This window comes from Aythya marila (genome assembly GCF_965140915.1).
Source record: "Aythya marila genome assembly, chromosome: 1".
Lineage (NCBI taxonomy): Eukaryota > Metazoa > Chordata > Aves > Anseriformes > Anatidae > Aythya > Aythya marila.
The window spans coordinates 44,532,311-44,820,668 of record NC_139042.1 but is presented as its reverse complement, the minus strand read 5'-3'; the positions used below and the strand labels follow the sequence as shown (position 1 = coordinate 44,820,668).

At 37.7% G+C, this 288,358-nt stretch overlaps 3 protein-coding genes across 10 annotated transcripts; 1 reads left to right on the top strand and 2 right to left on the bottom strand.

Annotated features, from left to right (window-relative positions):
* The first annotated feature begins 45,244 nt into the window (after positions 1-45,244).
* Positions 45,245-63,140, top strand: EDNRB (endothelin receptor type B). Of its 3 annotated transcripts, XM_082777771.1 has the most exons (9): positions 45,787-46,062; positions 46,248-46,742; positions 55,326-55,438; positions 55,608-55,812; positions 56,145-56,294; positions 57,267-57,400; positions 57,990-58,098; positions 59,601-59,747; positions 61,359-63,140. In XM_082777771.1, exons 2-8 carry the CDS (start codon positions 46,290-46,292, stop codon positions 59,730-59,732), a joined length of 1,296 nt encoding a protein of 431 aa, XP_082633897.1. In that variant the 5' UTR covers positions 45,787-46,062; positions 46,248-46,289; the 3' UTR covers positions 59,733-59,747; positions 61,359-63,140. The 3 variants fall into 3 exon arrangements, with proteins under 3 accessions (XP_082633898.1, XP_082633897.1, XP_082633896.1); XM_082777772.1 differs by lacking the exons at positions 45,787-46,062; positions 61,359-63,140 and adding an exon at positions 45,245-45,536 and having other exon boundaries at positions 59,601-60,580; XM_082777770.1 differs by lacking the exon at positions 61,359-63,140 and having other exon boundaries at positions 59,601-60,580.
* A 71,360-nt stretch (positions 63,141-134,500) lies between these two features.
* SLAIN1 (SLAIN motif family member 1) lies at positions 134,501-182,093 on the bottom strand (the record flags this gene model as incomplete). 2 transcript variants are annotated; one of them, XM_082751982.1, is made up of 8 exons in its annotated part: positions 134,501-134,576; positions 138,982-139,261; positions 141,162-141,326; positions 150,055-150,393; positions 152,618-152,767; positions 154,631-154,780; positions 178,346-178,485; positions 181,690-182,093. In XM_082751982.1, 8 exons carry the CDS (start codon positions 182,091-182,093, stop codon positions 134,501-134,503), a joined length of 1,704 nt encoding a protein of 567 aa, XP_082608108.1. The 2 variants fall into 2 exon arrangements, with proteins under 2 accessions (XP_082608108.1, XP_082608109.1); XM_082751983.1 differs by lacking the exons at positions 150,055-150,393; positions 154,631-154,780; positions 178,346-178,485; positions 181,690-182,093 and having other exon boundaries at positions 152,618-152,678.
* Positions 182,094-194,057: 11,964 nt separating this feature from the next.
* SCEL (sciellin) lies at positions 194,058-271,941 on the bottom strand. Of its 5 annotated transcripts, none has more exons than XM_082752846.1 (22): positions 271,762-271,941; positions 268,977-269,103; positions 246,639-246,747; positions 245,952-245,986; positions 244,417-244,616; positions 237,451-237,524; positions 232,972-233,086; positions 232,219-232,281; positions 231,825-231,896; positions 226,261-226,329; positions 224,429-224,494; positions 220,800-220,865; positions 219,091-219,126; positions 217,833-217,904; positions 207,447-207,506; positions 205,713-205,769; positions 204,602-204,661; positions 203,069-203,158; positions 201,215-201,289; positions 199,764-199,872; positions 196,947-197,049; positions 194,058-195,827 (listed from the first exon to the last, which is right to left on the bottom strand). In XM_082752846.1, the coding sequence occupies exons 6-22, from the start codon at positions 237,491-237,493 to the stop codon at positions 195,811-195,813; spliced, it is 1,173 nt and encodes a 390-aa protein (XP_082608972.1). In that variant the 5' UTR covers positions 237,494-237,524; positions 244,417-244,616; positions 245,952-245,986; positions 246,639-246,747; positions 268,977-269,103; positions 271,762-271,941; the 3' UTR covers positions 194,058-195,810. The 5 variants fall into 5 exon arrangements, with proteins under 5 accessions (XP_082608972.1, XP_082608976.1, XP_082608973.1 ...); XM_082752850.1 differs by having other exon boundaries at positions 231,825-231,893; XM_082752847.1 differs by lacking the exon at positions 268,977-269,103.
* Between the last annotated feature and the right edge of the window lie 16,417 nt (positions 271,942-288,358).

Genomic DNA, 288,358 nt, shown 5'->3' with positions numbered 1-288,358 from the left:
AGAAGAATGGTAGAAGCTTAATGGCTAAGTGATAGAGTGATAGGACAAAGTTGTGGGAAAGCTACAGCAAAAGATAATTTCAACATTTGCCATTGATGACTTAATATAATTTTCAATCTCTGATGAATTCTATGGCTCTTTTATTTACAGAGAATGCCAGATTCAAGTCTTTTCACTAGGAATGACTAGACAATTCATAATTATCGACTGCACATTATACTGTACACATTCTTTGCACCCTGATGCTTTATTGTTCATTCTCTTTTAGTGCCATAAAAATGTATGACTGTTTAATTGAATCTGTGCATGTAAATGATCTTTCCTATCCTATTTCACTTATATGTATTTGAAAGAAAACAGGGCCTTTCCGTGAAGGGTCTAGCAACAGTGATGTTTCTTTGATTTCCTTGCTGTCTTGCACATAAGTAAAAACTCCAGAAGTAGTTGTAATATAATTGTATTTTGTACTTTCTCCAAAAGAGTTACATCTGGACAGGCATGCCAACAGCTGCAAAGTCTGTCCTGTTCTCAGAGGAGCTTTCAGCAGAATAAATTTGGAAGCAGCAGTAAGCTCTGTATGGGGTAATGGTTGATCTTTGACCATGCTGACAGCCAGAGCTCTTATCTTCTTGCTCAGTAACAAGTCAAATTGGGCATTAATTGCTGTTCGGAGAACAGTGCACAATTAAACATATGAGACACGGATACTGGTACAGGGCAGAAGGGAACAAGAAATGTCAAGGAGTCATGAGACAAAACCTTTTTTTGATACTCTGTTCTAAAGACAATGTGAGCTTTATATGTAAAATACAACACTTGAGAAGGTTCCCTAATTACCAGGCACAGCCCCAAAAAATCAATACTTAATAACCAGTTTCTTATCAGCAGAAACTTGAAATGTATTTGGGACAAGTCTGTACCAAAGGTGTGTGCATCAAACTATCCTGTCTGGATGCACTTGTCTACTGTTCTTTTCATTATTATTATTATTATTATTATTATTATTATTATTATTATTATTATTATTATTATTAGCAAATGGTCACTGAGAAACTCAGATAAATTCAAATTAGCTACTGTGATGAAATAAGCTATTTTTTGTGAATATTCTTATTTAGATGTGAAATGGCCTTGCTTCCTTGTAATTTATTATTCAAATTTAGTAAACATTAATGTTTAGGCAAGCCTATCATCTCTTGCACAATATTACTCTATGAAACTTACCTATTCTCCTTTCTTCAGTTCTGTCATACTTGCCTAGAAATTACAGACAGCTAATGTTTAAGCTAAGTTTTCTGACGTTTTGGTAAGAGCTGTCCAGCAAAGTGTGTTTTCTTAAACAGGAGTAAAAAAAGGAGAAAAGATTGTAACTCTGTTTGCATTAATAACACTTTCCACATACAAACTCTAGGCACAACCACTTAAAACACATCTGCCTATTGAAAAAACAGAGACAAATCCAACCACGCTTGATATCTTAAACTTCTGTAAAGCAAGCTATAAAGGCCGGAAAACTGTAAAACCACAAAACTCAATAAATTGCAGCCACAAGCCAAGGTAAGCATGGGACCAAAGCTGGAATTTCATTTTAAAAGTAGAGACCAAATCATTCTGTCATAACTCCTTTTAAATGCAATTCCGGGATAAAAAAAAAAAAAAAAGCATTATATGACAACCTAAGTTCACCAGGTTCACCTTTGTAGGCGTTAGGGATTTGAATCAGACTGATTATGAAGAAACAAAAGCTGACAACCATTCACCTCCAGATAGCTTTGTGAAGCCAACAACTTTCTTCCATAATATTCTACAGCTCTTGCTGTAATCTAGAAGTGGAGTATGTGTAACCCTGCACAAGATCTGTACAGATAAGACCTCCAACGTGGTATTTTCAAAGGAAGCTACTCAAATTCAATAAATATATACTCTGCTCAAACTTTTTACTTAGTTTATATTTTAGCTAATATGACATTTTAAAACAGTGCTCTGGTATCAGAATATGTGAAAAAGCGTTATGGTTTTCAGCTGATTAGATCTATAACTACACAAATGAAAATGCTGATAACATCTATTGAAATTGGACAGACAGGTAAGATTCTGGGGGGAAAAAAAAAAAAAACCATGATGCCAAAGTGAAGCTAACTCTACTAAAGAGCTATATTTGTTATTTGGGCAGCCCTGAAAAATCTTTGTTCTGCTTTGATACTATAAAGAAAATGAAGAACATTGTATTTTACAAATTATTTTTCTCTTAAATTCAATTCTCTGTTGCAAAACATTTGAAGATAAGAACTACTAAGCAAAACAAAATAACAATGATAAATATTGAACTTATATTTATCTGGACAGCATGCCAGTGAAAGAAGGGATCTTGTCAAAATTAAAGAGATCAAGTTCCTGCATGACTCCTTACTAGTCCTTATTAGTCATGTGACTGAAAAGAGGTTATTTCATGTTTCATTATTTTACCATTGTTTTTGTGATAATGGTTCTAGTGAATTTTATTCATTTGAATTTGCCTGATGTTTAGACCCTTACTAATTTATATTCTTTTACATTATTTTACATTATTTAAGGTTAGATTTTTTTTCAGTGTTGCCAGAATATTCCTAGAGAATAAGTAGGCTTTCCATAGTTCCAGGGGTTCAAAATATCAGACGAAATGTTGTTCGTGCTAAGCATATTATAAATTCTTTCTTCCTCCAAAACTAACTCACATTTTGAAAAACATTTGTTTTGAGAAACATTAGGATAACTTGAAATATTGCAGCACCAGGATAAGCTATTTGAATCCCCTGATTCAGTGAAAGGATTATTCTATGTTATCTCTCCATAAAATCATTATATATTTAATCCAACTGAACAACATGCACAGTTTTAGCATTGTTCTAGCATGCTGAGAACTGCAAATGTTCAGGCTGGTAAAAGAATTGGGTGCTAACTCTGTTCCCATCTATTCTCTTTAAATCATTGTCCTAGCCTCTGGCTTTAGACATTTTCTGGAAAAAGTATTAAATGGGAGAATATAATCTCTTCAAATAAAGCAGAAATTTAGCATGATTTTCATACTCATCAAATTTGTTATTACACACCTGCAGATCTGACAAAAAGAAGAAATGAGAAAGAAAACCAGGAAGGAAAGGCAGCCTTCCAGTACTACTCAGAACTCAGAGAGAGAAAGCTGATAAATTGTGTCTACAATAACCTATTGTAGTTTCTCTCTTGATTCTGACCTTTATTTCGTAGAAGTTGCTCAAATTAAGGTTCAGGAGTCACTTTTACCAAAAGTATTGTACTCCTACTATGATTATAGAAATCTACGTATGCTCTAAAGTACGTGTTTTTGGATAAGGCATGCTATGTATTAATATAACACTTTTTTTTTTTTTGGGGGGGGGGAGGGGGGGAAGATGTATTATGTTCAGCAATAATACAGTCAATAGCATAAGCCACATGTAACATAGCTAAAGAACCACAAGATTAGAACACAGGTTGTGAACCACCAGTTGTCAGGCAAATTCAATGTGATTCAGGAGATCAGAGAACACAGAAATGGAGGAGAAAAGAATAAGAAAAATATTCTGGACAGATGGGAAGAGTGTCCTTTTACACTTCTGATTGTTATTTTCTTTCTATGTATGTTGCTTGCAAATTATGCTCTTTTTTTACCAGCTGAGTGAAAAATGAAGGTTGTCTACACTTTGCCACAGGCATCTGGTTTTCACCAGGTTGTAAGTAATAACGTCCTGTCTCATACTCATGTCAAGATATTTGCTATTTATTTCAGTGGAGCTAGGCTTCTGAATGCCTTTACTCATTTACATAATTTCTGAAATATAATTGGATTTTCCATTGCACTTACATTTTCTTAATTTATGTTGAATTTGATATAAGCTTTAGGGTCTCATGATCACCCAAAATCCACCTGGTTATCTGGAAGGATTAGAAGTATATTTTTTTTTATTTTGAAAGATTTTCTTTCAACAGAAAAAAGCTATTTGCAGAAAACAGAAGAATCCACATTGGTCATATTTTTCCTCTTCCTTTTCTGACAATAAATATTTTTCATTGCAATGTCTTGTTGTCTTATAAATGTATTAATTCATGAAATCCCCAAAATTCTACATGACTTTATAAAATGCTACTGACTATAAAGCATCACTATCCACATGGTTTAATCTTGAAAACAAACAAACAAAAAAAAGAAACAAAACAAACAACAAAAAACAACAACAACAACAACAAAAAGCACAGAATTAACTGCACATTGCTTAACTTTTAATCCAATCCACAAGAAATATTTCCAAGTGAAATGTTCTTTCAAAGGGAGGATTTGGAAAGCAATTATTTATGAAACTCTATATGACAACATAAAAACAGTAAGATGGTGATTGTGCACAAAAAAATTATAATAACTAAAAAAATCTATATAGAGATGAGTAAAATTAGCATGGAAAAACAAAACAAAACAAAACAAAACAAAAAACAAACAACAGTTTCTAGGCTTCAATCACATAGGTAATTGATCCTCCAAGAGTGGATTGTTTTGAGAGGAGCTAGAGGGTATTCTAATATCCCTAACATTCATTTAAGGTGAATAAGATAGATAAGTAAAGAATCGACTCAAAAACTGATAGTATCCCTACAAAGCTTTTTTTTTTTTCTTTCTTTCTTTCTTTCTTTCTTTCTTTCTTTCTTTTTTTTTTTTTTTTTTTTTTTTTTTTTTGCCTTGTGTGTGTGTGACAAGACAGTAATGTTTTGGTAGTAACACATTTTTTAGAAGAAGTTCAAACTATCCCAACCTTTGAAATGGACAAAGACAACATATAGTAAATGTTCATATCCCCTTGCCTACACTGGCTATTTAGCCAATGTGGAATAAGGGCTTGTTAATTCATGTATCTTTACCTTTTAGCCAAAAAAATAAAAAAATAAAGTAGCCTTAAGAATTAAATCAAGACAAGCTTGTAAGCAGATTCTGTTGAATTTGAGACTGTGGAGACTATGATCAGAAGCCAAACCCTAAGACTTAAACCTTTTTATAACCAAGATAATAAAAACATTTTTGGATTTAGTCTCCTGAAGAAGATTTTAATGAAACATTATGAAGATAGTGGCTATAAAGAATGATAACAGAATTTCAGTCCTGGAGCCCAGAACAATTCTTGTAAGCAGTTTAACATCTGCCTACTCTTCTGTTAGTTGCAGATTAAATTGCATACAGAACCGATTCTACTTATTTTAGGTAATTCACTTGCAAGAGCTTGCATGATCCAGGTCACCTAAAACAACTGCCCAAATTCCTAAAATAGTCCTTGGAGATTGTGAGGTAAATCTGAAGATCAGTAGAAAATAATGCTGTCTGTACAACAGAGACATTTCTTTCTCTACACTTAGTAGAGAACTCGGATACCTCTAGATAATGATATTGCCCCACATCATTTCAATCTCTAATTCTGTTAAAAATACAGTGTTATTCAATGAGACATGTAAGCAACTCTAATTACCATTCTCCCCAGAGAATAGCAGCCCATCAGAGAAGAACGGGAAGGTAATTTCCACTCTTTGGTAGTATGATGTCTATGGCTGGAACTGTTCCCCAGGGGACAGGAGGCTGTATAAAGGCTGTATAAACCCCATGATCTAAGTCAGTGCTCAAAACACCAAGGAAGAAAACACTGTGCATAAAGACATTTTTTCCTCTTAGTACTGAGCTACCAAACCATGAGGCATTTTTACTGAAGTGACATAATTCAATTTCAATGAGAGGGTCACCTTATATACCCTATGCCTTGTTAATCAGGATATTCTCCAGCATTTCGGAGATGCTGGACCCTGCTCAGACTATTTCAGGTCAAACATTGTCTGATTCATTTATTACTGTTCAGACTATTACATATTCTTTCCCAAAACAAAACAAAACAAAACCAACAAAACACAATCTTAGAATTTAGAAACCTAGAATTTTAGAATATTTTTAGAGTTTAGGTACCTATATATCTAATCTTGGATCAATTTTTTTGAAAGTGTTAAATTTAATTTTTTTAAGCAGTCACCAGTGACTTCCCTTAAGTATCCCAGAAATATTCCAGTTTAGCAAGGATGCACCTAATGAAAGCTGGCATGTAGAGAGTTAAGCAGTCTTTGAAAGTTGCTGACTCTAACTGCTATGGGTATTAGGCACTTGTGTACTCCAGCTAAATTTAGGCCTACTAGATACAATCTAGGGCTGTTTTGCACTCAAGCAGCCTCCATACATGCAGATTTTTTTCCCTGTGAAACATCTGGCCTTTGAATATACATTATTATATCTTTTTTGAAATAAACTGTTAAAATGCAGGATAACTTTATTCACATCAAAAATACATGCAAAATGCTCAGAACACTATACATCTGTCAAGTTTGCTATCCTACAATATCCTGCTAGCTAGCTAAATCTGGTTATGTAAGCATTCTCTGTGATTCCTGGACCATTTAAAAGGGAAGTGTATTAAATTTAAATTTAATAGATTCTTAAATATTTAAATTTAAAGTAAATGTTGTAAAATGTTGTAAAAGTAAATCCTGGTGTCTCATCAGAATATGTCCTTTCATCTCACAGACTTCTGTCATGGTCCTAATAATTGACTCCACACTTGTTTATAGAGATTATTCTTCCTGTGTTTTGACATCTTCCAACTCACTACTAAACACCTTAGTAATTCAGAAAAACATATCAATTCTCCTGTCACCTTTTTTTCTGTGCTGATGCTATCTTGGCATTTCCTTTTCCATAGCCTCTTGACAGACTGTTCATTTGGTCTATAGCCTTTACTTGCACCTCTGACCACTGCACCTTCAGTCAAGTGGTGGCAATGCAAGGACAAACAAAGAAACAAACAAACAAAAAAAAAGTTTTATAATTAAGACTTTTTTTATTAGTGTTGCCTTTGTAGCACCAAGTGCAGGGAATTTAAAGCATATATCTGTACAGATATAGCTCACATTTTGATCAATTCCTTTAGCCACTAAATAATCTGAGTTCTTATTAGGTAACATCACAAAAGTACTGTGTTGAAACACAAATCGAACAACAAAATTGAACGATAATGTAAAACGTACTAAAAGCATCACATAAAAGAAAAAAATAATATCATCAATCATATTTCTGGACAGGGCTTGATTAGTTTTCTCATTTCAGAGGTAATGAGAGGTGTAATGAAGTAAATCATTCTAGTCTTGCTAAACAAGGGTAAAAATTAAAAATAAAAGAAATAAGATCCTAAGTTCTTTTAAAGAATTCACACACATTATTTTATGGCCTGTAGAGTTCTACATATTTCATACAGTACTTGGCATAAAAGCCCACAGTCTGGAGCACCAAGGTCTCTTAGCATTACTTGCAAGAGTAACAATAATAGAAATTCTGGAAGGAGAGTTTTGTATTGTGTGAACCCCAAACAAGAATAGTCAGGACAGAAAACCCACTGGCTGCACCAGCCACATGATCTGCATGAGATAATTCACCACAGAGTTCACAGCTTTGGCTAGCCTGGGAGCAATGCTATGTGGTTGTGACTAAACTGCTTCCAGAACCTGAGCTACCAGCCTTCTTTTGAACTGTGTTGTCAGGGAGACCTACCAACACATGTAGTACCAAAGCAGAAATCCCTGTGTGATCATCATGTGGTCTAGACATACCCCAAATGGTCAGCAGCATGGAAACTTCCATCTGCTTTTCTTTGAACTCCAAGTATGTGTTGTTTTAAACTTCTCACATATTTCAAAGTGATGTAGCAGCATATCTCTTAAAATGTTTGTTTGCCAATACCTTCCTCATAAGCTAGACATGGATTTCACAGTAAGCTTTTTCTACCATTTCCCAGCTACTTATTTCTCATATATTCCATAAAGATAGCTGTCATTTTCAAAGCATGATTTCAAATTATAGTAGACATATTTCATAACTTGTCATTAAAATACCTGCATGTTTTTAGAGGACTCAACTTCAGACTTGTACTAAAGAGCATTTCTTTCTTCTGCTAAGATACATATTATATTTAAATTTCATATTTACTCTCTCCTTTTTCTTTCCTACTAAATGACTCATAGGTTTTCTAATCGTATTTCTACTGGTTTTCTGATGAACTGCAGCTAAATACTGACTAGTTCCACACACAGGTTGCTAAACCTAAGAATATTGGAGGTAATGTATTGTGACAAGTACATTTTTTCACAGTGAGATCTTAAACTGAGCTTAGGAACTCAAAGGTATCCTGGGCTAAACAAAGATTCGACATTTGGTAAAAGCTTCTTCTCTTCCTCTTCAATTCACGAGTGCTTCATTGAGTGTCCAAACTCCATTCGCCCAATAGTCCTCAGGACTCTCTCTACTAGACACAATCTCTGAAATGCTTTGTACAAAATGCTGTACTTCATATAGATAATATATTATCATAAAGATATATTATCATAAGATATATTATTCATAAAGATAATATATTATCATAACATTATAATGCAATATGCAATAACTGACTGATATAATAATATTATAAACTTTATAACAGCATAACAAGTGTAAAGCTTCATCTATTGCTTGTTAATTCTGCTGTCACTCTGAAGCTACTCAATATTCTCTGTTTCCTATGTAAAAAGGATAGTTTAGGTGGTAATCTTCAAAGCAGAAGATAAGCTGTTTCTTCAAAGAATCAAAAATCACATTTTTCTGGATGATAATGACCAAGAACTTTCCTTGCTGAAGAATGTTTGCATGGAGCTGGTTCACCATTGCTTCCTGGGGTGGGGTTGAGATTTCTGAGGACTGAATCCATCCCAGGAGAAGATTTGAGAGAATTACTTGCTTCATATTAATTTTCTTACAGTCAATTCTTGATGAGTATAAGCTACACACCTGTAGCTATATTTGCATTTTGTGTGATGTCTATACATATATGTCTGTATATGTGTACACTAATACACATAGGCAAACACGGTTGAAGATTGTGTATGTGCTTGTTTAGATGAATAACATATATATAACATTAACCATTGCTTCATCCAGATTCACCATCAATGATTTCCTTGAAACAGGGCCTAAATTACAGAAGCAAAAGGATAAAAGATGAGGAATGGGTAGGAAATGTTCACTCTGACCAACTGTGCCATATTCTGTTTTCATAACATCATCATTTTGGTCTCATTATACTCATACCCTTATAATACTGATAATTTTTATTTTACATTTATAAACGTAGCAGAGGATATTAGAAGGACTTCAAGATATCTCTAATCTCTCCTCTGATGAATCAATAAAATGTTCCATTGGAATTTGAAAAATATAGGCATACTGGTTTGCAAAAACTTTATAAGTTAACCTTACACATCACAAATCAAAATCAGAAACTATTTGAAAGCTCACATGTTAGTCGAAACCAAAAAATTCCACACTTTTTTTTTTTTTTAGCAGGAACAGTGTACACCAGAAAGATTCTTCTTCAACAGACAGACAGTGAAGCCATTAGCTGGAGACTCAATATTTATTTATGAAGGAAAATGCAAAGATAGATAGAAATCTCAAAAGCATTTATCAGCCCTTTAAGTTCATGCACTCATAAGTGTAAGAGATTTTCCTCATACTTTGAAGTGTGGAATAGAATACAGATAATCTGAAATAACTAAGCAATAGTGCTGGCAGAAATAGGAACAAATAAATTAACTGTCATTTGTTACTCTATTAATCTGAGTGTAAAATCAAAACAGACTAGAATACTCTCTTTTTAATTAATTTTGTTCTTACTTCATGAAGAATAATATCTCGACTAGTTTGCTCAGACAAATGTTTTAACGTTTTAATATAGCATCCTTATAATACATATTATTCCTTATTTGAAGCAATTATTCATCATAATTAAATATAAGTTAATTGTGCTTTAAGGAAAGTTGGTGAGTCACAAGGGAAAAGTACCATGTTGCAGCTCTTACATTGCTTATTTTTGATGTCAAGTAAAACTATTATTTTAATAGTTTATTCCTTTAACAGTCTCTGTGCAGAATGCCAGTGGCATTCTTAAACACACTTCAACAAGCAGATTTCATAACAAAGAAGGGCTTGTTGTGTCTCTGTTTTTAGTCTGGGAAGGTAAGGAAATTATCTGACTTCTTTACATTAATTTGCTTATATTATTTCATAAGCACAGAAAAGTCTACAGACACTTATGCCTTCTCTAATTTCTAAGAATTATTTATATGAAAAGGACAAATTATTCATGCTAGTGTCAGTCTCTTAAAGACCATACAATCAAGATAAGGCTTTTTCTTATTTTTTAACAGCAACATTGCTGTGCATCTGGCCTGTGTCTAGAGAATTCTAAAAAAATCACACTGGAGTTAATCCTAACTCAGCTGCAACAGTGATTAAGCTAATGGGGACAAGCTGTGGCAACCTCTACTGTTCCCACTATAATGTCCAATAATCAGTTTTCCTACAAAGAAATATACATGGCCAGGCTGAGCACAAAACAACCACAGTAATTTGTATAAGACCAGAATGATCTTCATAATATGAAATATTGCATAGAAATCCAATGTTTACCAGTTTCTAAGTTAGCTAAATTACCAGAACGAACTACTTTTTTTTTTTTTTTTTTTTTTGGGTTATGTAAATTTGAACTTCCTAGCTTACTTTAACCAAGTATAACATGGATGTTAGATATAAAGCAAGCTGCCTCTTTCATCAGTAAAGAACATCCAAAGGGCAATTTATGGAGGTAATCTTGGACAAATCCCCTGAAAACACCTAACTTTTCCACTGATTATAGAAGAAACCTAGGTGTTGACCTTGGTTTAGATGTTTAATTTCAGTACAGCTCAAAGCAGCCAAGGTCAGTTATACTTCATCCATAATAAAATTTCAGTACATAATGCATATATTATATGTATACATATTATTCTGTGTAGATATAATTTTTACATGTGTGTATATGTATATGTGCGTGGGAGGAGTATAAATGGATTTTTGTGTGTATATATAAGCTCAAATTATAGAATCTGTATGTCCTAACTGGTTTACAAACTTAAACTAACACAGATATAATGGAGCACATAAAAATATATATACCTGGATATTTTTATACAATAAAAAATTTAAAGTTTTTAAGATAAAGTTCAACAGTGTACCAAAGAATATTTCCTTTTTGATCTCTGTTTATTTGCTTAAATTACATACATACTGAAAATTATTTGATAATTCAGGGCCTTAATCTTGAGACCACCATGAAATAAAAATAATGCCATACAAGGGTAAGAGAAAGGATGAGGTTTTAATCCATCAACAATGAGATAAGTTTTATTTATGTCTAGTGCCCAGTGAAATCATTTACATTCATAGACCAATTTTCTTTTTGCCTACATGTTTCCTCATTGATATGATCTGTTTTTCAACAGTTTTTCTGCTTAATCAAAAACAAATAAATTCAATTTCTTTAGCAATAATTGACCATTCTCCAGTATATTTTCTACAGAGATGCAAATGAAAGAAGCTGCATAAGGAGGATGCAAAACAAAAGTAAAATGAGGAGCCAAAGCTATCACCACTGCTATGATGGAACAAAAATTGCAGATTTGTATTTAAAATAAGAGCTAGTTACCAAATTTTGATACTAGATTTTATTCTTGGATGCATGTACAGAACTCCCACAGATTTCATTAGGACTTGTTCTTCTGTACTGAAGAAGAGAGTTTGGCTTAAAACTTGTAATCCTATCACATTAAATAAAACTTGTTCTTCAGGTGCAACCAGAAGTTCAATCAGTTAGCGTCATGCAAACCACAATATGTAAATATTTGGACTCATTACTTTTTCTTTTATAAAACATCTCAGAGTGAGCAATGAATCTTATTACACTACTTGTCTTATTAGGGACAGTGTTTCTTGCCAATGGTCAAGTCAAAAGAAAACAGGAGAACTAAAAAAAAACATAAGGTAAAATGCAGTAAATAATGCATGATAAGATGACTCACTGAGAAGCACAGTAATAAGACATTAAAGGATTCTAATAGTTAATCTCTTGTTCTGTCCAACCAGCTAGTATCAGAAAGAAGCTAGGATGTTCTTAGCAATGCTGTTACTTCTAGCCACTGACACAATTACATATAATACAAGAATTCATTTTCAAAAACACCCTGACTATATCTCAATAAATATATACACAGAAGACATAATCAGTATTGTAGGTTGGAATAAGTGGAATAAGATTTACTGCTCTTTGTTCAGTTCTCAGTATTGTACCAGCGTATATGAACATGTGTCTGAGTGGGACTTTTTTCTGATTAAAACACTTTAATTCAGGTATTCATCACAGTGTATCTGTGTACTATGCATTGACTTCACATCACATTATAGACATGGTAATCTATTCAATTGCCTAAACATAGATGTGTGGTGTTTTCTGTAACATCTAAGGTTATCTAAGACCCAACATAGGGCTGACAAATAAGAGTCAGGATGTACATAACAGCTGGATTCCTCTAATTAGCAGCAGAAGACCAAGAAGAATAACCCAAACGAACTGAGTCAAGGCCTTGGAAAATGCACAGTCACAGTTCACGTCCCTGGTAATAAGTATTAAGTGCCATTAAATATTCCAAGGATGCTAAAATATCTGTACAGATCTGATGAATGTGACTCAAGACCAACGGGAGACCTGTGATTTTCCACAAAAGTGGCTGCATACCACATGGAAGACTGCAGAGAGTATGAAATGTCACAGAACATAGTTGTTTAAGCAACCTCATCATGCCAAATGTAGAGCTGCTGGATTCATCCTATAGTAGGCATCCTGGGAGAGATTAATTCTGTTGAAGATAGGTTTTCCATTTGAGATTCCTTGGGGTACGTGAGAAACCTTCACAAGACAAAGTATGGGAGCACATATAGGAGATGTCCTGTTCTTAAGGTCTGTCGTGGTTCCGCTCGAGTGGGCAGCCGAGCTCCACCACAGCCGCTCTCTCACTCCCCCTCCTCAAAGAGGAATGGGGAGAAAATATGTGAAAAGGGCTCAAGGATTGAGATAAGGACGAGAAAATCACGCAATAATTATTGTAACGGGCAAAACAGACTCGGCATAAGGAGATAGTAAGATTTATTGCCTACAACTAACAAGCGAGAGAAGTGAGAAAACAAAGGAAAAAAAAAACAAAAGCACCTTCCCCCCCCATCCACCCTCTTCCACCTCCTCCCCCCGAGCGGCGCAGGGGAACGGGGAATGGGGGTTATGGTCAGTCTACAGCACTTCTTCTCTGCCGCTCCTTCTCGGTCACTCTCGTCCCCTGTGCTGTGGGGTCCCACCCACGGGATGCAGTCCTTGATGAACTGATCCGGCGTGGGCTTCCCACAGGCAGCAGCTCTTCCAGAACTGCTCCAGATATGGGTCCGTACCACGGGGTCCACCCCTCAGGAAAAAACTGCTCCAACCTGGCTCCCCTACGGGCAGCAGCTCCTGCCAGATCACCTGCTCCTGCGTGGTCTCCTCTCCACGGGCTACAGGTCCGGCCCGGAATCTGCTCCGGCAGGGGTCTTCCACAGGCGGCAGCCTCCGTCGGTGCAGGGCCACCTGCTCCACCGTGGTCTCCTCCACGGGCTGCAGCGTGGAACCCTGCTCCACCGTGGTACTCCATGGGCTGCAGGGGGACATCCTGCTTCACCATGGTCCTCACCACAGGCCGCAGGGGACTTCTGCTCCGGCGCCTGGAGCACCTCTCCCCCTCCTTCTACACTGACCTTGGTGCAAGGCTGTTCTCCCACTCCCTTGACTCTCCCGGCTGCTGTGTGGCGCAGCGTTTTTTCCCTGTCTTAAATATGCTCTCACAGAGGCGCAAAACAACATCGCTTATTGGCTCGGATCTGGAAAACAATGGGGCCCTTCCCAAACATGGGGCAGCTTCTAGATCTTTCTCACAGAAACCACCCCTATGGCTCCCTGCTACCAAAACCTTGCCACGTAAACCCACTACAAGGTCCAGCTGGATACATCACTGATCCTAAAAGACCTAGTCACCTATCAGCAAGAAATAGCATGTATCTTTATGTTAGATGAGCTGAATAGCTCAATATTGCCCGTATGGACTTCATTGACTACAGTGGGATCTTGCATTGCGTGTTGATATTTATACTATAGACACATATATTTGTGTGATTGCATCTAGAGATGAAATTGAACTAATAAATTAACTAATATCTGTTCTGAGTGCTTTTGAATTGTTGATGGAAAACTGGACAGGAGAAGCACCATTATAATACTACATACCCTGGATCTCAAACATTACACCAGCCAACATTAATGCTAGAGGACATCCCTAGTTTTTTTGTAAGGCCATCTTGCATCTAAACTGCAATACATAAGCCATATATTTCAATATCTCTGTACAATGACCTTCATTTGAAGCCACCTCTACTTCATAATCACAGGCAGTGCTAAAAATAGCTCTAAATACTGTGCAACATGCACAGAAAAAGCCTTGAACCTTTGTTGCATTCAATACTTTCTATGCAAGGTGCAGATGTTGTAAAATTCTTTGGATTTCTTTCACACCGTTTTATTAAACTTTCATTTGTTCTATCTAATATGCTCATTAACCTATGCAACTTAAAGCAAACAAATTTAAGAACTGGAAACTGAACAGGTAAGTTTAAGGCTCTGAGGCAGGGACATTAATATAATGCAAGAGCACAGATTTGATCTTACTTTTCTACCTTGAAAACCAGACAAATGCTTACAGAACTGAGAGGTAAATAAATGTTTGGTCTATTGCAAATAAGTAGTCTACACAATTTTTATGTATTGTATACTCATGTAACATGGCCTAAACCTTCGAAAACTGAGCTATCTTACTTCTGTCTTCCCACCAAATAAAAATAAATTACTTGATTAATGTTCATGTCTTTTACAAAGATTTGAACATGGAATCATTTTTCAGCGGAAACACAGTTGACTCTATAAGTCTTTTTTTTTATATATATATTCTTTTTTACTTCTACAAGCTAAAGATTTAAAAATTAAATACCACATAATTAATCACCAGAAGGTCAGATTTTGCACTCACTTGTGCCAGAATGTATTCAAAAAAGGACTAGTGAAAGCAATGTATTTACATTAATGATATATTTATATTCACTGACAGATGAATCAAGCTTAGTGTATTTAAAATGAGCAGGGCACTAGTCTAAGCAACATAAATTCCCACAAGAATTGCTTTTCATGTGAGGTCATCAAGATTTGACACACAGAACTTACATGACCGTCCAAATAGAAGTACCCTGCAGAAAATTCTCCCAAGGTGATTTCAAGTCCTATGTAAGTTTAAGTCAGTGGAGCTCTGTTAAAAGCTCCAGTGAAGCAGGGTACCAGATATATTTCTATCAACATGGAAATGACATACACTAATATAACGAGCAGGGCTACTTAGGGTCTAATCACTTTGGTGGCATAGGACCATAGTATGTAGTGAGTCAGCTGCTCTCAGTGTGAAATCAGTAGCTGTGAAAAGCAGGAAATAAAAATAAATCACTGTATTTTACAGTCCACATTCAGAAGATCCTGGCAATTGCTATCTTTTGCCATTCTTTGCAAAGCACTTTCTTTGTTTGAAGCACCCAAATTGCTCGATCATTTGGTAGCAGGGAACTGGGAATGTGTGTTACACACCCTGGAGTGTGAGTGCACGAAAGACTTCTAGGTTTGAGTATACCTAAACTGAAGGATTCCTGAGGAATACATGAAAATGTGGCATGGAAGCAGTCAGCCATGACACTTCCATACAGGGAATAACCTCTGCAGTCAAGTGTCTTCCAAACTTCACCTAGGTCTTACATGGAGGGATTTAGTTAGCTTATGTTAAACAGACACAGAAAACTAATACACATGCCGTTTTAGGGCCAAGATCCAGGGGTGACTTGGGAAGTTGCTTTCTTGGCAATGGAAACTTGACCTATGTCATGTTTAAGACTAAGGCAGCTTTTCTTGGAAAATACAAACTGCAAAGAATGACAATGTGTTCTGAAGCAGGAATCAAAATGGGAGTTATAAATGTAAAATAAAATGCATAATAACAACAACAAAAAATGTGTAGATAGTTTACTTTCCCTAGTGTTCTGTGGTTTTTACCCCCAGCATAAGGTTAAAAATCCTCTTCTAACAGGTGAAGGGCCTATCAGCAAAATTACTGTGATTCATCAGATGTCCTTTGAGGAACAGCCAAAACAAATACAGATGGTTGATAATGCACAATGTCTGGCATCTATAGAAAATTTTCAGTCTGAATACATGCTAGTATGAAAGAACCTGAAATTTGAAGATAAAATTTAGTCAGCCTAACTTAATCATCTACTCCTTCAGAAAACCCACACAAGAGAAGAGGAGGTAGTCAAAGTTTCTATTGCCTTCTTATAGAAGTTTTTCCAGGGAAAAATAAATAAATAAATAAATAAATAAATAAATAATAAAAATAAAATAAAAATAAAAAAAATTATGAGATGTATTTTCCAGAGAAAAATATGCAGTATAAGTGTTCTGAACTAGTACATCCCATGGGTATCATGACCATCATTTTTAAGGTAATTTTGAGATAAAGAGAAACTGTGCAAGCACTTTGCATGATGGCAGTCTGTCCTGAAAGTCTTTTACTTATGAGCTCTGTAACTTTCCTGTAAATCTTACTGCAGCACACCCCAACAGGAACTGGGAATGATTCTCTTATTTTCTTATCTTTTTTTTTGCATAAAATGAGAAGCTTGCTGAAATAATTCTTTTTGGCTGTTAGATAAAATAAAATACAATGCTATATACTGTAAAGTAAAGACAAGGAAAGTCCCCCCTTTCAGTTAGTTCGTCTAAAGCTACCCAGCTACAGCTTGCTGGTTCTTCCTTGCCATTTCTCACAGCTAAATTGCGTTACAAGACAATGAGAAATACACTGAATACTTCCACAGTGGTTGCTACAGGAATGTTATGTACTTACAGATGTGAAGAGAGCTCGTCTGTATGAATACAAGTGAGGGGAAAGGCAATTCCCTTAGACAATCTCTCCCTTTCTTAGAACACTACCAAGATTCATATTCCAGGACCATGAAAAACTGTGAGAAAACAATGAATAATTGGCAGTCTCTTACAGTTGCTTCAGAACTCAGAGTTACCATGCAGTTAAGTGACCTCTGGTGCTGCTAGGTCATGAAGAGGTAAATAACAGGAGAAAGGCAGTAAATGAAGCATTATTGTGCAGACTCTGTCTGTACTGTATCAGTTCTGTAGAAATATAAAGGTTTCTTGTGTTCTCTTCCTACATGGCTTCAACTGTGCAATTAAGTGCAGCACTACACTATGTGTGGTGTGAGTTGCTTTGCCTCAGGCTTAAGCACTAGGAGGTTCAGGGAAACAAAGATTCACAGAATGATGTGGTTTACACAATGAGAACTTGGGTAAACTGCTTTATATCACTGGTCTGGAACATATGCACGGACTGAGGGACAGTTTCATGGCTGTGCTTCATACTGAGAGGCAAGGAGAGACACGGTCTTGCAACCTAAACTCCCTTTTCCAAGTTGTGTGTACCTCCTCTACTCCTGTCCCCCACATTACTCAGGCCATAGAGGTATAATGTGAGACACTATCTTTCCAATATATGTTTACTACAAATCAGTGATTGTATTTCAATATGAAATATATTACTGGGAGGGGGTAGAAACAAGGTGTATTGGGCTGGACAGAACGCTATAGATTATGCTAATATCATGCTTCCAGACCCTAATCTTGATCATTCAGAGCTAGTTTATGTACACATGGCATTACAGAATTCATTGTAATGAGATTCTCAGGGATGTTCTTCTCCTTCCTCTAGCAAAAAGGAGAGTTAGAACACCATGGAGTTTTGATTATACTTAAAACTTAGAATAAAGCAGGTATATGAAATGCAGAATTACAACAATTTTTTTTTGTGTTTTACTCTCATGATTTCTAGTCAGTCTCACAGGTTATGATTTACAATTTTTAAACATTCAATACCTAGAACATCATGTTAAAGTTATTTTGCTCCAGCTAAAAGGTGATTGGCTTCTCAGCCAAAATATACATCATGTTCTGCTGCGTTGAAACCAGAGCTGGGCTTGCTCTTCGAAGCTTTTATAGTTAGTTATCCTCCTACACGGGAACAGTCCCAATTAAATAATCTAGATTATTCATTTCAGGCAGGATAAATAAATATGTTAGACTCCTTATCTTGCATATTCTGAGTCTCACTTTAGATTTTCGTCTTAAAATGCACTGGGTCAGAATTACACATTATATTTACACTTCCTTTGAATGTCATATTGGCTCCACCAAGTTTTTCACAAGCAAAGATTTCACTTTCACAATCCCCAAAAATTTCACTTTCACAACCCACTTAAGTCTAAATAATTTATCTTCTAACACTCTTCCTTCAATGATCCAGGCTGCAATTTATACCTTATTTTTCTATTACAAATGAAATATCACATGCTTAATGGAAAGAAAGAAATACATGACTTCTATGAATTAGAAGCAGATTTGAATTAGCCATAGCTGTACCATAGCTGCACCATAGCTGCATCACTACTTTGTTTGTAGATTGCTTCAGTTTTCATGAAGCAATCTGACAATTAGCTTTTTAAATGTTGAATCAGACTTTCTTGTAGGAAGCCCGTAAAACTGAGGCCTTATTAAGGACAACTATGTTCAATAAATACAAATGACAAAATCTCCAAGTAATGGAACATGTTTCTCATTAAACGCCAACACATGCTATGCTTACAGGCAAAACTACACTATTGACCAACAATATAAACTTAAGTAGCTATTTTGTACCCAGTAGCTCACTAGCTAGAGTGAGGAAAGTGCTGAAGTTGATATGGTTGTAATTCAATGAAAAGTACAGGCAACACTGATGCAGGAATGATGGAAACTTTATTAAGTTGCATGCATTTACAAAAGAAAGAAGGGAGGAAGATGAAGAAAGCCCACAATAGACAGTGTATCTGGAAAATGTGTAGAATATCTGTTGAATATCTGAGTCTGAAAATATTTCTCACAACGATCTTATCTGACACAAAGAGAATTAAGAATTTATTTCTTTACATCTGGCTTTCAACAAAGTATCTGAAACTACATCAGTGCTGGCTTGGGTGTCCACACTGCTTTGGTGGTCACTTATTTTCCCATCAGAGACATTTAAGTTTATCTCAGATTAAAGTTCTGCCATAATTAAATTTTATGATCTGCAACAGCAATCCATCCTCATTTAGACTGATGATATATCACCCTGAACATTCTGACAAGACAGAGAAGGTCTTGGAAAACAGGCCAAAAAATGTTGTAAATGTTTATATACATCATACCATTCAGCTATTTCACAATGAATCGGCCTGGAGATATTTCTATTTGTATTTTCATAGGAGATAGGAGGTTTTTATTTTTGCCACAAGAACTGTTGATTAAATAATGTTTGTTGACTAAACTTTAAGTTTGCTCAGTTTTCATGAAGCAATCTGACAATTAGCTTTTTAAATGTTGAATCAGACTTTCTTGTAGGAAGCCCGTAAAACTGAGGCCTTATTAAGGACAACTATGTTCAAACTGGTGTCTTGGGGTTTAAAGCTGGTTAGATTTTAGTTACTAGTGGAGACAGCCACCAAACAAATACAACAAACTACTCTGGGCTTCATCTGGAGACATCTACTCATGTAAATATTCCTTACTCAAACAAGTTCAGGGGGAAGAGCTGGGCATGCCATCCAGCCAATAATAATCTGACTAGTACCAGTGTCAAAAATATACCCTTATGTCTGGTAGCATGCAGGCACAGAGGGAGCTGAGTGACCCAGGTGAATGCAGTTGAGCATGTTAAGTCATACCACCTTCTTCTTGCTTTGATTTCAATTCTTACACAGTGGTATCATTCATGCTTACATATTTCTGGGGTATAGGTGGGGGTGGAGGGTACATAAGTAATAACTGTACCCATACACTGCAACTTCAGTTTGGTCCTTCACAGAATGATTTTGTCCTTAGTTTCTTCTACTTTGAGAAACATTGCAGTCTAATATACTCTCAGCCAAAAGATTCATTTCATAAAGCTGCCAGAATAGTTCTGTATATGTATGTGCACAGAGTCCTAGTACCTGGTTGTTTCCTACAGGAAAGTGTCAGACAAAAGCAATAGTTCAGAGAATGAAACTCTTAATACATGAATCTATGAATCTCAGTTAGTGACATTGTCACAACGAAAACACTTCATATGCAGTGAAGAAAAACCTCAATGGGGGAACTTTGACAGCATTTGTTGATGTGTGCACACTGAACCTAGCCATGAGAAACTCTGCCTGACAAAACATACAAGTGCTTCATTTTCTAAATAATCAGTGCTTGGTGAAATATTTGTGCACACTTATCATCATGTCAGACATGTCAAGGCCAATTGAATGTCTAAGGCATTCCTCAACTGAGATGACAAAGGCCCTCCACTGCGCAATTCAGGCTGCTGTGGCTCACTGAAACCTTTTATGTCACATGTCAGACAGACGTGCTCAAATGTATCTGCTCTGCATGACATTGGTGGCATTCCTTCTTGATAGCAATGGACTTTCATTTAGGTTGGATCTGTTCAAGTTATGTGAGCAGAAAGGATGTGAATCTCATACTGAGTGCAGTTTGCCATGTGATACACACAGGATCTTTTCTTAAAAAAGCTTTCAAATATTTCTCGTATCTGTGGGTTGCTATTTCACCTGATTGTTATTTTAGTCTCCAGAGGACATTCTGCTCTCTTAATATCAGTCTATAATAAGCAGGGGAACTTAATTTAAGCAATACCAGAATATCATAAATATACAACTATACTGGAATTTACTATTTTATTTCATATTACCAGGAATTCTATTACAAGCAAGAACAAACACCCTCTTTCTTTATCTCCAGCCCATCATTAAAGAAGAGAGCGCTCCATCTGGTATGCTCTAATAGCCCCATGCCATGTGAGATATGCAAAGCAATCATAAATCCACTTTAGCTTGTTAGTTTACTGCTGTTTTCTATCACCAGACAAGCACAAAGCAACTGGAATGTGTCAGTGAATCTGGCCCTAAATCACACTTCTTTTTTTCTTTTTCAAGTGGTATTTTTAAGCCATGCCAAGTAATAACATTCCAGAGAAGAGAGTTACGCCATATTCAGTGGCTTTCTAACATGCAGATGGCTCAATTCTCAATTCTCTCTGCATGGCACTCTTCAGGCAAAACAGTGTGAGCCCAACTCAATTGACTAGTTAAATTGAGTTTACTAGAGTAGGATGTACAAGTATGCTATTTCTGAAAGAATTGCAGCAGTATTCAGCAACTTTATTTTTTGTTTTATTAAAATTTTCTGAGGCATTAATCAAACCATAATTGCAGCGGAGGAAATATTTCTTCCTCTTCCTACCTTCCTTCTATTTTGGACTGTGCTACATCTACATTTTACTGTTGTTTTGTCAAGAGGAAAACCAGAGGTATGAGTGATGGTCAGCAAGATAAAACTGCAAAAGCTAAAAACCAGATCTGCACCAAAGGCATGCATAGAAGATACAAAGACAGTGGCTGGTAAACCTAGAAAATGTCTTTCTTTGGAAAGACATGGAGGTACATAAAAGTCTTAACATCACATTCCTGAGTGACTATGCCTGGTTCCATACCCTGACTAAACCATATCTCAGCGATATGGTTTAGTGTTTGACTGTTAGTGTTAGGTCAGAGGTTGGACTCAATGATCTTGAGGTCTCTTCCAACCTAGAAATTCTGTGATTCTGTGATTCTGTAAATGAAATGGCAATTGCTTATCCATTACATTTGACAAGGATACTGCTGCTATTAAAAATCTTCTTTATCATGTCTCACTGTGTCCCAAATACAACCATGAGAGTACACCAATGGTTTATAAGATTTCGAGATGATCTGAATGCTCCTGTGACCAAGGAATGACTTTTAAAAATATGACTTTGAACATTATGGGACTTCAGTATTATTTTGGTTAACGTGCCAGGAAACAGCATCAGTTTAATTCTGTTTTTCTCAAAACCATGAATAACAGCTTTACTTGTTTTAAATAAATTAGTGGATCAAATTAGCTACATACATAAAAAAGAAAATTATCAAGGCCAACTTATAGACATCAACAGCTCAAGTAACCTAGGCAAGGAGAGAGAATATTTATACTAGGAGACAGTTTCCACGTTTGTCACTTAACTCTCCATCTCAGAAGGGTTTCAAATACAGCCAGCAATTAAAGGTAGTTAGGCAACCAAAGGTTTCATGGAGACTAATGAGGCCATAAAGAGGCCCTGCTTGTCAAAAAAAATGTTGAGAATTAAAGATTTCTTTACTGTTTATTCTTCTACTCTTTTTCCATGGGCAATGTATTTCATAGGTATTCCACAGCATTATAACTTAGAGGCATGTGGCTTCCTAGAGCAGTCTAAAAGTGAGATAGTAAATTCGCGATGTAGAGGTCAGTATAAATTAATGGCATGACTTCACAAAGACAAAGAATATGGTCATTTTTACCTTAAAGCCTGTATTTTTGCCTGATTTTACAAAGTTAATTAAGTTTTGTCAAGTATTTCAGCATATAAGAAAACCTTGATGCTACAGCTGTGGCTATCTGATGATGATGATGATGATTTGATACAATCATCTTAAAAGTGCTATGGGAATGTATTTCACATTCAGACTACCCTCTGTCCATATGTTTATTATGTGGGTCAAATCCCCATATGCTTCCCCTGAGCATACTACCATGCAATGTGGTCCAGATATTGTATCTATATTGGATAATAAAATAGCCAGAAATATTTGTCTGGTTAAGTGGCACAGTAATTTCTTTTGTTTGTGCATTTCTGAAGTCTTATTGTAGAAGAATGTATTATTTGTGAAGTTTAAAATTCAGCCATTGGAAGTGTCTGTCTGCAATTCTGAAAATAAAACACTATCTGAAAAGAAGGGGGAGAAGAAGTCCTAGAAATCATGTATGACCCAGTATCTCAGTTTCTGTTTAGATCAATAGTTAGTCAACTTCTCAGAAAACTTTTTTGAACTATGTACCTTAACATATTTCACCTGTAAACATGATGTGGGTAAGTTGGAAGTCACCATAGGATGACGGGATGATTCAGGTGGGAAGGGACCTCAGGAGGTCTGCACACCAAGCTGCTCTTCAAAGCAGGGTAGGTCTGAGGTCAGATCAGGTTCCTCAGGGCTCTGTGCAGTGAGGCTTGGAAACTTCCAAGGACAGAGGCAGCACAGTGCAGCCTGCTCCACTGCTAACTCAGGACATTTTTTATACTTTGTACCACTTGGAAGATCCTCTGTTTCAATTTATCACAGAATCACAGAATCATCTAGGTTGGAAGAGACCGCCAAGATCACCTAGTCCAACCTCTGACCTAAGACTAACACGTCCTCCACTAAACCATATCACTAAGCTCTACATCTAAAAGTCTTTTATGACTGATGTCTCTTGTTCTCCTGCCATGAATGTCCTTAAAGAGCCTGCTTGTCTCCTGATATCCTCCCTGTACATACTAGTGGGCTGTTAGGCCCATCTCCTCTCCAGGCTGAACCATCCCTCAGTCTTTTCAAAGGGCAAGTGCACTAGTCTCCCTAAGCACTCTGGTGGCCCTCCACTGAACCATTCTCAAGATCTGCACAATTTCTTCTTCAGTATATGCAGCTCAGAACAGAATTTGGGTAGGACCATTCCTTATTTAAGTTATTTAATTCAGTATGTATTTGAAGTATGTATCTATGGTACAGTGTCTTTAAAAATTGTTCATGCCTAAACTTTCCATTGTACTTCAGAGCTTCCAAATATTTCTCTTTAGACTTTCACATCTCACATGAGACTCCATGTGACATTCCATCACTGCCTTGAGACTTTCACCTTTCTCACACTCTCTCCCTCTTTTATTTCTCATTACTTCTTTCTTTCCATATCCCATCACCCTTCATATAGAATAAATAAATAAATAAATAAATAAACCTTTTGCTTTATACTTTCGGTGAGAACACTTTTATACTCACAAGACTGTAAAGTTACAACACACCCAAAAAGAAAAGACATATATTTCCAGTTTTGTTTTCTCTGGAAGAATAATAATAGCAATAATAGCCATAGCACATCTTGATGCAAGACCTGGCAATACATAAGAATTTGAAATGAAACAAAACAAAACAAAACAAAACAAAACAGTCACTTCTGACAGGTACAAAATGTTTCTTTTCTGTGACTATTTTGAAATAGTTATCCCTGCAATTAGTTAACATTTTAAAAGAATATTTTTCTTAAGCTGACAGGCTAAAACATTTTCTAACATATCTAATATTCATTATTAGATTTCATAAGATTTCAAAGACTTATTAAAAATAGAAATATGATATTACTTATCAAAGTGTTATTATAAAACGTATACTATTTTGGCAGCTACTTGCTCTCTGTTTTGGATAGGGAGTTCCAATTCACCTTTAGGCAGGGAAAATACATTTTGGAATTAGCATGTCAGTTTTTGTACTTTGGTCCTCATTAAAATGAGCTCTAAGACAGTCAACAAAACAGAGAACAAATCAAGGTGAGTTTTTGTGCCATTAACTCTCTGTGCATCAGAACTCTGCTTCTCAGAACAGAAATCTTTCCTTCTGTTATCTGGCCTCCTCTATTTACACTATATGCGTAAATACTTCCACTGAGTGCAGCTAAATCTTTAAGCCTGAAAGGGAAACTAACTTTTATGATCATGATGGTCTCTATGAGCTAAATGGTCAGCACAAAGTCAGGAGAAGAGGCCAAATTTCTCATTGCTGTTCCTAGTTTACTGAAAGCCCAGATACTGAAAAAGCCCAGTTACTGAAAGCTAAACACAGCAAAAGTCCTTGTAGCTTGTGCCAGAACCCACTTACTTGTTGTATGCATCACCATATAGCCATTGGCTCTCCACTAAGGAAAGTACGCAGTACTTTGGTTGTATCAAGTCTATCAGGAAAGAAAAGCATAGGAATATTCACTTTCCAGATTCCAACTCTGTTAGGTCAGATGTTCAGCCCTGCAAGAAACAGAGCAATCCTGGGTGTAGTTAGAAACAGGGAAGTCACAGAGGGAATTTTCTATGTTATTTAAGTAATTCAAGTTATGTGATAGCTGAGTGTAGTCTAATTTGTATGCATACAATTGCAGTTTAAATTATGCACTACCTACTTAATTCCTGAGACATGATATAGCTCTTATTGTAACCACATCAGCTTTTCTCTTCTGTTTTCTTGCTTTGTTTCTATTTATGTCAGATATCTACATAATAAGGATGCAAATGGTCATACAGCACTGGAGAAAAAAAAAAAAAGAAAAAAAAAAAAACAGCTCCCATCTGACCTGGCCTCCCAAAGTCAGGAGTACTTTCCAAAGCAGTAATTTCAAAGGAGCAAGATAACTGTAGATGAACTGAACTTGTTTAAATATCTTGGACAAAATAGAATTACTTGTGTTCCATGCCAAACCCCATGCCAAAAGTGTTTCTATCTTAGGTTTGTGAGATCTGTTCTTATGAAACCTTAATCTAACACAGCACATTTCTGCAAAGGATTTCAGTTTCAATAAGTGTTTTCTAATAAAAATCACTTTCCTGAGAAAAGCTTAACTGCTTCTACCTATGAGCAGAACTTCAGTCTCTTTTAAGTCAGATTATGACACACCCATTAGATATACCATCTTAGGAAAGACAGCAGACAAAACAGTAATTCAAAGTGAGCTTCAACAAATCCCATATTTGTCTGTTTTGTACTGTTTTATAAGGGGTCAATAGCAAGTAAACTTTGCCCCTTTGATGCAATAACAAAAGCAATGTGCATGACATACTAAACAATAAAATTCTCATGTCTCAAGATTATCCTGGCAAAATCCTATCACATTTTCTTTAAGGCCTTGAAAGAAAGTTGGATAAAAACGTTGTTTTGTTCTCCAGTCATGACATAGTCTCGTTTGTTAGGCTCTCAGACAATTAATTCCTTGTAGAAATCTAGTCTTTTCTTAGTGGTCCCTTGTAAGTCAGACTGGCGTGGGCAGGAAAATGAGCATTTACCCCTTAGCCTCTTCGAGAGAATGATATTAAAAGAGAGAAATCAAATTAACTCAAATTTAGAATGATTTATTTCTATATTGTCTCCTGAAAAAAAAAAAAATAAAAATTACATTGCCCCAAAAATTGCTACAACCATTTCTGTGGTCTGTTTTTAGATTACTGCTAAAATTGTGGGCTTGTTTATTCAAAACAGTAAGTGTTACATAATTAAAACCAAAAGAACTCAGTATTTTATACTGATGAGGGCCACTTTGGATGAGATTCTGAATTGTTCATTTATTCTTTTGCTTGTCTCATTGTTCTTTAGCTAACACAGCATCAGATGTTTATCTGCATTGAAAGAAGTTCAGCAGTCTAGAGTAACTAAGGACTTAGCCCTTCACAGAGTCCTCAGTCAAGGGAAGTTCAAATGGGAATACACTGAAGCATATGTTTAACTGTTTTACTGGATGAGGCAAAGAGCAACCAGCATGTTGGAAGATAAACTCCACCTGTGTAGTCCTTTGATCAGAAAAAATAAATAAATAAAATAAAAATAAAAAAAAGGTTATATGAAACCTCTAAAGTTTTTGCATATATTATGCATTTGGGACAAGCAAGCATTCAGGATTTGCTATTGGAAGATCAAGCAGCAGTCTCTCTCCTGTATATTGAAGAGAGGGAAGAACAAATTGTCAAAGGAAAGAAAATGAACAAACTGTTATGGTGAAAGAAAAAGAGTATCAAACAGATGTCTCATGAAGAATTCATCTTATTTCTGAAAGATAAAAATGGAGTACATAGCATTACTAGAATTTTATTAAGAACTTGTTTTAACATCCCTTTCTTGCCTCAAAATTTATTAATGCCTAATTATTTGTGTCTTGTAATACTGTTGCTGCTTTCTTCAGTTCAGTCACAGCCAAGGCAAAAAAAAAAAAAAAAAAAAAAAAGACAATACAAAAAGAAAGCACAACTGAATCAAATATGCTTAAAGGTTCAAAGGTGCAAATAGAAATTAATATGGCGACACAGTGTCTTGTGTAATAAATGAACTGTCAGAAATCTTTAGGCCATTTTTTTCTCATTTTTTTCTCCTGCACTTAAATGATCATCCGTAATACAGAGGATAATAAAGTCTTCTATATTCCTCTAGTCATCTGTGGATCACTTTTAACACATTTTTAACATGGAAAAAAATAATGAGATGTTAGCATTATTGGTGGTGGTAGAAAAGTTTTCCATAAGTGTATGGGGTAGGAAGCAGTGTGATTTCAGCAGACACAGAAAATATGTAACAGATCTAAACTTAGCACTTATCACCCTATGGCGTCATCAGACAGCAAATTTGTTACTACTGAACAGACTCTAAACTATGCACCAAAAAGTACTTATAAAGGTCTGATCTCTGCAATGATAACATAGATATATTTTACCAGGATCAGTATATTTACACATATTTCATTCTGTCCACATATCTGTATATATTGAGACCAATACTAATTCTCATTCAAACAGTAAATTCACACGGCTGAATTGCCTAAAATAGCCTTTCATTTTCTATCATCTCTGTAGGGCAGAAGCTTTTTATTGAAGACTTATTCTCAGAGCACAGGAAAATTGCACAACTATATACAAACAAGGATAGGCTGTGTATGAATAGCACAAAGCTGAACCAGTGGAGGTTCAGATAAGATATTAGGATTTTTTTTTTACCATAGAACAGGCTTTCTATAGCAGTGGTTGAGGTCCCATGCCCGTCAGTGTTCAGGAGGCATCTGGATAATGCCCTCAATAGTATGCTTTAATGTTTGGTTAGCTCTGGTTTGGTCAGACTTGGATTTTATGACCTTTGTAGGTCCCTTCCAACTCAACTATGCTAGTCAATTTTAATTGATTCAATTTGATTTGATTCTGTATGATGAGATTGTGTCATGTTATTTAGGTTTCATTTTAACTGTCTTCAAACACTGCAAGTATGAAATCCAGCATCTCTGCCTGTTCCATCTGAACATCACAAAACACTTCTTTACTGTGAGGATGACTGACCACTGTCAGAGGTTGCACAGAGAGGTTATGGAGTCACCTACCCTGGAGATATTTAAACACCATCTGTGCATGGTCCTGGGCAACCTGTCTAGGTGGCTCTGCTTGAGCAGATGGTCTCCAGAGGTCCCTTCCAAACTCAGACATTCTGTGGTTCTGTGACCTCCAAAGCCAACAAACAAAGCCTTGTGAGGTAAGACTTTCAAAGGAAGGATTATAAGGAACTGGGTAAGGATAAGTAAGAAAGATGGATAGAACAGGGAATTTGAGTAACTTCCAAATATTTAGGATGAAAAGATACCTCAAGTTACATCTTAAGTAAATTTCATTCTCTGGTAAAGCCAGATTCTCCTTTCAGGAGTTGTAAGTGCTTTGGGTGGAAAGTCGAAAGAAGTCTTCACCCAGTAAGGCATAATTCCCCTTTTTGGCCACAACTCTAAAATTCTTTTAATAAGGAGTTTTTCTGACTGACTTTCAGAAGGCATCTTCCTGTATTGGATCTTGGTTATCTGCGGCAGTGTCTGAAGTCCCTATCTGTGTAATCTAAAATAGTTTAGACATTATTTTCAGCTTCCTAAAAATTTTCAAGTACTTTTCTTCTGATAGTATTCAAAGAAATCTTTCAAGACTTCATTCACACATCAGTTCATGGGTCAGCTGTATGTTATAATCCTGACATGAGTTTATCTAACTGGAGTTCTTTTGAGCAGTTTCATAAAGGAAATATGTTGCTTCATCTGTAAAACACCTAAAAAGTGTAACTGTTCTGTTACATTCCTGAATAGTTTAGTTAAACAGCAGTTAAATCATGTAATTTACTGTGAATGCATTTAATTTTACTTAGATTGGATATTAAAAACCACATAACAAAGATTTGTTATGTTTCTGTCAGGTTGCATTCACATCAGACTTGGGAACTATGTAGGTACTTAATGAAGTGTTTCCATACAGAAAATCATGACAGAAGTTTGGTAAGCTTGGATAAACCAACAGATGTCCAAATGATTATTTAAAGGTCTTTTGAACTTGGTCAAGTTGTGTTTCATGACAACCTCATGGTATGAGTTCTCTCAAATGATTCCTACCTTTGGCTGGACTAAAAATATATGGAAATTTCAATTTTTTAGAAAATACTGACTGAGGCATAAATAAACCAACAGCAAATAATGCCCTTTAACCATTTTAAAATAAAGTTAAGCAGGTTTGATTGTTTTGATTCTGGAAAGGGTTTTAATTAATTTTGTTCAATGACAGGTCTGTGCTTCTTATAATATTATTTCTTTTTTACAAATGAAGTAATTTTGTAAAAGTATCAGGAATAATAATTAAAATTAGCAATCACATATGCTAAAGTAGGACATTATAATACCTTTGCAAAAGATTCTATAGTGACTGTATGACTTTATATCACAGTTAAACACAGCAAAAGAAATTGTAGAAGAAAGAAACTAGGAGGGAAGAACAAGACAATTATAAAAATATTTAAAAGGAATAGGAAAAAAAAAGGGGGAAGCATGTTTCAAATGCCTAGAGTTATGTTAGGAATCAGGAGCTGATCTGTCTTATTAACAGCAAACTCACACAGTGGCTTGTTGAAGTAACTAACACCTTTGCATTAGTTTTTCCACTTTTAACAAGAATACTTATCAGCACAGAAGTAATGGTTAAAGTTAGATTATCTTTTGTGAGATAAAAATTAATCTTTGGAATCTTACACCTTCATAAGATGTGTAATTATTAACTAGCTTATTTAATCAAAAGTTTTTAAAGCATAAAACATCATGACAAGATTCTTTTAGTAGAGCTCAAACAGCCAATAAAAATGTTTTTTCTTCACGTGTAGAAATAAATCATTTGTATAAAATAGAAATTGCCTGCTGTGCTTTTTATGAAAATAACAGTAGCACTTCAGACAATGAAGCCGAGGGTGGGACTACTAACAGTTATAAATACAACATTAACAACGTCATTGTATTTCCCTTGACTTCCACACTTGTATCTCTGGGGAAATAAAGGCCCTGTTACTTACTAACTTGAATTCCTGTCATTGTACTTTGAGAATCAGTTGCTTGAGATGAAAACTTACAACATATGCCTAAGGTTATCATATCTGGGGTCATACACAAACACTCATGTACAGTTAAAAGATTTTTTTTTTTTTTTTTGATTGGGACAGAGAGAGAGAGACACATGCAACAAACCAGAGTAAACAAAACATTGTGTGATGGCAGAAATAATAGCAGGAAAATGGAAGATCTCCCACAGCATTTTTCATTAGAAAATAACTATACTGTACTGTGACAATGGTAATTTTATTTTTAAGTTTTCAACTAGTCCAAAGTGATGATGTGTCAAGCTTTGCAAAAACACCAATTCCATCATTTCCTTCCTGGTATCTTTGCCTTCCTCCTGTCACTACACAGTTAAAATGAACTGATGATATGAAAACCTTAAGCAAAATTCTTATCCTGTACTCAAGCTAAAGCCAGTGAGTACTTATGTCTCAACATTTGCTAAAAATCTACCCTACATTAAAGCAGAGCTGCTGCTAAACTTCCTCCATCAAGCTAGCAAATTTCTTTCCCTCTAAAAATATAGATTTTTTGTTTAGAAAAGTCTGCATTAATGTCATTACCTGTTAAATTTCATTATACACTTATAGGCCCTTCTTTGATTGGTGTGGAAACCTGTTGCTTCTGCAAGTGGGTGACTGAGAGTCCTGGCAGAGCTAGGCATAGCATGGGTAAACAAAGGATGGACCAGTCTGACAAAACAGTGCCAGAAGAAGTCAGCCAGACCTCCGAGGTCCAGGAATTTGAATGCCATCTCAAACATGATCTGGCTGTCCCTCAAGGGTCTCATTCAGAAGAAATTCTTGGAAACATAAACAAAACACAGGAACGCAGTCACACAGGAACAGAGGAACACAAAGGCAGTGGTTTTAGGCTGCATTGGGGTGCTTCTCCATAACCCATTTGTGCTTGTGTGTATTTTACTTCATATTTTACTTCAAGAATCTCTCAACTGCTTTGGAGAAATAAGGCAGCACAGTAGCAGCAGTCATTTATTTTGGGGTTGGATGTTACAATTCTTTGCTATTTCCAGTTTGTTTGAATAATCTATAGCTGACCATTTTAAAAGGAATTGCCAAATGACAGTGTCAGTTATATGGGAATACAGCAGCATCACTTTCTTGTCACAATTTTGCTCAATCTGTGTAGTTAAGATAAGTCAAGGAAGAGTCTTTTCACTTCTAGCCCCTGGACTATGGCTACTTCTCTGATAGTGAAATAATATGTCCAAGCTATTCCATGGCATTGAGGTGGAAAGACTTCGGACAGCCAATATCCTTACAGTTATATTTCTAGTATTCAAGACAGAATAGTAGTACCCTAAATGATTGTTGGGAATAGCTCTTTCCCTGCTAATTCTGGAAGCATGAACAGATATTGTCTGGGAGCAACATAACTAGACCACCAGATCCAATGGTTTAACCGCATAGAACTCCACTTTTGAATGGGAAATTAAGTTTCTGAATACAACAGAAATAAGCTGGTTTGGGAAACAATCCAAACGTAAGCCTAAATGCATTATCTAGTTCTAAGCACTGTGAAGCCATGTTGTGGCCCCATATTTTAAATACAGCCAAGATCAAGACATTTTGGAAATCTTGTAATATAATTTAAACTGCTGAAATTTGCAGCATCTATTGTGAACCCAGAAAAGGCTGAATGATTATCCAAACCAAACCTTTGGAACTTGATATGTTCATCCATCACTACAAGAAAAGCCTTTTTCAGTATATGCTGTGCCTCTCAGTCCTTGATTTTCATGTCCTGTTGTTCTATGTTGTACTTCCAAACTCATTGCCCATTGTGTGAAATCCAAACAAATTGTAATGTCAATTTATTATATTGACAAAACATCAGTGGACACTAGACACTAACTCCAAGCCAACAACATATTTTACTTGGAACCAAGTCAAGGTTTCAGGCCAGTTTTGTAGAGACTGAACCTGGGAGGGGAGGGGAGGGGAGGGGAGGGGAGGGGAGGGGAGGGGAGGGGAGGGGAGGGGAGGGGAGGGGAGGGGAGGGGAGGGGAAGGGAAGGGAAGGGAAGGGAAGGGAAGGGAAGGGAAGGGAAGGGAAGGGAAGGGAAGGGAAGGGAAGGGAAGGGAAGGGAAGGGAAGGGAAGGGAAGGGAAGGGAAGGGAAGGGAAGGGAAGGGAAGGGAAGGGAAGGGAAGGGAAGGGAAGGGAAGGGAAGGGAAGGGAAGGGAAGGGAAGGGAAGGGAAGGGAAGGGAAGGGAAGGGAAGGGAAGGGAAGGGAAGGGAAGGGAAGGGAAGGGAAGGGAATTCACCAAAGATATTTGTTATTAATGACCCCATCCTATCATTCCAGAAGCCCAATGGGAGAGCTGTTATTGATTTCCAGAACAGTAGGATTGGGTCCAAATTATGTGAATCAGTGCCAAATAAAAGTTTGTTTTGGTCTGAGGTTTTGGCTAGTTCCTTATGACAAAAATAGAGATAAAGGAAATGTTTCCTCTTGATCGTGTATATTAACCCATTTGAATCAAAGTATGTGTTACACTCCGATTGTGATTTTAGAAATGGAAACTGTAAAGAACTGACAACAAGCTACTGTCTAGAAAAACTGATCCAAATTTATTGGTGATAATTGAAGTTACACATGGCTACTTAGTTTATTAAGGAACAGAAATTAAAAAGATAAACAAATGACAAAAGAGGTGATATAACATCATCTGGTTTTGAGTGATTATAAAATGTATGTGACAAAACAGAGAAAGATGAGGAATCTCAAGTAATGCAACTAACAGACACAGGAAAAAACTCATTCATTTTTTTAACTTGTGTATCCTATCCTAAACATTCTTCCCACTAAAGCTCAGACACTGGTGTTCATTTCATCTAGTTTAAAACATCTAGAAGCCTGGCAGTTAACAGAGATTAGTAGATTATCTAGAAGGCAAATCCTTTGATCAATCTCATGTCCTAATCTCCAGAGGCAGTTAATCACCTTCAGAGACAGCTGGTTTCAGTCACGCAAAAAAAAACTTATAGAAGATACTCCAGGTTTAGCATCTATCATGCCGATGTCTAGCTGAGAAATGACTCTCATGCAGAGTACAGCCTTTAGCACACTATTTATGGGGAAACAAGGAAATCAGGTAAAACAGAACTCCGTTTAGCAAGAACCTGTCCACCATTGCCTAGTCATTGCTGTAGGCCTTATTTGCATCAGACACATCACTTTGAGACACAACACATCACTACACTACACAGACATCTTATGGCCAACCTACAGTGACCCATTATCCTATTTAGATAGCTCTGCACCTAGATCTAAAAAGGGATGGGCTTTTCTTCCATATTCCACAGCTGTCAGTCTCCTCTCATCTGAGCCTGAATCCCTTCTGTTTTTGCCACATGACCCTTTTCCATCATCTCTCATATTCTCCACTATACGTGTTACAAGTGAACCCTGATCTAACTGTGAAAGTTCTGCCTTCTAACATTTGAGATGAGTGGCTTACTAACTGCATGTCATTCTTCCCTAAGAAGACAAGGCCAAGTTCTACCATCATCCTTTCTTCAAGGCTTCTGTGGGACTTGCAGGCCATGTCTGTATCAGTAAATAGAATTATCCAGGAACCTAAAGGTCAGCAGCATAACACAAACTGGTTGTAGTCATTTAAACCCTTTCCCTTCCCCTCATTCCCACATGCATACACACCCAAACCAAGGTGGCTGTGTCCAGATATCTTACTGGGACAGTTTGTATCATGTATTACCCCTGCAACACACCCAGACATTATCTAGGACAGCACTAGCTGGCAAAGATATAGCAACACTGCTGTGTGGGGGTTCTTAAAAGAGATTCACCATCCATCAGTTAATAAGAAATACATGGAATTACTCTTCCTTGTTTGCCAAACCTTGCTCTTGCACAAGTGTTTAGATCCATAATTGTTCATGGTACATAACAGACTGACATGCTCTTGAAGCAAATCACCTGCCAAGGGGAGGTAATAAGTGGGATGTGAAGCCCTCAGAGATTATGTTTGACTCACATTCTTAAAAACAGATTCATCATTCAGCTGCTGATATGCCACATATCCACCCATTTGCAGCTAACATAAAAAAGTTAGGGAAGGAAACCATTTCTTTAACTGTTCCCTTCCTTTTTGTTTCAGGCCCAAGAAATATATTCATCAGCTTCATGTTTGGCCTGTTGAGCTTGATGGGGTTTAAAATGGTAAAAGAGGTAAAAATGTTGCTAAAAATAGCAACTGAAAAAGGAGTGATGAGAAAGGGAGTGGACTGTCTCTTTTTTTTTAGCACTGAGGGCAAGCACAGAAACAGGAGGGCAGACTCATGGCTGGTCTGAAGTATAGCATTATTAACTAGTCCTAACTCTGTTATACTATCAACAAACAGCAATAAATCTGCATCTCTGCATTTATCAATCCCTAAAAAGGGTATAAATTCAGTAGGAATTAATCTTGTTACATCCGTACTAACAGGTAACTTTTAGCAAATTGAATGTTACTAGAAAAACTATCACACAGCAGAGAAAATTACAATTGCATTATTAAATATTATGGTATCTTATCTTCTTTGCCCTAATTCTCATGGCTTTTTGCCCTTTGCATCTGGACTTCTGGCATAACACAACTATGAAATAAATGTGCATTTCAGCTAAGTGTTTCAAAGGAAGGACTGCATCAATCTTAATACACAGGAATCATGTCTGAGGGATGCAACTTGTATTTATCCAGGAAATTCTCACTAAAATAAAGTGTCTTGTTTGCAAGGGCATTCTGTGTCTAAAATAGAGGAAGTAGTGATCTTCATGCACGTCATTAAAGTAAGGGGGCTACACATCTGTAGTGAGGACATGGGGGAATGGGTTATCATTCTCTTATATTTGACCTAAAAATACAACTTTGGCACTTTATTTTTAACATAATAGGAGCAAGTTCTTTCTGCTGACAAGGAACAGAAATAAGGGAAATGGCTCAGATATAACAGAACCCTCTCTGACACTTCTCCCAAATTAGAATGACCTTTTTGGAAGCTGCAATATTTGCACTTGCTTTTCTTCGTTATCATTTAATTTTCTGTCTCTGATTCTAAAGAGAAACATAAATGATGAGGAAACAAGTGAAAGATAGCTATTGCACAATTTCTGTTCTGACTAGAAAATAAAAATTGTAGAAGTGGCCATATACCCAGTTTTCAGTGTGCTAAAACTACTTCCAAAAACTTCTCAGAGCTGCATTTATTTACTTAACCAAACTGAGCACACAATCCAGGTAATATAAGGAAATACAATGCTGTCAACTTCTGCTCAGTTACTATGCGCATTTTACATGGACTTATTCTAAAAGACAATCACATATGAATGTCAGACAGACCAGAGAAGAGGAACACATGGCACACACACAAAGTCATGAACCATTTGCTTTGCTGTGCAGATTAATCAACACAGAAAGAAAAAGGTGTGCTAGAGTTGGGTTTGTAGGCCACCTGGAGACTGAAATTGCTGAGAACAAGAAATAAGTAATGATCAAAACTGGGAATGGTGAGAATGATGTGAGGCAGAAGAATCATGAAAAACACAATATCTACTTGTAGTTTTTCAAGATGCTGGTTATTTACCTGTAGAATTTATTTCCTGAGTACAGAGAGTATTTCAAGACGGACTCATCTGGACTGAAGCTAAGTTTGGAACTACCTTTCTAAGACTTTCTCACCTTTACATAACGTCTTTCTGGAACTTAAGGCTGAAATTTCATTAGAGAATTAAAAGTACTTTATCAGTCTGCTTATTGCAGAATGACAGCCCTTACTCCATTATAGCTGAAAAAACTATAAATACATCTATAAGAAGACACTGGCTTTGTGAAGTACTCAGAGTAGTTTCAAGCCTCCACAAACAGAAAATGAGCAAAATCAAGTTTCCAGAGGTGAAAATTGACACAATAGAAGAAAGATCAACAAATTTCATCTACAAAGGACAAGAGAGAGGACAGCAGCAAGATTTGAATACCAGTTTTATTCAGACCAGATATCTGGATGTTATTAGTTAGTCTATACACCTGTGAATGTGGAGGTCTCTCTGCACCTTATAAAAGCTCTATATTCAGAAATTCTGAAGCAGAAGGACTGGAGAAGAAACAAGATGGTTGTACTGAGAAGGAAGTATTCTGTGGCTGTGGCTTCCAGGAAAGTTCAAATTCTTCTATGGAAAAAAATCAGCAGATGAGGTCAAGGCTACAGAAAGTACTTGAGATATCACAGGAAGAGATATGCCAGAAGCAGGATTTCAATGCCTGGATGAAAAAGCCAGAAAATTGGGGAAAAAAAAAAAAAAAAAAAAAAAAAAAACAGGTTCAGAGAACAGTTAAAGGAAAAGAGACAGAGCAGAACATCTACAAATGTAGAAGACTACATTTGTACCTCATGAAAACAAGGGAAAAATGAAGCTTGAACTGAAAGAATGCCATATTAGGGAAGCTTACTTGGAAAAATAAATACTAGCTGTAGAAAGTCTCCAGCTCAAAAATAAAATAAAATTAAATAAATAAAATAAAATAAAATAAAATAAAATAAAATAAATAAAATAAAATAAAATAAAATAAAATAAAATAAAATAAAATAAAATAAAATAAAATAAAATAAAATAAAATAAAATAAAATAAAATAAAATAAAATAAAATAAAATAAAATAAAATAATAAAATAAATAAATTGTGGGAGGAGTTGTAAGAAGTCATTTCTGATTGATGTTGGGGACAATATGATCATGCTAGTCTGGAATTTCAAGAGAATGAGGATCCCTTCTCTAGCAAAGCAGAGAGAGAAGGAAGGTTCAGGAAGGGAAGGTCACTAAAAAATTATATGTGAAGGTCAAGGATGGGGAGAGAGCTAAAAACAAGTTAGGGGGAACTTTTCCCTGGAGAAATCAAAATGTATTTTTGAGCAGGAAGTAGCTTTGGAGAGTTCCTCTTGAAACAAGAATACTCTATTTCCTGGAGATAAAAAATAGATTGCTGTTAGGAGAAAAGAGGTCCACTTCAGAGAGCAGTGGCTTGATCTGACAACAAATACATTAGCAGGCTACCAGGAGTTTACTGTAAGTCTGTAGACTCAGAAACAAGCAAGACAATATTATTTTAATGGCTACAAGTGGAGTGGGTGCCATGGAACACAGGTCTGTGCAAGCCAGATACAAGAGTTCTGGGCTCCCTGGTGCAAGAGATATATGGAGCTACTGGAGAGACTTCAGTGAAGGGCCTCAAAGATGATTAAGGGGTTGGAGCATCTTTCATGTGAGGAGAGGCTGAGAGAGATGGGACTCCAGCTGGAAAATAGGAGGCTCAGGGGAGATCTTATCAAGGTGTATACACATCTGAAAGGAGTGTATGATGGTGCCAAGCTCTTTTCAGTAGTAACCAGTGACAGGACAAGAGGCAATGAACGTGAACTAGAACAAAAGAGTTTCCCTCTGAATATGAGGAAATATTTCCTTACTGTGACGGTGCCTGATCATTGACACAGATTGCCAAAAAGTGGAGTCTCCTACCTCCATGGTGATATTTAAAATCCATCTGGACATTGTCTTGTTCAACTTGCTCAAGATGTCCTTTCTTGACCTTGAGCATTGGACCAGATGGCCACCAGAGGCTCCCTCTAACCTCAACCATTCTGTGATTCTGTGAAGATTGGTGATGATGGTACTCATGGGTACCAAGCTGGCTCATCTGAAGGACTGAAGTCTTCAGATGTCACACAAAATCAAAGCATTTAGAAAACAAAATGGATTCTGGGGGCAGAGGGGGAGGAGAAAAAGAAAGAAACAAAACAAACAAAAACTCCAATGCACGTGGGGGAAAAAAGACAGCAAACTAAAAAAGCATCCTTTGTGTAACAACAGAGTGGTTTGTCTCTTTACAGAGGACTTAGAAGTTGTGAGTCAATACCTATACAGGTTCTATTAAGGGATTATTAGTGACATTGCACCTGGGCAAAAGAATGCACTTAGGCCATTAAGTCTGCATTGTGTGCCAAAGTAATGTAAAACATGACTGGAATGGAATAAAAGATTTTGAAGCTAAAATCATCTTGGTAATGTGCCTGTGTCATGGTTCCGCTCGAGTGGGCAGCCGAGCTACACCACAGCCGCTCTCTCACTCCCTTCCTCAAAAAAGAATGGGGAAAAAATAAGATGAAAAGGGCTCAAAGTTTGAGATAAGGACAAGCAGATCACACAGTAATTATTGTAATGGACAAAACAAACTCGGCATAGGGAGATAGTAAGATTTATTGCTTATTACTAACAAGCTAGAGAAGTGAGAAACAAAGGAAAGAAACCAAAAGCACCTTCCCCCCCCCCCTCCCCCCCCATCCACCCTCTTCCACCACCTTCCTCTGAGCAGCACAGGGGAACGGGGGAATGGGGGTTATGGTCAGTCTACAGCACTTCTCTGCCACTCCTTCTCGGTCATTCTCGTCCCCTGTGCTGTGGGGTTCCTCCCATGGGATGCAGTCCTTGATGAACTGATCTGGAGTGGGCTTCCCACAGGCAGCAGCTCTTCCAGAGCTGCTCCAGATATGGGTCCGTACCACGGGGCCATCCCTCAGGAACAAACTGCTCCAACCTGGGTCCCCCACGGGCAGCAGCTCCTGCCAGGTCACCTGCTCCTGCTTGGGCTCCTCTCCACAGGCTACAGGTCCAGCCCAGAATCTGCTCCAGCAGGGGTCTTCCACAGGCGGCAGCCTCCACCAGTGCAGGGCCACCTGCTCCACCATGGTCTCCTCCACGGGCTGCAGCGTGGAACCCTGCCCCACCGTGGTACTCCATGGGCTGCAGGGGGACATCCTGCTTCACCATGGTCCTCATCACAGGCCTCAGGGGACTTCTGCTCCGGCGCCTGGAGCACCTCTCCCCCTCCCTCTACACTGACCTTGGCACCTGCAAGGCTGTTCTCTCACTCCCTTGACTCTCCCGGCTGCTGTCTGGCGCAGCGTTTTTTTCCCTGTCTTAAATATGCTCTCACAGAGGCGCAAACAACATCACTTATTGGCTCAGATCTGGAAAACAATGGGGCCCTTCCCAAACATGGGGCAGCTTCTAGATCCTTCTCACAGAAACCACCCCTATGGCCCTCTGCTACCAAAACCTTGCCACATAAACCCACTACACAATAACAAAATCAGGGGTTGAGGCTCCTTCCAGAGGCCACTTTCAATTTAAAAATAAAACAAAGTAGTATGAACAAACAAAAAAATGACCATATTTATATGACCATATTTGTTAATTGTTGAAGACTAGATTTTTCTGCAAAATGTAAAAGATAACAAAAGCACATAAACTTATGCCTGTTTTCAATACTGTAAGAACGGGGTTTGATGATCCCCTGAGAAAACATACATCTATAGTAACTACTAAATGTCTTTGTACAGTACAAAACCTTTAGCAATATCTTGAAAAATGTAGTTAAAGTTGCAACCTCAGCAAACAGCTGCACTGATTTGAAATAAATAAATAAATAAATGCGGTTTTATTTCGTAAGAAAATGATGATCTGTGTTTCACAAACAACTCCTGCAAAAAGTGTGATCAGTAGGACTGATAGTATTGGAAGCTTCCTAAAAGGTATCAGACAACTTCAGTCTTCACCATCCATAGAATTATAGAATCATTAAGGTTGGAAAAGACTTCCAAGATCATCTGGTCCAACCATCCCCCTACCACCACCGTCACCCACAAAACCATGTTCCTAAGCACTATGTCCAACCTTTCCTCCACAGCCTCCCTGGGCAACCCATTCCAATGCCTGACTACTCTTTCTGAGAAGAAATGTCTCTTAAATTCCAGCCTAAACCTCATCCGGCACATCCTGAGATCATTCCCTCAGTCCTATCATTAGTTATGTGCAAGAAGAAGCCAACACCCAGCTCCTCACAACTTTCTCTCAGGTAGTTGTAAAGAGCAATAAAGTCTTCCCTGAGCCTCCTCTTCTCCAGAATAAACAACCCCAGTGCCCTCAGCCGCTCCTTGTAGGACTTGTGTTCCAGGCCCTTCACCAGCTTTGTAGACCTTCTCTGGACACACTCCAGGGTCTCAATGTCCTTCTTGTGGTGAGGGACCTAAAACTGAACACAGTACTCAAGGCGCGACCTCACCAGAGCAGAGTAGAGGGAAACAATCACCTCCTTGGTCCTGCTGGCTACACTATTCCCGATACATGCCAGGATGTCATTGGTCTTCTGGGCACACTGCCAGTTCATGCTCAAGGCAAGCTTTGACACACCCCCAGATCCTTTTTCCTCTGTACAACGTTCGACCCACTCTGCCCCAAGCCTGTAGCATTGTATGGGATTGTTGTGATAAAAGTACAGTACTTGGCACTTAGCCATGTTGAACCTCACACCAGTAGTCTCTGCCCATTGACCCATCCCATACATGTCCCTATGCAGGGCCTTCCTACCCTCTGGCAGATAGACACTTCCCCCCAGCTTGGTGTCATCTGCAAACGTACAGAGGGTTCATTCAAGTCCCTTATCCAAAACATCAATAAAGATATTAAAGAGGATGGGCCCCAACATGGACCGCTGGTCCATTCTGACAGAAGAGACTGTTCTACCCTTCTCTGCACTGAGAACTGATGATAGCTACTTAGTTATTTCCATGGAAATACACTACCAATATCCAAAACCTGAGATGACCAAACACTGCTTTTCATCCACAGTCCAATGCTTATTTAAAATGATAGTGAGGAGCTTCTCCAAAAGTCTGAACAGTGAGGACTTATTTTCACATATAAGATTTCTTCATATCTTATACACATAAGAGAAAAAGAAATTGCCCGAGGACATGATGTAGATCTGTAGAAAGCCTTTTCTAGGTCTCTATGAGAATTTGAGCTTTCATCCTCATAAACAGTACTTCCACCTGTAGGGGTATATGGAATTTAAATAGTAACTCTTGCTTATTTACTTGGGTAAATATATACTGCATTCTGTTAATGGGGTTCAGCAAGAATCCCTTTGAGGGAACAACTCTCACCTTGGAATTAGGAGTGACCCTCTCTCCAGCCTGAGCAGAGGTTCCCAGGGATTTCTTCAGTTGCTAGCCATGTTACTGTGCAGAAGAAGCCAATGGTGTTAGGTGGCAAGAATTGACTTTCATAAGCACTGCTAAGGGCTGGCCCCACAGTAACAAAGTTGTTAAGGAGCAAGTTGGAACAATCCTGAACAAGAGATGCATGAAAGAAAAAGGGACTCTGTCAACAGTCACGTGTCCAGCACTTGAAGATGTCTGCCTGGCCCTCTTTTATTTCACGGTACAGATTTCTTTTTTCTAGTGATTTTTAACTGAATGTGTTTTCTGTTCTATGATTGTATCAATACATTTTAAAGTCAGTATGTACTGGAGGATTCATTCTATTCTGAAGAATGCTGTGTTTGTGTTGTATGGTCACATTTGCAGAAAAGCATGGATGAGTGAATCACTGCACCTCTTTTCGAAGTCAGACATTTTGTCTGGAAATGAATTTAATCCAGACTGGAAAGGTTTGCCTGGAGTGATCTCTGTGCATCAACATAAACAGTATATGGTCAGTTATCACGTTTCCCAGAAAAAAAAAAAAAAAAAAAAAAAAAAAAAAAAAAAAGATATATAATATATATATATATGTATTACATATAATATGTATTACAGCTATCTTATCTAGGCTTTCTGGGAGATTCTGGTCCAACCCTCCACTACTAAAAATGGAATTCACAAGTAAACTTGGTCACCTTTAATCTATTGAAATACTATGGAAAATTTGTCTTTAATCATTTCAGTTAAATAAATAAATATATATATATATTCCTTATTCAAGCCCGTTCAAACCTGCAGCTACATTCACAACTCCCTTTTGTAGTTTTTCCCTTAAAAGACAGTGATTCTGTGTATTTTATCATACCTTAAGTTAATTACATGAGGTACTACTATGTTAATTTTAATTTTAACTTTCATTTACCTTGTGATTTTCTTTGCTGATGTTGAATAGGAAGGATGAGATGAATAAGTTTTACTAAGTCCCATATCATTTTTAATCTTTGACTTAGAGGGGGAAATATTTTTCAGTTAGTGACCAGTCTGCCTTAAAGGCTTGAACTTTATTTCATCTAAAAATCCTTGAACTTATATAAATAAGGACTTTAAGAGACAGACAATTATTTTTATTTAAGTACAGATTTGATTGTCTTTCATTGTTTTGCATCTTACTCCTTTAAGGTAAATTATGGAATCATTTAAGATGTAAGCTCTTAAATTAAAATAGGTATCTGCACTCAGATTTCATGTTTCACTTGTGATATCTTCTGACATTGTTTTATTATAACCTTTAGTGATAAAATAAATAATGTTCAACTGTTTCAAGAATTATGTGTAACATCAATACATTGCAGTTGACAGGCGACACTGTAATTTATAGGAGGTGCTCAGCTTTGTAGAAGGAGATGTAAAGCATAGCCATACATCACACAAAAAAGAATTTTGAATCTTGGCATGAATTTAGACTAAGGGAGAAAAACGAGACAGATAATATCATTCTTTGTATCATCTGTCCAACATATAACCATGTGTAGTTACAAAGCTCTGTATCTTAATTTCTAAATTTCTCAAAGTACATTGTATTTATTCTGTTTAAAACTTGCTGCCATCGGTAATGTTTCTATGGTAACTTTTAAAACACTGAAAACAATTTTATGACTTTAATTCACCTCATGAGTCTAATGACTGGCTCACACAGAGATGCCTATTCTTTCTATTCATCCTGAACTTGCCCCAGTTAGTAGGCAAATTTCCACCAGACTCAATAAAAATAAAAGAAGGCTTGATGGGGCAGATTTCCAAAGCTACTTAGTTACTGAACAACATAAACAGAAAAATAATGAGAGCTGCAAAAGTATCTGCAAACTAATGAAAAAATTCCCATTGATTGAATGAATACAGAATGCATTAAAATATAGATTCCTAAGATGTGTTTCATCATCTTAATAGGAGGATTTTTTGGTGCAATAATCTGTACTGCTTCTCATGATTTATTTTACACATAATGGAATATTTTTTTTAAATCTTTCTGTTGTTGAAAATCATTCTGGTGGTGACTAAAAGTTACCCAGTCTATATACTTTGTGTATGACATTTAAAAAAAAAAAAGAGAGAGAGCATTATCAACCATGTTGCATCTGTCTTATAATTAAGAGAGTCACTGGATATACTTCACTGAAGTGGTAATAGGCAGTGGGATAAAATGCAGGGGAGGTACAAAACGTAGTAAAACAAGTGTCAGACTGTCTGGAGGATCTTTTTGATGCAACATTCCCCATTTTGTACAAATATGAACTTTCCAAAGGACGAGGAGTATTTCTGTTTTCTGGGACAAAAAAAAAAAAAAAAAAAAAAAAAAAAAAAAAAGTAACAATAACAACAAAAAACAACAAACAAAGATATACAAGCAGCATTACTTTTTCACTGATTAAAGGAGACTTGGATCCTAGCGTATACTCTTTTTAATTTCTCAAATACTCCAAACTATGAAAAGACAGAGTAGAGAAAAAAAAAAAAAAAAAAGTAGCAAACAGACAATTTCCTTTCCTTGACTATCCCTTTAGTTCTGATGAATGGTCAATTTTCATTATTGATTGTTCACCATATCTAACAGTAATCAGGAAAAAAAGCTGGTCCAGGCAAACTGCTGGCAGACAGAAAGAGGTTAGATTCTTTTTTGTGCGATACCACAAAGTAATTCTGCTTCAAGTATCAGCAGTTGTCCGGAGTTCTGTATGAACTAATGACATTACTAACATTTTCTGAAGCTAAATTTCTATTACTAATAATTCTGATGGTGAAATAAGTGCTACCAAACAGTAACAAACATATCTAATGGAACTGAGCTAACAAAAGTGTTGGCAAACATATTTCAGTGTAGTCACAATCTATTTCGTGATGGTCAGGGTCAGCACAGAATGTTTCAAAACCTATAACCTTGCATGTTATACAAGCTTGTTAACAGGCATGACCAGATAAAAGTTAATTCTATTTTAATTGGCAAGAGTTTCTAATAAAAATCGGTGCTGCAAACACAGACTGCAGAACAGGAAATGCAGAAAATGTAGAAGTGAAAATTGAAAAGACTTTAAGTCCACAAGTCTCGGAATTCTGTAGGGTTAATTCAATTTCACACTTGTGTCATCCAGAGCAGAATCAGACAGTGTTGCAAAATGTATCCTACTGCAATACATAATCTGAAAAAGTCTGAAAAGATCACTTTTTTAGCTGGAGTACAATCAACCTCCAGCTACACTCATGCAGTTGAGAAGTGAGTCTGGTGCCTTCATTTCACAAATACAGAACAGGGAGGAAAAAGGAATGTGCCAGCTAAATGAGGAAATGAATCAAGGGTGATTACATGGGAAAGATGCTTTATATTCAACAAAGATGGATATGTGAAAAATGAGTTAAATGAGGAAGGGAAAAGGCTTTTTGCCACAGTGGCTCGAGGTGTTATCAGGAGATGAAGGGAAGACAAGAGAGATCAGACCAACAATTTAGTGAGAAGTTTAAAAGAAACAATTGGGTTTTGGTGTTTCCCCCCCAGGCATGTCAATAATATAGGTGAGTGGGTCACTCTGTAATGAAGTGTTCACACATTCATGTTCTGCATATGCATGAAAAGATCGGGGAGCTTGTTCACAGATATGCTGGGAAACATCTTTAAATCTATTTTACTTAGATGTGCAGTTGTTTCCAGCCTCCTGAGGCAGTTCTCACTCTCCACAAGAGCCCGCACAAATCTCTCTGCTCCTTTTCTTACGCTTCACTGAAGGGCCCAATAACTGGAACGAGCTGGCTGAGATCAGATGCATTGCTCAAGCTGCCCAAAGCAATAACGAGATAACCGGGCTGGATTACTACTAGCCCGTGATGGACAAAACACTAGCGCTTATCTAAGGGCAGTATACGAAGTACCCCAGCTTGTAAAGTGATTTACATAGCGGCACCAGTCTCTCCGAAGTCTCAGCTTTCTGCAAGCAGCTCCTACAGCCCTGGATGTGCAGGCAGGAATAAAACGCAGACACGGGGAAGGGTCTCGGGGAGGACAGCAGGGCAAACACCTCTTCGTCCCCGCAGGCGTCCCCTGGCAGTGACAAAATCTCCTTTAACAACCGCGTCGATTCGCCAATTGCTTGAAACCCCCCAAAACGTCTTCTCGCTGAGGCTGACGCGCTCGACCTGCCCCAGGACGAGGAGGACGGGCTCCGAGAAGGGACGGCGGCGGCGGGGTACCGAGGTAGGGAACCCCTCGACCGGGGGGCGGCGTGAGGGGCGTCCCCAGCCCCGGCAGCCCTCGGAGCCCCCCCGGCGGCAGCGGCCCCGAGCCCCGGGAGCTGCGGGGAGGGGAGGGGGGAGGAAAGGGGTGAGAAGGGGGTGCGGGGTAGGAGGCGGAGGGGAGGTGCGGGTGGGCGGAGGGCGCGGGTGGGGTCTGTCCGTGACGGATGGGCCAGCTGCAGGCCAATGTTTTAGAAAGGGGGGGGGCCGGCTCGGCTTTAGGCGGTGGATTTGGCCGCGCCGCTGACAGCCGCTGGGGTCCCTCCGCAGGATCCCGACCCTCCTTCATTCCCTCCCTGCCTCCTTCCTTCCCTCCGGCCGCGGCCCGGGGCGCCCATCGCGGCGGCAGCCGGCCGGGGCGGGGAGCGACCGGCGGAGCGCGTTTCCCTCGCTCGGCAGCCACAGCCCCGCAGGCGGCGGGCGGGGAGGGAGGGAGGCTCGGCGAGGCTCGGGAGGCTCAGCGAGGAGAGGCGAGGCGAGGCTCGGGGGTGAGGAGCGGAGGGGGAACGCAGCGGGGTCCCCCCCCACCCCCGACGGGGCTTCCCCGCCCCAGCCTCCGCTCCGGTGCTGGGTGGCGGCACCCCCGCGGGGAAGGCACACACGGAGGCGACCACCCCCCTCTTATCTTCCCCTCTCCGGAGCTCAACCCCTGTCCCCTCTCTCCTCCGCGCAGGTCGGAGCTGACAGCCCGACGGGGGTCCGGCCGCGCCGCGCCATGCCCGCCGCCCTCCTGCTGCTGCTGCTGCTCGGCTGCCGCCCCGCCGCCGCCGCCGAGGGCAACGGAGCCTTGAGACCCCCGGGTCCCGGCCTGCAGGGCCCTCCGGGGGCCGCCGAGGCCGCCCCTCTGACGGCCGGGCCCCCCATGCCGCCCAACGCCTCCCGGGCGGCCGCGCTGCCCAAGGGCTTTGGGGGGGTGGGCGGCGGGCGGCCCCGCTCGGCCTCGCCCCCCATGTGCACGGGGCAGACGGAGATCAAAGAGACTTTCAAGTACATCAACACGGTGGTGTCCTGCCTGGTCTTCGTCCTGGGCATCATCGGTAACTCCACGCTTCTGCGGATCATCTACAAGAACAAGTGCATGAGGAACGGCCCCAACATCCTCATCGCCAGCCTGGCCCTGGGCGACCTGCTGCACATCATCATCGACATCCCCATCAACGTCTACAAGGTGAGCTGGGGATGGGAAGGGCCCGGCAGAGGGCTCGGGGGTGCCTGCAAAAACCTCAGAGGGGGGCGAGGAGGTCGGATGTCCTCCCTCCCCCCCGATCCCTGCCCTGCCAGCTGGAAATGGGGCTGAGGTCTGCACTTAGGGGTGGTCAGGCTCCAAAAGCTGCATGGGAGCAGGTGCTTCAACCCAGGGATGAAGGACCTTCGCGGAGCAGGTCAATGCTCAGTGGGTACATTGCCTCTCTCCCTTTCCCAAGGAATGGAGGAGAGACACTGAAGGCCGGCTTCTTCTGTGTCTGTGGGTGCTGCTCAGTGCTATGGGTTCTGCTGGGGCAGGGTCAGTTGTGTACTTCACATGGGCCCACATGGTCGCTGATGGCACAGGGGCTTTCAGACATCTTTTTAACATGTGAAGTGGTTGTGAGGTGTGATGCTCTCCTGAGCTGTGAACCCTTTCCCCAGTGTTGCAGCACGAGCAGCTAAGGGAGGGAGCCACACCTCCTGCTCTTGCACCCCTACTCCTTAACGTGGTAAGACTTGCTACAGGAGTATTATCTCGGTCTCATCTCTACCCAGCTTGAGCAGTCCGTGTGTCCTTATGAATTCCTTGTGCATGTGAATCCAGCCTCTAGTTAGGATGAGCATTCCTGGGAGGGATGCTGGAAAAACAAGATACCTTCTGCCATAAAAATTTGCAGGCCAGGTTGCTGAATACCCGTCAGTTATTGAGTAAAGTGAGCACGAGAGCCTTCACCTATTGCATCTTATATGTGCGGTTTTAAGCTCTGGGTTTTGTTACTTTTTTCTTCGGGGAAAAAAGTAACATTGAAAGTTCAGGTTTTGAGTTTAGTCTCTTGTATCTATAGTGATTATTCACAGAAGCTGCTGAAGTGGGAGAATACTGTATATCTATCCCGTTAAGTACTGAAGCATTACAAAGCAGGGAGTTTAAAACTCATCATGACAGTGTTAAACTCCTGAGCTAGGTAATTTGGATTACATGAGAGTCATTCATTTTGTAGTGTCAGTATTTTCCATGCTATATGTTTGTCATAGTTTTTTGAGAGGTGTGTGAGATTGGAATTTATGAAACAAAATACTTAAACTGTTTTGAAAAAGCATTTCTCTAAAATATATATTATTTTTTTCTTCTCAAAAAAAAAAGTACATGGATAGCAGTTGCTCAGTACAAGACTTTGCAATCTCAGTGACACCGTTTTAAAATTAAATTAATGATAAAATGCAGTTATATGCCACAGTCCTTATCTTGATTGAATGTCATCAAGTATATCACCATGAGAAGGTTGGAGTGGGAGGAATAAAAGGTCAGACTGCAAGCTGATAAATATTATACCAGCTGCAAGTCTAAGATGTTTATTGTGTTAGCAGGAGAATTTTGGGAGCAGCGCAATAGCTCTCAGGTGCTGAATGCTGCACTGCATCTTAATGAAGGGCCTGTAATAGAATTAATTCATTGGTTGGAATAGTGAGAGAAATACTTGCTCATTTAAAATAGGACTTTTGAATAAATGTCATTAAAATCAGCCTTTAAATATTGTTTGTTTAATCAAAATTAAGAATTGAATGCAATTTAAGGTGGTAACTTTTTATCAATTATGCATCCACCCAGAAAGCAATGAGGGGCAATACTGCAAAGCAAACACAAGCTGGGTATAATCACCCAGCAGTGTGGGAAAAACAAAGGCTAGGGAGGCCTTCGTTTGTAAATCAAGTATAACAGTTGTAACTTGCAATTTGAAACAATTTCAAAATGAATGAAACAGATGTTCAGAATTGCTACCAGATCCTCAGTTAGACAGCTACATGAAAAAGAGTGTGAAAGAATTTCTTCTGTTAAAAGAATGCCATCAGCTTACTCAACAACTCATGTAGTAGAAAGTATGGAAGTGCCTGTGAACACTTTCCAGACAGATCCAGAAGACAGAACTCAGAATTCACACTAGGAGCATATTTTTATTAGCTATTAAATGTGATAACTGCGAAAGATGTCCCTTGTGAGTATTTAAGTTAAGTGAGTAAGTAGCTGAAAAAATACACGAATGAACATTTAGATCACTCATTTGAGGGTATCTGAAGGGGAAAAAAAAAAAAATAATAATAATAATAATAATTAAAAAAAAAACAAAAAAAAAAACAGATATTACGTATACTGTGAGATAAATGCAGTCCAATGTGTAATATGCCTATTAGTCCATTGGAGCTGAAATCTAGTGAATACTTTCTGTAGAAAATGTGAAGAATTGGAATTCTTCACACAATCAGCAAACAGGGTACAAAATTAGGGAAAAAGGAGTTGTGTCCTGGCAAGCTGAACATGGGAGACCTTTTCAGCTTTCAGGGTCCTGGCTTTGGCTGTACCCCCAGAATTGCAGAATGTGAAATAGAGAAAAGCCTAAGACAATCATTCTTCAGCATGCAACAAGATGCTTCGCCAAATTCCTGACAGTTGTAGCAAAAGTGTGAAGATGCTCTTATGCCTAGATCAGCTTCTTCACTGTGTCTTTGCTAATATGAGGCTGAAGTTCTTTAAGGTGTGAATGTAAGGAGCAGAAGGGTACAGTAGGAAATACTGTATTCCAGTGGTCAGCAAGCCTTTTATGTCCTCTTAATGTAAGGAAGATAGGAAGCAGTGGCCAACTGTCCTTCTGATTCCTCTGCAGTTCCAGAAGGCTTATACTTAGTTTCTCAAATTGTTAAAGGTGATAGCTCTCATGTGTCAGATGCCAAAACAACATCAAGACTGAAAACCCTAAACTTAATGTAGTTCCACAACATTTGGGTAGTCCTGTGCACAGCCAGGAGTTGGACTTGATGGTCCTTGTGGGTCCCTTCCATCTCAGGGTATTCTATGATTTCTATGGTTTCTATTATCTGTGCTTCTCATGTATATATCTGTAATAATAAAGGAACATATAATTTTAAAAGCTGTAATCAAATAATATAATACCCTGCTCTCTCTTCTGACATAAAAATATCTCTCTTTCTCTTGTTTTGTAATACTCATACTCATATATTAAATTCAATTTATTGTCATGTTCCAATAGATATTCAGCGGGGTAAAGAACATATCCTCTGCACACTTCTGTGTGGCTTTCTGAACTTCAGCTGTCAATTTGCTATGACACAAATGAATGAGGAATGTCTACCTGAAAATACTGTGACAGGTTCCTTTATCTCAGAGATAAAGAGAGAGTAGAGAAAATAAATGTCAGAGAAGGGACAAAAACTGGTCTTTATCCAAGCGAGTGATCAAAGGCCAAAGTCAGCTTTGTAGGCAATGATTTTTTTTCTATGATACATTTTAGGGATTACATAAAAATAGTTAAAGAACATTATATAACATTGTCAAGCATTGGTAAGATAAGAAAGAAACAGATTAGGGACTGCATACCACATGAAGACTTAAATCAGCCCCCTTGTTAATCCAGCTGTGTTCTGAAAAAAAAAGGCAGGGTTTCCATGGAAATGTCTTCGTGATGATATAACTCCTACAATGCAAGTACCTACAGGGCATAAGTCAAGGTTGCCTCCATCACGATAAGGCCAGTTTTCCTAACTTTCCCCCAAAAGTAAAGCTGCTTGTCTTCAGAGAACATTGTTTCTGTTCTATTACAACACCTTGCCACCTGCCCTTTTGGTGTCAAAGAATATAACCATTTTTTAAAGTGGGAAATGTGAACTATTTTCTTTTGTTCAACATCTGAACCATTTACTTGAGGTCTTTCAAAGTTCATCTTAGAATTTCTTACTCGAAGTTTATTAATCTATGACCATATAAAGTATGATGTTTAGTTGGCCTAAGATCATGGTCAGCAAATGCACTTGGCAAATACCTGAATTGTCCAGTGGAGGAACCTGCCTAGACTCTACAGACAATAGTGGCTAACTTTGTTCTGTAGTTAGATGGGAAAAGTCTATGCTGATGTCCCATATATGGAGTAGTAGAAATGCCTGTACATTGAAAGTGTAGTGTATGCAAACAGTTTTCATGACAGATCTACAAGTCAGCATACATTAGACAACATCTACATAGATTTGTAAATTATTTTTTTCATTACATATACATTTGTTACTTATACATTCACTCAAAGATGCATGTGACAAATTTCAAAACAAGATTTCATCTTCTCTTAATTATTTAGCTTCACCCTGTGTTTATGCTTCCCTATCTGACAGCAGCACAGCTCAGCTTTCTTTCTTGTTACTTTTGATTCAGTCCTTTTACTGGGTTTGTGAGAGTGCAGAAACTTTTGACTTTGAGAAGACAGGATAAGGTTTCTGTCATTTTCAAGATGAATGTATGATATTGCTTCATCTTAATTCAGTATTAAAAAAAATAAAAGTTTGCAAGCAAAAGTTACTCATAAAGACACATGAAAAAGAAAATAATTATGTGCCTCATGTTAAGATGTACACTGCTTATTGGATAGATCAGTAAAATATTCTTATCTTAGCTAGTGAAAGAGAAATATTTTTTTTTATCTAAAGAGAGAATCCCACCCCGACATATGAATAAGTCCTAATTATTGTTAAACATTATTAAGTATTGCAATGTCTGACTCAGCCCTGACCGTAACCTTAATTTCCCAGGCAAACTCATTTTTGAGAAAGTTTACTCCTGTGAAATACTGAAAAATTCTTTATCTGCCAGCCATTTCGTAAATATATTGAAAGAAATGTTGCTTATGAATTAGGTGTGCGATTGTATGTCTGATTTCTCGTGTAACTCTGCAGTTGATAAATATGAAAATCAAGTCCTATCATTGTGAACTAGGCTCACTGTGAATGCAGAGCTAGCAGGAAGTAAGAGTTCCTGCTTTGCATTTCCATGGGCATTCATTGCTTGGAACTAGGACACAGACATAAATAAGTGCACGCCTTGCTTCTTCTTCATGTCTGACTGTGGAAAGTCAACAATAGTGGGTTGAAGCCGTGGCATCAGCCCTCTCTGGCTGGTGGCCATAGCAGCTGAGCCATCAGGAGCAGCATATTGTCCTCACGTGCTAGCATATTCCAGCAGCAGATTGCTAACAAACCTGTCTTCCTACACAACCAAGAGGAAGCAGGGCAGGAATTGTAATTCACAGGTGTGTTTCTGAGTCACAATATCTCTTGGGGCTACTTTCATTACTGTGATGCTTTTACATCATCTCAGGCCCTGATCTGTGCCTAGTCTGAGAAGGAGTCTGCTAGGAGTCTGTCAGGTAGAAACAGTGCTATCACAATATAATTAGTTCATTTCAGTATGAATTCACATCATTCTGCAATGTTTTCTTTCTTTTTACTCAATTTAATTTTCAACACGTTTCTGTGCCTTAGCTAAAACTTCACTCATGTAAAACAAATGACAATACAATACTGGAAAAGGTCAATCGGAATACAGCCAGTGGTAGACTTCTTTTGGCATTTTACTTCTGAAAACGCAACATTATTTTTCCTCTTTCCTGCCATTTGGCAGTATCTCATGACTCAAAGTCACTTGTCATTTCTAAGACTGCAGTCTCTTTGTACAGATACCCTGTTATGAATCATAAGAAAATAATTCTACCCATATGAAATTTTATTAGGCCACATCTGTACTTCAGTAAGAATAATCAATTGTTCTTGTCCACAAACACTTTGCAATGAATTTTTATTGAATACTTTATAAAGGATTTTCACGGTACCGTAAGGCACTGTTTTGAGGAGATGGCAATACAGAGTACAAATGAACAGAAGCATAGTTCAGTAGTTAAAATATTCTGCTTTTATTTTACTATCTATGTTTTCAAGCTTTTGCTGCAAAGCATATCATTAGCCACTTGCAATACCATGGTAGAGAAATTTGTGACTCATGCATTAAAATTCTCAAATTTCACAATACATCAGCTGCAAGAGATAAAGGACATGTTTTTCCAATCCAACAGACAGCTGTGTGTCCATTCTGCTCCTGATTTAAAAGCTGGATGAATTAAAGTAATATTTTGATGTGATGCTAAACCCAAATTAATGCACCCTTTCTCTCAGTAGAGCACATCCACTCATGTGCAGCCCAATTATAATTCAGCCATATGGCTTCCAAACTAGAGCTGGCTTAAATCCAGGCAGCTTGGAGCACAGGTGTGACCGTCTGCACCTGAGAGATAAGCATTAGTTCTGGGAAGTCTCATGTGTGGCTAAATTTTTATGATTTTAGTGCAGAGAGACAAGGGAGTGTTTTGTACAGACACCGGCTAGTTGTAGCTAAAATTTTTCAGTAGGATGTGTTAACAAAAACTTGATCAATGTTCTGGGATTTTAGTTTGGTGAAGAGCAAAATACATAATTTAAAAACTTGTATATATATATCAGTTCTGGCTTAATATATACAAATGTACAATATACAATATATATTATAAACAAGTATACAATGTACTTGCTACTAAGATCTTGATTTCTATAGCAACTTGGTGTGTGGTAAGCTGGATGTTCACTGCCTGATTGATATTTATAAATTATTCCAGGTGTTGTTTGATTCGGTAGAGTGTATATTTAGAAAACCTGTGATTTTTCACATTGCAATCTTAACAGCAGTTTGTTACTATCACCTCCTTACAGCAATTAAAAAGAAGTCTTAAGGAGAGGCTTTACTGAAAATACTTTAATTACAGTCTTAGTTATTTTCCCACATCGCATAAGCAAAACATACTGTACAGTCCTTACAGCCTCCTCCCTGCTTCTTCTGTTTTATTGCTTTCCATGCAACTCTCAAGAAACATAAATCCTTAGAATTTATTTTTCTGCTTCATTTCTGCAGAAGCATTACACTCTTCATCTTACTTAAGTAGATCAATGTAGAAATAGATCAAAGCAGGTTTATGTTACAATTTTCCTACTGCTGCTCTTTCAAAGATCCCATTTCAGCATAGGACTAAAGCAGAGTTTTTGGAGGTATTCTGGTTCTTGAAAATACTGGTGGGGACTTCATAGGGATTTCTAAAAGCATATGCTCATGAAATGTTGTACTTAACTTCCTTTGTGTTAAAAGAAAATAAAATTATATTAATGTTTTTGAAAAACTCTCTGTCTTGGCCCATTTAACTGCTTATCCCTAGATGCATATAGACATGTTCTTGAGGGCTCTGCTGAACCAAACCAACATGAGCAGGCAATTCTGTGGCTATCTTCAATCATTTTGGACCTCAGCAGAATCTAACTATATGGTGATCTATTTCTTTTCTTACATTCCTCTTTAAAAAGATGATTGAGGAGATCTGAGATGAGGGAAAGATTTTGTAATCTTTTTTTTTTTTTTTTTTTTTTTTGGCAATTGCCGTTGTTCTTTCTTCTCCTTTTATATTTTGAACTCCTCTATCCACAATAGATCCAAGAGGCCCCAATTGAAGAAAGTTATGAAAAACAGATCCATAGAGATGGGCTTAGATAATGTAACTAATTACAGAAACTCAGAAGGTTTACTTTTGTATACAACAATTGCGACTATTTCTTGGCATAATCTCTATTCTGGAGGGCCTTGTTTTTATGGGGAATTGGAAGATTTGGCTGCTGCTGTGATGTATTTGAGCCATTAGAGCAGCTTGCAGCAGTACAAAGATTAAATATTTCTAAAATGCAGCTACAGGCAAACAGTTCATAGTGTCAGCCACGAAGAAGCGCTTTCTGTGTCCAGTAAATCTTGTTCTCTAAATTAGCTATAGTGTACCACTAGGGATGTGATGGAAGATTTCCATGAAAGTGTAAGACCCAAACTGCCAACCTAAATCCAACCTGAAATTAATCCAGCCTGAGAATTATTGTGCTGTTTTCTTTCTTCCATAGCAGATACAGGTATATGCAGCTAGCTCTGGTGTATTGTAATTTTTGGTGTATTGTAATATAGATTATTGGAAAACTGATCAGTTGGTCAGTAAAGATTTTCAATGCAGGATGTATCTGATCTATCTTAATCTGAAGTAAATGAGATATTTACTTCAAATTAATTGGTTAGGATCCTTGAGTGTCAAGTGGAAGGAAGAGGTCCCACAGGAAGGCCCCTCCTTTCGTCACTGGATGGTCAGCTAAAAACTATGAGATGCATTGCCCTCCGGTGTTGCTTACTTTCTCAGCTGAGGGAGTCTAGACACCAAGCTTCAATTACACACCACCCCAGCTGTGCAGTTGTAGGCTTTGCCTCTGTTCTGATGAACCTCAAGTTACTTTCTCTTTTTCTAGTAAATGGAGAGTTACTTGCAACATTTAAGAACCCATGAACACTCTTCCCAAGGGAGATGGAAATCCCCACTTCTCAGTCACTTTTCACCATGAACACTGAGTTGGTGAAGCTGGAAGCAAAATGAGTGGAATTGTAGGGCTTGAAAAGTGAGGACTAAGCTCTTATGCTTATTCTTGCTCAGACAGGGACTGCCTGTGTTGCTACTGTTCTGTTTTTAGGACATGTACCTTAGAGACTACTTTGTAAAATGGCTCTAATTGACTTAAGTTTTATAAGCTGGAAAAGAAAAACAAGACTATTTTGCAGCTTTGTGAATTAATAAAAAAAATATTCTAATATTTTTCCATTCTAATCTCTGTACTCTTTTCACAGCTACTTGCAGAGGACTGGCCCTTTGGTGTTGAAATGTGTAAATTAGTGCCCTTCATTCAAAAGGCATCAGTGGGCATCACAGTGTTGAGTTTGTGTGCCCTCAGTATAGACAGGTGAGACTGTTTTTTCATCAGACTCTATAATTTCTTTTAAATAAGAGCATTGGCTCAAATTCTCTTCTCCATTCAGCTGATGTGACACTAATAAGTTGAATTTAAGCCAATTAAACCAGATGGCTTTATATATATATATCTAATCTGCAAATGCATGCTGTTGTTTCAGGTACCGAGCAGTAGCTTCTTGGAGTCGAATTAAAGGAATTGGAGTGCCAAAGTGGACTGCTGTTGAAATTGTACTGATCTGGGTTATATCAGTGGTATTAGCTGTTCCGGAAGCTATTGCATTTGACATGATTACGATGGAATACAGAGGAAAGGATCTCAGAATCTGCCTACTTCACCCCACACAAAAAACATCCTTTATGATGGTAAGACACTGAAATTTGTACCATAGCTCTCTAGAACAGTTCCATCATCTGTTCCAATGATCTGTGGATTGCAGTGTTCACAAGCATATATAAAACTTACTTGAACATAATGTTCAAATGAAATTCTGGCAAATTTCTGAAATACGTTGGTTAAAAGAAAAACATTCAGAAAACTGTCCTTTTGTGGGTGTGGGGCATTTCATCTGTAATGTATGGATGCTTTTTAGAGACAGACTAACCAATTAGTTATAGTACACTTTTCAAAATGGTCAACATTAAACTCCTAACAATACTTTTTTGCTGCTGTGTTTTGTTCTGCTTTTCCCTTTTAGTTTTACAAGCAAGCTAAAGACTGGTGGTTGTTCAGCTTTTACTTCTGTTTGCCACTGGCTATCACAGCACTTTTCTACACTCTCATGACCTGTGAAATGTTACGAAAGAAAAGTGGGATGCAGATTGCTTTAAATGATCACTTAAAACAGGTAAAAATTTATCCCTGACAACTTTGCTGATAGTAATACCTTTACTGACTCTACTGCCACATCATTCTCTTGTTATTTTATGAAAAATTCAAAATAATTGCTAAGAAGTACTTCCCTAGCAGTGGTGCCAATGACCTTGCATATATATCAGAGCCATCAGAAATCTAAGACATTTACTGACAATCACAAGACACTTTTTCTCATTTGGTGTTAATCCTTCAGACCTTATAGGTTTTGTTTCTTCTTTATAATAATGAGAGATGGATATTTTGTAATTAAAACTAAGATCATACTGTAATATAGAAACCGGTGCTGTAAAGTTGTTAATTGTTTTGAATTAATTTCATGCCAAACTGTAGTGAGGTTAGCAGTGTATCAGAACAAAACACATTCCAAAATACATTCCAAGTTAGGAGTGCACCAGAGGGAAACATCAAATGTCATTAATTTAATTCTACTAAGGCAGAATTAAACTACATTAGTACATATATATGTGTTTCTTCCTTTCCTAATAGCCTTTTAGTTTGCATGCTAATTTGCAATGGTAGTGTAAATAAGTGTAATCATCTTACCTTGATAAAGCTGTAATTTAAATCTCTTGGGACCTTTAAAGTAAGGCCTGAGATCAAAGCACAAGAAAATGCAGTTGTAAACAAGTTGTCATTTGAAAGTGATTAGGCAGATGACTATCTTCCACATTTTAATTTAAATGACTGTTTTTGTGTTTGCCATTTTTCATATTATTACTCATACTTCTGTAAATTAGAGATATGGAGAATTGGTGGAATACATCTAAAACAATAGAAAAGATTAAGTACATATTCAAAGAAAATAAGTTACTCTGATGTTCTCTTAACTCCTATTATGATAGGGTTTTTATTTTGTTTATTAAACATTTGGATATTAGAAGGCAACAACAATCAAGAGAGAGACAGAAACTGTAATGATGTTCTTTCCAATTTTCATTTTCAGAGACGTGAGGTGGCCAAAACTGTGTTCTGCCTGGTACTTGTTTTTGCTTTGTGTTGGCTCCCTCTTCACTTAAGCAGAATATTGAAACTCACTATTTATGATCAAAAGGACCCAAATAGATGTGAACTTTTAAGGTGAGACTATAAACAGAAAATACCTATGTGCTGCTGGCATGCTCCATAAGCATACTTGGATTTCCTAATGAACTAACTTGTTCTGTATGCCTGAAGTTGTCTCTGCTTTCTCATCCAGTACATTCTGGTTTCACTCTGGTAGCAGACTTGGGAAATTATGAGGAAGCCCACGAACAGAGGGCTTCTGTCCTGTTTGCCTGGTCTTCTTCCTCATCCCTTTTGGGACTGATGTTCTATCTTCTGGTGTTATGTGGATATAGGGGGGAGATTCTGTCCCCATTTTCCCTTTCAGCTGAACAGCTAGGATTAAAACTGTGAAGAAAACCTCACAAATCTTTGCTCTCACAAGTTATGATGATTAGATCTTCTGAAACTACTTTCATAAGAATGGTCTACTGATTCAAACCTTATTATTTTGCACGGTTGTTACTTCCATAAGTTAATTCTATTGATAGAGGTCCATTTACTGCTACATTTAATAGATCATCTTTGTTGAGTAAAGCTGAATCTAGTTTTCAAAACTGTAAACCTCCACTAAGCCTTTTCAGAGAAAATGTGAAGAATCTCACTAACTTTAATTTCCACACAGCTTTTTTCTTGTGATGGATTACATCGGCATTAACATGGCTTCACTGAATTCCTGCATCAATCCAATTGCTCTGTATTTGGTGAGCAAGAGATTCCAAAATTGCTTTAAGGTAAGAGACTGTTGAGAGCTACACCTCTGGTTAAAAAACAATGTCAGCAGTAAAATGCATTCCATAACACAGAGAGTGTTTTAAATGTTCATTAAATTTTACTTTAAAGTTATGATAGGTATTCCCTCCCTTTCCTGATGAAGCTATGTAGAAAGGTATTAAAGCTTTATAGGGACTAAAAGAGAAAGCAAAAGAGAGAAGCATAAAATAAAGCTTGCTGGTATCACGCTCATCAGGCTACATCACTTCCTGATGACCTGGCATGTGGCCATTTTGAGAGCCCTGACAAAGCAGGCTCAGTCTGCTCTGCAGAGATTCACGTAGCCATATCCTCTGCAACCCGACAGGGAGGGCACTGACCACATATTCCTCACATCCTGACTGAGCAGTTGAGTCAGTAGGCACTTAACTAACAAAGAGGGTACAAGTATTCCCTTGTGCCTTTCCAACACCAAGCGACACACCTGCTCAGAGTTTTAACTTGGTTTAGGTGAATAGCCCCCTGACACTCATTCTCCATATACGATTTGAGCCTCTGGATTACAGTCCATCTCCCAGCAGTACTACAGCCTTCTAGCCACCTCGATCTATCATGTCTGCTTGGAAAATGTGTAGTTGGTGCTCAGCAGCACCAAACAGCACCAGTGTACTTGGAGCTTTTTTGAGGCCCCTAATTGTCCTCAGACACTGTATTGGGGTTCTTACATTACCACACACAAATTCGTAGACTTTTCTTTTGTTAAGAATGTTAACAGTTGACCATTGCTAGGCTTAGTGCTAGTTGTGCAACTTGTTTACTGGCTGCATCTTTCAGTTGGATATCAGTCAGCTCTACATCTAGTAGCACTGTGATATCTCCCTCATAATTATAACAGCACATTACTGAAGCTTTGATGTTGGTCTCATCTTCCCTGTCTACATTGCTGGAAACTGAAAGAATCACTGGGTCTAAACACACAGCAGATCAAGCCTCAAGTGTGGAAACAAGTGGGCATGGGGAGAGAAGTCCATGGTAAATACCTGACATGATTTTGAGCACCCAAAGCCAGTCCATAGCATCAGCAAAAGGACTGAAGTGCATCTAGTAAACTATGTGTGGCTTTTCACTATTCTACTGAGTTCTTGTTTTTTTTTTTCCTCCTCTAAAAATGAACTAAGCAGCATCTCACTCCAGAAGTATAGATTATTGTGTATAATTTTTTACAAGAAAGATTATCCAAAAAAGGACAAAAAGAAGTCTCATTTCATTTTGAGATGCATTTAAACATTTCTCTTCCTGCCGTCCAGCACTCAGGATGCTAACGGGATATCCCACTGGGTAGTTGCCACTTGAGCAATGCAGAGCATAGCCTTGTTTCTTTGCTTATGCTGCAATGCCAAAATAGCATCTTTCATGCTTTCCATTTCCTACTGTACCACTGAAGAAGGGCAGTGTTTTGGTGCATTTTGCAACATGTGAAAAACAAAATGATGCAAAATATTTATTCTTTTTATTTTTACAGTCATGTTTGTGTTGCTGGTGCCAGTCCAAAGATCTGTTGTCCCTGGAGGAAAGGCAGTCCTGTTTAAAGTTCAAAGCTAATGACCACGGATATGATAACTTCCGCTCCAGTAACAAGTACAGCTCTTCATAAAAACAGGCATAAAAGGTATATTCTCTTACGTTAATGCTGGTGCCTTTTTAAGTAAAAGTGGCAATTACTTTTAATGAAATGGTAACATTTAGAAAACTCTAGTTTTGCGTTTGCACAAAACCAAAAGAATATCATTTAAAAAAAAAAAAAAAGTGAAATCTGTGCAACTCTCAAAGTCATGGACATTTACAAAACTCTAATCTATAGAACATGAGGAAAAGCATAAAAAGTCATTGTTAGCACTTGAATACTTCTGAATCAGCACTTCCAAATGATCCCCATTTCCTGTATATTAAACCGTCATTTGTATTCACTGTAACAGTTGTAGGAACTGGAGTCACGGTAATTACTAAGCAGTATAATGTAACTTTAATTGGATCAAAGCCAGTATTATTATATAACTCAATATATTATCTTTTATAAAGCAAATTAACCACCATCACTATTGTTTTGTTTTGTTTTTAAAATAAAACCTGAGATATGTTGTAATGCGAGTTTAAATGTAAAAAAGTAGAATTTTTCAGGGTTTTATAGAGGTAGATAATGAAATATTAAAGGATGCAGTCAAGTTGAAAGTGCATTTCACTCTGATGATTGTTTTTACCTACTGTTGTTGGAAGGAACTTCCAAGACCTCTATAAATACCATTCTGTAGCCACTTCACTTGTTCAGTGCATTTGGCAGCACTTGGGTATGGTCCATTTCACTGTTTCCATGTTATTTGTGTTTAATGGCAGCAGAGGAGAGGAGAGAGGAAAAAAAAAAAAAAAAAAAAAAAATGTAGAGTAATAAAACCATAGAAGCAATGGCTAGTATCGGAAACTAGTTATTTTTAATTGAAAACAAAATGATTCTATCCCGTGTAAACAATGGGCATTCAGGAGCCCTGACAGCTTTCTCAGGATACATTTGTGACAATTTACAACTGTTTTTTTGCAATATGTATACTGTCCTGAGGCAAAATCCTTCAGAAACAGCAGGTTGAAAAAAATGTAACAAAGCAAAACATTGGGAGAATTTGAATATTTGTTTCCATACAGATTTAAATTTTGATAAAGAAAAGTAATTCACAAACTGTACTTCTAAAGAACAGTACTATGTAGCACACTTGTCTTGATTCTGTTTTAAAATATTCTACTTCTGTAGTGCCATATTTATGGGCTTAAGAAGATGTGTGATAAGTTTCTGCTTCTGTAAATAGTTTAGTGAAGCTTGATTAATTATAAAGTATTAAAATATGGGCAGGACCCTATAAGAAAGCAGAAAGATAAAAATGCCTGTAGTAAACACTATGTGTATTGCCAGGAGCAATGCACATTTTGTATATACATGACAGGTCATTCTTTGGCTTTTCATTTCCTACGAATTTGTTGCAGATGTCCCCAAAGACTTATTAACATATTTTGTGCACTAAGGCATGAGTTTTTTTTTTTTGTGTGTGTTTTTTTTTTGTTTTGTTTTTAAGAAAAGACATGTTTTCAATAGGCGTGGTATTTTATTGTAATAAAAGTATTTATCAAAACTCAGGATTTTTTTTTTTTAATTTCCAAATTTCGCATGTAATTTTTATCTTTTTTCCAGCGTTAATTAACTTCACTTTTTAAAAATTTTTTATCTTCCATGAAGTGCCTTAAATATACTCAAGATGAAAACAGTTTTTCTAAAATGTTCAGCTGATATTGCCTTGGTTTGGGGTTCATCTCAGCTGACTTGAGGTAGCTTACACCTTGCAGACAACCGAAAATAGGAGAGGTGAACTCCATCCCTGGTGTTGCCCTATCAACAGCTAGTAAGTCTATGCCTGTAAAAACAAACTGAGGATGTATGCACATGCATTTGGGCATGTGTAAGTGTGTATTTGTGTGTGTGTACATGCAAGTGTGTATGTTTTCTGCCATTAGGTTGCTATTACTATCTTTCTCTGCAACACATACACCCAACTGCTATAATGCTGAACCTTTGAAGAACAAAACTTCTAATACATTTATACATTTATATTTATAAAATATTTTTATTTTAACTTTTGTGATAACTTTCTCATGGGAAACCATGAATATCACTTCACTTCACCACATCTACAGCTATTTCTGTGAAATGCATTTCATCTGTTAAGAATGGATAATCAGTTAAAACCTAAGTTTGATGCTGGTCAGTGTTATTTTCATCAAGTTTTATATCATTACAATATTGTACGTGTATATTATTGTTAATTTTTATTTAAAATATAGGTGTTGTATTGGCAAGTGTGTAACATTTTTTATTTTTCCTGGACTAACTCTTTGTTAGGATGAGTCCTGCTAAGTCAGACATTTAAGTTTTGCAAATAAAGACCATATATGCTGCCCAATTTTTGGAGTAATATATACAGATTAGCACACTTTTTGTCTTTTTTTGGCAGTATTTTTCAAAGCAGTATTTTTACTGAAGGTATAATTTTCTTTAATAATTTTTTCAAAAATTCTACTTCCATACACTGAAAAGAATACACAGGAGAGCTCAAATGCATTTGTGTTCTAAATAATATTAAACCTTCAATAATGAAAACTGACATTTCATAAAGTCCTCAGTACAACTCTATGCCTATGTCCACTGAAATCAAGGAATGTTTAACATTCATTTCAGTTTAACATTCAATTGGAGCAGAATTAGAACACAAGAGCTTTTTAAAATACTGAGCTGAAATTTGCTGCCTTTAATAAAAATAAATAAATAAATATAAATAAAAATAAAAAAGCTAACTACTCTCTTCTTTTTTTGTATGAGGGAGTTGAAAATTTAGGAAGAGAAAGGGTAAAATCAGCTGTTGGTGTAAAACAGCCTGCGCAAGGCTCATTTCAGCCTCAGATAGAAGGTCACGGGTAACAGGACTGCAGAGAGGCACTCGCATCTTTGCAGGAGTTCAATCTTGTGTGACAGTCATCGGTCCCAATAGCCTGAAGAGCTGATATATTATGAAAACAAACTTGAAAGAAACTACAACACAACTCTGTATTTTGGCCCTCAGAGGGTAGCTTGATTTTACTTCTTCTGGCACTCTGAATTCTGCCTGCATACAGCTGTCTCAGAGTTAAGAGAGGGGATTTCAGTCTCAGTGGTCTGAATTGATACACTGGCAGCATACCTCAGAGAATCAAATGGAAAAGTCAGTAGTTATAGAGCATCTACTGTGAGCTTTGGTATTTCACTGTCCTGACCAGCTCTTAATTGGTTATAACACAGTTGGCTTAGCAAGAGAATGTTGTTTGTACTGGAATAATGTTAAAATAATTTTTTTATTGTTCTGTATAGCTGTGTAAAATAATTTTATATGTCATTTTCTGTGGTCACTCAAACTAGAAATCTCTTTGGTTCAGACAATGTAAGCAAACTAAATTACCAATAAAATATTCAAAATTTTCATTCATTAAAAATATAAAATAAAAGTCTGACTTTTTTTTCTTCTCTGGGATCTCATTTAGTGATTTAACTGACAGGTAAAAATGAAGTAAGCATTTCAGAATTAAAAGTTAAAGTCTTTGGTCAGGATAGCTTTATACAGCTTGTTGAAAACTGGAAAGAGTTCAGACTTGCATACGCATTGCAAAATTGTCTGTTTGTTGGAACAATCAGTCATGCCTATCTTTGCTCTGCTTGTTTTTGCTCAAAATGCCAGTTGCAATCTCTTCTCTACACACCCATATATAGTCAGAAATCCTCCTGTGTTAGGGACATAACAGAAAAAAAAAGGCATGAAACTTTAGACTTGCATGCATTCTATACTGGAATAAGCCTCATGAGAACCATCACCCCTTTGTATGATGACTGTAATTCCCTACACATTTCAATTTACCTTTCCTAAAGCAGTGGAAAGCAATATCAATCTAAATTTTCTGTAGCTGGTCAAGGATATAACTTTTTATGTTTGCAGTATTGCTACATCCCAAAATACATGTATATTTCCTGTTATTAGTGTTTGGATCCAAATAGTTTGGTTTCCTTCTGTTTAGTTGCTGTTTTGCTGCATCTGCATAGATTTGTCTTTTTTTCCTGGTCCTTTATCACATAGCTTCAAGTATCCTGTGCCTGGAACAGAAGCACCTGTAGAGATGAGATCCCTTGTAAGTAAATGTTCTATTTAATAGCTCTCATCACCACTTCCATTTCTTTTCCCTTCATTTTTGGTCCTCAGTAAGGCTACGGTCCAAAGTCTTTACCAACCAAACGTTTATTATGAAGAACCATTTTTTTAAAGCATATTTCTTTTGATATCCCAAAGATTTATATACTTAGAAAATGCATGGTGTTTGCAGCACAGCTAACTTACTCTATTGCCACAATTTGCTTGTTTAACTGTCTTATCCACAGTTTTATCTACTGCAGTCTTGTTTGGTTCATTTAGGGCATTAACCATGAAGATAACAATCAGTCAGATTTCCAAACATACTAGAATTTACATAACAACATGGATATACGTGTAGTTTACATCCTTCAAATACTGGTTCATACTAACCACTGAGAAGAGTTTAGTTAGCACTGTGGTGTTGGTGGAGCAGCATGGTCCAGCTGGCTACTTGTGGCTGGTTCTGGCCCATGGTTCATGTTTTACTATACCTTCCTGTAGGAGAGGGTGCCATCCAATGAGACTTGGACAAGGTTGAGAAAAGTGGGTACGTGTGAACCTAATGAGGTTCAACAAGGCCAAGTGCAAGGTGCTGCATCTGGGTTGGGTCAATCCCAGTCATGAATACAGACTGGGAGAAGAACTCATTGAAAACAGCCCTGCAGTGAAGGACTTGGGGGTTCTGGTGGATGAAAAGTTCAACATGAGCCAACAGTGCATCCTTGCAGCCCAGAAGGACAACTGCATCATGGGCTGCATCAACAGAGGAGTGTCCAGCAGGTTGAGGGAGGTGATTGTACCCCTATGCTCTTCCCTTGTGAGGCCCCATTTGGAGTGCCGCACTCAGATCCGGAGCCCTAGCACAAGAAGGACATGGATATATTAGAACAAGTGCAGAGGAGGGCCACAAGGATGATCAAAGGGCTGGAGCACTTCTCCTATGAAGACATGCTGAGAGAGCTGGGGTTGTTTAGCCTGAAGAAAAGGCTCTGGAAACACCTCATTGCAGCCCTTCAGTACTTAAAGGGAACTTAAGAAAAAAAGATATAGAGTGACTTTTTACACAGGCATAGTGATAGAACAAGGGGGAACAATTTTAAACAAAAAGAGAGAAGATTTAGATTAAATGTTAGAAAAAAAATCTGTACTATAAGGGTGGTGAGGCACTGGCACAGGTTGACCAGAGAAGCTGTGGATGTCCTATCCCTGGAGGTGTTCAAGGCCAGGCTGTATTGGGTTTTGGGCAACCTGGTCTAGTGGGAGGTGTTCCTGCCCATGGCAGGGGGGTGGGAACTAGAGGAGCTTTTAGGTCCCTTCCAACCCAAACCATTCTGTGATTCTATGATAATGTGATTACAAAGAGAAATTTTTATGAAACCATTTTATAATTTAGTTACTTTAGTAGTTGGCAATTTAATTGTATTTCATAATTATGTATTTTTTTTATAACCATTTTACCTTTTCTTATAGAGAAAAATGTTATTTTGAGCAAAAATTTTGGAATTTTTTATTTTTATATGAGATGCGAATAGACTGTGAAATAAACCAACAATTCAGTATTCTGTTTCAATCTCCATAGGTCATGAAGATACTTCCTGTAGGACTAACTACTCCAATACTCTTGTAAAATTTGTTTAATTTGTTTGCTTGAATTTCATGCACATGAAAGAAAAAAAAAAAAAGAAAAAAAAAAAAGTGTGTTCCTGGAGAAGTCGTTAATATTTGCCACTTGCTTAGTATTTGGTATCCTGGAAGCATGGGATCTTTGTACATGTAGTTATGCTTAAACTGAGGTGTTTCAACCAAAGTACTCATAAGAAACACAAGATGTCATAAATAGTTGAGGCCCTGCTGAAGCCACACCTGGAGTATTATGTATTATGTCTAGTTTGGGCTCCCCAGTACAAGAGGGACACAGAGCTACTGGAGCAAGTCCAGAGGAGGCCTACTAAGATGATTAGAGAAGTGGAGCACCTGTCATATGAGGACAGGCTTAAAGAACTGGGCTTGTTTAATCTGGAAAAGAGAAGACTAAGGGGAGACCTCATCAATGTGTATGAATATCTGAAGGGAGGGTGTCAACAGGATGGAGCCAGTCTCTTTTCAGTTGTGCCCAGTGACAGAACAAGAGGCAACAGGCACAAACTGAAACACAGGAAGTTCTGTCTCCATATGAGGGGGCACTTCTTTACTGTGAGTGTGACAGAGCACTGGAACAGGTTGCCCAGAGAGGTTGGGGAGTCTCCTTCCTTGGAGATATTCAAAACCACCTGGATGCCATCCTGCACAATGTGCTCTAGGTGATCCTGCTCTGCAGGGGGGTTGGACTGGATGATCTTCAGAGGTCCCTTCCAACCTCGTCCATTCTGTGATTCTATGATATTGTTTATGTATATATGTAGTTTATGCAAGAGAATTTAACATATTATTTTTTAGTTGACTAAAAAAAAAAAAGATATTGTAATGATATATGATACAAACACATTATGTATATTCATATAGTTTAAAACATACCTATGAATGTGCTTCTTTATCATATATTGATATGTATATATTACATAAGTGCAGGTATGATTATATTTACCTGTATTTTATTTTTTATTTTTTTAACTGTAATTACATTTACAAATTATCACGGTGAAAGAAGCAGAAAAGACTAGAGACAGCTATACTTGGGAGTAGAAATGCCAGAAATTTCTAATGTATATGATTTGCCAAGATATCCATATTTGCCTACTTGGGCTTACAGTTTTGTTACAAATAACCGGTTTTCCAACTGTTTGAGATCTGAACATGATTACTCCAGTCTTTCAAATGAGTTGTTGAACCCAGAGTACAATCATGATTTGTGGCACTCTTACAAAAGAGCAGGATTGCCAATTTGGCTCTTGCCCAAATTCCAATTTAAATAATTACAATCTGCTTCTTCTGTTCCTCTTTTGTCCTATCAACTGCAATGTGGTGGAGACAAGCATAGAGCTCAGTTCTGCAGTTTCACACTCTGTGTGGGGACATCTGCTATGTCTCACGCAGAAGGTGACTACTTCAGTGCTAGAAAGTGGGAGAGTTCCAAATTCTCTCCATTTGTAAAGTACTCGGGGGTGGTTTGGAATGAAAAGCAGAATTTAAACATAAAATCAGTATCTTAACACTCAAGGTTCCTTGCAATTTACGTCAACTCAATGTTAAGTGGATCTAAATCACTCCTTTTTTTACTCACTCTGTTAAGGAGTTTTATAAACATATGCTTTAAAAGGTTTTTAAATTTTTGTGTATCTTATTTGTGTAGCTAGAAAGATTTATTATGATCTAGAATCCATTAAATAGTACTAAAGTACTTTAAATAGGCATTAGGTATGTCTACAAGGTTAAATATAGAAAGCCAGGAGCTGCAAAGCTCAGTGTGCACCATGCTGAGTCTAAGATAATTGTATCACTTCAACTAGAGCAGAACAGACTAACTTACATTCAGTTCAAATCTTGGGTAGAGGCAGCTAGTGTTAAGTTTGCTTCCAACCATGCAGGTAGATCCTAAATGACATGTGACTTCTTACTAAGGCAAGTTTTGAACCATTAGACAAGTATAACAAGATCATCACCCCCAATTTAATGGATCTATTAAAAACCAATAACAAACACAAAGATAATGCCTTGAGCAATTCTGAAGTTATAGAATTTTATTGCCTTCTTGTTTGCTTATATTCAGAAACTTCAGAATTCCCAAAGAAAGTATTTTCCAAACAGTAATATATGTGAAGTAAAAATTGCTTGGAAATGAACTTGATTTGACCGCATTTGTTTGATAGAATCAGTGTAGAACTGGCAAGATGGATTTTAAGGTATTTCATTGTTTGGTATTTCATTACATCATTGACCTGATGTTATCCAAAAGTTTCTGCCAACTTCAGCAATTCTATGATTTAAGTGTAATCTATTCTATCATGTATACTATCACTTTCTGAACCTATAAAAGTTTCCACTATTGGAGAATGGGTATTTGATCAGGCAGATAGGTTACTGCATTAGTAAAAAGTGGAAATCACTTTACCTGTGCCTACTTCAATCCCAGTCAAGCCACTTTTATTTGACTAAAAGGATACTGGGAGATCCTGTGTTGGTTTTACTCAGGTGGTCAGCTAAGCTCCACCACAACCGCTCTCTCACTACCCCTCCTCAAAAGGAAAGGGGTGAGAAAATACAATGAAAAGGGCTTGAGGGCTGAGATAAGGACAGGAAGATTATTGTCATGGGTAAAACAGAAGCAGCACAGGGAGAAATATGTAATTTATTGCCTATTGCTAGCAAGTTAGAAGAGTGAGAAACTAAAAAAAAAAAAAAAAAAAAAAGTCTAAAAACACCTTCTCCCCATCCCCCTGAGCATCACAGGGGAAAGAGGAATGGGGGCTGTGGTTAGCTCATGAGGCTTTGTCTCCACTGCTCCTTCACAGTCACTCTCCGCCCCTGCTCCATGGTCCTCCCATGGGATGCCGTCCTTCCCGACCTAAGCCTGTGGGGGCTGCCCACAGGCAGCAGCTCTTCAAGAACTGCTCCCACACAGCTCCGTACCACAGGGTCCATCACCCAGGAGCAAACTGCTTCAGCATGGGTCCCCCATGGGCAGCAACTCCTCCCAGATTCCCTGCTCCTCCATCGGCTGCAGCTCCGGCCAGGGGCCTGCTCCTGAGGGGGCTCTCCACGGGCTGCAGCATGGAGATCTTCTCCATGTGGGACCCATGGGCTGCAGGGGGACAGCCTGCTCCACCAGGGGCCTCTCCACAGGCCACAGGGGAACTTCTGCTGGGTGCCTGGAGCACCTCCTGCCCTCCTTCTGCACTGACCTTGGGGTCTTCAGGTCTGGTTCTCACTCCTCTCTCCCAGCTGTTGTTGCACAGTAGTGTTTTTCACCTTTTTAAACCTGCTCTCCCAGAGGCCCAACCAATGCCACTCGCTTGGTTCTGGCCAGCAGTGGGTCCCTTTTGAAGTTGTCTGGAGCTGGCTCTGATTTGAAATGAGGCAGCTGTAAAGAAAGCCCACCATTTTAAGCCCCCTCCTACCAAAACCTTGCCATATAAACTCAATACATATCCATAAATATGAAACTGATATTTTGGTATGTAGCATTAAGCATGAATAGATGTACTTACAACAACTAGAGTCTATGGAGTTTGGAAAGGTTGTCTTACAACCTACCAAAACTGACATCATTTTTGTGTGATAGCTGGACAGTTGAAGTCAATGGAAGTTTTCCAGGCAAAGATGTGTTCACATGCAAGAGAAATGACAGGATTTCCTTAGAAAAGACCCTTCAGGGATGTAATTTTTTTTAAAAAGTAGCATGGGAGAGTCATGTTGTACTTGATGTGTTGATTTTATGATAGCTGAACAAGTTGAATTCTGCTGAGTGATTTATTTTTTTTTTTTAATTGTGGGCAAAATGCATGTCAAGAAAAGTGCTGATAATGTGAGGTAGGTATGTTTAGGTTCTAGTTTAAAATAAATATTTGAAGCCTACATATCTTCTTTCTGTAGACTCTGGCATTTTTATCTATCTTTTTGTAGGCTTCAACATGGATTAAGTTATGATTGTGTCTCTAGGGATTTTATACTTACTTATAATTCATTGCATTGATTAACTTAATGCATAGTAAATACAAAGCTGTGATCTCTCAAGACTTTCTTCTTCTGAAGGATATTTTTTTCCATAACCTGATTAAATACAAGGAACGTAGTGTGTCTTCTGGAGCATAAAAAGCAAAATATTTTATTTGTAAGGTGATGCTAGGGATAATGTATACAGGTTCTTCCATTTTGTCCCATTAACAATTGTATGCATTTTGAGTGACCTTTGAAGTACTAATTCTGTTGTTCAGAAACCTTTGATTTTGCTGGGCTTTTGAAAAGCAGGAAGGAAGTTGTGAAACACATATCGTATATATACAGATGTCAAGTACATTTAATGAAGATAAGCAGATGCGTTCCATAATAGTAATTAACCAAAAGGAGGGAACACATTGTGCACTACAATTAAGAATATTCTCTTCAAGGCTCCCTACCTCACAAGGGATGTTAGTTCTTTCACCTCATTTATACCATATAAAATATGCTTTCTTTTTTTTTTTTTTTAATTATTCCTTAAAATATACAACGTATTAAAAACAACAGCAGAGTTCTATGTATTACAGGGTTACAGATTTGCAGCTGTAACTGCAGTGTAAGTACTTAAAGTCTGTGGCTTATTTTGCTATAACGAGCACACAGGAGACACTGACAAACTAGTATTACAATATTTGAAATATATAAATATTATTTAACACTCCACAGCAAGTTTATCCTAAATATGATTCTCCTTTCAATATATTCCAGAATGAGATATTTCTGTTTTTTTTTTTTTTTTTTTTTTTTACAATGTTATCATGATGTTGAATAATCTTTACACAGTGATGCATTCCCACCCCCAATCTTCCCTGACTATTGTAGTATAGTTTCACACTTGATTGCAGACTACTGTATTGCTCTCTGATCCATCAAGACAGTTCTGAATTCTAATACAGTAGTGTATTTCCATACTCTGTCATATACAATTCATTGTGTACACTACCTGTAATCAATCAAAGCTGACTGTAAAAGTACAGACCAGGATCATGTTCACAAATGGTCCTTGCAAGGTTTTACATGAAATGAACTCGATAGAGCTCCTATTTAAGGGTGGTTTCTAAACCATGTGGGTTTAGAACAACATTGTAGATTACTTTTTAGATAAATCTTCTTCAGGGAGTTCATGAGATTGTCATGTGAGACAAGGTCAAAAGTCTTGACAAAGTCAAAGTCATGCCTCTAAGCTAGTCCATCCTTATTTGTCTCAAGTAAATCAAACTATTTCACCATGACCATCATTGCCTATACAAGGTCTTTTGCACAAAGCCTTATTTCTGTACCTGTTCATGCTGTTTCCAAGCAATACGGTAGTGCCTCCTGCCCACTTCCTGCTCCAAGTTTGGATACTTGGATTGTAAGACATAATAAGGGAGGAAGAAAAAATTAACCCTATGGTTACAGTGGCTATCCTCCAGGTCATTACTTTGACAGAACTGTCCTCTGGGATCTCCCTTTCTCTCAAGCAGAAAACAAGCAGAATTGGTGTCTTTGCCTCTTCTTCTGCTTTGAGCACAGTCAATTGGAGGTTCTGGGCCTGGAGAGAGAACGCTTGCCTTGTTTGCAAGGGACAAGATCTACAACATTGAACTGAGCAGTATTTAAAGGAGCTGTGTTCAGGGAGGGGAACGGTACACACAATGGGGTTTTAGTACAAAAACCTTGGAAATCTATTCTTAGGGCTGAAACTACAACAGAAAAACAAACAAATGAACAAAAAAAGACAGAACAGTTTCTAATGCATCTACTTGGTATATAGATTATTTCATTTAGCTCATGGTCCTCTAGCTTTAAAAGGCACAGAAACACTTAATGTCAAAGTCCATGGCCCTTAACATAAGAACCAATTCAGAGTGCCCCAGGATTTCCCAACAGTGTTCTACTGTCACATCTGTTAGTTATACATTGGGCACTATGTGCTGGTGTGGACCACTGAGAGGTTCACACATCTGTATCAGACATTGGAGGACACTTCAAGTGAAGGTTCCAGTTTAGTTTCTTCCAAAACTAATCTAGTTTGAAACCACTGAAATTCGTATGAGACACAAAATAAATCCCAGCAAGTAAAGAAAATCAAGTGCTTTGCTTCAAAACCCACCACACTGCTCTGCACCAAGCAGATGTAACAGTGACCAAAGCACTTACTTTAGGAAGACTGATCCGCATGGCATCTAAAATTTGACACAGATTAACCCATCTTGATTTAACCCTCTTAAACTTTCACTCTTTTTATACCAATCCCCAGCCTTCTTTACTTTCTCCTTTTTCTAAAATTCATTATTATTAAAGTGTTTATAGGATAGCATTTAGAATGAGAATTGCACTTTTAATGCTGAGGTTTCGTTGAATATTTATGTATTAAGATTTACTTGTGGAAGGATTTTTATACAAATGTTGAAAGGTTCCAAGTGATGATCCTATCTAGAAAACCTTGTTTGAATCAGAATAAACAACATACCCCTTTAGCGCACAGAGGTATCATGAAATAAGAGAACAAGTCTGTGAAATACCAGGGGTGAGATCCAGTAATGCAAATAATTACTTGCATGTTGCAAATATTTACGTGGAGTAAATAAGATTCTGGTGCAATGAGTCTCCTACTGACTAAGGTAAACAATTACAAACAACTGTGAAAAGGTTTCCAGTAGATTTTTGTTTTTTCACATAGTTTTGCAGAGGAGTTATCCATTTTCATGTTATCTATTTCCTTTTCTCAGTAGAAATAATGTCACAATAAATCTCTGTTCAGCGTTTCTCCTTATGATACAAGTAGGAATGTCACACACATTAGAGCCAAAAATATGAATAGTGTGTCGTAGTATGGCTAGAATATTAAGGGAACCACACACCCTGTGCTGTCTCAGCTATCACTGGTAACCAGATATGTAAAGCAATTTAAAATACCACAGTGGAACTTACAGGAATGACTTTACCTTCATTAAAGAGAGAAGCACTTTATTGCAGATGTTTTTCTAGTACCCAAAAACATACTTGCTTAGGGTCTATATTGAACTGTCCATATATCAAACAGCTGCACAACTCTAGTTGGTGTAGAGCCGGTTCTGCAAAGGGAAGCACCATAGTTGTATTACCATAGAAGATTGATTAGCCAAATTCATCGCCGGAACACTCTCGTACTGCTTATAAGATCTAAGGTAGTATTGTTCCAACATCATGCCAAGTAGATATAAACTAGATTGCAGTGGAGAATGCACATATACACACAGTTGTAGATAAAGGATGAAAGGACTCAAATATGCTTGTCCAGTCTTATCCCATCCATGATAGAGATCACAGAGTTTCACAGAGTTATTTCTGCATCAGGATAAGTAGTCCCCTTGAAAATTAAAGCTCGTCTTTAGAGAAATGTCTAATCCAGACTTAAAAAATGGCAGTGATACTAGCAATATCACTACATACTTCTTTGGTGAGTAAATTTGATCACTAATTTCACAGGTTATTAAGGAAAATAAGTGCTTTGCTTTTTCATTTAAATTTTTAGTTTCAGAGGAGCTTGTCAGACCTTTGACTGCTGGACCGAACAGCCCTTCACTATTTGTCCTGCTTTTGTGTACCATGACAAGTTATCCTTGAGTCATCATGTTGATAAACTAAGTAGATTGAACTCCTGGAGACTTTCCAGGTCTTTAATATTCCCATGACTTTTCATTGACCCTTTTCCAAGTTATTCACATCCATCACGAACTCTGAACACTAGAACTGGACACACTATTCCGGTAACAATTGCTTCTCTGACAAATGCAGCAATATCCACTCCTATCCAGTGGATACACCTAAGGCTAGCATTTGCCTTTTTTGTACATGTGGTCTCAATTGAGTATTATAGTATGTTATTTTCAGGAGCACAACTTCATGGTAAATTTTTCTGTCCCATTTTTATGGCTTATACTTTTGGTCCTAGATGTTAGACCTTCTATTTAGCTCTAAATAAATGCCTTTTTTTTTTTTTTTTTTTTTTTTTTTGTCAATTCTTGCTTAACTAGTGTCCCTGTACATTCTTTATCAATGATCCATCTCTTCTTAATTTTCTATTCCTGTTATCTTTGTTTCATCACCATTTTTTTTTTCGGAAAAAAATGTTGTGCCCTTTTCCCCAGACATCAGTAAAAATGATCAGTGATTTCATGGAAAACAGCTAATCCAGCAAGACAAGGATACACCCTTATTTACGATTACTATGAAAGTAAACAGTTTTTCATCAATGCAATGTGTGTTATGTTTGCCTGTTTGTCAGTAGTGTGTTAATGAAGATGCAGTGCCAAGTTCTAGTGGAAGTTTCCATCAACAAAAGTTAGATCTTCATTCAAAATATTCAGTATCTTTGTAAAGATTTATTTCTCATGGTTTTGTTGATTGGAATTAATAATACTAACCTTTCTTAATCTTCTTTCATTAATTTTCTTTATGGTCTGTTTATTTATATCATTCAAAAAATCTCTCTCTATATATATATATAATATAATATTTATTCATCCCTAATTTATCTTACATCCAGACTGCTGCTTTTCTTAGATACAGCCCTCTGTCTTCTTTAGAGTACTGTAGTTTTTTCAACATGTAGTAAAATAGTGGGTCCTAGACATCATTCATGTTTCTTTTCATATTATTTATTCTAACTACACATGTTTTCGTGTTATTGAATGGTAAGATACAATAGCTGTGAACAACTAAGGGATGCAGACCAAATGTCAGAGACTGTCACTCTTGGACAAATCAGTCATCCAGCAACTTCAGACATCTGGTAATGGACCATCACAGGTTTAATTGGAACCAAGAAATCCAAAAGGATCTAGTAGACATTGATTTGCACATAAAGCAATGGTACACAATAGTAGTTTCATCATATAAGCAGACAAAGGCATATAGGAATTTTGCATTGAGAATGAGGAATTGAATTCACAAATCCATGGCATTCAACAACATACACAAGAACAGTGTCAGACATGAAATTTTATTAAAATTCAATAGTGTTCCTTTTTAATTTGTGAAATCTCAAAACATATTTTCTTCTCTGTAAGAATAAACAGCAGCTTTGTTAATTAGATACATTGCATGTTTTGAGGCAATGAGAGCAAGCATCAGAAAAGAAAGTACACGGTATGGGTTTTGTTTTTCTTCTGGATGTAAGAAGATGTGTTTGGTGTGTATATTAGGACAAATACCTGAAGACTGTGACATACCTTGTTGTCTGATCCCAGGAGGGGCTAAGGTTTGTTTTGTTTCATTCTTTTCTTCTTGTCTCCACATATTTATACTGCCAGCAGGTATGTTTCCTGTAGCACTTCTGCAAACATAATTGCAAGGGTTAACAAACCCCAGTGGCATTTTTGATGTGTGACAACAACATACTTCCTGTTAACTCTTCATGCCAACTTGCTTTCTTTGCACTGGCTTCATGGCAGACCATCATAGTGACAGAAGCCAGATGCACCAGGTGGCATTAATCTCCACTAATTTAAGATTTCTACAGTATAGATAACCACAATTTGGCTAGTTGTACTAGTATTGGCTTTTAGTCAATGAGGAGAAAGAGACAACCTCAGACTGAGATCCATTTTACCTGTTATGGGGGTCTGTATTAGAACACTAGAGGGGGCCTATAATAAGTAGTGATATTTATAAGTGCAAAACCTTGCATTTTTTTTAAACCAGTGTAAATTTAAAATAACACAAAAATGATGAGCAGAAATCAGACTCTGCACTGTAATTTTAAACTGTAGTAAAGTTTCTGAAACATATCTGTATTTCCCCTCTCACTGAGAGCTATGGTAAGATAAGCCCAAAAATTGCGGCTTTAGCACCTGAAGTATTAAAATCTCAGTTTATGTTAAACCTGAAATGTTTTATTTTGAAAAATATACAGATATTCTGAGATCCTTCAAACAGAATGCCTGTGATGATAACGGTTGCTTACGCCTAGGATGAGTCAGCAATTAGCTAATAAGAATATGGGAGAATAAAATTCAACGACATAAGTACTTCCTCATCTGCAAATAATAAATTTAGTAAACTAAGTAATCTTTTCTGATTACGAAATCTAACACAATGTATTACAATAAAAAAACAACAACATCAGCCCATCCCTGCTTCCAGTTTCTGTGGATGTCCATTTTGTGTTGGAGTTCAGTCAGGAGTTCCCTGTTCAGCCAAGCTGGCCTTCTGCCAAACCTGCTGTTTCCTGCACAGCTTGTGCTTTGAGGAGATGTCCCTGCCCTGTTCTTTAAGTGGCTTGCCATGCAATGCATGAAGATTGTAGCATTTCTGCTTTTCTGCTAAAAGAAAATTTATATTAATGCTTCCTAATTCATTTAGCACAAAGTAAGTCAGGTAAAATGCTTAAACAAAAGACATCAGTCCAAGTAATTTTTCCTGAAATGATTTAGGGAGTATTCACAAATAACTTTACTGGCAAGATGTAGGGCAGTGTACATGTGCACATATATTGAAGCTGCATCTTCATGATCTGGATTATGGGATAAACCTGGAACTTTCAAGGGGGAAAAAATAAATAAATAAAAAATAAAAAGCAATAATTTCTTCCACTGTTTTTTGTTTGTTTGTTTGCTTTTTGTTTGTTTGTTTGTTTTGTTTTTTTTTTTCATAATGATTTTATCATTGATAAGTCTCCTCCCCTTTACTGGAAATAACATTTCATTTTTCCTTCTCTTCATACATCCTAGTCTGCAGATGAGCAGGATACAGAAAAAGGCACACCTATTTACTGAATCTAAACACGCTCGAGTTATCATGACATCTTCAAAGTGCTCCTCTTCCTTCCACTCTGCCCCCCACCCTTGTTGCCACATACATATTACAATTGTTTTTGATGTCAATGTGTCTGAATTCCTGGTTCTAGTGTCACCCGTCATCTAGGATACTTAAAAGAAAAATTGAAAGAGGAAGAACAAGTCAGACTAGGCCTCATTTTGTTCTAGGAAGCCTTGAGAACATTAGTCATTTTAGACATGGAAATAATCGGATTAAAATCAGGGTTCTTTGAACCATTCATCTTAAGAAGCTGTAAAAGTACCTCACAACACCAAAGACTAAGAGACAAATCTAGGTCCATGTTTTTGTATACATAGCATAAATAAGTGCTTTGAGTTATGCTAGATTTCATGAACAAAATAGATATGTTAATGTCTACTGTAATCAGGTAATCTGCCACACTAAATCCCGAATGGTGGTTTTCAAACAGGTGACTAGTATAATTTGAGGTGTCCTACACTTTGCTTTCTTTCCTACAAATCTTGTGACATATTTTCCAGCTCCTTTGGTTCTCAGACTGCACAGCCAAAACCCTTTCAGAGTGCCCAGCTAGAGTTTTGTGCCAATGCAGCCACACTGCAACAGCTATGTCAACTAGTTCTTTTATAGCTAGCTCTGGATCTGACGAGTGACCCAGAATTGCAGCCTAATATAAGATTTGAGCACCATTCAGCCACTTAAGACCAAAAATTGCCTTCCTGAAAATCATCGGTTGATACCTGGCCCCGGAAATGCCTTCATTTTGTATTTTTCTTACTAATTGCACTAGAAACTGCAGAGATGAATTCCAGGTTATGGGATCTGCAAGTTTGCACTCTCTTAAATCAAAAGGCCTTACCACAAGGTTTTGTGCTGTGAGACACCAGCCTACAGTGCATTTTGAATATTGTCCATTTTAAGAAACTAAAGAGAAAACAACCCTACAGGTCTGTCTGCAGATGCCCCTGAGAGCAAAGGGACTTCCAGGCTGATTTCAGATTGCCAGAGACCTCTGTGTGCTGCCAGGAGACAGATGCTTGAGTCCCACCAAAAAGTCAAGTCAGTCACACTTTCCACACCAGTGTTTCTTTTTATGTGCCATAGTGTGGTAGTTTTACTCAGGTGTTCAGCTGAGCTCCATCACAACTGTTCTCTCACAACCCCTCCTCAAAGGGAAAGGGGGAGAAAATATGATGGAAAGGGCTCAAGGGCTGAGATAAGCACAGGGAGATCACTCAACAACTATCATCATAGGCAAAACAGAATCAGCACAGGGAGAAATATGTAATTTATTGCCTATCACTAGTGCACTAGAGCAGTGAGAAACTAAAAGAAAACTAAAAACACCTCCCCATCCACTCTCTTCTACCTCCTCCCCCCAAGCGGTGCAGGGGAGTGGGGAATGGGGGCTGCAGTCAGTCCCTAATGCTTCGTCTCCTCCACTCCTTCACAGTCACTCTCTGCCCCTGCTCCACATTGGGTCCCTCCCATGGGATGGCATCCTTCCCGACCTAAGCCTGTGGGGGCTGTCCACAGGCAGCAGCTCTTCAAGACCTGTTCCCACATGGCTCTGTACCACGGGGTCCATCCCCCAGGAGCAAACTACACCAGCACGGGTTCCCCACGGGTGGGCGACAGCTCCCCCCAAATCCCTTGCTCCTGCATGGGCTCCTCTCCATGGGCTGCAGCTCCAGCCAGGGGCCTGCTCCTGTGGGCACTCTCCATGAGCCGCAGTCTCCTCCAGGCCACATCCACCTGCTCCACCGTGGTCTCCTCCATGGGCTGCAGCGTAGAGATCTTCTCCATGTGGGACCCATGGGCTGCAGGGGGACAGCCTGCTCCACCAGGAGCCTCTCCACAGGCCACAGGGGAACTTCTGCTGGGTGCCTGGAGCACCTCCTGCCCTCCTTCTGCACTGACCTTGGGGTCTTCAGGTCTGGTTCTCACTCCTCTCTCCCAGCTGTTGTTGCACAGTAGTGTTTTTCCCTTTCTTAAACCTGCTCTCCCAGAGGCCCAACCAATGCCACTCACTTGCTTGGTTCTGGCCAGCAGTTGGTCCCTTTTGGAGGTGGCTGGAGCTGACTCTGATCTGACATTGGGTAGCTGCTGGGCTCTGCTAACAGAAGCCACCCTGGTCACCTATCCCACTACCAAAACCTTGACACTTAAACCCAGAACACATAGTCGATACACTCATTGGGATAGTTGGTGAGAAACATCCTTGAGGTTTCTGGGTCACCTCCCATGTATCTCCCACCTATTTACCAACCTAACAGGTCTACATACATGGTGCCATTTTAGATACAGTCCTATGTTAGTCCTATGTTTGTACAAGTGAAAACCTGTGGTAGTCTGCTATTAAGCACACACAGACTTGCTACCATTTTGGCACATTTTACCAGCTCACCATATATCTCATGTTTATACATAAGTAGGTTTTAAAATTATGCCTTCTTCTGCCTATTTTCCCAAGAAGCCCAGTTTGGCAGTTAGATTTTGTGTACACATAACACACATTTGAGGCATAAACTCCATGAAGAATACAGCAGTCTTGACCATCTTCCTTCTAAACTTCAGAAAAAAGTTATTTGCTATTAAAAAAAAAGAGTTTATTGATTATTCAAAAAAGGTTATTCATATTCTTCTCTTCCAGCCCTTTATATAATAACTCAACAGATGTAGTAACTCTAAAAATGGAAGAGGAAACTGTTTTCAAATGTCAGTTTGCCTTTTCTCACCTCTAAAAAATGCACCAGACATCAGACTGCAGGCTGCTAGTGTCAAGAAGAAAAGATTAACCATCTCCGCTGTTCATCTGCGTGTTGTACAAAAATTAAAAATACAGCCAAGATTGATTAGTCTGGAGAACAAGCAGAAAACTGATTACTCTTTCCTAGCAATTAGGGCACTCACTCACAAAAGAGGGAAGCTGGATTCTCTCTACAGCTTCAATTTCTTCATTTCACATGAAGCAGTCACCAGCTAGCACAAGCATCAAGTGCATTCATGATTTCCTTTTCTTGTCAAATTATGCAGAATCCTGAATGTAAAGAAAAAAATACTGACATACAATGAAATCTATCTTTCTTCACTGGAAAGAGAATACTTCATCAACACATTACAAAAGTCATCACAAAATAAAAGATGGGTTTGCTCTCTGTGATTAAATAGTATCTATTCACATCTTTATTTAGAACAGGGAGGGTAAGGTCAATGCAAATTAGTTTGCAGAAGTATTTAACAGAAATCAAATTATTTTGGCTTGCTATTTGTACTACTTGTTATATTTGAACAAGAGCAGAAATTCAGTATGCTGCAACTTTTGAGGCAGGCAAGGAATTAGCTCTAAATTCAGATTTTCAGTGTGCCATAGGCAGCAAAGACACATCAGTGTTTTCATTGGAACAGATACTTACACATCTAAGATTGCTGATGAACAAAATCTTTTCTTCAAACAAACTGCAAATTAGATTGAGTCTACTTGTTATGTGAAAGATTGCTTTGTGGCTCAGGGATTTCTGTCTTTATTCACATCTACTTGTTATCCTGTAATATGAAGAATTTCTAAAATTTGTCTGGGGGGGGGTTCTTTCTTGGGCCTCAGGAAAAATATTTAAATTCAATTTAATTTGCAGCTCTATATATTCTCTTTTTCCAGCTCTAAGCCAAAATAAACAATAAAGCATGTCTTAAATTCCAAACCCAAAATTGCATATGTGGGCTTTGTTTCTTTACACATGCATATTATTTAATGTTTTAAATTTTAAGATTTGGATACAGCTTTCTTTAGGCACTTTTACTTAGAATAATGAACTTAATATGACAATATGACATATTGGGTGTTTTCAGACCAAATGCAGGCAATTCATATATTGTATCTACATCTCTCCGTGGAAGAAGACTGGGAAAACTTGGTCCCTGCAGCCAAGGGAAACTATGCTCAAAACCAAGCCACAACACTTACAATGTGGTCAGTGAATCCTTCTCAATCATTTTAGTCCTTTCCCTTCAAAAAACAGCTATACAAGAGAGGGGCAGTTCCCCTCAAGCCTATCATCTCATCTTGGGGGCCATCATCTATGGCCCCCAAGCTCATGGGCCATACACATTCCTTATTGAAGAATAATGTACCTGCAACACTATAGACCATTGGCCACTGCTGAAATGTGATAAACAGGTACTAAGACACATCTATGCTTTTATTTTATTAGTAGGTCCCCATCACAGTTTTGGCCCATGTAAATCATGTATTTTCCAAAACACTTACTAGGGCCATTCCACCTATATAAAGTAGCCACACTATTTGAGGGCTAAGGGAATTCAGCTCTATGGATGCAGGCCATTCCATGCAAGCAAATGTTTACAGACATATTTAATTTACTTACATGTAGGTCCATTTAGGCACATACTTCAATACTATTAAATAGAAGAGAAACAGTGGGTAAGGTCACACATTAGACCCCTTCATGATAATCTTTCATTAATAATTATTAGCTTTCCTAGACATTTTTTGTGTTGTTGTTATTATCTCTCACCAAGACAAATCTCTAGAGGTGGGCTAACCCTGAACAGTTTGGATGCTGGACAATCTCTGCTGCTAGCCTTCAGAACTAGGAGATAGTCCACGGTTCATTTTAGCTAACAATACAGGTATAATTTTAATTTTTCAAGGACATTGGCATGCTATAGGTATGGTGGAGGTATTGATAATACTTGATAAGACACTGCAAATCGGTACCAGAAAAGTCATGAGTTACTCTTCATATGCAGCATAAAACAGTGAGTGCAGACAGGGCCACAAGATTGTTTCACTGAGACAACACAGGAAAGAAAACACCCTTTTCAGTAAACCAGGGACTCAGGCAAGTTTGTGTTCTGGTCCATGATCAAGAACTGGTATAATCCCACAGCTTCTTAATAAAAAGTGGTTGAGCACTCCCAGGAGAACAGAGCCAAAGCCAGGATGCCTTCCTTCCACAAATTTCTCTTCTCACGAGGCTTCAGAAACAGCAATATTGATGACAAACCATTTCCTACAGATGTTTTCTTCATCCCATTATAACAGAATCACAGGATGGTTGAGGTTGGAAGGGACCTCTGGAGCCCATCTGGTCCAACCCACTGCTCAAGCAGGGACACCCAGATAAGGTTGACCAGAATGACGTCCAGGTGGATTTTGAGTATCTCCAGGAAGGGAGACTCCACAACCTCTCTGGGCAACCTATGCCAGTGCTCAGTCACTCTCACAGCAAACAAATGTTTTCTGATGTTGAAAGAAAGCTTTTTTGTATTTCAGTTTGTGCCCATTGCCTCTCATTTTTATACCTGCATAGTGTTCATCTTTAACAGCAAATTAAAACTGGCCCTGCATCTATAATTTAACAGTGATTATTTAATCAGAAGAAATAGCAACTTGGGATTCGAAGCTCTTTATATAAAGAAGGATGTGTAAAACAAAGCTTCCACTGCCTAACTATTTCATGAAAGATGACACGCCCTGCCTCTAGCCACATAATGAACTGAACCACATGTTGTCCATATATGCTTAGTGAAGCTGTCAATTCCAGCTGGGATTATCTTTACTTCATTCAGGTACTTTGCAGATCCAAACAGAATTGCTACAAGTGAGTCTATATGCATCTCGGGTCAGGTAGCTCTTGTTGATGCTATTTGGAATTTCTGTATTCTATATAGACACCATGTATATACAATATTTTTGTTGAACCAGAATTCAGTATAGGTCCGAAAATGATTCACTTAGCTATCGCAATTGGTAGGGTGCATATAGCCCTACATATTTCCTTTAGCCTGTAAGTTGATCAAAGGATACATTAATAGAAAAGGGACACTCCTTGACAATATCAGATGGAAAAAAAAGTACCTTACAAAATAAATTGTTAATAGTATCTAGTAAACACATCATGTCTTAAACATTATATTGTACTTTAATGGAATATAACAAAGATTAGAAGACATGAAGAAAACTAGCAATTATATTAATAATCTTGTTTATTGCTCACTGAGTTACTCTTCATCATCCTGAATGAGACTGAATGACCAGTCTGGCAAGTCTCTCTGAAGAATGGGTACTTAACATTTAACAGAAGCATTATTAGTTTGGCCTTTAATACCCCCTCTACTTCATCCCTGACAGCAGTTCAGCATTCAGCCTTCTCTGCACTCAATCTAAATCCCATTAAAGTCAATGCAAGTCTCTCCCATTTTAATAGGATTTAAATCAAGCATTTAAAGCTCAGTGTCTGTGTTACTGAGAGAGAAAATAATGAATCCGGGTTTGTGATGTAGATACCACTGCACTGTTGAATGTGCAGTTGAATGGTAGCAACCAGTGTAAGTTACTGTGGAAAAAAAAAAAAAGAAGAAGAAAAAAAAACACTTCGTGTATCTTCTTTTCTGATGAAAGCATAAGATGTCTTATCCTGTAAGAAAAGCTAAAGAAAAATAGATATTTTTAAAAATGTTAAATTTTGAAGCCTTTCACTCTGCCACATTTACACTTCAGAAGGAATTCATCTGCTTTAAAGAACTTTCCCAAAAATCGAAAGCTAATAAATACTTCAGGTTCACTTCACACTAAAATAAGACTCACCTCCAGAGGACAATTAATCTGATCTGTCTGATGTATAACTTCAGCTGAGATGAACAGCCTTCTTCTGACTCTTATTTCTTGCCATTGATCATACTGGGAAGTTTGAATGCATAACTCAGACATAGATGTCTAATTTTTAGCCATGTGAAATGAAGGCACCCTTTACTGGATTGTTTGAAAACTTTTAGAGGAACTCTTTAAGACTGAAAATTAGGCAGCGTACGTATATTGCGCTGATGTTCAGTTCCATTTCTAAGGCTAGATGCAACAACACCCTGGTTTGACTTGCTTCTGAAGATCATAATTTTTTTGTTGAACAAGAATACATATTTTAGGTAAAAACTACTCTTACATACACCTTTGGTATTATGGAGATATCACATCTCTTGTTAGGTTATTCCTATGATTAAGCATCTTCGCTATTAAGCATATTACCCAAGTTCCAGTAGAATTTTGTAATTTCTCTAATAGCGTAAGTCCTTTCTAATTTTGTAGTTCAGAGTCCATAGATTCAATGATTGCAGTAGCCTTTTTAATCACAGCAGTATTTGAGGATCTCATAGATAATTTAGTGTTGACAGAAACTCCTTAGATCTTTTAGGGATGTTGCCTTTCTATGCACATTTCCTTGAATAGTAATATAGTCTGTATTCATTCTTCATACAGTGAATGCTCCATAATTAGCTGTATTACAAACCTGTTTGTCTTCACTAAGGAGAGTCTGCAAATTTGCTCTGCTAGTAAAGCTATTTTAGCAAAACAAGCTGTTAAAGGAGTTTTTTCCACTCACTAGTGTATCTACCACGCCCACTTTAATGACACTAACTAAACCAAAATTAGAGCTGCATTTTGTAAATACAGAGTTTAGGGTGTGTGACTTTTTCCTTAGCTCAGATGATATATGATATGATATATTTACTGCCAGAAAAACTGTTTATCATAGATCAGATCTTTACTTAACATCTTGCCCAAAGAGCCTTACTTATATATTTATACCATGGAAAGTGAACAAACGAACAAAGAAAAAAATCCCACAAAAAAAAAAAAAAAGTTATTTCAACATATGCAGAACATTTAGCAATCTATATATATACACAAATATAACTATTTGGGGAGATAAAACTTGGAAAGCTACATTAGCAAGCACCTTATTCTGCTCCTATACTTTTACACTATTTTTTACTGCTTCCATTGATATAGAAGTGACACACCCCTGCCACCCATCAAAAAAAAAAAAAAAAAAAAAAAAAAAAAAAAGCATACCACTTGTCTCAGTCTAACTTGCAATATGAGTTGCATGAATGATCTTTCTTCCTCGCTAAGTGTTATAAATTAGACCACACAATTTACTGGTCTATTGAAATTATTTTATTAATCAAGTAAGCAGACACAAGCAAAACAGCGCTGGGCGGCTGGGGAGTCTCCGCTCCACCACAGCACGCAACTTCCCCTTTCCAGTGTCGCTGTTTTATAGCATTGAAGTTCCGGCTTGTCGAGACTTGTCGAGACCTGTCGAGACCTGTCGACTTGTCGAGACCTGTCCTGAGATTGCGCAGTCTGTTGTTGGGGGTCGTTGTTCTTCCTCCAGTGATCATGCGTTGTGCTTGTGTTCAGGTGGGGTCAAAACAGGATGTCTTGCTTTGTCCCCATGTTACAATGCCGTGAGTTGTGAAACCTTATCTCCTCAGTAGATTCTTTAAATTCTCAAGGACAATGAACAAACCCCTACTAATTTATCACAATCCCTCCTTTTTCTTTTTCAAACATATTTTGTTCATTGAATTTTTGCAATATCTGCTTACTGAGCATCAAAGTTTCTGCGTTGTCCTCCTCCTGCTCAAGAGATTCATAGTTAGCACGCACAAGCATAAGACGAGCAGCTTCTAATCGACTTTTAACAATTGCGATTACTTGATTGAATATACATGGTCCAAAAGTCAGTGTTAATATAAGTAACAACAAGGGGGCCCTGCTATGGTTGATAGCAGGGTAGTAAGCCAAGGTGAGTAATTAAACCAGGATTCATACCAATTCTGACGAGCCTCATTTTCCCTTTTGTGTTTTTCTAATCCTTCCCGCAATTTAGTCATTGTATCTCTTACCACCCCAGTATGATCTTTACCAGATGGTATTCAGCCACTGTGTGATGGGTATACATATACTCTTCAGTGTGGTATAGAATCCTTGGTATAATGACCACCTGTACACAAAAATCATGAGATGTGTTAAACAATTTTAAAGATAGGCAAGGAGTGACTCCCAACAATGAACATACCCACCTAGTGTTATTTGCAGGAATTAACCATTTATGTGTTTGGTCCATTCTTATTTTTATTTTTTTCAGTGGCATGGCACAGATCATTTTTATCTCTTGGAACTGTGCCGATACATCTACCTTTTCCCGTAACTTGGGTCAAAGTTATCCCAATTTCCTGACCCCAACTGCACTTGGAAGAATTTGAATATGGGGGCTTAACACTTACACATAGCCAGTACCCTTCAGTTATCTCCTCGGGTACAACCCCTTTCTTTTTTTCACAATGCTTGGAAGCAGTGTGGGAAAGGATAACTCTGTCAACTTATTAGAAAACACTGTAGTAGGTTGGGCAGTCCCAGGTATATTTACAGTCTGGACAACCAAACCTTCCCCTAGTAACTCTTTATTAGGCCCGACTACCTTGGAAGTCTCGGGTTTTCCCTTCTTTATTAGGATGAGTCCTCCCCTATCTGTTCCGTGTTCGTAAAATCTGACATTTTTCCTAGTACCCAGCTAGTATCGTCCGAGTTTGTTATATTTATATATAGAACCTTGCAAATTTCTTTATTTCCGTGGAAGGTTCCTGTATACCCTATACCATGCCCTCACCACCTGTAACGGGGATCCAATTGTCGGTTACAACTTTGCAGCCCATATCCCACTTGTAAGAATTTATCCCGACCAGCCCCAAGTGTGCAGTCTGTAGCAATGGTTTCACACCCCTGGTATGCACAATAATACACGTTCAGGCATTTACAGTACCCCCTTCCCAGGTTAGAACTTGGGCAGAAATAAAATCCCACATATTCCCAGCATCGGGGCCTCGAGCCCCCCCTGATGTTATCTGGGTTGCAATAACCTGTTGATCTTCGAATCGACTTAAAGTCCATTTAAAAGGTTGGTGGGGGTGGTGTTGAGTCGCTATGCAGGATGAAATCACTGCGAGAACCCCCAAATACCGATAGGAATGGCTGAGGCCCATGTCTTTCCCCACTTATTCACTCCTCTGCCTCACTCGTCAGTTGGGTTGCAGCCAACTACGAGGTTTTAGTTCTTCTCGGCAGCAGTAGTGTTCTTCAGGGGAGAGCCTCTACCTTAACCCACGGTACCTATCGAGTTCGTCACAATGTGAGCTTCAGGTCTTTGTTTCCTGGAGCGATCTCCCACATCTTGTCACAGGTGGGTCCTTTAACACGGCTGGCATGTGTCCATCCTTTCTCCGCAGTCCAAACGGCTGTTTCTGTAGTAAGCAAAACAACATAGGGGCCTTCCCCATCGTGGTGTTAAAAAGAGTCTCTTTCAAAGTCTTCATTAGAATTGAGGGTGATCAAGTGGCAATTCCAAGTCATAGGGCATACCATATAGCATTTCAAAAGGAGAAATTCCTACATCAGTTCTGGGCTGCATCCATATGTTTAACAGTGCAAGGGGGAAGCATTTTACCCAAGAAGCCTTAATTTCCAGCATAAGTTTTGTTAGTTGTTTCTTAATTTCACCATTCATTCGCTCTACCTTTCCAGAAAAGGAGGGGTGCCAGGGGCTGTGAAAATCCCACTCAATCTCTAAGGCCTGCTTTAATCCTTGCAGTAAAACTTTACACTCATTCAGTCACATGGTCAATTAGGACAAACAAGTAACTCAGTAAAGTCTACCTGTATACTTTGGAAAGGTCAAAGCCCTGGCTCCCGTCCCCCTCTAGATAGGTTACAGAAGACCTTTTTTATTTACCTTTTGACATATAGTACATCCTCTGCATGTGTGCTTCCCTAAAGTATATATTCCTACACAGACATGCTTTCTTAGAACAACATCACACATTGCTTGCACCTCCCAATGACTCTTCTGATGTAAAACAGTTAATATTTGCCTCATTATCACTTTATTCAGCATTTCTCTCCCATTGGGGAGTATCCATTTTCCTTAAAATGATCCACATATTTGTAACATTAATACCTCCTTGGGAGGTTGTAATTGCTCCAAAACCTTTTTTAGAATTTACCCAAATAGATAGGTGGCCCTGTAAACCCCTGAGGTAAAATTGTCCACCTATATTGTTGCTTCCACCCCCATTTCAGAGTCTTTCCAGTCAGAGGTGAATATACGTTTGCTCTCAGGGCCTGAGAGCACTCCATTAATAACACTGTTATTCCAGTCTAACAATTTACTATTTGAATGCCCAATTTAATCATCAAATCCCTTCCCAACAAGTTAGTTTCCGCCTTGGATACATACAATAATTGCCCAGTGATCATTTTATCCCCTGGTCTCAGCTTAGTATTCCCCAAAAGTGGCACTGTTATCCCAGTACCTTCTACCCCCATCACATTTAGGGTTTCATTAGTTAATTTAATCCCTGAAGCTTTACAAGTCAGTAATGACTTAGCTGCCCCAGTGTATTGGGTTTGCTGGCAAGGTTCGGGGGGGGGGGGGGGGGGGGGGGTGGGAGTGGGAAACTGCAGTGGCAGCCCCCGTGAGAAAAACCCAGAAACCTCCCCGTGGTAGGTAAGGGACAATTTCATCTGGCCCCAAAGAGGACCACTGCTGCCCAGAGCCAAGCCATGAGCAACACAGTCCGTGCCTCTGTGACAGCACATCCACGAAAACAAACAGACAAAGAAATGAACAAAACCCTGCTGCTCAACAGCAGTTGGGAGAGCGAGAAACCCCCCCACAGACACCAAAGTCAGTGCAGAAGGAGGGGCAGGAGGCGCTCCAGGCGCTGGAGCTGAAGCCCCCCTGCGGCTGCTGGAGAGGCCCCTGGTGGAGCAGGCTGTTCCCCCCCTCCCCGATGCTTGGGAAACTGAACAAACATCACAGCAAATATGCAAATATACCAAAACTTCTAGACTGTTACTTAGATAATGCCTACATCACCTTTCCCTGCTCATTCAATTTCAAACAGCTCTGTTAAATACTACATGCCACACCTTTAACACCTTCAGCAACCCTTTTAACACTTCCTTTATCTTTCTCAAGCCCGTACTTTTCTAATACCAACACCAAAGGCTCAGTCAGAGTCCAACTTAATTCCATACCTTTTCCCTCCAAGATACTGAAACAACATATCAATCAATATACCATATTTCATCCCATTTTCCTTCTTTCCACAAAAACAACATTAACTGTAATATGGTGTTATAATTAATAGTTCCATTTAGGGGCCACTCTGCTCCATCCTCTAGTTTATAAAGTGGCCACCATTGATTACAATATTTGATAAGAGTTCTTTTACTTTCTGTACCCTCTCACCCCACTATATCCCTCCAATGTGTTAGTATACATCCTAGGGGGCTTTTCCTCGGGGTTTCTTTGCTTTGAACATTTCCTATTGTTATCTACAGTGGTTAATATTCCACTGTTTTCCTAGAAGCTCTTTACTAGTCAATCCCAATCCCTCCAAAATTCACAATATATAGATACACAAATAAAATCAAACCACTGTAAATTAACTGCCTGTTGACAATTACACTGAGGACATTTAAACCTGATGAGCCAATAATATGCCTGGGCAAATTTTGTTCCCTTAGACATACACCTCAATGGCAGTTCTTATATTTACATATTTACATATTAACATATGAATAAAAGAATACTTTAACAAAAATGCCTGGGCTTTTATATATACAATATACAATGTACAGTTATTATTCCAGTTAGAATTATTCCTCAGCAGCTGCAAACACTATGCCAGTTGCCATTAAAGCTTGCTTACCGTCCTCCTGTCCTGTCCTTTTCTTAAAATCTCGGACATCCCCGGAGTTAATGGGGATGGCCACATATTCCATTCCTGGCTGGGGTCCGCCCAATTACTATTTCTCGTAGGGGATATAATCCCTCCCTTAAAGCAGATTTCTGATTTCTTGCCCTGCTTCTGGTTACCGGCCCCTGTGTTTCATGATCCGATTCTGATTCTCCTGGATTAGCTAATTCGGGGAGTCCATTAAGGACAGGAGCCGTTGGTGCGGGTGGTGGAATATAGGGCGGGGGTGGTGTCGGGACTTCTAAGTCCTTTCTCTTTTTATCCCGCCCTCCTTTTTCTTTTAGAGGGTATAGATGCATCCTCATATCTGAATTTATCCAGAGGTGCGCATACTCACTTTCTTCTAGACTAAAGGGTTCCTTTGAGTTTACATAAATATTGAGGCCTGACAAACCCAATCTTCAAAAGACCCAAATACAGGCCAGTAAAGGTGGTCTCCTCGAATCTGTTTACCATCCCAAACTTCAACACAATAATGTACCATTTTTACTTTATTCCTTCCCCGCCTAAAAGGGGAATCCTGCCAATTTTTAATCATTAATCCCGGGGTAACCTAACATCAGACGTTACCCCACCCATGGGACCAGAAGGCTTACTCTTCTTCTGTCCCATCTTCCAGAGTGCCCTCACACGCACACACACACGCTCCCCCTTTTCGTGGCCCAGTCCCTCGCGGGATGTGGGAACCGCACTACCGAGGGGTCCGCTCTCGCTTCGTCCGCAATTGGACGTCTCAGTTGTCACACTCTGGGAAACCCAACCCCAACCGAACGGAACACTGGCCTATACTTACCCACCCCGTGGGTCTTCGTTCGGGCTTCGTGCACAAAGGTTGCCTGGGGTTTACCGGTTTTATTTGCTTGTGTCTAATTTTGGGTTCGTCGGTGAAGGGTTTGAATGAAAGTAGTCCTAGCGAAGGCCGCTGAAATCAGTGGGGCGCCCCCTCCGAAGGTCTTTCAATCAGATTTGCCTTCATCCGAGTCACGGCACCAAATTGTTATAAATTAGACCACACAATTTACTGGTCTATTGAAATTATTTTATTAATCAAGTAAGCAGACACAAGCAAAACAGCGCTGGGCGGCTGGGGAGTCTCCGCTCCACCACAGCACGCAACTTCCCCTTTCCAGTGTCGCTGTTTTATAGCATTGAAGTTCCGGCTTGTCGAGACTTGTCGAGACCTGTCGAGACCTGTCGACTTGTCGAGACCTGTCCTGAGATTGCGCAGTCTGTTGTTGGGGGTCGTTGTTCTTCCTCCAGTGATCATGCGTTGTGCTTGTGTTCAGGTGGGGTCAAAACAGGATGTCTTGCTTTGTCCCCATGTTACAATGCCGTGAGTTGTGAAACCTTATCTCCTCAGTAGATTCTTTAAATTCTCAAGGACAATGAACAAACCCCTACTAATTTATCACACTAAGTAGCTGTTAATTTTCTGTGTTATTACCAAAATAGAGCTGATATAAAATTACAAGAGTTCAGTTATGGAAAATGTGTTGAAGTTGCTTTGTTATATAAGATGTGATCATCAGACTATGAGTGCTTTTGTTCTTCTGCCTGAGAAATAAAAATCTTAGAGTTACATTTTTTTCTGGATTTTCCAAAAGTTTGAAAAACTGCTCCTAGAACTAGAGGAGAGGAGAGGAGAGGAGAGGAGAGGAGAGGAGAGGAGAGGAGAGGAGAGGAGAGGAGAGGAGAGGAGAGGAGAGGAGAGGAGAGGAGAGGAGAGGAGAGGAGAGGAGAGGAGAGGAGAGGAGAGGAGAGGAGAGGAGAGGAGAGGAAGAAAGAAAGAAAGAAAGAAAGAAAGAAAGAAAGAAAGAAAGAAAGAAAGAAAGAAAGAAAGAAAGAAAGAAAGAAAGAAAGAAAGAAAGAAAGAAAGAAAGAAAGAAAGAAAGAAGGAAGGAAGGAAGGAAGGAAGAAGGAAGGAAGGAAGGAAGGAAGGAAGGAAGGAAGGAAGGAAGGAAGGAAGGAAGGAAGGAAGGAAGGGTTATATATGGACTAGTAATTCGTGTCGAGAAAATGGTTGATATTAATAAAGATGGGGGAGATTTGCGAGTGTGGCCATAGGGGGTTGGAAAGCCCCGTGGTTGATGGTAACATCAGACTCTTAACAATGAGACCATCAGGAATGTAAAACAGTTTAGAGGGAACAAAGAAGGGTGATTCAGGAGACTCCATGCAGTCTCAGGTTTCTTGTTCTCCAGCCCTTAAGGCATGGAAGCTTCTGGGCATTTGCTGTTGTTGTTATATTCAAAGTTGTTTGACCAATGAAAAGTTGTTTTCAAAAGAACTGTTATGGGATGAAGGGTATAAGAAGGGAGCCTGTCCTCAAGATAAAAAAAGAAGGCAACACGATGTAATGAAGTTATGTCATCAATAAAGAAGCAGAAAGAAGGAATGAAAAGGAACAGGCTGGCAGAATGGAGACCAGGACAGGAACAGGCACACTGATCGCCTCATGAAGATAGGTTCAGCCAAACTCGGCAAACTGCTCAAAGAAGCTCTTACAGAAAGTCGCTGGAAATAGGCACACTGTAGCTGGAAAGAAGCTCAAGCTGAGAGAAGTGGACCCGCACACACAACTGCCCCTCACTGATAAGCAGTTGTGCATTATGGGGAATCATACGTCCTTAGAAACAAAGACTGTCCTGGTAACCTTACAGCTTATTCTCCTTATTAGCAATCGGACAGTTTATGATCCTGAAACATGGGACCAAATTGAGGTCAAGGTGTGGGACTCTGCAACTAAAAACAACAAGGTTGTGGCGGGATTGCTCAGCACCTGGAGAGCAATCTCTGAGGCCTTAAAGAGCCACGTGGGACCACAGTCGGAAACATGTGGTTTGCCAGACAGTGAGGGAGCTGCGGGCTCATTTACTAATCTGACTGCTACGCCATCGGCTCCTCTGCTGCTACAGCCATCGAAGGCTTTTGCTGTTACGCTCCCTGATGACCTGGACATGCCTTTTGACCCAGGCCCTATTGGCTTTGAAAAGTAGATGGATATGCTTTTCTTCGATCTGGGAAGAACAGGATACATAAGGCCTGAAGACCGAGTTGCTTAACAACTTAAAGCGAGACATATTGTTCACATGACTAGCCCTGGAATTATGGAAAATGGAGACTGTTGTTTGTAATCAGGAAAATGGAGACTGTTAAGTCATGGAACTTAAAGGATTGTTTGTTACCTTTTCTGATTGTATAACTTAAAGGATTGTTTGTTACCTTTCCTGTTTGTATGTATGTATAGGCATAGTCGGGTTTAGTATGTAAAAGCAATGTTCTGTATATTTGGAATGTTTGATGTTCATGTGTGCGTGTTGGTGGAGTGTAGACTCCCTACACACCCAGCGCTGTTTACTTGCCTTTTATACCTTTTATACCTTTTATAAATATTCTTTTATAAATATTACTAAATTCAGATTGAGTTGAGACTTCATTTATAACGGAAGGAAGGAAGAAACGAGAGAAAAAGGGAGACAGAGAGAGAAAGAGAAAGAAAGAGAGAAAGAGAGAACGAGAGAAGAAAAAGAGAGAAAGAGAGAAAGAAAGAGAGAAAGAAAGAGAGAAAGAGAGAAAGAGAGAAAGAGAGAAAGAGAGAAAGAGAGAAAGAGAGAAAGAGAGAAAGAGAGAGAGAAAGAAAGAGAGAAAGAAAGAGAGAAAGAAAGAAGAAAGAAAGAAAGAAAGAAAGAAAGAAAGAAAGAAAGAAAGAAAGAAAGAAAGAAAGAAAGAAAGAAAGAAAGAAAGAAAGAAAGGAAGGAAGGAAGGAAGGAAGGAAGGAAGGAAGGAAGGAAGGAAGGAAGGAAGGAAGGAAGGAAGGAAGGAAGGAAGGAAGGAAGGAAGGAAGGAAGGAAAAGAAAAAGAGAAACGTATGAAGAATGAAGTAAGGAAAATCCAGCATCAAGAGTCAATTTCCAATTTGTTTCAAGGACCACTCGAGTGCTTGCAGCTCGCAATTACGCTGCTGGCAGATGTAACCACAGCACTAGCACTAGGTTGCATGTGTCTTGTCATCACAATGCTTCCTTTTGTCTGATGGCTGCAAATGTTTGACAGTCATTAGAAAGTCATCCACGGAAATACTTCCTTTCCATGTACAAGATCCTTGTAATGGATTTTTAACACTGAGCTTTCTCAGTAATTCAGCTAGCATTAGCAAAAGAATAGTTTCTTATAGCCTGCTTCTGCCCTTAAGGGTCTTTTATAAAGAGGACAGAAGCTCTTTGTTGTTACTCCTTCACACGTTATTAACAGAGGTTTAACAGAAAGAAGAGGGGCTTGTTACATGCCCCTTGCAATTTGTCTTTTTTTCAGTTCATTCAGATCATCATCATGTCCAACCAGAAGATGGATTAACCCAGATCCAGGGGGACTGTTTCCATACTAAATAGAAAATGAATTTTCAAAAGGCAGACAGAGTAATCTCTCTCTGCAAAGAGCTAACTGAGCTAACTAGAAAGTGAATATTCCTGCATACCAAACAAATATTTTATAAAGTGGTGTTACACAAATGAAAGTAAATTTCAGTAATAGATAGATGCATTATCTTGTTAATTTGATAGAGTTATCCTTTCTTCTAGTAGATGTTTTTACTTTTTGTCTCTGCCTAATTCTTTTCATGCTACCTATGCACATCTGTTGCTGAGCCCACTGATTGTGCTGTACAAGGCAGTAACTTACAATGATTGTTTCTAATCCTATTGCAAATTGATATCCATGATGAGGCTGTCAGCCTGTGTTAAACAGGATTGCTCTGCTGATGATGGAGAAGTAAGGCTGACTCACACTTGCTGAGCCTCAGCTTCCTCAGTTCAGCCTTTGGCAGGCAGGGTCCATGCACTCACGGTGACTTGCAACTTTTTACAACTCTAGTAATACTTTTGGTGAATTTGGGATAAGGCTGAGTATGACTCATAAGCAGCTCCCCAGTATTGCAGCTCAGGATAGAAAGTTGTAGATTCTTCCATTACAGCCCAATGAGTCACTTAGGTTTCTGTGAAACTCTTTTAGTTCAGAATGTTATAAAGGGATGGTGAAAACCATTTCCAGTTTGACTAGATGATTTTTGAAGGCCATTTCCAAATGAACTATTGTATTTTATTCTATTCTAAAAACAGAGAGGCAAATACAGAAAAAGGGGAGTTTGCAACATGGAGTTCAGTGCTGCACTTCATGCTGTAGTACTAAAAACCTCCCTGACTTCTTGAAAGTCGAGAGCTCTGAGCCTAAGATATTTTGAATGTACCTGAATGCTGACGCTCGGTTAACACTGCTTAAATGCAGCTTATTCAAATAATAAGATCTAACCTATCTTTTTCTTAGAGTGCTGGTTATGTGTTCTGTTTTATTTGGCAAGAAAATTAATTTCTGAAAAGCCCCATCCCCTTCTGTTGCTTGTTCCCATTCTCCATTGTAGTTTTAGCTAGTTAGCTCATAAAACTAGGCTGTGGTCATAAAACTTCACAATGATGTGGCAGGTCTCTACAGTGATTTAGGTTGAAAAAAGAAAAGAAAATCATCCCTCTCACCCCCTGCCAAATATAGTTATTGTAGCTTTGGGAAAAGTCAAAGCAGAGGAGCAAGTAGTTGGGGGTGAACAGGAATATTTCAAAACAATTTCAACACCGAAAAAAAATAAATCTGTAATGTGTAACTAACCTCCTATCCAAAATAAAGCAAAACAAAGCAAAACACAAACCAAAAGCAAAATCATCCCCCTTAAAAAAAAAAAAAAAAAAAAGAGAGAGAGAAATTGAGAGAGAGAGAGAGAAATTGAAGGGAAGTATTTAGATTTAGATCTTCAATACTAATAACAGTGTTGTGCAGGTCAGCTGATCTGGTTCACTGGAAACAATTAGTTAATTAGTTATCAAGCAGAGGGACTACTCTCTCCTTACAGATCAATTTTATCCACATATCTGATGAACTGGGGAGACATCCTCAGTTCAAGGGATGTAATACTTGTAGAGCCAGTGTGAGTTGGGTCATGTGTGTGCAGTTCAAGACAGCCTGTAAAAGACAGCCAACAGTGTGACAGTGAAGACTATGGTTGATATGAAGTCATTCTGATAACATAAAAAAAAAAAAAAAAAAAAAAAAAAAAGCAGTGTAAAGAACCATGAAAGAACCTTAAACGATTGAGCAGTGAAACAGCAGGTGTAATTTAGAGTAAATAAACGTGCAGTAATGCAGAAAAAATTCATGGTTGTCCATACCTTGAATACTATGTACAGCTCTGATTACTTCATCCTAGAAAGGTTATTGTTGCCCTGTTTTTCCTCTTCCATCCATGTCCACACATGGACACCGCTAGGGCAAGGTACTGTGCTAGACATGCTTTTTGCTTGAACCATTTTATGCCCTTACATGTATGTGGAATTATTTTATGTCTGAGAACTACTGCTGACTGTTCTGAGGAGTGTTGGCAGTGAATTCCAGCTGAAAAAGATGTGCTTTGGAAAAGGTTTACCTGTTGCATACTCAACTCTGCACTTCCATGTGAGGATAGAGGGATGGAAGACCTGATTACAAAAAGACTAGAAGCTCTATACATGTGAATATGTTCTCCACATGTTCATCAAGTATGAAGCGTGATCAGTCTGAACTTTCTATCCCACCTATATAGATATACAGTCAAATGCTTATGCATATTGAAGTAATGCTATATAATGCAATGACTGCTCAGTACTGTGATCAGGTTTAAAATATGGCTCATACATTTCCAATGTCTGTGGCCAAACCATGACAAGGACAGACATGGATTATAATCATCTAATGTACTCTAACTGGGTTATAAAATCACTTAAAGCTGCTACATAGACAGGTCTTTTGGTATCATTCCCCATGCTCAGCTTAAGCCTACTATAGCTTTCCTGCCATGACATACAATCCCAGCAGTACACCACCAATGCTAGAAAGCTCATAAACGCATTTATTTGAATATTCAACTGTTAGTGGTTACAAATCCCATGAGAAGCTGATTATTTCCATTTTGTATCAGCAATATTTACTATGTGGGAAAGTACAAGTAACTCAAATGATGTATTTCTGCTGCTGAAAATAAATGTCATTTTCAGATCTCTTTGAAAATATCAGAGATTCTGGTAACATCAACAGTACCCTATTGTTGGTAACAGTTACAAGTAACACACATCCCTTTCACTTGACTGCTTGAACACTAAGGGTTGTATTCTCTTTCTCATTCTGCTTTCCCTCTGCTCAGCTGCCAAAATGACAAAAGGAGGCCAGCTGAATACTATTGGCATTTTTATTTAGTATAAAGCTAATGCCTTCATATGGTCTTAGGAAAACAGTAGTTCAGATATACCCAGCTGCTTTAGAGCAATTGGGCAGCATGAAGATAAAAAATGGACTAACAGAGATTAGCATCAGCTAATACACATTAGCATTGTTTCCACACTGCTTCCCAGACATTAAAGCAAATTGAACTGAAGACCTAGATACTTCTGACAACGCCTTCCTCAAATACTTTTCCTGGATTAGGGCTCACAAGCAGTTGGAGTAGCCAGTCTCTCCAATTACTGATAGTTTGGATGTAGTCTAGGAAAAACAGGTTCAAATTTAAGTTGGATCCTGTTCAAAAATATAAGTGATGAATTCTGGTTGAAAATTGTCCAACAGTCATTCAGCAGCTAGGTAAATGTTAAAAAAAAAAAAAAAAAAAGCCTATTTCCAACCAAAAGCAACAGATGTTAAAAATAAAGCATCCCATCCAGAATAACAGTAGTAGAAGAGATAAGGACAATTATCCCTGAGGCATCATTCACTATAGAACCACAAAATCATAGAATGTCCCAAGTTGGAAAAGACCCACAAGGATCATCAAGTCCAACTCCTGGCTCCACACAAGACCATCTCAAATTAGACCACGTGTCTGAGAGCATTGTCCAAATGCTGTGGCAGGTTTGGTCCCATGATCTTGGGAGCCTGTTTCCTGATGCCCAGTCTGACCCTCCCCTGTCCCAGCTCCATGCCGTTCCCTCGGGTCCTGTTGCTGTCCCCAGAGAGCAGAGCTCAGCGCCTGCCCCTCTGCTTCCCTCATGAGGGAGCTGCAGGCCACCATGAGGCCTCCCCTCAGCCTGCTCTGCCCTGGGCTGAACAAACCAAGGGACCTCAGCCACTCCTCATGTCTTACCCTCTATACTCTCCACCACCTTTGTAGCCCTCCTTTGAACACTGTCTAGTAGTTTTATGTCTTTCTTCCTTATATTGTGGCACCCAAAACTGCACAGAGCACTCAAGGTGAGGCCGCACCAGCACAGAGCAGAGCAGGACAATCCCTTCCCTCAACCAGCTAGCAATCAAATAAAAGCAAATTAAATAGCTTTAATGTACCCCGGGACACAGTTGGCCCTTTTGGCTACCAGGGCACACTGCTGGCTCACGTTCAATTTGCTGTCCACCACGACTCCACATCCCTTTCTGTGGGGTTGTTCTCCAGCCTCTCATCCCCTGGTCTGTACATATAGCCAGGGTTGCTCCATCCCAGGTGCCTCCTGTTAAACTTCATATTATGGTTGGTTGTTCAGCCCTCTAATTTGTCAAGAACTTTCAGCAAGGCCACTCTAGCCTAGATTATTTAGTATAATCAGCAAATGTGCTTAGTATGATTTCCAGATCTGCATCCAGATTATTAATAAAAACATTGAAGACAAATGGGCTTGTAGGGAACTGGCCTATTGTAGACAGTCTGAGACCCTGAGCAATTAATGTGTAGCTAATAAGAAAGGCTTAGCATTGGTTCATTCCTGTACCAGTGACTATCCCAAGTAATACAGAGAACAGAGAGGAAGCCTTCTGAAGCATAAGAAGATGGCAGGAACAGAGGACCAAATCCCAGAACCTCAAGGAGTCTTCAGGAAGTGTCACCCCATTTTTGGTGTTAAATTAGTGTCTTTCATATGTGTTTACCAGTCTGATCACTGTAAATCAGCCCTGATCAGAGGAAACTGCTGGAGCTGAGGTTCCCACATGTCTAGAGCGGGAGACTTCTAAGCATGTTTTGTGCTCAGGAAACTCCGCAGTGCAAGACTTTTATAGTTGGATGTTTTCAAAGGATGTCAGATACAGATTGTAGATATTCTTAATTTCTCTTTTTAACCTTGAAATTTAACCTAAATGCATCCCAAATCCCTGTGTGAATATTTTAATTTGACACTGAGAGTGACTTTCTGCAGCTGAGCTTAATCCCAAATTATATCCTTTCCCAAAATACATTAAGCAAAACTTTACAAATGCATTGTTATTGCAGATAAATTAGTACATGTGACAAATTCAGGCTTTTCTTTCTTGGTGCCTTAATCTGTGTGAAATAAAACCAGAAAATATAGCCTGAACAAAAGGCTTCTCACATTGAACAATGTCTAGCTGAGACTCCATTTAAAGTCTGAGTGATTTCAATGGGGTAATCATGAAGTAAAGTACTATTCATATACAATATGCATGTGGGAAGCAGAAACATTCTTTTTACAGACGGAAAATCTCATTAAGAAACCCTGCTGTATTTCTAAAGCAGAGGCAGATCAACATACCAGGCAGAATGTTCAAGTCTGAACTCAGAAGAGAAATCAGGAAAAAGAAGGAAAAACAACAGCAATGACCTCCCTCTAATACTTTAGGAAATGCTTGTTTGGAAGATTTGCATGAGAACGTACAGACAATGTTTTTGGTTTCTTATCAGGCTGGACCAAACACAAAACAGTGACCTCAAGGTTAAAAGCCCTACATGACTTTTCCATGTTCTTAAACAATCCAGCAATTCCTACCAATAAAATATCTTATTCAGGATTCCATACCACTGGATTACATATAGCTTCTAAAAACAACTGTCTAGATAACCAAATGACAGTTGTATGCCCTCAGACAATATGAAGAAAAAGAGGCTGATGCTCAGCTCCTATAAAGTGCTTCCTCCAAGGTAGTGAAATAATACCTGTGAAGAGCAGATATGGGTCTGGTATTTGGTGCTTAAGGGTTTATATGTTTTAAGGATGGATTACTTATTAGGTATACATATGGGAGATGTTTCATAGTATCTATTCCTGAATGAGCTATGAACCTCTTAGATTGCCATGTCATTCAACTTTCCAGTATTTCATGTTTTACACTGGGAGATGGCAAAAAAAAAAAAAAAAAAAAAAAAAAAAACTTGTCTTCACCATAGAAACATTGAAAGTTTCAACAGTGTCAAAGAAAATCTATTTCATAGACGTATTTCCTACAGTGCTATCTTATTTGGGGGGAGTAACACACTTTCTGTTTTTGTATACTTTTACCACTGACTTTTGTCTGACATAGGAAGCACAAAAGTGGTTAAGTTACTTACCTGTAAGTGGAATACACCAAGATGTGTGGTTCATATGTTTCTTCTCCCTGCAGGCACAAACCCATCAAATGCTTGAGTTCTTTTTTTCCCTCCACATGCCCTTTATGTCCTTAGTATTATGAAGAAAAAAATTCAGTTTCTGATCCTATTCATGGTAAACATGTTGGTTTTTCTGTAGGCCAGCAGAGGAGTGAAATCTTATCTGAATCTTATCTTGTTGCCTTCTTCCTTCAGCTCTTCACTTATATAGGAAACATACTTAGTTTCACTCTTTCTAGAAAGAAGATGGTGGAAAATCTGTACAGAGAGAACTGGAATTGTGGCATGACAAGGAAAATGTGTTGTCAACAGCACTTGTTTCTAGGAAGGTTTGTATTCAGAAAACTTCTTGTCACAAAGCTGACATTCCTGTCTCTGCATATAAAGACTCTCTGACAGTTCAAAAGTTTGACAGGAAAAGAAGTTCTTTATTTCCACTCATGAGACACCTAAGGCTATTATAAATATTCCTGAGCAGGATACACAGCAAATATTTATTCCCCCTACCCCTTTATTTCTTCTAGAAGTCAGTGATTGTGTGAAAAAGGATGAAACAGACAAGAACATAAAAAATTATATGGCACAGAGCCTGAGTGTATATTAGGCATCCAAGCATCTTCTTTTACACTTGTTTCAAATTTCTGAACATCGAGAGAGAAAGAGAGGGAGAGAAAGGAAAAAAAGGGAAAAGGGGGGGGGTAAATGAGAAGAAGAAAAAAAAAAAAAAAAAAAGAAGGAGAGGCGTAGGAAAAACCTGGTCTGAGTCAGTTGGTGATACGTCATTAAAATCCTAATTGTCATCCAGACAAACAGTCTTTTCTCAGTAGAAGTAATTTAGATAGAGAGTGTAAAAAGTTAAGTTACTGTTGTGCACAGAAACCCTCAGATCCAATTCAGTCTGGACAAGCTATTCCAAAAGACTCAATTTCATTGTCTGAAACATGGAAAAAATACATCAGAGAATAAATACGCTTCATAACAATGTTGGCATTCCAGAAACAGGTACTTTAAAAGGTTGAAAGATACATTGTCTTTTTATGACTCATTTCTATATAGACACAAAAAGAAGTCACACCTTTTTTTATGTCAATTAGCTTGACAACTCTACTGAGTAAATAATAAAACACATTGCATTACTTTTTGCATGCCTGAAGTTATCCTATAATAAAGTTGTTAATTAAAGCATATACTGCATTTGCAAATTGCAGTATTTCCAGTTTAGTGGATTTTTTTGTTCGTTTCACTAATTCAGTTCTCTGTGTCTGCCTATAAACACTGCATATATTAATATTGGATATATATTTAGATCAAAATGCTGTTTAATTACCTAAAAATGTTAGTTTATTACAAGGAAAAGTAGTTCAATATATAGGAAAATGAATGTACAAATACTATGATGTTACAATGATGAATGAGTTGAAGGAATGGCATTAATATTACAGGGACACATTCCAAAATTAATGGACACTAGTTGAAAGAGCTTCATGTCATTAACTTTATTGGGAGCCATTCCAAAAGACTCAAGTTGAAAGAACTCATGTCATTAATATTATTGGGAGTCACTCCAAAAAAACAGTAGTTGAAAGAGCTTCTTGTAGGATGATTTATTTGTTGGTTTAAGCAGATAAGTTAACCCATTTGGTATTTGATGCTGAATTTTGACAGTAATTCACATTCATGAAGGGAGGTGGATTGTCCTGGACTAATATTCAGGAAAGGTTGAAGTTCGTAATTTGTAATCAGGAAATAGGTTTTCTGTTTTCTTCAAGACCCTTTGTTTTCTTTCTTTTTTTTTTTTCATGGCATAAATATAAACTTTTCATTTTTTGGCTCTTCACAACTCTGTTCTTCTCTATATCCTTCTGTCTTGTATTTATCACTGCTGCATGCAGTTACTACTACATTTTCATTTGAAGTGCTCTTTCTCTGCCAGGACAGATGATGCCCCTGCAGACAAGTTCTCAACATTTTTCATTTATCGCCCAGTGCTTCTGCACTGACAGCAGCTTGAAATGTTCACTTGTGGTCTTCCAAACATATCTCTGCATGACAGTCTTACACAGGATGTACTCTGAGCATTGGTCTGTGAATGAATTACTATGAAATTTTCCTTGGTCTTTTGCATGGTGAGGGAAATAGATAGCAACCGTGTTTTTTTTATGCTGGATAATGCTGTTATAGTTCTCTCCCATTTCCACATCTTTTTATATCCTTCTGTTAGATCTTGTCTTAGACCATTTGGAATGGGATCTGTTTCCCATATTTGCTTGAGAAGCACTCTGTATAAAGGAGTCCTGGACACTGCAGAATTCCAAACAGTGTCATATCTGTATTGTCGTGTTCCTTTGTCCATGTGTCATGCTCAGAACTCAGTTCTTTGATCTTCTTGGCTACACACATGTTATTTATCACCCAAAATCCCACTGTTGGGTGGTGAGTGGTGTTGAAGGTTGGGGGGAGCCTAAATAGCAGCCTTGACAAAAATAAATAAATAAATAGATAGATAGATAGATAAATAAATAAATGAAGGCATGAACTGGAAAACATTGCATGCCAAGGTTTCATTCCTAATACAAAAATAAATGCTGGCATATCTGACTTCTTCAACCCACAGGCATCACAGCCTTGTGTGCCCTTCCTGATTCTCATGCTACAGACAAAAATGATATGTTTTAGCCTTGGCAACATGCTATAAAACATTCCTATGTTAGATTGTGAGGCAGTTATCTCATTTGTGTCCACAGCTGAATGAGTATGATGCTAAACAGCATTTAAAGAAGTGTCAGTTAGGGTAAAGAGGAGATCAACATTTATGGTTTCACCAGTTCAAAATCAGAAAAATATCATCTGAGGTCAAAGAAAGAATCTGGATTTTGAGGGAAATTAGGAAGAATCTGGAATTTGAGGGACGTTTCACTATTTCCAAAATATGCACAAGTTGCATGGAGAACTAACCTTACAGTATGCTCCTCCATGCTCAGGCCAATCCTACACAGAAGTGCCAGAGTCTAAGAGCTAGGTCTGTGTCTCAGAGTCTCCAGACACCCCAATATCTAGCTGTGCAACATCACACAGGATTAGCCTTCAGTGATGATAGCAACAGTGGTGAGGAACCAAGAAGAACTGAACAGGCACATGATCATGGCATTCATGAATATCCACAATGAGCAGCAAGGTTCTGCAGAATCAAGTAGTGATGCCCCCACCAATTCACATATTGTAGGTGCTGACACTGGGAAATGTGGTGGACTGTGTCCCTTTAGTATCTTACATGCACAGTGGGAAGATACACTTACTGGTTCAGAGGGGTCAAAACCACAGTAATGCAATTGAACCACAAAATAGAATCATAGAATGGTTTGAGTTAGAAGGGACCATCTAGTTCCAACTTCCTCCCCCCATGGGCAGGGACTCCTCCGACCAGACCAAGTTGCTCAAAGCCCCATCCAACTTGGTCTTGAACGCTTCCAGGGATGGGGCATCCACAGCTTCTCTGGGCAGCCTGTTCCAGTGCCTCACCACCCTCTGAGTGAAAAAAATTCTTCCTTATATTTAATCTAAACCTACCCTCTTTTAAAGTTATTATCACTTGTCCTATCACTACATACCCTCTCCTGCTTTTTTGTAGGCCCCCTTTATGTACTGGAAGGCTGCTGTAAGGTCTCTAAGAGCCTTATCTTCTCCAGGCTGAACAACCCCAACTCCCTTAGTGTGTCCTCATAGGAGAGGTGCTCTAACCCTTGATCATCCTCATGGCCCTTCTCTGGACTTGTTCTAATAGGTCCACATCCTTCCTGTGCTGGGGCCCCAGAGCTGAATGCAGGTGTTACTTGTTACCTTGTTACTGGTAAATAGTGAAAGTTACCTTGTTATTTGTAAATAATTGCAAGTTACCTTGTTACTGGTAAATAGTGAAACACCACTAGAACTGGCTCTGCAGCCCTGTCAAATCAAGCTCCAGAGCTCCAGTACTTCAGCTGGGGCCACATGAGAGCAGAATAGAGCAGGAGAATCATCTCCCTCGACCTGCTGGCCACGCTGGCCATGCTGCTTTTGATGCAGCTCAGGATATGGTTGGCTTTCTGTGCTGCAAGCACACATTGCCAGCTCATGTTGAGCTTCTCATCAAGCAACACCCCCAGGTCTTTATCCTCAAAGCTGCCCTCAATCTGTTCTCTACCCAACCTGTATTTTTGTTTAAGATTGCCCCAGCCCAGATGCAGGACTTTGCATTTGGCCTTGTTGAACTTCTAGAGGTTCTCGCAGACCAACCTCTCAGGCTTGTCCATCCCTTCCCTCCAGAATGTCAAGCACACCTTATAGCTTGGTGTCATTGTCAGAGCTGCTGAGGGAGCACTCAGTTTCACTGTCCATATCACTGACAAAAATGTTAAACAATACCAGCCCCAATATTTGCCCCTGAAAACCATCACTCATCATGGCTCACCACTTGTACGTCAAACCATTGACCACAACTCTTTGAGTGTGACCACACAGCCATTTCCGTACCCACCGAATGGCCCATTTGTCAAAGCCATGTCTCTCCAATTAGAGACAAGGATGTCATGTGGGACAGTGTCAAACGCTTTGCACAAGTCCAGACAGATGACATCAGTTGCTCTTCCCCTGTGCACAAATGTTGTACCCCATCATAGAAGGCCACCAGATCTGTATACCATGATTTGCCCTTACTGAAGTCATATTGGCTGTTGCTGATCACCTTATTTTCCATGTGCCTTAGCATAGTTTACAGGAAGATCAGCTCTGTGATCTTGCCAGGCACATAGGTGAGACTGACTGGCCTGTAGTTCCCCAGGTTTTACTTTTTTCCTTTTCTAAAAATGACATTTATGTTTCCCCACTTCCAGTCAGTGGGAACCTCACCAGACTGCTATGACTCCTCAAGTATGATGGCTAGTGTCTTAGCAACTCAGCTAATCCAGATTTGCCAGTCAACAAGGGCTGTGGTTGTCTCCCTGACAAAGCAAGATAAAAGTTAATGTCCCAGTCAAAACAGCCTAATTTGATGTCAGCTTCTGAGAAGAGAAAGGTCCATCTTGCATGCATCTATTTTCCTATGCTAGACATCTTTGCTCCAACACATGAAGCATGAAGAAACTTGAAGTATTCTTCCCAGTCAAGGCCATATCACTGTCACTAACAACACCAACAGCAACAGCAATGGATAAATTATGCAGCAAGTCCAAGGAAGAGCTTAAGTGCCTGTCTCTGTCATAAAGGGAACTAGAGATACTTAAAACTCAACTGGACAAGATCCTGAGCAACCTGTCCATTGAGCCTGCTTCAACCAGACTGTTTTACTGAGGTTTCTTGGAATTTAAATTACTCTATTGTTCTGGGATTCTAGCTTATATTTATGTTAGCATATCATCACACAACTGTAGGGGAAAAAGACCATGTGACTTAAAAGACCAATGTACAGTCCAAATGAATCACTGAGGGAAACTGTGATGGTGAAATGCAAACCTTGAAAGTTCTTCAAAGACTGAACATATGTTTCTTTTCTCTGTCTTTACTATGTATATGATCAATTGTATATATAAAGCAGACAGCATGGGCTAACTTTCAGATTACTTTTCATGTACTGTACTCTTCCTTGTGGTAAATTATTCACTATGCAGCAAGACACAATGTGATGAATAATATACATAGCATGCAACTACAATCTTTTAATGACAGTCTATGTCATGGACAAATTTTCAAAGATGTGGCTGTTTGTAGACTTAAACATGAACTCCTGTTCTGTAGTATGTTTTTCAAGGCCAGAGTATATGTATTCAAGTAAGAGATGAGTTAATGATAGTCTTCAGTGTTACTTTGTGTATCAAAACACAAGAACCCATATCAAAGAAACAAATTACCAGTGTCCAACAAAATGACAAAGTGCTGCTTCTCCAGTGGCATCATAGTTTCTGACTTTGTTCTTTCTCCCCCAAACTCTGATGTTGATATGCATATATTTGATATGCATATACTGTGCAGACCAATGAGAAGCTCACAGTATGCCATAAGAACCATTAAGAAATAAAAAATTACTTTAGTTATTGCTATATTTTTTATGCATCAGGTACAGGACAACTCAATAGGCATCCATCATGTTAGGCATTGACAGTATAAACATACAACCAGCGAAAGTCTCAGGACCAAAGAAATCATAAAATATATACACAAGAAAGACAAAGTGTAGAGGAAAGGAAGAACATACAAACACAGCAAACAATGTAGCAAAATTAGCTTTGCTATTATTGGCTTTATTTGTTGCTTAAATCTTTTCTATGATGCTCTGAGAGGAAAAAAGTAGATGGGAAAAAAAAAAGGTGGGAGTAAATCTGTGAGAGTAAATGGGAAATCTGTAGACATGATTGACTATAGAGTCAATACAAATGAAATAAGCTATTAAAATAATCCCTGTTTTTGTTTTCATCTTCCACTATTTCTGCAGAAGGTCTGCCAACTTTACTTTTTTGACTTGCTCAGGTCTGCTGCTTCTTTTGTAAGTTTTAAAACGTTTATGATAGATGAAGAAAGACATTTAATTACTGTCCAAATTACCATCTGGATGGGCAGTGATGTACTTTAAGGTATCAGACATATCACAATGTGTTTAAAACACGGTGACTTCTGCTCAACCCTCATTTTAATATAAACTGGGAATGCTGTGTCCCTTTGTCACCTCAGTCCAGTATGTCCTTTTAGCCCTTGTGATCTAGCATCAATTCAACTTAAGCATCCATTGCCTATGCAGAGGATGAACAAAAATGATTAGTACTAGTTAAGGGTAAAAAATGTATAAATAACAGAAATTGTTTGTAAGGGGTTGTCCGACCAGCCAGTTCAAGAGGGTCTTTCAAATCTACACAGAATTTAGGCTTAAGGACAGAAGAAACATCATTTCTACACTCTTGCAGTACCTTTCACACACATACACAAAACAAACAGACAAACAAACAAAAACACCATACAGGTCATGTAAGGATTGAAGAACCTAAGAAGAGAACCAGAAATGCTTTATATTGGCTCAGCTGAACAGAGATATTGAGGAAACTGTCAGGGTTTGCTGTATATGCCAACAGAACAAGCCAAGTCAAGCAAAAGACCTCCTATTGGTGGCACAGGAAGAAATTGTTCCCTTGGAGCAAAACAAGATTAGATTTGTTTAGATTGGCCAAGAAAAAATGTACTCTTCACTGGATTCTTAGTTGCTCTTTCCTCTAGTGGCATTACTAGAATATATTACCAGTAAATAACTATTCTTGTTAATAATTTTGCAAGTGGGCCACAGTTTATTAAACAGCAGTATTTTGTGTTGTTTGGATACATATAAGTTACTGCTAGTGTCCTTTATCTATAACACAACAGTGACTGAAAAAAATTACCACAGTTAAAATAAAAACTAAATACATGTCATCACTTTCAGATATTTGTTTCAGAAAACAGGGAGAACTACAATGCCTTTAATGATGATAGAAGCTGATGCCAGAGTTTTGTGAAAGTATGAATACAGCTATATGCAGTATGATCTGATGATCATGGACTTCTCAGCAATTCCTTGACTTGAAGCACCATGTCTGCACATGATATAGATCAATGATCAGAAAACAGAGATGGAGAAACAAGTCCCATTTAATGTGTCTCATATCATGCATTCTAATCATATGATAATTGATCAAATTTCCCAAACATCATGCTCTTTCTATTCATAAGGTAGCTATACCCAGCCCTGTAAACCTGAAAAGGACTCAGATATGTTTGTCCCACATTTCTGTGAAACTGACAGTGTACAAATGCTAATATCTCCAATTTCAGGAGAGGAGATAAGAGCCCTTCAGCTTGCCTTTTTATTTATTTATTTTTTTTTTCAGGTGACAGTCTCGATTAGGCAATGTTTACAGTATAGACAGCTAAATCCAAAATCTGTAATAGTATAAAACACAGCCACTTTCAATTTCCTATTAACACCTGTTTTATTATTTCAAGAGACCTACCAGTGAAATGCACTTCAGAGACAAGCTGAAAAATTATTAAGCTTAACACATGACTACATAACAGTTTACACAATATGTTGATTACAAATATTTTGAAGTAAGCTCCGTACATGTTGTTTAAGGAGGCTGAGCAAAAGAGATCAACCTGCCTAAAATGGAAGCCCTCATACATATGTCACCTTGATGGCATAGAGAGAAAAAAGGGGAAGCTGGGGGAGTGAAGCGGTGACTGTGCCTAAATGTATTTTACTTATGTTTCATGCTGTAAATTTATTTATAAGAATCATACAAATAGAAATAGCTATGTAACTGCAACCCTAGTAAAAGGCCTCCTAATCCTTCATCCTAAACTGGCTGATAGCCTGTATGGTCAAGCAGAGACTGAGACATAACCAGAAGTAAGTAGACAAAACTCTAAACAATCTCTTGCTAGAAAAAGAGGAAGACTCAAGCTAGTAGCTGTGTACTCTGTGGGAGGAGCTGTACATTTTTTCTGCTTCTTTGCCTCTCCTTTCCTCCTTCTCAATGCTCAATAGAGCATTGTTTAATAATCTATTCATTTGTTTGGTTCATAACATACAACTGCAGAAGTCTTTGTTCAGATAAACTAGGCTTATTTTCCCAGATTTCTAGGTGAATACTTGTCTGCTTTAGTAAAGAGACCTCTAGAAGCCTTTGCTGCTGCCAACAAGGCCTGACAAAAAGATTGTAGTTATTAGGTTTTATCTTGGAAAAGCAGCTCTGGCATATGAAATCTTACCTTTAATCGGTTCATCTTGGGAGGAGTCGCTGATCAAAAAAGATCTCTCTCCTTTATCACAGACTCTGAGGCTATGTCTGCACCTCTCAACAAAGTGTGCCACCACACTTCAGGTGGCCTGAAGGCCAGGTGGCACCAGCATGCTTACCTCAAACTGGTTTAGGAGTAATCTCTTGAAGATGTGTCTTGGAGATGGTTATCTGGATCAGACCAGTACAAATCCAGGGAATAAGCTAGCAATTAAAAGAGATAGTTCATGTTAGATGTAGAGCCTGAGTATGTTTAGCTGTGATGACTGTGCCCTATCCTGACCTTTCAACATGGAAGTGAAATGTCACCTACATACAACAAATGATTGCCTGAGTCCTTTAGAAGATAACTCAGGAATAGATTGGTCTACTGGGTCTCACCATCTGCCAGAGGGATGGGGCAGGGTCTGAGTTAAATGGTTTCATTTGTGCTGCAGGATAGAAAAGCAAAGAGAACAAAGCGCAGCTGAGGGCTGCATCTCAGGTACTAACCAGCAACCACAGCAAATACAGCAAGGAAGTCTGGAGTGTATAAGATGCAGGAAAAACACAAGTTGTTTAAGCAATACACAAAGGAGGATTCTGAGCTCATACCACTTGCAGACATCAATGACAACTGCAAAGAACTGCAGTAATGTCCATCACCAGAGTGATAAATTACCCAGAGAAACCAGATGAAGTCACCTAAACTAGGACAGATTAGAGGAGGTAGCTCTGCTGGCTGGTTTGGATTGCTGCTCAGAAAGTTTTGCTTATTTCAAGCTATTAACTGTGTAGAGGTCCTAGTATATAGCTTTTAAGTAAGGCTGTCAGACTACAGCCTTACACAATAGTTTACTCCTCTGTGTGCAGTGTGCTGCACCTTGACAGGACATACAGCAAAGTTACAAGGAGTGTCCTGCAAGTAGTTCTGCAGAAGCTGACACCAACACAAAAGTTCCTGAGACCCGCAAGGATGGTGTGACAGGTCTTCAGGGGGTCTTATTTCAAAACTGCCAGTCATCCTGCCCAGAGCTGGCTTGAAGTGAGCCCATTGCATTCATCCTTCCAGGTAGCCTCTTTGGTTTGTTTATCCATGCTCTTTGAGAGTAATTCTGTCAAAGCAAGGAAGTGCCTAAGTTGTCACCTCAATAACTATGCTATACTTACATTCTTTCACTTGAATACAGATTTCAAAAATGCGTCAGGCACTATAGAGCATCCAGGAGACTTCCTGCTTCTGACAGAGCACGTATCTAGACCAAAAGCTGCAAGAGGTATTATATTACATGAATAGCCAACTGTAAGTTTCTTTCCTGTGATATTTTCTTATGGACACTGGAACAAGCCCAATTTAAAAAAAAAACAAAAAACAAAAAACAAAAAAAAAAAAACAAAAAAACAACACTCTATTTTGTTGGGCATGCTTCTTACAGATGTTATTAATTACCCTCTGTGACAGAAAAATATTTTTCCTCATGCAAGTCTCTTACAAATATGATCTGAAGATTCTTTTAAATAACATTTTTATCCCGCCTTCAGGCATTACCTTTCTTCAATGTTTTGGCAAGTATGAGGTGTACTGTCATGTCACAGAATATCATCTGACCAGCAGTAAAAATAAACTGATGTACAGAGTACCTTTGTCCTGCAGAGTTGCTTGAAGCACTACATGGTTTAATATAAACATCCTAAAATATATAAACATGTTCTGATTAAAACCTACCACTTAAAATTCAAACAAATGGGAACAAAGTGAGGATGAAAAAAAAAAAAAAAAGAAAAAGAAAAAAAGAAAAAAAAAAAAAAGGCTTCTTGAGCTAAATAAACCCAAAGTCACTGTTGTTTAGGATTAACATATTCAACTTCATTTAAATGGTGCTACATCCGTTACTTTAATGAAAACCCCAGGTCTGACATCTGTATGCAGTTTGGAAAAGATTTCTTACTAAATAATTGCACTGCTCTCAAATAAGATGAATTACTAAAACTCTCCTCCCTATGCCTGCTAATAGAAGAATTTGGCTTCCACAAATCAATTAGGAAACTCTTATAATCATCAGTCTTGTTTTCTGAAAAAAGTTCTGTCAAATCATATCCTACTCTCCTGATGCTAATGGCAATAGTAAATAAAAGTGGTTTGATTATAATGAGAGCTTAGAAATGCAGTTCATTTGCAGGCATTACGTTTTGGCATCTACAGTCTGGTACACTCACAAACAACTTAAGTAATGAAAATTTAAGCATTTGGGACTCTATTCAGTTACTTAAATACAGGTCTCATAATTGAGCAGAAATGTCTTGTAATGGGTAGATGGTCTGTGTAAGGGTAGTGATGACAGAACACCAACTCAAGGATGAATTTTTCCCATTGGAAAAATCGTAAAATGGAGGTAGGAAACTACAGTTCGCCTCAATCTTTGTGTGGATCTTCGTGTGTCAGAGATATCTTGTCTTGAAGGTGCATTGAGTGTATCTCCTTGAAGGGAAATAAAAGAAAATACCAATGTCATTTCCTATTTATGACTACTGTCCTGGAGAGACAGAACTGTTCATAACACTGCACTTACAACTTCCAGCTACATTTCAGTGTTTCCAGCTTCATTTCATTGTTTCCATGTGTCAGTGGCCGTGGATTACATGCTCTTACAAAAGCCCCTGTATTGCTGTTTGCCCTTCATGTTTTCCTTGCCCTTACAGGATCACTTCTGCTGTTCCTCTCCAGATAAAACTCAACCCTAAAGAACTCTGTCTTAGGCCATGACAAGTGTGTTTCCAAATGACGAGTGCAGTTTCCAAATCCAAAGTATAACAATGAAGAACATGTATCTCAGAAGAGCTCTGGGGAATGAACACTAAAACACACTTAAAATAAAAACTCCAAAACGTTAGATTAGCAAGAAACAACATCAGTCACAGGGAAATTCAAAACAGAAATGTAGTTATGTAAGAATCTCATTGTTAACAAGATGGGTTTTGAGGTGCATTATTTTAGAAATGAGAGGTAATGAGAAGGGGGAAGTCATGTATATTTTACCTACTGAAAGTAGCTGAAAGCTTCCTCACTTTCATGGAAAAGCACCACAAAATACAAGGTAAGAGGGTTGGAAAAATGTAATTTTCAGAGCAAAAATCATGGTTTTTAAAAAAAAAAAAAATAATAATAGCAAAAATCACTCTTTCATCTGATAATTAGAATCTCATGTTAATTGCCAGGAAGGCTGGTGTTGGACTTTCATTTCATATTTTGACACCTTTTTCAGATAAATGTTTTTAAATTTGCTTTAACATTTAAATTTGCTTTAAGTGCCAAGGGTTTTCATTTTCTACAGTCAGTCTTCTCAATAAGAGTTAAAATTCCAGCACTATTTTTTCTCTAAAAATCATTCAGCCCTCATTCTCTCTTACCATACCGGAAAATCTGTCATTTTTCATTACCTCAAGTCAATCCTCTTTCATTACCTCAAGTCATACCTCTATCCTGTAGTTATTTTGTGATGCAGACTTTGCCTTGATTTTGCTCCTCTGCTTCCTAATAATGATTGTTTTCTTGGTCTTTTAATCAATTACACTTTTCCCTCTAGCAAGAGCATGGATTACTTGCTTAACATACTTTATAGTATAAACAAAGCAATTGCACTGTAGTCAGGCTGGGATAGCTAGCATGATTAATGTTAAGCCTTGGAATTTCAAGGTAAGATTTTAATATATTTGTAAAATGCCATAGGTAAATAAATAAATAAAACACACATAATTTCCCAGGAATATCAATAACTTCAGTACAGATTTTTGACCTTTTTCATTCTTTGGTTCTCACTCTTACGAATTCCAAAACAGACCATTCATACTTTTTGTGTACAAAATTCTGGTAAAAATGAAAACTCAACTTCCAGTAAACATTTTGTAATAAAGCCAAAAGACAGAAAATCTGTTTTCCTTCTCTGTTATCTATTAATAGAGGTCTGCTTCTTGTACTAACCTATTACTATGTAAAACCACTAAACTTGTACATTATATGTGTCCCATGTATATGTGTTTGGGAATGTAGGAAGAGTGAGTGTGAGTACAAGCACTACACATATTTCCAGGACTTTTAAGTAAACAATTTTGCTAGCAGAAGCTATGGGAGAATGTACTCATGTAGTGGAGAGGATCAGCAATAAGTGATGACAAATTGATGGTTAAAAATAGGAATCATAATTTGGCAGAGAAATTGAGAACATGATTAAATTAAAGATCTGAGGACAAATGTCTTGCTGCTACTTAATTAGAATGATGGGTGCCTCCCCTTTTGTCTATCAGTGCCTTATTTCTGCACATATTCCAATGGTTTCTTGATTAGCTACAGTCCATTGCATTTGCTTTCATCTGTCTAGAATAACTTAACAATTATGGTGTTTCAGAAATAAAATGTTTACTCTACCAGCAGTAAAAATATTATACTGTAAGTACATGTATAAAGAATACAGAGCAAGCTTATCTTCCAGTGCGACTTAAGCCTTTCCAAAGTTGCCCATGGGCACATGGCAACTGACATCAGATCACTTATTTTAAATTTATAAAACTGCTTTCCTTGGTAGTCACCAGGAACACAAGCAGCATTTAGATGAAATAATCATTTTGACATAATATATATATATATATTATACATATATGTAATAATAATATATATATTATATATATAAAATGTCAAAATGATCATTATGCTAATATTATTATATTATATATAATATATTATTTATATATTATATTATATTATATATTATACATATTATATATAATATATAATATATATTTATATATTATAATTTATAATATATTTTTATATATATAATTAGCTCTTATGCTAATTGAATTAAAAGATATATATATATATAAAAGATATACATATATATATAAAAAAGATATACATATATATATATATATATATATATATCTTTTAATTCAATTAGCATAAGAGCCAGTGTTATACTGGCGGGAATATTGAGAGAATGGATAACAGCCTTTGCAACAGTCACAGAGACCCTAGGAAATTACAGGTACATGTTGTAAGACTGGGGGTGCTATTCCTCTCTCTCCAAAATTTAATCTAGTTGCTTGGGTCTTCTGTGCTATAGTGGAGAGAAAACACAGACACCTCCATAGAGAAGCTGATCTGAGTAAAGATCTCAGTAAAAGAGACAAATTGCCCCAACTTGTCTTTCCTCATTGACTACAGAGAAAATCTGTACAACCAGCTTAGCAAAGATACCTAATTTACGGATAACTGACATTAGATTAAATAAATCCTACCTTTAGGGATTATATCTTGGGAAGAAATAATATTTATGTTTCAGAAACAGAAAAGAACAGATGACAGAGAAACATTGGCCCACTTGTAATGATACTGAAGGATGTGGGAAGGCAATGCACCCTAGCAGGAGTACCCGGTGTGTATGATATGGTTATTTCCTATCAGTTGTTCCACTTGTCAGGTCTCTCTCCCTTTAGATTAAGCAATCAAATACCAAAACTGTCTTTCTTGTTTTGTTAGCTGTTTGTAATATTTTAGGCTTTTACTAGGGCTGAAATGTGAATACATGAAAGCAGTGTAACAGTAGACATATACGGTAAGGCAAACATTACAAATAAAAAAGAATGGCCTCCTTTGTAATTGAACTATAACCCATAAGCAAATTTCATTTTAGTGCAGCAAGGTATGCTGCTGGAGACACGTTCTTATACTGACTAGACAGCTTGTGCCATAGCACGGTTCAGATGTTACTGCTGGCAACTGCTAAAACTACTTGGCATGTCTACTGGCAAGCAGACTGTCTTGGAAGGTTAAACTATTGAGGCAGTGATTCATACCTGCTTGAGAGAACTGAATGGGCTAAGAAGTGCAAATAAGAACATTCACCATATTTAAACTGAGAGCCTAATTCTGGCAGTGCTGGTGCTGTTTGCTCATTCTGAAGGACTGTTTTACCAGTCACCCACCCCCCAAAAAAAACCAAAACAAAACAAAACAAAAAAACAAAACAAAACAAAAAAAGCTTTCTCAAAGATGAAATGATTTTCCCTTTATGTTTTAAATCTAAATTTAAATCTAAATTTGGCCAACTAACTTTTCTGCCTGTTAAATTTGCTTCACATAATTTATCTGCTGTTTGCTATATGATATTTCAATAAAAACAAATATTACTAAAGAAACCTCAGAAGATGTAGAACCAATTACAATAAGTGCTGAGTTATCTCCACTAATGAATTTCCTATCTTCCTGCATCTGTCTTGTAAATTCTAGGCTATCCACATCAAATAGAGCTTTGCAAACACTGCAAAACACATTGCCTGTGTTAAACCAAAACCCGTCATTTATGGTACTACAGGCCTCATATTCTTTCCTGCTTCTATTGCAAGTGCAGGACCCAGATTGATTAGTGAGTTCTCTTAGCACAAATCCTGTGTCCAGGATAGGTACTACAGCTCAAGTATTTCAAACAGTGTCCATTTGGAGTAGACAGTAGGCCATACAAGAGACACCCAAGGGCAGTCTTTTTAACTGCTTCACCTGCATCCAAACTTGAAAGAATTGAAGCTAAGTAATACCGTCTGTGCTGGGCACTTTGCTCTAGCTAAATTTCACAAGAGTATTTTAAGGCCACAGCCCAACGTTAAAAAAAAAAAAAAAGGCATTTCTGTGACTTGATCATTATTCCAAACTTAGACTTCCAATCCCTATGATTTTGAAGGCTTTAGACTGGACACAAGGACTGGACTTTTGTTTGACTGGATAAAAGTTAAAAAACATTTCCACAACAACTTATTATTTTTTTTATAGTCTTTCAAGAGCGAATGAGACCCAACAAAGCCCTCAGTAAGCCAATGTGAATAATAAATGACCATTTAATTTATAGAACTTTTTCTTCCTGATTGGGTTGTCCAAGAATCAACACACCCATTCATACCTGACTTAAATATCTCAAATGCATACAGATGTTCTAAACCTGAAAAATTTACTAATGCAGTAGTCAGTACAAAGAAATGCTCATGAAGAGATATAATTAGTAGCAGCATGAACACAGGGACAAGAAATGTTATGAGTTTTAGAGTAGTTTGAAACAGGTTTTGCATTAAGTTATTTAATGTTCAGGTGGGAGGCTGTGGAAAGAGGTGAGCTCATCAAACAGTGGAATGGAACAGAAAAGGAGTAAGAGATTGGGAAAGGGGAACACAGACATGACACCTGTACTCCTCCTTGCTGCATCATGATACAGCCCCTCTCCAGCTTTGGAAGAGTTGGAAGAGATGTGGTACTGCTCAGATGCCCCAAATCTAAGTCACCTGCACAACACAGTAGGAAAGAGAAATAGGATTAAGAAAAAAAAGTGGAGTGCATAAAGCTCTCCCCCTTTCTGAGCAAATCCCTTTCTTAGGGAGAGGGAAGAAAGTGCATGGAATACACTAGCAAAGTGCTTTTCAGTAAAACAAAAATGTAAGAATGCAAGAGAACTTGTAACCCAAACAATCCTACAGTCATTGAAAAAAATTATTTGAGATAGCCAATAACTGAGAAAGATACAGATGAAATTTAAACATGAGTTTCCTTTAACACAATGAAGAAAAAACTCTCAAAAATAGTGAATGGACAGGAGGGCAGACAAGCTTTATTTAAAGACTAAAACGAAAATTAAACAAGTCATTTTTCCTGCAGTTGTGATCAAGAGCTCCTTAATGTGAGAATACAGAATCACAGAATCATACACTACAATGTGGTGTTCATTATTGACTTGTCAATAATGTTGCCATTACTTGTCAATACTTGTCAATACAATTTACTTGTCAATAAAGTAGCCATTTACTTTGGCTACTACTGCTCAGGACTGAATCTACTTCATTACAGCAAATTGGATATCATTTGGGTATATATTATTTTGGGAACAATATTGTTCATTCCAATCACATGTTTGAGGAGCTACTCCCTTTCCTAAAGGAAATGTGATTTATTTCACTAAGTATGAAAGATCTGCAGACATACAATATATTAAGGGGGCCAGTGGAATACCACAATCCTACAAACCCAATAGCTTTCATTTTCCCTACACTAGGAGTTTAGTTAGCCAAAGAGGAAGGAGATAGGCATTTTAAGCATTAGGTGGTAAAATATCCTATTATCTCAGAATGAAACTTCCAAACTTGTGAGTGTTTACTCTCCCTCCCATCCTCTAAGCAAACAAAATGCAGTGCAGTTTACCAATGTCCTGGGGAGTGTGTGTCATACACAAAGCTTTAAAAGTTCCTGTTTATTCTGAGTGGACATTTGAGATCCTGGGATATAGGATCATAAATCTAGGTCTTTTTTGCTTTTATACTTTGCCAAGAGCAGACTGTTTACTCTTCTATGGTAGTATACATGTATATATACCAGCTTTGGGATATTTGAAAGACACCATGTTAAGTTACAGTGAAAATAATGTAGTTTGAAATCCATGCATAGCTTTTCTGAGTGTAAATGTTGACAGCCATCTATTTAAAGAGTAAGATTGTAAAGACCTCTTATGAGCAAATCAATTTTAATTAAAGCATCCACAGACAGCTGTTTGTATTTTTAAAAACATAACAATTATCCTTTGCAGCTCTAGTAGTCTTACTAGTACAAAAAGAAGACATAAAGCTTCACATTATTACTGAGTCATACACTAGTGTGACAGCTCCTGTTTATCTTAACTTTCTGCAGCTTTAAACATGAAATCTAAGAGGGAGGAAGCAGGAAGACAATTTAGTGGTCAAGAATAGCTGGTGTGAAAGGAAGGGAGGGAGCTTTCCCCTTGAGCTGCGAAAAGATAACTTGCAAACTCTTGCTCTTTCTTTCAAAATGCACTTAAAATTAGGGATGGTGATTTACTAAATTCCCAAGTTCTGGTACTTAAAAGAAATAAATTATGCTGATAAAATATTGTGTTCTCTCTCTCTCTTTTTTTTTTTTTTTTTTTTTTTTTAATTAATCTGCTTTTGGTCCTTTTTTTTTTCCTTAGAAACAGGTTCCATAACATGAACAGCAAGATTGTAGGTGACATGTGCATGCATTCACAGTGCACAAATTTTATTTTGTGGTGTATTTTCTATAATGATTTCAAAAGCTAGATTCTACATTTCACAATAGCATAAAAAGATTTTCAAAGTTCAAGCCTCCTGGTATTGAAGTAAAAATAATTTTGTTTCTAGTTCTGAGTCTTACAGTGGGTTTAGAAATTACCTTTGAAAAATATTTATGTTCTTTTCAGGAAGGGGGAAGATATTCCAGTATTTTAGATAGCTATACAAATGTCCGCATTTAGCTTTTTCATATTAAATAAGAGTAAGTAGGAAAAAAACAGCCCCAGCTGTGCTGTGTTGTACTGTACACACACACAGCAATGCTTTTTTCCCCGTCATATAACTACCAATATATACTGCACAAAGTGATTCTACTGTGAGGAAAAATAAATAAATAAATAAATAAATAAATAGATAAATATGGAGTTGTTGTAGTCCTTCTCATCTTTGCTTGATTATAAGAACTTAGATTGCATAAATCTGCAATCTTGCCATCCAGAAGTAGAAAGAAAATTTAAAGCCATGTGCATTCATGTAGAAAGTGACAGGAGCTGCCCATGGCATCTTTTTTCTCATTATTTTATTGAAATTACACTGTTGTTGCATTTCCACACCAAAATTCATTTCCATATCAAAATTCAGCCAGCAGGTGATTAAGCAAACTGGTATTTGTAAAACAAAATTTGAATCTGTAAGAAATGTGTTCTACAATTATTTTCAGTGCTGAAAAAGCTCTGAGCTGGTATGGCACTCATGCTAGAAGGAGATGAACATTTCTTGAGAGTTGTTTTTTGATTTATGAAGGGGCCCACAGGTAGACACCATGTGATAGAAACCTCTGGTGTGAATGCAGCTTTTCCACAAGGCAGAGCACTTGGCACATGCCTGAAAGTCATGAGGCTTGCATGAGACTTGGACGTTGCTATCTATACCTCCGACCTCTTTTGTAAAATTGCAAGAACCACCGCTGTTCACTCCCAAATGTCTGCTACAAAGTTTAAGTAATCACTGGTAATAAAGCTCTCTGAGGCTCCCTCACAGCATGGGTATTTGGTTCTCTGGGACAGAAAAACATGGAAAACGGGAAATCTGACTCCATCTTAGAAAGTTAAATTTCATATTAGTAAGAAACTAGAGATTACTAAGGAACTCAGAAGAGCAGAATTTCAATGAAGTCTGGTGAACCAAGTGGACGCATCTCAGTGAAAGATATGGCCCTCAGTTTTTAAGTAGCATTTTAAAAACGTTTGAGAACTGAAAAAGAATTTATTAGCTGTGCTTTGGCACAGATTCAGAACAGCCTGTGCAGGGAATGCAATTAAGTGCTTTTTAATTAAATATACATCACACTTAATCTTAGGAACATATTTTCATGCTTTCCTGGATAGGAGTGATATCACTGTTGTATAAGAGCTCTCTCCATCAGATTCCACCACAATTATTATTAAAAGAATCAGATAGGTAGGGCTGTTTCTGAGGTTTCAAAACAGAAATTCATGTCCCCTGTGTGCAGTGAACCAACATCTATCCAATGTTCATTTCACAGAGTACAGGCTCCCCAAACTATTTTCGCAACTGTATTTTCACAGCTTTAATTTCCCTGGCATTTGGAGCCATTTGCTCATCTGCAGCAAAAGCAATACTGTTTCTGCCAATATCTAAGAATGAAAGCTGAAAGAGCATTCAAAAGACATCTTGAATAAATGTTCAAAACCATATCCTTAGGGTAGTTTCCTGTTTTACTGGCAAACCTACTTTGCGTGCATCTGATAAAATGGTTTGAACTACGAAAGTTTAATATTGCAAAGAGTGTTTGATGATGCTTAAGACGCGGCATATGACAAACTCGACAAATTTTTTCCTTGTGCTCCTCTTTTATAATTTCTTGTCACTGAGAAAATCTTGTCAAACTTACTGAACTGGACATCTATTTTATTCATTTTTCTGGTGCCTGGTATCTGCAGCTAATTTCCATACTTTTGACTCCTAGCTTTCTTGGTAAGCCTGAGGATTTTTATTAACTTTTCTGTATTTCTAGTATGAGATATAAAACTCCCTGAACATTTTTTCCTAAATGATCAACATGGTGGTCAATGACTTCTATGCTCCTGAAGTGAGAAGCCAGCTATATATTTTTACAACTGGAGAGGATTATTAGCAAAGGCAAACTTTATCAGGGAAGTATTTTTATACTTTCTGTCTCCTAAGCACTTCAAATCACGATTAGATGACATCCCAGATATTCAGATAAATACAGGGGCCAACAGCGAGGTAAGTGAGTAAACCAGAGAAAACAGGCAAGATTTTGATCAGTCACTAAAGCAAATAAAACCAAAGCAAATCAAAACAAGGCAAACAAATAATAACAGGGCAGAATTAATGCTTTAAATAAGTTTAAAACCATGTCAAGTGCTACCAGACAAGTAAAAAAACTCTATTTTCAGGGATGTCCTTCCACAACCATCTCTGTTATTGTCACTCCACTGAGGTTTGGTGTGTAAAGTACTGTGTAAAGTAAAGTAAAGTAGGAAAGAAACGAACCTGGTTATGAAAGATAGCTCAGATGCTGGAGGCTCTAAGACGGTGAACAGTATAGATAACTGTTTCCATCTACTGAGTTCTAATAGGAATTCCCGAGAAACTGAGGAATATTGCTCAGAATGTTAACATTCATTAATGTTAATGTTAACAATGTTAACATGGTAACATTCATTCCATATTCTTCTTGTGAAAGGTCTACTTTACAGAAACAGAGTCTCCTGATGTCCTAACAATGCCCGGTGCTGGTGAGGTCAGAACCATTGACAACAAAAAGAAAATTTTTCTAGTTTCATTATTATTTCATCTGCTGAAATATTTAATTGCCATTTTCACTGTCACTCAGCTCTGTTCAAAGGAGAGAACTGGGATCATGCTAGATGACAAGACAGTGGTCAGCAAGAGCTCTGTTACTTTAGGCTGACTTGGATCCAGAGGTGACTTTGCACCATTTCACCAGGTATTAAAATGCTCCCTGATTTCTTCCAGACCAAAGAAACCACAGACTTTTTTTTTTTTTTTTTTTTTTTTTTTTTTCCTGGAAACTCTTCAAAACCAATACAAACTGAATGCCTCTGAAAACTGAGCACATCCTTTTTAAAGTCTTACTTTGAAAGTATTTCCAAAATATTTATAGATGAATATATTTGCCCTCGGCTATTACATTCCAGTTTTCATCTGAAAAGCAATAGAAAGCAACATGTTCATCTGTCATATGGCCTTAAGTATAGCCAATAAAAATAAAATAAAAAATTAACGTTAGGATTTAAGACTGCTAATTTTCACTTCCCTCTTCTGGTCACATTTTGAAAGACTAACGATGACTCCTGTAAGCTATGTCCAGAGCAAAACTGGATGGAAACCACAGGTTCTGTCTGCTGATGTTAGTTATTAACATCTGCATAAACACTATGCTGAGTACATCTAACAGCTGCAGTTGCTTCCAGGAAAGTAACAGTAAAAAGACTATTACAACAGCAGATTTTCAGATCCTCCTGCAGAACATGATCCTTTCTATGATAATATACACAGCTTGCATCTACATCTTGTACACATTTCGTACCTGCATTTGTCATGACTGCTTTATTTGGTACAGCAAATTTTCCAAGCTTATTTTTTAGACTTGGAACCATTAAAAGGAACTGTAAGCATTTTAACTGCATGGCAATCCTTATACATGTATTCAGTAGTTGCTTGAGGCAAAATACCGAAGTAGTCCTAGGTGAAAACCAAACCAAACCAAACCAAAAACGAAAACAAACACAAAACAAACCCACCAACACAGCGTTTCCTTTTCCTTAACCACTAGTATTCAAAGTTATGCTGAAACTTGTGCTTTCCCTCAGGCCCACAATTTCTGGTAATCTCTTCTGCTCAGTTTGGGAGGAGAATTTGAGGGAAACTATTGGCAGTGGCACTCCTTTGGGTAAAAGCCAGGTGTACTGCTTCTTCAGGAAGCATTACAACCATCAACCATCAACAATATAAAGGGCTGCTATATTGGAGGATATCTCTAAAGGCTGAGAGTCCCGCTACGTTCTTACAGGGCACATTTTTTTCAGCTAGAAAAGAGAGGTGGGAATTTCAATTAAGCAGTAGGCCCCCGAGTCATCCACAGTATTTCAATGTTAATTCACACCCTGGTTGACTCTTGGACTGCTTCAGGTAACTCCTGAATATTTTTTTCCAGGGGGAATCCCTCAGTTGTGTAGCCAAGAGCCAGTTTGTGCCATCTGGCTTCAAGGTCACGAATTGGCTCATGGCCATTTAATTAGCAGCATAAACATGGCTTCAAATAACATATGTGGGTGTCAATCCTCATTAGGAGATTTGTGTTTCTGAATCCCAAGTGATCAGGGTCATCTCTGTCATAGCCTTAACGCAGTCACCTACGGTCTAGAAAAGGGAAGAATTTAATTAACATTTTTATCAGCTACCCCTAATGAGAGCACTCCTCTGGGTTGTTTCTCTCTCCCTTAGCAATTAGGACACTTTCTTATTTTACTCAGGATTTTGGAGTACCTTCCATTGGGATGGGAACATCAAAGGTAGGCATCACTTTTCTGACCAGATAGGCACACACCTCCACTATTGGATCCACCTCTACACTCCTTCATGGATAGTTTTTCTTTTCTAGGTTTTCACCAAGCTTATAATTACAATCTCTGCTCATGCATTCTCTGATGATGCAAATTTAGACGAAACATGGAAGCTTTCTGGTTGAAACAGATTAGAAGTGGCTAACAGCCCAGGAAGGACAAGAGTTTACATAGACGGAAAAATCATGTCATGAGGTTTTAAAACATAAAATAACAGCACTGTATTCCTATTCCTCTTCTGTTTTTCAAATCATGGTAGTTGCCATCAATTCTGCTCTTTCTTTTCCTTTTTAAGGGTCTATGCCAGCTGAGGGCTGACCACAGTTGTGTGGTCACTGACTTTCACAGTCCTTGTTTTCAGAACTAATGCTTCAAGGTCAGTCTCTACTGTAAATCCTAAAAACAAGGATGCCAAAAAATTGCCAGAGATATTTCCCTTCCAAGTACATACAATCTAAAACTTGAACTGCTCTATTAAATTACACACAGTTTATGTTATTTTTGCCTTGCTTTTCAGACTCTAAACTGTTCAAGGCAGGGACTTATTCTTGATTTCATCTAATTTTACCTCCTTTTTAATGCCATGTGCATAGCAGCTGAGCAACAGAAGTGATTCTGCAATAGCAGCACAGAATATCAGAAAACAGTTTTGTTTACAGTCATTGGAGGACAATACACAAAAATACTCAGATGTTTGGTTTTTGATGGAAAATGCATTAATTACAATTATATGTCTTTAGAATATTTTGTGTCCTAGCCCAGATCCTCTGGCTCATTATTACACTATAACATAACATATAACACAATGTAATATAATATAATACAAATGAATACAATACAATCTACTGATAAATACAATGAACTCCAATACTGTCCGTTTTCTCACATCCTCTCTCCTCCACTAAATTTTGACAGCTGGATTAGCAGCTGGCACATATTAGTGGACACTAAAGGACGTTATTTTTTTTCTTATTCTAGACAAAATTTTTCTGCTGTCTGAATTCTAATCATACTTATATCATCTCATCTTGGAACATCCCAGGAAAGTCCACTGACCTTTGGGATAAGAATCAGTGTGTGTGAGATAAGGACGGTATATATAATATGGTTTACAGTGTTTTTAATGTCTCTGGAGATATTTTAGGGTAGCTTTCTGTTTACAGCTCAAAGAAAACAGTACAGGGCCAATAAACTAGCTTACAGTTGTTACTTGTCTATTATATTTAAAAATAGCAAAATGAAAAAGTTAAGCCAGTATTTTGTAAAAAAAAAAAAAAAAAAAGAACAAATTCCTATCCCATCCACATTGATTCTCACTGTTCAGGGAAAATTATGTCTCTTCTCCTAGTACAAAACTATTCTGGCAGCTAGAAGGTTGCTACAGATCATCAAAAAGCCATTTATTCTCAGAAACGTGCACTTAACCCAACAACATACAAACGCAAAGGGCCTGGAAGTTGGGAGAGAGCAAAGAGTTACTTTAAGCACCCTTTCTCGTGCTGCAATTTGATGTCAGTGAGGAAAATGCAGACTGTTGGGTGCAAATGACAGATCAGTACCTGCTAAGGAAGCTTCTGTGCCTTCAAATGAGTGTTGTTCCCATAAAATGACTTTATTTCCGATTCTCCTTTTCCCCCTTCCTTCCACTTTTGTTTAGCCTATTTTGTTGCATGACACGAAGACACAAAACCTTCATCAGTTACAGAGTAAAGAACAACTATGTGAGCTTGTGAAGCATTATTTCCTTATAGCTACCTAAACTTGCTAGAGACCCTTTGTTCATTACCTAATTGCATGGTTAACATCAAATAATCCCATCTCCACGGTATCTATTCATAGAGGAAATAGCTTTCAAATTTGAATTAGAAAGTTTTATTATTTCACTGCTTCTCTTCATTGCTAAATGGATATCTGAGTTCGTCAGCATCAGAAATTATTATCTGCTTCACTGTAGTTCCTGTAAGACCTAAACAACAACTCCATTATTCTTGGCTTTATGAGCACATGGTAAGTTTGTTAAAAAAAGGACTGTTTGGTTAAGCAAAGATGTTTGGTTAAGCAGGGAAAAGAACTCAGATTTTCTGATGTCCACTTTACTATCCTATTTACTCTTTTCTCAGAATCAGTTCTGCTATGTTCCTCCAGCTGGAACAACTTTATTCATATGACAAGGTGCACAAACAGAGCTCAGGCAACTCACTCGCTGAGACTGCCAGCTGCTTCAAACAAGGATTTTTGTTTTTATTGCATAAAGTCCAGCTTGCTTCCAGCCCACAGACACTACCATCATACAGACACTTAATCCTGTTACACAACTGTGGGCATGTACAGTGGGTTTTCCAGTGGTATTGAGGTTTTTTTACAAAAGGCTTTCACTTCCACTTCTTTGTGATTTTGTCAGCAGGCAACCACATGCCATGAAACAGCTTTTTCTGTACTTTTTTTCTCCCAGAGGAAGAAAAGAAAAAAAAAAAAAAGGTATTTCACAACAAACTTATCTGCTTTGTGGAACTAAGGAAAAGTTTCAAAAAGGAGGGCAAAGCAGCAGTTTACTGCTTCACAAAGGATTAAAGGAATATACAGGAGATGTGCTTTATAAGTTCTCCTTAAGGAGATAGTCTGCTTTTACGTAAACTGCCTTTCATCTTATCATATATTGTTCACAGTGAGGATATAAAGTAGACAGGATATTGAGTGAGGCTACAAATGATGCAGAAGGAAACACAGCTCTTTTCAGCAGTTTATGTTCTTAAACAGTGTTGAAATATTTCGAGTTTTCCACATCTCTATTTCTTTCTTGGAAGTACACTTTTGCTTATATAAACCCGACAAGCACCTGTGATTTATATTTTTGAAGCAAGACATGAATTTATTGAGCAAACCATTGGTTTAGTCTATAAGCAGGCTGTAAGCCTACTCTTTGGGATACTGCTGAGACTTGTTGTGATGGAATCTTCCTTTACGTAAACTTTCCTTGGGTGTCATTTTTTGCTGTATTATAAAGTTAACCTGGACTTTTATGAATACCTAGGTCTTTTTATTAATACTGGTGTTTACACTTAATGCTGTATAAAGCGATTGGGTTCTAGGGAAACCTATAATTCCAATTGTCTAGAATACTTTGTCAAATAAATGGCGTTTTTCTCCCTGTTTGCTTTGGAAAATATATCATCAAAAATGCAAGAGAATCTAAATCATTATTTTTAACAGAATGACCTGTGCACTGAGATTGGATTCCACAAAAATGCACAATATCCCCATTCAGAGAATTCATTTTATTCCGAACTATTTCTACTCAGTGCCATTGGATAAACTGCTTTCTGAAATAGACTGTAAGATGTGCACTAAAAACAGAATAATGAAACCTCAGCTTAAATGGGACTTAGTAAAAGAATATCAGGGAGATACAATTTATCCAGTGTCTAATCTCAGAAGTGTTAACAGTCTTACAATTTGAGGAAGAAGCAATGGGAGCTGCAAGTACTCAGTACTTCAGAAGAACTTCTCCTTCTTGTCAAACAATTACTTTTCATCTAAGAGCATCATTCAGTAGTTTGCTTGCAGACTGTAGGCCTGAAAACAAATCAGGCTAGCTGATTTGCTATCAGCTATCATCTACCAGGCTGACAGCACTGCGCTAGGTAAGGCAAGGCAGATGCACAATCTCCTACCCAACCTCAGATCTCCATCTGCATGAGACTGTATCCAAAGTAATAAGATATCCTGAGAAGCACGATAAGCTCCACTAACACTCAGTATAGCTTCTGGATCAGACTTCACTTAGAGCAACCAGATCTGAGCATACCTCAAAGGACCCGAGCACATCTGCACCCACTCCAAGTAGCTGCATCTATAAATTAAGTGGGATGGGGCTCATTTGAAACATCATTATCTCACATCGATTGAAAAGAGAAGGTGCTGAAAGTGTTCGTTCTTTTACAGATGGAAGCAGGTTATATATTGTGAATTCTGATCCAGCTATCAGTACAGCAATCTCATTTTGTCTGATTTTTTTTTCCCATTCTCTCATATATACAAAAATCCTTCTTGTTGTATAAGTATACATCATCAGAGTTGCATAATACTTTCCAGTCAGTGACTGCCTAGAAAAATGTGGATAAAATCAAAACACATTTTTATGATTTCTTTGGCTAAAAAGATCTTATAAATTAATTTTCCTTCTGAATTTTTGAATATTAACTTCAATTATTGCTTTACATTTTGCAGGAACTGAACAGAACATTGGCAGCATTATGGAAAAAAAAAATTATATGCTGTTGCATATAATGCTCAAATTAGAATACCTCAGTTTTAGAGGTAGTATAAGTCTTCTAAACAGGTCACTGTTTAGAATCAATAAATCACTAATCTAAATTTGCTAAAATTCAATTCAACACATTTTTATTGGCTCAGTGAAATTCATAATCAGAAAGTGCTCTTTAAGTACTTATCAAGGGTATCCAGAAAGGAAGCTATTATAACCTCCTGTAGGGAGGGTTGAAAAGCAATTTGGTAGAAACATACTAGTATATTTTTTATTATTGCAAAAAGTTGTTATAGTTGTTCCAGTTTAGGTGCATTGTAGTTTACATATAGATTAAGTTTGCTGCTGCTTCTGCTATTGGAAAGTTCAGTATTGGATGCAGATAATATACCTTTCTTAGAAACATCTGCTTGCAGTCTGCAAAGTATGAAGGCTGGATGGACTTCCAGAGCTCAGTTCAGGAATATTGCTGCAGGTTTTTTCCTGGTATAGGTCTGGCCAAAAGGACAAAAGAGTAATATTTTATTTTTCTAGGGGAATGAAATAAATCTGTGGGACAAGTAGTGAGTGAAGTGAACAGAAACAAAGAAATACTGTTTTAATTCTTTTAACTCAAAAAACGATCACAACAAAAAATATAATTGTTGTGCAAATTTCTTATGACTGTGCTAGATATCTGTATCTCTAAAAATCAAGATGAATTGTCAATACAAGAGATTAACATTTAAAATGTTCTGTAGGTAAAAAAAATAATAATAATTAAAAAAAAAAGAAATCATAGAACCATAAAATGGTTTGGATTCCAGGCTGCTCAAGGCCCCATCCAACCTGGCCTTCAATACTTCCAGGGATGGGGCATTCACAACTTCTCTGGGCAGCCTGTGCCTCACCACCCTCATAGTAAAAAAGTTCTTCCTTCCATCTAAACTAAACCTACCCTCTTTTAGTTATCCCTTGTCTATCACTAAGTGCCTGTAAAAAGTCCCTCTCCTGCTTTTTTTGTAGGCCCTCTTTAGGTACTGAAAGGCCGCTATAAGGTGTCCCAGAGCCTTCTCTTCTCTAGGCCAAACAACCCCAACTCCCTCAGCCTGTCTTCATAGGCAAGGTGCTCCAGCCCTCTGAGCATCCTCATGGCCCTCCTCTGGGCCTTCTCCAATAGGTCCAAGTCGTGGTGCTGCGGGCCCCAGTGCTGAACACAGTACTCTAGGTGGAGTCTCACAAGAAATGTCTTATATCTCTACAGCAAGTTTGAAGTTCAAAAAACATTCATTGTACAAACTTCTTGACATGATTCTGAGAGCCCAGTCTATACTTCTATCGATTTTCCATATGAAGCAGTGAAAGACAAGAAAAACAGTTATTTTTATACGCATGTATTTATGCTTGCCATCATGTCATACTCTGCTCAAGGGAGTGAATGAAGTAAGAAATGTCTTCAGCACTACTTAAAAAAAAAAAAAAAAAAAAAAAAAGTAAGAATGCATTATTCTCCCCTCCAGATCTAGGTTAATATGTTCTTTGTCACTGAACCTATAAATCTCAAATAAATAAATAAATAAAAATAAATAAACAAATAAATAAATAAATAAATTGTCTTCTCAATATCTCTGTTCTGTTTATTTTCGTAAACATCATCATACTAGTGCAGTTTCTTTCACTAAGGAACAAAAGCTGCTAAAGTCAAGGTCACATTTAAAAAGGCAAAACTGAGCACTATAATGGTCACAGTGCAAGATGAGATGGCCACTAGTGTGTACATGTACATGAATGGTTGAGGACAAACTTTCCCCAGTAATGCAAGCAAGACTTGAAAATGACCCAGAAACCATACAGTAGTTTTCAGATAATGCTATGTTCAGCGTACCCTGTCCCACCTCTCGACATGTTCAGATTATTAAAACCTGCCATGTAACACAGAGCATGTGCTAAGAAACTTGCGTTTATAGTCTCAAGTGGATTAGAGTGTCCCATGAGCTAGTAATATTCAAAAAATGGCTGGGATCTGCAAAAATGTATCATAAAGACATTTGAAACAGGTACTGTACAGAGGTACTGTATGTCACAAAATGGCAGCTACAACAGGTTTCATACAAGATGTCTTGACTTCTAACCTTCCTTCTCTCTCTGTTCCTCTTGTGAGCTCAGGATGCCCAAAACACACTGCTGCAATGAGTGTGGCACAGGTGTGTGAACTGCTTGTTATTGGCAAGCCTTCAGCAGTGCAGTCACAAATAGATCCACTGACAGTAGCCCAGCTGCCATAAAGATTATGCCAAAGTCAGCATTCAGGTACCAAAGGACTCCCAAAAATACTTGTTTTTGTTTGTTTGTTTGTTTGTTTGTTTGTTTTTTGCTTTGGTTTGTGGACAAGAGTTTTGTAAATGCAAAAAAAATCACCTAATGTTTGGCTTGCATAAAAAAGGAATTAGGTTCCAGTTTCAAGAATAAACCTATCTAATCTCTCCTTTCATTCCTTCCTTTCATTCATTATGAGATTCCTACAGAGTCTCATACTCTGTAAAAATTGCTGTTGTGGTGCACATGTTGAAAGATCATCTCAGGACTCTTTAGGTCAAAGCCAATGTGTTGAATTGCATTTGGAACTAATGGGCACTCAGATCAGACAGTAGAGGTGTGATCTAGGTGGGGGACCTCCAGCTTTTGCAGTACCTATTCAACCTATTAGCATGCTATCATCTCTTCATGCTTTAAACATCCACTGTCATTAATTCAGATCAAGTATAACTGCTTACCTTACAAGGTAACAGCTGCAAGTCCCAATGATGAGATGGAAGATGCACTAAGGGTCTGTTCCCCAGGGCTGGGGAGGGAGCAGCAGTTGGATCTGCAGGTGGATGGACGGTCAGGAATTGCACCATTCAAAAGAGCACATACAACCACTATCAGAAGCTACAAGGTGAGAATCTGGGGATAGGAAGAGTTAGAAGTGCAAACGAAGGGAAAAAGTTGGCTGAGCAGATGGGCTGCAGGCGTTGATGTAAATAAAATGTGACTGGCTGGGAACAAGAAAATTAAACCAGATCAGCCAGAACATGTTTTTCACCAGAATGGTGACAGGGGAAGTCATCCAATCTTACTCATTTCCTTTTTTTTATCCAGAATTTCCTAATTGATAAGTCATGCTTGAGGATTAAACACAACAAATGTGGTTTTAAGTGATAGTGTGTCTTATTCCCTAGTTCTTTTTATTAATGAAACTTTACCCATCATTCACAGTTGTGATTTAACCTTGCAGGCAGTGAAGCACCACACAACCATTCGCTCACTCCTCACCTGCACCTCCCACCCCTCTCCCGAATAGGGGAGAGAATCAGGAAAAAAAAAAAATAAAATAAAATAAAGCTCATGGGTAGAGATAAAGACAGTTTAATAGGATAGAAAAGGCAAGGAAAACAATGATAATAATTATGATAAAAAATTCTTTACACCAAAAAAATGATGCATAATGCAATCTCTTACCACCCACCGACTGATGCCCAGCTAGACCCCAAGTAGTGTCCTCCTCCCCCTGCTAACCCCCCTCGCAGTTTTATTGCTGAGCATGCCACCATGTGGTATGGGACATCTCTTTGGCCAGTTTGGGCCAACTATCCTGGTTCTGTCCCCTCCCATCTCCTGATGCACCCCCAGCCTGCCTGCTGGCAGGGCAGTGTGAGAAGCTGGAAAGTCCTTGGCTCTGTGCAAGCGCTGCTCTGCAACAACTAAAACATCAGTGTGTTATCAGCATTGTTCTCATCCTAAATCCAAAACACAGCACCACACCAGCTACTAGGAAGAAAATTAACACTATCCCAGCTGAACCCATGACAATAATGAATGTAACTAGTATTTTCCATATGAAAATGCTAATTGTTAGTATTTGTGTTAGCATAAAGGCATTGTAACAGAGGGCCTTGAGATCATACTGGGCTTCATGCTATAAAAACGTAAAAGGAAAAGACAGGAGTCCAAGCCTACAGCAACTTGCAGTTTGGGTATAGCAAAAACATGAATCAAATAAAAAGAAAAAATCATGAGGCAACATTAGTAAATGGGCTCAAGAGCAGTCAGAAGACACAGTTTAACTGTTGCCTTGTTTTTAGTGGTATTGTACCAAAGAAAAGCCTTTAAGGAAGGTTCTGAAGATGAACTAAAACCAGGATCCCGTTAGGGGAGCTATGAGGTGCTTTGCAACAGATACAATATAGTCTGGCATCACGGATGTAGATATGGGAATCCGTTTCAATACTGATTGAAAAACTGTTAGTGGGATGGGATAGTGTCAGTTGCTTTGAAAACGAATACAACTTGCTTATAACTGAACTGTTTTCCACAGGAAGAGGGAAATCAGTAGCAATACACAAAAAGTGGTAGTCACATGGTCAAAGAAAGAAGATAGGAAAATTATATAGTTTTAGTTTAGATAGATCTCACATGCTGAAGAATTTACTAGTTAAGGTCAAATAAAAAGATTACTTCAGGTAAGGAGATCATGGATGAATACATTTAAGAATGGAAAAGGAAATTTGCATCTTCAGTTTATCATGCAAAGCACGCAAGACTTAGAATTAACTGGACTGTTAGGTTGTAAGAAAGTCAGACTGCCCAGGTTATGGGGCTGAATCACTGGAAAGTTTGAGGTTTTATCCTGGGACTGAAAGTGGAGGGGGGAAAAACTTATAGAAGATGGTTGAGCTATGTTTCAGCCATATGCTCAAGATCTGAGGCCAAGACTAGTTAGGACAGTAGGATGTCCTACTGTCCTACTGTTTGGGTTATTTCTGAGTCATTTCTCGGACTCCGCAACAAAGAGACAGGAGTGTAATTTGCTTCCATGGACCAAAAGAGAGAAGAACCAAAGGGGGCCACAAGGACAGTCCTCAAGTGTTCCCTTAAATTCAGAAATGAAAATAACTTTGGTTACTCATGAAAAATATCAGGTTGGTTCTCTGTTTTAAAGAAATCTACATGATCTCGCTGTGTTGCACATTGCCTTGGAGACTGGCCTCACACGAAGTCGAGACTGACGGAAGTGTTTTTGTTTTGATGCATATTCCATATAGTTTGCTCCCAGAGAGACTGTGGTGAAGTATGAGACACTTTGGGCACTGTTCAGTAGTATTTGGTTAGTTGATGATAATCTCAGGGGATACAGCAAGCTCCCTCAGCTAGAGGTAAACAGCAGCAATACCACAGTCGGTGGTTGAAATGAGAGTGATTCTTATGATTCTTTCAGAATAGAAAAGAGATCAAGCTGCTCACAGCACTGGTTTCCTTTTATAGTCTGATGGCATCCATCTAATGTGACAGATACTTAACAAAAATACTTAAAACAGCAAAGCTATCCAGTTACCAAATCCTGACCTGATGAAAGAACATATTGTAGGGGACCAGAACAGTTGAAAAGGGAAAGATAACTGCATTGTTTCAATGAGTTCAATGTATCAAAAATGACTGTTTCTCCAACTCACGACACTTTAAAGAATGAAAATTATATTAAAGAATGAAAATCTCAGACATTTTGGCACACATGCTGTCTTCTTACATAAACAACACTGGAAAGAAACGTATGCAGAATTCAATTCAAGAGCCTCGAAAACAGAATAGCTTTAGCTACTAAAAAGAAAACATTTTCAAAGTATATACTGCCCTCCTGCGTACTATTCAAGTATTGCCTCCAAAAAGCAAGTTCTTACCTCAAAACCTCACAGTAAGGTGGGGCTGTGATAACGTATTTAATCGAGAAGCATGGATAAAATCCAAGCAAAAAGGAACATAGTGAAGAGACAACTCAGACCAGGGCTGGTACATCCAGCAATGAGCAGAAGCTGATCGTTGTAACTGGTCTCCAGACAGTTTCATCAGTTTCAAAGCATCATCTTTTATGAAAAAGACCATGCTGGTTCCCTAGCACCAGAAGTCACGAGAGTTTATTCATTTGGGAACTGCACAGATGCAAATGCACAGTACAAACTGTTGTTTAAAATAATATGCACTCTGATAAGCTGAGAGCCACAGCGTGGTTATAGGGTCAGTTTAGATGGGTTAGCTCTGCTTAAGCACTGCTTGTGCCAGACAAAAATTATAAACTGAAAGAATTTGTCTGTGTTTAATGTAGGTTAAAGTCATAGGATCATACAATGGTTTGGACTGGAAGGGACCTTAGGACCTTAAAGATCACCTAGTTCCAACCCCCTGCCATGGACATGGACACCTCCCACCAGACCAGGTTGCTCAAAGCCCCATTCTGGCCTGGCCTCAAACACCTCCAGGGATGGGGCATCCACAGCTTCTCTGGGCAACTGTGCCAGTGCTTCACCACTCTCTGAGTAAAGAATGTCTTCCTTATATTTAATCTAAATCTTCCCTCTTTTAAATTAAAACCTTTACCCTTTGTCCTGTCAGTACAATCCCTGACAAAGAGTAGATACTAGAAGGCCACTATTAGGTCTCCCTCGAGCTTTCTCTTCTCCAGGCTGAAAATGCCCAGCTCTCTCAGCCTGTCTTCATAGGAGAGGTGCTCCAGCCCTCTGAACATTTTTGTGGCCCTCCTCTGGACCTGCCCCAATTTCCTTCTTGTGCTGGAGGCCCCAGGGTAAATGCAGGTTCTGTAGTTCTCCTTGTCCCAGGCAAATAATAAAGCAATGCCAGAGCTGCCTCTACATCCCTGCCACGATTGGTCTGCAAGCAAAATAAATTGTTCAAGATAACTAAGGTTGTCTAAGAAATGACTGATTTCTGTAAGCAACAGTAATTTTTTCCAATAAAAGTTTCTTATGAACAAGATGAGTTCCATGCATATGTGCTGAAATACTTATCTGTGCAGAGACAATTTCCATGCTGGAATATTTCTTGATAACCTTCTCAATGATTCTACTTTTTTGTTTATTTGTTTGTTTGTTTGTTTAATTTTAACTGGATTAAAAGGACTAAAGTGTGAAAAATTAATTTTTAATCTCTTTTGAACAGTACTAAGCTGTAGAGAGGTATTACTGCACTTATATACAATCACATATCACCACAATATAGGTTTTACTTACCACTAAATTCTTACCTTTTGTTTTTCATTTTAGTTTGCCCTTTTAATAAAAACAGGTCCCCAAGCAAATTCAGAGATAAATCCATGGCAAAAGAAAGGCTTGGTACATTGCAAGTCACATTTGCACTTGCAGAATCTGAACATTAACTTGGAAAACAAAACAAAACAAAATAAAAACAACAATAAAACACATTATAGTAAGACTGATTTAAAAACAACACTTACCTGTCTTCCATGAAAATTATGGCTTCATAACTTGATTTAATAAATAAATAAATAAATAAATAAATAAAACAATTAAGATGAACTTAGTTACTAATTGCAAAAATACAGCATAATATAGATGTTAAGTAACAAGAACTCCAGCAGTTAAGTCAAGTACTAAATTCTGACAATGTTTACATTGCACACTCAAGAACAGCATTATTGCTGAAATAGATTCTTTATTTCTGAAACATTCCAAAACAGCAGTATACACAGTTGTAATCAAATATTAGGTCATATGCCATTATAAGAAAGCATTGATTAGTGCAATTTGATTTTGTAAAAGATCTATCAAAAAGATTTATTCACATTAAAACTCATTTTTTCATAAGCAACTGTTAATAAAACATTACAATTTTATTCTTTGTAATAAAGTATTGAAAACCAAACATAGTTGTAGAGATCACTGTATCTTGGTAAGTGCAACGTGACTTATGCTGCCATTTTAAATACAAAACACTATGACAATAAATTAACAATTGAACAAACGGTGAAAGACCAACAAAACCATGCTGACCCTGCTGGATGGCAGTTTCCAGTGAATGCTACTTATTTTGTGCTTCTGCAACATAAATATACTGCTTTGTATTGCCAATGGTATGATTTTGTAAGATATGTTCCTAGCGCTAAAAAAGTACGTTACCCCAAAAATATTATTTATGGCACAGAAAAGTTAATTTATCTCTCTGTTGTTCAAGATTCAGGCAAGTTTAAATGAACTCAAGTATATAAAACAAAATGTACAGGAAGCACTAAAAAAAATAAAAAATTAAGCACATACATTAAGTCCCCTCCAAATTCAAAATAAATGCATGATGCCTTTACAAAGAATAAATGATTTTAGAATTTCAGTATGGCAAAGCTGCCCCAAAAGCATTAGCTCCAAGTTCTTTCAGAGGAAATATTCTGGTACTTTTCACATATATAATACTTCAGTTCTGTGTGATAACACTGCCACTGTTAGTCTGATAACAATGCAGCTGTTCAGGTAACCGATTTAAGTGCAATATTCAGTATTTGATAAGATGTTCATTTTTTAGAAAATGGCATTGCATTATGGATGTTTACATAATAAAATCGCAGGGGAAATAATACTGCATGACCCTCCTTTCCCAAGTCATCGTTACCCAGCCAGCTGGGTAATGAAATCCATGTTACTTATTTTTCAATGTTCATGGGCATCCTTCATCAATAGCAGCCATCTCTCCAGTTCCCATCCCGCATCGTGCTCAGCGATGAAAGTGGCTTAGGAGGCTGAAGAAAACTGTATGAAACAAATCATAGAAAAAGACAAAGGAAGTCATATTTCATGTGAAAGATCAAGATAGCAAATACCATTCTCTTCTGTAGTGATATTGGCTTTGTAGCTTGCTTGGAGACTTCACTCTATCATATTCCTGGCTACATGTTAATGCAAATATAAAGACCTATGGTGAAATTAAGACCTCCAATGAGATCCCATTAATGTCACTGGATAAAGGATTTCAAAAAGGAATTTAGTGAATAATCCTAATGATGTATGAAACCCCTCAAAATGGGAAGATTTAGTTCTTCAGGTTAAAGGTTCTGAAAAATATAAATATAAACCTCTTTTGTCACTATGGACAACACACATTCCAATAGAGACAGGCAGCAAAGATGTAATGGGAAATATTCAAAAAGCTGTCATGCTCAGCATGCTCTCTCTCTCTCAAAAACAAACAAACAAACAAAAAAAAAAACAGCATTTATAGAAACACTATGCTGGCACTAAGGAATTTAGGCATCTTATCAGTTGAAGAACTGCATTAAGTCCTGCTCCAGATCCTCTTATCCAAGACTCATAATTACACGTTTCCATCACACAGCCAAAGTCAGAGAGCTGCCAGTTCCTACACCACTACCCATGCAGAGAGCTCGTGGTCCTCTAGCACCACACCCTCACAACACCTGGGCTGTATCTCTCATTAATGAGCAGGGATTTATTTAAAAAGTCTTTGCTGACTGTCCTCCAAAACTGACAGGTTTTTACTTTTGACGTAACTGTTTTAAATAATATTAAACAAGCAAACAAACAAAACAACAAAAGAAAAACCTGTTTGATTTGACCTAAATGTCAAACCACTGGTGACAAGGCAAACATATTTTAGTTACACCACAGTTTGCTGAAAATAAACTGTCCCGATTCTGTGAAACTGTTTCTTATAAAACCAGGTCTTAAGCCTTGTTCTCTCACTTCTCTACTCTTCCTTTAATGGTAACTGCTGTAACTTACTGATGCCTCCTCTCCCTTCTGAACACCCTTGCATGGAAGAAAGCAGATGTATGTTGTAAGAGAGTCAGTAAGCCAAAAGCAGTCATCAGAGCAGCGCCTCACGTCTCTGCTACAACTGATTTTCCTACTGGCCAAAAAATTACACTTAAGTAAAAAAGATGAGTAAACTTAGGCTCATCCAAGATGTTTTTGTGTGTCTCCACTCTGTTGCAGTATCCCTTATCTTTGCTATAAATCCAGTTTATTATAAATCTAGGCATAAAACATGACCAGCTTCTGCCTTGTTCTACAACTGCTGCTTTCATTTCTGTTTTTTTTTTTTTTTTTTTTTTTTTTTTTTTTTGGAAGGAAGGAAGGAAGGAAGGAAGGAAGGAAGGAAGGAAGGAAAAGAAAGCAAGCAAGAAAGAAAGAAATAAAGAAAGGGAAAATATTTAACAGTGTTTGAGAGAAAACAGAGAGGACAAAAGTAATGAAGAATTAGTGAGCTAAGATGAAAATAAGCATAAGAATACTGCTGCTTATCCAGAGCTGGATTCCTGCTTAACAGGAAAACACACCAGCATTGAAAACTGTTGCAAAACAAGCACAAGCTGTCAGTATGATGCTATGTAGTTTGAGATAACAAAGTTTTGGAGGGCCTGCAGACTCTTTCAACTTACCTGTCATCAACTAGATTGTAGTCAACCTGTTCCAGCACAAGGCAACAGGAATAATCAAGCCTTCCACCTTTGCTCCATGGCTGCATTTAGGTTGCTGCCATGCCTTTGCCTGCTGCATGGGAGAACCTACACCCACACTTAGTGACTTGACATTCTGGGTTAGCTGAAACCTGCCTTGTCACTGGGGACTCTTCTGGAGACTGGGACTGTTGGTTGACCCTGGTCCCTGCCATAGCTTTGCTCTTCTGTTTTGGGTATTTTGGGGCAGCTTGGCTGTCCCTTGTGGCTCCCAGCTCACCTTGTTTCTACCACCGTGCTCCTGTGAAGAGCATGAGTGAAGATGTAAAGTGGAGGACTGGAAGGTAGGAAAAGGGGTTTAGGAAGGTGGGTCTGTAAGAAGCCCAGAGCATCAAGTTGGAGAGTGCTGGCAGTTAGGGGGATACATTTACCAGAAAAAATATAATAATAATAAAAATAAAAATATAAAAATAAAAATAAAAATAAAAATAAAAATAAAATAAAAAAATGATGCCTCACTAGTAAGGCTAAATATAGGTGGAACATACTCATTACAGTTTCTTTACACTGCTTTGGGATGCATGAAACTCTGATGATAAGGAGAAAAGCAGGTAGTATTTAGCCAAGTTGGTTATTTTGTCTACTATAATTTTATTTTACAAATTGTCAAAAGCACTCTCTCATATGTTTGGTTCTGTGCAGTAAATACTGAAGTTCACTAACTTTAGGGCTTATGTAAAGTGTCTAACAATCTATTTTAAGTATGTACAATACCAGTAACTTGTCTGCATAATAGTCTGGCCATGGGTAATAAAGACAGTTTTATTCTGAATGTGCACTTCTTCCTGAACACCTGATTTATTACTATATATATATATATATTCTACCTTCAATGAAGTTACAACTAAAACCATTTAAAGTTTCTGTGTGCTAATAGAAGCTAGAGTCTTGAACTGATAATCAGAAATACCATTCCTTAGAAATGATCACAGTGACAAAATCAACACTTAGAAAATCTGCCTGTCATGGTTGACTTCCTTCCAATAAAATTTTGTATGCACTGAAGATACTTTTATTTTCTGAATGAATAAATAAAATTAAACTAGGGTCTTAAAGAACTGTTGGCTGACCTCCAATATGTCTGTGCTTTTGGAGTCCTATAAGCTTGTCATTCACACACTGTAAACACAATCTATCTTCCAGGATCATTGGTCTGGTTCTACAGCAACATATGATGCTGCTAAGGTACATTTTAAGGTGAGAAGATGGGAGCCCAGTGTTTCTGTACTATAAATAGCTTTTGAATCAGATAAATTTGAATGAGCTTCTAATAAAAAATAAATAAATAAATAAATAAATAAATAAATAAATAAAAATAAATAATAAATAATAAATAATAAATAAATAAAGTGTTGAGACTACAGTATTTCACCCTTCCGCTGAAACCTCTTAATTTTTTTTTAAGGTTGTCTCTTGTAGGAAGGATGAAACAATAGCAAGAGACTGGTCTTTGTGGACCAGAAAGTCTCTGCTTCTCACATGTTGCTATGAAAGATTTAAGAGCCGTGCAGAAGAACATGAAGTTGAGGGAAAGAGAAAGAAAGAAAGAAAAAAAAAAAAAAAAAAAAAAAAGAAAGAAAGAAAGAAAGAAAAACCGCTACTATGAAGAACTCTAACAGAGGGAGATCCAGCAGAGAGCAAAGAAGGTTATAATAGAAATCTCATGGTACAGTCTCCATCAAAGAAGAAACCTGACAGCTTTTTATCAAAGTTTCACTGCAGTTGGTCAAAATCTGTTGTCAGTCACATCAGTGTAATCCCTGAGTAACTCAACCAAAGAGAGAATGTGAGCAATTGAACTTATTCTGGATCTAGCAAGTACCTAATGAAAAGCATAAAAATGGTGAAAGTTAAACACTGACAGTTCATCCAACAGAAAACCAGGTGGTCAAGCAGCAGGCCTTCACAACAGGAGGGATGCACATGATGGGAAGAAATAGTGGGAAGAGTTGACACAAGTTGATTAGAGTTTCTTTTTGAGAAACTTCAACACCTATTAATCATAGAATGTATGATACATAGAGCTAAGAGTTTAACTCTCAGCTGTTATAAGGTGATTAAAACATAGTTCTTTCTTCAGGCTTATTTTATTGCTTACCTTAAAAAAATATTTGGAGACAATTCTCTTGCAAAATGCAAAAATTCATTTGTTTAGCAGTATAGCTTTTCTACTGTTTCCCAGCTGAAATTGACAAGATGCTGCTTCATCCCAAGAGGAAGACATCCAAAATATCTCCTTCCTCATAATTCTGTAACATCACAAGTTGCATTTTTACAGTCTGTTGCTTTTTACAGCAACAGGCATGCAAATCTTTCTCATGCTTGTCCTCAGAGCTTGAAATAGCAGTTGGAACAAGTCTGGAAGATGGTGAGTCAGATATACTAATGCTACGAGATTTCCATTTGTTTTGATTTCTTACTGGTGGGTGGTATTACGTTCTTATTTATATGTAATTACACTCTATCTGTAACACAGTTTATTAGAAATTACCAGCAGGCATTGTCCATCGCTATTTGTGGAGTTAAATCTTCACCCATTCACTGACTCAGCACTGGGAGCTAGAAATGCTTCTCCTTTATATCCCAGATTCATACTCCACAGGAAAACAAACAAACAAACAAAACACAATCCATGCTAAGGCCAGCTATACAGGAACAATGGCCTGTTTAACTCTTACCTTCGAACTGGCTGTGCAATTTTACTTCTGGGTATGCCGCTCCCATTAATGGCCAGCGAGGGTCTTGGAAGAGCACTGCGCCCCACAATCCCTTGACTAGCAGTCTTGTTTGGCATTGGGATCCCAGTGTTAGAATATAGCTGTAAATTGTTGGACACTGGAATGCTACTGCCTTGTACAGTTGGGCTTACATAGGCAGTAGCTTTGAGAGGCTGTCTGACAGATACTGGAAAATGTCCCACACTGTGAACTCTGTGCTGAAGCTGTCCTGGTGATGGAACTGTTAGGAGAGGTAGAAAGGAAATAACAAGGTCAGTACCCAACAAATGAGGCCAGATAATAATGCGCATCTCTATACAAATCTAATTACAGTTAAACACATCATTATGCAATTAACTTGCTAATTATAAACTACTGAAGAACCCCCTGGATCCAACCTGCACCAAAATAAAATATCCTGTTCCATCCCCACACCAAACAAAAATACCACCCTTATTTATCCTTCTTTCTCCCCTCAAAGAGGTTTTGTTTTCCATTAAAAACACACTAATTCCACCTATGCAATTAGAGCCTTAAAACTGCTGAAGCTCTGAGTTAATTACTTTTAGATTGTTTAGATTTTTGTAAGGTTGCTTGTAATAACCATATCTTGTTTAATGCTTATTACATTAAAGCATTACAAAACATCACAAAAGTCTAAGCTTTATTTATAAAAACAGTCAAAAGGCTATAAAAAGGTCCCAAACATAACAAGATATTCCAAAGCTGATGCTATGTAAACTATCATTTTAAATCAATGCTACCCTTTCCAGAAGCTTTATATATAGATTCTTTACACAATTCTGCCCTCTGGTGTACATCAGACACACATCTATTCCAGAGTCCACATATCAAAAGCAAACTGTAAAAAGCCTAAAGCACATAAGCCAACTACTGCACACAGGCCAATCCTTTTTCAGCTCTTTGAAAAAGGACATCCTAAGTACATTTAAAGATACAGTTGAAGAAACAGATATATGAATCAATGAAATATGACTGGCAATATATTGCTAAGGAAACCTTATCATAACACATCTCCTAAAAAAAAAAACAAAAAACAAAAAAAAAACAAACAGTGCTGCCACTTATTTTTATGTTTTTCAGAAAGGTCATTTCAGAAGAATTGCATTTTACACACACATGTTTACATACAAAAACACACAGAGAAACATGTATTTTTAAAGTAGTAAGTAAAATTAAACTCTCAACACACTACCATTCAATTTACATGTGGGACCCTGAACAACTATTTCCAATCTCCTATTAGAAAAGGACAAAAATAAAACAAACTAAATCCACCACTACGGTATACTATCAAGAAAAGATTCAATTTAATCTTTTTGAAGATGTTTGAAACTTCTACTCTGATTTGAAGGAAAGAAGAACAGGTTTTGCCAACTTCTCCCTCCAAAACCTCATAGGAAATGGGAGGCTAAAGTTCAATTCCTTCTCCTCCTTGCATCAAATGAAATCCACTTTTTCCATTTCCCATCAGAGGATCTCAATAATCATGCTAGGAAAGAATGTCTTTTTGACATTCTATGTTCATAATTCCACATCCAATAGATCAATACTGCACCCCTGCCAGCTGGAAGTCAATTAAATTAAACTAATTAGAGACATTTTAATTCACCCACTCAACAAGTATGATATACTTGAGGATATAATCCTCCAGTTACCGCATTTGCATGGAACAGAGTGGCTCAAATTCAACAGGAGAGAGGTCATGTGTTTTGAGATGGTATTTATACAGTGTACTGTATAATACAGCACTGTGTAAATTACTAAGAAAAGCAATGTTTTAAATTCTAGTATCAAAGCTGAAGAACTAAGCTTATATGAATTAATTGCATTATTGGTTCTTCTATATTACTACTAATAATAATAATTATTATTGTAATTTTAGTTGAAAGGTTGACAAAAATGAGTGGGCAAATAAAATAAAGGTAGTGTTGACACTCAATACTGCATAACAAGATGGGCTAGATGTTGCCTTCCAAACTAGCAGCTTTAAAATCCTGAGCTATATTAAAATCCAGTGTAAAAGGAACACAGCCTGCTTTAATTTTTCATAAAGCACAGACATAAACTTTACCACTCTATTGATCCCTTGCACACTGCCAAAGAACACAGGTACTTACTACACGACTGCATCCTTGAAATCCCATTACTTGCTCCATGTAGATTGGAATCAAAGCTCTGACTGTTCCTCACAGTGACTGGAGAACTAGCAAAGCCAGAAGCATTGTTAATGGCAGGAGTACTTGGCATCCGAGCTAGGTTCGGCATGCTTCTTCGGAGTTTATCTGAAGCAAAAGAGCACAACATCCATAGTCATGTCAGAATTTGCAACAAACACAAGAAGCCTCTGAAAAAAAATCTGTAAAAAAATCAAAATTAAAACCGAATTCATTCAACACAAAGAAGGGTTTTGCTCCATAGGAAGAATAGGAATACATAATCAACAGCCTACCAATTGAACCCTTCTGACTATTGTAATGCCACAATTATTCACAAGTAATTTATAAAACATCGATAGGCAATGCATTTTAGGGATAACAAAGATCTAAACACTGTAGTGTAATAATAAGGATGATTTTCATGTAAACGTGTAAAATAGGTCGGATGAATCATGCCCTAAATGTGCCTATTTCTTTGCAGTGAATACAGAGGCATCAGTGACAGTCAGAATATCTACATTGTGGATGTCTAAAGACAGGTGAGATGAATCCATCATAAGTGACTAAGTCTTGCTTTCAGGTGCCAATGAGATGCTAAAAAAAAATCTATTCAGTACCTAACCTTATTAGCATGTTAGGTTTCTGCAGGAGGCCATGCACAAAACCTGCTAAGTCGTGATGCTGTCAGTTGCTTGGAGACCTGGGTTGACATCAGGATTTTCAAATCTGGTGGGTCTCCCTCCTATCCCACTTGTGGTGTCTGATTTGGTGGGCATTTTCAGAGCAGGCCTGTAGGATAAGGTCCTGCATAAAAAGAAAGCTGGAAATGAGATATCTGGGGGCAGGCTTAACAGCTAACTTAAGTGTCTAAGAGACTGAAAGTCTGAATTGCCTCCTGTGATGTGACAGACTTCAGTAAAGCACCAGTGTGTGGAAATAACAGGTCATTCATTAAATCTTGTTTGATAATAACACTAATATTGGCCTCAAACGTTGTGCTGCTGCTGACATGGCTACATTTCCTGTGGTACCATTCTCAGTGCAGTCCACCAGCTCATGTCCCTTCAGCAGGTTCCAATGCATGGTACAGATCTGTCTTCAGTTCTTACACTGCAACAGAAAGCAAGGGTGTGCTTTTCCTGTAAAACGTATCTGTGACTTCTCTCTTCAATTACAAGCAGGGCATTTCGAGATTACAGTTTTGGATTTATGCACAGAAATAACACTTATATCACACATGGCTTGGAACTGCTGTTTTGGGTTGACCTCTTAACCCACACAGGGCAAGTTCAATTCACAGAAACTTGATTGACTTAGGAGTCTCTGTTAATCAGTTCACATAAATATATAACCTATTTAGCACTATCATGAGCTCCTCTAATCCTTAAAGCTGATAACAATTGAGAGTAATAAGAAGTGACAGTATAGTTCTATCTATACAGTGTATTAGTAGTCACTAACAGTAACTTGAGTACATATGATGCCTATGTACCTTCAGTGAACTAAGTCACATCACAAGGCTACAAGCTGTTAGCTGTTCTTATGACTGGTCCTCATGATAAGAACTGATACAGGATTCTGAAAATATTCAAAACATCTTTGCATTTCAAAGGTCCAGCATTTCTAATATCCTCATATCCCAACTCCCAATTAGTAGTGCCTACCTGCCCTTGTTGGTCTTCCCTTCCATCCCAACTAAGGTTGACTTGCATATGTAGTCTAACACAGAAAACCATTGCTATCTAGGAAATAGTTTAGATAGCCCTATTCATATTATTGAAATCAAACAGTAAGTGTGGAAGGTAAGTCAGGGAGGTGTTCAGTGCAAGTAAAGGGAATTCAAGGTTAGAGTTCCCAGAAACTAGAGCATAGCTAAATCGCAATAAATCTTTCCCAATATGAAATAGAATTGGAAGAACCTCTCTAAAGGGTAACTCTTCATCAAAGAGTTAGACGTGTTATGCTTCTGTGGCTCATCACTGACACCGGCAAACTGAAACTGTCAGTGGTATAGCAACAAACATTAGTAAAGGGATTACTATTGTGATTCAGGTAAGTATTCATATAATTGGTATAGCAATAACACAACTGTTATCAGGCTTCCAAAACCATCGTGGGGATGTGAACAATGGCATCCACATAGCTACTGTGTGCTCCTATTTCTGAAATATTCATGATTTTGCAAACTGGAAAGGGAACTGCCCAGAGCTGCAGAAATTTCATGAACATGAGACGTCTGTAACTACTGTTTATTTTGAAGACCAGGCCAACCCTTTAAACTCATAGGCCATGAAATCCTAGGCTAAAATTACAGCACTTGGCAAAAAATCATTTGAGCAGAAGCATGGTGGTAGGGTAGATTACACTTCATAAAATAGATTTTTGTCTAATACTATCCATGTATCACACAGTATAAGCCAAATTCCTTGGAATCTACATGCTTTTCCACTCTGGGACTGCATCAGCCACAACAGGAATAATCTGTGCCTAGAACTGTCCAGTGGATGCAGCTATAGTAGGAAAAAAAATGTATAGAAGTAGCTTGGATTTCCTCTGTGTCAAGGGTGGCCATTTCTTTTGCCTTCTGTTCATGTGTCCCTTCTTGTTCCAGCAGTCTGCTCTGCTGATGATTCAGTCCTCGGGCAGCAAATTCCTGCTGCACCTGCAAATTTTCATCCATCAAACATCTGCATTACTTCTTTGATGATTCCTTTTGTCTGCTGAGATAAATGGCCCTGAAAAGCAATGAAAATAGCAGGTCAATGTTATGTTTAAGGAAAACCCAGAAATGCTCATCTCGATAGTATGCTGCAGCTTTCATTTCCTTGGATGATGCATTCTCTTTCATCTCTTTCTTGAAGTTTGTTCTGTCACCCGTTCCCCTCCTAAGAACAGTGGAGAGTCTTATAGAAGTTTTCAGTGAAAAACTGTCTTCTGTGAGTGTGGTATACAGAAGTAGACAAGGGGAGTTTTGTGATTTTAATATTATTTCAGGCCACAGAGACATGACTAGATATGAACTTGCTGGAAATCTATGAGAAGAAAACAAAAATATTTCGCTAAGCCGCATTCCCTTTTTAGAGCTCTTTGCTCTTCTAAGATTGATGAGAAAATTAACAGAGAGAAGGAGAGAAGCAGTAGAGCTGCGATAAGTTCATTCTGTTAGGGACATGTGGCTTCTAACACCAGCGAGGAATTCCACAGCACCTGTGCCTTCCACAGTATCAACAGCTATTGTGATCCACTACTGAATCTCATTTAAAATTTGGGCTGAGATAAATATGATGTTTAAGTAGGATGCAGCCATACAAGGCAACACAGATGTATCTTTGCCTTTCCCAGCCTTTTTTGAGATGTATTAGCATGACCTACAGACACTGTATTACTGAAATTTTTGAAACGTGAAGTACAAAATGCAACAATAGGTCATGCAACAAAAGTAATAATCAGTTTGTGGTTATTACCACCTTCTCAGAGAAGTTCATGCGTATACACACGTGCTTGTCACTTCATGAGTATTCTTTAGGTGGCATGCATTGTCCATGTTTCTCGTATCCGCAGCAGAATGATCCACAAAAAATCTCCTATTGCATGTTTATGCATCTTCCTCCACGTGGCATCCACACTGAACTGCACGTTGCCTACAGCACAGGAAAAACTAGGAATTATGAAACAGAGGTCCTCTGCCCTCACCTGAAAGTGTCCATGGAAAGACCTCCCTGTAGCATAGATCATAATTACTACAGCAAAGAAACTGGTCAAAAAGCAGGCAAAAATGTCCCTTATCTTGTAAAATATGCTATGAAATTACAGTTAAAATTTACCTGAAATTACAGGTAAGAGGCAGTTTGCCTCTTACCCAGTTGCTTCAGTTCTGATTTGTCCAAGAACTTCCTCCCCAAATGCCATTTATTCTCTGAAGTCAGCCAAGGATCTGCAGTCCAACATCTTTCTGGTAGGAAAACACAACAGGCAGCACCTCCCTGTTGTCTTCTGGTTCCAGCTCTGTTGGCAGCCTCCCACGTTTCACCATTTCTCTCCTTCCACTGACCAAATACTATTATCAGCTGAAGATTAACATCCATGCTGCATGCAGTCAGGCTTTGTACTTGGAGCAAAGCTGCACCACAAGAGGTAAGATCTTGGTGGGCTGCCAGACTGGGAGTTCTGATCTTTGGGTTTCCTATAGATGCTCTTGAAAAATATTATCTTCTCTCTGCCAAAACAGCTTCATCCACTGTGTTTCATCAACTAAAGCACTTCTAGCAGCCCATGATTATGAATAAATGTCTCTCAATTGTGATTCCCTCAGATCTCACAGAAGTGGCCCAGAGTCTGAGGGAACAGTTTTGAGAACAGATATTTCCTAGAATACTAGGAAATATAAAAATGTTGCCAATGCAACAGGTCCTTATGCCATGTCAGACTGAAATATCCAAATGGTATATATAAACCTGTCACCTGTCAGTGATTTCTAGAATTGGAGAAAGGTGTTAGCAGACAGCAAGAAAACAAAACCTAAAATGATCCACCAAATGGATGGCCAGCATCTTGCAGATTGATTAATCTATATCCAGTCTGTAAAACTGGCAGGTTATCAGCATAAGTGTTTTGAAAAAAAAGATCATTGGTCATATATGTAATAGGAGTAACTAGCCCAGATTTAAAAACACCAAACTGAGGTTAATTTGGACATTTAATGACTATTGACAGGAACAAGACTAAGCTCAAGTAGAGGTTATGTTTGGTCTATAGTGAAGCGTCTTAAAATATATTTATTCATTCATCGTTTTTTCATTTAGGTGTTGTCAACATTTTATTTGAACAGATTCACATGCCTGACCAAAAGTGCACTATAGTTAAGGAATCTGACACAATGAATCATAATTATTTTGTCTCAGAGAAATCAATATCACTGTTTAAGCTACATTAGCAGTTTCTTTCACATATTTAAATCCTCCACATAAACCCTACAAATTCAACCCCACTTTATCTGTACCCAATGCACGAAGAAGTTAAGGGAAAAAAAAATAAAAGGAAAAAATCTGAGGTTATCTATTATTAAATATTATGTTCTATATTATTTAGATACTCAGAATTTGTTCTGAAATCCTAAAAAAAAAAAAAAGCACTTAATTACAACTTCACCTTAAGGGATATATACTGTTAATTTCTCTTCCTCATCTTCAAAGACCTGAGATAGTATATACATTACATATATTACGCTTATAATATTTATAAATTATGCTTGTAACATCCTAAGTACACCAGGGTCTAGTTAAAGATTTATGGAATCATCGGTGGTGTAAAAACACAAATACAGATTGAGAATTAAAAATAAGTCTTTCAGTTAAGCAAGAGACACCATTCTTCATTATTGAAAATATTTATATTTTGCTATGATGAGCACTTTGATTTTAATCAGACTTATTACTTCATGCTGGTATGTGTCCCCCTCCAAAGATCCCTAAAGCATATTAAAGATTTTTCCATTATCCTTCCATGACTTTTCTCCACTGTTTACTATTCTCAGTAAAACTTCAGGGATGACTGAGAAAATTGTTTTTTTTTTTTTCTCCTTTTCTTTAATAGTCTGCTAAAATTTCTTACTGATTTCTCTCTTCCTTACAGAACTTAAAGAGAGGCTACGAGCAGAAAAGCATTCAGTAAATCAGTAAGAACAGGCCTTTTCTCACCCCTCCAAACACACAAATCAATGTCAGTCTATACTGAACTGGTATCTAAACACAGACCTACTTACTGACCCTAAAATGCTGCTGTTTTATAGAAGGAAGGAAGGAAGGAAGGAAGGAAGGAAGGAAGGAAGGAAGGAAGGAAGGAAGGAAGGAAGGAAGGAAGGCAGGCAGGCAGACAGGCAAGGAGGGAGGGAGGGCAGCTGAACTGGGCACTGCATTCGCATGTGGGCACCTACATCCCAGCATAGGTGTCTCCATCAGCAAGGCAGATCCCATCCAATACATGTGTATGGACACACAAAATGCATCCTAGGAATAAAACATTCCTTACTCATCCCTTAAAAAGTCCAAAAGCATTTACAGCAATGAATCAGAAGTCTTATCTGCTCAAACCTTTGCAAGGTCAGTTAAGGGAAATGACAAGGAGGAGCAGCCACCTCAGTCCCCAGAAGGCACGCATGTCTGCACAGTCACCGTGACTGCCAACCTCTGTTTGCTGACAGCTTGTTCCCCTTGCCCTTTCCTTCAGGCCAGCATTAAGCTCCTCTCAGCCTTGTAAAAACAACCCTGTTACTGGGGTGACAGTTAGGGGACTATCTTCCCAGACACTGGGAACCTGGCTATGGCATTTGAGTACTTGCTGGGATGTTCACTGTCTAGGTGAACATTTTATCTTTCCCATTTGTTTTCTTGAAGGCACTTCTTAATCCAGTTTCATATGACAAAATATATTAAAACTACTCAACATGCACACAAGAGTATACTCTTAAAAAAGTATTGAAATTTTCCAAGTTTATCACACCTTCAGTATATTTTTCACAATACAGGTAGTACAGGTCTAAAGTTAGAATAAGTATCTCAACTAGCATACCATACCAAACAAACTTCACTAAGGGCAGGTAGAACAGTACCTCCAATACTGTTCTTACAGGCCAAAAAAAATGTACTCCAGCTAAACACAGAGACAATTCTGGGGGAGGCAGTGCCAAAGTTAAACGCTGTTTTTCCTTCCCAGACTGAAAGCCAAAAGTCAACAATTATTTGCAAATTACTCTTCATTTATGGAGAATTCTGTGAATGACAAGATGAACCAGTGGCCAGACTGTTGACTCCATATACAAGAACACAACTGATCGCTTTGGAGGAAGAGAGAGGAATACTGTTGTAATGGCAGTATTATAGCACAGCATGGTGAAAGCTCAATTTTGATTAATTATCCATGATACTTTCCACATATATTGAAAGGAGTGACAGTTTAGCCTCTCCATCCATCACACACCCTTTCTCATCTGCCTTGGTAAAGTGTAGCAGTCTGAAACATTATCCATCATACTGAGGTTCAGACAAATTCTTATTCTGCAGTCTATCTCAATTTCAGCCTGTAGGAGTTCTTGAAAGACATTGTTGCCAAGATGATGAGAAGTGTGAATGAGAAGATACTGTCATAATACTCAGACATCTTTGATACAGAAAAAATAAATAAATAAATAAATACTCCTTGTCTGCCAATAAAACACAGCCAAAGTAAAACATTTCTCATGATCAGCATTTTCTATTTCTGTTTATCACTGCTGCATGAGTCATAGGGTGAAGGTGAAGAAGCTAAAGAGATAATTCTCCTCTAAAGATAGTGGTACAGTCTATTACAGGATTGTCTGTCATGCCAGCAAACAAGTAACTGGAGCCATACATGTTGATTTCCTAAGCAACACCAACCACATGACCCATCACCTGGAGATTTTTGAGAAAAAAAGACAACCAGGTGATAAATTGGTGGCATTTTACATTTACATATTTTCTAGTTAATAGTAAGAATTATGTTATTTTTAGTGTGCTGCAAATATTTTTTGGGATTTCCATGTGGGAATCCAATTCCTAAGTTCTACTGACATGAACATGAAAAAAATCATTGAAAAAGGCTTTGGAAACCGTACAGAGATTGCAGCACATCCTGCCCACATTACTGAATCAAAAATGTCCCATAGCCTTCCTCTCTCTCTCCCAAACAGATTTTCTGAAAGCAGTTCACCGTTGTTCCATTCTTATACCTCACTGTCAAGAAAAATAACATTGGAATGAATGTGGTACATATGCTGTACCGACAAAAGCCCACATCGCTGTATTCTGCATTAACCTTAGCCTTCTTTATATGCTGCCACTTGTCGATTATACTTTCATGCTGTGTCTTACTTTCAATGCCAGTGCTCTTGGCACCAACCTGTCATGCCTGATTTGTCAGGAAAGTAACATGCATACCTGTAGCACTCTATAAATAGGAACTGTTTCGAACAACACATTTATTTTCTTGCCCAAGGCTGAGCTGTAACCTGTAATGTTACAAACAAGACCTTGACTGAAAACTGACAGTCTTAAATTAGCTTGGGGACTGAAGGAACAGCAAAGTAAGACACAGCAGGAGGAAGAAAATCGTGATCATAGTAAGGAGTGAAAGGAAGGTAACAGCAACAATGGAAGGAAACTTAATTCTTGAATAAGTACTGAGAGGAAAAAAAAAAAATCAGAGACTCTGAAACACATCTCTAATGCAGTGCAAAAAGCAGTAAGGGCTCAGGGTAGTTTGGAAGTGACATTATCTTATACTACTTCAACAGACCACCCTACCAGACTTGGAAAAAGAGCATTCACCCTTGTCACAAGCACTCATTATGCATTCACAGCAAAGCTACATTAATGGAAAAGTTAGGAAGTAAGAAAGAGAATGTAGTTAGGAATGAAATGTCTTGTAAATATTTCATATTTTGATGGATCTATGATGGCCATACATAGGTCAAGCACAAAAACCTAATCAGGTTTTCCAGCTAACCAGAAGATGCCTAGAAGATGCTCTTTTTCCTTTTTCTTCTTTCTCCACTTGTGCTCATACAATTTTACAGAACATTTTAATGCTGACTAAAGTACTTTCATGACTGAGTCACAGATTACATTTGGCAGCAAATTACCTAACAATAACACTCCTCTAATAACAAAAAGTCACAATCATTTGCACAGATTTAAAGTGGTTGTTGCAATTAATGGACTGACCTAGTAGTCATAAACTAAACACTTGACACTTGATTTTCCCAACGTGATCCTTACAACTGGCAATTTGAACAGAGAAGCACAAGGAAAAGACTTTCTTGGAAAAGCATGCAACCCACCTCCATTAATCCTATTTGGTTGCTGCTCTGGTGTTTGGGCTTGAGGAGAATAGTAGGGCTGCTGATAAGTGCTTGAAGGGAAGTGCTGAGAAGTTGGGCTCCTCCTGCAGTCCCGAATACTGGAGAAAGTCTGTGAATGTGGGATTCCTCTCTGGAATGGGGAGCAGCGGGTGAGGCGTGGTTGTGGAGGTGGGAGGTGGTCAAACTCTTCCTCGTCTTCAAGGCTATAGCGATCATATTCCTGGTCGCTGCATGTCCCCTTCTTTCCTGAGTGCAGTGATACACTCGAACTGTGTCTTGACACTGACGCTGAAGTTGAAGCATAATCTTGTCTAAGGCCTGTAAATTCCAAGAAGAGGATGACTTGGCTTCTGTTAAGGGATCAGCTCTTAACATACACTTCAATCCTGCAGACTCAGCAAGTAAGCAGACATAATTTTACAGCAAGAACTAGATTGGCAATGTGACCAAGCTGAAGATCTGCTGTAGGATTCAGCAGATCTAACTTTCAGTGTCTCCCTTCAGGTATCTGAGCCTGAATTACTTCCCTTGAGATTTCTTTTTAATATGTTTGTGTTGTGTGTTTTTTTTTTTTAAGAAAAAATAAATACAGTCATCTCCAAAATGCAATATGTGTGAGTTAGATGCGTTAGATGCTTCTCTTAAAATAACATGAACTGCCCTCAGGGGGTGCCTATTTATTTCTCTACCAGTGAGAAGACTACATGAGTATTAAGCATTTAACTTCTAAACACCCTAAATCAGAGGAGAAGTCAACATTCACCCAATGAGTTTTCCAAATCACTATTATACTTTTATATTCCTGCAATAAAAATGCTAGCAATTACATTTCCTAAACATATAAGCCATGAAAATATTCCAGCTCTCCAACCTCTCTGAACCAGAGAATTCCTGCTACCACCCAAACTCACATAAAAGGGTTGGAGGTAGGTAGCACCATGGTATTTTAGACACGTGCATTTTACCACATTCTTCTCAAAATGTCAGTTGTTGAAAACTATCCCATTATTAGCACTGCCCCAGAAGAGCAAGTTTGCTCCAGGTTAAGTGAGGGGGAAGTATCCCTCTCAGCCCTCCCACATCCTCTTTTTCCTGACTGCACAGCAGACAGCCCTGGAAGGCATCACCTTTCCAGCAGCTGAGTAATTCTGTGAATAGCTGGGAATAACAACTTCCGTAAATTTACAAAAAACTCTCAGCCTTAACAGATGTCTTTGTTACCATAATGGAAATTACTTAATATGCTTGTTTTTCCCTCTTGAGTGGGAGTTTCTATTCATGCAAGCAAAGGTGCATGCATAAACATTTGCATAAAATGCTACCACTTTCTGCAGTGGACAACAACCATCATTCACAGATTGTGTACAAATTGCTACGACAAGAATGAGATACAACAACACTTGAAGTAGATTAGAAGAAAAAACGTATTTTTTTCCAGTTTACCAATGACCTGATTTCTTAGAGAGCTAAGTACCTGAAGTCTTTTTTAAACTTAACTCTGAAGAAGGATAGCACAGATGCCATTTAAGTAACACATTCCTTCATATGTTTGATAGTCATAAATATACATATATATTTAAATTCTGATCACTTTCACATAATATCAGAAATTTTCCAAGCCATGACAATACACATTCACTAGTTGAGAATTCAGCTCCCTTGGAAAGTTTCACACTTGCTGAATTTCTCTGCTGAATGTAACTAGTGCTACCAGACTTACAGCAAGTTCAATTGCTGACAAGTCTGGTTGGTCCAGCCACATTGGATCTCTTAATTTCTTGCTCACATTTTATCTTCATTTCACATAGTCAGATATTAGTTTGCACTGTCCTTCAGTCATCATCTCTGAACTTCCTTTGTTTTTCATAACATTATTTCCTCTTTTATGTATTACTTGGCACTCATAGAAAGTAAGAAAGATACTGTCTGTTGTCTGAATGGATTCTAAGTCAAATAGTCTTTAATAAAATAATTTTCTATAAATTACTATCAAGCCAGAATATAATGTCAAAAAAGCCCTTGGGCTCAGATTTGTGCATAATCACAAGTCTTACACCAAGATGTCAAATTCCTATACCTCAAAATTAAGAATTTAAAGTATCAAAATTAATTTGAGAATTAATAAAAACAAAGTAGGGGCAAAAAAAGTCCATGAGAACTGCTTATATTTTTATTTTCTCACGACATTTATGCATGAAAAAATGCTTTAGCATCTCCCTTCCCCCTCATATAAAATAATTTAAATAGCATGGTAAGACATTTAAAACAGCTAACTAAAAATGTGCTCAAGGGGTATGGATCTACCAGTTGGGATCCAGAAATACATAAGAATCATGTTTTGAAATATCCAGTATCCTTAACATGAACCCAACAATGTTGACACCTTGTGCTTCCAGGTGAAAAATGTTTCCACCTGCCACTGAAGAGGTGACTCCTTTTAAGAAAGGTCCGGTTGACTGAGACCAGGCAGGAGCAGTTCTGACTGTTGTGGGTGATCTTCCTCAAATTATTCTGAAAAACAATTAAGAAAAAAGCCACCTACTCTCTTCCTGCAGACGAGCCATGATCTGAACATCGGTGAGGTCCTGCAGTTTGTATCCCATGGAGATGGAGTCATCCTCCAGCTCTGAGGTGCTCAGCTCACTGTCTATTGATGACTGTGGGCTCAAAGGGGAACTTCTAGAAATGTAACCTATGTAAAAAGAACAGATAATGTTTGTGAATATGTCTGGCCATTTCTCATTCATGACTAACTTCCCTTTATGTTACAGTAGCTTAAAATATTTATATATATAACAGATGAAAACCTTCAGAAGTATAGTGCAACCGACTAACAATTAACAAAGGGACTTGATACTCATAAGAAGCATAGTAACAGATCACAAATCCCTCTGCTTGTTCCCAAAAGAGTCCTACAGAGCCCAGATAATGAATAATTTACTGAGTTCAGTTCTGATAGTTCAGACTAGCTAGTGTACTCTAAAACTATCTGCATTTGAATCCTTACGAGAGTCTGGTTCTCCCTGTTTTGTTCTGAAAACTGAGTGCATATGTGCCTCCAACTTCTGCTCAGTACTCAGATTCCATATTCTTGCAATTTACCTGTTTTTCTTTAAATTGTTTATTATCATCTGAGAAATAAGTTATTATAAAAATTAAGACTGAAAAATGATGCAACAACAGAGAAAACAATGCCTCCTTCACAGAGGTAACTTTCGGAGAGGGCTCTTGATTCTACTTTTTCCTGCATAGTTGTAAAAGTATAAACTAAATTGCAATTAGTTGAACGAGCTAGTTTTTGTCCAACTTTAGAGAAAATTTTTGCAAATAAAATGCAGTTTACTTCTTAATATCCTTTGGACCACCAGAGACTCACTGCCTACAGGATAATAACCACTGTGATGAAGGCTCTTAAACTGTGCTTATATCACAGATGTGTTTGCATCCTCTAGCACAGCATCCACTAAAATTCATCATAAAATCAGCTATTCTCTAACAGGATCTCCAACAGAATTATTTTGCGAATTATTAAAGCGAATTATTTTGCTTTGGAAGGATTGTAAGGGGGAAATATATTTGTTTGCCTTTTCAAATTTGCAAGTTATAATGGTTCTCTAGGTTTTGCAGAGATAGTAACAGCTGTACTCTTTTGGAGCATCAGTTGGAAACTAGACATCAGAGACAGAACTAGATGCTTTTGTTTAGGAACTAAACGGCATCCCACTGAATAGGGGAACTTAGATATCTAGCTCACACACACCTACATGAGGCATTTAGAGTCTGTGTCTGTATCTCACCTGCTGCACCCTTATTTCTTAACAGGGCTTTGTGCACGGATTTCACACATGGTAAAGAAAATTGCACAGAGAGCAGTGTGGCACAGAGCATACCTGCTACTGCCAGCAATACAATGTTAATGCCTCTTTCCCAAGGGATTATTTTCTCCATTGCCATTTCAGCTTAAGAGAAGCCATAGATATAAACTGACTCCTGATACCTGTACTGAAGAAGGAAAAATGCAGCTCTTCACAATTAACTGAAAAAGTGGGTCTTTTTCCTAAAACTCTTGTGTCCCCTTGAAATTGGTGGCAAAAGTAAAATAAATCTTGGATAGTAGCACCGGTGCCAGATTGAAAACAGTCATCTTTCTGCTGGCTGTTTTTATAACAGGTAAATTCTCCATGATGCGGTAAGAGGGAAGAAAGGGCAAAGCTGGGGACCATTTAAAATGATGCTGTTGCAACTATACACTCAGGTTAACCATTATTGAGAGCTAGGCTGTTTATTAGCATTGCCTTCTCTGGCAATGCTAATCAAAAAATTAAAAATGGAATATAAAAATTCCACTTGCCGTGGAACACAGAAAACAACCTACATTGCTAGGTAATTGCAAAATTTTAGGTCATTTTAATAAAAGAATCTCTCTGAGATGAGAGATTCAATCATCTGAGAGACACAATCATCTGAAAGGTGCATTGTTGTTAAATGCTAGCAAGATTAGATTTGATTAAGCAATTTTGTAAGCCCCATAAATCCACAAAAAGTTAAGCATTACCTGTCCGTTCAGGTGTTAGTATTGCTTTACTGGAGGTTTTAGAGAAGCTGGGACTGTTAAAGCCATTGGTATATGGGGTGAGTCTTGCAACAGGACTATAGGGAAAAGCCAAGGAGACAGGTGTAGAGAAGAGGTTCCGCCATCGGCTAGCTGTTACAGATGTGAGGGAGGAGGGAAAAAAAAATAAAATATTTATAGTTATAAATAGAATAGTGATATTAGAGAGAAAATCATCTAACAATAATCTCTTCATTACACATTGTTTACTTATGGCAAATGGGAAATAATGGTTCAAGTTCAGCAGCAAAACAGAAGACCAGCAGAGCCTTCTACATGTAAGACTGTTCCACTGAGTTTTCTAGTAAGAATGTGTTGTTTGCTATTTTCTATGTATACACCATTTTGGCATATATTTATCACATACATCATTGTGTGTCAAGACAAAGTAACAGAGGAAGCAAAACCTGTTACAGTTAATAGAGAAACAAATTAAATTTGTAGTGCTCTTCAAGGAATCGTTCATGGCAATCAATCATCACACAATTGAATTACAATTATCAGCTGTGAGAGTTCAGAGACAAAGCAGTAAAATATACCCAACCAAGTGCTAAAAACAACCATAATCCCATAGCAGGCTTTTAAGCTACCATGACATATTCTCACTTCTCTTTTCACAGTGTTAAGTTTGTGGCTACAAAAGCATGACATTTTTTCACTATTTTTGAGGACCAACCAAGTAATAGAACAGAGCATATCTTTTTCTATGGATGGCTTACAACAAGGTTGAAAGGCATATGGTCTATTCAGTAATGTCACAAAGAGCTTAGAGTGGGCAAAAATACTAAAGGTTTATTTAATTTATATTCTCTTAGTTCTCCTATTAAAATAGGAATACATCTATAGTTTGGTTTGCTTATTTTTAGCATGTGTTAAAAAAAAAAAAAAGTTAAAATAAAAAATATTCATGCGGTCTTTGGAAAATAAATACTAGATAGAAAAGTTGCTGCAAGCAAAAGGAAAATTTTTAAAAATTAATTTCAGGGAACACATTCAGATGCAAGCAGTTTGTGCAGAAAAAAAAAAAAAAAAAAAAAAAAGATCATATATTTTTTTGTGATAGATTCTGTTTTGTCCTGAGAGATGCTGTATACAGTGACACAAGGGAGGGAGCTAGGGATATACTCATATCTAGCTTAGAAATCAGTGGGATAACTTTGACATTTAGCAGGAGTACTTTGCTCTGACAAGTGTTGCCAACCAGTTTCAAAACCAAAAGTCCTCAAAAGCTAAGTGTCTAGCACTGGAGTTTATATCACTAATCTGCTCTATTATATGGACTTGTTCATCCGGTTGTTCTATGTGCTCACAGATATTCAAACAATGTTCAAGCATTCCATGTTTTAAAACCTCTCCATCACCGAAATGATTTAGCAGGACATACAAACTTTATTCTTCCTTCTTGATAACATCAACACAGAGTGGCCATGGGGACAGAGGGGAAATGCATCATGTTGGCAGGCTGTCAATCTCATTGCTGCAACCTTTTGGAGTAATCAATTAGCTATCATTCCAAAATATAGTGTTTCCCCCATTCCTTTTGCTTCGTCCCACTCAAAGAGTTTGTCCCACTCCTGGGTTTACAAGGACAAATCAGCCTTTTGTACTCTTCCCATCAGTGCTACTAAGCTTACAGTGAAGGAAACTGCTTGTTTCCAACCCTAGCCTGCAGTGGAAGGGAAGCACCTGCAATCCTTAGTGTCTGAAGGAGGGAAGTAAGATGTAAGAATGCAAATCGTGATCTTTTCTGTCACCTCATCACAGAATTACTACAATTCCCTCATTTTTCATGATTCTAGTTCCTTAAAAAAGCTTAAAAAACAAACAAACAAACAAAAAAACACCCTACAGTTCATAACTAGGAGTAGCATCAGCACCAATTCTAGAAAATTGCCCAGTGCCTAGCAACACAACTGCTTCCATGCAGAGTTATTTGTCCTTAACATTTATTGAAGTGATCAGTTTAAAAGTCAAGTATGCAAGTGTTACAGGATGAAAAGGAGAGCAAACTCAGATGACCACAACTCTACAAACTAGTGTGTAATACAATGGCTAGGGATCAGATTAACTCAAAAGAAGGCAGAAACTAAACTGCTTCACAGCATTCACTTAAAGAAACATGCATGATAGTATAGATCTAAATATCATATACACAGCTAATACTTGCCACTTCCACTAGAAGTCATCAGTGAGGAGCAAAGGATGACAGTTCCTTAAAATTCTATTTTTCTGCCTACCACAAGATCTGGTTTTGTCACAGTCTGATCATTTGCCAGGCCAATTAGCTGCCAGCATGTTCTCACCCACAGATGTGGTCAACCATACAGCACAAATAAACATCATTCATTACTCTGTACAATCACTACTGTGAGCTGGCCCATGAAGCACAAAGCAACAGTTATCGTGACTATGAAAGCAAGAACCCACAGTACAAATATAATCAGTATTTATGGCAAAACAGATTCCAAATTACTCTTTCAAATAGTATGGGTTCTCAAGGGAAGAGGGAGAAGGATGCCAACAAACTCTAGAGAAATACTGTTCTAATGTCCCCAGTTCTACGGCTTTTGGTCACCATGTACCATCTATAGCCTGAGAGTGTTTAAACTTCACCTAAGAACTGACATTGTTTGTATATACAATTAGTTTCATTATTTAGGATCAAATATAGAAAAACATTTTCATTAGGTTTCAAATCTAAATATCAAAATGAAGTACATACCGAGTACCTCAGCAGTATTAACAAAGACAGCAAAATCAGACTTACATAAGTCTTGTGCTATACCAAAAATATAAAAAGGTACGTAGGAAAAGACTGATACGTACATCTAAGCAAAACTATAATTTAATGTAAAAATTTGTAAAATCACAGAATACTGAAATGGATAGTCATTTTAGGACAGTTATTTTACTCCAAACTGATTCTGAGACTGCCCTGATTAGCACAGTAAAACACCATCACTCATGCAAAGATTTGCACTTCCTTCACTGTTTGCAGCAGACTCTTTCCAGAGAATGAGACAATGTTGTGATGACCCATATTTTAAATTTAAAAGTCCATCTGTTAGACTCCGATTTTTATACTGTTTGTAGTTTTTCTTAAAGCCCCAACTCTGGTTGTCCAGAGATGAATTAAAAAACTCACCTACCCTTCAAAAACAAGGAAGTTTCTAACCCTTGCATTTGAATAGAAATTTGAATAATCCCTCTCTGAGTGTCTTATACTGAAGACACACTAAAGGAAGAAAAAGTTTCAGCCATGGAAAGGAAAGCAAGCATATCTAAAGAACCATCAAGAGAAAAGAAGCAAAAAAATAAATAAATCCATTTGACTTACTCATGGAAAAGTATTAAATGCATTAACAATTTGACTTCTTGACTTCTTGAAGTATGAAGCTGTTGGCCTTTTACGCCAACAAATGGAATTAATATTCTTTAATATGAAAATATAAATTGTCCTAGTCTTCAAAGTAAACAGAATTGAAGTGCCCCATGACTTTCCTGGATTTGATCAATTCTTAATAACTAGATTGCTGATAGCATAACGTGTTATATATACTATAACTACTACATGTACAATAATATTTTTTAAAAAGACTTCTCAAAATGTCTACATGTACATAATCAAACCAAACCTTTTCTTTAAAAGTTAAATCAGCAACAAGGGGGATTTTTCATAACTTTAAAATGTTCACTAACACAACTGAAAATTTTAAAAATTACTTAGGATCTCATTTTTATAACTTTTCTGGAGATATCAGAAGCTACAGTAGACTAGAGTAATAACTCAGAGCACCTATATACACAGAAATATTCACCATATTGATTGTTGTTAATAATCAACTTTTGATAAGAACTGATGGAAAAATTTACATGAAAATGGCAATGGGGAATATATAGGGAATTTCATGGCTCAAAAGTAATGGAACACACTGCAAACTCAGAGCATGCTGTACCATACCTAAAACAATTCCTTTATTAGAAGCAATTCCTAATTTAAGCTACATAATCACACATACAAAAATCTGGTCTTGAAAGTAAAGCCAAAATGTACTATTAAAATTAATGGGATCATTCATAAGCTGGGACACAAAATAAAAATGGCATTGACCCTCATCATGTTTTAATTTTGTGGAGTTACACTGAAGCAGAACAGAGACAGATCGAGCACTGGTGCTGTATGTAAAACACTGTACTACCTAAGGATAACAGCTTCCAAGAAACCAAAAGAAGTACATGCACATTTTAAACACCGTCCATTTTCATAACTCCACTATGAAACTCAGTTTGACAGAATTCTGTAACATGGCAACTTACCTTCTCTCTAACAACACAAATGAAAAATATTTCTTTGCTATAAAAACAGAAAATAAAGTCATAAAAAAATGTATAATATTACTGACTAAACAAATTATATTTGAGTTACAATCTAGGCTGTTCATCCACTCAATTATCTTAAGTTTTATATAAGCCTTTCGGCTAGAGACAAAAATACCTTTTGAATTCAAATCTAAAAAATAAACTGAATTGCATATATACATTTATTTGAACACAGGTACTAACTAAATGGCTTCAACAAAATCTCTTTTTTGAGAGCCAAAAAATTGGAGGATTACTTACAATACTGTCAATTCAGTAAATTCAAAACTGCAGGTCAGGATAAATCTAGGGTCTTCTGCTGTGCCCTGTGCCCCTGCACTGTCACCATGTCCTGCCTGCATATCAGTCACACAGCCCTTTCTTGCTGACGTACTTTCTTTTTAGAAGGAAACACAAACTATTTCTGTGGTACATTCTGTATATGGCCAGTTGCACAACATCTACGCTTAAAAGAAAAATGTCTTTCCCATGAGTAAAATACACAACCCTGCATGGGAAATACAAGTATTTCATTGATCACTGGGGAAATTAAAGAGTGCTAGAAGAAAATTCAAAACCCACTCCTTACTGTAGTCTAAACCAGCTAAGAGGCATCATCCAACTGAGACATATGTAAAAACACCCTCCCAAAGATATGTTTTTAACCTTAGTTTTATATCCCTGTAAAATGGTGATTCAGAGTCTGCGAACTCCTCCTGAGGGTATATGTATGCCTGGGAACAGGTGAGTGGATAATGCATTTGAAAAGACAGACAGAATAGGGAGATGCAAGTTCCCACTACTTGCTGAATATTGCAGTTTTGAGGACATTTGCTTAAGATTTGGGAAACATGGGCTCCTACTACTCACTGTGTAGATCTACTCAGGTTCTTGGAAAACCCAGAGCTCGTATATAACAGTTTTAAACACTCCTAGGTGGACAAGAGGTGCTATACACCCAGCTGCATCCAATGCCGTACTGCCACTGTGCAGGGATGGATCTCCAGGTACCTAAATTTCAAAGCAAAGCCTAAGCAGATCTTGTCTCTCAACTACCTCAGTAGCTCTCCAGCAGAAGGAGCTCAGAAGTACTCACAGTCCTTAGGCCTGCATCACATGTTGAGGCATTCAGCTTCTGTGCTCAAAAGAGAATGACTATAACATCTTCCAGCATTTATCTGAACACTGCGCTTCCAAGCTACCCTCTGTAATTACCAGACTAAAAACCTGTCTGTGAAAAATTTGGCTTTTTATTAGTTAAAAATATTATGAATTCTGGGCCTCTAGTAACTGGGTGTATGAGCATCGAGTTGTACTTGTAAAATTGGAAGTTAGTCTGGAGCATGTATATATTCCCCTCTTGTTGAATATTATTATACCACAAAGTCTCAACTTTTCAAGCATCACACTCTTCGTTCCAGTCTCCCACAGCACTCGTGGTCATCTCAACAGCTTGTTTTAGCTCTTATGGTTTTAAAACCACAGCTGTATTTCCCTTAGCCACTCAGTTACCAGTAGAAACTTTGCCATCAGCATAGAGTCACATTTCATATGTTTAATGCACATTTTCACTCACACTGAATCTGGCATTGTCCAAAACTATTTCCCTGCACTGCCATGCCCATCTCACAAAATGCTCCTGGGGCTTGTTTGCTGTTTTTGTCCCTTGATGTCTTGTTCAAGAGAGGCAAGGTACCTCATTTTCCCCAGATGCAATGATGACAAAGATAAACTCTGTAACTGTAGACCACACAAGTCCATAAACAAGGGTCTCCAAAATAAAATTTTGCGTATGTATTTATCTTTAAACCTCCATAATCAAACTGAAATGGTTGAATAAATAAATGCCAATATTTTCCTTTGGTTTTCTTTGTTTTTCTATGCTAAATTATATGACTTCCTGAACTCTTAATGTAGGTTAGCTAGTGAGAAATTACATATCAATTAAATGTTTTAATTTGATTGCTTTTTGCAAGAATGCGATTCTGCTACAAAATTCTACATTTTCACAGTGTTTTTAGTAGTCAATACACAGGATTGCCATGTAAAATAAGTAAATAAATCAAAAAGAGAGATTAAATACTCTTTTTACAAAAAGAACAATCCAAATCAACTTCTATTCCATGTCAAACGTCTGAAGAGAACAACTGCCACTATGGCTAGACCACACAGTGATACATTAGGAGGAGCTCAGAGAATTAATAAAGATTGCCCACTTTCAAATAATGTTAGTTTTAAATGTATGTGAGACCAGAAAAAGCTTGTTTCCCAATTCATTCAGATAAAGCAAGTCCTTTTTGAAAAATACCATAAAAGGATTAAATATTAGTGTAGAATGAGAAAGCAGTTCTGTTGGTTTGTATTGGTTTACTACTGTCTAAATACATCAAACTACAGCAATTCACATACCTCAAGATCTGCCCCCTACAAAGATAGCATAGGCCTCTTTTAAAAGTACAATCAGAAAGTGTATTTAAATGGCAGTAGTTTCTAGAACTTCCACCTAGTACAGCAAAGCAATGTAATCAACAGCATGTGTTTGGCACACTGCAACTGGTGAACAAAATATAAATCTAAATAAGACTTGGGAATGCTGTACTTTGTTAGACATATTCCAGTTGTGCCAATTATTACCTACCAGTATGGGCAGGTAAGTTTTCTACATTTTTTAAGACAGATGAGCTATTAAGTTACTAAGTTACATTAAGTTACATTAAGTTACTATTTCAAAGTAACTTAATGAAAGACTGATCTGAAAATCGTCTTTGGACATATTATATACTGGAAAAATTACTACGTTACATTCCAACTGCAGTGCACTGAATTGCAGAGTCTCTAACCACCACTCCCCAACCCAACTTTTTCATAAAATTGATTTTTTGAAGGTATTCAAAAAAATAGAAAGAAAATGGAATTGAGAGGTATAAGTTACATGCCTCCTACAAAAATAAAATAAAATAAAATAAAATAAAATAAAATAAAATAAAATAAAATAAAATAAAATAAAATAAAATAAAATAAAATAAAATAAAATAAAATAAAATAAAATAAAATAAAAATAAAGAAAGAAAGGAAAAAAAAGGATACCTTCCCTTGTAAAAACTATGTGCTTTGGATGGTTATTTTTTTTTGGTTTTGTTTTTGTTTTTTTTTTCTTTTAGTTTGCCTCTTCTTTTTAGGTGAACTTTTAATCAACCAGTTATATAAACAGTCAAGTACAGATGCTTCATGAAAAATGTAATTGTCTCAGCATTTATTTTCTTTCCGGGCACACAACTCTCCCTGCATGCACAGATCCAAAAACAAATTTTCAGGGAAGAGGTAACAGACAAATCTGGCTTCCAAGTCTCCCTTTTTAGAGAAATTGGCCAAATATGGTGCTGAAATACTAGACCTAAGGAATGACCTAGGGCCCAAATATCTGTTCTCTCCCCGGCTCCCATATTCAGCAAGTGCCATTTTATATAAACTGCTAGTCTGATGTATTTTCCTTCTGTTTAGTGGATTCTTAATCAGAATCATAAGTATACAAGCTCTCACATTTCAACTAGTCTGAAACAAGATACAATTACCTAAGCAGAAGACTCATTCTCATGAGAATTACTACATAAGATAACCTGGAACAAATCTATAGCCCCAATCTCTTCTGCCAAACTATAATAATCTCATTCATTAAGAAGGGTGTTTGCATCACTTAAAGTTAAGAGTCTTCAAACAAAGAACTAGGAGCTTCCAGAATAAGGAATTCTTACTAAAGGATTCTTACTAAAGTGAATGCTAAATTTTACATGGGGAGACCACACAAATTCACTCAGGAGGAATTCACCAAAGGTTAAATGATTACATCTAAATCAGAAATCACATCTGGTTCAGTCAGTCTCTGTACTGGAAATACATTTGTGAGTGTCAGGGAAAGCATGTATGCTCTTTCACCTTGTTCTCACTCTCTTCTAGTTATCTATTTATAGTGCTTTAGGGCACAGGAACCTGTGTCACAGAGACACAATAAAGATGCACTTATGTATAGACATTTATGGCTGACCTCGTCACCACAGGACAGAATATACTCAAAAGAGAAAAAACAGGGCATGATTCACCTTCCCTCCACTTTAAAAGGACAAGAGCTGTGCCTGTTTGTCTCCACTGACTACAAAAGGAGCCCAGTGTAACTGGCTCAGATACAGATCTCTGCATATATTCAAAAGAAACTAACTCTGACAACATTCATTACAGGGAACAATAAACAGAGCTTAGAAGCAGATTTGAGAGACTGCCTTCAGTTTTCTCTTTCTCAAAGCAAATGAAAAAGACAACTCCTCTGTAGCACTAAAGCACAGCAATGCTTGCAATCATCCAACCTAAACAGTTTTCACAATCCAATTAAAGTTGTTGCACATCTTTCTTGGCAGCTTGAAGGGGAGGCCTTGCTACCTTCCTACAGGATGATGCTTTACCCCAGCCCTCCCCATGCCATCCTCTCAGCTGTACTGGTACACTGTACCAGCAATTAAAACTGCCCTTGCAAGACTTCATGCTCAATCAGACCAATTAATTCATCTTTACTAAAATGAACTTTTTGTAATTATTATTTTTTTTTAATAAAGAAGAGTTCTTTGTTCCAATTTACCAGGAAGATGCTGGCAAGTTGTCAGTACATTTAAGAGAGAGATGGAGAAACAGAAAAGATCAGCAGGAATGTGGGGCTGATGAAGTTACCATTGCCTCCAAAAGAAATGCTTGTTAGAGAACAGCCTCTACGATGTGCCAAAAGGAAGGTGAGATGAACTTAATGTCTTACAATAATTACTTACACATATAGCACAGAGCAGAGTAACATCATCGGAAAGTCCATCATATTTTGATTTTAACAATTAGCATCCAAAAAATGTCATGTAATCATCTCAGCTAGCAGATCTGAAAGGGAAGCAGTTCCTGCAGGCAAGACTGAAGTTAGAACAGGATGTGTATGCCTGCTGAAGAGAAAGTGGGTTATATTTCCATATAAAAAGATTAGAGGAAGACACAACCATAGCAACCTAAGTTGTCTTATTCCACATGTGGAATAAGTGGATCGAAGGGATAAGGGATAAGTGTGAAATATGTGGATCTACAAGAGACTTGCAGGTTTGTTTACACCACAGAGCAGAGCAGAGTGTCAAAGAGCCCAGAACAGGAGGAGGCTGGTACATCTATCTACCTAGAGAAAGGTAAGACCATGACAAAAAACTAACACCAGTTCCACAATCAGCACACCTTCACTGCCAACTAACAGCATCCAAACTAGCCAATATAACTAATCTGGTCTCACATAGTTCAAATAACCTTGCAGAAAGCTCCACACCATACTAATTTATGAATGGTGTTTTCATTCCTCTAGCATGAAACAGGTGTCCTCACAGGGGCATTCCCATTCAGTCTACAGAATATAAAAGCATTAGATTTAAGCAGAGCGGTGTCAGAAGTTATGGCACACATATCGTTTTAACATTCTGAGCATAATGATCAGTGTAAATCACATTTTTCTTCCTATCCATTTAACACTGCCTGCTAATCCAAAGGGAAAATGCTTTGGTTGGCACAATTTGTGAAATACTTTACATATTCCTTTTTAAACCACAGGTCTGTCACTGATTACTCTAACATTACCATTCTGAAAAAGACATATTCTGTAACAACACCATCAACAAAATCAGAAATCTCATGCTTATTGCATAAGCATTGTGAAGATGATCTCAATTGTTGTTTTTTTGTTTGTTTGTTTGTTTGTTTTGTTTTGTTTTTTTCCTTTGAATTCATTAGGCTTGTTAACTGCTTTGTCTATATTTCAGTGATTGTGTGATACAGCAAAATCTCACAGAATACTATGGGAAACATACCTGCAATCACTCAGTGCAGGTTTACACGTTCCATTTGCTATAGTTGTTTTTGTTATTTGTGGATGACTAAGTCTTGAAATGAAAACTGCCCTTTAGTTTTTTTCTTTAAATGCTGGCTTTCAGGTCTGAAGTGTCTCCCAGGTCTGAGAAATAGCCTGCCTGGGTCTCAGCACTTCTCTTAACTAACCTGCTGCTTGCCAGCCCTGGAAATCTATGTATGCCATATCACTCATACCACTCCCACCCAGCAGACATTTGCTCTGCAGAACAGTACAACATCCTCTTTGAGGTCTGAAGGAATCATGGGAATGTCTGTAGATAAACAAGCATCCAGGATTATGCAGCTGCAGGAGTTATCTCCACAGCCTAGATAATTCAACACCTGCAGCATCCTCATCAGAGATACTTTACCAGGATGTAGCTCTCACGCAGTAGGGCTAGTAACTACCAGTTTGAGATGACTGCGCGGCACTATCACTACAGTTCTGTGGAGGACAGCATTATCAAAAATAGATGAAGAACTTAAATCTGTTTCCTCTGACTCAGAACTTCCACACCATGATTGTCCCTTGGAGAGGGACTTTGCTTTTGACTGCAAAGGTATCAACAATGTGGGTTTGTGGAAGGGGAAGGAGATGCTATCTAAGCAACCTAACATGAAAATAGACTGTTGTATGGTTTGTCTTTTGCATGTTGTTCCTGTGCAAAGCTTATATAGTATTCACCAGAATAAATGCAATTAATATTTCCTGTTTCTACATAAAATGTATCAAGTTATGTAACCAAGTTTCAAGTATACTGTAAAGAAGCCAAAAAAGTTTAAAGTCTAAAGCCAGGACCATAATCTAATGAAGTCATTAAAAAATAAATAAAAATAATAATATAATATAATAATAATAATAATAATAATAATAATAATAATAATAATAATAATAAAGCTAATTAAGCTGCCCTAACCAGAAGAGGAGATGGAAATTGCCCCATAAGAAACACCTACTATCCCAGTACCAGATCTCAAGGACAGGTCATTTGATTTTGAGACAGAAAGTAGTTACCAGGATTGCTATTTAGAGAGACTATGTGATTCACTGTTCAGAAGGGAGGTGGGAAGTAATACCTCCACAAACCTTCCAAGGCATGTTCTCTTGAGTATGCTGAATTCAACACCCTCACTAGCCAAGATTCTGGATCAACAAAGAGGAAAACTTAGTATTATCTATAAGTATTATCTATAATGCATGTTAGGGTGAGGGGGTGAAGGGTAGGGAGAGTTGCTAACAGTATTGGCCCATGATAAAAAAAAAAGTGCACTTAAGTAAGCACTTCATCATCCTAAAAAATATCTGGTGACAAAGTTGACTTAGGAGAAACCTGACCTGTCATTCCTTTGGACATGGTTACCTATTGTTCAAAAGTGGGCTTTTAAGCTGCTACTCCATCTGGTACATACATTGGGTATGAGACTTCTGTTATAGGTTCTCATGTTTCCCAGTCGCACAGCTGTGTCCCTTGGGACTACCTGGAAGGGGGGAGTTTGCCTCAGTATCCAAGGGGAAGGAGCAGCAGTATCACATCCCCTATTCACATGGGCACATGGGTTCTGCATCCACCCATGTACAAGATATGGAGATGCAGTGACAATCTTTTTCAGCTACAGTAAAAGCTACTGACAGCTGGCAAATGTAAAATCATTTTTGGACAATTCTCTGTCAGATTACTCCTTAAGCTACAAGTTATGGGAATGAGCATTTCCATAGGCATCTTTCTTGCAGCTTGAAGACAGTTGTTTCCCAGAACGAGTCTACTCCATATATCCACTCAATTCTTTACTTAATAAAGACCAAATAGACCTGTTGCTGAAAGATTATTTTGACTATACAATACTGAGGGACTTCTAAGTGACTCTTACACCACTGAGAAAAGTTGTTCTTTATGTCCACACTCTACAAGCATGCCATGAACTAAAGTTATAAGAATAAGATGATTTTTTTCCAGAACAACTATATGAGTATACCATAGGCTCCTTCCAAGGCAGGTCATGGATTCACATTCTTTTCACATTCTTAACAAACAAAACTATGTTACATTCAGGTCTCCAGTGCAGACCTGACCTTCCTGACATTGGCACAACTGCAAGAACACCATGCCTACATCTGTAATGTGTACCAGAAGAACCACACCGTGTCTAGTCAAGTTTTGCAAAGTCTTCCTCAAGCAAAGTGTCTAACTACAGGCAGTCAAACTCCAGAGTTTTAAGCAGTTTTGTATTAATCACTGCCAGCTAACTCAAGAGCATTAATTTATTGTATTTTCAGTGACATTAGAAAGAGTAAATCCTGAATCCTGGTTCATCAAATTTTAGGCCATAAAGAATAAAGTTTTCAAACTCCTTTCAAAGTTATTTGATATTCATCTCATTAGCAACCAAAATACTTTAAGGACCTAACATAAAGACATTGCAATGACACCGAAGTCAGTTAAAGGATTTTCATGATTTTAATAGTTTTTAGATTAGCAATCTGATTTTCTACTACTAGGAGTTTTCTTCTTCTGCTATCTAGGATATGAGATATAATTACAAAAGCTTCTCATAACACCAATTTTTTTGTACTTTTTTTTTTTTTACCTTCCTTCCTGCCTTAATATTAAGGAAACATTATGAATGTCTCAGGTTAATTTTACAGTGGTGGAAGGCCTGCTTTCCATGGATCAATTCCAGTTTACCACAACATACGTAAACACTGTGAATTCATTTTATTTGATATTTGATAATTCTTACAAAACCAATGGTATGGAAGCCAATCTGAATTTTAGCCACACAGGAGAGGAGAAGTGGAGAACAACATTTTGCAAAATGCAGTGTGCCCTTCATCTTTAATAAATTCTGTGGTCAGTATTCAGATCAACTAATTTTCAAAGTTCATATTCAACCTCCAGTCCTACCTAAACAGCTGTGTTCCTCTCTGTCCCTTCCAAGTCACTTGAGAAAGACAGCATGAGATGAATCTTACTCTGGGGACATCTGTTTTTCAGCAGACACCTCAGTCCCTGACTAGAGATGTCAAGCCTGACATTTAAGAAGGTTTAAGTAAAGAAATTTTAACCTTATCTTGAAATCATTTTCAGCACGTTTAACACAGAGAAATACAGACATACATGTATATGGTAGCTAGAGATGTGAAAATTGAAATACTAGGAGTATCATGACATGTATTTAAATTGGATCCAAGGGACTATGTATACATATATCCACATATATCATCCATGCAGCATTGCACTGCCATGTGTGGATTTACTGAAGCTAGACAGGTTTGACGTATTACCAGGAGCAAGTCTTATGGTATACTTATGTTTTGATAAAGAAACAGTGAGATCTTCTGGGTGCTCCATATACATGTTTACCTTTCAAGACCACTTGAAAGACCACCAAGAACATCAGAGGCTTACATCTTGTCAGCAATCTGCTTTCTACATAGCAAAAAATGACAGGTGCCATCTAAATTCTTAAGTCCAGTCTGAGAAGGAGGCCTGATTTCAAAACCAGCTAACCTGATAGGGCTTTTTTGTGCAGAAATAAAGTCTCTCTAATCTCTAACAACTGTACATTAGATGGGTCCAGTTTACTCAGCCAGAAGCAGTTTAAAATGCTCAATGATAGTACTCTTTTGGAAATGTTTTCAACCCTAGAGAACAACAGCTGCTTTGTGATCTCTTGAGTCTTTGTGTCTTTGTACTGGTAGATATACAATTGTCAGTGCAATCATGTTTCTCTTCCTGTGAATTCAGTACAAAAGTCATTGCAACCACAGCAGTCACACAACATTTTGCTGGACAGGCTCCCTTTCTGCAGCTTGAGTCTCAGGTGCTGAATAAAGGAATGGAGGAGACAGTAATGAAAGAGCCATTCCAACAACAACAAGAAAATCACATCAACTAAAACTCTTCACAGATATGTAGGAATTACGGCAAACTGTATAAACACAAGGAGCTTTCATGATCTTCTGTTGAAGCTCTCCTATTCCTTTAGTCTATTCATTGGACTAGAGGAAAAGCAAAAAGACTATGTCTGAGCAGTTAGCATACTACTTCAGAGAAGGGCCTAGGGTTCCTCTCTATTAATGAGAGAATTTCATTTCCACCTGCCACATAGGATAGAAGACAGTTCCAAGCAGACATATACTATACTGTTAAGCAGACACACTAACAGCAATTAAAATCCAAGTCAAACAGATTTAATTTTTTTTTTCTCAGAAGAACTACTGGCTGCAAGAAAAATATAGCTAATTTGAATTTCCTAACTTTAAAATTTTGATAGCATATATAATTCTTTTTCTTTTGCACGCTGACTCATTTCTTTCAAATAGAGCCCACCATCTCCAATGGAGGTAAGGATAACAGGTAAGGAGCCTGTTCTGTAAACAACAGACTCATAGAATGACAATTTCACACCCTTCTCTTAACAGTGTAGGATAATAATTACATACCAGATGGAACCCAAATATATGTGTTCATAAGGATATAACTTTATCATATCACAAAGTGAAAAAGATCAAATAATTCAAGCATTAACTCTATGTTTTTTCTAACACTATGGGTAAGTCCCAAATCTCCCCTACATCCAAGAAACAGCCTTAAATGCAACATTACAGTTTCCCCTACAACTGTGTCTACCTGATGCCTTTATTTACATTTTAAACCTTTGGCAGGAGGGTTTTGCAAGGGACACTCTCTAGCTACATTTCTGAATCTAACACTCTCTTCCAAGATGTCACACTTCTTTTTCTTTGCACAAGCATAGCCACTGCCTATACCACATCAGAGCAGAAAAGCTAAAAGTTAGACTCAAATCAAGGTTAAAAGCAGCACTACCCTCCAGGAGCCCTGTGCTTTTTGGATACACAGAGCAGGTGTCACAATGACAAGGTTATTATGAGAAAGTGTTAACACTTTTACTCAAAGCAGAGAAAAGATATAAAATCCTTCAAAAAATAAAAGATATTGTAAAATATGGCTTTCATCCAAATAGGTCAAAAACCACAATACTGGGATTAAGAAAATTCTGATACAGGTTTAAGTGACTGATAAATGTAACAGGAAAGTATCAGGAATATACATCCTACTGTAGAATTAAGGTTCAACACCAATCTAGCATCACACTTAGAAGCACTAACAAGATAGCCACTTCTAGAAAAATGAGTAAAATGACATATAGATATTTGATATAGATACCATTGTCATCATTATTATTGTCTGTGGGGTCAGGACTTCTGTAATGACAATTTTTAGAGAGACTACTCTCTTCAGACTCCCAAGAGAAAGACTGTCTCCTCCTGGCACTAATTCAGAGCATGTTGCTAAGTTTAGGCTCTTCTAAAAAAATTTCAGACACCTCTCCAGAGACACCCTAAGCAAATTTTGCCTTGTCAGTACTTCCCGTAGGTACCTACACTGCAGTGAGAACTGAACAGACATTTAACAAAGAGGCAATACTTGCTTCTTGCAAAGAAGTAACACAGGAAAGAGAGAGGAGCATAACACTATCAACAAAGAGTACAGTACGACAGAGAAAGCATGAGAATAGCACAAAATAGAATAGTCAAAAGCACACAAGTTACAGAAACACCATCAACACAATTATTACACTTCTGCAACACCTTTCTTCCCAAGCCTTACTCTGTGGGATAAAAAGCACTCTACAGTATCTTTTTAAGCATTTCCACCCCCAGAACTAGTCAGGTCCACAATAAACAGAAATGAGCTTAGACAGCAAAGTTTAAGATGCTTTTCCAGCTATTCACTAAAAAAAAAAAAAAAAAACAAACAAAAAAAAAAAACACACATTTGTTTCATCAAAGTAATAATTTCAAACTTATCAGCGCCCACATATACCAAAAATAACAATATCTTTTTCTTGGAATAAGTCCAACACAAAAACATACGTGCCTCCTCACAAAGAGACTTTTTTATTTATAAATAAAGATTAATTTGTAATTACAGTGAAGCATTTCAAACCCACTATTTCAAAGTAAGTTAAGAAACAATTGTGAGACACTTTTAATGTTGAATACACTACAATACATGAAGCAGAAATGACAAAAAGAAACTTGATGACACCACGGAGAAACAATGACTCCCTCCATCACTTTATCCTGTCATATTTAGTGCTTGCCTATAAGTGCTTGCCTATTTCTCTTTTACTAAGGCCTTCTACTGTGATGTTTCCCGGAGTCCAATGAAACTGGTATTACATTATACAAGCTACTCCTGAAGGATATGATACATTACAGCCCCCATCCCTAAGAGATGACAGTCTAAACACCACTTCTGTTTCTGACACATATCTTTTCATGGCTTTGAAAACTCAGGAATGTTATTTTTTGTAAAACACAATGTCTCTAACATTCAAACTAACAACCCATCTTGAAAAATTAAAAAGATCAAACAAATCTAGTGGGGTTCTGCAGGACTCCAATTTAAGCCCTGCATTTTTCATAAATGACTTGGATGCAGGACTCCATGGATCTCTTCCAACTCAGGATATTCTATGATTCTATGATTTGTGAATGCCCACTCCTCACTAATATTCAGATCAAAGCTTACTGACTATATTCCAGTGTCGGTGTCAGAAAGTTTTACTGTATTACAAGAACATTTGCACAAAGCCCAGTTAAAAACTAATTACTGGTCTATATGTTGTATATCCATAAAACGTGAAAACAGATATACTGGATGTGGAACACTTGGTAAAGAAAGTGAAGACAATCAACTTCTTTCTAATATATTAAAATACAAGTTGAGCTACCAAGAACAAAGACTATATGTCATATTTACAAGTCTGTGGACTATATTCTAGAAGTAAAACAGCTCTCAGAAGATAGACATCATGGCACAGAAGAATCTGAACAAAAGATGCAATGCTACAAAGACAAGAAACAAAGTGCTCCCTTTGTAGAGCTTAGGGATATGGTTTAGTGGAGGGCTGTTAGCGTTAGGTTGGAGGTTGGACTCGATGACCTTGAGGTCTCTTCCAACCTAGAAAATTCTGTGATTCTGTGATTCTGTTTATTTCTTTTTTGAAGAAAAGAAATAAACAATATCTTTATAAAGAAGTAGTGCTACCTCTATATACCACATGGGGGAGGCTCATCTACATCCTGAAATGTTATTTCCAGTTCTCTTCTGTAGATATCAAAAACTTGCAGTGAAAGATAATGAGAATAATATAAAAGCTATAATGATCATTTGGGGACTAGCAAACAGTGAGCAAGATACACAGGCTATCAGGAGAAAAATTATATGACAGCTTCCAGAACAGTCTAGTTTTGAAAATATTCTCTTTCCCACAGAAAAATTATCCTCAGAGGATGAATCACTAAGTGTATCTGTGCCCATTAATAAAAACTAGTTTTGTTTTTAAATTCTACCTGGGAAAGCAGTTTTATACCTTGGAAACAAAAACAGCGATTAGTAATCCACTGGATAACAATAATAGTGCCTGTATTTTTAGGATAACTGTCAAGGATAATGCTACTACTATTGTTTTTAGACTTATGCTACCTTACAGCATTCTAAAATGAGACAGATATCTTCTCTACGGAGGTAATACCTAACATAACTACTCTACAAACCTTTAAATCATGGACTTCAGATTGCAAATTCTGCATTTTCACATAATTATAATGACAACTAGAACTCATTTCTAAGAAAGTATTTAATTATAAGTCACATAACAGTCAATTCCCAAATATGAAAATAAATTCTTAAGTAGCATGCTTATTATAGTTTAATAAAAAGTAGATGTCATATCTAAGAGCCATATTAAAAAGACAAGGGATATCTGCACTGTGAATGAAGTGTCTGATCTTCTATGCGTTTGTTGTCATAAGAATTTTTAACCAAGCACTTCTATCTTGAAGTGCAGAGTAGAAACGTTCCAGTGCAGAAGAGAAATACTGTATTTGAAATGCAAGCACACGCTTCCAAGTAGAATATAAAAAATGAATTTTTCCCAATTGAAATATACAAACCATCTTCAGCAACTGTGTTAGAAAATCCAGTGACAGCAGCACTTGCAAAACCTCTAAGAACTGCTTGGAATTATATAGGTGTTACAAGGGGTTATTTCAAACAAATGAAATCTAACAGGAAATAATTCTTACAAATGTATATGTGTGCTCTGAGCACTAAACTTGCATTGTGGGGAAAGACAGCTATACATCTTTTCCTAGTCAATGTCGTATCTCCCCAAAAGTACTGAGATGCTGACAGGAATTACAGATACCCAGAACGTTTTGTTATCAGAATCGCATACAGAGAGGAACTGAATTGGTCTTGCCAGTTCTTTCATTCATTCTAGAGCATTAGAAATTGTATTATTTATGATGGAAACAACAATCCTATCATTTGCAAGCTTCAGGACATTATCATTTGCTACCCCAAAACCATTGTATGTAAAATTTTAATCTCCATTACATATGAAAAATAAGGACAAGAAAGCTGTATTAGATCTTCTTAATCCAGTCCTGAATGCCATAACATACATGTGTGATGCATCAATGCACATCAAAAAAAAAAAAAACAAACAATAAAACCTTGCAGTTCAAAACCACCACTGGATTCAACTCAATACACAATATACGCTTTTTTCCATTTATAGTATCTCCTGTTTGATTCTGCTGTTAACAGAGCACAGTGTAAAAGTTCCTTATGACTGCAATTTTTAGTAGCTGATGTATTTTATATTTTAAAGATGTATTTTATATCTTAAAGATGTCAAACTAAATGACTTCAAGATGAACCCCTGGGAAGCGAAAAGAGAATTAGGTGAACAGGACAGAACATGGCCCAGTTCTGTGTAAGCACAAAGTTTCTCATCCAGGTGAAACAGTCTCTCTGGGGCCCTATCAGCTAAGACTTTTTACAGGTAAAGAGAATATAGTTCTGCTGAATTACATATTCCTCCACCCCACTCCATTTTTCTTGCAGGTTTGTTATTTGTTTGGACATCAAACTTAATTGATGTGACATTGGGATCCAGCACAATAAAGGCTAAAATTTCACTGATGAGGTTCTTGGGTTCTTGAGTTTTGTAAAATCATAAACAAAGGAAGAACTGACAGTGGATCTGTTTTACAACATCCATGGACAACAAAATGACATCCATCTTGAAATATGTTATTTACTTTATTAAACGAATAATAGTTTAACCTTAAGGATATAAATTAATTTCATTTCTGAATGAAAATTCATCCAAGGCAAACTCTGAATCTAACCAGTATTTCATATTCTCCAAGGAAGTGAGGTTTTCTGTCTGGCAGGCTGAACTGGATGAGATATGCTTTGAAGCTCTGCATAAAAGCTGAGCTCCTACAGACTGACTCCTTGCTAAGCCTCTTAACTCCTCAGTTTATCCATCCGGCTGCTCGACAGCAGTTTACAGAAGCAAAGCTACGTAGTGTAGTTTCAGCCAGGGTGTAAATCAACATCATTTCATCGATTTTGGAGGAGTTATACCAACCTGCAGCATCTAGGAAGTTTACATACCACATCTCTCTTCTCACTGGACTTAACACTGACATCTCCCAGCATCCCCAAGTATTACCAAGAAAATATAGAAGCTCCACCACAGCTTTAAGACTATTATGTGACCCGGCTGATATGAATGAATCTCAGGAAACAAGATAGAAAGCAATACTAAAAAATGAGTGACAGGGAATTGATTTTGCACAGAGAGCTGCAGTAGACAAAACAAACCAGAAAAGTTTCACAGAAAACATGAATGAGGAAGGCTAAAAAGAAAAAAGTGACCCAGGTCAGGCCATTAAAAAAATAAAATAAACATAAAAATAAAAATAACAATACCTCATCACAAATTGCTCATGAAAAACAGGAAAAATTCCAAGCAAAGATCTTATCATATGAGGTTACATTTAACTTTCATCCTCCTTAGAGCTAGCATGCTCAGTCCACAGAAGTAGGGCTTGTAATAAACCTAGTTTATTATAAACTAGATATAAGCTTTAACTACTTATTGGTAGACCAGAGGAATGATGAGAAGCTTGTCACAGTGCTTCACAGAAGAACCACCTACAGGATACCACCACCGTGCTTATGCCCTTAAAGATTTATTCCAACATGAAATCTTATTTCCACAATGAAACACATAAAACACTTTTTTTTCACTAGAAAAGAAACAGGTTGGTAAGCACAGCAAGGTGAAAAGCATGATCCAAGTGACTCTTGAGCCTGAAAAATCAAGTAGTCATTTTATTATTTTATCACCTAGGATTGCTTTGACATAAGTCTCCCACAAGACCTTTAGTCTTGTTATGAGATAACCTAATTTGGGATAGTTCACAAAACAAATTAATATTTATATGAAGATCAGAATGTAATGCAATAAGGAAAACTTACATGAGCAGGAATAAATGAGCACAGATTTACAAGTTGCAAGTAGGGAACATGTATTAGTTAAAACCCAGAAAAACAGCCTCACAAAATTTTACCTTTTTTTGGTTCACAGCTCTTTTCTCTGCATGTAGTCATTCAGATATGCTGACCTTGCAGACAAAAATCAATTTTTACTGCTTTTTATTTCTATGTGCACTATAGTGCTTAAAGAGCTATGAGAATCTAAACCAGATTAATTTTTTGCTGATGCATCATGGACAAAATTACTAATCGAATTCTACCTATAAAACATCTCAGGAAGCACAGACTAGTACATTATAAATGTTTTTTCACTACATTTTTAATATTTCTCACGTACATCAGTGTTACTATTGACTCTGTGCCAAACAGAAGAGGCATGACTAGATTTCAAAATCCCTCTAAAATACCCTTTCAGTGCATATGGCTAAAGGGAGAAAACACTGTTCAACTCACAAGTATGAAGTTTGAAACTTTAGTACCAGAAAATAAGAATGCTATTCTTATTGAGTCACTTGTTAAAAATAGAATAAAATTACATGTATGTATTTATACATGCATGTATATGTTTACTGACAGAGTGAACAGCAAAATAAAAGAACAGGAAGGTCAGATTGGAGAAAGTTTGTTGTACTTTAAAATGGAATTAATAGATTCTTAAAACAATCTCATATTTGGTTTCAAAACCGGAAAAGAAATAAATAATGTGAAACCAACTTCTACAATGTTAGAGTAAGAAAGATGATGTTTTCTTAACCCACACTATTTGTAAAGGTACAAGCAATAATAACTGAACTACTGGAATCATAGAATCACAAAATGGCTTGGGTTAGAAGGGATCTTAAAGCTCACCTGGCTCCAACCCCCTGCCATGGGTGTGGACATCTTCCACCAGACCAGGTTGCTCAAAGCCCCATCCAGCCTGGCCTTGAACACTTTCAGAGATGGGGTATCAGCTTCTCTGGGCAACCTGGTCCATTGCTTCACCACTCTCATACTAAAATATGTCTTCTTAAAATCTAACTTGAATCTGTCCTTTTTTAGTTTAAAACCATTATTCCTTGTCCTATCACTAGACTACCTCACAAATAGTCCCCCTCCTGCTCTCAAGTTAATATTAAGTCAATATTAGTTAAAACAATTTTACCATAGAATTGCTGCAGTAGAAACATGAGTCCATTCCCTCCTTGAACATACTGCTCCCATAATGGGTTTTACACATGGCATGTAATTTCTGAGAAACTTTCTGCAAAGTCCAGGAAATTCATGATGCCACAACAATGACTAAAACATAAGAGATCAAAGTGACCCATGGTCAATATGTCTATGGAACAAATGTCACTCACTGTGACTTCTACTTAGAAATTATACTGATAACCATATAGTGATTTAAATTCCAAACAATAAAATTGCCTTTCTAATGCCTTTATTGTCTATTAAATTTAAAATAATACATTGGAAGGGAAAAACAGGTCATGCATTCCTCTGTATTGTTTCTACCTTCACAGCATGGATTTGATTCAGTTGCCTGTACTTAGATGCACAGGCCTATATCAAGATGCTTTTGGGAGGCCAAAAGAGTAGCAGAAAAGGCACAGAACCTATGGAAGGTCTGTATCCTTCCTGAGTCATCCAGATGCAACTGAGGGCATCTTGAATGGTGCTAAATGCCTACAGGAGTCAATGGGAAAGTAGACTCTACACTGGGATTCAGCTCCAGACTGGGACACCCTGCATGACAAAGATGTGTCTTCAGGTGGGTGCCAAGCACCCATTACCATCAATGGACTCAAGAGAATCACTGCTTTCATCCTTGGGTCAACACCTACACCATATCCCTTGAGCAGTTCCCCAGCTTCTTCTGACTCTGGACAAGACTTGCACTGATTGCAAGCACAGGCATCCAGTTCACACTGCAGACATGATCTCAGTGGTCTGAATCAGGAGCCAAATTCCACCCTAAAGTTAGGTGGGATGATAACCAACATGTGGACCTCAGTTTCACCTACCTAACTATAGGCAAATGAGCTCAACTGCATATTGCTAGGACAGTAAGTGTTATGGGGTCTTTCGTAGTCAAAGCAAAGAGGCAGATACCTTCAGAGACTGATTCAGTTAAATGCCTGTTTTTGGATGAGACTAACCACAACTTCCTTTATCCTCCAAAGCATAAAGGTACCTGCTCAATCTCTTTTAACAAGGGCTGTAGCTGACTTATACAACCATATGCTCATATTGCCATTGGCTTTATTTCCTTCTCCTGTCATCTTCCTATACTGTTCATTTATGTTTTCTTTCCTAGTGACTTATAAACCTTAATTCCTATCTTAATCACTTTCTTCAACAACACTTATTACAAGGTTAAGAGAATACTATATGGTAAAAGAGTAAAAATAATGGTGGCTGATACTTAATTAGAACAAAATTCAGCACACTGAGATACAGCTAAATTCACTGGCACTGAACAGCAATCTGATTTATCCCAATACTCAAGTCTACCAACAAAGCAGTGCAAGCAATCAAGTTATAGATTCTCTTTGTCTGTCCTGTACTTAACAAAGTCCTGATAATTTTATTACATGTGGATAAAAATGCCCTTAAAAATGTATTGCATCTTGATAATTTTGGTTTTGCATAAAACCAAAAGCACTGTTTTACAAATCCCAATGCCAGACCAGTAGTAAAGTTAGCATCAAAGTTTTCTTGCAAAGAGCCCAATAAATCCTATTTTAAGAAACATATGAAAAATATCAAATATAAAAAGTGGGAGTTTTGCAGCAGAAGAAAAGAATTAGAAGGAGAATACTTTTAAACCTACATCACCAGAAAAAAAAAAATTAAAAATATATTAGCATCCATGGAGTGGAGGAATACTTGTGTACATGAGAAAACTGCATGTTGGCCACTTCTGGAGCTTGCTGAACACTGAACACTAGTCAAATGCTAGGCCAAAAATGTCAACTTACTAGCAGAGAAATTCAAAGAATAGGATTACCTTGTTCCAATCTAAAGCATAGGGAACGTTTTGCAGCCTCTATCTCAGGACTTGGATGATCCAGAACACGTCTGCACCACTGCAGAGGGCTCAGTGATTTTTCTTGAAGGGTAAGAGTCTTGGTAGGCAAGACATACAACCTTAACCAAAATACACACAAATGTCAGCAAGATAAGCAATACTTAAAAGTTTACTTTTGTATTCTCAGCTTTCTGCTCTCTAATGATTTATAACAGTGCAAATCTGCAATACACTAATAACAAAATACATTCCAGAATAAAACTTTACACTCTTTCACTCGTTTTCTTGCCTCCTCAGAAAACTAGGTGACAAATTACAAACTGTACAGGTCCAGAACTTCAAATCTAGGTTCTATTAGACATCTTCTAAAAATCTTGCAACACATTATTACCACCGTCAGAATTTCAGCACGGCCCAAAGTTCAAATGCATTAGGTACTCTAAAGAAGCTACCATTTTTCCCTTCTGTATTTATCTTTACTGGAGATTAGATAATTTCAGCATTTGAATTTACATTTGAATCACAATTTCATTGTCACCCACTTCATAATTTTACCTACGATTTGATCAACTTGTCAGGATGCTGGTTATAACGTAATTTTTATACACACTATCTTCTCCTACTTGTACAGCAGTCATTTTAAGATTAGAAAACATCCACTGAGAAACAATGAAAACCTCATTTTGATATTCAACTCCTGTAAAGGGAAAAAAAAAAAAAAAAAACAGAAAAAAAAAAAACTATGCAAGAACTAGTACATATGTGTTATTCTCAGACTACAGCAGGCAACTAATCAGATGGTCAAGCACATTAGGAAGCCAGGTATCAAAGCGGATTGCACGGGTAAATTCTTGAAGCTGGAATCTGTGCTGCTGCTTCTGTCTTCATAGATTAGTGCGTCAGCTCACCTGGGAGAACACAAATCTCCCAGGATGTAAACTATTATTAGCCACCAAAGATGGCTTTCAGCTCCTTGGCCTTACCACTTCTGATTAATGTGACTGCAGACAGTCTTAGGTTTTTGGCACCAAAACACTCCACAAACTGTAAAGGAATTTGGCATCCAAACACGGGGTGAAAAAGGCAAGACAACGACAGCAATAAAACGATTGAACCTCTCGGGTGCCCACTTTCAGTCTTTCACCTTTAGGGTTTTGGTTCAACAGCTACCCAACCCTGAGCGTAACTCTTCTCTCATGTCTGCTCAGTGTCTTATTTATGTGAAGTGAATCAGCACTCCCTGTCCAGCTCACAATGAATAAATCTCTCTACAATCAGTATCTCCTTTGGCAATTCCAGCTGAGTTCAACTGCTGAATTTCTCTGAGGAGAGGACTCATTTCCCCTTGCTTCCTTGCCGTGCTTGGCTACACATTTAAAAAAATTATCCTGAGAAAAACAGAAATGAAAAAAAAAAAAAAGACAAAAGAAATGCTTTGAACTCTCCTGCTGACTTGAGGAACTGTTTCAAAACCTAAACATCTGAGTAATGAATTCTCAACAATCAGATATCTAAAAAGCTGAAAATCAAAAAGTTTTTATTTGTCTGCAATGATGCTAGTCCTAGTTTTTTGTAACTGCAGCTAAAAAAAAAAAAGAAAAAAAAAAAAAAGAGGTCTAAAATTAATAAATCAACAACTAGGATACACAGTGGTCTTTAGCTTTCCAGATATCAGTTTGCTTTGAAGATTTATATTACAAAAAGCCCCAAGCAGCTGACATCACACAGCTGACCATTGATGGACATTGATGGAGATTCAGCCTTGAACAAAAAATGCTGAGCAGCTAAAACAACTCACTCTTAGCAGAATAAGTTATCTAATTCTTCCCACAGACACATACATCCATGACATGTTGATAAGTTTTAACCTCAAGGAAACATTTAGGATTGCTTCCAGGGTGCAAATAAAATAGGACCTCGATCAAGATCATCACTCTGTTGAGGCACATAAAATAATGCTGACTTTGTACAGCCCTGAAATATAAATAAGCGGGAACAACATTTTGTTTAACATGACTGGTTCACACCAATTTGACATTCTACAGCACTTAGTGTGAAAGAAAGTTTAATCATTACTGCTCGTTTGTCATAAGCAATGGGTTACAGGACTGAGTATTCAGATACGCAGATTCAAGGCAGGTCCAAAAATCCCAAGCAGCCCTGAACAACCAATAGTGCACACAATGAAGCATCACTGGCAGAATTTCTATTCAATTTTTGGATGACTCTTAATTGGAAAAAGCAGTTTTCAAAAACTGAAGCACAGCATTATTTCATACTGTGAATTACACATAACCAACACTGAAGAAATATTTATGGTGTTTGGACTAATTATTAAATCCTATCTCTAGTGCCAAAATAAGGATGTTTATATACATCTCAGCTACATTACATTGTATTTTATTCTAAGCTGACGTAAACTTCTGCTCTATTTAAATACTGTAACCATTCTAAAAGCTATCTTGAAGCATTGATAGACAATTGAAACAGGTATTTGAATATGGATAATACACATTTTATTACTGACACTTTAACAGAATCGGGCATATGCTTGACATGGTTACGTAGCATGATTTCCATAGTAATTCTGCAGGATGTGGATAGTTGCTAAGATGTCTGCATGCTTTGCTGAGGCGAGTTTTGAGGCGCCAGACTTTTAAATGCATTGATATCTTTAGTCTGTAATGACCCCTTCCGCTTGTTTTCAAGGAATCGTTCCTCTAGGTCAAAGCATCTGAGAGCGTTTGGACAATCAGACACATGGGTCGTCCTTTAGGGACGCAGGAGTTGGACTCGATGATCCCTGTGGGTCCCTTCCAGCCCGCATACTGTATGAATCTATGAAATCTATGAATTTTTATTTTCGGCTTTATTATTTGCCGTTCGTTTCTGCTTCATTCTGGGCACTAACGCACTAGCACACCGCCATGCGTCCTGCAACTACACAAGACGCACAAACAAGCCTTTAGATCAGTGCCTAAAAGACAAAAGCCCTCCCAGCTCCCTGAAGATCTGCGACAATCGGGCCGGGGCTTTAGGACGGGGATGCAGCGCTGCCCTGATAACGGACCTCTCGATTTTCATTCCTTATGTAAACCGGAGCCCGAAACCGGGCTGAGACACAAAACCAGGCGATCCCCGCATCCCCAGGGGTTAAAGACGCGCAGACCGGGGGGCAGCGACCCCTCCGTGCCGCCCCGCTCCCGCTGCCCCCCACCCGTGCCGGGAGCACCTCGGGGGGCCACAGCGGTGCCCGGGGGGTGGCACAGAGCCGTGCCGAGCCGTGCCGTGCCATGCCGTGCCGCGGGGCGAGCCGCACGTACCACGTATCCTCGTCCTGCCCGCAGCATCCATCCTCCAGCTCCAGCACCGCCACCTCGTCCAGCACCGTGGCAGCCCCCGGGGCGCTGTCTTCTTGCCCCCCGCCGCCGGGAGAGGGCTTGAAATAAGCGAGGGGCTCCTGCAGAGTAGGGGGGGGCGCCGGGCTGGGCACGCAGGGCGGCACGGGGGGGCTGGAGGGGCGCAGCCCCCCGGGGGCCAGCAGCAGGTGCGGGCCGGGGGTGGCGGCGGCGGCGGCGGCTCGGCTGCGGAGCTGCTCGTTTTGCTTCTCCAGCTTCCTCACCAGCTCCTGCAGCTTCTTCACCTCCAGCTCGGCGCTGACGGCCGGGCCGGAGCCGCTCCCTTTCACCTCCGCCATCATCGCCGGCTTCAGCAAGGCGGCCTCCATCCTCCCTACCTGCTCCGCCAAGCCGCCGGGGGGCAGCGCCCGGCACCGCGGCTGGGGTGGGGGGCTCGGGGGGGCTCCGGGAGGGCTCCGGGGGGGCTCCGGGAGCACCGGGAGCACCGCGCCCGGGGCCCTGCGCTGCGCTGTGCGCGGCGAGCGGGATGCGGGTGGGGTCCCCTCCCCTCCTTTCTCTCCCCTCCCTTCCTTCTCCTCTCCTCCTTCTCTCCTCCCCTCCTTCTCCTCCCCTCCCTTCTTTCCCTCCCCTCCCACGGGTGGGGTCCCCTCCCCCGAGTGGGGTCCCCTCCCACTCCGGCAGCCGCCCGGGGAGGGAACAAAGAGGAGCGCGGAGCCCCCCCGCTCCTCCCCGGCTCGGGTCCAGCCCAAGGATGCTGCCCCCTCTCCCTGAGCCCGGTGGTGGCGGGGCTGTCACTGCGCGGCCTGAAGTGGGGTGGGAATGGGAGTCACAGCCAGGGGTCGTGTCGGGCCACCCGTGCAGCCAGAAATGCCAATTGGTGGCATTGAGATGTGGGTTATGGGTTTGGGAGATGCACTGCTGATGAAACAAGAAGACAGGACAATGCATACAAAAAAAAATACACGGGGAAATTGGTGATGTGTAGGACAACCCCTGGGATTAAAAATCGCCCCCATATTGAAAGGATTCCCTTTGACGTGGTTCACATAAGCAGATCAATCTGCTATCCTTCATTATCCTTCAGTACTGAAAGAAACCTCCCGTTGCATCCCGCAGCTCAGCCATTACATACCCAGGTCTGGCCCTCATTGGGTTCATTTACACTTACAGGGGACAGCCTCCCGAGTTTCTTACAGCTCTGACACGAAATGCAGACCAAAACTCCAGGAAACACATGGATTGCCAGGCCAGCCACCACTGAGAGATGTCTGGATCAGTTCATCGCCACCCAACTGCTCAGCACCAGCTTTGGACAGAGTAGCAGCAACAGCAGCCAGCACTGCTGTCAGTGTTCCCTATCCTATCTCATGTTTGGTGTGTAAGGAGGGACAGGCTTTGCTTTGATTCTCTGTCTAAGTCATAAGTAAACTTGGAAACCATGCAGCCTGTCCAAGCCTCCCCTCTTTTGTTTACGCTCTTTGAAAAAGAGTCCTTTTTCTGCACGTGGATAGGAAAAAGCCACGATTATTTGGTAATCTCTTAAGCACTCTTGCAATGTAAGTAATAACAGCTAGTGCTACGAGAATGGCTGGAAAGGAAGCCAGAGCAGGGAACAAAGCACTGACTTCCAGATGATACGACTTTTACCACTGAAGAGAATACATATAGCCTCCAGTGTAACAGATTGCAAACAGACAGCACTTAATCCAAAATTTTCATTTGGTCTCCTCTGTCCATTTGGAAGAGAGAAGTAGAAAAATGTTGAGAGTGTAAAAAACTCCTGGCCCCAATTCTGCCAAGCATCATCAGAGTAACCTAATCCAGTTTCCACTACTACAGATAGCCATAATCTTTATTCCCCTAAGGAAAAGAAGAATTGAGCTTCTACATGTTTAGCCCCAGGCAACAGGCATATCTCTCAGGTCGTTATCGCTAATAATGGTACTAGCGTTAATTCTTAGAAATACATATGCTAATCCATTAAGATTGTAAAGTGATAATTAGCAGCGTATGCTGTATAGAGTTTATTGGACATCAGTAATATACAACAAGAAAAGAAAAAAAAAAAAGCTTACTGTAATGTCAACGCCTGTGATACAATCAGGCAGAGGAAATATTCGAAAGAGATTTAAAATGGAGTTGTTTTTTTTCTTTTAGCTGGACAAAGTTAGACCAACAAAAAGGAAGCAGGTATCTGATTGTTACACCTTTTAGCTATATAGTGCTTTTTCATGTTGATAGCACAGGCTTAGCTTCAATGAAACTTAATAATGTATCTGAAAACAGTATTTTGATCACTTTGCCAGCTAGGTTTTCACCGAACAGCATAAAACAAATGTCCCAGGCATACAAGCAGACACATTGTCCTCTAACTGCCAGAGCAGGAACATGGCAGTGTGGTCAGGGCCCTTCATTGACAACAAGTCTAATGCACACACCAGTTTGGAGGCAAATCAGGACACAAATCTGGAGATGCACTACAGTATGTAACACCACAGCACGGGACTCTGAGTCACCATGGAAATGCTTGTCCTCAGTTACAAGTAAAAGTAGTTGCAGATCTTCAGCTACCTTCTTCTGTTTGTGCTGCCTACACAAATGTTGTATGCAGACACTTCTTCAGGCAGACTTCCAGAAGAGAAAGAGGTTAGGACCAAGCATAGTGCCTTAGCATGGGTACAAGGACTTTTTCAGGGAGTTCAGCCAAATTGATCACAGGTGGGATAAGGTTCACTACATCTCGTAGTGAGCAGAGAGCAGGCCAGGAAGTTGGCTCTTCTTTGAGTAGGGCTGCTTTGAACCTAATCTCCATCTGGCAAAAGAGCTTAAACTTGTGCACACTTCAAATGCTGTGCTAATAATCAACGTGAGACACACTGTGTTTTGTTTTGTTTTGTTTTCCAGGTATTTCCTGGATGGTTGGATTTACTAAAGAGTAAAAATCTATTTCACTGTTCTGCTTTTGTTGCTGTATTTCAAATGTATGTAGAATTTCACTAACACATCTTCACCCAAGGGTGCTCATAAACACACTGTTTCATGGTCTTTATGCTGGCTTGCTAGTCTTCTGCAAAGATGGTTTGGACATCATTAAAATATTTTTACCTAACTGTTTAAAATATATATATAGAGAGAGAGAATACTTGTCATTACTAAAAAAATGTTAACAAGCTCCATTCAGTGTCCCAACACTAGCTGACAAGTTACTGAACCCATAAGCTCTTTACAAAACACAATAAAGCCTTTATGGTTCCATCCATTTTTATAAAGTTATTGATAAAATATGTTTTAACACTGACCCCAAACATCTGAGCATGCCCATGAACCTCCTATTCCTGCACCTGAGAAACTGGGGTGGCAGAAAGGGGGCTGATTTTGGCTAATTACATGGCCTGCTCTAGCAGAAATTTCTGAGTCGATGTAGTTGCTGATAGACTCCCAATGCAGAGAACAAAGAAGCAGGAAGTCTACAAATCCCATCTGCTCTTCTCTGATAATAAGCCTGTTGCTTTATTCTATAATAGCTGCAGGCTGGACCTGCCTTTCAGGCAAGCCAGTAAAGAATTAATTGCAGTAATCCAGTCTGGGTAATACAAAAGACGTGTTACAATAAGGTCAGAGCATGGATGGTAACCTCCAAGTCTGGTGAGATTTTAAAAGTGCAGTTCCATTCTGAAAAGTGATTATGAACGTAGCTTTATAAAAATAGAGACACTAAAGTACCAGCAGAAGTCCATCTAAACCAGTAACAAAGACTGATAGCAGCTCCTTAGGTAAAAACATACAAGAAGCAAGAAAAATAGTGAGGGATCCTCTCCAGCTTTCAGTAGTCCATGGACTGGGACATCTGGATCGTTTATTTTTTTATAGCTACCAATGTGCAATAATATTACATTTGCTGAGCCCCATTTTTAAACCATTTGTGCATTAGGACTCCACAACACCCTGTGGCAATTAGCACTGCAATTTAATTATGCATTGTAAGAAAAGCTACTTCCTATTATCTACTTTAAATCTGCTGCCTTTTAATTTAATTGGGTGTCCCTTAGTTCTGTTTTTCTAAGACGGAATGATTAATCATTCTCTATTCAGCTTCTCTTTTGTCATTCATGACTTATAAAACTCAGTTACTTCTCTTCCAAGCTGACAAGCCCTAATTTATATCGCCTTGCCCCCACAGAAGCCAGGCTGAACTTTCCATTGTTTCCTGTCTCCCCCCATAATAAAAAAATGAATTTTCCAACCTATTATTTCCTTTTAATTAAAATTCCTTGTTTTCTTATATCATGACAGCTTTGGGAACAACTATGAAAATTTGCTTGTAAATCCCAATATATTCACTTAAAGAAGCCGCCTTAACCAAAAACATATTGATGCCTTCAGATACATTCATGTATTCATGAGCATACCTTGCCTTGAAAAAGCTACACAGAATCTCCTCCAATGTATTATACATATCCAGATGCCTGTGTATTCCATTATTTATTAAAAATTGTACAAATTGGCTCAATAGAAAAGTTGAATTAACTGCAATGTAGTTCCCCAGAGCAGCTTTCATATTTATTTGTGTCTGATGTCACAGCTGATGCTTCCAATTCATTTGACACCAGGCATGCTTTGAGCAATAGGTTAAATGCCCGTGAGAAGTTCAACAATGGGACATCTGAGCTGCTGGAGAATTTTTGCATGGGTACTGTCTGGTCCTAGATATTTTTTATAGCTAGACTTAAAGATTTGTTCTAAAGTACTTGAGTAGATAAATATTTTCCTGGAGTTACAGTGTGGAACCTTCCTTTTCAATGTCTCTTGAGAACATTTTGCCTTCTTAGTTCTTATTTTCCATTTCCTGCTAATTTACATTATTATTTTTATAGAATTTCATTTTTTAAACTACTATAATTCTTTCTGGCTTTTTCCTTATTAAATTAACATTAAACTTAAAGTACATAGTAGTTAGTATGAATTTTCTATAGAATAAAGTTCAAAACCGCATCATTTTCTCTGAGCCCCAGTTTCTCCAGGAAATCAGTATTTATGATATCTAAAATATTGCCTATGCAATAAACATTCCTTCCCTTCCCTTCCCTTCCCTTCCCTTCCCTTCCCTTCCCTTCCCTTCCCTTCCCTTCCCTTCCCTTCCCTTCCCTTCCCTTCCCTTCCCTTCCCTTCCCTTCCCTTCCCTTCCCTTCCCTTCCCTTCCCTTCCCTTCCCTTCCCTTCCCTTCCCTTCCCTTCCCTTCCCTTCCCTTCCCTTCATAAAGCATCAGCCTGAATCAGGATAGCTTGTTTCTCTCTTATGAGTCTTCACCAAGAATGACAGAAATACAGTTCACAGCTTATGGATTAGCCCCAGCAGGCAGCTGAGTACCACACAGCCACTGTCTCACTCTCCCCGGATGGGATGGGGGAGAGAGAGTCAGAAAGGTAAAAGTGTGAGAACTCATCAGCTGAGATACAGATAGTTTACTGGGTAAAGCAAAAGCTGTGCACACAAGCAAGGCAGAACAAGGAATTCATTCGCTACTTTCCATCAGCAGGCCAATTCCAGGAGAGGAGGGCCCAGCATGCGTAATGGTGTCTTGGGAGGATAAATGCCATCACATCCCCTCCTTCTTCCTCTATCCTACACCCCTGATGTTATACAGTATGAGACATCCCTTTGGCCAGCCTGGGCCAGCTGTCCTGGCTGTGTCCCCTCACAGCTCCTGGTGCACCCCCAGCCTCCTCGCTGGCTGGGCAGTGTGAGGAGCTGGAAAGACCTTGGCTCTGTGCAAGCACTGCTCTACAACAACTAAACCATTGCTGTGTTATCAGCATAGTTCTTACCCTAAATCCAAAACAAAGCATCATACAAAGCCCCTGTGAAGAAAATTAATCCTATCCCACACAAAACCATAACACTCCAAATGGCTAAAAATCCACAGCTCACATTTTGCCTGACTTGATTTCAGCTTGATTTGTCTTCAGGGAAAAGTGGCTGTTGACAGAGGAAAAATGTTTTACTTCATGATGACATGAATATACTGAGAGTGTTCAACTAACTCTGGTCATTAGTTTTCTCTCTCTTTTTTTAAAAATTTCTGTCATAATTAATTCTATCTATAGTTATTTGGAGAAGAAGATTCAAGAAATTCAGCAGCTGTACAATAAAGTGGGGAAAAAATTACCATCCATGTTAGGAACTTTATCATTAAGGTAACTAAGTAATTTTCAAAATTTGTAAAATTTTAATAAGTATAGGCCAGCAGACTGAATGCTTTATGATATTGTAAAGTGATTTAGAAGTTACCATGTTAAAAAAATAAATAGCAATATGCTCAGCACTGGTCATGTGATATATCTAGGAAAAAAAATAAGTATCACAAAAAAAAAAAAAAAAAAGTCCATCACTAAATATGTTTGTTGAGAAGGCAAATCTGAGTGCACCGATAACACAGTTGAATGAATGTCTAAAGAGCATGGAAAGTTTACAGTTGTTTGGAAGGTTTTATTTGTGTCCTAGTTTGCATGTATTTAACTCTTAGAGAGGGGAATGGTTTCATAGAGTATCTGAACTTTCATCCAAATTCACTTTGTTCAAGCAAAAATTTTTGCTGGACATTCAGAAAAACCTGTGTTACTTTTTGTGATTTCTTTAATTCCCATCATATGGTATTAAAAACAAAACAACAACAAAAAAAAACCCTCATGTTCAAAAACCTCTTCTTGCACTATCTTGAGAACTTTCCTGCAACAAATCATTTTCCAGCTTTAAAAACATTTTCCATTCCTTCTAGGTCTCAGTAGTGCTGTATCAGTCTTTCTGGCTGTGATGGTTTCACACTGAAGGATAATTCAGCATGACCATGTTGCTCTCTCACAACCCCTCCTCAAAAAGACAGGTGGAGAAAAAATGGTGAAAAAAGCTCATGGACTGAGTAAGGACAGGGAGATCAGTCACCAGTTACCCTCATGGGCAAAACAAACTCAGCATAAGGGAGATTAATGTAATTTATTGCCTTATGATAACATACTAGAATGGTGAGAAACTAAAAGCAAACTTAAAACACCTTCTCCCTATCCACTCTCTTATACCTACTCCCCTCGAGCGGTGCAGGGGAACAAGGAATGGGGGCTGCGGTCAGTCCCTAACGCTTCATCTCTGCTGCTCCTTCACGGTTACTCTCTGCCCCTGCTCCATGCAGGGTCCCTCCCACAGGATGCCATCCTTCCCAAACTGATCCTGCAGGGGCTGCCCGCAGGCAGCAGCTCTTCAGGAACTGCTCCCACACGGCTCCGTACCACAAGGGCCATCCCCCAGGAGCAAACTGCTCCAGCAGAGTCCCCCACGGGTGGGTGGCAGCTCCCCCCAGACCCCTTGCTCCTTCGTGGGCTCCTCTCCATGGGCTGCAGCTCCGGCCTGGGGCCTGCTCCTGCAGGGGCTCTCCATGGGCCGCAGCCCCTTCCAGGCCACATCCACCTGCTCCACCAGGGGCCTCTCCACAGGCTGCAGGGGAACTTCTGCTCTAGTGCCTGGAGCACCTCCTGCCCTTCTGCACTGACCTTGGGGTCTGCAGGGCTGGTTCTCACTCCTCCCTCTCCCAGCTGCTGTTGTGCAGCAGGTTTTTCCCCCTTTAAATCTGTTCTCCCAGCTGCCCAAGCAGTGTCGCTCACTGGCTCGGTTCTGGCCAGCTGCAGGTCCCTTTTGGAGCTGGCTCTGATCTGACATGGGGTATCTGCTGTGAGAGAGGGAGTTAGGAGAATCTTATCAAGTAGAGATAGAGCACTGACGGCATTAAACTAGGATGCTACTTAGTGTCTTTGCTAACTATGGTGCATTGTGCAAATAAACTAAAGCAAGAAGCCTTGGGCCCCTTACCAAGGTCAGTCTCTTAATTAGAGTGTGAGCCTATCTTAAGAAACTGGTAGAAACTGGTCCTGCAAATGGACAAGAGCCAAGGAGCAACTGAGTCTGTGCAAAGACAAGAGGTCAACTAGCAGTGACGAAGAAGAATCATCAATCTTCGTCCCCACGACCCCCAACGACCACCACCAGAATACACTGCGTGATGTGAGGAGTTTATGGAAATGACTCCTTGAAACAAATTTTAATATGAAGCAGGGAGATGTTATGAATATGTGTAGGGGTATTGTGAAACTTCATGCATATGTAACTCTTTAGTGCATATAACCAAGGCAAGTTGCTGCCTCAGGTGTGCATGACTTTGGTGGAACTACTCCCCATGCTGCCCAGTGCAGCATAAACATACCTACTTTACAATCTTACTGATTGTGGAGTCCGTTTTCTGCAAGTCAGCTGGGCTCTGCTCACAGAGGCCACCCGTTCAACCTGCCCTACTCCCAAAACCTTGCCGCGTAAGCCCAATATGCTGACTCTGTGTCATTTTGGTCCATTCAGCAGGTGTACAGTCAGTGTATATGAATTGTGGTTTAGAGCGTATCCTTTTCAGCTAGATTTTTTCCTTGTGTTTGTTCAGATTTCTTCATAAGAAACAAAGATCCTCCTAGCCTTTCTTCACTGTTTCGTTTGTGTTCCTGCTAAGGAGATCTGATTCTACTTAGAAGGCTCAATTTAAAAAAAAAAAAAAAAAAAAGAATTCTCAAAGCATGTGCTCTCCTCTGTCTGATACTACAGTGGAAGAGGCAGAAAAAATAATATTCTTTCTTGTTTTCTTCCCCAAGCTGTCCACAGATGTCAAAACACAGAGAATATTTTTCCCACAGATACTTTGGTAAACAGATAAAAGCAGTTTTCAAATGTATTATCAATAATATGCTTTTGTAGACTTTCTAAATAGTAGTTAGTTTTTTTAATTATTGGCTGTCAGAGTTCAGCAAATTGGTTAGCTGGTACCACATTCTTAATTCCAGTATTTGAACTAAAAACAGGGTTTTTGTAATTCAAAGTTCCACCTGTGAAAACTTTCTAGAGGAACTAGAAGATGTGAAGATAAAGTAACATTTGCTAGAATATTCATCTTGCAGTCAAGTTTTACTGTTGATTTCAATGGCACCATTATTTATGGCAATTTTTTAAATTCTTATCCCCGGTTTTAAAATCACAGATTCTGCTTGTCCCTAATTGGCTTCTTTGCATAATGCTTTCATCTTCTTCTGAATCTTTTCTCCTTTTTCTGCTTCTTTTGTCTATTTTGACATGTGAACACTAACACTAATACTAATTGTTTTCCTCCATTAGGAAAAACATCTTGAAAGCCAGAAAAATATTGAATTTCCTTTTCAGAAATTATTGTTGTTTTTTTTTTTCTTTTTTTTTTTTTTTTTTTTCCAGATGAGGTAGTTTTAGAATGTTGGCTGCCGTTGTTTTGACCACAATAGCTGTCTGAGCTTCCTAAACAGATGTCTGATGATTGTACAGCAATGCCAATACAGAGACAAGTGCTTTTGGCACGATTATTCTCAGATATTGAATCTAACAGGACAAAACCAAGCAGTTTTAAGTCTTGGCACAGGCTATGAGTCTGTAGCTGTCAATTTATAACTGACACAGTTATAAAAACTCCACACAAATAGTAAATCTACAAGTAGTTTGCTTGCAAAGGGAGGTGAAATCAGTTTTCCTTGAGCCACATACACAGGTGCAGCAGTACCACCCAGAGGCCACTGCTGTGCTGGACACTGCACAGAGAGAATTTAGTCCCTGACCAGCAGAATTCAGAGACTAAAAAGGCAAATAAAATAACGAGGCTCAAAAGAGATCATCTGAAGACATTTCTAGTAGTATGAAATGAAACCCCCAAACTCCCACTCCCTTGCTATTGTGTTCTTACCAAATCTGACCACAGGTAACTCTTCTAATATTGCTAGAAGGGAACATGGCATTAACAGAGATTAATAGAGAATCATTAAGACTGCTTTTAATTATAAATTAGACCAATCTGATGGCATGGAGAAATTGATAAAATCATAGAATCATATCTTAGAATGGTTTGGGCTGGAAGGAACCTTAAAGATCATTTAGCTCCAACCTCCCTGCCATGGACACAGACACTTCCCTCCAGACCAGGTTGCTCAAAGCCCCATCCAACCTGGCCTTGAACACTGCCAGGGTTGGGGCATCCACAGCTTCTCTGGGCAACCTGGTCCAGTGCTTCAGCACCCTCATAGTAAATAATTTCCTACCTATATCTAATCTAAATCTACCCTCTTTTAGTTTAAAGACGTTCTCCCTTGTCCTATCACTATACCTCCTGAAAAATTATCAGTTCCAGGATGTGTTCTTGCTCCTGGGACTGTTCCCATACTTTCTATCCCATAGTAATTCCTGAGGGGTCAATAGGTGAACAGCAGGCAGTACAACTATCCTGTGGTCCATGGGCTATAAGAATCCACCCTGCACAGATTGGAACATGTTATATTTCACACAACAGACCCTTAAACGACCTGGTTAAAACATAGGTAACATTGGGGGAGAAATTGAACTTGGCCCTCCCACTGTCTGGGTCAGTAAGCTTTTCAAAGAGGAGAGTAACACCATCGCCATGACTTTAAAAGATGAAAATTTTGAAGGGGTCTGATCTTCACAGCACATGCCTAATGTGCTTTGAGAATATCTGCAGATTCTTCTCTCTGAAATGCACAGAATGTTTCTAAGTCACAATTTTTCTGATGTGGGAGATAAGAACTGAGTTGCTCAGACAAGGCAAAGAGCAAAACATCTTGATGCCTTTCAAGTTAAAGAAGCAAATATCTAATTACCTTAAGACGTCAAGGATATTCATCAGTTAAGCAGCCAAACAGAGCATTTTTGGTCAACAATTTCAGACTTTGGCACATCAAACCTACCTAAGTATTAAGTGTCTTTATCCACTGTCTTTATGGAATGAAGTGTGTCTCTGGTGTTATGCTGCTGTGAAGAAAAACAAGGTGTTTGGGTACAGCAGAAAAGGAGGCTACATTTCTCCCTTGTAGTCTGATACTGACTTGACTGGAAGCTAAAACTGTCTCCTGGTGTAACAGAGTAGTTACAACGAACAACACTTATGATCAAAAAGCAAAAATAATGATGAAAGAGAATACTTTTTATCCTAAATAATAGGGTTACGTTAAAATATCGAGGGGAAGAGAGGGGACATAGTTCTGACCTATACACATTCTGAGAAAATAAACTGAACACATGAAACTATCCCGACACAAAATGCATCTCCACACCAAGAAGAAACATATTGAGTTGACCTTGTCAAACTCACAGAGATGTTTATTACAAGAGGAAAAGGACTGGAGGACAATGCTAACGCGTTTGTCACTTTGCTTCAAGCACCACTAGGGAGGGCATGCTAAGAGTGTTCTGTAAGAACCTATAAATGATAAAACAGGATACATTACTACTCTGAACGTGTACTTGTGACATTCCTTGTTCATGTAAATATCAGTAGTTTTGATACCAACTACATGTTTAAGTGCATCAATATGTATCATATGCATTATTTCACTCCTTTTCTCCTATTGCTTGATTTTCCCCCTGTAGAGCTATGCCCAATCTTTGTAAAATAAAGTATCCATTACACATTGAGAAAACGTGCCTGATGAATCACAAAACCCCACGTAATTTAGTATATTATCTCTCAATACAGCTTTTCAGTCTAATTTAATGCATTATTGAAGATAACGCGTTCATTAAAACAGCTGCCAGCAAACTATTCGTTTGGATTGTTTCATGGAAGCATTAGTCAAAGAGAAATAAAACACCACATGCTAATGATATGCAAAAAGGACAAAAAACAATTAAGTTTTGATACATTGGTATTGAGATGTTAATATGATTTTTTTTTAATGAGTACTGCTATCCAGGCTTTTATATAGGAAATATAAAGCAACACATAACCGGTGTTTCTTTTCAGGAAACTTACAACATACAATAAAAAATAACAAAAGAATAAAAAATAAGGGGGGGGGGGGGGGGCTGGAGGCAAAATTACCAGGGCTGTTCAGCAAGGATGAATTAATGAGCACAGAATTATTATTTATTGTTTCTGTATTGCTATGTCTCTGTAAGCGAGCATTGAAGTAGCAGATATTTGGATCCACAGTTTTCTCCTGATCTCCAATGAAGACAACTAAAATCCCCTCAAACTCTGTCCTGGATTCTAATGTACTAGCTCAGATGAATATCCAACCTCTATCATTGCAACTCAGCCTTAGCAATAACTGTTGGTCTATGAACAGGACCAAATTTATGACCCAATATTAAAACATCTCTACTGATTTTCTCCACCTGTTGTGCAAGTCTCATCACCCTGTTGAAGCATTGGGTAATACTGAGAGTAGTTTAACCACAGTATGTCGTCAGCAATAAGCACACAAACACACAAATATTGATAATAGATTTAATAAAGGTACTGCCATTAATTCATAAGATTTTTTTCATAAAAATAATGAAACCAATTATCCACTGTTTCATGGCCCTTTTTCATATAACAGTACAAACATGCTTTAAGCCAGGCAAGACAGATTGTATCATTATTCAGCTGAGGGTCCAATGGTTTAAATTACACATAAATCCATAGCTCCTGTCTCCACTAGTGTAGGTGCAGTTGAAGAGAGAATGTTTGGCTGTGATAATTGTTCAACACTCTAGTGTTAATCTATGGCTTTGGCACTTTTTGACTTTCTAAGCTCTGCTGAGGTTCAGCAGCCTCCAAAAGCACCCTAATGCTATCATATTCATGTCTAAGAAATCCTTTTCAGATGAGAGGTAAGGGAAGAAAAGCATTTTTAAATAACCATGATCTAAAACTTCTCAAGGCGGAGACTAGTAGTTAACACCTTTGTTTCTCCAGTAAACCACTGAAATAATTATTATTTTAGGCAAATAATGCAGATAAATTAGTGTTGCAGAAACATATAACAAAGAATGAACTCTTCTTTCGGTTTCTATACCTCAACAGATATACATTGTACAAAAGGAAAAAAAAAAAAAAAAGATGTTTTCACCGTAGGCTCAAGAGAAGCAGGGCATCTGGCCTAATGGAGATGTCTAAAATTTGAACTATTCACTCCAGTTTCCTCTGCAAATAATGGAATGTAAAACATACGTTCAGAGTATGGGTAACCTCATCACAAAATAGGTGTTTGCAATATGACCAACTGAATCATTTCCTAAAAATATCTACTTCTCTCTAGTGACTATAAAGACAGAATAGATTAAGTAACTTAAATGTAGATGTCCACACTGTAGGGGTTTAAATTTAGGAGAGATTAATCCATCCCAGGTGTTCAGATAGGCAGATTAAAATAGCAGAAAAGATAAATACAACAACATAATGTCACACTAAGTATGTAATTCCTTGATTTCATGGCAACTATTAGTGTGCACATAAAAAAGAAAAACAAAACAAAACAAAACAAACAAACAAACAAAAACTAACAACAACAAATATGTAATACAATAGTTACCAAGCTTAAAAATATGGAGTCTGATACTAATAATTTAACCCTCCTAATAATTTTTGTCTAGCATCCCTCTGCAGTTTATAAAGAGAGATCTATTTTCCAAAGATTATTTGGAAAAACAATAATCTTAAAATTATCATCTAGGTTACTTGGGAAGAATCTTATTCTGGAGACTGATGTCTGTCCTCAAAGCATGGAGAAAAACCCACCTCACTGAGTATGAAACCAGTAGCTTAAAATGAATAGATGATTTTCAGATGGCTAATCTTAGATGAGATTAATCCCATTCACACTACATAAAGATAACAGCTCCTTATTTCTGAGGAGATGTGGTTTCTGAATAGAATACAACATCCTTCAGAATGGGTGTGTAAATTCTGCAGTTCATAACTTTTCAATAAATTATCATTAGTTTTCCATACAGTTTAGCAATTTCAGAGATCTGATGATCACTGAACAACATCTTCTTTCACTTTCAGGAATGTGTGTATGAAAAGGCATCTAAATTCTCCTGGAATTAATTCTTTTGGGAACAATGCAGTAGGACTGCATTTAGAGTACTTATTTCTAGAAATTAAAATTGATAATTTTCCACAGTGGTTTGAAGTAGCAGGCCAATACACTTTACTAAACATTTGTGGAACTTCTTTGTCTTGTTTTCTTTATGTTAAAATTAGTAGATCCATTTTTCTGCAAGAGAGAAGAGATTGATCAGCAATGCCAAGCACATAAACATTTTCTAAACATCACTGAAATTTAAGACAATTAATTGTTTTTTAGAAAATCTGCTGGAGTCTGCCTGTCACATCTTATCATTTGCTGAAATAGGATATATAAGTTTATAACACTTAATACTTAACACTTAAGAAATACTATAACACTTAAGAAATACTTTGGTATTTCTTTATAGAGTTTTGTAACTGTCACAATGCCTTACTTTTTTAATCTGGACTCACTCTTCTCATCCAATTTTGCAATAGTTAATAACATTATGTTTTTTAACAACACACAATGTTTGATATAATAACAGTTTACATGATTTTCTCCCAAAATAAGTACAGAGGTGAACACCAGTTTATCAGAACATTTCATTTAGGTTTCCATTTGTCTTTATTTGATACTGACATAGTACTAGAAATTAATAATTGCCATGAAGAAAGAAGACTTAAAATGTAGCAACTTTTAGAGGAGTTAAAACAAAAACTTCTTTCTTCACTATGTTGCATGTTTGTTTACTCGCTGTCCTCCTCACATGGGAAAGAATGGCACTCACAGTCTAATATTTTCATTATACTTTAATAGATTTCGTAACTGCTTTTTTGTGTGTGTGTGTGTGTGTGTGTGTGTGCGTGCGCGCGCCAATGATATTAGGGTTTTGACCTCAGAACCCTGTTCAGAATACCTCAGAACCTTGTTCATTTCAGAATAACAACCTGATCCTTGGATACCCTTGAAATACATTCTTGTGACTTTCAGAGCAAGATTTATTTGCCTTACTGTAGGGTCTCCATTGACTGCACAGGTAGGACTCTACAGGTTATAATGAGAGGTGAAGACATCTCACTCACAGTTACAGAATAATTATTGTTTCTAGAACCTGGGCTTGTATATAATCATAAGCAATTCTGAATTAAATACTTTGAATAGATTTGTGTACACAGATAAAAGTGAAAGTGAAAAAAAAGTGAAAGCAGTAGCTGCATTGTAATATATTGAAGTTATTTGAATGAAGTTCTTTATGATTTTTTCCTTATGTTCAATATGATATATATTACCTTCTTACCTTTATGATATATATTACCATCTTACCTTTAACTTTGGAATAGCAAGGCTCACAATGCACAGTTTGTCTGTAAATCCAAATGCTGTCTCCTGCTTTCAAATCTTCCAGTGGTCTTTTGCATACTTCACACTTCAATGCACAAGTAAAAGTAAAAAGAAAAATTAAAATAAAGCCCTTCACTATTCATTCCCAGCATGCTGTCTTTCAGGAAGTAAACATACCCAGACAAGAATAGGGGTTATGAGAACTGCTATATTGTCAAATCTGAACTTTGAAAAAATAGGTTTCATGAACACTAAACTAGACTTCTAGTTAGATATCTATCTCAGCTGGTTCCCTATGTTCTATTTACCAAATCCTTCTCTCCCCCAGACATTTCCAGAGGGTAATTTCTCTGTTAGCATAGAAATTTATTCTAAAATAAGATGATTCACCCTGTCAAGGTCTTTTTTTTTTTTCATTGATTAAAGGGAGCACAATCAGACTTAAACATCCAACATCTCAAGGAAATCTTATTTCAAACTGTTTTATAATAACTTATCTTAACCATAAAATATGTTACTCATTACTGTAGATTCCAAAGATTGCTGTAATAAATTTATGGAAAAGCTAACTTTTGAGATACAGAAGTATTTCGCCTTTTTCATATATGAAACTGCACAGATAAACACAGATGCTAACTTGCCAAGTTCACAAGGAAATCTTACAGTGTATCAAATAGCAAAGGAATTCTACCTACAGAACAGAATTTTGACCACCAGTTGTGTTTTTTTGTCTGTTTGTTTGTTTTTCCTGATTGAATGAGCGAATGGCAAATTCTGGTTTCTTTCTTTATCAGTGAATATTTTATAATGAGGATTACTTTTACAGCCCTGTTCAGTAAACAAATATTCACCCATCCCAGAGGTTTGTATGTTTTTCCAAAATTTTCACAATGGCTGTCTATTCTGATAAATTTCAAGTGAGAATCTTTATTAAGATAAAAAATTAAGTCTTATCCATAACCTGCCTTTGCAGCTAAATGAGTAAAGAAATTGTTTAATGTCAACATTATGGACAAAAATAAAATGTGAACTATCAGATCCAGGATCCAGACAACATGCAATCATTGTATTTTTCTTATGCTCATCAGGGCTAGCATGAAATTTAAATGTAGTTTGACTGATGTGTTAGAGCACTAGAGATCACACTTTTTTTATTTTTAATCTTTTTTTTTTCAGTATTACAGAATTATGTTTTATTATGCCTTTTCTAAATAATCTTCTGGTATTAAGGTACTGCAAAAACTTTCTCTTTTATGTTTTCTTTCATAAATCACCAAAACAGATGACAGGAATATTTTCAGAGCTTTGATAACCAAGATCAACTAGCATTTTTATATAGAAAAACACCCTAGAACTTACATTATTTGCTCACCAAACTTTTGCTATATACCTTTACAAAGAAATAAAGACCTTGTAAAGTTCTTTCAACTGCAAATCTCTAATGGATATGGTATTCATAAGATACTAAATGAATATTAATAATGAGGTATTGCACTACTTAGCTAAGTACATAACTGTAAGCATGAACCACAGACCTACATTAGTTGTTTAATTTTCTGTCAATGCTTTCATAAGCATGTGGTTACACAAAACTTAAGCTGAATTTTGCTGGCCAGACACACTGCCATTTGGGAATAGTAGCAAAAAGAATACCATCTAAGAAATAATCTGAAATATTTAAATAGCTCAGACAGTACCAACAGAAGATGTTAACACTCCTAACTGCATAAAAAAGGCCCATTCTTCTTTATGTGGGTTCATCCATCTAAAAAGAATAAAAGCAAACCTGAGTCCGTATTTACTTATAAGAACAGTTTTGAGCTAGACAGGAGCCAGCAGTGTGTGCTTGCAGCCAGAAAGGCCAACTGCATCCTGGTTGCATCAACAGAGAAGAGGCCAGCAGGTCCAAAGACAACGGTCTGCTCTGCTCTCACAAGGCCCCACTTGGAGTGCTGCATCCAGGTCTAGGGCCCCCAGCACAAGAAGGATGTGGACCTGTTAGATTGGGTCCAAAGGAGGGATAAAAAGATGCTCAGAGGGCTGGAGCACCTCCCCTATGAAGAAAGGCTGAGAGAGCTGGGAATGTGTGTAGTGAGGCACTGGAACAGGCTGCCCAAAGAAGCTGTGGATGCCCCATCCCTGGGGCCATGGGAGACTGGGCAGAAAATAAACTATGCTACTGAGGTGATTTCCCTGAGTTTTCTTTTTTACAGTAACAAACTGCACATGGAGATGCAAGCAGAACCAAGATTAATTTATCCTATAGCATGAACTATCCATAGCAACACAATTTTAACCAATACTCTGATCCCAATGAGTAAAATGATTTCACCCCTGCTACTTATGTTAAATACCTCTTACTAATGCCTTTGAGTATGGCTTTCCCACAAACCATGATTTTAGAAGTCACGCAATCAAGTAAATCCACGCAACTTCATAGAAAAGTAGAAAAAAAAAATAAAAATTACAGTATGATGAAACAGTAAGTAGGATATAATTCACTATATCAGACTGGAAGTATATATAACTGAAGGCTTATAAATGTGTATGACATTCCGGTTATGTCCTGCTGCATCCTTTATCCTTGTGGTTGTAAGAGAAAGAAAGGAGAGGCAGGGGGAGAGAGAGGAAAGTACTGGGGACGGAAGAGAGAGACTAGAGACTAGCATTTCCTAGATTAATCTCCTCCTCCAGTGTGTAAGCCTTCCTCTTCTTCCAGGTGGGGAAGGCCTAAGAAATCTGTTTATAATGTAGGTATTACGTTTAAGTTTTATTTCTTAGTAGCAGGTGAAATCTTACCTTGAAGCAAGTCGAATGACAGCAAATTTGCAAGGCATCTAAGATCATTTTGGCATCTATGCCCAAGGGCTTCCTGCAGTATGTACATATATCTTTTCCAATTATACTCCTGTGTATATAATATAAAATCAGCTGTCAGAAAAAGAACTACCACTGAAATCTCAAGGATAAAATTGATAAGCTTAGTGCATTATGTGGGAAAGACATTAGTATAATGTACAAGGGCCATAAATGTAAAAGAGTCACATGTGTATTTCCTCCATTCTAGTTGACGTGTAATACATGTCCCCGTGATGGGCCAATCGATGAACATAATTGCCAAATAGCAACAATACCTTGAGAGAAAGAATCATTTTCTTTGGTGAACAGAATTATTTCAAACAGTGAGACTGTACTAAAAAGAGTACAAACAGAAACTGTACTAAACTGCTGAATGTCTAGGAGCATGTATGTTAAATGGGGATGAAGAGGAGGGTAATGATTAGAATATTTTAATTGCAAAAGTAAATTGGTAGTTGAACTTAAATTGCTATCATTCAGTCAGTCTGGTATAGAATTTTCCTCTACGCTGCAGAAGTGCCTGGAAACATTTTTTATTTATTGTACTGCAGACAGAAAGCCTACTTTCAAGGCAGCTATAGGGAACATATGCATAAGACAGCCCAGCTGCTATTCATAAGAATTATACTTTTTTTTTTTTTTCCCTCATTTCTTTTTGCATCCTCATATGACATCAATCTGTACTTTCTCTAGATTGGTGTTGGTGCTGTTTTTGCACTATAAAATTAACTGGTCTTGCTCTTTTCCAGTCCATGATAAACCATTGTACTCATTCCTTAATCATTCCCAGAGTTCCTTATACTTCCATTGGCAAGAATACAAGTTTTTATGTTTCTGTATGTTTCCAAGCAATGGGAATGTCCAAAGTATCTGAACTGAAAATAGCAAGCATATTTACTTTTTTTTTTCCCCAAGAGATAAGATACTACTGATTTGAGCAAATATGTTTCTATGTTTGGGAATGCATTAACCACTGTGAAAACATCAAGTTTTTAACAACATTATCATGTGAACCTATTCCCCTACATCTGGGCTTAAACTTGGTCACCACAAACAAAATTTTGTTTTCATAATGGAACAAAATTTTGTGGAGTAAGAGGGTATAAAAGACAGAAACCTACATAATCACAAAGCCAACTCTACCACTTAAGGCACTGGCTATTGTTTTAGATATTTTAAATGTCAGCTCTGACAAGCCTAACATAATATTAGGCTGCCAAATTGTGGTAATGATTTGATGGCAAGATCCCACTGAAAGGGAGCTTTGTATGAAAAGCTGCCTGACTAGCCTAATGATGACTTCCACTGCTCTCTTTTGTCTGAACACCTGAAAGCTTATGTAAAATGTCTGTGCCCTTTGACACCATATAACGTTATTAATGTGTACTTACCGATCAGAAGTAGAGTAAACAGTTTTGATGGTATTTCCAGTTATATTTTCTTCATAGGCACGATGTGATGATTTGCTATGAAGTAGTGAGTACATAACAATTACTAAATAGTACTTTTATTTTAAAGGCTTCACTACACTGACAGTATGAAAATTAAACATGTAGCATGCTTGTAAAAAAATCATCATGCTTAGTGATTTCTTTCCTTCTTTTTTTTTTATTTTCCCAACCATCGAGAAATACATATCACATAAAAAAAAAAGTAAGTTAGACATGAAGTGTCTTTAGACTGCATTTTGTTGTACGATTCCTCAGTATTTCAAAAATGAAATCCACAAGCCCACTAAGTGAATTCTACACTATTGTATTGGCCTTGCCTGTGTTCACATCCCAGCCTAAATGATACATATCAGGAAACAGTTGTATGTCGTGGTTTTTGTTTGTTTGTTTTTTTCTTTTGCTAGTCCTCAAAGAGCTGTCAAACAGCCAAACAAAATTACAATATGTCCCTAGAAGTAGAATGAGGGTCTTTAAAATACAGGCTGTTCAATGTGTTATTTGTGTTCCCTACAATAACTGTATTGTTCCTTATATACAGATTAGGATGTAATACACTGAATTTAGCTACCATTTAATTCTTCCTTTTTTAACAGCCCCAGGTCTAGCTACTGAACTGTCAGTTTTGTTTGGCATGGAAGGGATGAGCAAGTATTTGACAGCTGAAGAAGCCATCTTGTCATACATGTTTTGAATGCTTCTGAACTGATTTAATTATCCTATTTCTCCAGAAATTCATAAGGTATATGGCAATTATTACATTTCATATTATGCTAGTTTAATATTCAGTAATGTTGGGATTTTTTTTAATAACTGTATATTTGCAGAACATATCTATTTTCAGGGAAAGCATAACAGACCAAAAACATGCATGTATGTGTTACACAACCCAGATATACTTTCCACTTATTTGTCTTTTATAATGTATATTTGTCATATTTGATTACTATGCCACACCATAAATGCATTAAAATTGCAGATGTAGTGAGAAATTTAAATGAGGTTTTATTTTTGTTTTATAAAACATAACAATATTCTTGTTATTCAATAATAAAGTAGCAAACCTGGATTTGCTCATCAGACAGAAAGCATCTCCTCAGATGAACATCCAATGATTTCCCTTTAGCAAGAGACCTGGTGTTTAATTCTGTTAACTATCCCTATATCACATTTTTTTTCACTCAGATTTGCAATATGTGTGTTTCTAAGGACAGAGTCCACATAAAGCAAGAGTACAAGAGAGATGGTTTTAAAAATAGTTTGTACCCAGTTAAAAACTCAGAAATGCCCCAGTCACAGCTTCAGTGACTGGGGTAAGAGGGGTAGGTACATGGATTCAGATTCATCCCATATAGCTTTAGGAACTTCACAAGGCACCTGAAGAACGTAATGCTTGCCTTATAGTCTGGAAAAGAAACAAGCCCTCCTACCCCATGGTGAACCTAGCATCCGAGTAACGTGCTGGAAATAACTTTGCTCTATTGATTATATAAGAATGCTGGCTTAACTGCTCATAGGATTTCATGCCCCAGCTACATTTCTAGAGCTACACAGGATATGTCTTGCCCTGCCCACCCTGTGCACTACAGATATGCTTTGTGGGCTTCTATTCGTGGGATTCTGGAAGCAGAATTTGGAAGAATTTGGAAGGGGGTTGGGCATGATTCTGGATACCAGTGTGAGATTTCCCTGAAATTTCTTTGTTAAAGATGGCTTCTTTTTTTTTTTTTTTTTTTTTTTTTTTTTCAAGAAATGGCACTTTAGATGTTATGGTTCTCAATTCATTGTCCATAGTACCTGATCTTTCTTTCACTGTTGCTGGAGTAGCTCTTCTCTGGGAGATTATTTGGAGCACTTGGACGATTTTCATATGTTTTCTTAGTTATCCTAAAAAAAAGTGACAAGAAAACAAAGACTTTAAAAATCCTTTTCAGCTACATAGCTTTTAGTTACACTTACATCCATAAATGTAGAAGTTTGTGCTAGTAACAGCAGGTATAAGAAATTTATCTTTTTCTTACTGTTGTTAAATTGTTGCTTGTGAAAAGTAACAGAATCAGACCTATAATTTTAAGCTTTCCAGTTTATGTTGGTAGATAAATTCATATCAGAAACTTAACTTAAATTGAACCCTATGTTCCTTGAAGTTCCCAATGATGTCTTCTGCTGTATGGTAACGTTTCAATGGTTGATAACATTCTGCATGTTCTTAGCCATAGTCTGTAATGTTTTATTGTTTTTACTGAATTTTAGTTCCAAGTCAGCAATGGGCAATTTTTCCCCCTATATATACTTCAGTGATGTTTTTATTTGAAATGACGAACTAAACAGACACATAAACTCTTATTTGTACAAGCAGGATTATGATACAAGCAGAAGAAATCTTGTCTCCTGCAGTTTTTCATGCCATAAATGTGATATGCAATCAAACATAAGAATAAACTTTGTCAGACAAATTATAGGATTTAAGTAGTAAGTGCTAATAATTTTCTTGATTTTACCAAGCAGCTCAGACAAAGGCTGCTCTTGTTTGGTTCTGCCAAAGGTTATATTCTGAAACAACTTGATGATTATAAACCTTAACTCTGAATGTTTGGTCTGCAGCTTGATTTATTTCAGTGAGCTTGCCAAGCTCTGAAGCTTTGCTAAATGAACCTCGCTTAGTGCTGGTCACTGTTTTATATGCATAGCATGCTGCATGAAGCAGCACCCTCTATTGTGCTTTAGTCCTAATCTGGCAGGCTTCTTTTCAGAACTAAAAGAGAAACTCATTCACTGTACCTTTTCAGTAAATGTTTCTCTGGTCATACTGTCAAGAGGGACTGCTAGGATAAAAATACTTATACATATATATAAAAAAAAATGTACTTGTGTAGCTGTTTTTCTTCATTATTTAGATATAAAAATAAATGGAAGACTCAAATACCATGTTACTGGTACCTGAAAACATAATACTAGCTTCACATTAGTTGACAAGCCAGTAGCATTTTTTAAAAACTATGAATGCATTTACTTATGTTTCTTTGAGAAGCTAATGGCTGAGTTCACAAAATACCTAGATAAGTACAAAAATACTTATGTGGATCTTCATTTTCCCTCACTACAAGAGATTATAGATTTGAGTTATTCATTATTGTTATCAGAACACATGCAGTTATATTGCTATACTTGGTAAATTAGGCACATTTTAGAAATAATATAGATATCTTACTCAAGTTATGCAAATTCTTCTGGTTTGTATGAGAATTAGCATTTTCAGGTACCACACTAAACTACAACTCTTGATATTAGGTCTTAAAAATTTAGAGAGAATTGTGAATTGAGTCTCACCCCTTTTTGCTTTGGTCATCAGCAGACTTTACTACAGTGAGATCACCACGGTCCTCATCCCTGTGGAAGTTAGAAACACCTCAGAATTAATCAAATTATTTGATTCAACTTAAACACATTAAATGAGTTGAATCATTTACGTTAAAGAAAAAGATAGTATACATTTAACAAAGAAGATTTCTCACTACACTCTGTACCAAAATTGTTTCAAATCACAAGTTTTTAGTTAGTTAAGAATTGTTATCAGTTCAAACCTCAGTATTTTTCAAGTTTCTTTCCAGTGTGTCACTACAAAAGTATGACTAGCTACTCAAAATTGTTAAGTTAAATCCTATATAGGATTGTATAATTCAGGTTGGATGGGACCTTGGGAAGTCTCTAAACCTCTTTCTCAAGGCATGGGTAGCACTGAGTTATGACCAGCTTGCTCAGGACTTTTTCCAGTTGACCCCTGAAAATCTCCAAGGACGGCGATAGCACAGCTTCTCTGCGCACCCTGCTCCACTACTGGACTGTCTGCCTTATATCCAGTCTGAATCACTTGTGTTGCATTTCGTGGCCATTGCATCTCATCTTGCCATGCTAGAGCTGAAGAGTCTGACTACATCTTGTAAATGGACTGTGGCTATATTATTTTGACTTGATAACATAATTTCATTTAGTACAGGCACCACTACCATGAGCTATAGATATGGCTGCAAAACTGTTATCTGCTTTATTGATATATCCAGCACAGATTCCTCTTACTGTTATTTAGGTCTGTATATATTCTCTAGGACTATATGACCACATCTATACCAGTAACTAGTAACTCACTGGCTGTGAAAAAAATGATTTGATGATAATATTTTTATTAAATGGTCTATAATTAAAACAAAATTATGATCATGCACTGACTATTAAGAGTTAGAATAATATAAAAACTAAGTGTCCTCCACATTGAATTACTTATCTTTATTATCGTATATTTAATAGGGAATTTTAAAAAGTTAGATGAAATCAAAGTATTAATTTTTACTCCCATAATTATATTTATAGAAGAGAACCTATTAATACCATTATGTAACCAAATACATTTTACAAGAGTGTAAGGGAAAGATGACAATCTTGCCTCCTATTTTTCTGAGAAGCAGCATTTATTTCAGTAAAATCCTCAAGATCCTTTCCTCTGAAACAACAAACAAATACAGCCATTACAATATTCCCTCTAGCTGGGAAGAGGTAAAGAGTAATAAAATAAAGGAATATATTTATACACACATTTAAAAGGATAAAATTAAATTGTTGGCTACATTTATGTTCAGCATTTGCAGACATTTAAGTTCTTGACTATAATTAGAAAATATATTAACAATTTTCCACTGGCAAGGTAAAGATCTGTAAAATTAAACAAAAATTATTATCTGGTACAGACAAGAAAATACAGAAGGTTTTGTTTAAACATATCAGTGCAATAGCTAAAAACTCTTCTTTGCCAGTGGAAATAGTAAAGGAGAAATATGGACCTTCCAAATAATACAGCATTAAATTGCAGACTCCAGTTCAAACATCTTAACCACAATAAAGGTGTTATTTAGACTAAAACAATCATACTTCTAAAGACAACACCTAAAAATACGTCCAAATACCTACATAGTTTTTGCTTCTGGAATGACAAGAAGTTATCTGTGTGTGTCATCACCGTTAACAATGAAAGCATTGATTATGTCTGTCCATGTACTGAAAACTAAGTATCCAGAGACTCACAAAGTTCACACATAAGAAAAGATTTTCTTTTTTTTTTTTTTTCAGAAGTATGATGAAACTAGATATAAGCTTTGCCCCCTTTGCCTCTGTTTTTTGTTTTTTAACAGACTTTAAACTGTTTCCATTAATTAGAGAAAGGACTGACCTATGAAAAACAGTCTAACTGATACAATAAACCCTAATTCTCTTTAGGCAGATGAAGGGAGAGAAGGCAAAAGGCCCAGTTAATTCTATGAATCTGATAACATAGTTGGCCATTTCAATTCATAATGGAATTATTAATCTTAAAACTCTGGGTGTCTCCCAGAATTAAGTAGTATCTCAAAATCTTGGACTCTGTCCTAATAAATTCTCTGTGAATTAAAATTTAAAAAAAAAAAATCATACGCAACTTACAGTTTGCTGCCAAGTGTACAAATGTATAATATATATGCATATATGTCAGATTGTCTACTATAAAACAGATGATCACATCTTGGCAACATTTACGTGCTGCTTCTGTTTAGATAATCATTCATGAAGATATCTGCACAATGTTAGTGTTTTATGTGAGAAATATTACATAGCTCTTAGTAGCACATTATAATATTCCATAGCTCTTATAGCACTAGTACAGGGCAGTTCTCCATTCTGTATGCTGATGGGCTGCTTACAGACCACAAGAAATTTGTCCTGAAACACACTGAACTGACATGCTGTTCAAAGGCATACTTTCAAGCTGCTCTTTATAGCTTACTTCCCTTACTGACTGAAAAGCACCCTGTTGGGGCAACACTCATAATCCATGATTTCTACAATAATGTGCTCAATGACCCTTCTGTAACTATATTAAGATATTTGTGTAATAGTTTTATGAGAAAGCATGTGAGGCAAGTATGGAAGCTTGCCACAGATAACCACTTGTTCAGCTGACAGTGCACATGTCATTTAATTCATCTGTATTTTTATATTCATGTTAATATAATTCTGTATAAGGAATTTTACTTATAATATCTAGGAACATTTTAAAGATTTGCAACATTACCTTTCCTGACATTCTTATCATTACAAACTACTCGCTGCCTTAGAAAATCAAGGCCTGAGAACTTTGAAGACTTACTCTTTGTCACTTGTGAAAGACCTTGCATTCACTTTGATGAGGTCATCAAGATCTTGTTTCCTTTACAGACAGAACAAAAAACAGATCAAATCACAATTAGTACAGCTGGCTAAAAATTAGCTAATTTAAAATTACTTAAACAGAAACAATAATTCACACATTCTTTATGAAAGCTGAAATTAAACTGATAAGAATTTCAAAGCACGCATCATTTTAGTAATTCAGTGATATTCATAGAATCAGCCGTATGCACATAAACACACACTCTTGCTACAAGCACCAAATTAGGTTTCGGAAACAAGTTATACCTTGTCTCAAAAAAGATAATTCATGCTAAGCATATCATGGGCAACTTCAAAGACTGCCTGTCTGATAATATGCTATGATATAAGCATCTTTACCAGAATCCCAAATCAGCCAAATATTCCTGATATATGTTTGAGCATTGTCTTATCTGAAATGTAATTGTGGACTAATTCTTTCTAAGTCAGCCAAAGAGTCATTTAGTCTATTTTGTAGGCTATCTGGACCTGCTCCTTCCCAATTAAACTCTCGTCTCTCACAAGAAATTGCAGGTTTAAACTGAAGGACACTGAGCACTAGTTACATCCACCAATTATTGAACTCTCATAAAAGAGATAGAAAAGAGGTTATTATTATCTGATTTAAGGGGAAAAAAAAAATTGTTCTCAAATTAGAACCTGTTGGTTAATTATTTTTCTCTTTTTCAACATTAAAGATATATACAATAAAGTAATATAACTATTAGAAATGTAAGGCAATATCTTTCATACTTTTTAATTGAACATTTAATAGAATCAAAGCCAAACATGGGGTGATCCTTGAATGCCTTTATTTCCTTTCAAAGGATTTAAATGGTGTCAGTATGTTTCTGTGAAACACCTAATTTCCATGAAAATGCATTTTTCAGCTGAAAACCCCTCTACTGAAAAACTTCCAACAACTTTAGCTATGAAATTACCATCTAGTAACCTTAACTTGCAACAACAATAAATAATGGTCTGGAAGAAAAAAAATAAAATTGTCTTAAGAAGACAGCAATAGGAAAAGAACAACGTTCATGATTATATTACAATGTTCCCCTATAGGGGCTGACTTAAATTTAACTTTGTAGTCAACAATGTTCCATATGTCTTGTTACTGACATTTCATTCTGAACAGTTCTGTCATGAAACAGCATTTTAGTGAAAGATAAAGACAGACCTTTCAAATTGCTTCTTAGTCATGTTGGTCAGCTTTGAAGTTCACTTAGATATCAGGATATCTATTTCTTTATGAATGAGACAAAACCAGCTCAATGCATGGAGAGTCTACTGCTAATTAGCTAGAATTCCATACCAGCCATGAATAAATAACCTGTATATTACAGAGTTTTGCAAATTCTCTTTACCACAGATTTCATGCTTTTCAGAGTTTTTCTCCAGAACATGGAGTCATGAAGTTATGCAAGAACCTCATATTTCCTTGATGAATTGGAAAACATATTGTTTCCTCAATATTTGGAGGTGGCAATAGTAAGATGAGTAGTTAAGTCATGAATAAGGCCTCAGATAGTTACTTTGCTCACTTGTATTTTTACAGTTTTTATTAAGCATTCAGCTGTGTGTCTGGCTTGCATAAAATATACATTATTACTTGTCTCCTGAATCCTCTATGCCCTTACGTTCTCACAAGTTTTTAAAATATGCATCTCAAGTCTTCTATAAAGTCTACTGAAGCTTTGTGGATGCAGCTATGTCAATTATCATCTTTATGTGCCTTGCAACCCTTAAGTATTTATCAGCCTTAGGGTCATGTATTCACCAAAAACACAGAAATCAATAGGCTCCTGTTCATTCAGCAGACAGTCATGGCTGCTGTTTACTCAACAGGGTTGTCAGTAGCTTTTCTGCTTACTTCTGCTGACTCATAGCATTAAGCAACAGAAAGACTATGACAGTATCAAATCTGTGCCCTACAGCACCCTGCTTTTGTGTTTGATTTTCAAAGGAACACAGGGAATACAGGCATTTGGGGAACCAAATTCCAATGGGCTTTTTTAAGACTTAGCTCAGTAAATAGATACACTTTACATTTTTAATCAAATTATATATATATATTCACCTTTTTACAATTTTCAGTTTAGTATTTTTTAATATCTCCTGGGTATTCTTCTTTTTTTTAAAATCAGATAAATTTATTGAAGACACCTTCCTATAAAAAATCAAATTTTTGTAGACAAATTTTGGGCCCCTCACTACAAGAAGGACATCAAGGTGCTGGAGCATGTCCAAAGAAGGGTAACGGATCTGGTGAAGAGTAGAAAACAAGTCTTATGAGGAGTGGCTGAGGGAGTTGAGATTGTTTAGCTTAGAGAAAAGAAGGCTCAGAGGAGACCTTATTGTACAATTACCTTAAAGGAGATTGTAGTGAGGTGGGAGTTGGGCTCTTCTCCCAAGCACCAAGTAGTAAGATGAGGGGAAACGGCCTCAAGCTGTGCCGGGGAGGTTTAGAGAAAGGGATATTAGGAGAAATTTCTGTACTGAAAGGGTTGTGTGGCACTGAAATAGACTGCCCAGGGAAGTGGTTGAATCACAGTCCCTGGAGGTCCTCAAGAAATGCTTAGAGGCAAAACTTAGTAGCATGGTTTAGAGGTGGACTTGTCAGTTACCAGGTTAAAGGTTGGACCAGATGATCTTAGAGGTCTTTTCCAACCGGAATGAGTCCATGATTTTCTGAAAATGTGTTCCTACTACAAGGCCCAAATACAAGAACTTTTTGTATTCATCTTTGAGAGAAGTATTAAAATGTCATAATGGTCTTGTATCAAAAGCTGCATAATGTAATTAATACCCTAGAAACTGATTGTAGAACACTGGCAAGTTATATCACTTATATTCTCGTTCTTCTTGTAGCTAACATTTTTCTGTCAATGGCAAAGCCAGAAACTACCTCAAGATCAGCCATAAGCCCAATCTTTTTAAAATTTTATATGTATTTTAACTCTCTTCCTGGGTAACTTCAGATTTGCTTTACCTTAAATTACTCTGTTCACTTTTTACAGAGTTTTCAAACAGTGACAACAACAGCAACAAAATTTATCTGAAATAGTTCACCCCTTACGTACTGCTTTTTTGTAAATCACAACAAAAATAGATTCACATGCTTGCAATACTTTAAGAATCATTACTTTAGAAATGTGTTTCCTGGCCATATTAATCCCTGTGAGGGATAGATGAGGTAGTCCTGTTCTGTAGACTTCAAACCATCATGACTATGCAGCCAGCAACATTTTTTAATTCCTCCTACATTATTTTCAATACTTGGAGTATTAGAATGCACTAACTGGCTTGAAAGGAGGATTTTACTTGCTGTCCAAAGGAATTGTAACAAAAGTAGTAAAAGTCTAGGCTGCATGTGCACACCCTGACAACAAGCAGCCTGATTTATAGAATACTAACCCTAAGAAAGCCTAGTAAGTGAATAGAAATAACTGCAGCTGCAGCTTTCAGCACAAAAATACATGCTGACTGACCTGTTCAGCTATGCTTTATGGTTCCCAAGGTAGAAAACTTCTTATGTAAAACATAACCCTTAGAAGATATTAATTTATTGCACTGGTAAGAGTTCTCTAACTTTCAACTTAATGCAACAGATGCTTGGCATGACTCATGCAATCAGGGCTGACATCTTGCAAGTTCTTTGACTTGAGGTAGCTGACTTGGGCAAAGGAGAGGTCACAGGATATAGAACTTCAGGCAACTGGTTCAAGGATAGTGCAGGTTAGCAACTGAAGTTAATGTTTGAGAGCTATTCTTTATAAAAGGATAAAACATAAAATAGGGCTAATTGCAGGAATTAGTGGGTAAATCTGAATTTATCTGATTAGATATAGGGCATACTTTCTGGAATTTTTTAAATCTCTCTAGCTGTCCTTAGCAAAATGACATTTACTTTAGCAATAGTACACATGGGACATCAATGCTGATAGAACCACATAACCAAGTGTTAGATTTATTAACAATTCTAAAAGAGATATTAAGTATTAATGTAGGGAACAGACTAACCTATAAGGTCATATATTAAAGAAGTTCCTTTAACATCAGAAAATCACATGCAGTGAAAAGCCACTGTGGAGAATTCTTTCCAGTTCAGGTATAACTGTCATCTGAAAAAAAAAAACTACATCGGTGTCCAAGGCTGGCTGAATTGAATTCATACTTCTTAAGTTTGTCAACAGTATTTTAGGATATAGATGATGATGGAAAACAACAGCATAAAACTTCTGGGATTACACAGAGCAATTTAGACAAACTTGAGGAAATATCTTTCAAATATGGTAGGTGGCTTGTAACAGATACTGACATTTTTCAAAAGTCCTTCTGAAGCATGCCACCCCCAAACACAGTATTTTCAGACAGCCATTACACCACTACAAACATACTGCCTGGGGTGAGTATTTTTAGAAATGGATGAGAACGAGGCAGGACAGACAGCCTGCCAGGAGGAGATTATATTCTTTGTTCATAAATTCAAGAAGATGAAATATTTTAATACAACCTCAGAACATGACTGGAATTTTTTAGGAACACCTAACTCAGGATAATAAATATATGTTTTTGTATTCTGCATTAAAAAAAGACTTGTAATAGCAGTACAGAGGGTTTTCTTGCCATATTTTATACAAAAGGATTTGTTAAATCAAGTATTGACAAAATTAATATATGTATTATAAACTAAAAATGTTAAGCCTTAAATTAAGACCTAGCTGTGCTTGTAATGTTCACAGAAGTATGGAGCACATTTCTATTGATTCATTTACTTTTCCCTTTGTAAGTAACCATATTCAGAGGGGGAAAAAAATAAAAAAATAAAAAAATAAAAAAATAAAAGTATTTCTTGCTTTTAACTTTTCCTTGCAGAAAATGCCTAAAATAGCAATATGAATCTACACGAAAGCCCTATTTTGAAGATCAGAAAAACCTATGTGCAACTGGGCCACTGTGGGCCTCATGCTGCTGCCTTTTATTTTGCCTCTAGCACCTTTTGTAAAATAGGATTAGAAATTTGACAACTAATGAAGAGTCCAGCAGAATAAAAGGCTGGCAAAGATAAGTAAAGGAGGTTTAAAAAAAGCTGTCAAAGCAGGCTGCATGCAAAAATTATGGCTTACTTTAACCAGACACTCCTATTCTGCCATATCTTGAACCTCTGTGCTTCTCAGACACAAACAAAAAGGGAAATTATTCAGGGATTGTGTAACAAGCTCTCAGAAAATTAGCTAATTTTCAAAAGCTTAATATCTGTGACCATGAATCAGTATTAGCAAAAGTTTCTTCACTTACACAAAAATTCTCCTTTTGGCTATCTCATTTTACTCACGTCTTTCTTGATTGAATGTATAAAAGACCTATAGACATATTCTGTAAGTAAACTTTTAAAGGTATCAAAATTAATGTATAATGTAACCACCAAGTATGATTTGTTTCCTTTTATGCTCTATATTAAGGACTCAGAGAAATTGAGTTGTCTATATTTTGCTATAACTTTCACTCTGCATTTGAGTTCTAACTCAGTTCACTTGAGATAAAGCTCTAATATTTTCCAGTCCTTCTGTTCTGTCAGATATGTTTGTGAGTCTCTCTTATTTCAGTGGATAATGGTTTTGTAATTCTGGTTTATCTGGTGACAAGTCAGATCACCATCAAAAAGGAAAAGGCAAGTGAATCCCATCCTGACATTCAAGCACAGCTAATACTTTATTGGTCTTGAAAACATTCAGATAAAGTTCCAAATGTCATAGAAAAAGGAAATGTATGAATCATTGCCTAAAAAAGAGCTTTAGCAATGTCACTGATTGTTTGATGAAAGCAATGAAAACCTTTCTAACACTAGTATTTGCAAATTTGGAAGGCAATGGAGAAAAACATAATCCAAAAATAGATCTTAAGATTTTGATCACATTATTCTGACTGTTCTTATGCTAAGGCCAAACTGAAGTTGATCCTGGACACATCTGGGAAAGAGAGCGAGAAAATAAATTTTAAACAGACCCTGGCCATATTCTTGAACTATGCATCCTCTGAGTATAAGGCAGGAAAATATGTCACAAGTCCCTACTCATTCAGTGGATGTATACTCATCCTGAAGGTCTTGCTAAGCCCATTTCTAGGTCTAGGTGTTCCCTAATTCCTGAAAGATTTATTGCCTTATTACTTATAATTTCATCATTCCTTTTTGCTGATACAAAAACAATTCACATAAAGACTCCAGCAATGTAGGTAGAGTTTCATGGAGGAGAAAACAGGAGCACACGAATTTCACAAGACTTGCTGCAATGTCTGTAATCGGTGGGGCACTTAGTGTCACATCTCAGGATACTCAATGAAGTTTTACATCTACTCACTCTATTATCAGCATCTTCCTCAATAATCAAGACGCTTATATTGAAGAAGTCATATACAAGATTTTTAATAGACCTCTCTTTCTTTTCTGATTACAAGCCATGAGCAGGCTTATAAAAATACTGAGGTGACCCCCTTTTTCTAAGAAGATAATGATGCTCATAGAAGAGTTGCACAGAATTTGCTTTTGAGTTCATGGCAGCTACATTGCATGGCTTCCTATAAATTCATGGGAATTCAAAATACTCTTACCACCATCATTATTGCTATCGTGCTCAGCTGATTGTTAGGTATGATGGAGAAAACAGCTGCCCAAGGATCTTAACTGAACACCATGCTGACTGTTGTCTCTTTTAGTCAATTGAGGCCAAGAGGCCATGGTGAGCTATATTGAGCAAGAAGTCCCTTGGTCTTAATATTGATCATGATTCCTAAAATCTGCTGCTAACCATCAAGCAGCCCCCATCTCTATGTTCAGCAATGACTTTTCTAAATATGACACCAAACAAGTTTTATTTCTTCTTCTTTCTTCAGTGATCTTTCCCAGCTGACCTCCTACAAAGCATCTGATCTACAGCTGTTCCCTCTGCCATGACTGAATATGTAAAGGCCGCACTAATGAAATCTGGCTAAAACCTTAAGGGCATTTCTGCCCTTACCTAGTAATGTCAGAACAGAAGAAGACAGTTTAGGGTTACAGAAACAAATTGCTGCCAAGTGAGCCTTCCAAATCTGAACTAAGATTTAGTCTAGAATATATTAAGCATGTCAGGTACCTTGCTGAATAAAGGTTAACATCATGGGCCTGTCTGAATTTTCATCTGCCATCTATGGTTGCTTTACTGTCTCCATATCACGCTTAGTCATGTATAAATGAGAAAGAATAAAGAAGTTCTTTGAGAAGACAGTGGCATTTATTCTGAGGCAGGATGCATTTCCTTCTATACCACTATGCTCACTAGTCAGTGCCAGGAGCCCTCATTCAGACCAAAGGCTGAGGAACCGAAGAGCTCTGCAGTCAACTGTGAAAGCCAATTTAAACTGTGCCAAAACCAGTGTAATGCTTAGCCCTGAGGTTTTCAAAGTTAAATAAAGAGGAAGAAGCTGTTGATCGGGATGTTTTGTAGAAGGTAGACTGGGAAAGATCACTGAAGAAAGGACAAGAACTTATTCAGTTTTGCTTGGAGAATACGTATGACCCTGCAAACACTGCATTAACTTTTCAGTCAGGAATAAAGGGTTTGGGTCTTAGTACACAAGTTCTGCAACAGCAAATCATTTATATCAACATGCAGAAAAGCTGTAAATCAGCACTCCATTCAAAGCCAGATCTGTCAGAATGGGGAGGCAGAAGGTCCCTGTCACTAGAAAGTAAATTAAGGTTTTTGCCTTTTACTGAAATGCAAAAATGTATCATCAAAAATACTATTAATTTTTACTATCAAAAACAATTTTGAAAGTTTTAAGCCACTTCTCCTAACCATAAGAAATAAATTGTCATTGTAGCCAAAGCCAGATCTGGCTGTAGTCATTACTATTGAATTATGGGTATGCTTATGTGACTCCTGTTTTAGTACCTTTCTTTCCAACATTTGAGTGACACAAATATCTTTCATACCATTTAACATTTTACAGGTCTGCTGAAGTATTATATAGTCTCTAAAAAGTGTAAGTAAAGAGAAAAAAAGAGAAACAGAGAGACCAAGAGACCTTATTTGAGGACAACCTATTATACTCTGAAAAATACACAATAATGATTAGACAGGGTTATATTTGCTTCTACTGGCTTCTTGCCTACTTACATATACTAGTATACTAGATGTATACTGTTAGACGCCCTAAAAATGGTGAAATACCTATTCTATTAACTGCATCCAAAAGGTGGATGTCCACTTATTAATTATACCTCCATATATTCTATATATGTTATTGTTTTAAGACAGATACTACATCTAACTGTTCTATTTGAAAACAATGGAGAAATTGTTTTGTACTTTAATAGAAGCAGGCTCAGGCCTGGCATGGAACACTACATAGAGAAGCTTAACTCTTAGCCAAAAGAGATATAGTATCTGACATCCTTTTCAGGTAAGTCTCTTTCAGGAGTTTTTCTTTTTATCACTGACTAGTTTGATAGAAAACCAATTACCATTTGCTATTTATTTTATACTGAAATTAATCCATTATGCCTTTAACATCTTCATCAGAATCCTTGACAAAAGATATACAAACATTAAATATAAATTTAAAATGCATGACCTGAAAATCTCTCCATTCTAAGTAAAAATATATTAAATTAAAGGAAGCAAGATTGCTTTTAATAAATTTCACTATTACTACAAATATTTTTCATGTAACTATTTATTTACCCTGTGTGGCACAATCATTTTTGCCAAAAGCACAGTATTTATATGGCATCTTTAATAGAAGAAAAGCACTTCTGCTGACAGCTGCTTAATGCATATTTGGTTAGCATAAATTTAGCAAAATTTGTAGTTTTGTGAAATTGACACATGAGTAGCAGATGGCTGACATCTGAAACACCAGCCAAATCTGAAGGAATTATAACAAGAGTAGAGGGGGCGGAATTTTGCCCACCAAGATTACAGGCTACTTATAGTTTACATACTGACACAAATAGCTGTAGCGCAAGGTTACCATAGTAACTTGTAGACCAAATATTCCTCCAGCTCTCCACCAATGGAGGGAGAGCAATACAAAGCTTGACATGGTAATGAGAGCCACCGGGGGATGATGAATGTCGACTGATTGAGAGTGGGGATTAAGTAAGACTTTAACACGCTTTTAGAAGTGAATGGCTGTGACTTCCTCAGTTAATATGGTGGCATACTTAATTCCCTAAGATTTCCCACAGTTGTTGGCTGGAAAATGTTTCACTGAAGCATTGCTTTTTTCCTAGGGATTACACTGTCACATGTCTTGTGCATGTTATTCTTACGTATTTTTTCTTGTTTTTACGTACTGAGGGGAGGGGACATGATTCAAAATAATACAGACTGTGACTTCAGACCTTAGAAAACTATACACCGTGAATCAAATGAAATCCAATTAGCTAATCTAAACTCATTTTAGTACCTGCACAGCTTACCATTACCAGTTAAAAACTGCAAATATGAGCTACCATAATTATTGGTGCATACCTAGAAATCTATTTCTAATTAATTCACTTTTTAATTGCATGTTCAGGCACTTTATTATGGCTGAAGACAAATTTTTTAAGTCAAAATATCTCAGCTCACAAGCTTGTTTTCATCGTATTTTCTCCCCTTGTTCTTTTGAGGAGGTGGAGTGAGAGAGCAGCATGGTGAAGCCTAGTTGCCCATCAGTCTAAAACCACCACAGATGGGTATTGCTGATTGTTTTGAAAAATATGCTATCTCCATTAGTAGAGAACCTTACAGTTTACTGGAATTTCAGTTTAAAAACATTTCTGTCTTTTCCACCAATAGTCTTCAAGATATTCTATACACAGATACATTTGTAAGATACATTACTACATATGCCATGTTAATAACTACATACCACAAGAAAAAATGCATCTGCTTAAACATAATTGTTTGTCACACTAAATGGTATATGCTATTTTTTACTATTTAAAATTTTAACACTAGAGTACATACATTTGGACTTTTTATGTACATAACTGCGTGAAGATCCTACTGCTCCCACAATTTACTGAAGCCCAAAGAAAATATACTACATAATCCATATTACTGCAATTCATCTGCTTCTATTCTTTTGCAGCAACTATCTACATAGTACTCTTTATGATGCAGGCTAGACACAATGGAAGAATAAAAAATGAAAACATCTGAGGTAAGTTAGCAAGGTAGAATAGAGGAATGCTGCATTTATCTGTGTCTAAAAAAAAAGCTAGTAAACATGGAAATAAAAAAATGAAGTACATAAAATCATATTTATCACACACTATAGCATTGTTTTGAACATGTCTGCTGTTTACCTTGCTGTAGATTTATCTTCCACATCAGTCTTTGATTCTTGAGGGGTCACTTGTTCTGATGAAAAAGCAGCACTACAATACAAAATGTGAAAAGAAACAATGCATCAGATATTTGGAAACGCATTATAACATTTATATGGGCTATCATTGTAGATGTATATTTTTAACAAACATAACCACAGTGAGTTTGGATTTTTTGAGATTTTTTTCATTTTGTGTATTCTTTATACCTATTTATATATACAAAAATGAATATGCCGAGACCAGCTGTTTTACTAGTATGGATGTAGTAATAAAGTAGAGTCTTTTTACTGTTCAAAAATTATTTTAGTAATAATGGAATTTTTGATTACTTTTCTACTACATACTAAACAAATTTTATTTATCTAGTAAAGACTGAAGTTTTAGTTAGTAAAATACTCAATTAAAAAAAAAAAAAGTAAATATTTACATTTTCCTATTTTTATTTATTTGTGTCAGATTGGTCTGACAGGACCAGTCAGATTGGTCACTACTGGAATACTATGAAATGATAATAAAGTAAGAAGGTGGCCAATACAATTGAAAATAAGAGTCCATGCTTCTTTAGACAATCTTTCTATTAGGATGGCAATTAAACCGTGACAAGTTTTGTAACTCCTTTAATCACAAGCCATGAAATTACAAGCTAGTTAAGTAATCTTTTCCTAATTTAGGCCATGTGAAATGTACTTTTCTTTAATGAATGGATTTAATGAATTTATTTTCTAAAATTAGAGCAACCTTTGCTGACACTCAAATAAGCTTATGAGTACATCAATTAGTTTTATATTAATGCCTTTTACTACAAGCCTATGCATTTATATGGCTATTTAATTTACTATTTTCTTTACTTTGCTTACCTATTCCTATTCCTATTTTCATTCTCACTTTAAAACAACAGTTTAGCATAAAGGAATAGTTGCATTAAAAACATGTGCAACTGTGGAATTAAAATTGTAAAGCAGTTTTTAATTTACTTTTTTTTTTTGTTCAATTTCAATAAAGATCCAATTAACTGTTCTAAACTATACAAAAATAATTATAGTTCTGCAAGGAAAGATATCTTTTTCATGCACTTCTGGGACGCTGGCTACTGAAGAACCCACCCCATCCTCAATAAATTACACAGTCTGTATTAAATGTATATACATTATATCAAATAAATAACAATAAAAAGTGTGCACAGGGGTGTGTTGCATTTCTAAATCTATTAAGAAGAAAAGTAAACAAGATGTACCTTGTTGGAGCCTTTGAATTTTCTGAAGAAGGGGTCCTGTAGAGAAAGAAGAGTAAATATTTCAGAAAACAGGCAACAAAATGTCATTACTGAAGCACTTTACAAGATTTTGGATCAGTCATCAGCAATTAATTTTCTTTTTCCTTGTTTCCAAGACTACAGTTTTGTTTCTTAATGTAGAACATAACTTGTTTAACCCAAGTAGCATAATACTAAATTCTGATCATATTCTTTATATGTTAGTAAGACAATCATTCTTCGATTAAAATTCTCCAGCAAATCACTCTGATCAGTAGTGTTTTGTTTCCTGCACATATTCCACAGCCAAAAAAAAAAATAAAAAATCAATTACAGTCATCTGCTTATATCCTTAGCTTTAATTGCAATTTCTTTTAAGGGTTCTGTAAAGTGTTCTTAATCAGTTTTGAACTAAGGCAAAGCACTACAGAAGTTCATGTCATGCTTGAATAGAGAATGCTAGAATCAGGTCTCAGAATCAGAAAGGCAAATTAAAAAATAAACTGACCAAAAAAAATTATTTAATTGCTGAATCCCTTTCCTGAAGACAGGCCATTCTCATATTTGAAGAAAAGACACAGGTCTTCACTGCAGCTGTCTTTAAGACTGAGAGTGACCTTTTAAAATTGTAATTATTATTAGCATCTATGCATGACACTTTATTTCCTGAAACTCACAAGCATATAAAAGGTTCTTCTTTGCTGACTATTACTAGTTATGGTAATATTGCAATTTCATACAGTTCACACATCTTCAAAGATCTTTTCAAAGATAAAAAAATTAATCATTTAATGCCCGTCCCTGTTTAACCAAGTATCCTTGATGGCATTGTGTTATATGATGGCAAGGGTAATGAAAACTTCATAAAGAATATGTCTTTATTTTGGTCATCTCTGTATAATAAAGGAGTAATTGGATAATTAGTGCTGAGAAGGAATCACAACATTTTACTGGAAGATGGGTAGGTGTCATGTAAAGATACACCCCATGCTTTCAATATTACCATGATACAGTAAGACATTCAAATGAAGCCAGATAAATTCATGACAGTTGACATAACAAACTTTTCTTTTAAGCACTGACTTAAAATAAAATAAACTTTCGCATCTAGGAGCTATCTATGTGCACACAAGAAATGTCTTCCCTTTCTGTCTGAGATGCCAGAAACAACTGTGATTTTAGAAATAAACATTAAACATTCAAATGCAAGTAACTTTATCTTGAGATTTTCTTCCGAACTGTTTCTTGGACACCTTACTGGGAGTTAACTAAGCAGTTTTGTGAGGTTATGTCCACACTGTTAACCAAAAGTGCTCAGAGTTAGCCCGACTGTCTGAGTAAACAGCACCAATAGATTCCTGCCCGTATGACTAGTTACTCTATAGCAGACTTGTCTTGTATAAAGCTAACTGGAACAGTCCAAAGTAAAATCAGAGAAAGCATACAAGCATTGTAGAAAATTTTGGGAGCACTTACGTAACCTCAAATCACTGGCACTTCACATACTCAGACCCGTCAATGACAAGCATCAATCTAGGAGCCCAAACAAGTATTTAGACATGGGATGCTTTCTCTACCCACAACATCTTAGCATACTACGTCCCTCAAAGAATTGACCTGTTGGCTCCCTCCTGAAATTAACTCTACCCCAAAATTACAAGAGGAAATAACCAGCGTTCATCAGTACTTACAATTTGGTTTCCACTGTTTCTGTTGTGGTCTTACTACTTGAAACAGGGGGAGGCATCCAAGATTGTCTGTCAGTGTTAACAAATAAATTATTAAGTATTAGTATAATGTTATGGGGCTGAAAAGTAGTTTGGGTCTGTTTCTCTTCAAATGAATGTTAGAATCTCAGCAATGCTACAGAAATGCCTGTAAATGTCCTTGAATTATTAGTATTTTGAAAACTTTATAACAATACTTTTTAGATTTTTTTTTTCAGACAACTGAATGGAATTGGAAATAACATAGTAATTTTAATTACTGTATAAAATGTATTTTCTGACTCATTTTCAGACTTCTGCAGGTCTCTTCTGCAACATGAATGATTCAAAAATAAGTGGATCATTTTTGAAAAACACAATCCAACAGAATGTAAAAAGCAGAGGGTGTCAAATACCAACCCAAGAAACACATTCAGGCTGGTATTAGAGGCCTTATAAGCATCACAGGCACCTTCAGGTCTTTTTTTAAATTTTCCTCAAGCCTATCACTCAAGCAGTTGTGTAGAAAAAGCATTTGTACCATAAACAGTGCAGTTCAGTGATTGCCTTTCACATATTCAAAGGGCCTGTAGAGAGCTACTTGGGCTGAAAACACCATAAACTTCCACTGAATTAAGGTTTTTAATATGAAGACAATGACATTTTAATTTCTACTTTCATAATACTGCTGACCATAATGTTTGCACATGGAATGTGGAAAATAAAATCACAGACAGAATTTATAACTGGAAAGGATACACAAAGCAGGACTTCATAGACTTGGGGGCACAAGTGAAGGGATGGGGGCCCAAGAGACAGCCTCCTGTATATTGCCAGAGATAGGAGTCTGGGAAGAATTGTACTCATGCAGATTTACACCTGGCTATGCAGCTATAGCCAAGGCTTTGGATTCTCTGATCACATAACACATCTCAGCAAAAACAGATCACTGGAGAGATATGGGATCAACCTGACTAGGAAAGGAAGAAGAATCTTCACTGGCAGGTTGGTTGACTTAGCGAATTGGGCTTTAACCTAATGGACTTGGGCAGTGGGTTTCAAAGCTATGACACTTGTATACTTGCAAGCTACAAGGTGGAAGAATGCACCTACTAGAGTAGTGAGGAATGCTCCCCAGCCCTCCAGAAAGGTTCTGCCAGAAAAGTTAAACAGTCCAATGGAAATGTCTGTGTTAACAAACACAGCATGGGTAACAAACAGGAGGAGCTGGTAGCCACTGTCCAGCTGGAAAGCTATGATCTGATTTCTATCAATGAAACGTGGTGGGATGAATCACATGATTAGAGTGCTGCAATCAGCTTCTATAAACTGTTCAGAATGGATGGGCAAGGAAGGAAAGGTAGTGGGAGGTTGCCCTCTATGCAAAAACAAACAAACAAACAAAAACAACAGGATTGATTGCACAGAGCTGTCTCTAAAAAACAGCCACACACAGATTGAGAACTTATGGGTGAAATTTGGATATCAAGCCAACAAAGAAAACTTCTTGGTTGGTATTTACCACACACTGCCTGATCAAGAGGAGGCTGTTGATGAAGAGTTCTTTCTTCAACTACAGGAAGCATCATGCTCACCCACACTGATCCTGCTACAGGACTTCAACCTCCCTGGCATCTGCTGGAAAAGTGGTGCACAAAGCTGAGAACAGCCTGGGAGACTCCTTGAGAGTGTTGAAGATAACTTCATATTCACAGAATCACAGAATGGACAAGGTTGGAAGAAGGAGATCTGCCCTGAAGATCATCCAGTCCTACCCCCCTGTAGAGCAGGATCACATAGAGCACATTGCACAGGATGGCATCCAGGCGGGTTTTGAGAAGAAGAGGTTCCAGAGAAGGAGACTCCTCAGCCTCTCTGGGCAACTTGTTCCAGTGCTCGGTCACCCTCACAGTAAAGAAGTGTCCCCTCATATTCAGCTGGAATCTCCTGTGCCCTTTGTGCCTGTTGGCTCTAGTCCTGTCGCTGGACACAACTGAAAAGAGACCAGCTCCATCCTCTCAACACCCTCCCCTCAAATATTTACATGCATTGATGAGGTCTCCCCTCAGTCTTCTCTTTTCCAGGCTAAATATGCCCAGCTCTCTCAGCCTGTCGTGGTACAACAGGTGCTCCAGTCCTCTAAACAAAGTCCAGATGATTGAAAGCACAGCCAGAGGAGAAGTGTTACTGGACCTTTGCTTGCCAATGCAGGGGAACTTATTGAAGAACACAAGACTGGAGGTAGCCTGGTCTGCAGTGACTGTGCCCTAGCAGAATTCACCATCTTGAGGGATATAGGCCAAGGAAAAGTATAGTCAGGACCCTGAAGCTCAGGAAGGTAAACTTTCAACTGTTTAAAGGAAAAATGGAGAGGACCCCCTGGGAAACTGCCCTCAGGAATAAAGAAGCAGAAAATACATTTTTCTTAGGACACAAAAGCTCTCAATTACAACATGCAAGAAATCAGGCTGAGTCAGGACCTATTAACCAAACTAGAACACAATAAGAAAATGTATTAGCAGTGGAGGAAGGGTCATACATCCTCGGAAGACTATAGGGATATGGCTTGGGAGTATAGGGATGGAATCAGGAAAGACAAAATACAGATAGAGCTAAATTTGGCTAGGGACATGCAGAATAATAAAAAGGGTCTGAAGGAATGAAGTCCTATGCCGCATAGGAGAAAATCAAGTTCAAGACCATGTGAAGAACCTACATGTTCACAAGTCCACAGGACCTACTGAGATATCCCAGGGTCCTGAGGGTACTGGCAGATGAAGTTGCTAAGTCACTATCCATCACATTTGAAAAGTCATAGCAGTCAGGTGAAGTCCCCAGTGACTGCAAAAGGGGAAACAATACCCCATTTTTGAAAAGGGTGAAAAAGAGAACACTACAAGACTGGTCAGCCTCACTTCTGTGACCAGTAAGATCATGGAGCAGATCCTCCTGGAAACCACATTAAGGCATACGGAAGACATAGAAGTGATTGGAGACAGCAAACATGACTTCAGTGACCCCATGGCAGGGGGTTGGAACTAGATGAGCTTTAAGGTCATTTCCAACACACACTATTCTGTGATGAAAGTACATTTTTCCCCAGCAGTACATTTTAAATAAAAATTGTTGTTCTTTGTTCTAAACCTTTTTTTTTTTTTTCCTCTTATTCAGACAATATTATCTGAAATACAAATTTTTAAAGCTAGCTTTGTAACATACCGAAAACCTTTATGTAGTTCATATGTACTGAAAACAGCACAGGGTCAAGTTTGGCATCAGAGATTTCAGCTGGTTGCAATTAGTGTGAGCTACACTTCTTTAAATTTAGACACTGAAAAGACACACTCTTGCTGAGTTAGGGGCTGCATTGAAGAATGAGCACCTATTGTTCTGTGTCCACAGAGCTCGCAAACTGTCTGTACTGAGACAGTCTTGCAATACAGTACTCCCAAGGAAAAAGAGCATGGAAAAGATGAATTCTTCCTGAAAAGTTAGAGCTGAAAAAGTTAGAGCTTGATAGAGGAAAAAGTTTTTGAGTACAATTGTGATACAATACTGAGGTTTAATTCAGTGCTATATATCCTCTGGCAATCAAAACATGTGGCAATGAATACCTTTTTTTCTTGATTGGAGAAGTGGCAGCAGTGTTTGTGGATGATGCATTAGGAGTCCAAGATTGTCTGTTAAGGAAATAAAATTCATTCATTCAGTCAATCATCTTCAATAAGTGCATCATTTAAAATGAGAAAACAAGAATAAAAATGAAATTTCCATTTCATTTCCAAGATACAACTTTCTGATATGGTCTAATTATATTTACATATGCCAACTGAAATTTTGGAAACACTTCAAAGGATATCAAATTTGTAACACTGTAAGGTATTCTGACGCTTAAAACTACGTCTTTACTTGATACTCATTTCTGACTTTAAATTTTATGTATCTTATTGAATTATGTCAATGCTGCTCTATTTTATGATATGCCTATAAAAGGAGCTGATATCCCTCATATTTCTAACTACAGAAATTCCAAGTCAGTGATTTTTCTCAAAAAGTTAATCAAAAAGTTGTCTTGTCCTCTTCAATTCTTAATGTAATGAGAATAACTGAAGAACATAGTTTTAAAAACTTGTTTATCACTGGATGGCAGGAAAAAAATGTATACCATTTAGGTCTCACGTAAGTCCCTCTTCAGAATTCATAATATTTAATAATTTAATATTTAATTTTCTCCATACAAAATAACACAAAATCCAATTTATATGATATTTCATGCATCATCATCACTATGATTTCCAGTATTATGGTACAAAATCATATTTTTTTAAAAAATGACCTTGCTTGAACTTTAAATGCCGGAGATACTCATTTGCTCTTCAGAGTGAAATCTCAGCACTTTGTAAGATGACATTTAATTGCTGGGCTCAGTCTTCACTAGCAAAGGTATTCATTTTAATTTATTGCTTGTAGAACTCTACTGACATTGCTGAAGGTACACAGTAATATATTTATTCCTTTACAAGTATGGCAACTGAGCTTTTTTGACTTCCACTTTTTAAATAAAAATAATAAAGAAAAATCAATTAGTAGAGTTTTACGTTCTTTAGAAAATAAATTTTCAGTGATGTTGAAACATGTTAGATATATCATGTGGCCACTTCTGCATCACAACTGACTTACTTATAACATGTCAAAGATTTTGTACTGTCTTATTTTAAATGAAAAATTGGCGTCAACCTGTTCAAAATGAAAAAGGGATCTTCTGATAAGAGCAAATCTGTCAAATAAACCCTACATTTTCTGTTTGCTTTCAATTGGAAAAATCAGTTAGCCTTGCTATCAACAAAAATATACTTTACATTTTGATTCTCAAGTTGTCCATTGGTCAATGTTCAATGGTATTTTCCACTGAAAACATGAAGCTGATTTTTTTTTTTTCATGTAGACCTTCCTCAGAAAAACTGTATTTGATAGAATTCACACAGACATGTATAGAGCTCTAGAACATAACTACATTGGACTGGTTTCAAAATGTTCTTTCTTTTATGCATCTGCTTTATATCTAAAATACTGTGTTTCTTATGTTGTTATGAATGTAAATTTGTAAATCTGAGCTGGTCCTTGTTTTAATCCATGTGGAGAAATGTGGCAGTTCTGGGGGAAAATTCCTCTTACTCTGAAGAATAAGAAAACATCTGAAAGACATCAGATGAATTGTCCTCTTAAGGACTATTTTTCATCTCACTGACTGTAAAAAGAGTCTGATAACTTAGGTATGGATGGCTACATTCCAGATGACAGATGGTGAAATGAAGCCTACAGTTAAGCTATATTAAGCTATATACATATTATATCTCCATATATTCCTGATACATATATATAACTTAGATGAATACATGATAAATGATACGTAATACTTAGATGATAAAGTTTCCAAAACTCTTACCTATTGTTTTGTTTATTATTCAGAGTGGGAGATTTATTTATGTTATCAATATCACTTCTGCCTGGAATTCTGTTTAAAAAAAAAAAACAAACAACAACAACAAAACACAACAGATTATTTATAAATTATGTACATACAAATAAATACTTATAAATTATGTATTATTTGTAAAACATGCCCTAGATCTTTATTTAAAACCAATTTGAATAAAATTTAAAAATGAAGTATTGTTTTGTCCTGTGTACAGATTAAAAATTCATCAGAATCACTATACATTTAGAACAGAATTAGACTTAATATAAATTTAGTGTATTAATATGCAAACAGTCTAAGTAGCTCACTGAAAAAAAAACAAACTTTTAAAAGATTATATTCATACACTGAATAAGATATCGAGCCTTATTGCTGCAACAGTTAATTTATGGAATAGAACAGAACAATTCCTTTAAATTAGATCAGAATACTAGAAAGAAGGCAATGTTTCTCAGAGAAGCTGTAAAAAAAACATCCCCTTTCCATCTCCCTCACTATCACTTGAGAGATGCAACTCTTGTCTTCTTTATGGTTTCTAGAGATCAAATTGATTTGAAAATGCTCTAGTGTAAAATGCCTGATAAAGCATAGTAGTGACCTATAGGAGCAATATACACCACAGCAGTTAGATTGTTTTAGCCTAAATTGATTTTATTAAGTCATTCAGTTTACACTAATAACAATGTGATTTTTCAAGCCCTTCATGGATTCTACAGTTGCTGCCCAAAATCCATCCATGGTTTCACAGAAAGCATTACGTAGCTGATATGTGGCTTATGTATATTATATATTATATAATATACATAATATGTGTATATATTATATATATATATGTATAATTTATATATAATTTATATTATATATTATATAATGTATTATATATGTTATATGTAATATATATTATATAATATATTATATATATTATATATTATGTAGCTATGTTTCATAGCTGAAACATAGCTTAGATACTGATATATTTAAATTTTCATTCCAAAAATGGAATCACAGATTGGTTAAGGTTGGAAGGGACCTCTGGAGATCATCTAGTCCAGCTCCCCTGCTTAAACAAGGTTAACTAGTGCAGGTTGGATGTGTAGATGCGTAGACAGCCAGAATATCCTTTAATAAGGAGAGTACAAAATTCTCAAATATAAATTGATATGTACTCAAATAGATCACAAATACTAAGTTGAGGTGTTTTTCTTAAATATCCTGATAAATTAGCTGAAGAATATTTTGAGCTACAACTTATTTATATATATAAATTACATAATATTATTTAGTTATGTATTCACATCTATACTACAGGAGCTACAATAGAAGATACAAAATAATTAAGTCTACAACTGTAACGCAATATTATGTACAAAACTTTTTGTACGCCATTGTCAGCCATGTATCACAAGTATTTAATGGAAACCCTTCAAGTGGGCTCTGGAGCACAATCTGTTAAATTTAATTGTGCAGACAACTACCTCATATCATGGGCTGTGACCCGCAGTTACAGTTACTCAAAAGATCACTAGAGGTCTCACTAAACTTGCAAACATTGCTGTGGATGGGTGTTCTAATTCACAACTATCCAATGAATCAGCATTTCATCAGAGTTCCATTTCACGTTTTCAGGATTTAAGCACAATACTTTAGATGGTGATGTATTTTCTCATTTTAGATAAGACTTAAAGGGATCCTCTGGCCTCCTACTCTACTGCTGCTCAATGTAGCAGTATTTTGGGAAAAAAAAAAAAAAAAAAGTGAATAATAAAGGTAAATATGATGTTAACTTTTACTTGTAAAACTTTCCAAGTGATTGAAGAATATCCATTCGCACACACAATGCTGTCTCCAACAGCCAACCTTTGGATCAGTAATCCATTTATCCATCTAATATTTTTCTGAACCAATTTAAACATCTGAACTCAAAGATATCCTGCAATGATGATTCCTATAAAAAGTATATGTGCTAAATGAAAAACAAATGTTCTGTTTTTAAATCATTACCTACACCTTTCCTTCTCCTATTTCTTAAAGTGAAAAAAATGGCAAATTCTTCCTTACTCACTTTCCCTGCATCACATTCTTTTCCAAGCTGAGAATTTTTTTCTCTTCAGACATTCTGCATATGAAAGCTATTCCTGCAAGCATACTTTCTGACCTTCCCCCCCTTTTATTTTCTCTTCAGGATCTACTGTATTTTCTTCACTTAAGTGAATATTGCATTCAGTGTTCAAGATGTGAAAAACTGGTTCATACCATGACTGAACAGTGGTGTCTGGTTTGCTCTCAATTCCTTTTCTAATAATTTCTATGATTTCAAAGGATTAGATTATTAATAAAGCAGACAATGAACATGTTTTTTCGTTTGTTTGTTTGTTTTGCTTCAGTCCCACATCCTATGATTTGACTGCTATAAATACAGTTAGTGTTTATTCTTCCTGGAATTTATTCTGGACATAGTAGCATTTAGTACTTGGAAAAATAACGTTATTTTAATTGTCATTATCTGATTTTTAAGCTTTCTTCCATCTTTTGTTTAATATTTAGCTAGTTGCTATTAATAAGAGAGGAATACATGGATAAATAAAATTTTTCCTCACATCTGAATGTTGCATTTTTTCTCTGTGATATGTGTAGATCTACATGCCCGTAATATGTGCATCTACTGCAGTCAAGCTGTGGATCTCTAACGGGTCAGCTGTACTTATGCTTGCAACCAATGGTGCAAACATGTAGTCATCCCCAACAACTGTTCCAGGACCTTAATATTAAAACTGAAGTTCAAATTTTGTAAATATTGGACTAGGCTAAATTCATATCAAACAATAGGTTCTTTGAATATGGAAATGGCAGTATCCAGGAAGCAGAGCTGTACTTAAAATGGCATGTGTATATTCTTTCACTGTCAGATTTCTACACGTTGTGAAGAACCAAATATTACTCCTTTGTTCCTCAATCAGTTTATTTATGATCTTTTTCAATAGAAATTATTTTCCATGTAGACAACATGACTTGCAATAACTTGATAAACAGCTGAGAGAGATCTCTAATACTAAGGATATTCTTCTCAAGAACTGTCAAGCTAGAACAGAGCTTTAGATTTTATTCCACATTCCAGAATCATACTCCGTTTTTCAACCACGACTTTTGAAAAGATTTAAAAAAAAAAAAAAAAAAAAAAAAGCTTTCTTATTGCCTTTTTTTTTTTTTTTTTTTTTTTTTTTTTTAACAATTTAGGCAATTAAACAATATGGCTGTTCTGGAGACTAGTTTATTCTAAGCTGAGATTTTCTTTACTATGGGTATGCTTGCCAGAAACAATTTATAAGAAAATGAAGGAATTGTACCTGGTAGAGAACATCCTTCAAAGAGGAAGCAAAAGTACCAAATTTGACCGCAGGCTACAAAGAGGTGCTAAAGGAAAATACATCACCACACCCTTTTATGCCTTAGGTTGCAAGTTTGAGGAGATGCAGAACACGTGGTCCTCCCTTGCAGAACTGTCTGCTGGCAATGGGTGTGCACAAATTAATCCTGGAATGATTATGTTTCAGTTTTGAGAAGATGAGTGATGACTGAGAAAAAAAATAAACTACTTGACTGCAGCTTCTTCATTTTGATAATTTTAAGATAGAACCAACAATATTCGGTCCATTAATGGACATATCCCAAATTAATTAGCAGAAATGCATATTCACATATATAATATTTTCTCTATGTATTCTCTTTTTTTTGTCATCTGTTGCATAATAAGAACTATTTATCTTAGATATTTGTGTGTATGAGAACACAAAGACAGGCAGCTTACAACCTAAAATACTGCAGGCATCTATATTATCTCAGCATAAAACAAAAAGTCATAGAGAGATAGAGATGTGCACATCCCAAGGAAAAATGCTGTTCAGCAATGCTGGAGAAACTGGAATTGCCCTACAACTTCTAAAGTAATAGTCAGGGATTCTATGCAGGACATTAAAGATTCAAAAATAGTTTTGAAGTCAATGAGTATATGTGTAAGTTTCATATAGCTGATATATTCTACCTGAATTTCCAGATAGACTCATAGAAACTTCCCTGTTAAAGACTTTAAATAAGCTCATCTACTGCATGGTAATAGAGAAGGTTCTTTCATGAATAAATAAATGGTTAAAAATTCAGAAACAAAGGTTTGGAATAAATAGCTTTTTTTTTTTTTTTTTTTTTTGAGTGGAAGGAGGGATCTGTACAAGACCTGTGTTTTTCCATATGCTCAGAAATTCAGAAATTATCTTGAAAAGGAAAGTGAGATGATGTTGCTTGCCAATGGCACTAATTCATGGCAGTCAAAACAAATGCTGACTGGCACAGTTTTCAGAAGTCATCTGCTAAAATGTCAGATTTCTAAAATGGCAGATGACATTCATTTTTCTTAGATGCAAAGTAATGCCTGACAAGAAAAACAATTGATCTCTGAACTAGCTATTATCACTCAGGAAAGAGGTCTTGGAGTTATACATACAATATTGTGAAAACGACAGCTCAATTCTCAGCAGCACTCAAAAGAGCAAATTCAATATTATGAAGTATAAGAAAAGGAATAACAAATGAACCTGAAGCTATTGTTATGCTCTTGTACATATAGAAGGTATGTTCTGAAGTGGATCCTAAGATCAAAAAGACTAATATGGAGATAGAAAAGATATGGAGAAGAGCAATAGGCAAAATAAAGTTACAGACTGGCTTCCTCATAATGAGGAAGCAAATACAGTAGGAGCCTGTATCCACCAGCCCATGGAATAATTGATGTAGGGGTGATAAAGAGCTCTGTAGCCCATTCTATTTCAGCCTTCCACGGGCACAGTAGATTTTATGCAACAATTTTTCATTGTTTCCTACAACACAAGAAGTAAGGATCATTGAACAAAATTACACAGATCCATGATCCAAACAAACGTGCACATTTTCCAGAATGTGCATTTAAATTCTGGTGCTGATAGACTTGGGGTGTTGCTGATACTAGATACTAATGTTGACTGAATTTTGAAGAAGTGATACAGAAAGAATCTGAAAATACAGGTGTAGTCATGTCTTGACAGAGGTCAAAGCTGGAGAAGACATTCAAATTAAGTAATTTTAAGATAAGTATATGGTTCTGATATTTGTACTTATCGCTCTATGAAGTGGCAGTAAAGATTTGCAAAGAGCTATGGTTTTAGACATGTTGTGCTTGACTATTGGAGATAGGATTCTGATTTATAGTTTGACAAGCAGGAAAGTGGATAGTTCATCTGTACAAGGATATGTACATTTATGAGCACAAGAATTCACAGAAATTGATACAAAAGAAGAACAAGATGTCAGAAAGAACCTTTTCTCAAATCATACTTCCATTTGTCTCATTCACAGTTCATGCAAAAATCATACATAATCTTCTATTTAGACACTTAATAAATACAAAAATTAATATATAATTTATTTCATTCACACCTTCATGCTTAAGTCCACTCATACATATGAGAATCACAAAATACAACACATATGGAAAACAGCCCTACCTGTCCAAGTTAGTATCAGACCTGTATCGTCCAAGTACAGCTTTCTGATCTTCCTTTTCATTTGTGCTACTGCTATAAAAAGGTTAAGAATGACAATTTGGTAACTGCTTTTATCAAACAACTTGTCACAAATAAAACAATATATAGGTCTTAAGTTTTAAAGTACTATACACAATTTCAGACCATTCAGATGTTAACGGATCCAACTCTGCATCCATTAACTCAATAATTAAGTCATATTTACAATAAGAACAATAAGAACAGATTTGCAATGGAAGTATGACTACACTATAATTGATTAAAAAAAGCTCTTGCTATAAACAGGATATAGTAAAAGGGTCATGAGTTTTCTTTGTCAATATCATTAGAAAGACCTTTAGACAGTCTACCATACCTGTGTAGGCTATCTTGGGATTTGTACTGGTTAAGCACTGCCCTTCCATAGTTTTCATCAGCACTTCAAGGAAAAGAAAGACAGTGGTTAGTTAAAATTTGAATTATATATTAAAAAAAAAAAAAAAAAAAGTAGTTTTGTTTGTTTTTGTTTGTTTGTTCATTTTTGGCAAAAGATTCATGTCTTCAACAAGATTTTACAGTCATTTACCAGTAGCCACACCAACTACACATCTCCAGGTTAGATTACTACAGATTACTACAGACATTTTGGAATGTTTGAATCATATCTTCCTATGTGCTGTTCATGGACCAAATAATGAGGGCCTGGTCTCAAGACAAAGTTTCTACTGTAATATAAGTCCCAGTAAATTTCAAATGATTCCAACTTCACTAAGCTCCTTAAAGGAATTTGTCAATATTTATAATCTTCACACCTGTAAAAATGAGTCAGACAGTATTCTTGCAACCGAAATACATGAAATGTGTATTTTGTATGTAGGGAAAAAGATTGAGATACTCATTGCATCTCATTAAATGATCATTGCACAAAAATCCTGATTAAAAAAAAGTCAGTGAAAGTCCAACAGACTAATAGTTCCGAAAGGCAATCAATATTTCATCAAGTAATAGTTATTTGATGAAAATTATGTAATTTTAGGTAATATAATTCATGACAAAGTTGACAATCCCAGAAAATGTACATAGCACACAAAACCAAAGACAGAAGAAATGTACTTCAGATCTTTCCTACCTTTCCTCTTCAGGTCTCTTCTTTATCCAGCTGTTATCTTGCAAAAGGGTCCGTCGCTTGTTAACATCATGAACAACTTGTCTGCTTTTAATTGCAACAGAAGGGCTCTTATTATCTATAAATGCAGAGAAAAGTGTCTTGAAAATGAAAGTAAGGGAAAGCTTTGGAAAGTTAAAGTACTGTTAGAAGAGCTGACATCTGTAGAAGTTCAGGACAGATTGAATCTTCAGCTATCAGATACAGACACAATACTTTTTTTAACATCAGAAAAGAAAAAGCATGAACATGTTTGAAGATCCTGTTTAGTACAGACTCTTCTTGAAAAGTTTGCAGATTAATGCCTACAACCTTAAAGGTTGTAGAAGACCAGTTAGAAGACCAGAAGACCAGACTTACAGAAGACCAGTTTACCAAACTGAATTCAGTTTTGTCCCTAATATGAGACAACTTGTTATATTTTTTTACTATAAACAAGTTTTATAGATCTGATAAAGGAATTATAAAGTATACATGCAACTGTAATTCCAGGAAAGCTAACCTAATGAATCTTATTTCTCAGGGGGTTGTCTGTGGTTGGATTTTCAGATGTGTGACAAGATACAAATTTCAAATGAACGCTAATCTTGAGATGATCACATGGTCCTCCACCCACACTCAACCCATGTGTGGATTTTCAGGTTCCTCAAAGGGGTCAGACTCCCTCTGAAGCTTTTATCTCAGTGGCTGAATGGAGTGGCTGAAAGAGAGTGAAAGCTCTCTTTTCTAAACAGCTATCTATTTTTACTTAACTTTTTATAAATGCAATACCTTTATGTTTTCAAAGGTTATCAGGACAGACAGACAATCAGACATCTTTCTTACTTATGCTAACAACCTAAAATCTTTGCCCAACAGTGCTAATATCTAGTATATTGAGTGACTAATAATATGATGTTCACTTGATCTATATGAATATGTATTCTTCACTATGTTAGAAATCTGATGTTTATTTCCTTTGGTTTCTCTTTATAAGGAGTTTGACTCAGGAGCAAGGAAAAATATTCAAAGACTATTGTCCATCATTCCCGTTTGTTCTTCTTCTCACTAAATTTCATATCATATTATTTCAAAGAGGATTCTCTTTGAAATGGAATATTTTTTGCTACCATTACGACATTTCCCTTTAAAATGGAAGACTGTAAGTTGAGTCCTAATAGAAACTCCATTTTTGAATTGTAATATGTGCCCAAACTTTCCCAAATAAAAGTTGAAAAATTAAATACACAAAACCTTCTGTATCCAGTTAATCAACAAACTGACTTATTAAGAATACTGAGTTTATTGTGGTTTTTTTGTTTGTTTGTTTTTTTAAGAGATTTCAATGATTTTCTCCTAAGTCCTAAATCCTTGAGCATCCATGCAAAAGAATGTCTACACCACCTGATTTCAGCACGTTATTATCTGGTGGTCAGTAGGGACGTTAGATTGTAAAGGCTGTGTATAGAAAGATCACACTTCACAGTCCATATTGTGTCATTTGTCAGAGCTGTGTTTGGCATTCTGCTGTGATTTATAAGAAAGTATAGTTCTTGCATTTGATCCAAGAATTTCAGCTGCAGTGATAACATGAAAAATGACAAATAGCTACAGTGAGGGGAACACAAAATCATAACAAAGCACCAAAACATTTACTTTAAGTAACAGAGGCCAAGAGTGATATTTCAAATACATTTCCTTCATGAAAGAAAAACACTGCAATACTATGATAAAATTCAATCTAAAAATCTATAGCTGACTGCAAACCAAACCGTGCTTGCTCTTAACTGTTGCAATTCACTACAGATATGACCAGATTAATAAATAAAAGAAGACCAGTGAAGGAGTTCATGGACTGGATTCTTCATCATTTGTATTTGCTTAGTTGCAAGCATGCACTCTGGCTTTTTGTTGGACTAGCTCTCTCCAAGACTAAGCTGCTAGAGAAGAGACATACATTTAAGAAGCATGGATGGAATAGCATGTATGTGTGTTGCTGTCACAACAGGGCTGTTGGCTCTCATCCCAAGGTTTGCTTTTCTTTCTTTGACCAGCACAGATTCGGTCCTTTGAGATTATTACAAAACGAATAGGCACATCAAAGATGGGATTTATAAGAACATGCTGACTATCACAGTAGGTTAAGAACAGTCATCCATCCTCATTGCATGATATCCATATCAGCTTGTTCACTTCCACTTTAGATAGTTTTCCCTTAAAAATATTTATTGAAACCTGACCTAAAGACTTCAAGATGGAAGGAAGGAAGGAAGGAAGGAAGGAAGGAAGGAAGGAAGGAAGGAAGGAAGGAAGGAAGGAAGGAAGGAAGGAAGGAAGGAAGGAAGGAAGGAAAGAAGGAAGGAAACATACAGCATAGCCTTGCCTGCATAGCTCCAACGGTTCATTAAAATATCTATTAAAAATCTATTTCACTTCATGCAAATGCAAGAGAGGATGAAGATCAGTTTAAATAATGTCATTGTCTCACAATCACTGCATGGAGATCATTGTAAGAGGCAAACAAGACTATATGAAGTTCACTTGATTGAAATATTTATTGTTTTGAATATACTATTAGTAATGACTGGAATGTACTAGGCACTTCGATGAATCTGCATATAAAACAAAACAAAACAAAAACACACACACACACACAAAAAGAACCTGAATGAAGATAAAATAGCAAAAACTGTAGCTTCCTATTCTCATAAATACAAAGATATTTTTAATTTGGTGCAATTATTTGCATTGAAAAAAAAATAAAGAAAAATATGAGTTCAAATATATGCATTCAGAGATAAAACTTCTCTTCAGCACAGATAGCTAATGGCAACTGAAGGGTGGAAATAACTCCAGCATTCCTTTCATATTAATAGTTTTTAGCCAGAGATTATTTCAACAGTCTGCAATACATTTAAATCTGTGCTGTGCTTTCAGCCATAACCTCCTCTGAATCTTGAAAAAAATGACAGGAACATAACATAAACACACTGATATGTTGAAGAAATACTCAGTATATACCCAGCTATTAAAATTAGCCTGTTATATACAATATTTTTATTTTCCAATGCCATTTTAGAACAATTCCTATCACCCACCCAAAAATCACTTGGAATTCATAGAAAACACGACTTTTTTAATTACTTAGCACAAACAAGGCTTCAGGAGGTCTCCTATAAAGGCAGCAGTCAAAGGATACATATTGACCTTTCTTTTCAAGAAACATCACAAGTAATTTGCTAAGGCTTAAGGCCCAGGATTTGCTGAACAGTAGTCATTTCTGGTCTAATCAATTACCTCCCAAGTTTCAATTACAAATTAAATATAGATCCAATACAACAGTTTGGGTCACATAAGTGCAGGTAACTTATTCCCTTCTTATTTTGGCAGCAGTTTGAGAGACTTGAACAATGGTGTTTCTACTTATCATTCAATTTTTTTCTTTCTATTTTTTTCCATTTACTGCTTCTTCACTGTTTTAACCTTAATCTTTTCAGCAGAGCTTGAAACGGGAGCAGAGGAATTACCTCTCAAACCCCAGATGAATTCAGCCACAAGTACTGAACATTAGAAATAAACTGCTGATTTCCAGCATGCTCAAGGGGGACAGGTGGTAGAGCCTATTTCAGGGTGCCAGCCCCCAAAACCAGTTTCCAGAGTCCATTTCCAATTTTGCTGCTTCTGAAGAGCTCTCCTCAGAGGGCAGAGAGCTCATCCCCTCCCTGCCCTCTGCTGCTCTGCAGCAGGGCTGCCTCACCCTGAGCACAGCCTCCAGCGAATGGAAACATCAGCACAAGTTCTTGAAAGTTGTAAATAGATAAACCCACAGATAATAAAGCTGTTTGCAGTCAATCTGTCTGGCAGGTTGCACAGTGCTCATGCCTGTGGTCAAGCTGCTTCCAGTCCTGGCTAGCACTGAAAGCATGGCCACAACCATCTTGATGCACTGTGGCCTCTTATGTCTCACCAAAACCAGGCCCTCAACACACCTCAAAACATCTAAGTCTTTAGAAATACTATGTCCTATCTGACAAAGATTAAACAGATTTTCTCCCTCCTTCCTTACATTGTAATTCTCCTCAAATTCTCCTTATTTCCCAAGTCAGAGGGTAACAGATATTGCCTGCCCATTACCCTCCCAGCTGCCATGCTGCCCTGCATTTTCCACAAGGCACCCACAAGGAACCCGCATATTGAACCACACTGCCTGGCTTGCTAACCAGCATGGTGGTTTGGCCTGAATCTCTGCCAGCAGAAGCTTACACACAACACTGCTGGCTTTGCAGCTGACGTGGGTCTGCCTGTGAATCCCATAACTAGCATGTCCCCTGCCAAAGAGTGGTGGTGTGCCCTGGAAAGGTAGCTGCGCAATGGGTATGGCCGTGCTTGCAAACAGGAAGGCAGGGAGGCTGTGCTTCAAGCTCTTAAGGGCCCAGAGAGAAAATGGAGGAGACTCAGTATTACCGCTTTGATTAGGAGATTGTTTTCGTAAGCTGAAAGCTGACATTTTGTTCAGTGGGGAGTCCTTCTGTGGGTATCTAAAAGAGAATGACAAAAAAAAAAAAAAAAAAGACGTCTGTGAGATTTGGAATCAGCTCAAAAGCCAGCATGAATTCATTTGCCACTTTGATCACCTCCTTGTACAAGCTTAGTAAGATAGAATGACTTAGATTTAGCTGCAACCTCTTTGAAATGAAGCTCAGACATGGCGTTCACTTTTCCATCCCTCATTATGACAACATATTATCGTGCCCTGCATCTGTGCCTATCTCTCTCTTCTCCTTGTCTGGAGCTTTTTTCCTGAGTATACGTGGGGTGATGAGAGCCTTCAGAGGAAAAGATACAGTAATGAAGACTCATATGAGATGATGAGCTGAATGGGAAGATCTTATCAGCCAGTGGCTCAGAGCAGTGCCTGGAACACACATGGGCTCACCCAGCTCCGCTGACTGGTCTCACAGCTTCAGTGGCCTGCAGCTAGTACAAGGCTCTGGGGACGGAGGAGGAGGTGTTTCTTCTCCCTTGCAGCAGTTCTCAAGTCACTGACTTCTTTCCACGTCCCAAATGAGGTTAAAAAACAAGCTTCTAAATATGAGGATTTGAAAATACATATATATATGGGAGTTGAGTCACTCAAAAGATTTCATGTTGTACTTTGAAACTCTGAATTTCCATTATCAGTTTTATACAGAAAACATCAAGTAGAACATAATGATATTTTAAAGATGAAAAAAATTTGCCTTCAGAAATAAAAAATAAAAAATCAACAATTCTAACATTAACTTAAGCATGTGGACAAAACTGATCCTCTTTAGGGGTTAGTTAGAAATTCTGCAAATTAATTATTTATTATTTTTTTTTGGAAAGCAGCTTTTCCCAAGAAACCAACATTAAGCTGAAATGCTCCCAACCAGCTCCACTGGTTATACTGCTAAGATTTAGAGATGACAACAAAACTATTTTTGTGACAGGGATGATCATTAAAAATCACAAACATTCCTTGTTCTCTGGGTGTATTTACAGATGTAAACAGTGGATTGATAGACCAGAGCCTGTGGCCGTTTCTTTACTGATACAAGGTGAAGATGTTGAATTTTGGCAAAAGCTTAGCAAAGGCATTAAAGCAATGCTTAAAACAAAGCATGGAAACGAAATACTACAGTGGATGCCACAATGAATTGTGCGTAGAACAGATTTTTTTTGGTATATTTTTACTGCCAGATGATTGCTAAAAGAGCTTATGCTAACCAACCAACCAAACAAAATACCTGGATATAAACAGATCTTTTTATAAAGTAAAGATATAAATACAAACATAATATTGGAGTACAAAAGTCCACATATTTCTTACCCAGCTCTGAAATTCCAGATGTTTATAGGAGTTTAATATTTTGACATGTTGATTGAAAAGCTCTGACCCACACTCCTCTCTTTGAACATTAGTTGTCAGTACCAAACATATGTTGGCACACTGCATGTAGAAACCATGTGACGGCTGGGTCTGGTTCCCACCCAATAAAAATATGCTCAGGGCTATCATGAGCCTTATTTATTTTGCAATAGGTTACAAAATACCTTTCAAAATTACTGATACAAGGTTTTAAACAGATATGCACTGAATTTCCTAGAAACTATTAAGGTAGTTATCAAGGTTATCGAGCAATCAGTTTTAGATAATGACTAGTCTTGTTATATATTTTCCTGAACTGTCAAAATTGTGTAATAAATAAGATAGTAGAAAAGGTTCTGATTTATTTATGTTTTCAGCTTAGCACCAGCTGGACATCTGATACTGCCATTTATTTTAGTCCTTGGATAATAGGAAGCTTGACATTTCAGTATATTTCACAAGAAATGAGTGCTGCATTTTCTTGACTTTTTTACCTGGAGAAAAAATACAGTAGTAGAAGGAACTTCGATATATTTTCTAGTAAAGATTTTTAAAGATATTTCCTAGAGGAAATGTATCATAACACATTGAAAACAGAGCCTTCCTTTGTCAAAATTAGACCAAATGTGGTCATTTTAAGGCTTGGAATTTCTTGTAAAAAATCACACTTTGCACTTTAAACATTTCATATTAAAAATGGCAGGAAATTGCTTTGTAATCTTCATGGTATACTATCTACTTTTTTTTCCATAGATTCATGACAAGATATGAAATTTTTCACAAAACTGACAAAGAAAGTGTCAGTCATATATCTTTGTTATGAAACAAACAAGAAACTCTCAGACATTAGTTCAGAAATACAAATTATCTTTGAAGTAAACGATCCATACATTTTGAAACTCATGCTTAAAATCTACAAGAATAAATAAATAAATAAAATAAACATACGTTAATGGCGCTGGGACACTGAAAAACAACTGAAAAATAAGTTTGCTACTCCCACTTGTGTCCATGCATGATAAAAGTCAGCAGACAACTAAGAACAGTCCATAACAAGAGTACTTTCATTCTCCATCATTTAATTGAAACTCTATGTTGTCTCTTGTCTTATTTTCATTTTTTAATGTTGTTAGGGCAAAACAATATTTCTGTTGCACATGTATATAGCACCCAAAATAAATTACTACCTAGTCTTCAAGCTCCAAAGCCGTACACATAAATAAAAATAAGCTCACTGTTTTGTACAGTCAGTACTGAAAATGTGTCAGGCGTTCAGACATTTCAGACCCAGGCACTTTAGTCTTACAGAATACTGTCATGTTGTCCTCAAGCTTTACTTCTTGCTTTGGTACTTTCAAGTTGTATATCAAAGATTAATCCATTAAAATTTAAAATGCAAATTAAAAAAACACCTACTTTAGTCTCTAGCACAGATAATCAAGAATCATCAGAGTAAGATTTACATTTCAAGATCTTAAAAATGAAAAGAATCTTGAATAAAGAGGCAGGATACAACTCAAAGCATTTTTTTTCTTGGTCTTCACCGTTGTGTGAAACATCTGTCTATGTGAAGGTGTGCGCATCTGTGTATGTGAAAATAGGAATGGACAGAAGATTGTGAGAATCATGTTATTTTAAAAAGTTCAACTTATAAAGACCTGGAACCATCACATTATTCACGCAAGTCAGTTCACTGTTTTTGTTTGTATGTTTGTTTGTTTGTTTGTTTAAAGCTTTTTACTCCATAAATTAAGTTCTGAGAAAGAGAAGTTGTAGTCCTCTATACTAAAGTAGCAAATTACGTTCAGACATTCTTAATAAGAGCTCATCCACTGGAGAAAAACAACTCAGCTGGAATGCAAAACAAAAACAAACAGGAATGCATCTCCAGTGCAATTTGAATTTTAAAACAGCGTCAGGAAACTAAAAGAGAATGAAAACTGCCCCAGCCAGTCCAATGAGCTGTTCCCAAAAAGTTTTAAGGCATACCAATCCTAGATTCAGAATCCTCCATGTTTCTGTGGAAATCCAAATATAATCCCAAAGAAACCCAGGAGGAAAAAAAACAAAAACTTCAAGCATGACTTCAGAGAAAGTCAAATGCCTCTCCAAGATAGTAGCAAGTTATTCAGAAAGCAGCAGGAGTCTTCAATTCTATTTTTATCACAAATAGCCACATTCATGTATCTGCATCTCCTTTTCACATCCTGATCAGCGGAAGACCTCAGGCTGCCATAAATCTTCAAAGCTAGACCATCTAGTTTTTGGCTAGTCTGAACACACCTATTCTTCCAATACAGAGCTCTCTTGCCTTCCGTGTTTTATTCTGGGCTGTAGCTTTCTACATAATTAGGTTTCACATATATGCATTGCTGCATTTTGGAAAGAAAAAAAACACACACACACACAAACAAGAATAATAGAAGCATTTCTGGTAAGAATCATTTTTTCCACATTAGACTGAACTAGTTATAGACAAAAAAAAAAAAAATATTTGTTCTTTAGCTTTTAGCTGTGACAGTTATTAAGATCTTATTTATAAATATTTAGATTACGTGTATTTTGCTTTTAATAAACAATATTTCTTTCCTCAGCTTAAAGTTACTGCATATCATTACACTGTACAAGTAATTCACCATAGGAAATCTAAAAATGTAGATGTGAGGTACACCCTCTTCTCTGAAAAGTCAATAAATTTGTTTTTCTACAGCAGTTTTTCATATAAGGTGTTGCCAAACATCAATGTCTAAAATATTAAACTTCCTACTCATGAACTGGACAATACAGAAGATTATGGAAGAAGCGTTCTAAAACAAACAAACAAACAAACAAACAGTATTAGAATTTTCCTGTCTTCTGCCTTCTTATGCTATATTGTTAAAACAATCTAGATTGTAGAGAAGCCTCTGAGTTTAGCATTTCCACATAAAATGCCATATGGAACAAACAGGTTTCTTACACATGGCTCTTCAGAGCCACAGTTTGCTGATTACATGTACTGTGTCCTTAAAGTTCCAACTTTTCAAAAACATCAAACAAATATCTGCCATTTGAATATGAACAGATACTTTGTTCTTTATCCCAAATTCAAAACTTTTCACTAAAATGTCATCTTGAAGCCCAATTTTCTCTAAAGTAAGTTGAAAATTTGGTGTCTTGTGAGTAATCAGAATTCAAAATTTTAGAATTATTCAATTAGAAATCTAACAGATGGTTAAGACATTAATGTACCACATCCTTTGTGCTTTAACTGATTTTCATTCTTTCACTGCAACCTAGGAGAAATTTTGGCCAGAATAACTTCACTGATGATTGAATAAAATGAAGGTTTACTTTGGTTTACCTTCTTGTTTTTTTGTTTGTTTGTTTGTTTGTTTTTTGTTATTTTTTCCATTAGAACTGTTTAAGTTAATGCTGTCATACATAACTTATTTTCCATTTATATGAGATGAATGTCAAGGATATGACATTTTAAAGAAAACAACATTTGATCCTACTTAACCACAGATGCCTAAAACACCACAACATTTCTGTGCCCTCAGTTAACATATTCTATGTCAGGTCAGCAAACTTTGTTATTTTGTCCATCATTTCTCTTGAACATAGTAAGACAAAGATGAGCAGCAACTGATTGAAATCTCTTTGTCTTGAATAATGATAGGGATCTCCAAGACTTAGAAATAAGGTACTGGGAAGACACATCATTACAATTCTAAATAGATAACCATACATGTGAGATGCAATCTTGCTTGTTTGGAAATCAACACCAATTTTGCTGTTCTCTGTATCCATCATTTCTCCCCCCAAATGAAGATCTATCATAATCCTATCAGAACATCGTGTCTATGCTATCACCCTACCTATACTTAAATAATAATTTGTTTTTCTAAACATGGGTTCACTTCCTTATTGCACATAAAGGCTGTTTTTCAACAATCATAGCTAGAGCCAGCCAAATCTCTATCATCCTTCACGTTGATAACTTTGCTGTTTCAGTCAAGCATATGATCCTTTAAATAGCCTTAAAAGTCCACTCTATCAGATGCAGATCTGTACATATGCTACACTTTCCTCCCTCCGGAATTGTCACCAGCATCCACTGCCGGAGTTCAAGACATGCAAAAGTCAGGACATGCAATAGAAAGAACAATGCTGCTGCTAACAGCACAGTACCAAGTACATAGTCTGAGCTTAAAAACAAACACTTGAATATAATTTATATTCTTCAAAATTGTAAGCCACTTGTATCTCTTTATTCAGAAATCCATTCATCTTTTTGTCCTTTTGCTGAAATCCATATGTAAAAATAACTAGATTTATTTCATAGACATTAAAGAACAACAAAAACACATTCCTGGAATGATTCTTTTTTCGAGTTTCATGTCAGAGAAATAGCAATGTAATGCATTTTTAAACTTCTGGAAATAATATATTGCATTTAAATGAATATTTTACTATATGTTTTATGTCAGAGAATTGATAATGATAACAACCCTCGTAAAGAACAGGAATAATATGTGCATATACATAAAAGATAAATCAGGCAAGGCTAGGACAGGCAAGGTTGGGCTAGAGAACACGTGAATGTAAAACAGAAATCATTCATCTATTTGTAGCAGAAAGAACTCTCAAAACTGGTTTTTCAGGACGTGGGCGGAGGAGATTCTGTTTTGAAAGAAATTAAGCTTTGGAACTGTCCCTAATGTATGCTGAAAATGAGCTGCTAAGTCATAACTCAAATTTGTATGTGCTTTGTAGTTAGGACTATATGATCAGTTTTAAATGTGGCTTTTTTTTTTTTTTTTCTTTTTTTTTTTTAACGGAATGTAGAAGGGGAGTAATAATTTCATATTATATCATATATATTTTTTTATTAACCTACTTCCTTTCACTTTGCTACATTTTTAATGAAGAACCCTTCCTGTTTATGCATGAGTTCAGTTCAATGTGTGGATAAGTCATAATATCAAAATAGAAAAGATACTTCTACTATGCCTTTTGCAAAACTGGAAATGATTTCTGAATATTTAACTAGCAGTGTATTCTTAAAAAGCAAACTATTGCTACTTTTCCTCTTTAAAATCATATAACTAAGGCAAATTCAAGTAAATGAGATTTTAATAATTTTTAATTTAATTTTAGATAAAAATTCTGAAGAAAGAATAAAGAAACAATAAACCAAGCCAAAGAGCAAAAATGACATTAGAAAAGCAATTCATGAAAAGTGGTCTGAACAGTGAGTTTGTCATGAGAGAAATAACACTAAAATGCAATACAATTAGTAATAAAATGTAAGTAAGCAATTAATTAAGATTGTATGGGTAAGAGACGACTTCAGGAAGGTCTAGGAAATTTGAAGACCTAAACTACGACGCTTTAAGGGCTGGGTTTTCATAGCACAGTCTTGGCACTTCTTTAAAATCATAACCCTTGAAGTGTGATCCTAAGTTAGATACTCAGAAATCACAGAACATCTGAAAATGTAGGACTTTTGATACATGATAAAGCAGATATGATAAGCAGAAACATAAACGCCTTACCTAGATATGGCAGAAGTTTGTGTCCTAGTGTTGTTCAGTGTGGTAAATCAACCTGGAGATACCTGCAAGTGAGGTATAGTCAAAGCAGACGGAGAGTTGAACTCTTGTTCTCCATCCAGCTGTCTCAAAAGCCAAGAGACTTCTCCTTCAGAGGCTGAGTCACTTAAGGAGGAGGTAGGAGGTGTGGAAAAGGGTGGCACCTTGTAGAAATACCAAATCAATTAAAAGTACTGGTAAGTTGTTATACTTCTGTGCTTGCTGTACTTTTCAAGTGCAATAGGGCTGGGCTTCACAAAATGAAATACTTGCGTACACTTTGAAACAGAAAAACAAGCAATTACTATCTGAAACAATATACTGCTCTCATATGGATTTTCCACAGAAATATATGTTGCAGAGTTAGAGGGCTGCGTCTCATGTAGAGTGTTTCAGGTATTTACACAGGCAAACATAAAGAAAAAGTGCATTTCAATGCAGGAAAAATCTGCTGAAGTGTTGTGTGAACACTGGAATCTGATACACATTAGGTATTTGCTTTGTTTGAATATGTGGGCAGAGGCAAAACATCTGTGGGGGAAAATCCCTCCTACATGAGATCTTGTTCCAAGTCTTATCTGTGCATAGTTACTTTCTCCTTCAGCACAGCCAGTAGTAAAAAGAAAAAAAGAGACTGCCTTTGCTTTTTATTTTGTTTGTTAATTCCTTATAATAACTGCAGTTTGTTTCTCTGTAGGCTAAAACTGACTTACTATTAATAAAGACAGTAGCAGTAAACAATCACTTCATTATAGAATCACAGAATGGTTTGGGTTGGAAGGGACCCTAAAGATCATCTAATTCCAGCCCCAAGATTCAAGAATTTCTTCCTTATATCTGATCTAAACCTACCCTCTTTCAGGTTAAAGCCATTCCCCCTTGTATTATCACTACACTCCCCAATAGAGTCCCTTCCCAGCTTTCCTGTAGGCTCCCTTTAGGTCCTGGAAGGCCATCTTAAGGTCTCCTCAAAGCCTTCTCTTCTCCAGGCTGAACAACCCTAATTCCCTCAACCTGTCTTTAAAAGATAGGTGCTCCAGCTCTGAGCATCCTCGTGGCCCTCCTCTGGACTCTTTCCATGACAGAAATGTTGTGTAAGACCCTATGTTTCTGTTTGAGACACATGGTCAGTTTTTAAGGTATCTTATATAAGCCCATGCTTATTGTATATTCAGGGAGCTTTCATATTGAAATACGTGAGACGTTGTTATACAAGATGCTGTGTCGCCTAGTCCTATTGTCTTTTGTGAAACTTAAGACCTTTCAGTACTAAAAACGCAAACTGACAAAAGCAACTTAGTAAATGTGTCTTTAGCCATGTTCCTAGTCCTTATTTTTGCTGATGGTTGTGTCTTCAGAGGCTTGGTAGTTAGCATGCAGTTACTGTCTAAACATTGGTTACATCTGAAGAAATGCAGCTGATGAAGCCACAGACCAGAAAACACTAAGTATAAACTACCAACTACCACAAGTTTCACAATTAATGAATGCAAGCATACCTTTCTGAACTTTGTACATCTCAGCCTCCAGGTTTCTGAAAGTGAAAATATTTACAACAATCATAGTGTGTTCAAGTATGCTATACTATATCTTTAAATTTTTACAATCAAGATGAAAATGTTTTGAATGCATCTCTGTTCATACATATTGCAGTTTTACATTTCTAACATGCATGCCTCCCAAATGAAACAGAAGTCCTTCTTCATAAGCAATGCACAGTGGGAATTAAGTTAAAAAGAAATTCTAATACTGTTTTCAGTTGAAATGGAAAAAATAGCTTTGATTTGTAACAACAACACCTGAGCGTCAGAATATGTTTTTCTTTTGAAGGGTTTTTCTTTCAGAGTCCAGGTGCTGGATGACATTACTTTGTTGGCATTTTCAATTCAACCAAAAATGTTCTGCTCACAAATCAGAGATAAACAACCTGCCTCACAGCATGGCTTTCTTTGGCCAAAATGTTGAGAAACGCAAAAAGGAATGCAACCAATAGTCTATAGAAATTAAATAGATACTTTCCTGTATTTATAACCTTTGAACTCAGCAAAAAAGAACTATGGGACACAGCAAGCCAGTTCTGCTACCCAAAGTCAGAGGCTTACTTTAAGAAAGTCTTGCTGACATGGCAGCATAGAACCTCCACATGAAAATACATAAATATAAGGAATTCTACCAATGGTACTTACCTCAGCTTAGGAAAAAAGCAGGCCAGACTGTCTGATCTGCAACAGTCAGTGGTTTTATTGGCTGGTAAATTTTTGACATTAGCTACGGTAATTATTTAATGCTTCAAAGCTGGAAAAATAAAAAGAAAAGAGAAAACAAACAAACAAAGCAAAACAAAACAAACAAAAATTATTCTTCAAATTAAAGCAAATATGACTAACTGCTAATCATTCTGTCTGATTTTCTCTGTGGTAATTGTACAAGTATTTTACCTGGTGAATGAGGAATATATAATGCAGTAACACATATCAGGAATTGAACATCTTGAGCATAAGTGTACAGTGAAAGTGAACCATAACTATTTCCCATAAACTAACTTCCCACACTCAGAAGAAATTTAGCTTTCAGAAATTCAGAGGAACTCAAATTTTGCCTCTGGATCTCCGTATAACCCACAGATTGTGTGAACTATTCTGCAGTCAGCATTAGAGAAGTCTTGGTTTTAGTCCCTACTTTAAGGCCCTATTTAAGTGAAGGAGGGACAGAAACACAGAGTGAAACCATTGATCAGACTATGTAAATTTGAATCATGTCTCCCTCATTCCATTCCTTGCCTATGATAAAATTCCCCAGATATAGCACAGACGGAGTATTCTGGACACAGATTTTTCAGTGTCAAGACACAGAAATGCAAAAAATACAAGTGAATATATGTCTCTGTATTGTCCACCAGTGACTTTCAACTAAAGGATGCAATTTACCTAATCCAGTAGTTCACAGCATTGGGCCATGCTGTCCTATTGATGTATCAGAGTTGAATGAATTCATTATAAGTTCAAACTACAAGATAGCTTTGGTGACAACAGTCACTAATTTAATATCTACCTATTGCCACTTTGTCTATACTTCTTGTGAATTGTGCAAATACTCTGCTTCTTTCGAGGAAAAACAAACAAACAAACAAACAAACAAAAGAGAGATAAGCTTCTTTAAAAAGTAGATACATACACAAATAGCCACAATTCTCAGGTGATACAATGAGGTGTAACTCCACCAAAATCATTCTGATAGCATAATTCATATTAGCAGCATATAAGGTCTGACACGGCGTATGAAGGAAAGCAAGAAGTGACTTAGAATTCCTCCTTATATTAACTCATTTAAAAAATAAATAAATTAAATTAAAAAGTAATATAAACACATTAGTGATTAGTAATCAGGGGTCTCTATCTCTTGCTGATCAGACTGCTAGCAAAGTTTGGAGGCCATTTCTTAACAAGTTCATTTGAATTCTTCTTTGACAATCAAGCTTCTTTAGTCAGTCAAAGAATTCTTAAAATGCCTCCTAATAAATTGCTAGTTTCCAGTGGGGAATGTTGACTTAAAGTTGTGTAGCACTGGCAGAAAAGTGTACATAACTCATTCAGAAAGACCATCATTTAGATTTGAATGGCTTATTCAGTGTTATTAAAGTCAAACCTATGTAGCACCCTACAGTGATAATATGTTATTGCCCTTCCTGATTCCTGCCTCTCTCCAAACAGGATAGTTGTGTTCCATGTACTTAGCTTTAGCTTATATTTTTCTATAAAGTCTATGTCTCTCGACAGCTCCTAAAATGTATTTTCTCTACAGGGTTTTCTTGTAATTTTTTGTTGGGTTTCCATTTTTAAGTACAAAACATACTACGAAGTATTGTTCTACCTCCAAATCCTTACTAAGGTTTATAGAGTGGCCATCATATGAAAAAAGCATACTGCAGCCTAGCCCTGTTGAGCTGTTATATGGGTACACAAGAGAGAGACAGGAATGAGTGATGACTCAGCAGGCAACTTTTTGGACAAATACAACTCTGTGACTCCTCCCAAAAAGGAAGGAATACTTTACTGAATACATTATTTTCATAAGCACAACCCTACAAAAGAAAAGTCCTTTAATACTTTGGACCTTCTATTTAGGATTGGGAAACACGTCTTCCGGGATATCAGATGCTATTATTGTTATTGTTGTATCCAAAAGACTTAAAGACATTCTAGCAAGTGATGTTCTAATTTTTCAGTTTCAAGATCCAAATAAAATAGCTATATGTATCCTACATAGTTAAACATACCAAGCCCATTCCCTGGCGTAAGGGGAAGTGATACAGCATGGTTTGCATCAATAGGGCTAAACTTGCTTTCCAAAAAGGAGTGTAGCCTTGTACCCACTCCTATGAAAAACAATACAGGGCTTCTACTAGAGATATCCATACATAAGGTGTTTGTTTGTTTGTTTGTTTGTTTGTTTCAGAAGGAACTCACTGGCAAGGACAAAACTATGTCAAGGAGTACACTAACAGATAATGGCTCTGACAAATGGGGGATATTGCTCAAGTCTACCCCTACTTAGTTAAGGAGTGTGGCCCAACTCATTTAACCTGATTTTTCCCAAGTGAATCATGTTTAACATAACTTGTGTCAAAAGGTGACAAAATTATAACATACAGAGGTGTCAGCAGTGGATGATGACAGGTTGCCAGCCTGCATGGGTTAGCAGGCAGAAACAGATAGTTAATGTAACCTTTATTTGGGAGGAGGGTTGCACTTCTGTGCTACCAACATATTTTTCTTGCTAAGGCTTGGTCTAGGATCACCTACATATGTATGCAGCAGTTTTAAAAAGTAAGTCAAAAGGAAAGGGTGATTTATGGAAGACAGAACCCAGCCCGGCAAACATAAAGCTATAAATGTAAGGAAGTGGTACTCATACATGGGGTGACATCTTTCCCTTGAAGGTGACTCCTCCCCTCATTTCCACTCCAGCCCTACTTCATAAAATTAGGGTATGCTTAGAACTTTTGCTAACTCTGTGTACAGGGTACATTTCAACCCTAGTGACAACAGTTTACCAAGGGAACATATTGCCAATGGGTACACGCTTACCAAGACATATTTGTGACTCAGAACTAGGCTAGAAATAGTTCATGAATCCCAGTAAGATTCACAGCTGCAACAGAGAGGAGATAGAGGAATAAGAAATATGCTTTTTTTTTCCACAGGTAGGTTATTCCAACATTAGATCCCCACAGGATTTCTTTTCCCCTACAGATTCTGGTTCTCCTGCACATGGGAAGACATCTCAAAAACAAACAAACAAACAAAAACTTATTGATTTGATGGGAGATGTCCATGGGCATCCTAGCTCAGACTAGGATGTATATTGTAAAGGTAGATAAGCAATTTCCTGGGCAGCCTTGCAAAGCCTAACTACTGGCATTGCCAAGAGCCTGCACTCCTTTTTAATAACTCTTTTTCCTCCCCTGATGTTCAGAGGTCAGAATTTCTCTGCCTAATCTGCCTGCCAGGCTCATCTCAGAGCATGCCTAAGGATAGAAATATCATATCAAAGGACAGAAAGAGAAAGCAACAACCTTCCAATTTGGAAAAATCATTTAGACTATTTAGCCCAAGTTCACAGAATCATAGAATGGTTGAGGTAGGAAGGGACATTAAAAATCATTCCATCCCATCTGCCATAGGCAAGGATGCCACCCACCAAATCAGGTTGGCCAGGGCCTGGTACAACCTGGTCTTGAACACCTCCGGGGATGGGGCATCCACAGCTTCTTTGGGTAACCTATTCCAATGCCTCATAACCCTCTGAGTAAAGAATTTCCTCCTAACATCTAATCTAAATCTCCCGTTTTAGTTAAAAAACATTCCCGCTTGTCCTATCATTATCTGCCTGAGCAAAACTACTCTCCATCTTTTTTTACAAGCCCCCTCTAAGTACTGAAAAGGTACAGTGAGGTCACCCTGGTGCCTTCACTTCTTCAGGTTGAACAGCCCCAGCTCTCTCAGCCTTTCCTCACAGAGGTGCTCCAGCCCTTTGGACATCTTCATGGCCCTCCTCTGGACCTGCTCCAACAGCCCCACATACTTCCCCCACTCCAGGTGGGGCCCCACAAGGGCAGAGCACAGGGGGACAATCCCCTCTCTTGACCTACTGGCCAATTCTCTTTGATACAGCCCAGGATGCAGTAAGCCTTCTGAGCTGCACACACACACTGATGGCTCCTGTCAAGCTTTTCATTCACCAGAATACCCAAGTCCTTCTCTGCAGGGCTACTCTCAATGAGTTCTTCTCCCAGCCTGTACTCATATCTGGGATTGCCCCAGCCCAGATGCAACACCTTGCACCTGGCCTTGTTGAACCTCATTAGGTTCACATGGGCCCACTTTTCAAGCTTGTCCAGGTCCCTTTGGATGGCATCCGTTCCTTCTCTTGTATCTACTGCACCACTCAGCTTGGTGCAAACTTGCTGAGGGTGCACTCAATCCCACTGTGTATGCTGTTCTTGAAGATATTAAACAATACCAGTCCAAGGACAGACCCCTGAGGGATACTGCTCATTACTGGCCTCCACCTGGTCATAGCTATTGACCACCTCTCTCTGGGTGTGGCCTTCAAGCCAATTCCTTATCCAGTGAATAGTCCACCCTTCAAATCCATATTACTCCAATTTGGAGATCAGGATGTCATGTGGGACTAGATGATCTTCAGAGGTCCCTTCCAACCTCAGCCATTCTGTGACTGTGTCAGAGGCCTTACAGAAGTCCTAGCAGATGACATCGGTCAGTCTTCCCTTGTTAACTGATGCATTCACTCCATCATATAAGACTACCAGATTTGTCAGGTACAATTTGCCCTTGGTGAAGCCATGCTGACTCTCTCAGATCACCTCCTTACCCTGCATGTCTTAACATCATTTCCAAGAGGATCTGTTCCATGATCTTGCCAGGCAGAGGTGAGGCTTTCTGGTCCGTAGTTCCCCAGGTGCTCCTTTCTACCCTTTTGAAAAATGGGAGTGATATTTTCCTTTTTCCAGTCACCAGGGTCTTCACCTGACTGACAGGCCTTTTTAAATATGATGGGGAGAGGCTTGGGTTCAGATCAATTCTCCTTTTGAAAGCAGCCCATTTCTACCAGTAAGCTACTTTAACGGCTGAGTTGTAAGGTGTCTTCTGTGGGAGGGATCACAATTACCACAGTTATTTTACCTTGGTAAAGTTTAAATATTCACTGGAGAGAATAGCTCTACAATGCTTTTACTAAAGCATACAGATATTGATCCCACCTCTGCCTAAATGATTATTTATATATCATATTTGGATTTTTTCCCTTTCTTTTTATGTTATTTTTCAGAAGTTTATGAATTGTGTGATTGAAGTATTTAGAGAGGAGGATCTTTTTGTAATATCAGGTAGAAAGAGCTGTTGTGCAGAGACAAAACAATTTAAACCACTTTTAGTAGATTATGTTTCTGTTAAATTGAGAAAAATATTTCAGTAAGTCTTAGACTGGTAGAAATGCACCAGGCATAAGGGTGGGTTTTATGGATTTTTAAAATGTATGAATGTATTTTTTTATTTATTTGCCAACCCAGCTTGTATTTGCTACTGCTACTACAGATTGCCATTCCTGGGGAAGACCTTTTGGCTGGTATGTGTAAGGTATGCCCTACGGTTGTTTAACCACACCTTCCTGAGTACAAGAAGGAGCACTATCAGAGCTTTTTCATATGCATTTTTTAAATGCTAGGAAATCAGTGACATTTCAGATGTATTTTGTAGCCCATTGTTCTCCCAAAAGGCGTGGCAGAGTTCATAAGCTAAAGAAGGAAAAAATAGAATGCTATAAATAGTATGCAAAGTGTCTAAACCATTTCAATGCTTTTAGCTGCCACAGAAAATGGCTGAACAGTTTCTTCTGTTTCCCTTTCTAAAATTGCTTCATAGAGAAAACATGCTAATCATAGCAGGTGCCAACACATTTCATGGCAGATATATAATCTTCAATGTCAATAGGCCTGCTTTTTGCATATTTTGAATACCTCCCTACTCTGCAAATGAGTGGAATATCTTGCAAAAATCCCTGAAAGTCTCATCCACATTATGCTAATCTTGTGTATCTTAATCTTGTACCAGTACCATTACTACCTTAGCTTAAAAAAATATAAAATAAAATAAAATAAAAATTACTGATAAAATCAGTTGTCTAAAGAATATTGTGCTGAAAATCTGGCTAAGTCAAGTGACATTTGCATGGTACCAGCTGAATGGCTGTAATCAGTTTTATAGCTCATGTTACTGATAAATAGCTTATTTGTTATTGTGTTATCAGTAACAAAGAACACAAATGGGAGTGGCTACAATAGTAGTGGGACTGTGAGAATTATGATTAGCTGTGTTTTTTCATTAAATTATAAACAAGACTTTGCAATATCCCCATCACCTAGAAATCCTCATTGAGAGCTCTAGGAAAGAAGCCATGTTAGCAACCTCAGGGAAGACATCTTGTTAAAAGATGCTAGAGGAGAAATTGAAGAGCGTAACGTGCCTTCCTGTTACCTAACTAATATTTTCTTAAAGAAATTAATTGTCCATGGGCACTTTAAATACATTGAAGACATCCCCACAGGCTGTTCTTTTATTAGAGTAGATACAGAGATGTATCTACTCCATAAAATAATATCTATGTGAGGAGGTTCAAATTACACTTATCTGATAGATTGTGTTTCTCTCTTTAGCTTGGTATGGTGCTGGATTCATCTGTGAGGGCTAAGAAGCTTTTGTTGTTATAATGATCACTGTATCTTTTACTATTAGGAATGAATTAGGTGATACAGAAATTAACAATTGCCTGTCATTTAAAAACCTATATGGAAATGTATTGTCAGTCTAAAAACTGATGGACCGGTGCAACAATATTCCATCTATTTAATCAAATCTTCATTTCGTGCTTCCACATTTGTGTTACCAGCACACATAACTGCTGCGTATGCCTTCCAAGCATAACAGAGCATGATCCCATTCCCTATCCACATCAAAGTCAAACATGACAATGGCAGAAAGGTATCTTTTCCCCCATTCCCTATATATCCATATATATCTGTGTATATCTCTGTTGCTCTGTGAGCGTGTATATGTACTTATATATGCATTAGTACATACTGATATATAAAAGAGTTGAATGAGAATGGCAATAAGCTTGTCAAAGACAAATCCATTGATTGTTACTAAGTAAACAGAAACCACATTTGGCTAAGACTCAAACGTACAAATTGATAGAGCTTATAAGGGCACTTAGGGAAATCAGTGCTTTCCCTGTTCTTCCATGCTTCCCTAAGCATCTGCTTTTGGCCACTGTTGGAGACAGAATATTGGGCTAAGTAGATCTTTGGGCTGACCAAAGACTGCCACTCCAATGGTTTACCCCTATGGTCAAAATTTTTATAATGTACATAACTAAAATTGTATTAAATTGTTCCTAATTATTTGATGCTGATGTAAACAAAAAGCAATATGATTAAGTTGTGTCCTGGTTTCATCTGAGATAGAGTTAATTTTCTTCCTAGTAGCTGGCATGTTGCTGTGCTTTGGATTTAGGATGAGAATAATGCTGATAGCACACCAATGGTTTAGTTGTTGCAGAGCAGTACTTGCAGAGTCAAGGACTTTCAAGCTTCTCGTGGCCCTGCCAGTGAGGAGGCTGGAGGTGCACCAGGAGCTGGGAGGGAACAGAACCAGGACAGCTGGCCCAAACTGGCCAAAGGGATGTCCCATACCACAGGGCAGCATGCTCAGCTATAAAGCTGGAGGGAGTTGGTTGGGCTGGCAGCCACTGTTGTGGGTCTGGCTGGACATCAGTCAGTGGGTGGTGAGCAATTGCATTGTGCATCACATGCTTTGTACAGTATTTATTATTATTATTGTTATTGTTGTTGTTATTATTATCCCTTCATCCTCTGCCCTATTAAACTGTCTTTATCACAACCATGAGTTTTTACCTTTTTTTTATTATCTCCTCCATCCCACTGGGGGAGGCAGGGAGTGAGCAAATAGCTGTGTGGTGCTAAGCTGCCTGCCAGGTTAAACCACATCAAAGTGATACCAGATTTATTTTTTTTTTTGAAAGTTTATGCTTCGGTATTAAAATAAGCCAGTCTCTTTAGTGAAGGGGCTGACTTTCAGCCACTTAACTGAATCATTCAGCAAATTTATTTTAGTTTCTTCAGACTGAATTTATTCTCTAGTTATATGGCAAATGGGAAGAGTATGTACATATGTGATTATGGAGAGCACTGTGTATTTGCTAGCGCATGTTTAAAACCCTTTGCTTAAAACTACCTTTGCAGTCAAATAAAATTGCTCATCTATTCAAAGGACAGATAAAATCACAAAGCAGATTTGTGATATGTGTTGAAATGTAGGTCAGCTGCAGGAGTAAAATAGAAAATGGCATTATAGATGTGGCATTTTCACTCCTTGTCCCCCTCCAAGCTTCTCTGGACAATAATTCAGATGTTTTGTTGCCCTCCCTTGTCCACAGAAGTAGAAGGATCAATAGCATTTCTGAGCATATTCCAAGGAATAAATTTCAGGTGCAGATTTCAATCACAAAGAAACTATGTGAAAAAAAAGAGAATAATTTTCCAAAACCAACACATATCACGTAAGTCATAGTGGGGTGAGAAGTTGAATAAAAGATTGAGTTCTCTTCTTGCCTTTATAATATATTTGTATGTTGAAACTTGTCAATAGAATGTTAGAATATATTTGAAATACAAACTTCTTCTTCCCTCTTATTCTGAGTAAATTATTTTTTTTTTTTGAAAAATTGTTTTAAAAACTGTAAGTAGTTTGGAAAGAATGTTGACAGAAACAGTCTTTCAAGTGAGTTTTAATGTTCAGTACGTGAAGGGTTGGGCTGAAGATTTTTTCATTTATTTTTGATGCTGTTGTTTTTCATTTGTTTGTTGTTGCTGTTGTTAGGTGCAAGGGAAAGGAGGCTGGGCTTTAAAACAGGATGTTTCCAAAATAATTTGTGTGTTATTAGAAGGAAAAGAGTCTGGACAGAATTATAATTATCTGGATGTAATCATGGAGACCCAGATCAGTTCCTGACATTCCAGATCCTGCCATGGTGCTATGCATTCCATGAAGAACCCAGTAATTTCAAATGTGGGCTGCTCCGGATCCTTTTTCAGGCTATTAGCCTGAGAAAACTAAATTAAAATTAATGCCTAAGTAAATAATCTGAATTCTACTCAATGAAAGGAGAATCCAAACTGGTGACAGCTATGTTCAAACACTCAGTTCCTCAGTGCTGGGCAAGACTTTCCAAGCAGGCCTTGCTTAACAAAATAGCAAGGCAACATCTGAAGTCAGACTCCTGCTTCTACATTTGTCACCCAAGACTCCACTAATGAAATTCATTTCACTCTAATGTAAATGACTAAAGTAGGTCAGAGCACTGGGCTCCAGGAGTTGCTATTTCTTTCCGCTGTCTTGAAAGGGAGCCTAAGATGACAAGTCAGATGTAGGCATCCACACTGTAAACACATAGACATGTCAGATGAATCCCATGTAATGGCAGGATTTCAAATTAAATTTTGCTCTTGCAGAAAGCCATGATTCTTGCCAAATTTCAAACAAAAGGAAACATGCATGCAGATATTTTTTTTCCTCTGTCTCTGGCCAAAATTGTTGCAAATAGTTGCAAATCTTATTCTGCACCCTTGAAAATAACAGCACCTATACTAAATCAAAATTCGTCTAATCTTCAAGCAAACTGCATGTCCTGTGATGCATTGTAGAAAACAGCTTTCCAGCAACACTGTGGCCACTTACAGAAAAAGCATGGCAAGGAAACTGTAAACTGGGTATGTTGGAGTCTAACCCACAGAGAACATGCAAGATTAGTGGACAGAGAGAAAACAAACAAACAAAAAAAATCATTGAGTTTTTTAGGCAATTCCTTCCCTCTCATTCATGGGTACAAAGGGAATATTTCTAGAAGGAATATGTTAGATCTTTCTGGATTCAAACCCTCTCGCTATACTAAAACTAAAACTTTAATTTTTAGCTGTCTTGCAGTTAATTTTTTTTTCATTCTGTTCAGAGTCCTGAGCTGCAGATAAACCAGTACAATTGAGATTTGACATCATCTATGTATCTGTGAGCAGAACCTCCATAGTATTGTGCCTAAATCACAGTATTTGAATTATTTATCTTTTCTCAATTTTTATTTTGAAACTTTCAATTCTGCTCTAGAATATTTGAAACTTTTAAACCCGTAGTGGTTTTACCATTTTAAGTTGCAGAAGAAAGTTCCATGTCAGTGAGCTATGCTGTAGCTTAATTATACAGCCAGCATGGGTGTGTGAGAATAGCCACCACATACTAGAGAATAAATTGCTGGGTTTGGTTTTTCTTGATTTACAAGTTGCTATATGAGGCGCATGTTCCCAGGGAGTGGTGAAAAGTAGGGGTGTGTTAAACAGGTTTAAGAACATTTTAAAGAGACACAGTCAGGTTTGAGACATAGTAGATTTGGTGTACTTCCTCCTTCCTGCCAAATAACATTTTCTGTTTCGGTGGTTAAAAACAGTTGAGCTGCACCCTGTCTCTCTGTTTAAGTGATACCACAAAATCCAGTGTCGCAGTATGTGTCACGCTGGTCTCTCTCTCTGTCTTTTTTCATTTTTTGTCATCAGTAAGGAAATGAAACTGCCAAAACTGCTGGTCTTCATGCTCCTTGGAGAGCAGAATTCACATGCCATTGAGCTCAGCCAGTAAAATCTTGTGGTTTTCTGTAAAAATAGCTGTGGTGAGGACACACAACAGTTGGATCAAATTATTTCTCCACTCAGAGCAGTACAGAAGTTATTTGCCAGTGTTGCTTGGGCCACTTGTTTAGTGTCTGAAATACCCCAGTGTGAAACCTGGTTTTCAAGTTCCCAGGTACAGAATCACAGAATCACAGAATTTCTAGGTTGGAAGAGACCTCAAGGTCATCGAGTCCAACCTCCAACCTAACGCTAACAGCCCTCCACTAAACCATATCCCTAAGCTCTACATCTAAACGTCTTTTGAAGACTTCCAAGGATGGTGACTCCACCACTTCCCTGGGCAGCCTGTTCCAATGCCTCACAACCCTTTCAGTGAAGAAGTTCTTCCTAACATCTAGCCTAAAACTCCCCTGGCTCAACTTAAACCCATTCCCCCTCGTCCTGTCACCAGGCACGTGGGAGAACAGGCCAACCCCCACCTCGCTACAGCCTCCCTTGAGGTACCTAAAAAGAGCGATAAGGTCGCCCCTGAGCCTCCTCTTCTCCAGGCTGAACAAGCCCAGCTCCCTCAGCCGCTCCTCGTAGGACTTGTTCTCCAGGCCCCTCACCAGCTTCGTCGCCCTTCTCTGCACCCGCTCAAGCACCTCGATGTCCTTCTTGTAGCGAGGGGCCCAAAACTGAACACAGTACTCGAGGTGCGGCCTCACCAGAGCTGAGTACAGGGGGACGATCACCTCCCTAGCCCTGCTGGTCACGCTGTTCCTAATACAAGCCAGGATGCCGTTGGCCTTCTTGGCCACCTGAGCACACTGCTGGCTCATATTCAGCCGACTGTCCACCATCACTCCCAGGTCCTTCTCTGCCTGGCAGCTTTCCAACCATTCCTCTCCCAGCCTGTAGCTCTGCTTGGGGTTATTGCGCCCCAGGTGCAGGACCCGGCACTTGGCCTTGTTAAACTTCATGCAGTTGACCTCAGCCCATCGGTCCAGCCTATCCAGATCCTCCTGCAGAGCTTTCCTACCCTCAAGCAGATCGACACACGCACCTAACTTGGTGTCATCTGCGAACTTACTGAGGGTGCACTCGATGCCCTCGTCCAGATCATCGATGAAGATATTAAAGAGGACCGGCCCCAGCACCGAGCCCTGGGGGACGCCACTAGTGACTGGCCTCCAACTGGACTTGGCTCCATTCACCACGACTCTTTGGGCCCGGCTATCCAGCCAGTTTCTAACCCAACGAAGCGTGCGCCAGTCCAAGCCAAGAGCAGCCAGTTTCTTGAGGAGAATGCTGTGGGAGACGGTGTCAAAAGCCTTGCTGAAGTCAAGGTAGACCACATCCACAGCCTTTCCCTCATCCACCCAGCGCGTCACTCTGTCATAGAAGGAGATCAGGTTCGTCAGGCATGACCTGCCTTTCATAAAGCCATGCTGACTGGGCCTGATCGCCTGCTTCCCCTTCAAGTGCTGCATGATGACTCTCAGGAGGATCTGCTCCATGAGCTTTCCTGGCACTGAGGTCAAACTGACAGGCCTGTAGTTTCCTGGGTCAGCCCTCCGGCCCTTCTTGTAGATGGGCGTCACGTTTGCTAGCCGCCAGTCGATTGGGACCTCCCCCGATAGCCAGGACTGTTGATAAATGATGGACAGCGGCTTGGCCAGCTCCTCTGCCAGTTCCCTCAGTACCCTTGGGTGGATCCCATCTGGCCCCATCGACTTGTGCACATCTAAGTGCCGTAGTAGGTCACCAACCAGTTCTTCATGGATAATGAGGGCCACATCCTGCTCCCCATCCCCTTCCACCAGCTCAGGGTACTGAGTATCCAGAGAACAACCGGTATTGCCGCTAAAGACTGAGGCAAAGAAGGCATTGAGCACCTCCGCCTTTTCCTCATCTCTTGTAACTAAGTTTCCCCCCGCATCCAGTAAAGGATGGAGATTCTCCTTAGTCCTCCTTTTTGTGTTGATGTATTTATAGAAACGTTTTTTGTTATCTTTAACGGCAGTAGCCAGATTGAGCTCCAGATGAGCTTTGGCCTTCCTAATTTTGTCCCTGCACAGCCTCGCTACTTCTTTAAAGTCCTCCTTAGTGGCCTGCCCACTTTTCCAAAGCTTATAAACCCTCTTTTTCCTCCTAAGATCAAGCCACAATTCTCTGTTGAGCCAGGCCGGTCTTCTTCCCCGCCAGCTCGTCTTTGGGCACGTGGGAACAGACCGTTCCTGCGCCATTAAGACTTCCCTCTTGAAGAGCGCCCAGCCTTCCTGGACCCCTCTGCCCTTCAGAACCGCCTCCCAAGGGACTCCACCAACCAGTGTCCTGAGCAGCTCAAAGTCAGCCCTCCGAAAGTCCAATACAGCGGTTTTACTGGTCCCCTTCCTGGCCTCGCCAAGAATAGTGAACTCCACCATTGCGTGGTCACTCTGCCCTAGACAGCTCCCGACGATCACGTCCTCCACCAGTCCTTCTCTGTTTGTGAAGAGAAGGTCTAGCGGGGCACCTCCCCTGGTAGGCTCACTAACCAGCTGCGTCAGGAAGCTATCTTCCACGCTCTCCAGAAACCTCCTAGACTGCTTTCTCAGGGCTGTGTTGTGCTTCCAGGATATGTCAGGGAAGTTGAAGTCCCCCACGAGTACAAGAGCTGATGATTTTGCAACCTCTGTCAGCTGCCTGTAGAATTCCTCATCCGTCTCCTCATCCTGGTTCGGCGGTCTATAGCAGACCCCGACCAGGACACTAGCCTTGTTGTCCCTGCCGATCCTAACCCAAAGGGACTCGACCTTGTCATTCCCAACCTCGAGTTCTACAGCCTCGAAAGACTCTCTAATATAGAGAGCCACACCACCACCCCTTCTATGCTGCCTGTCCCTTCTATAGAGCTTATAGCCAGGCATTGCAGCACTCCAGTCATGAGACTGGTCCCACCACGTCTCCGTGATGGCAACCAAGTCGTAGCCTGCCTGCCGCACGATGGCTTCCAGCTCCTCCTGTTTGTTACCCATGCTGCGTGCATTGGTGTAGATGCACTTCAGCTGGGCCATTGCCTTATCCTCCGGCCTTGCCATTGTTCCCCCTGGCACAGCCCCAACAATGCTAGCCTCAGCCCCATCCCCCTTCCTACCTAGTTTAAAGCCCTCTCAATGAGCCCTGCCAGTTCCTGGCCCAGGATCCTTTTTCCCCTAAAAGATAGGGACCCGTCTGCGGCCATCAGGCCAGGTGCTGAGTAAAGTGCCCCATGATCAAAAAACCCAAGATTTCTGCGTTGGCACCAGCCCCGGAGCCATGTGTTTAACAGGTGGGCTTTCCGTGTCCTCTCTGAACTCCTCCCTGCCACCATAGGGATGGACGAAAACACCACCTGCACTCCCGCTCCATCCACTAACCGACCCAGCCCCCTAAAGTCCCTTTTGATAGCCTTGAGGCTTCTCTCTTCGATGTTATCACTGCCCGCCTGGACTATCAAAAGGGGGTAATAGTCAGAGGGGCGTACCAGGTTAGGAAGCTTCCTGGCAACGTCCCTGACCCTGGCCCCAGGGAGACAGCAGACTTCCCTACGGGTAGGGTCCGGCCGACAAATAGGGCCCTCTGTTCCCCTAAGAATCGAGTCACCAACAACAATAACCCTCCTGTCTTTTTTGGTGGAGGCAGTCCTGAGGCGCGGAGTCGGCCTCCTCGCTCCAGGCATCCTCCTGGGAACATTTGCTACCTCTTCCTCACACACCGGCCTCTCAATCTCTAGGGCCTCAAACCTGTTGCGTAAGGGCACCTGGGAAGGTGGGGCCGGAAGGGGAGAGCATCGCCTGCGATGTCGAGCAGGGACCTGTTTCCATTCCTCCTCAGCTCCCAGATCCCCTCCCTCTGCCCGACGGGGACAGGGCAGGGGGTCCGCCCCCATTTGGGGAGTCTCACCTCGGCACCTCCCCTTGAGGCCCTGCAGGGAGTTACTCCAGAAGTCTATCTCCCGCTCACACTCCCTGATGGCCCTCAACCTCTCCACCTCCTCCTTGAGCTCCGCCACCATGCGGACCAGGTCATCCACCTGCTCGCACCTCACGCACGCAGTTTCTCTGCCTCCCGCCGAGAATCACAATCAAAAATCACATGTTGTTGAACTCAGATTCTCTTGTTTCCCAGATGTTTTGCATGGAGAATGAGCATTATTTTGAATCTTTCTTACACATAGTGCTGGCTTTGAACCTTGGAGAATTAAAGGTTATTTTCTCCTTCTGGGTAAAGATCTCTACTGGAACTAGAGATCATTTCAATTGAAAATAAGAACAATCTTTTTTGCTTTCACAAAAGATGAATGGAATATCAATTTCAATTGCTTGTTTACTACAGGAGAACAAAATTAGCAGAGCACAATGTATATACAAATTTCAGCATGCCATTATTGCAAATAACATTGAAGTTTTTGTTTGGAAGCATTTAATCTCACTTTCTTAGAGAAATTTTGTTGTTGTTATTGTTGTTCCTCAGCTGATAAATATGTTAAAATTTGGATGTTTTCCATTACATTATACTATATTACTTGAAGTGCTATCTTGTTCTATATAATCAAAACTTTTAGCACCAAAAGTTCCAGTAGTTATTTGAGAAAATACATGTTTTAAATTTGATCTTCCAAAGGTACTAGGTGAGCACCATGACACACACAAAGATCATTGTTAGTCAGACCAAAATTTAATCCATGAAAAAAGCACAATGGGGACATGACTTGCAAGTGCCACTGTTTGGAAGAAGGGGAGTAAATGGAAACAGAAATTTGAAAGTAGGTAGCGAAGTAGCTGAAGAGGAGTTGAAATAAATAGGAAAAATTTTATATTCTAGAAAATCTGTGATCAGCTGAGCAGTGATGTTGCATGAGAGCTATGTCATGAAAAATGTGTGGCATGTTAGCAATTCTTTCCACATGGCCTGTGGTCAGGACAGAGTAATATCTGAATTATGCTGCAGAAGTAGCAAATAAAGGCAAACGCACAGGATGAGGAAGGATGGTTGCTTAGCTGAAAACATGGGAGCTGAGAGATTTGAAGACAATACCGCGAATATACAGTCTGCGGTGGTTTGCACATCAGGCCAAGTTCATTGATAGCCTCTTATTGTAAATTTTCTAAGGATTTTGTGAGTTCAGCCTCCTAAATGGTCAGAGGTGTAACTGCAGTGACTATCTGTTCAGGAAACACCCCAGAGATTGCCATGAATCAGTGTCTCTGTCACTAACCTAACTGTACAGTGCAGTGATCCAGTAAATGGGTGCTGACAATAGCTTTTGTGGTTAGCAGCAAGGGCGCGGTTTCATTATCAGTTTAAACTGATCTAATACCACATTCCCACCAGAAGGAGCAGTTCTGCCTTCCTCGTCCTGCCCTTGGCCATGTTCATGCAATAGTCTCTTACATCAACTCAGTCATGTCAGTAAACTGATCCAATTCACTACAAGTCTCATGACCAAAAGAACTGAAACAAAGCCTACAGCAAAAATAAATAAACAAATAAATAAATAATAGAATAAGTAAATGAAAATATAAGAGAGAAGGAAAAAAAAAAAAAAAGATACTGGGTAGGGCAACACCACTCATTTGTCAGGGTACTATTAGGTTTACACCAGTCATGAAGCCATCTTTTAAAGCTAGTACGTTAATTTAGCAACTATTGAAACAAAAGGACAGTTCACACCTCAAAATCAGTATTTTAACTTCTCTGTAAATTCAGTCATATGGGTTTTAGTCATAATCTTCCTCCATAGTACAGAGTATTTTCTCTGCCCTAGCAGCTACAATCTTACAAGAGAAATTTCCCACAGGATTTCAACCTAAAGGACATGCCATCTTTTAGAATGAACAATCTATCTTCAGATAGATTCTTCTGCTTCTTTCAGAGTATGTCATGATTTTCATAAAGTCTTAAAATACTGTGCTAGCTTTCCTCTCATCTACAAATCACATCTTGCTTATATGTCTAAATGTATACATATGGGAGAAGCATTTGCCAAATATTATCCATACATCATATTTTCCATATGGAAGAACTTTTCTTTCTTGTCTCAAAATTTGTCTCTATATTAGTGATCTTTGATATCTTCCAAGCACTATTGGGAAGGACAAAACTAGAGGATGGGATGTGAGTGATAGGAACCATTATCACTTTAGGCATTAAGGAAGTCAACTCACCACTAAATTGGTCAACAACTCAAAACTGAAAAGAAATACTTTCCTATGTTTTTACACTACTACACTTGCAGGCAGACTCTAATCAAATAATAGGATCAATTCACTGAAGCACAGAATTGTTGAGGTTGGAAGGGACTTCTTAAGCTCATGTAGTCCAACACCCCAGTTTAAGTATGATCAACTAGAGTATGTTGCCCAGGATGGTGGTCTGGTTGAGTTTTGAATACCACTGAGGATGGAGACTCCACAGCCTCTCTCGACAATCTGTTCCCATGCTTGACCACACCACATAGTAAAAAAGTGTTTTCTTGCATTCAGATGGAATTTCAAGATTTTCAGTTTCTTCCCATTGCCTCTTATCCTGTCAGTGGGCACTAATGAGAAGAGTCTGACTTCCTCTTCTTGATTCCCTCCCAGCAGGCATTTATTCACATTGACGAGATTCCCCTGAGACCTCTCCAGGCAAAACAGTCCCAGCTCTCTCTGCTTTTCCTCACGTGATAGATGTTGCCAGCACTTAATCACCTCTGTGGCCCAGTGCTGGGCTTGCTCCAGTAAGTGCATATCATTCTTATACTGAGGAGCCCAGACCTGGACATGGTACTCCAGAGGCAGCCTCACTGGTGAAAAGTAGGGAGGAGGTCTCTTCCAACCTAGAAATTCTGTGATTCTGTGAATGATCACTTCCCTCAACCTGCCCAGGATACTGCCGGCCCTTTTGTGCCATGAGGTTTCATTGCTGGCTCATGGTCATCTTGTTTTCCAGCTCCTGGGCAATTTCCACTCTAAGGACCTTCTCAGCAAAGCCACTTTCCAGTCAGCCAGCCTCCAGCATGTACTGGTGCCGGGGGTTAATCTTCCCTGGATGTAGGATTTTGCCTTTACCCTCGTTACCCATGCTTTTACTCCATGAAGTTGAACTTCATGAGGTTACCCTCTGTCTCATTCTCCAGTTTGTCAAGGTCTACAACCACCTGGCACATCAGCCAGCCCACCCAGTTTTGTATCATCTGTGAACTTGCTGGGAGAGCACTCTGTTCCTTCATCCAGATCGTTAACAAAGATGCTAAACAGTATTGGCCCAGTGTTAAGCCCTGGGGTATACCACCAGTAACTTGATTAGGTTAGACTCAACCATCTATAGCATATTCTTTCCTTCCTCTTATGAGTGTCAATTTCCTAAGCTGTATGTACACTGTATAAATGGCTACTTCCCAGAAGATGAAGCCAGAATTACTAACTTTAAAAAGAGTCCACACTTTCTCTGTAATTATGTACACCTTTTCATCGGACAGTGCTAACCTGTTTCCTTCCTTTTTTACTCCCATCCTTACCACATCCTATCTCTGACAACTATGGTTGGTAAAAAAGATTAAGGGCTTCCCTGAGCTTTTCATGTAATAATGAACAAGACGGAAGGAGGTAATCACACGTACATTTGCAAATCTATTATTATAAAGTCAATGAAATGTAAACTATCTCCTCTTCTGCCTTATAATTAATTAATTAATTATGAAAATGTACCGATTTATTTTCATTCTTCTGTTGCAACAGAAGTGACTATTAAGAAGTTTGTGAAAAGAAAGTATAGTACAAGCTCAAAAAGTGAAATTCATGTACAAGAGACTTCTTAAAAATAGATAAAAATTTCTGTTATGAGCAAAGGAGATAAACATCATAAGAAGGCATATTTTGATGCTTTGCTCTGAGCCAAATAAATTTAGTCACTTGCAGGATTGTGTAAGTACTAAAGATGTTGATCTGTGAAGAACAACCAAGCTAACCTGAATTCACAGGCACAATATCTCATAAGCAATAGAACTATGAAAGCTGGAATACATAACAGCTTTGATTTATTCAACAAGATACAGAATATGCATTCAGGCAAATATACATCTACACATTAGAAGCAGACATCATAGATAATGCACAGATGAGGGAAACTTTAACAATAAATTTATATATTTTAATTCCACAGTATACTTCACAATTGTAAAAAATAAATAAATAAATAAATAAATAAATTAGTTTACTGAGCTTAAATATGGTCCTGTAAAAAATTAATGTTCCATATGACAAGCTTTCTCTATAGTTGTCATGAGCAGCATTCCATAATAACAGGAGGAGTTCTACTTATACAGAGTCTCTGAAAACAAGGCGGCTGTGTGTCTGTGTGTCCCTTGTATTACTTTCTCCACAATTTGTTTTTACTAGAGTAGTCCTTAGTCAGAACTTTGAAGAAACAATGGTGGACACTAGTCTGTTTCTGGTCCCAGATGGATAGACCTCAGGAAAAGGTAACAGCTAGATGTAGGAAATCCCCCACCCTCAGTGTTTTTGTATTGACTACTCCTAAGTGTCTACAAAGAAAAAGTGAATTTCAAGTAGCTCCATATTTGGGTGTCTCTGTTTCCATGCCTCATTTAAGGTCTCTGACTCCATACAAAGCTGACTCAGAGCTTTGCATGCCAGTGTAAGTGGCAGACACCTCCCTGAATGCTGTGGCTATATCTGACTTTCCCTAAACTGCTCTGATGTTCTTGCTGAGACCTCCAAAAGTTCTCCCCATAAAACCTGGGACACATGGAAGTTCTGAAATCCTCACGAAACAGCACCAAACACAAGGGGTTAGATTACTCCCTTTTAAAACGTTTATCAGCAGATAGGATTTTTCAGTCCACTTGCTTAGGCATGTGCAGGTGTGAATTCTTATGAGTCCTGGGCTGCTCTGCCCACAGCTGTTGCTGCCCCTACTTCCCAGCCCACTGTGATGCCTCCAGGTTATGGCAACTGATACATTTGCTACATCCAACCTTCAAGCAAGGATCAGGCTTGGGAGCTTGGCTGTATTTCACACATAGTACAAGAGATTGAAAATTTGTGAACAGTTAATTCATTATTTCTGGTATCACCAGACTGTTCTAGGTATATGAACAGCTTTATTAGCTTCATGCTAGAGGGTGAGCCATGCCCTTACGTCTGACTGCAGATCCTTGCAATGCAGATCCTTCCTCTGAGGCATCTGACTGAGCTCTGTCAGAAATAAGTTCCTGGCCTGGATGGTTCTTTATGTCTAATCTAGTGTGGCCATTCCTCTGTAATGGAAAGCATCAAAAAAGAACATTAGTCAAAGGTGCCCTTCTTTCTACTAGCCTTCTTAATAGAAAAGAGTGATTCAAAATATATAGTACCAGCATTAAAATGTTGCAAAAATCAAAGTCAGCTTCCTCCTTACTTTACACTCTAATAATTTATTTAGTTTTCCACAGTATCTCTCATAAAACATTTTCATCCACATACTCATTAGCCCAAAGATCCCAGGACAGGATTGTATATACAAGGCTGAAGAGGATACTTAGTGCTAATTTAGTTTAATCACAGTCTATTTGCATAAATGCAGTCCTCCAAGGAAATCTATTTATTTTGCCAAGAGCAGTTCCTTAAAGGATGATAGGGTAAGAAATATGACACCTATTATTACAAATGATTACTTAGAGGTGAATGTACTGATTTTAATTATATCAGGTAATCTTGAGGTTTCCCATACCGTCAAAAATAATTTACTCTGCTTGCACTAATTTATTGTTGGTTTTAGATACTGGCAGTATGTTTTTTCCTCCTGTAGCAAAGTCCTGCCTTCCATCCCCTCGAAGGGAAACCATCCCAGTCCCACTCTACTTAAAGTACCATAAAAGCTGAGATTGTCTTCATATGATCAATATATGATATGCAAAATAAAATAGCCCCTCAGCTTACCATGATCCAAAACAAGAGCAGCTGTTCCAAGATGGGTGCATCTTCCCCATAGAGCTACGTCCACGGTGATGCCTTCCCTAGTTTACAGGTCTTGCCAGATGATTTTGGGACTCAGACCTAGCAAACCTACAAATCTAGCAAATCTCCACTTCAATGCAGGAATCTCTCTGGCAGGGATAGGGCTTTCAGGTAACAACAGAGAATATCATAAAATAGCGTTCTTTCCTTCCTAACCCTCTCCATGGAGTCGCCATTAAAAGCTCAATTCAGTTAAGATTATTTCACAAATAAGAAAAAAAAAATGCCATAAATAAAATTTGGGTTTACTACTCAAGCAGGAAGGTTGGGTAGTAGCAACTGATCTAGACTTGAACCATTCTGTAGCTCCAAGTTCAGACAGTAATGCTCACAGTTGTTAAAATAATCCAATATTTTTCTGATATTTCTATATTTCTGATAGACAACTGCTGACCTGTAGATCCATATGCGCTTAGTCTTTAGAGAAGTTAAATTAATTGGTTTTTTAATGTCACTATAAGCAGTCTGTAAATCAAAACAAAAACACATTTCAACAGAAAGGACTCTTTGTCTTACACGTCTATGATATTAATACACCACTTTACAAATCAAGGAAAAAGATTGGCTATGAAAATGAAATTTAAATAAAAAGTTTTAACTCTGGAAACATTAGCCAGCCTCTTGCCTATCTCTTGCAAAATGTAAATTCCCTTTTATTCAGAGTTCTCCAGCCACATACACGTATACCTCTGCATAGCTATCTGCCTGGTTTGGAGCAAGCACCTTGGTGTCTAAGCCACACCTCAAATGGGTGAGAAGTATCTACTCATTTAGAGGAGATACTTCCTCAGATGAAGGCCTGAAAGGAGTTGAGTGCAGTGCAGGTTGTTAAGCATTGCCTAATGCAGTAACCAGTGCTGGACACTTAAAAAAAAAAAAAAAAAAAAAAAAAAAAAAAAAAAAAAAAAAGGTGAAAAAAGTGATAACAACAGCTAGTACACTGTCCTGAATGAAACTATCCAAGAAACTATATCAAGAAACTATACCAAGAAACTATCAGTTAGTTCCTTAATCTGGACATTAACTTTTGCATGTGCTCAAAGAGAGAATGTAAGGGAAAACAAAAAAAAGCATTTTTCCTAAAGAAAAAGTCCAAATTACAAATCCTCAAGACAAGTAATTCTGTCCCCATACACATCAGACATTAGAAGATTGGATAAATAATAATTCTGTATTTTTTCAGATGATGTATGTGGTGCAGTTAGGTATTTTAGCTATTTTGCTCTAGTTACAAGAACAGGCAAATAAACAGAATTATTGTATCTAGAATTTTATAAGAAATGCGTAAATAAAAAATATCATATAGCTATCAAAGCTGTTGCCATACTTGTGTTGTATGAATTGCTGTCTGAGATTAGCAATACCAGTATATATTTTTTTTTACTTTTTGTAAGCATATGTAACATACTAAAATGTATAAGGCACAATTTATTTTGTCTTAGAACATAACAGAATTTAAAACATCACTGTCCATACATGCTTTTTATCTGTCCTTAAGCCTCCTGCTACATTTCACAAGGTAGAGCCACAAGCTGTGTATTCTTGCTATGTTCTATTGAACCTCCCAAACAAACCAGAAAAAATATTTTTCATAGTTCAACACAAAAATTTCTCTTTTATTTCTTCCTGCAACACAATGGAGTTTTTGAAGCCTCCAGTATCTGTTATTAAAATCTTATGGTTGTTATAAAGCATGAAAATACTTTACTGACATATGGTAAAGACTATACAGGTAAGTTCACCTGGAAACCTCCATGTAGTTTAGTGACTGCCTTCTGGACTTCATTCTTAGCACACACTTGCCCATGAGAGTAATGAATGTCTTTCAGTGACCACGGTGTGTTCATTTGTCTTCAGTTAACAGCAGACCTCACACACAAAAAAAAAAAGATTATATCCGTGAAGGATTCTGACATTTAGATCATAAGTGATACTCCTGCTCCTTAACAGACTGTGTAGCAAAGATCATAGTAGATGCTTGACATCCTTTAGTGTAGAATCTACTGCAAATAGTAGCAATACCGTAAAAGAAATATTTAATATTACTATATCCATTTGCTTATTTTTGATGCAAATCCCTCCTAGCTGAGCCCAATGCTGATCTGCAAGTACTGATTCTAGAACATACTTACAATTTAGTGTGATTTGCAGTTTGAACACTAGGTGGAAACAAAGTAATAAAAATAAGATCTGTTATCAAATAATCTGCAGCACAGCAAATGGAAGAGCTTTCTCCAACACACATGACTGAAATCCCAGAAGCCAGAAATGGCAGCTTAAACCTGCTTAATTGCACCGGAGACCTCTGTGATTCTCACTTCTTGGGCACAAGAAGAAGAGGAAATAATCTCCCTAAACTTCTTAAACTTGAACATTTGATTTTCTTTCCTTGATGGCTTACTTTAAATTTTGGGATACGTGAATTCAAAATGCTCAGATGTATTTGTATTGATCGTTGTTCAAGTATTTCTGTGAAAATTGGTACCAGAATTCAACATATAAAATTTTTCCCCTCTTGTTTTTCAGTTTTGCAAAACTTAAGATTCAATACTTAGAATGAGCAGCTTTTGCTTGCTGCCATTTGTTTGTCACAGATAAATAGTTAAAATAGAAATGTATATATATATATTCCATCTCATGGTTATGCAACAAGAAAAGCACAGCAAGAAAAGAGTCACCCTCATTTTACTCTTTTGTGTAACACAGTTCTAGGAGCCTCTTTATTATCATTCCAAATTTCCTCAGATCAAGAAAGGGAACAGAAATGATATTTAGTTTTGGATGATAGCCATCTTTTGATGGCTTTAGATATTCTGTTGCTTGTGGAAAACTTGGCTCTAGAAAAATCCATATGCAGAATGCAACTGCAGCAAAAGCCCATAAGAAATAAAGAGGAATGATGTAGCATTTCACTGCAAACCACAATGCAGAACTGAGCTGCACAACAGCAGTGCTGGTCAGGATTTGACATTCAGGCATTTTCATCTTCTTTCCAGGAAAAAGCAATCTTAGCATAAGACCATCCTGCTGAAAAGATGCAGCCATGTTTTACACAAACTCAGAAGAGACTGGCCTAGTGATCCCTAGTCCCTTTCAGTACTATTTGCAGAATTTGAAATGGTTAAGAAGCTGGTATAACAGCAAGGGACAAACCTAGTTTTATTTATAGTTCATAACATAACTCTTTAAAATGTGAGTGGTACCCTGCCTGCATCCAGTATGAATACATAACAAACTGTGAGGTTTTCAGCAATATTTTCAGCTCTTCCAAATTTTTCTAATTTTTTAATTAATACATTCGTTATCCCCAGTACCTTGCTCTACTTCATTCTACATGTTAGTCCAAATTCTGCCTCTTTGTCCATCTTTTCACACAATAAGACAGCAGATGCTAGCTGGCTTCAAACAGGCTGGTTTTACAGACTGTTTGAAGTAGATTTCAACTGCCTGAGGTGACTTAGTCAATTGGCTTACATACCAGAGCAAGTATTCATACTGATGGAATGCGAGTCAAAATCTTAACTGAATTTGAACCTGTTGAAGCTTGGTGAATAACTAAGCCTATTGTTCCTGATCCAAGTAAATATAACCTTCTGTCTACTGAGTACTTCTATTCAATGTCTTAGATTAAATGATGTTGTATATATTTTCTAAACTCTATAGGAACAAATGCTACACTAAACTCAAAGAGTTTATCAATATCAAGTAGCTGCATAAGGCCTACTGTCATCATTCCTGAAGAAGGTTTGTGTGTGATGGGTGCAAGGACACAGATAGGGCAAGATATAAATGTAACAATGAAGTAAAAGCTTTGGGTTTGGAAGAGTTTTGAGGAAGTCAGTGTAGATGTCATTGAATTCAACCTACCGTTGAAAGACTGTATATTTCCTCAAAGCTTTTATAAAGAAAAAGATTCTGCGGAACAAACAGTGTCTAAGTTAGTTCTAGATATCTTTTAGAGAAGACACTTGTTAAAGAGCATGGAAATCTCCTTGCAGTACAATAAAACAGTGTCAATTATCCTTTAGTTATGACTGAAAGGGAACGAACTCCCAAATAAAATAAAGCAATTGTTAAATGTAGAATGGCAACCCATCCTTAAGAAACCATGTTCTGTATACATTCAGTATCATCTCCACTTGAAACAATACCAGAAAACTTTGGCATCTTTTCTATTTGTCTTACTATTCCCACCCTGCTAAGTATGTATGAATTGGATTTTATATCAATGGGTCATTTTAATACAGTCTATCTAAATAACTGATCAGTTTCCTGATATCAACTTAAAGAAGTCAATCATTAGGGAAGAGAATTAAAAAAAAAAAAAAAAAAAAGACATGGCAATCAGAGCCCAGATTACACACAGCAAGACTGGAAGGGGAAATGCTACTTGTAAATTTAGAAGAATCTATACGGAAAACACTGAGTATCAAACACAAATGCATTTGCTTGTTTGTTTGTATGTTTTTAAAATAATCCCCATTTCAAAGTTCCCCAGGCAAACTTAATGCTATAACATTGACTTACCAATTTTGGCACTGAAGAGAGTAGCTAGAAAGACTTGTCCAGATGCAAGAACTTCCACTGTGTGTCTATTGATCACTGATGAGAGGTCCCTTAATATGCCTCCAGTTACTACTTCCTATAGCTCGAATCCTTCTTCCACCAAGATTCAAGTTTCAGGTTAAAGCAAATTGAAAGTTTGTCTCTGCTGTTATCTGCTCTGGCTGGTTGGCAGTTGCTGCTGGTGACTGTGTTACTAGGAGTGGTTTTGGCTTTGAGTAGGATAGTTGTGAGTCAACATGTGGGAATAAATCCAGACATGCCCAGCTTTCCTCCTGCTCTGTAAACAAAGTGATCTGATACAGAAATCTGACTGGGATGATCTTTAGATGCAATAAATATATCTGCCCTTCTGACACATGAAGACTATCTTCCTACTGAACCCAGTAGGCATGTGACACAAGTTATTTTTTGAGGCACTCTAAATTGCAGTAACTTCCTTGCCTGCAAGGTCAGGTATTAGTGATAAGCAACAAGAATGGGATCCTTGCTGCACAAAAGCCAGGAGCAAAAATCCCATTGATCTCAACAGAATAATGGCATTGCCACAAGGCACTGCAGAGCACTGCAGTGAGGGGAGGCTTCCCACAGAGCCTATTTTCTTTCTCTCCATCTTACTCTTCTAGCACTTTCTTTGCATTCTTCCATATTTGTTTCCAGCCAGCTCCTTCTAGCAGAAAACCCCTCATGACAAATTTCCCTGGCCTGTTTCCACTCTTTCCTCGGACAGTCTGCCTTTAAATTCAAGTTTGTTTTGGTCAAGATAAATTCCAGCTAATAGTGTAATCTGAAATCTTTCCATACTTTTTTTTTTTTTTTTTTTTTTTTTTTTTTTTTTTTTTTTTTCCAGGAGAAAAGTTGCAGTGAAGCAATGGCCATTCAGCTGAGCTCTTTAGAGCATTCCTCTGTGTTACATATCATGGGAATAACAATTTGCTTTCCCAGGTTAATATCTCATGTTACACAAGTCTTGGCACTGTAAAGTATCTTTGCAGACAGACATTATTTTAAGCAGGTGACCAGCAGGAATCTGTGTTCATTCACAAAAGCTACTAAATGCCACTCTAAAACAAGAACTATGTATAAAAACTGTTGAAGGAATATATCAAACAGGCAAGCTAGAGCTGTGCTTTTCCAACAGAGGACTTCAGAAATCTGTGTTTCAAAGGCATAGAAATAAACTGTACATAGAAAGAGAAAGACATATCCATGTTCTTTGTAGACTCCTGCTATCTTCAATAAGGTAAACTAAATAAATAAATAAACAAATAATACACAGGCTGCAAAATGTTTGTTAAGAAAATTCAAGAATAAATGAAATTAGACAAATTTTATGCTAAATTAGACTAATTAGAGAAATTAGAGAATAAATGAAAATAGACAAATAAGAATTACTTCATTGAAGTCAGGATTTGTTCTAGAGTGTTTACTTATATCACCTACTCTACTCATCCACTAATGAATCTCCTTTTTTGTCCCTATGATACTGCACAGTCATAAATTATTATCATGAAAGAGAATACTTTGATCTTTACCTTGACATCCTGTAGAGTCAAGGCCATTGAACTGCTTTAAATTTTGTTTATAGATAATGTTTTTTCACATGATGTGGGTAATATTTTACTTTATCACACTGCAGTAGAGATTCTGCTTTATCAAAGATAATAGAAAACTGGATCTTTGCAGCAATGTTACATCTGTAACACAGTTATTTGCGGAATTTGTATGCAGGGCATAGTAAAATTTGCTCATTACTCAAATTAGGCCATCAAAGTGGCAGGCCATGGAGGAATTCTCACATGGTCCTCAGATCATTTTCCATCATCCTTTAAAACTGTAAAATTTATTTGCCATCTGATCCTTGAGTAAACAGCAATAAAGTAATCTCTCCCTTAGTTGTCGAAAAGTTTGACAGTCCTTGATTAAAACATAAGCATCTTAGATGCAGAACTGCTGCCTGTAGAATACTTTTAGAAGTAAAAGCCTTATCTAAAGCCAAAAATAGTTTATCTGTGTTGTTTGGTGAGCTTTTGGATGCTGGTCTTCATCTTTGTAACCGAAAGGTACTGAAAGTAATTTATTATGAGCTCTGTATATATAGACACACTCATGCCTGAACATACTAACCAGTTGTGTTTAATTCAGTCTGTATATCAAATCTCTTTTAAGTTATTTAATTAGACTGATGGTCTGAATGGTATTTTATAAGTGAATCATGGATAGCATAAACTATAATGGTAGCACACATACAAATAACCCAGTATATGTCAGTACTCAGTGGAGACTACTGGCACTTACACATTGATATATTAGGTTGACACAGGAATTTTCTATCAAAATAATTCATAACTAATGATATGTTACAATTTTAGCATAGCTGAATATGGGTTGATGGTCGATGATAAGTAGAAGTTTTAACAGCATTTTAATAAGACAACAGTGTCATTTAATGTCAGTCAACCATGAATGCAATTCTACAAAATGTACACTGCCTGCAAGACTGATTCTTGAGTAGTAATTCAGGACATGCTAATTTTATAATATCAGTGCCCCCCCAACCTATCAAAACCTTCGATTCAGTGCCCCTTGCAAAATGGCAGAAGTTCAAGAACATATCAAGGAGTGGAGAGCTTAAAGCAGACGCAGTCGCTAACAAGTATTATCATGCACTCAAAATAATTGCTACTAAAAAAAGTCAGCAGCTATCAAGCAGCATTTTAATCTTAATTCAGAATAACTACAGTATATTAAGCCCCTCCTCTCATTCATCCCTGTCTGCTGCAATTTCTACCTGGAGATGCTGAAAAATACTTCCCTTTCCAGCAGGAATGAAGGGAACTGTTGAACAACTCTAACCCAATGTTTTTTCCGAAATATACTGAAAAATCACAACAGTTACAAGGCGGCACAACTTCTCCTTCATTTTATGAAAAAAAAAGAAAAAAAAAGAAAAAAAAAAAAGTTGGATTTTGACTGATAGCATCCTCTTATATCTGTGTTTTAAATATAAGTCCATTTGGCATGTGGAAAACGAAATGTTGTCTTCCTACTTGCAATATACAGAAGCATGTGAGCTGTATCTTAAGAATGAGTTCAGTTCACAGTTTTGTGTTAACCTACAGTACAAAATCTCCTACAAATCTCCAGAAGACTGAACACAAATCATAGGCATGCATACTATACATAAATTGAAATAGACTGTTTTTGTTCTCAAATAGAGAACTCACAAATGAAAGCAGCCCATTCCCATGCAGGAAGGCCATGTGGTCCTTTAATACATTAAGCAGAAGGAAAATTTGACTTCATCAGCAAAGACTATTTCTTCCATACAAGGTAGCTCAGCCCCTAACTGCCTCCATCCATTCTTCAGAATTGAGACATCACATCATAAACCATTCCAAGCCAAAAAGGTCAAATGACAGTCTTAAAGATAGTGAGAAATTCTCATAATATCTGCTATGAACAAAGCCAGGAGCTAAACAGAAAGTAAGACGGAATAATTACTTTCAGTGTTCTCAGGTGCCTTGCTCATATTCACAACCATGAGAATTAAAGCTATGCATCACTCATTAACTAAGCTGTCTCTTTTCACAGGTTCGATGTAAGAAGAAATACAATTTGTGGAAGCACACACTGTCTTCAGGAGGACTCTCACCATATCACATAGGTTCATAAGTGCAGATGGGGCTATATGTGAAAGCTGCTTATTCACAACATACCAGGGGGAAATGTTTCCTAGCTTGCTTTGCTAGTGGAGAGCATGCAGGCTGGCAGACAAAGAAGTCAGCTGGTCACTTAAGCTTTGCACAACTGGTGATCTCACCCTCTCCTCCCACTATTACAGAGGAAAGGACTGCTACGGTTTGACTGATTGGTTTTATTTTATTACCTACTCTCCTGACATATGAGAGAAGTTAACGCCCAGTTCTTGGCCATTTAAATTAATTTTAAATAGTGCTGCTTGGAATTATTGGACACAAGCCAGCCGATGATGACCGTGCTTGGGATTTATTTTTTTTCTCCCTATAGGAAAAATAAAACAGCGCTGGACAGTTACATCAGAGCTTTTTAGCAATGCATTAATAAATCATGTGAAGATTACTGATACTGACGATTACTCACAAGCAATACTTTAGACTTCATGTTCCTGAAAAGAACCAGGTGCCTAAAACTATGTATTGCAAAGATTTGTTCTGAATGGAGAGTATTTGTTTTCTTTGTACTGTTTGATGGTATGGAATGAAGCAATCATTCATAGAAATACTATGAAAAGGTTATTATTTGTTTCAATATTATTTTTGTATAAACAAAGAAATATTGCAAATAGAATCTGATGTATTTTGAGAAATAGTTACTAATGAACAGATTGCATAGGATTGATCACTATTCATTTAATAATGCGGTTTAAATTTGCTTAGCAAGCAAAGAAAAATGTTGGGGAAAAAGTGATTCTCAGTGTCGTGGAAGACAGCATTATGTTGATGGTTATGTATGGAATCGAGAAATGGATACTGAAAAAAAATAAAAATCTACATGTACAAAATCTATATAAGTAATTTCTATGAGAATGAAAATGGGGAGAATATCTGTTGAATTATTTCAGAACTAGGCATCTGATCTACCTGACAATGGTATTCTGTGCATTGGTGAACTGCTGAAAAAGCACTTCATAAAGTTTGAATCCTCTGCTTCATCATTGTTTCATGGTGCTATATTCAACCCTGGATGTTCTGCCACCCTTTATTTTTTATATTGTTTTAAACTAACAAATGCTGCTGCTTTGATCATCTGCAGCATATGCCAAGGCACAAGACATACGCTCCAATGGTGCAGTTGTGCAACATCAGAAGATATCTTATTATGGGAGAAAAAAATATCTCTGCACTTGAGATTAACACAGGGATTTACTTTTCCTTTGTTTATTCTCCTGCTGATGGCACAGTGCAGCTGCCTCTGAGAATGGCAATGTACACACAAAGAGGAGTGGAGATATGTGATTAATGCTAAGGATTAAGCAGGGGAAGTTAGAGATTTTTATCCTGATCTTCCATTGTCACCTAGGCAAGTCCCCTAACTATGAAGTGCAACACAAAGGCAATCTAATGTTTGATTATTTACTGATTTTTTGAGCAACAAAAGGTAATTTACCTCAGGTAACTTGCAGTCTTTCTTTAGAAACAAAAGGATTTCACTGCTTTTCAAAGATGTAAAAGCTGTGAGAATGGACAGGAGGAACACCAGGGCATACCTAAACTGCTTCTCGGGAGGCAGAGCCCATAGAGGGCAGGAAACGACTTACTAATGACAGGGGATGTGGAAAAAAGTAAAGAGTCCTCTCTGCTAGCAGAACTGGGGAAATACAGGCAACATCACTCTTTCCCTAGCCTTCAGGAAGAAATTCCCATTAAAGCTGCTAACACAATGCAAAATCTCCTTTGCTGCCAAAGGGAAGCTTTAGAATAATATACTGGCCAGAACATCCTGCCATCATTTTGGGAGGGTTTTTCATCAGTGTGGATTTGGGTTTCATTTATTTATTTTTGATTCTCTTATCAGCTCAAGACCACTCACTGATTTAGTCCCAAAGACTCATTAACACACTGCTAAATAAATAAGGGTAGTCTGTGAGCTCCTGCTCAGGATCTTCCATCATTCATACTGCCTAACTTTTCTTTTTTCTGTGGCTCCACTGTGGACCACAACTGTCTCCAAAAGAGGTGTGTTAGAGAAGGGATGAGCCACAGGCAAGATGGACATAAGCCAGCCTGTGGGCTCAAACATTCATCCCTTTCTCTTTCCTTTCAGCTGTGTTGATGTATCCAAAAGTCATATGACAAACTATGGCCAAAGGTATTGTAGTCAGCCCAGGCTGGCAAGCACACTGACACTGGTTCATATCAGGACTGGATTATTTCATCACAGGTTAAAACTTGAAGATACTTGAGTTTTTGGGTTGCTTTTGGACTGACAGGCAATACTGTCCAAATGAAGTGCTTTTCTATGGGATGGGTCAGATGCTGAAAGCACAGTCTTTATTGGCAGTGGGAAGAGCATTCTGGGTTATTCAGGTTTTAATCTAAGCCTTCCTCTCCTCTGGACTCTTAATTTATCTTCCAGTTATACTTCTGGGAAACAAGTGATTGAAGGGCAAGAGTAAATTTTCATCCGGAATACCGGTTGTGGGAATTGCAAATGTTAAATGTCACAACTGACAGAGGGCATTAAAACAAAGAGCAGTTCAGACGTGTCATGAAGCTGTCTGTATTGTCCAGACAGAGATGGAGATACCACTATTTCACAGTAGCAGTGAGTAGTAGCTTGGTCTAGATGTCTATTTGCAAAGGAAACCTTCTACAAACAGTTCTCAAGAATGCAAAATGTGAAATGAACTCCTCTAAATGATGAAGTGAAATATAAAACAACACATATGTGGTAATACTGATCAATTAATAAACATTTCACAGGTAGAAAATGGGTACAACTAACAAAATTACAGTTTAATTTAATTAATTTAATAAAATTTAATAAAAAGACAATTTAATAAAATTGTCTGTTAATAGAATTTAATCAAAATTTAATAAAAAGACAGACTACAGAATGGATTCACTTAAAATTTGAGAAAGGATGGAGGGAAGGATGGAGGGAAGGATGGAGGGAAGGAAGGAAGGAAGGAAGGAAGGAAGGAAGGAAGGAAGGAAGGAAGGAAGGAAGGAAGGAAGGAAGGAAGGAAGGAAGGAAGGAAGGAAGGAAGGGAGGGAAGGAAGGAATGGAGGGACGGAGGGAGGGAGGAAAAGATATAAAGAAACAGAAAGAAGAAAGCAATATTGGGAAGCTTTTTTTTTTTTTTTTTTTTAATTTCCTGTCAAATTCACTAAGTAAACAAAAGGTTTTAATCGGAGCTACACAGAAATTCTACAAGACAGCTTTCACTATTGGCATACTCTTTACTTCCTTTTGTTTTACCATTTTTTTGCTGTAGTAGAAATCTGTGCTCTGTCTCCTTCCCATCCCCTAAAGCATTTCTGACATAACCATTAGGGCTGTATTAATTCAGAATGACTCAGTCATGCTGTTCTGCCAGAGCAAACCCAACTGTCCCAAACCAAGCACAAACTCCGTTGATCCAGATAAACACTTCAAACATGTACTTTGGAAAATAAACTTTATAATATACTTTATTTCCTATAATGAGACAAGAAGGGTCACATCTTAAAGACAGTCCTGAAATATTTATAGGAAAACAAAAATAATGATGGTTATTAGTCAAACTTGTTCCCCTGTAAAGCATTATCTAAGGATGACATTTTAAAAGTGATCATAAATTTATATGGGAAATAACATCTTTTGATAAACACACTTTGTTAAGTTATAATTTGTATAAGTGAAATGACCTCATCCAATGACCATACAATCTCACTCAGAGAAGAACAAAATGAAAGTACACCAATTTTAAAAGGGGAGAAAGAAAGAAAGAAAATAAATAAAGAAGAATTTAAAAATAAACCTTTTTGATATGCTTCTATCATCCTTTCTTTTAAATCGTGGAGATATTTACACTTAAACACAAGTCAGTCACTGCTCATCATACCATTCCTGCACTACATTTGTACCAGCACAATGACATTAGTCATTCCCAGAACCATAGCCATTAGAGATTGAAGTGACCTTTCAACGTCATCATGGCCTCCCCTGATTCCTACGATCCATGGCAACAGACTAAGGCCAAACACGTAATTATGACTTCACTGCAAAATGTAGCAAAGGAGAAGCTGATTTCCAGTTTAAGCTAAATCTCCGAAGGCGGAGGCCTAGCTTTCTGTCATCTAAATTAAAGTTACTTGCATTTCTTCTGCAAGTTTCTCAGCAGTCATTGTGTTTGTAACCACACACCTTGATTTGGTACCTACATGGATTGTTAAGCTGAGGAAAGAAAACAAAAATGGCCAAGTCATGGAGAAACCAGCATCTGAGCCAGGAACCTTCCAAATAAAGGACAACTTTTTTTTGGAAAGCTGTTTAGTCATGGTTTATCTGCTTTTCTCACCCCCACCAAAGTGTGGAGGCCCCTGGCTTCCATGGCAGGAGATATAGATGGCCCCGTGCTCGTTTGGTATAACGGACTCCAGCATAAACAAGTTCCCAGCTCTATCCTTCTCACCCTCCAAAGGAACTACTCTGTTCCAGATCAGGCTGAATTAACCTGTCTGCAATATTGGGAGCTGGAACCTGAGATAAACACAGAGAATAACCAACTTCATGATGTAAATGCCCTTTTGGAGATGAACAATTAGTTTCTATCTGGCTGGGTGTATCTAGCTATGTGTATATCTGAAATGCATTACTGTGCTTTTCAGCTCAATTTAGGCTAAAAGCTATGTAACATTATCAGTGTAGCAGTATGCTTATGGTAAGTAACCCTTCCTCAGAGGTAGGAATAGTTTGGGCCATTAACATGCTAATACAGAACTATTGCTTCTAGAACCTGAGATAATATGTACATGTATATGGGGCTATTTGCTCAACTATACCTTCTTGGTTTTTAATTTATCTTTATTCAAAACATTTCCCCATCAAAATAAAGGTGATAAACTGAATTAGATATTTTCTCTTCAAAAGGACTGAGCAGAACTGTGTAAGGACTTACTTAAGAAGTTGTCCCAGAGCTTTTTAAAATGCAGCATTGGAAAACCAAGCATCTGTGGTATTATGTTTCAGGGATGATGCAAGATTTTTCGACCTTTAAATTACAGCTTGTGCAAGCGGTACTCTGTTACTTAACTCTAACAGATTTGCAGATGTGTCCATCTCCAAGGTAATGGGCATTGCATTTCTGTCATTCAAAAGGCTGAGATTCAAAATAAGTCAAATAATGAATGAATACTCTCCTCTCATTCTCTAAAAGCCTCTAAATACTACTTGGAGGAATTCTAGCAGGTATAATAATAGATTTTTATAAAAAGACTCTGAAGAATTTACAGGGGAAAAAAAAAAAAAAAAAAAAGGGCAAGCTTGTTACCCTCTATTTTAGAAACAAAAGAGAAAAGGGGGCTTTGCTTGATCAAGTTATACAGACAAACACTGCCAAAGGTTAGTGTAAACCCAGTCCAAGGTCTGGGCCTTACTAACTATTTTATACCTCTCTCTTTGCCCACCTGAAAAAAAAAAAAAAAAAAAAAAAAAAAAAAATCCAATATGACAGTACAGATGGACAGACAGAAGAAAGAAAGGAAGGAAAGGAGGAAGGAAGGGAGGAAAAAAAATCAGTTCTGGAAAGTTAGATTCGATAATATTTCATGACAAGGTTTGTAGGTATTTTCCTTTGACTACTGAACACGGAGCTTATAAAAAGCTGCATATTTTTATAACCGATAATATCTGCAGTGATGCAAGCTAGCATAACAGTTCTGTCTCAGAAATAATGGCAGAGTTCATTGAAAGGACATGATGATGATGTTACGTGTGTGCAACCACAGGGAAATACTGACTGGTATTTTCCCTTTTGACCTGACACAACAATGTTACATTCCAACTCAGCCTAAAAACAACACTGAATAAAATAATATGTAGCAAATAAAACCAAAAAGTGCCTCAGTGAAAAAGGACCATACTTGGAGCTAACAACATCTCTGAAGTCTGTTTATTCTGTTGCCTCAAATCTGGCAGGCCCATAACCAATTAAAGGAGCTACAGTTAAAAGAAATGTTTGGTGCGAACTAGAAATGCTTTGTTTTCTTTTTTCACACTAGGACTCAGCTGACTTACATACCTAATCATAAGATGCAAGAATGTGACTCTGCCTTTCTTACTGTGTGACAAAAAATAAATAAATAAAAATAAAAATAAAAATAAAAATAAAAATAAAAATAAAAAAATAAAAATAAAAATAAAAATAAAGGTGATGATAAAATTAGAAAGAGAAATCTTGGGAGCTTGGTATTATGCAAATTATTCCTTCATACAGTGAGGTGGTATTTTTACACTTCAGCTTCATGATTTGGTGCTTGTGGCTGCAAGTTTAAAGGAACAAATCACAAAGGAGAGTCAAGTTTGCATGGGGCAGAGAAACTGCTACCTCAGCTCACTCCTAAGGACCTCTTTGTACTGGATTGGAAATATTGGACTGCTAACCTGTTATTTCTGTAATTAGGAAATAGTACCTGTTTTGCCAGGTTCTAAATGTGTTAGATGAAACAAATCTTCCAATCATGAACCTATCAGAAATACAAGTGTCCCTGTTGAATAAAAATTTTCAGAATCTCCTACAGCTCCTCCATAAAATTCTGACCCTTGAGAAACTTTTGCTTTCCCAGAGAGGGCAAACAATGAAACGGCTGTCTGTGAAAAAGAAGCACCACTGTTCCTCTACAGCAAAACCAAGAATTCTCTCTGTTTCCCAAAGACAGAACAAGGATACTCCAGAAGAGTTTTGCGAGGGGTGCCCTCCTCACTTGTACTACCACTAGCTAAGCTGGGTAGGGAGAGATGACCACTTGGAGGTGCCCCCACCATGTCCAGAGGAGACTGTGGATCCAGAAGGAGATCCAAGGACGTCCTTAAAAAACAAATCCACCTGGTTATGCCTATATTGGTAGATTGGCACACAGACCGTGACACTGCTATTTTCCTATCTCTACTGATAAACTACTAAAAAAGACTCTGGTATGTTTCTGGCCCTGACCAGCAAACAAGTTCCCAAACAAACCCTCAGCAAAGATACAGAGTAAGAAAAGGCCAGGGACCATTTCCCAATAGGCAGCTTGGGTGTAGCAAGCTTGTTTATGAGACTTCAGTAGCACAAACAACATCAGTCCATGCCAGCTGGCCAGAAGATCCTAGGACTACAGGATTTATGAGTACAGGGTAGCCCTTATATTTCACATGTGGATGAGACAAAAGCTGTTAACGTTTACTGCTAGGAATTGTATGAAATCAGTAGGATTCCTAACTTTAATAACATCTGTGGAGGGACCAGGAGACTTCAAGAGGTGAAAATAACAGCTTATAACCTGTGGGTGGATAAGGGTTGATGTTAATTTAAGTAGAGATGGAAGCAGGTGGAGTGAAGGGATGTGCTTGCTCTTCTGAGGAGACAAGGGAAACTGGGTCCTCAGAAAATTTTGTGTATTTAAAATACATGGATTCTTTTACTTAACAGAGTTTGCAGGTGTGCTCAAGATTTTCACACTTCAAGATTTTTTTGTTCTATTTTGTATTTTGGTTCACTATTTTCCATTAATATGGGAGATGTGTGTATTACAGCAAGCTAAGACAGGCTTCCCAAGTCATAGGCTTTTGTTGGAAGTTCAAAATGCAGAGTAAACTCCCCAGATTGGTAAACTTTTTAGACAAACTGTTGTTAGGTATTGAGGGCTAATCAAGCAGAATGGAAGGAGCAAACATACTATATCACTTAGACTAATATATCACTTAGATAAAAACAAGAGGGTAAAATGATTTAATTTTAAAAGGTGCAAATTAGTCTGAAACATAAATACGTATGTGTATAAATAGTATTACTGCCTATTTTCTTTACTCAGAAGAGAATATTGAGTCTATTTTTTGTAAAACTGAGGACTGCTTTTTAAAATCCTCTAAAATGGGTTTACAGTTTGTAGACAAAATTAACCAGCAAATTCAGTGGCAAAAGTACACTCTTTTAAATTATTTGAATTTGCTGGAAAGGCTTACCATGACTGAAGATGCAGTATGAAGTCAAATGAAATCCTCAACAGTTAGGCTGGCAAATTGTAATAATTGCTTTTTTTTTTTTTTTCTTTTTTTTTTTTTTCAAAGAAAGGAGTGGTAATTTCATATCATTACACCTTTTGAGATTATCCAATTAGCCAGGTTACAAACCTGCTTCCATTCCCTTCAAAATTACTTTGAAACAAATAAGGAATATTTCAATGGCACTTGTAAATTAAGAAAAACATATTTAGACTCATTAGTTTTAAATTCCTTCCCTCTAGCATTCTTACCACAACTAAGTCAAAAGAGGATATTAGACTCACCCTTCTTTAGGAATTCATTAAAATAGATTAAACGCTATATTTTGACTGTTTCTCTCGTTCTATCAGAAGATAAATTTAGTTTTGGTACACGATGAATCACTAGAGCATATTAGCAACTATTTCAGCTAGGTGTTAATTCAAACCCCAGAACAGAAAAAAAAAATAAAAAATAAAAAAAAAATTGCATGTCATTGAGCCAAAACTGATGTGGGTATTTTCCTTTTAAAGGGAGTGAAATAAAATGAATGTTGATTTCATCCTACATTTACTTTTGCTGAAGTGTCTTCATTTCCTGCACGAACCTGTTCTGCAATGGCATTTGTACTACTAAATAACATGCTAGATTCTAATGAAAGATAACAGATCTTAAACCTTTTCTTACTGCAACATGAAATTGCTTCAGCCATTACCTCTGTGTTGATTAAAATGCCACACCCGTATAACAACTCATGACGATGATTTGGAGTGCAGAGAACAGATCTATTTGGGGAATGGAAGTGCCTGTAAGCAGTTTCTGTTCCAACAGGAGTCACAAAAAATGGCCGATCTGACAAAGGTATCTTGAAAGTGGGTTTTAATACGGACATAGAGAGAAAAATCCATGTCCTGATTCACCGGTGCCACCCGACGCAGCACCTGCTGCCTTTGTGGCAGCATTGCCTCTGAGCTTGGCTCTGCAGGGATGTCCTCCCACTGTACCCCAGAGCAGAGCTCATCCTGACAAGTCTGAACCAACTAATGATTTCATGCCACAGAAAGCCAAGGTGTGGAATGATAGCAGACTACACAGTAGTCCAAGTACCACAGATATGCCTGAGACATGTATGTGAAGCAAAAGATGAGCAGATAGGCAGCCTTTGGAAGCAATTAGTTTTTTCTCTTTCTAAAAGGGGCTGAGGAGGAAGCAGTATTCTAACAGTGTGCCCCTCAATATCCAACATTTGAGGTTTGACTGCCTTCTATCCAGACTCACCAGCCACTTTCTTGTTTGTTTTAACATCCTTTATGGGTTGACCTTCCATTCATATCCCAAGTATCCCCTGACACCCTTTCTCTGCCTCACCTGCCCACAGATCCCAGTGCAGTATTTTCTCTGAGAATAAGACTAACTGCAATGAAATAAGGTTACATAAGAGTAGCAATTCAACTTTATTTTTTCTCTAGGTACAGTGTAAGGTCAGATGTGAAGACAGTTGCATGAAGCAGAGACAGGGGAGGTTCAGGTTGGATATCAGGAAAAGGTTCCAACACTGAGAGGGTGGTCGGGCATTGGAACAGGCCACTGGCTCCCATAGAATCATAGAATGGCCTGGGTTGAAAAAGACCTTAAAAACCTTTCACCCCTCCTGCTCTGGGTAGGGTTGCCAACCACTAGAGCAGGCTGCCCAGAGCCACATCCAGCCTGGCCTTGAATGCCTCCAGGGATGGGGCATCTACAACCTCCCTGGAAAACCCATTCCAGTGCCTCACCACCCTCTGAGTGAGGCATTTCATCATTTAGAAAGACTATGTACATAATATTAAATCCAGCAATGTACCCAAAATTCAGGATGTTGCTGTCCTCATTTCTGGGTTCCTAAGACCTTGCCTCTCTGGCCATTTTAATAATGTGCCTAGAGATTTTTTGTAGTTTATTAAGAGACTCAGATCCAGGGAGTGTCTCAGAGTTGAATTACTTTCTGGCAATGCCCCTGGGGACCCATTAGGGTTCCCAGACTTGGGTGCATGCCCAACCCAGCACTAAGACATGCCAGACACCCAAGAGAGACTCTATTGTCTGTCTTGATTTCCAGGTGAATGAGGTACAGGTGCAGAAGACAGAAGGGAACCACCATGTTCTCTAGCAGTTCTCCCCTATCTGGGCAATCAGGGAGGGGTACAGGACTGCAGGGCACACTAATTTATCTCCCACGACTGACTATGTAGGTGGCAGACAGCACTTAGTTCCTAATTTAGGCACTCTGAAGAAGCCAAAAGGGATTGGGATGAATAGGTGCCTTAGCTTTTATCAGATCTAGTCCTCCACTAGATTGTATCACCCAATTCTGTATCACTGCAGAATTTTCTCTATTTTCCTGCCTTGTACGTGAACAAACACTTCAAGGTACCTGAAGGATTGTGTTTTCTTCTTTTGTGTATTTAAAATATAATAGTTGACATGCATACATAGGTGTGAGTCAGGGAGCCATGCTTCTGAATACAGGCTACAATGCATTTTTTAATGTATTACTTTTTAAAATCATTATTATAATATTGAGCTTAAGGACAAAGAATGAATAAATAAAAAAAAAAAAAATCACCGAGTTACATGTGGCATTAAAATATGAATGGTTGCAAGCAAGTTTACGGAGAATGTTGCTACCTTAACTCACTTTATATTGTTCTTTAAATTCTTGTGGGTGGGAAGAGGATTTTGAAAACAGTTTCTCACAACCTTTTTTTTTCTTTTTTTCTGTTGTATCAATTATCTTGATGTTCTTAATATACTAACAGTTTGTAAATGAAGATAAATAAAGATTCAAAACGTTATTGCTTTACTAACAGAGCTATATTTTGGGCAAAGTTTTGGAAAAATTAGAGATGTCATTTGCAAGGTTTCATCTTACAAAAAATAATTGTAAGAAGTTGTTCAAAGATGAGATCTCGACCATTCAGACAACCAAAGCCTGTAAATTTCATGACATTCCTGAAGAGCAATTCACTTCTAATGTTCAGAATGATGAAGAAGCCTAAGTAAACTGTCAAATATTCCACAATGGAGCTACTGAGAGTTTCAAAATTGTAATCAGAATCATGTATTAATGAGGCTGTTGAAATACATGGTAATGTGAATGAGACCACAGTGGCATGAAAGGCCTTGTACTGACTGTTTGTTGTTCTGTTTGTTTAAATTTCATAGCAGTATTGTTGAGACCTGTGATTCTGCAGAGAAAAAGAATAATAAAGCTGACTTTGCAGAAAGAAGCAAGGCACAAAAAGAGCCATAGATGACTTGCTGCGCCAAATCAGGTAATGTGTTTGGCCTGGTGATGTTCAGCATTTATGCTACATATCCTAACATAGTAGTCGGTCTTTCTTTCAACACTTGCTCAATGCAGCACCCCTAGGAAAATAATATACAACCTTTACCACTTCAGTTGTATAGGCAGAGAAAGCCAAGACATAGTGGCAAGGGCATGAAAGAACTCTTGAACCATCTTGAGGGATGATTTGTTTCATCCTCTGCTCTCTGCTCCTTCCTAGCTTTCCTCCAGCTGAGGTACGGTGAAAGTGCAGTGCCCTGACAGACCTTTTGGTAAGCACTTGACAAACTTGTCCCAGCCACAGTGCATGCTGACACTGCAAAATGTTCTCACCACTCACTTTGATTTTTTTTCTTATCTAATTTAATCCCATCCTGTAAATTCTGCCTCTTAGAGCAATAGACATAATGCCACTGAATAATAAGAGAAGGAATATTAATAGCTATTTATTTTTATACTGATATTAAATAGATGTTATGGGGCTGAATCTTATTAAATGATTTCTCTACAAGTCTGGTGTTTACATATTTATATTCCATAGGCACATGGAAAAACATTGTAAATATGTATGCTCCTTTGGACCAGGAGACATGAAAATTAGCAGAAAGAGGGTTTCCAGTATTGCAATGAAGACTGTGACCTCTGGGTTTCCTAGAATAAATGTGCCCACTTTCACTTTGAAGGTTTGCCAGATGCTAGGAGTGAGTTAAAGCACATAGAAGCACAAGTTCTGGGTACATCTGAGCTGCCATTTGGGGCTGCCTCTATTGCCCACATGCCCTTGCTGATCATTCATGGGTTAGGACAGCTTGGTTTCCACCCAGCTAAAACATGGAACTGATTCCCTGATAAAAGCTTCTCAGGGCCTGCTCCAATAAGAGTTGAGGGTGAATCAAGACAACTCTCACTGACTCTACCCCGCCCAGCCTTTGAACACCATCCTACCAGGGGGTGAGCTGTCATAACACACAACTCCTTAGGCAAACACACCCTTGGCATCACGCGCAAATACACCAGTCTTAGAGCTGCTTGTGAGTAAATGACTGCAAGGGATAGCTGCTGTACCAGCAATATCCAGATACTACATGCTACAGATAGGGCTGGGCTGCTCAACGGGGAGTGTGGCAAGCTGTAGGATACAATTCACTCGTTAAAGGATGGGAAATACATGTACATCCCTGCAGCAGATGGTGGCACCAGCACAGACACAGTCATCGTATCCCCACTGGATCCTTACAGACAGGTTGTGCACAAGCCAGTCCTGGAGAACTGGTATCAGCCAGCCATGTACTGAACATCTTTACACATTTCTTTGTTTCTGTTTTTGTTTTGTTTTGTTCATTTAATCACTGAGCTGGCTTGTGCTAAATGGCTGAATGCTGTAGATCAGGTTTGCTTAACCACCAGCATTGCTCCAGGGCTTCACACTGTGCACAGATTCCTGCACTGCACAGTCTTCATGTTTGGTGACTCCTCCCTAATTCATTGTCCACTTTCACCTCAATGCCTGTTTCTATTTTCTGTGCT

Excerpts from the sequence above, each read along its gene's own strand:
- EDNRB (XM_082777771.1), top strand. The coding sequence starts at position 46,290 with ATGCCCGCCGCCCTCCTGCTGCTGCTGCTGCTCGGCTGCCGCCCCGCC. Across the intron at positions 46,743-55,325 it reads TCCCCATCAACGTCTACAAG|CTACTTGCAGAGGACTGGCC; the intron begins GTGAGCTGGGGA and ends CTCTTTTCACAG. Across the intron at positions 57,401-57,989 it reads AATAGATGTGAACTTTTAAG|CTTTTTTCTTGTGATGGATT; the intron begins GTGAGACTATAA and ends ATTTCCACACAG.
- SCEL (XM_082752846.1), bottom strand. The coding sequence starts at position 237,493 with ATGTCAGCTTTCAGCTTACGAAAACAATCTCCTAATCAAAGCG. Across the intron at positions 219,127-220,799 it reads GAAACAGTGGAAACCAAATT|GACCCCTTCTTCAGAAAATT; the intron begins GTAAGTACTGAT and ends CTTTCTCTACAG. Across the intron at positions 207,507-217,832 it reads GAAGATAAATCTACAGCAAG|GAAACAAGATCTTGATGACC; the intron begins GTAAACAGCAGA and ends CTGTCTGTAAAG.